Genomic DNA, 275,200 nt, shown 5'->3' on the forward strand with positions numbered 1-275,200 from the left:
CACTCTTTCATAGAATCATAGAATATCAGGGTTGGAAGGGACCTCAGGAGGTCATCTAGTCCTACCCCCTGCTCAAAGCAGGACCAATCCCCAACTAAATCATCCCAGCCAGGGCTTTGTCAAGCCTGACCTTAAAAACTTCTAAGGAAGGAGATTCCACCACCTCCCTAGGTAACCCATTCCAGTGCTTTACCACCTTCCTAGTGAAAAAGTTTTTCTTAATATCCAACCTAAACCTCCCCCACTGCAACTTGAGACCATTACTCCTCGTTCTGTCATCTGCTACCACTGAGAACAGTCTAGAGCGATCCTCTTTGGAATCAGGTAGTTGAAAGCAGCTATCAAATCCCCCCTCATTCTTCTCTTCTGCAGACTAAACAATCCCAGTTCCCTCTGCCTCTCCTCATAAATCATGTGTTCCAGTCCCCTAATCATTTTTGCTGCCCTCCACTGGACGCTTTCCAATTTTTTCACATCCTTGTCACATGACTTGCCCTTGGTGAATCCATACTGACTGTTCCTGATCATTTTCCTCTCCTCTAAGTGCTTCAGAATTGATTCCTTGAGGACCTGCTCACTTTGGGCTTCATTCTATAAACAGTTCATTACTCCATGTGTCTTTACACTCATGTCTAGTCCTATTACGTTAGTGGAACAAAGTGTGGGAGTAAAGATACATCCTATCATAACTGTTTGCAGGAACATAGGGCTCACACCATCCTTTGTGATCTTGAATAATGGTCAAGAACAATTCTGAATTAAAAACTTTTCTAAACATAACGTTATGTTAAAGGGTTTGCATAAACTCACTGTGACAAGGTGAAAGAACTACCTTGTTCTTAGTTAATTGGTTTTCATTACAGTTGATCTTTCCCTTCCCCTTGCATAGGCGCTCAAAGGAAGGGCTATCACCGTGGCTATTTAGAAGAAAGAGATGGGTAAATGCCTACGGCAAGATCAGAATCCATACCTATTTCAGCCAAATATTAATCATACAATTAAATTCTGATTACTACTCATTTCCTATTGTGAGGTTCAAACAATAGAAATTTTAGGATCCACTTCTCAAATTTTATAAATAACTTGTACATTGACTTGTTACAGGAACACCTGAATGAACAGCAAAGATGGAGGGATAGAAACATACCTGCATTCATTATGAAAGCCCTATAGGTTGTATGACACAACAAACCTATATAGGAAGGGCCCCTGATTTATGTGGCAAACTGGGAATTCTAAAGCAGTGTAAAAAACATTAAAATGCAGAGATTTCAATTGACTATTAAAATGGATAGGAACAGAGGCATTAACATATAATTCAATACAAATACTGTACTTCAGTATTTTCGTGTATATTTCACAGTGTTGCACAATTCCCAGTTTACCAAGGAAAACAGCACTATTGCATCGAATAAATCAGGACCCTTGCCAGAAATTGTAGGTCTGATATGCACAGGCTATATGGCTTTATGTCTTCCACCTCTTCCTGACACTAAGAAAGGTGTTAGAGAGCTCTGGCCCACTCCCTATGGCTGCAGGAAGAAGGTTCTCCACCAGCCCCTTGTGAAGTCTGGCAGGAGAAACAGCCCAATGGCTCCCATTATAGTCAAATCTTGTAGCAGGTAACAGTTCTCTTTCCTCTGTCTGAGAATCCAGGCAAAGTAAGCATAACACTGAACTGTGGGATCTGGGCAGAGTAGGAAAAGTTTACCACAGGAACCTTTGCAACAGGCAAATTCCAGAGCCACAGAAATGGAGATGGCATATGGTCCTATTTATAAACCTTATTTCCAGTGCATCTTTTTATTTATCTTAGTGAGAGATGGGGGAGGGTGTTGGTTCTTTGAATCCTTTTATTAACTCTCAGGCATGGAAACTGATCTGAAAGAGATATACCACAAAGTTAATAACATCTTATTTTGACAGCATGCTTGATTGCAGTCTTTTCCAAGATAAACAATCTTTTCCAACTCCTGATTTTTTTGTATTTCATATGACCTGAAATGAATTATAGGTTTGATATGCCCCAACTTCACCAGGTTTGTGGGGTTCTTTTTTATAAGAAAAAAGTGATTATTACACCTGAAATTTCCAAAGATAAATAGTAAATACTGAACACTGGTTTCTCCACCCACTGCAACCCTGCTGTGTTAGTGTGCTGGTACAACAGTGGGATAGCATTAACTAGCTTTTAAAAATACTTGCATTTGCAAGGTTTGACTCAGTATTGTAAAAATAAACACAATTTAGTAGGACAGATGATACTTTTTTGGTGGATAATTTATAACATATATTCACAAATATGATCAAACAAATTCAATTTCTTAAAAATCTGTATAAATACTTGTAACGCTACTTCCCTTATAATGCACAAATTTCAAGTAATTACACATAAAGCTATTAGATTGCCTCTGACATACAAACAATGCAAAATACAGACATATATGCAGTAGCACATAAGGAATGATGTAGTGCTTCTGACTTTTAATTGTAGGTATGATCCTAAAAATAATAACAATTCAAAAAAAGCTAGTTTTAAGTTTAATTGTTGGGACAGAATGTATTGTGGGTGGTGGTTGCCTGGCAGCTGCTTTTGCTTTGCTGGCCTGACTTGCACGGACTGCAGTTTCTAGACGTATTTTCAATTCAGGAGCAGCTCCCATTACTGTCTTGAAAGCATGAGGGTAGAGGGGACCAATGTGCATTAAATTCTGGAGTGCAAATTCATGAAGATCTTTCGATACTGTAGATGCAGAAGCAAAAGCATTTTCATTCAGTAAATAAGAGATCAGAGTTGGAACTAGAAGAGCAAGCAACTGGACTCCTAAAAGTGAGAAAAGAAAAAAGCATAATAGATTAGAAATGAAAACTATATGGAAAATTAATTGTGGCAATAATACTGTTCCTTTAAAAGAGCCATTACAATCAAAGTTGAAAACAAACACAGCAATAATATAATAAAATCAAAGGAGTCTGAAATGCAGAAGACCTTTTTTCAGGACTTCCAGTCTTTTTCCTGGCCAGTATAGGATTTGGCTGTATTCCACATTTTCTTGTGTTTAATACACTTCAGTTCTGTTCCAGCCACTTCACTGGGGAGATTAGGGCAAAGCCTGATAGCACTCACTGCTAAATGTGTTAAACTGCTAGAGCATCTTGTACCTCAAAGGATCCTACAGGACTTTACAGATTGAGAAATCACTTTCATCTTACTTTTGTAAAGCAGTCATCATTGAGAGTATGACATACCAGTTTAGGACACAAACTGAAGAGTACCTCCATATCAGTTTGAAAATGCAGCAGGGAAATATAAGTATTAGTAGGATAATATAGCTACCATGTTTGGAATTTGACTAGGACACTGGCATACCTCTTACTCTGAATGTATAGTTTAGTGGTGAGAGTAAGGATTTTATGAATCAGAATTCCTGCATTCTAGACACGGTCTTTGTCACTGACTTATTCCGTGATTTTCAGCAAATCACTTATTCTTGTTATGCATCTGTTTCCCCATCTGTAAAATGGGCATACTATTAATCTCTCACACAGGGGGATCGAAGTGTATTTGTATAGTACTTTGAGAGCCCGAAATAAAAGATGCTATGTAAACACAAAGTATTAGTATTTATTATCGTTACTTTTGTGAAGAGCTTCCTGGTATCTTTAGTGACTACGGTTGGTTAGGATCTTAGTTCTTGTTTGAAAGATTATACCTCCAATAGAACAGTGCCCCTTGTGTTGGTGCACCGGCTCAAAGACTCAGAAGAGAGTCATCTACTAAATTGCCAAGACTCTGAAAGTTTCCCATCCAAGTTCTGACAAGCCCAAGTGTGCTTAGCTTGTGAGATCGGATGAGATAGCAACCCAAGGAAGAGACTGTTCTTGGAAAAGAAGAAAAAGTAAACTAAAGCAGTCATAGCTGCTGATTTTTTGAATAATCTAATTACAGCTTTATTTTGCTTAAAATAAATAATTATGTTAGACTATAAATTTTAAGTTCATAATAAACATTTTTGGTTAAAGGATTGATCAGAATATTACTCATTATGTTCTTACATTTTGGGATAAATGTGAACTGAGCTCTCATGTAAGTGGGGGACTGATATGCTTGGCTCTAACTAACGTTAACAAAAATCAGATGTTGGACAGACTTTCCCCCACACATTTCTACTAGTCTATCATTTCACACCTGCTCAGCTCACCTATTCCAAAACCAGAGTGGCTCCTGAGTAAGTTCTGCCAATTGTATGTGGGGGGTTTGTTTTTAATGTGGATGAATATCACTGGGGAATACGTTGAAAACAGTAATCTTATTTACATTTGTCTCTGGGGTGTCAATCGGTCTCCAAATGCAGACTCATTTTTAACTTAACTGAATTTTAAGATATTATATGAATTTCTTTTCTGCAGAAAGAAATTGATGTTACTCTCTTCAGACTTGCCCACAATTTCAAACAGCCCTTCCAAACCCAGCATAGCTGTTTCTCAGGATAATCAAATAACTTTGGTGATGGGTGTAGTATTGGTAGAAATACCTAGACCAATAGGCAATCCATGTGCTAAAATGGTCAGTCGTGAAAGAGGTAACAAGTGGAGCAGTTTGCAGCTCTCTATTACTTTTTTCCATATGCAGGCACAAGACAACAATACTACACCACATTTGGAAGGTTTCTTTACAACCACAAGAGGAAGGAGTGCTAGTGCAATCCTGGCATACAACAGCCCTTCTCATGTAAAGCTATAATACAATCACAGGTTTTTGCATCATAGAATCAAAGAATATCAGGGTTGGAAGGGACCTCAGGAGGTCATCTAGTCCAACCCCCTGCTCAAAGCAGGATCGATCCCCAATATTTGCCCCAGATCCCTAAATGGCCCCCTCAAGATTGAACTCACAACCCTGGGTTTAGCAGGCCAATGCTCATTTCAAACACCATTGTAAATGTATCACCCCCACCACCATATCCCTAACTACAACATTCCTGATGTAAAAGGTTGTATTTCAGAGTTATTAGTGTTCTACAGAAAAAAAGATACTTACTATTCTGCTCCTCACCAAGGGCAACCAATGTTTCAAGGACTTTAATTCCTTCCTGGACTGCTAAAAGCTCTGTGTTGCTGTTTGGACGATTACTTTCTACAGCTTTCAGTTTCTCAACCATTATTGGTGCCAGTGAATGGATGTATGGAGTTGACAGGGCACGGTTGGTGTGTTGGAATACAGAAAGTAGAAGCTGATAACACTTGGCTTGAACCTAATCAAGATAAGTACATTTTATTGATTTGTATATTGGCTTGGCGGCTGGCAATACAATCCATCATATATTTGTGTGAACATAAAAATGCTTGGAGGAAATAAAGGAAAAAGACCACTGAAATTGGCGGAAAACAGCAAAAGACTAACAGCTGGCTCAGCTGCTAAAAATACTGTTACTCAGTTTTCAATACAAGAAAAAGGAGTGCAACTAGGAAACAAATGCAGGAAACAAGAGAGCAATGATTAAGTGAAACTAGGTAAGATAGGAAAGTTAAAGAATAGTTAACAACATACTAATCAGGCATATGGGATGCATTCTAGAGTCCACAGGGAGCTGACTCCATAAATAACAACTACTAGCAATAACACTGGACGTATCTGAGGAATCATTTGAAGTTCCCTTCCAATTCCACAAAGGCAAAGGGGTCCCCACAGCCTAAAGAAAAGTATTAGAGTAGATTAAGGTAATTACAAAACATAGGTCATGGAAAACTAAGTTGATGTCCTTTATATTCTAAAATGGTGTCAATAAGGAGAACTCAGTGAATGTATTTGATTTGGCATTTAAAAGGGATTTTTCCAAAATACTACATAGGAATCTCAGACAAATTGGAGAGATATGGCCTTGAATACCATATGATAATCCAAAACGCAGGCTATGAAGTTGGACATATTTATAACACCTCATGGGTCAGTTATCAAGCAGGGTCTCAAAGGGACTTTTAGCTGTATTATTCAATGTATTAATGACCTGTGAGAAGATCAATCTGACACTGATCACATTTTGGGGTGCAGAAAACTTGGAAGTATAGATAAGATTACAAATTAAAATTATAGATTGTAGATTCATAGAAAGTAAGGATGAAAGAGACCTATTAGGTTACCTGGTTTGTCTTGCTATCTATGCAGGATTAATTCCTTGCAACGGATTTGATAGTTCTCTGTATAATTCAGATTTGGAGGCCCCCAATGTGTTGGAGCTTCCTCAACTTCCATTTGGATGCTGTCTAAAATTTCCATCTCAGAACATTTTTCCGGATATTCAGCCTAAATTCTGGGACCAGTTTCAACTGGTTACTTCAATTTGTACTCCCGTACCACTATAAATAGTATTCTTCCATCCTTGTTGTTTCGACTCTTCAAATTCTTGAAGTGACTTACCACACACCCTTTCATTAGCTTTTGTTTAAACTGCACATATTTAAGAACAAAATCTTCACATTTGCAGGTAGAAGCTTTCATAGACTTCAGCAGGACCCCTATGACAGCTTTTGATAGCAGAATTTGGTTCACAGTTCTTTTAATCTGTTCTCAAATGTAGAATTTTTGCTGATCGTACACTCACTGAAGTCAATGACAAAGCTTCCATTAACTCTAATGGTGCAGGATCAGGGCCTGAATCCACTTTGGAGTCTGTAGAGCTCTTTCTGAGATCAAAGGTTCCCAGAATGGAATGAAGGGACAAAGGCTTCTTAGCTGAGAGCTCTTGATTCTGCAATTCACTTCTGTTTGTCCAACAAAGCCTGAGTTTCCTAACGGAAGGGTATAATATAAAGCATAGCTATCCGTTCAGGCTTTTGCCTGAGGCTGTTGTTTCAGTGGTGGAGCACTAGTCTATGATGGTACAAGTATTTTTAAAGAATTCTCTATTTTATGTCATTTCAGCGTATTTTTAAATGTATGTCCGTTTATCATTAATGTGTGCCCACCTAGGAGCTGCTGTAGTTGTCATTTTATATATTGAAAAAATAAAATAAATAATACAATCCAGAGTATATTTCCCTTGTGTACGTACAAAACAAAGTATGGACACAGTATGGCTGATATTACGCTGCTCTCTGTTACCAAAACTGGGCTAGGAGAGTGTTCATTACTGGCTAGATGAGAAAGGCAGAGAACTTCCTTAAAAACGGAGGAGAGAAATGAACTTCTCCTGTTGTCAGTCTCTGTACAGAGCTAAATAGGGATAGATGTAAAGGCTCCTTCTCAGCACACTAGACACTCCCCTCTCCATTGTCTCTATCAGGAGCTCCTGTAGGTGTGACTATTGAACTAGAAGAAGAGACATGGTCTCAAACTGTTTCCCACCTTAAGAACTCCAGCAAGTCAAGCTTTTGTAAACTGCTGAACAGTGACAGAGCATAAGACCCCAGTTCAATCTGGAAACAGATGACTCCACTGCAGAGAACGACTCTCAGGTGGACTAGAGTTCTAAATGCCTAAATATGGCATGCTTTTTTTTATATTTTTCTCCTCAGGAAATCTTTGAGTGCCTGTGTGGGGGAAACATTATATAGAAAACCTACAGGAAAACCCCAAGAACAGTAGAGAAAATAGAGGAAGAAGTTTAGACCTAAATCAAAAAATAAAGTTTGGAGATAACAATTCATCTATATAACTGGATTGGGGGGGAAGGAGAGGGAGCAAAGAACTGGCCTATATAAGGCAGTTCTTTCTTAGACATGGACAGAATTTTCTCCTCCCGCGCCCACTCCCCTAAAGAAGGAGCACAGGGAAAGCAGTTCTCTTTTAGATATCTTGTCATTACTCAGAGAGCTTGGAGAAGGGACACTATAACATGGTAAGTTACCACTGCCAACCTTTATAACCAATACTAGTCAGCTCAGTGCAGCCCTGGCTTAGGTAAGAGAAGAATTGATGATGATTTTCTTTATATCATCTCCCTTTACTTCCTCTAGTCTCTCTCTCTTCATTGTTCCTTTCAAGCAAATAGTATTCAGTTTAAGTGCAACTGTAAATTGGATGTGACAGATAATATTGTGTGAATTGTTGACTGTCTCTCTCTGGTGATGAGAAAAGCTCTACCTGTGGGGGAGGAAGAGCAAACAGGTGGAGTCCATCAAACAAGAAGTACAAAGTCACAAAAAGGGGCCCGGGGGAGGCTTCAGTCCCTAACCCAACAATTTCTCCAACTGGTGAACAGGTATCGGTCCTGGCATAAAGTGAGTTCTCTGACTTTGGGACTACAAGACCTTCTGTTACACATGAGTTTGGGAAACATTCTTTCACCTAAAATTACACTTTGTAAGCTCCTATCTGCACATCTGTATAATTGCTCCAACAAACTGATTTCTACATGGCAATTATGTTTCACTTCATGCTAACTGAGCATGTCTGAGCCAAGTCAGGCTACAATTTATCGCTTTTGCAATGGACTAGTTGAAAAGATAATTTAAAGAGAAGACAAAACAAAAAGCATAAATGAGTTTGCGACAAATAAGTAACCATTTTCAGAGTACTTCTGAAATGATATGCACATGCAAATCAGATAACTGCATCCCTGAACTGCACACTCAAAATGGGTTTTCATAGAATCATAGGGTTGGAAGGGACCTCAGGAGGTCATCTAGTCCAACCCCTGCTCAAAGCAGGACCAATCCCCAATTTTTGCTCCAGATCCCTAAATGGCCCCCTCAAGGATTGAAGTCACAACCCTGGGTTTAGCAGGCCAATGCTCAAACCACTGAGCTATCCCTCCCCCATGTAAGTAACATAAACACAAATTTTGTACCTATATAAGTAGGAGAATCACTGCAAATTTGGGCCTTAATCTTTATCTATGGAAACAGGAGTTTGAGTAGCATTATGAGGAAGTAGTATTAAATAAACAAGAGAAGGTCTAGATTTTTTTGGCCCAGTGGTCTTTTCCTTCCTAAAATTTCTTATATTAACAAAGATGTAACTTTTATAAATCCATATAACTCAAGAATTTGGCACAAGTAACTTGAAAATCCTACTTCAAAAGTGCCAAGTTTTGTAATAATTGCCATTGAGGCAATAGTTGTGATGGTTAATTTGTTAATTTGACAAGCAGGATCTGGTTACTTTTTGAAGTGAAGAAATAGATTTCAGAAAATGTAACATTATTCCTAGTTACTTTATGTCAACCATTTAAAATATTGTGCACGCTTCCACATGATGAGCTTACCCAAGGATCACAGGAATTCAATGCGTTTTTAAATCTGTTAATGCAGCCGTTCTGTAAGGACAGCACTCCAATTATTTCTGTACTTGCAGACCAAAGGAAGAGAGCAATGGCTGTAAGCATGCTTACTTCATCAAGAATAGACTTGGTGCCTTCTGAAAAACAAAAAGAAAAGGCTGAGCTCATTGTGAAAAGGTTTTAGAGTTTGTTTAGTAAATCCTAGTGTACTAGAATAATTCACAACAAAGAGATGTACTTGAAAAGACTTCAATTACACTCAAATATGTGCCTATTCATCACTACCAGAGTCACATTTTAACTATTAGTGGTAGTGACTGATATAGTTGAGGTTGTTTAAGATGATTAACTCTAGTCTAATACTCTCTTTTAAACTGCTCAAAACTTCCTGAAATTTCCACCTATGCAGCCAAAATTATTCATGCTTGGTCTCTAACCACAGATATATTTTTATTGTTTTTAAAGTTTTAGCAAATACAACTATGCCATTTTTGAGCAGAAAGATGGTGGAAAAAACATTATGCTGTCCCCATTACAACCAAGTCTCTTGCAAACCTTTTCAAAACAGCCTTTGCAGCTGAAATGGTTGGGATGTAAAAACCTAAAATCTAGTATGGGAGTAGCCTGCACTAAAGAGAAGGGTTCTTGAGTGTTCTGCTGAAAATCAGTTATGATTTGACGGTGTTAATAAGCCTGTGAAAATCATACCGTCCGTTTTGCTAAACTGGTGAAGTGTGCAACTTCATTCTGTCCTGAAAAGTGAACTGAAGGCATGCAAACCCTTGCACCTTGCAAGGAGTTAAATGAAATCCCCTAAAGTCCACAGAAGGTCTACAATAAGCGTCAGTGGTGCTTGTGGAAATGGGGGCTTGAAGGCCCTTGAGCCAAGGTGAAGTTGGGAGAGAGAAGTTTGATGAGACGTAATTAAAGAGGCCACTGAAAATTAATATGGGTTTGGCCTGGAAAACTTAATCCAATTATTGTTTCTGCTCAACGATCCTAAAGGATGGCATTGTGTAATTACTCTTTTGTCCCTTCAGATTTCACATGACCACTTCTGCCAACTCTTCCCACCCTGCTCTCCTGTTCAATCTATATTTCAGGCTATTTGGGGGTGTAGTGAGATCGTTTTGGCTGAGATACTCGCGGTAGGTAAATGACGTGCATCTCTGGATCTCTCTTTTGGGTCAGAAAACATGGATTGTACCGCCCTTTGTTCTTCTAGGGCAGAGAAGATGCTTGGATCAGAGGAAGCTGGTTGAAGTCAGTGCAGACAAGATGGAGATGCTGCTGGTAGGTCATGGGAAGCATCTAGGGGTTGTGGCAGGGGTATGGTTTTTCCCATTACTGAAAGGGTCACTCAATCCTTTGTCAAGGAGATTTAAAATCTGGAGATGCTTTTGGGTCCTCACTTCTCTTTGATTCCCTGGTGATATCAGTGGCTAGTCTTTTACCCCTCTGTATTATGCTAGACTATATTGTGATCAATTCTCTGGTGTGAATTTGCCACAGTCGTCCATGCCTTTACTACCTTCACACTGAATTACTACTGTAATGCTCACTATGAAGACGACTACATGAAGCCTATTATACGATTCTCCTAAAGCACCACTGGCTTCCAGTTTCCTTGAACCACAATTCCAGGTATTGAGTTTGATCTACTGTATACAGCTCGATACAATTATGGCTCTGCCTACCTGAGACAGTGGCTCTCTCCCTATGTGCCATTTTGGATCTGAGTCTCTCTGGGCAGTAGATATTTTGGGGTAAAAGGAAAAGAGGGGTATAATCAAAGATGATTCCTAGTTTATGGGCGTGGGTGACATGAGGGAGGATGGATTGTCAACAGTAACAGAAAGTGAGGAAGGGTTTGGAAAGGAAGACAAGTTGTTAACTTAGTTGTGAGGCATCCAGGAGTTTTCAGAGAGACAGGCTGAAATGCAGAATTGGCAGAAGAGACACAGGTCAGGAATGGAGAGGTAAACTTGTGAGTCAAAGGTACAGAAATGGTAGTTGAAGCTGTGTGAGTTGATGCGGTTACCTAAAGAAAATGTGCAGAAACAGAATGTAAGTGTGCCAAGCGCTGTGAGAGACCTATAGAAACAGGAGAGGGGTGGGAGGCCTGCTGAAAAAGACACTGGGGAAATGAGTGGAGAAGTAGAAGAGAACTGATTTGTAAAAGCCAAGTAAGGACAGGATTTCAAGAAAGAGAGTATGATCAATATTGCCAAAGGCAGCTGAGAGGTCAACAAGGATGAAGGTGGAGTATGCTGCCCTGAGATAAGGCTGTATTATTCTAAAATCAGTATTGTATTCAGCATTACATACATTGTATACATTATATATACAGTTCACTATAATGCAGAGTGTTTAGCCAGGCTTGTGTTAGCACTTAGATCTTTTCTCTATTTTACAACCTATGCTATGTTAATCACAGTTTTTTGTCCCCATAATCCTAAACTGATAGGTAGCCTATAATATATTATGGAGAAGTGAATGTTACGTGTTTGTATATAACAGAAGCTTTAGCTTTAATCTATTTAACTGGTTGAGAGTAAACTGCTTACCTGGTTGGGAGTATTCCAAGATAGATGCCAGAGTGCTGCGGATAAGACTGGTCCATTGCTTATGAGTTTCCTCAGTCTTGGCCATTGGAAGAGTTACAGTAGTTTTTATCGCCTGAAGAGCTGCGCTGACTGGTGGCGAGACCTGATTATCCACTGATTTTACTGCAGTTTCTTTCAATACTCTTGTAATCAGAAACAGGATTGTAGGTAATATTGTCATACATCCTGAAATAAAAAATAAAGTGCATTCTTGGAGTTAAATCTAACACCAGGTATAGTCCACAACTTCTTTATATTTCCTTAGTGGAACATCTCTTGCTAGCAATGGATATACCAAAATGTACTATAATTTATTTATGTGGTAGTAAATATAATTAAATAATATTTTAACAATTAAGAAACATCTTATTATATTCCAAATGTATTATATGACAAATTACATAATTTGGAGTCATTTGTGCTAATGTAGTTAAAAAGCGGTCAGCAATTCAGAGATTTATATCTCAGCCATTAAAAATTTGCTCTAGGCTGACAAGGAATGATTTTTAAAAATCCATTAAAGAGAGGAAGGATGGGCCAGTGGTTAGGGTACTAGTTTGGGACTGAAGAGATGCAGGTTCAATTTTTTCCTCTGCACCAGACTTCCTGTATAAGCTTGGGCAAGTCACCTAGCCTTTTTATGCCTCAGTTTCCCCATCTGTGAAATGGGGATAATAATACTTCCCTACTTCACAAGGGATAAATACAGTAAAGACTGTGAGATGCTCAGATATTATGGTAATGGGGGGACCACAAAGCACCAAAAACAGTTAAATAATTGATCATTTCCCCCGATTAGGGTTTATTTTGCATCCCAATTGGAGCCAAAAAGAGCTCAGACATGTAGAATTTGTACTCATCCTTCCCCCAGCTCATACTTAAAGCCATGAGTCTGGGCAGATAGCTTTCTGGCTAGGAAAACCTGGCCAAAATTCCTTGTGGCGGCTGTCAGTATCATTCTTTAACTGGTCTGAAAGGTCACTACTGAATGATAGAAGTGCTCTATTCGATGCAGGGAATGAGTAATGCTGCTTCTCAAACACTCCTTTACTCAGTCATCCCTGAAAGCCAGAAAAAATGGGACCAGGAATCAAATCATAGGCTCCTGCATGGCAGCAGTGCAAGACTCTGGGCTAGCTTGTAGAAAAATTTTATTTTTAACTAAACATTTGCCATCCATTAATCACTAATTTGGACTACAGGCCAAGTATTTTTCAGAAATTATTTCCTCTAGAATTGTTATTAACTTTGCACCTCATTAAGGGCTCAACCTCAAGAAGTGCTAAACATCTGCAATGTCAATGTAATTTCTTGCAGACATGAGAGAGACCTCTGCTGTATTCGAAAGAACAGGGCATACAGTGCAAGTTTTGATTTTGCGATTTTCCTGATGTCCTGTGACCTGAAAAGCAGTCACCCTTAAATTGCTCTAGAATCTAACCTCACCATCAATAAATTAGCTTCACTTAAAGTGGTCTGCAACGGAGGTAACATTTTTAGTTACTGCTGTGTCATTTGGTCATTTCAAATTACAGGATTTGTCTTATATTTCTCATAAAACACATTCATTTATGCATATGAAGTTATAGTAGAATACCTGCTGGAGAGCATAGAGAAGGCAGGTCAGATAGGATGGTAACTGTGGCAGCCACAAGGCGAGCACTTTCTTCAGAGAGCTGAGGTTTGGCAGAAACATGACTTGGAGAGTCTGACATTTTTGGGCTTAGATGTGGCATATGCCGTACTAGGATAAACATTAGTAGTTCCATGGCTGCAAAGACAAGAGACTTTCCAGGCTCAAGACCACCAGTCTCACCACCTTCTCCTAACGCAAGGCACATTTCTTTTTCCTTTATGTTATCTTCATCTGCAGTGAAAGACATTTGGTTAAATTGTAAAGAACCCAAAATAAATATTAGATAAAATACACTGGAAGGTAGATAATACTTTGAGAAGAGCTAGAGGTTCACATTAATGTATATAATGTCAGACAGATCACACAGGTTAAGAAAAATACTACTTTTAAAAGTTAAACTGTACTGAGGGAGTTTTAAATTGCCTTAAAGGTTTTGTGATTATAACAATTGACTTTAAAATTCCATAATGAGCCCAGAAATTGATAAAATTTAATAATTACAATGTCTGAAAACAGTTGCTGTGTTTCATACTTCTTAAAAAACTCTTGTAATAAAATTTTCATCAAAAGATGCCAACTTCTGCATGTTGCCAGGCACAATGTTGTGTAAAGTACTTTAATACAATCGTTTTTTTCTTTATCTCAGTTATGAATTAAGGTTTTTGTAGAAAAAATATTCAAGTGCAATTCCAACCTGAAATGCGACTCTAAAAATAGTACTGTGGAATTCTGTGTACTGTCTCCATGATGTTAGTATCAAATGTGCTCAGTTTACAAGATTTTCTTCTGAGTTGCAGACTTACAAGCTATGGCCTCTCCTTTGACATTGTCAGTAATAAATTCTAGTAATTATGCCCTCAATTCCCCTATGCAACTCTGAATTCAAATGATGTTTTAGTGAACACATGTGATGTCCCACTGCATGCGTGGGTTTAGAAAGATGTAACTTACTGGGCTTCAATAAACAATTCTATTGATGCAGAAAAAGGAAACAAATGCATTCCGCTCTCTCTAAGCTGTGCTGGTTCTTTCTACAGCACTAATGAGAGTAGAAAGCAGTAAAACCTTGCCCTGCCCCACAATTATGCTCTGAGGGTGTAACTCTGAATACATTGAACAGATCTGTGGGATAAGGAGGAGCCATTTTTACCTAATCAGTTTTCAGAGAAGAACCACACTTTAATAAATCTGAGTTCTTCTCCCAATTAGGAAATTTGTTGCTTTTTTCCTCTGCAAATGCAAACAACAGTTTTAAGTTTGTTTGTTTCTTTTTAAAGTCTTACTTAGAGTATTCCTTTTTTCTTGCAAGTAATCTTGAGCTGCTCTCACTATCTGCTGGACAACTCCTGTAACTAGCAGCTGGACTGAAGGAGGATCCCAGGTCAATAAGAGTCGATGCAGAACACTCAGAAGTTCAACACCAAGGAGCTAGAATAAATTAAAGTATTTTTTAAAATGTAAATTAAAAGTGAATGATTCACAGACCCCTAATTATCAGCAAAAATGGTTTCCAGTTAATCTACTGTTATTCTTAGCCATAGAATATTTTTTCTCAGTTTTAAAAAGCACAATTTCTTTGGTACACACTAATTGTGTTTCTCAGTTCACTTCTGAGAGAATCACTTTTGCATATGCCCCCACACTTTATCCTGTTATATCACTTATTTATTCTAAGTGAGTCTTTTTCACTCACCATAACCTGGGATTTTTTAAAAGAACAAAAATGGTTAAATTTAATCCCAAGAGCATGCAAACTGTGGTTTAGGAGGTTTATACTTGAGAAACACAAAGGATTGCTAGTCGGATTGTTCTTTTGTTTCTGTTTTAATGGTAAGATTTAAAAGGAGAAATTTTTTTAAAATGGGCAAGTGTGCCAATACCCAAGCCTAATGGTATTAAATGGATGTATTTGGTTGAGTTTTGCAATTTACTGTCTTTTTTTTAAAAAAAAATATTTTTTTTCACCTCAGCTGCTTGAAAACTAATGTAGTCTGCTGGGGAATGTGGAGATCTGATGCTGAAGGGAAAGCCTCCCATGGCCAAAGTAACCAACCACACACACAGGAGCACAAAGATGACAATGATATAACTTTGCCCGATTTATGAGTAAGTAGTGTATTTTCCCCACAAAATAATAAATAATTAAAGCCCCTGTAAACACCATAAAGCTGCTAAATGATGAAGACCCATGAAAACAAACTGTTTGAATACATCTGGGACATGGTTGTGATACTCAGAGAAGTGGCATTAGGCCCATTGAGCTCATGTGATCTGAAACATCTTCTGAATGGCTGACCATGGCGTTTATGCCACTTACTCAAGAGCAGGGGAGGGGACAACACATTATAGTTCACACTCAACTCTGTGGCTAGCAAAAATCAAAGTAATTGTAAATAAAGAGAGAGTATTTAGTCTACAGTGTTGCTACAGGACTTCCATACTACTTTCCCTATAAAGCCTTCTGTTCTACAAAAGTGTACAGTCTTTGTCAGAGATAATCATAAGGTACATCATCTGCTGTGATTTATCAGGCATTAAGAAAAAGAAAATGGGGTGATAAGTCCACTGCCATGATCTTTAGATTTACTGAATTGCTATTAAAAATTAAACACGAGTCACCAATTAAAATGGAAAAGCTTTTTACAGATCCCACTTATTCCTACACCAAATCATCACGGCAAATTAAATAGACCCTTTACCTCCAAGATATAGCAATATATTTCTGCTATGACAAATATTGAGTTTTGTTTATAAAGTTTTCCTTCTTGAATTTAGAATTCATGTCTCTCCCTAGGAGAATCTAGAAAGTTAGATATTGAACATAAAGATAGAAGAATATTTCCAGTAAAGCTGCTTTTTTGACTGCTATTATTTGTCATTGAAATTTGTTCTTTATTTAAAAATGGAACTTTTGAAAAAACATTTCTAAACTACCTACTTTTGAAAATTAATGAAAAAAATTCTAAATGAAAAAAATGTAGCACATTTTTTGTTTTGCAAAATGTTGGAGCTTTTTTGTTATTGTTGTTTTCCTGTTTTTAACTTTACTAGGTCAGTTTTTAAAAATCATTAATGAAAATTTAAGGTAATAACCATTTTTTTTTTAAATCTACAGAAAAAGAAAAAATTGGATCATTCTGAAAAACAACAAAAAAATTTTGAATTTGCCTACATTTCAGTAACGTTTTTTCCTCTAGTTTTGGACCAGCTCTAATTTTCAGGGACGAGGAAGTAAACAGAATACTGATTAATCACTGAACACTTACACACACGCATCTAAAAACAGAATAAGCCTTTCAGATTCACACATCAGTAACATATTATTAGGCCTATGTACTATACCTGATCCTCTGCAATATGAATTCTAGCACAAGGGGAATCCAGTAAAGTATGCAGTGCTCGTAAACAAGACGTGACATGTTCAACAGGCTCCTCAGGCCTGGGGGAACAGAGGAATTGTATACTAACACCTGAAAAGAAACACACACAAAAAATCTCATTTCTATACCAATATGATAAGGGTTGTTTTTATAACATATTTAAGTATTTAAACGATGCGGAAGTTGGGATTGTTTGAGGATTTTTTAAAACACAAGAGTTATACTCATGTTTTATTTTTGCTATTGAGAGATATTCTTTGTATTAATGCCAAACCAGTCACTTTTTCCCAGAAAAACCAATATTGAGATAGTAAATAGTAAATAATCACAGTCACTAACCTACAGATCTGTAAAGGAAACTAATTTTTGGTTATTTGCTTTTGCAAATCTGTAAATTAAAAATCTGCCACTTTTAACTGTGTTTTTAAGTTTCTTTATATTACAATATTTTAACTGGAAAAAATAAACTGCAATAGAAGAGATCTTATTTTCAGGTATAACCTAGGTACACAACACAATTCTTCAACAAACATTTGTATTATTACAAATGTTTAAAATTTAAATACTCCAATTACAGTACTTTCACATGCAATCTCTATAAAGAACTGCCACTGTTTAAAGAAAGAAAAAACAACATTTATCTTTTAACAACTAATATGTCTCTGGGTTTATTGTACAAAAGTCTCAGAGTTAATTATACGACTGTCAGTGCAACACTGTTTTACTAGTTATTTGTATAGCATGGATCAAAAACTACTGAAAGATATTCATAGATAAGCAGCGTACTGCTAAGGCATATATTCCAAATCCTACAAATCTATACACCTAGACATTTCCATAGCCCTCAATACTATCGTACCTGAATGCTCAACTACTAACGGATGCTTTTCTTACAACACCCCTGTGAAGTAGGAAGTACAGTACTATCCCCAATTCCACACATGACGAACTCAGGCACAGCATAGACCAAGTGACTAGCCAATGTCACACAGGTCTTTACTGAATTATAATCTGATCAGGAGGTATAATCAGGGGTGCTGGAACAATTTTTAGGGCAGGGGGGAGGCTGCTGAGAGCCACTGAATCAAACTGTAAACCCTGTATATAGTGGAAACCACTTCAAGCCAGAGGGCGCAGCAGCATCCCCAGCACCCTGGGTATAATTTAATCTAGCTCATGATTCTAAAATTATAGAAAGAACACATGTCCAGAGAACATAATTTGTGTCATCTGAAATGTAATAAATATACTTTTTGTAGACACTAATGACTTATTTTTAAACAATGTAAAAATCAGATATAAAACTAATCAGGAAGATTTCATTAAAAGGACATGGAGCAGTGTTTTTCATCGCTATAAAAATCATTTCGGAGAGATGGGTTGCCAGGTGTAAGCACTGGAATGGACATATGGTCCATTTTAAACTGGCTAGATTTCAGGATGATGGTGTCCTTTTAATGCAACCACACGGTGGTATTAAACTTTGAAATATGATATCATGAGGCTCTTACCTAAAATTAAGTGCATTCTATCTTTATTTATCTCTGGCAAAGATTTAGTGGTAGATGGTGTTCCAGGTGCCTGGTTTAACATAATGGACGAGGCACGTTTCTGTGAATTAGGCATTGCTGAAGCTGCTTCTTCTGGTGACTCAGAAGCATTAAATCCTGCACTGTTTAGCCAGAGTGCTACTGCATGTAGGATTGGAGCCCAGGAGTTCCGGTAGTGCAGTCTAGCTGTATCGATTGTCTCTGGAGTGTAAAATGCTCCACCTGTTAAATTAGCAAAGCAAATGCTAACTAGCAGAAAAAGTACACGTGTGTGTGAGAGAGAGGGCATATATTGTAAGCATACATATATAGGGTACATTTGCTGATGTAGATATTCAACTTTGATCCTTGTTACTGCTACCTGCAGCACAATTCTCCATGCCAACAGGACTAGCAGGCATCTGTATCATCTGTACCACTTCCTGTTCTTTGATCTAAAATATTTTTTGCTAGTAGATGATAAAGTGAGACTAAATTTCCTCCCTGTCCTAACTTTTTTCTGTGCTGCATATGACTGAGGGAAATCCACAAAGACCTCAGAAACTGACAAAAAGAAAGACAAAGGACCAGGAGGATACGATACAATCCAAGAAATATCTGCAAAACAAAAGAAATATTAGCCACCCTAGAAACCTTAGCCATAAAAAGCCAAGTACTGGCTCTATTATCTGAGTCTCTCTTTTCCTTATTTAAAGAAAAAAAAAGTTAAGATTTCTTAATTATGTCCCATTTACAGCTTTAAAAACAGCTTAAAAACAAACACCCAAAAGTCTGAAAAATCTGTTACATTTGTCACTGAATATAAACTCTCATTAATTTATAATTAATTTGCAAAGTTAGTAAAACCCAAATAAATCTTTTCAGTGGAAACTTAACCTGGTTCAGCTGTTTAAAATATTATCATACATTGTAATTCTATGGATATATTGCAGCCTTCCATGGATTAGAATGCAACAATTTATTGATTTCCTCACCAGTGGCCCCAAGCTTTCTCACATTTGAACCAGTGTTGCATGTACATATCAGTATTTTTCTGAGTTGGACTGTGACCTCTTCAAAGCAGGGACCTTGTTTCTTCATGTGTTTGGTAAAATACAATATATGCCACTCAGTCTAAAAGACCCTCAATCCTGCAATCCTGCCTATACTTAACTTTAAGCACAAGTTGTCCCATTGATTTCAATTAATTTATTCACATCTGTAAAGGTAAATGTATGCAAGTGTTTGCAGGACTAGGGTATGTCTATTATTATTAAAATAATCATAATGTGATCATTTATATTATCATTCATGCATGTATTATATTATTCAATTCTCAATCATTATTTACTAATGTATTCTCATCTATTTTAATTCTCAATCATTAATATTTTCAGTGTATTTTTATGTTTTTATTATTCTAAAGTATGAACTTAGGCTAAAATTTCAAAACATGGTTGACTAAATCCATGTCTAGTTATCTAAAATAAAGTTGCCTGGTTTTCAGAAATGCTGAGCACTCACAACTCCCACAAATCAATGGAAGCAACAAATACTCAGTATCTTTGAAAAATGAGACAACTTTATTTTAGATAACTAGACACGGACTTAGGTAATCCTGGAAATGACTAATCGTGTTAAAAAAATGTGTACTTTATATTTTATATAAACTATAATCATAGAAAAGAATAGTATATATTATAAGTTATGGGGAAACTTTAGGAATTAAATATATTTCAGACTTGTTTCATTCAATTTAAAGAGTGAGCAATTTTAGAATGAATTACACTTAGAGAATCTTTGTGTATTTTACTGTTGCTATAGTGCTTTGTCGAAATTAGAATTGCAATGAATGCTAACAAAACTAGATCTGTGTCACTGAAATGCCAGAGAAAGCTATGACTAAGTTTGAAATTCAAGTTAAATATATTGGCTTTGTTTCTGAACAGAATGTAGAAACTTCACTTGATTTTCTTTGGGCATGATCCTGCACTATTAAGGTCAACGCCAAAGTTCCCATTAGCATCAATGGTAAAGTTACAGGACTTCAGTGAAAATGCAATGTTATGGGTGAGATAAAGTTCTATGAGTTAGTTAATCACTAACTTTACATTATTTCGTCCCATTTATAGAACAGTTGTTATAGGTAGTAGAGTTTTTAACATTTGTTCTACTCCAGTCATTTCGAAGACTAAACACGGCAACTAACACATCCTGACTCTAGAGACAAAGTCACAGGAAATATAGCACCAAAAGATATTTTCGATTGTTGAACATTTTTCTAAAGTAACTTTTCTGAAAAAACAGAGGCATAAATGAAATAAAAGATATTTGGGATGACATACAAAACTCAGTTGTCGTTTCACCACACAGCAGTAATAGGTCATCTAAAATGCACACTGATGAAAGTTTATACCATTACACAAAACATTTACTTCAGCCTTAGGATTTCTGTCTATACATAACGAAAAAGGTATGCATCCAAGCGTTAGAGTTATGTTAGCGTTTCTGTAAATGCAAAACATATTTGGGAAGTGAGTAATTAATAGAAGAAATTCAAAATGCCTCCAACAATTCCTTACCAAGATCTTCATTCTGTCTTTCATAATCATAAAAAAAAATGAATTGCTGTGCTTACCATCTGGTGGAAGCTGACTAGCAAATTCAGCTGGTAAAGTCAAAAGAGCATAGTCTTTCAATGCAGCTAGCCAAAGGCGACTCAGGATAGGCAGCTCAGGTTGTACAAGTGTTATCAAACTGTCTGGTGGTAGCTCATCTACAGTACCAAAATCCTCCTCCTCATCATCCGTATTCTTTATTGCTCGCTTTGGTTTGGTCTCTGCTTCCTTTTTAATTTTCATAGCTACAACATACACCTATAAAAACAGATACAAAATTTTTTACTTTAAAATTCTAAAAAGAAAAAGAAAAAAGCCTTCTTTCAATTAAATGACAAATTGCACTTGTAAATGACCTTTGTTTTAGCTGTTATGGAATATCATGAATAGTTTTACATTTTTGTGACAGTATGAAAATACTTTAAAAATACCGCAAAATATCATACTAGAAAAATTTATGCTACACAACAGAGGGAAATAAAGATAGGAAAAATGAAAAAGCTATTATGTTTTATCAGGCTATATTTCCAAGTTAAATCTGAGTGTGTTGCTAACATTCACAGCAGAGTGTAAAGCCAATCTGGCTACTCAGACTTTTAACCTGAAGAGTGTCAGTTAAGGCTCTTTTCACAGAAAATGCACAAATTTAACTTAATTTAATCTATTTAGGAATCAGTTTAGTTACATCAGTGCAACTCACTTGTAGGTTTACTCTTAAATCAGTTTAGGAAGGAATAAAATCAATTTAGTTTCATTCAGGTCACTTTCTGTGTGTAGCTCAGGCCATGTGAATAAGTGTTTCTTCTTTTTTGATTGTGTACTGTTCTGTAGAGGGTCTGTAAATTGGTATCTGTGGTACCCAGCATGGAGGGCTGAGGGAAAATTTTAAAGCACTTACAGAAGGACACATATTATGCAAATAAGCAGAAAGATTGGGGGAAAAGATTTGCAATAGGAACAAAAAGCAGTGTTTTTAGAAAAGAAATATAGCAGACATAAATGTCCCCACACAACAGATGCTTTGCTTCAGATCAAAGCTGAAAATAGCTTAACACTACAGGGCTGAAGTGCTAATACTTTCCTTATTTTCTCAAAATAACTTCCAAGGAAATTAAATGCAAGAGAACTACAGTATGTTAATGCAATAGAGAAAACAAAGACCTGCTTGTGCTCAGCTTCTTCAAAACACTATTCACTAAAGTAACACTTTATAAAACAATGCACAATGGCATATATAGCCAAGTTCACACAAAGTAGTCTCTTTAATCAGTACTTTTATTCTTGCATTATAAAATGTATAGTGCAAATGGTTTCAGAAAAGCTTTAGTAAGACCTGGACCCATCTGTGTTCCATTTGGCACACCATATTCAGGGTCCTCTGTAATAGCTTTCACGTCACACATGCTCATTAAATACACCCACATTTAAAAGGTTATTCACAATACAGTAGTTCCAGCCAACAAAAAGAGCACCCTCACCATTAAAAATACAGATTAAAACGATAAATGAAACCAGAACATTTTTACAACATTTCATCATTTATAGTGTCTTGCAGCACAGTATTTACATTTTAAAAATATTTTCTGTCCAATAATTTCTTATGCTCACTATCTCATCTGACTCCTATATTAACTGCTGGCCTGATTTTCAGAGGTACTAGACTCCCACTGCTCCTATTAACTTCAGTCGTATTTCTGGGAGCTCAGCCCTTCTGAAAATGAGGCAATTTTTCTACTACTTCATCAAACTACTCACACTGCTAGAATGACAGTTCATGCTTGGCCAAACATTCAGATAGTTTCTCTTTCGAGTACCTTTTAATTTAACCCACATGGACATCCTAATTAATTACCATACACAATGTTATTTGTGAAATCCATCATTTTTAGATACTTGTATGTTCCTTGGTATCTTACATTCCCAAACAATGACTTCAGTAGCCCTGTAGTTTATTATTCCCTATTTGGGGAATTCCTGGCTAATTAGTAGGACCCTACCAAATTCATGGTCCATCTTGGTGAATTTCATGGTCACAGGATTTTAAAAATCATAAATTTCATGATTTCAGCGATTTAAATCTGAAATTTCCCGCTATTGTGATTGTAGGGGGCCTGACCCAAAAAGGAGTTGTGGGGTGGTCACAAGGTTACTTTAGAGGGGCTTTGCGGTACTGCTACCCTTACTTCTGTACTGCTGCTGGGGTCAGTGCTGCCTTCAAAGTCGGGCAGCTGGAGAGTGGCAGCTGCTGGCTGAGGATCCCAGCTCTGAAGGCAGCGCCACCGCCAGCAGCAGCACAGAAATGAGGATGACGTAGCATTGTATTGTCACCCTTACTTCTGCGCTGCTGCCTGCAGAGATGGGCCCTTAGTCAGCAGCTGCCACTCTCTGGCCGCCCAGCTCTGAAAGCAGCAGCACAGAAGTAAGGATGGCATGATATGGTATTGCCTTCCTTACTTCTGGACTGCTGCTGGCAAGGCACTGCCTTCAGAGCTGGGTACCCGGTCAACAGCTGCCGCTCTCTAGCCACTCAGCTCCAAAGGCAGAACAGAAGTAAGGATGGCCATACCATGACCTCCCCAAAATAACCTTGCGACCCCCCTGCAACTCCCTTTTGGGTCAGGACCCCCAATTTGAGAAATGCTAGTCTCTCCCATGAAATCTGTCCAGTATAGGATAAAAGCACACAAAAGGCCAGATGTTACCAGGGGGACGGAGGGGGGACCAGATTTCATGGTCCATGATGCTTTTTTTCATGGCCTTGAATTTGGTAGGGCCCTACTAATTAGCTATGCTTTGATTTAACCAGCTCATCCTTGAATTTTGTTTTTAAATGAACAGGCAAGGACATGGGAAGGAAATCAACATCTGACAGAGTCTGGAAATTCTCAGGGGGCGTGGGTATGCACAATGGGTGGGATGGAGGAAAGGTGGAGCTGTGGACAGAGTTAGACAGAGAGAAGATGAAGCACTGCAGAGACAGGCATGGTGAACGAAAAGCCTGGAGAGGGTGGGAGGAAGTCAGAGTAGCTGGAAAAGATAGAAGCTTTGGGGCTGGCTGGCCGGCCAGCTGGCTAAAAGGATGAGAAGTTGCAGCTGTGCTACAGTAACTAATCTGAGGTATAAGGTAAATATAAATGCTGACTGTTTACCTCAGCCCAGGCTTTCAGGACTGCCAGTTTTTCCATAGTCGTGGCACTCTCTCGGTAAAGCTGACTGGAAGACCCCTTTCCTGCTTGCACTTTGTCCAGGGAGGAGACAAGGAGATTGTGAACTCGGCGAAGATCATTCAGGTCACTTACAACCTCACTTCCTATCCATGTGCTACATACCTAAGCAAGAAAATTTAAAATCATTCTCAAAGATTTTTTTGGAAGGAATCATGCACAATGATACCTGCTCAAGCAAGCACAGATTTTTTATGCAAAGTTAAAATCTTTCTGTAACATCCTAATAGCCCCCTTTGACAAACAACAGTCTAGCTAAGTTCTTCCTTTTCATGATACTCTAGACGGGCTTAAATCAGTAGTTACAAGCATAAAGATGGTGTTTGCAGAGCTGATGGCATCTGCAATATATATTGTAGATACCTGTAAAATATGCCATGTAATATTAAGCAGAGATGTTTGTGTTTATTTATGAACCACAGTAACTAGCATAAACAATAATATTTTTACTCTGTTCTTGAGTATGTCAGCCTAATCATGCAAAATACAATTTTTTTCATCACATTTGTTTTGAATTGTGTACTGGATACTAGCCCTTTTAAAAGTAACCTATAAACAACTTTTTTTTTTAAATCTAGCAATTGTAAAATGATGTACTAAATGTCCCCCAAATCACCAGAATAAGATGGGCTTTAAAGCACACTAACAACTTCTTTCCTGTTTCAAGTTATTTTTTAAAACGGTCCAATTATCCATATCTTAGCATGTCTGTAAAAGTTTTTTTCCCAAAACCATGTCCTATAAAAATCAATAAAACATTTTTTGGGACTATGAGTGTTTGGGTTTTTTTTAAAAAACTTAAACAGATCCTTAAGATTTAGACATCATGCAGACCACCTGTTCAGCACTATGCCCCAGCAATCATCCTCTTAAATACAATCACACTTTCGAAGCTGTAACACCACAGAAAGAAGCCCATTTATAGGGGTTCCGTAAAGTTAAAGATTTCCAGTGGGGATAATGTCTGTTACAAGCCTTGTGACAATTACTAGCTTTGTATTGAGCTGAATAATGCACCTGCCCCCAACTCCTTTCATGGAGAGAAGAGCTGTGAACGGGGAGGGGGGGAGGTATTTTCCAGTATTACTGCATACTGATAAGATGACAATGGGAGACAGATTCTCTCTTTATGACACCCAATGCCACCTAGGAGATGGGAAAGCACCTTTATTACTGAGTCAAAAGGCACCTAAATTCCTCCTCTGTCCAACATCATCTTCACTTCAACAGGTTCCCCAGACAAGTTGAAGGGAACAGATGTCATTATCCTTCTTCCCAAGTAATGGAATCTTCCATTCCTCTGCAAGGGCCGTGTTAGAGGTATAAAAATTACACTGTATGTCATCTATAGGAGGTGACAGCAGAATATTCACACATATATGAACATGAGCGGTAGGCACAGTAGAATCTTAACCCACTCCATCGTAAGCAGCGGTAGCAGATTCCCCCCACACATGGAGGGAAGGCAGTGGAAGAATTTTGTGCATCTCCTTCCCTCAATATGGGCAGGTTACAACATTTCCCCCGGACAACGGCAATTCTTTGATCCCAGTGGAACTGTTGGGCAGGGAAGGTGGAAGAGGCAGATTCATGGGGCTCAAGTTTAAAAAAACGTGTCTCTCTCTCTTAGCTTTCTGGTGCAGCTGGTCAAAAAAAAAAAAAAAGAAGAAGAAAACATTCTCCACACAAAAAAATTGTCAGTTTATTTTCTGTGTTTCTTTTAAGTTTTCCAAACCAGCTATACTTGCTAGTCAAATTCTAGGGTGGCACTGGGGCACCATTGCCTCAAATTATTTGATCAGATTAAAGATACCTATTTCTCAACATATCTGTTAGCCTCACAACAACCAAAACAAAGAGCACTATATGCAAGTCCCATTTTCAATTATGGTTAGTAGCAGTGTATTGTCGAAGTGCCTACTAGCCCTAGTACTGGACCAGGACCCTTCATTTAAAAACAGATATCAATAAAGTTATAAACCAGTATTTATATGTAGCTATTTACTACTGGTTGCAGAAAAGCGATACAAAAAGATTTCTTAACGTAATGCCCCAAAGGATTTCTGCACTACTGAACAACAAAATATATTACCTGGAGCCTCTATCAGTGCTCCTAATAAATAAAGTTTCACAAAAAGAAAAGGAGTACTTGTGGCACCTTAGAGACTAACCAATTTATTTGAGCATAAGCTTTCGTGAGCTACAGCTCACTTCATCGGACACCATCATAGGGCCTAATCACATCAGCCACACTATCAGAGGCTCGTTCACCTGCACATCCACCAATGTGATATATGCCATCATGTGCCAGCAATGCCCCTCTGCCATGTACATTGGTCAAACTGGACAGTCTCTACGTAAAAGAATAAATGGACACAAATCAGATGTCAAGAATTATAACTTTCATAAACCAGTCAGAGAACACTTCAATCTCTCTGGTCACGCGATTACAGACATGAAAGTTGCAATTCTTCAACAAAAAAACTTCAAATCCAGACTCCAGCGAGAAACTGTTGAATTGGAATTCATTTGCAAATTGGATATAATTAACTTAGTCTTGAATAGAGACTGGGAGTGGCTAAGTCATTATGCAAGGTAACCTATTTCCCCTTGTTCTTTCCTGACCCCCTCTTCCCCCCCCCCCCCCAGACGTTCTTGTTAAACCCTGGATTTGTGCTGGAAATGGCCCACCTTGATTATCATACACATTGTAAGGAGAGTGATCACTTTAGATAAGCTATTGCCAGCAGGAGAGTGGGGTGGGAGGAGGTATTTTTTCATGCTTTGTGTGTATAAAAGATCTTCTACACTTTCCACAGTGTGCATCCGATGAAGTGAGCTCTAGCTCACGAAAGCTTATGCTCAAATAAATTGGTTAGTCTCTAAGGTGCCACAAGTACTCCTTTTCTTTTTGCGAATACAGACTAACACGGCTGTTACTCTGAAACCTGTCATGATAAGTTTCCAAATTTTCCAGTACTGGGGATATCTACTACTATTTTTCTTTTCTCACTCTTTTCCTAAAAACAAGAAAAGAAATCACTTACACATACACTTTTGAAATATGTCAAGTTTTTACTACAGAGTCTTAATATTTTTCTCTGTACCTGGCAGGCTTTTGCTGTTATGTCAGAAGGGGTATCTTGGGAAAAAGCTGGTCTTAGAGCAGCTCCAACCTACGTAAAAGGAAAAAAAATAGGATTAAATGAGGCTTACAAACACACACAAAATGTATAGAGCATAACAGAGCGCTGGATTTGGCATCAAAACTCCATCAACAGTTATCCTTATTTTATGCTGCCTATAGAAATTTGTAATACTATGCCTTTAAAAAAAATAACAACCTTTGTACTGCACCTTTCACCCATTCCTCCTTACAAGGAGCATCTCCTTTTTGAACCACATTTATCTTTGTCACATACAAACATAGTGTCCTCTCATATTACTGAGAACCATTCACATCAGAAATGTTGAATCATGAAATTGCTATTATAGGCCTTGTTGATTATCATGGAGATATTCCCATAACAGCTACAGCTATCTGCCCTATTACTATTTTCATTGTCTTTCTGTAGATGCACTTAAAAACGTCTACCATTTGAAAGGCTTTACCAGTGCTATTGGTATTCCTCATTTTAACTCTAATTATCTGTCAAACCAATAGGATCTTTCAAAATAGAAAATAACTTAAGTGCAACCACTGTAGATTCTTTATTCATAGTTTAAACAGGTCCCTGGTAGTGTGGAGCTTACAGCCTATACTTGGTCAACTACTGCTGCTTCTAAGGTTCTGGGGATACCAACACTACACATAAGGATTGGTGGAACCCGTTGAGAGGGGTTCGGTCACAGAGACCCCCTTGGGACTGTCACCCAACATGCTGAAATTACCTCTCAGCCCATTTTCCCTGCCAGCTTGTGACTCCAGAACCCTGCCTTGTTGAGCCAGACACGCTAGCCTGCTGCAACACAGACCCAGGGTCTGGTCCATGTCCCCAGAGCTGCAGACTTAACTGAAAACAGCTCAGCAGGTAACCTGTCTCCAGCACCAAGATACCCAGTTCCCAATGGGATCCAAACCCCAAATAAATCCGTTTTACTCTGTATAAAGCTTATACAGGGTAAATCCATAAATTGTTCACTCTCTATAACACTGATAGCTGTGCATATCTCTCTGTTTGCTCCCCCAGGTATTAATCACTTACTCTGGGTTTATTAACAAACAAAAGTGATTTTATTAAGTATAAAAAGTAGGATTTAAGTGGTTCCAAGTGAAACCAGACAGAACAAAGTAAGTCACCAAGCAAAATAAAGCAAAAACACGCCAGTCTAAGCCTAATACAATAAGAAACTGATTACAGGTAAAAATCTCACCCTCAGATATGTTTTAATAAGCTTCTTTCACAGACTAGACTCCTTCCTAGTCTGGGCCCAATCCTTTCCTCTGGTACAGTCTTTGTTAGATCCAGCAGACATTTCAGGTGGTAAGCAGGGGTTTTCTTATGACTGGCCCCTTTTGTCCACCCGCTTTTACAGCTGTGGCACAAGGCAGGAATATTTTGTCTCTAGGTCCCCATCCCTCCTTCTAAATTGAAAAGTACCAGATTTGTGGATAAGATGGATTCCAGTATGATGTGACATGTTCACATGTCCTGTGAGACCCCAGCCTCCACTCTTCCTGGGCTTGCCCACACATACACAGGAAGGTTTGCAAGTAAACAGAAAGAAAAGGAGTACTTGTGGCACCTTAGAGACTAACCAATTTATTTGAGCATGAGCTTTCGTGAGCTACAGCTCACTTCATCAAGTAAACAGAGCCATTTACAGTTCATTGATTCTGAAGCTCCCTTAATGGCCTCCACTTAATATGTTTATATCAGTAATACAAGTTTATATCTTATTCTCCTAACTCCAGACATAGAAATAATACATGCAAACAAATAGGATGAACACACTCAGTAGATTATAAGCTTTGTAATGATACCTTACAAGAGACCTTTTGCATAAAGCACATTTTAGTTACATCATATTCACATTCATAAGCATATTTTCATAAAGTATATGGAGTGCAACATCACACCCGTAGCCTCAGACAGCTGAGCCCAGCAGTTAAGGGCAGAGTTAGCCTGAAGCTGGGAGACACTCTGAATAAAGTCAGTGTTCCAAAAGAAGTGATGCCTTGGTTGGGCAAGTTTGATACTAAAAAGTTTCAAAGGGCTTCACTGAAATAACCTAACATGCCGTCTGAAACAGTGCCGAGGCTGTGGTAGTATCTCCCCACAATTTGGATACACTGCTGCAGAGCCCTGCATTGCCCCAGAGACACGGACAATCTCTATGCCCTGCATGAAGTCTCAACTCATGTTTCCTCAAGACAGTCTAAACCCTTTGAGATTTTCATGGCTGGATTTGCACTGAACTGACAGTAATTGTGGGGAGGACCAGCAGATTTTCAGGCATTTTTTCTGGGACTGGATCCGTGAGCAAATCTCACAGGCTGAGACAATCAGGGATCTTTCTCAGGCACAGCATGAATTGTGCAGTCTATTAGGGACATTATTCAACTGAATTCTGAACATTTATAGTCACTGAGACACTTCTCTGTTTTGAGAAGGAAAGGCAGAGAAAACAGAACACACGCACAAAAAATACAGCACAAGCCATCTCAGAGTTTGATGTGCCAGAGAACTACTTTGACTAGTAATGTAGACTCGGAGGTTGAGAGTGAAAACAATGGTCTCAGTGGAATGGGAGAAGATGGATATAAAATACAGGATACATCAATATGGAGGCAGAACTTAAGCCAGAGCATAGTAGGTGTTCTGAATGGTGGAGAAGGATAAGTGGACTCAAAGCTCTGGATGCACTGACAACTCAGCACTATCCTCAGGAAGAAAGGTTCCATGGAGCACAAAAACATCCCAATCAGGAATGGAAGAAGGAGATGCAAAGACTTAAAAGAATTAATTACACTCCATTCTGGCAGGAGCTGGTGTACCACAACTGAATTTTGTTTTCTTTTTAAAGGAGCAGAGCAATGAATACCAACAATGGAGCACTTGCAAAAAGTTATGGGGAAAAGGCTAAGTAATAAAGCATCATGAGATTCTGGATGCTCCACAGCTGAAGAGCTGGTTGAAATCCCAATGAAAGAGACCACTAGAGCAGGGAGGATAACTAATCAGCTCAGGAGGTGTGGTATGAAATTGACCAGCTGGAATCAACATACCTTAGAACTCTGAGACAAGTATTGTCAGAGAGCAATTCCTTGTATTTGGGCATGAGCAGGTCTCTGGTGATCTTTGTGATAGCAGTTTCACTGGAGTGAAGAAAGCAGAATGCAGGTGGAAATGGATTAAGCAAGGGGTGGGGAGAGAGACAAAGAAGTCAAAACAAACAGCCCTATTGGGGAGATTCTAGGTACATGAAATGAGAGGGTAGGTGAAAAGGTAGCCAGAGCAAATGGAAGGGTTCTTCAGGATAGGGCAAGCAATGTGGGAAATCAGCCAGAGATCAGAGAGGTGTTGAAGATAGGTTGGTGTTGAGAGAGAGACAGCACGCAAAAAAGAACCTGAGGCAAGAGGGACTGGGTCTAAGGGACAGGAGTAGGGGTTATAGGCAGACAGAAAGACGGAGAGCTCTAAGTCAAAGACTGGAGTGAAGAAGAACAGAGTTGAAGAGGAGAGTTGATAAATCCCTGACAGATAGCGTCAACCCTGTCTTTCAAAGTATTTGACAAGAGCCCAAGCAGAACAGAATAGAGAAAGGGTTCTCAAACTGGGGATCACAAGGTGGTTAAATGGGGGTCATGGGCTGATAGCCCCAAGTCTGGCTATGCATGGGGGGACTGTCAGCTTTGAGCCCCCATTCAATTTAAATTAAATTTAAAAACCCTGATTTTAATTTATAAGGACCGGGGTCACACTCAGAGGCTTGCTGTGTGAAAGGGGTCACCAACACAAAAAGTCTGAGAACCACTGGAATAGAGGAAGAATGAAGGAGTGAACAGGACAGAGGAGAAAGTCAAAAGTGCAGAAGAGCTGCTGAGTGAAGCACACATGGAACCTATTCAGGGAGCACAAAGCAAAGCCAAATGTACAGTGGTTGAAACCAGCATAGTCATGAGACTTCCACTACAGTTGCTCCAGTTCCTGTTGGAGCTGTGCTGTCAGGTGGGAAGAAGACAGCAGAGACCCCTGCCTCAACAGTTAGCCTTCTCCTACAACAGATATCCCAGGAATTACAGAATTAGGAATATGCACTGCCTCTCTACTTCTCTCATCAGATAATCCCTCCCATTCGAAGAGACAATTCTATATAAATTAGAATCGAGTGTCCTGTCACTTCTAATTCCCTTCCCATAGGTTCTTCCACCAAAGGGGATTAAATGGACCAGTGAATTATCTTGGACCATAACTAAAACTTCTTATGTAGTTTATATGCTACATTTAAGTTTAATTATAAATTGGAGATTTTATATTCCAGATTTTGTACATATCAGCAAAATAGGCACACAGCCAACATTGGTAGACTAAGTAGGGCTCAGTTTTATACCTTATGCCATAAGATTGTGAAATCAAAAACACAATAACTTCAAAAGTTAAGGTCTCCAAAACAACATGAAATCAGTCATGCAGCAAATGGTATTCTTTTAACAAAATAAAACCATAAAGGCAGGAATCAGAATAACTGCATACTTTGCACATACATAGCTCCCTATATCTAAAGATCGCAAACTGCTTTATAAAAACATTAAATAATCAAAAGGGGCAAAATGAGTTTGAATCAATTTTTGTCATTTTATAGTCACTCGTCACTGTTCTAAAGAATATTTCTCTCCTCTGTTGCTGTGTGAAAGACCCCCACAAAAACTGTGGAAGCTCACCGACTGAAATCCGGATCCGGCAAACATTTACATATGTGCTTAAATTTTGCACTAAAGTCAATGAGACAATGTGTGTGTAAATATTTGCAGGATCAGGACCAACAGCAAAATTGACTATACATGCAAAGTGTCATCAAATGCACAAAGTAAACAAACAGAAAAAACTGAGGAAAAAAATAATCTCTTCCAGTTATAGTAATTTTAGGGGTAACCCACTATTCTCACAACTAAGTAATTCTGACCAAAAACGATTTTTAAATTGGCTCTCCCCTTTAACTCTCACAACACTCCTTTGAAGTAGGGGTTCAATATCATTCCCATTTTAAGAATGAAGAAATTGAGGCACAGGGTTTGAGGGACTTAACCAACCTCACACAACAAGTCAGTGGTATCCAGGAATAATAAACTCAGATCCCAGCTTCCATTCCTGTGCTTTCACAGATTTCTGGCCTAATTTACAGAACAGGGGCGCATTCATTAATCCCTGAGAAAAATAGATTTATTAGGTTCAATCTGGAATGGAATCAAAGTGCTCTTTTCAAATTTCTAATTCTGCCAGAGAAATGGCCATTATGGTTGCCAAAATACAAATGTTCACCCTAATATTTAGATTTCAAGGATCAGTGGCAATTGATTTTTTGGAACTTTTGCCAGTTACTAAATTATAATAAATAGGTAGAGGAGATACAGAAATAATTTTGAAGGGGTAAATAAATTGGTGTCTGCAGTACATTCTCACACACACAAAGTTCCTTCACAAGTCATTTAAAACTACAAACTGTTCTCAAAACTGACACTGGCATATTGACAGAAAAATATACAGTTTCCTAAACATATAAAGAAGGACTCACATTAGCCTGATACTGCTCCAGTATCACATGACCTGGAAACTCTGGCTCAGGAACTGATGCAAATTTCTTGATAATGTCTTCAAGTGCCTGGAGACCAGCCATCCGCAGCTGGTTGCTGTGATCAGTTGCAGCCATGAATGCCATACGGATGAGGTCGGAGAGATGGAGCACTAAAAGATCATCTGAAAATAAAAATAATAAAGTCATCAACTAAGTTAAAGATATCCAACTGATGTCCATATCAACACACCTTAGAACTCTGAGACACTTGTAACTATTCACAAATTTCTAACAGGGAGAGTATGTTATAATATGCAAATTTCGCCCAATCTTGAAAAAAAAATTAGTTGCGTATGTTGAAAAAAATTTAATTGAATATACTTTTTTTATTATTAATATAAATGATCACTTCAGATTTCTGAAATGCCTGTTGTGAAAAACTAAGTGTTATGAATTTGAATCAAAGTAAAAGGAAAGGTCATGAGAAAAAATTGCTCTGAATGTTAAAATACTTTATGTCCGCTTTGAGAACATTTTGCAAAAACAGATTTAATGACTTGTTCCTCATGTTGACAGAAAACCTTGAATGCAATTGCTGTTACAGTCCTATGCCTACAGTGACCCCTGCTGATAAAGGAAGATCTGATCAATTCTAAAACTCAGGTACTGTAGCCAGCCACTGAGTATTGCAGGTAATATTAATATTTATTTGGGTGCAAATGGGGTTATGTCCTCACTTCTTTGGGACGAACAGCTGGATCCAGACCCTGGGTGAAAGAAAAATGTGTGACGACAGCAAGGGGTAGAGGAAAATAATCCAGAAATCAGTAACATTTCTGTGGAAACTTTCTTCATTTGTTTCTCTTAACATCCTAATCTTAGGTTTTAATGCCAGATATTGTAAGTAATAATTTTTTAAAAATGAATTTCCTTAATTTATTAAAATGTGATAATGAAAAGGACTAATAAAAATCAACAGAAAAGTAGTAAACCCTACAGATGTTATTTTCAAGTCTCTAGATTTTAAAAGAGTTTGTAACTGGTTATGCGAGAACATCTATGAAGAATATAATGTGGGGAAACAGCACACGACTACTGAAATATGGCTGACTCTCTCATGTTTACCATATAATTATGAAATAAATCAACTGGAATATAAATACTGTACTTACATTTATAGAGCATAGTACACAGAGCAGTATAAACAACTCATTGGCTGTATGCAATTTTAGTTTGTACTGACTTTGCTAGTGTATTTTATGTAGCCTGTTGTAAAACTAGGCAAATATCTAGATGAGTTGATGTACCCCCTGGAGACTTCTGCGTTCATGTGCCCGTGGTTGAAAACACTGTGTTAGAGTGTAATGAGAATTATTTATTGAGGTGTGGGGGTCTGTCAGGGAAACTGGTCAATGTGATATGTGGTGATGAAGACATGCTAAAGGAGTATACCTTAACTGGACATTTCTCTGCTTTTAATAGTTTGCATGGATAGCTGCTCCCCTTACTCAGGCTTACCTGTTCTTTAACAAAGTTTTCTTTTTGTGGGTATCTTATACCCTTAATATATCTCTTTACAGCTAAGTTTAAACAAAAACACATGCAAATGCTTTAATTACTTTTAGGGTTTCTGAGTTTGGCTGAACGGGCCATGGCCAGATCAAAGTGAGCCTTATTCGCATTCTCACACAGCATGATAATTCGACACAGGCAATCGGCAGCAAATACACGAGTGGCCCAGCGAGGAGCCACAGAAGGCTTCGATTTATCCTCTTCACCCAGAGTAGTAAACATTGTGTCATCATCCATCTCATCTTTCTTCTCCGATTCTTCATCCTTTCCTCCTCCCAAAGGAGCTGCAGTGCTCATGTCTACATCAGAGACACAAAGTCATAAAATTTAGCAATTCCACTGTTAGTAGTAATTTTCAGAAACAATTTACAATGTGAAGTTGTCAACTCTTACAATCCATTCAAAATTAAAATGGAGACTAACTTTTCTATACGAATTATGGCATTTGAAAATGGAGAAGGGCACAGTAAAGGAATATTAGTAAGTAAAGATGTTTTTTCCCTTCAGCATACTAAAAGTATCCTTCATCTTTTTGAAAGATAAGAAAATGACATTCCTAAAACTCTAGCTCTCTGAAGGTATCTATTACAAAAAATCCCCACTTCCGGGTCCTGTAGCTTAGAAATTTAAACTGTTAAACTGTCAATGCAGAGGATACGGCTGTTACCCATGCTTGAACTCTCATTCCCTTGTAGTAAAAGATAAAATGCATATTAAATGAAAACAAAATGAAAGGCCAATATTGTGGGAAAGGCAAGTGGGCAATTTATTCTAGCACCACACACAAACATGTTTGAGAACAAGCATTACAGGTACTGAAAATAATTTTATTTTCTCCAAATTTGACTACTGTAATAGATTCCCAGTTCAGGATATGAACAAAATGTCAGGGATCTCAACAAAAAGACTATTAGCTAGAAACTGATATGGAAAACCTCAGTATCATTTTGATGCTCTGAGAACTGGACAAGGGATTGATTACACGAAAGCTACCACAGCAACAAGAAGAAACTTATCAGAGGGATAAGCTATCTCAACTGAAAAAAGAAAAGGAGTACTTGTGGCACCTTAGAGACTAACAAATTTATTTGAGCATAAGCTTTCGTGAGCTACAGCTCACTTCATCGAAAGCTTATGCTCAAATAAATTTATTAGTCTCTAAGGTGCCACAAGTACTCCTTTTCTTTTTGTGAATACAGACTAACACGGCTGCTACTCTGAAACCTATCTCAACTGAGTCACCCCATTCCTAAAAAATAATACACTTAGGCTGCAGAAGAGTTGTGGCATTTTAGGGTGAGAAAGGTTGTGCAACCTTTGCAAAAGCATGCCAGAAAACACATGTGGCTGACCTGAAAATTGGCTTTGCACGTGCCAATACATCTCAGATCAAAGACATCCCAAAATAAATTTGAAGTTACTGGCTTACTGAAGAGCAGCAGTGAGAAATGCATTTAAACATGGTTCTCCAGGAAACTATTTGGCCTACTGTACAAGTGTCAATTAAAAGAAAAAGCTGAATGCATATTTTACGGATTTTAGAATCTACTCAAAATAAAATGAAAGAGGACCTTTTAACATCAAATATTAAATAAAGTGCCACTACATTAGGGATGTGGGAGTGGGGAAAATGTTAGAAGGATAACTAATTTGTAAGTAGAAAGCCGATAACACCTTTGGAAGGGCTCTCGTTTGAATCCATAGCTCCACATTGTATTTATATAAAATAGTGCATGGGAGAAGAGTAGAGAGACTGATTCACACCTGCTTTGCAAGGTGAAGTCAGGAATAAAATCGTCCAGAAAGGAATTTTGAGTGAACGAGTAGAACAAAAGGAGGTTTAATCAATGGTGTAAACACCACGGTAATAACTCTCAGCACCTCATAATGGGAAGTTTTAGATGCACGTAACACTTCCTTCTGCATAAACCGGAAGGCTAATGGCTGAACAGAAACTTGTGTGCATTCAGCATGTTAGTGGAAAGTTAAAACAGTAGTCATATGGACTTTGTACGATAAAGTCTATAGTCCAGACTGAGGGCATGTCTATGCCAGACACATAAATCGACCTATGTTAGGTGTACTTAAAACCAGGTGGTTCATGCCCACACTACCTTCCTTCTGTCGGAGGTGCACATCCTCACCAGGAGCACTTCCACCAACTTAAGAGGAACAGAGTTGGGGGCTGAGAGCCTGAGCTCTCAGCTCCACATGCATCTCCCTGCTGGGAGCTTGGAGGCTGCCCCGTTTCTCCTGGATCCCCACCAGGAGCCCAGGAGCTACCAGGACTCCAGGTGTGGAGCTCCCAGTTGGGAGCCCAGCTGTGGTAGGGAGCGGAGAGCCCAGAGGGGCAGCCAGGCTCCTGGTGGTGGGGAGCGGAGAGTTGGGGGGGGCAGCTAGGCTTCCAGCAGCGGGGAGTGGGGAGCAGAGGGCGGGGGGGCAGGAGCCGGGCTCCTGGCGGCTGGGAGCTAGGAGCCTCCAAGCAGTACCAGGGCTCCCCGCAAGAATCAGGGATCTGGGAATCTCTGGGTAGCAGCCCAGCAGGCAGTGGAGAGCCCAGGCAGCAGCTGGGCTGGGAGCCAAGAGGCAACCAGGGTCTGAGAGGGGCAGGCACAGCCTGACTGGGAGCAGGGAACCTGGGGGACAGCCAGACTTTAGCTGGAGCCCCCTACCTGCTCCGGTGACAACCTGGCTTTCTTGTCAATTTCACAGCTCCAGCATGCCAATGGCATTTTGGGATGTATAAGTAGGGGCACTGCCAGCAGATCGAGGGACGTGATCATTCCCCTCTATTCAACATTGGTGAGGCCTTCATCTGGAGTACTGTGTCCAGTTTTGGGCCCCACACTACAAGAAGGATGCGGAAAAATTGGAAAACGTCCAACGGAGGGCAACAAAAATGATTAGGAGACTGGAACACATGACTTATGAGGAGAGGCTGAGGGAACTGGAATTGTTTAGTCTGCGGAAGAGAAGAATGAGGGGGGATTTGACAGCTGCTTTCAACTACCTGAAAGGGGGTTCCAAAGAGGATGGATCTAGACTGTTCTCAGTGGTAGCAGATGACAGAACAAGGAGTAATGGTCTCAAGTTGCAGTGGGGGAGGTTTAGGTTGGATATTAGGAAAAACTTTTTCACTAGGAGGGTGGTGAAACACTGGAATGGGTTACCTAGGGAGGTGGTAGAATCTCCTTCCTTAGAAGTTTTTAAGGTCAGGCTTAAAGCCCGGGCTGGGATGATTTAGTTGAGGATTGGTCCTGCTTTGAGCAGGGGGTTGGACTAGATGGCCTCCTGAGGTCCCTTCCAACCCTGATATTCTATGATTCCTTAGTATTGACATTTTCTGTAACAATATCTAGGCACAGATTTTATAGCCAGCCAGATCTCATTTGGTTTGTCCCAATATATCTCAGGAAACAGTCATATCTATCTGAAAATGGCACTTTATGACTGCACTTGGAACACCCCTTAAAGCCTCTAGATTGCTTCTATGATAACCTGAACAATAAGGAAGAAAAAGAATAAAAATTTAATACAGTGAAACAGATCCTTCAGCTGATGTAAATCAGCAAAGCCCATGTATCCCAGCTGAGAATCCAACCCAGTATTATAAAATCAAAAATCAAACTAGGACTCCATGAGGTGCCAAGCTCATTCAGTCTCACAAAGTAATTCTTAAACATAAATAAAATAAATAAGATTACTAATCACTAAAAGCACACAAATTAAATTAAAAAACAAAACAAAACATGTTTCCTAACACAAATTGTGAAGTGATGTAGGTGAATGTAGTATGGGGCAGAAAGAGCAAAGCTGGAGAACTCTTTTGCTATCAGCAGTAAAGGAAGAAACTGAGGTTATATGGCCAAAGTAGCCATTACACTCTTTAGGAGAAGCATTTTAATAGTTCAGCATTATAAGATGCAGGAATCCTTACCAGTCAACTGCTAAATGCAAAGGCCAAGAAAGTGTGTTAACTACTGTAATGCTCACCCTTTAAGAACTACCTATATATACACAAAAAGAAAAGGAGTACTTGTGGCACCTTAGAGACTAACCAATTTATTTGAGCATAAGCTTTCATGAGCTACAGCTCACTTCATCGGATGCATACTGTGGAAAGTGTGGAAGATCTTATTATATACACACAAAGCATGAAAAAATACCTCCTCCCACCCCACTCTCCTGCTGGTAATAGCTTATCTAAAGTGATCACTCTCCTTACAATGTGTATGATAATCAAGTTGGGCCATTTCCAGCACAAATCCAGGTTTTCTCACCCCCCCCCCCCCCACACACACAAAAACTCACTCTTCTGCTGGTAATAGCTTATCTAAAGTGACCACTCTCCTTACAATGTGTATGGTAATCAAGGTGGGCCATTAGGAGAGTGGGGTGGGAGGAGGTATTTTTTCATGCTTTGTGTGTATATAAGATCTTCTAATCTTTCCACAGTATACATCCGATGAAGTGAGCTGTAGCTAACGAAAGCTTATGCTCAAATAAATTGGTTAGTCTCTAAGGTGCCACAAGTACTCCTTTTCTTTTTGCGAATACAGACTAACACGGCTGTTACTCTGAAACCTATATATACACAGTACCAGATTTACTTTAAAATGTGTATGTCTGTACATAGACTATTCAAAACTGATCATGCTATTTGCCATTTTCTCTTTCTGAACAAGCTAAAATATTACAATCCAAGAAACAGGTGACAAAACTGAGCATGGATTCCTATCCCACGACAACATAAAGAGCTCCAAATGAATGTTATCAAAAATAAATTAATTCTAAAGATATGTCGTCTTATTATATGAATGTTGTCAAACACTTACCACTGGAGGCTGCTAGGACATCCTTACATAGCATTAGCCAGTGTGAAAGTTTTTCCACTGCCAGGGATGAAAGCATATGTCCCAAGGTATCATGAATATCAGAACACAGCTTTCGATCAGTCTCCCGATCTAACATTCCAAAAAGAACCCCCTCGAGGCCAGTCTCTGTTATATTAACTCCTTGATGCCGACAATGAATATCCCGCCGAGAACCAACTCCTGGTGCAAAAGGGTTAATATCTGTAAAATGAGAGACTAGTTTTTCAATAAGAAACTGAATCTTATTTGTGCCTTGAAATGAGGGCAATAGCAGCATTAGAAAAGGACATTCTGCATTCACTCTTAGTTGCTCAGATCACAAACACAAAGACATTACTACAATTTGTTGTCAATAAACTCTAACATAGTTTAATATATTAAACTTTTTAGAAGTTAAATTCTATGAGATACTGAGCATTTTCCATGAAATGATAAACACTGTCAATTGCCATGAAAGTAAATGGGAGTTGAGAGCACTCAACACCTTGCAGGACATGCTCAGCATCTACCCGCATTGGATCCTGAAGAATCTCTTCTGAGTTAAGTCTTAATTGTGTCCCACAATACTAGAATGCACATGAGTCTGTGGTACAGTGGAAAAATTGTTTGTCTGATAATCCGTTGAAAGAAGGCAGATAATGTTTTTCAATGTTTTTAAAAATTTAAAAGTATATAACAACCAGCAGACAATTATATACTTACTATAGAAGACTTCTGGATATTGTACTTTTTCCTAACCATTCAAACAGGCGAGTAGGAATCATAACTCATTTGAGCAGCAGCAGCAACAGGATAAAATTATATATGTAAAAATTGGGGCAACTGGGAAACCCGACTGGCTACTAAGGATGTTGCTAACAGAACAAAACTGAATATCCTACTCACAGTATACAGAATCATTATGCCCTGTGACAGGGTCTATCAGGTTTTTTCTGCTCCCTGCTACAAGCATTGGTGCCCTAATAGCCCCTATTTACCGAAAACCCACACAGACCAGGCTACCAACAAGACTTCATCCTCCAGAGGCCTAAAAGAGCAAGGAGGAGACACTAACCAATCAGGTGCTAGCACGTCAGTTAAAAAGGCTTGCCTGTGCTTCTCAGGGGTAGCGGCAGGATGAGAGAGGGCCAGAGAAGTGCTAACCCAGAACCCGAAGGCCAGGTCAGGGTCTTGTCCTCAAGCACTACAATTAAGAGCTTGCCTTTGGAGTTGTGTTTGTTTGTTTAAAGGCGCAGATGGACAAATTCTGAGGTTATTTTTATTCAGCTGTTTTAGACTGACCTTAAGTTTATAGCACAGGCCACTTGGCTCTGAGCAGGTGGCAGTAATCTGTGGACTAAGGCAGGGAGCACCTGCAATGCCATTCTTGGCCCCGTGAGAAGCCCCTCCCCCGCCCCCTCCGTGCCATGCCCATTTTCAAAACCAGCAAAATTAAGGGAGAAGAACAATCAGTAAGAGAGAGGATCTATTTATTGGGGGGAAATTCCATTTCTAATTTGTTCTTCATATTTAAGAGGCCAGGGCTACTGTCTTTACTTTTAGCTGGAAATATGGAAATGGCAAGAAACTTCAAAGGAGGTTGGGTTTTGTTTTTGTCTTAAAAAACTCACACACTATATTAGAAAAGGTAACACTTACTGATGCCACTATTCTCTTTGTCACCAGCATTTTTCGCTAAGCTCATGGCGTATTCACACACTTCTGCTGCTTCCCTCTGTGCAAGTTGCCGCAAACATGCCACTGCAGCCCGACGGAGCAATAAGTGAGAACTGCACAAGTGAACCTGCAATCAGAGCCATTGTAAACTGGTAAATTGCTGTGTCTTTATTTAACTGAATCAAAACTGTTAGTGATTAATAACAGCCTCTCACTCAGCTAAATCAAGTATAGGTCATGTAAACAGTTACAAAGTAGTGTTGCACTTGCACAGAAAGTCAGAATGCAAGAAGCCATTCGGCTGAAAACATTAATTAAAATGGATAAGTCTCTTAACTTACTGAAGGGCGTGCAGCTAACTAAACCTAAACACGATCACATCCTTTGGAAACGAACCTCTGCCTATCAGACACACGTAAGAGAACTACCTGTATCCGCTCACTGCATTTGCACACAGATCTTGACCATCTTTCTCCTGGAGAACCAGCTTGTTTAATTTCTTTCTGAGCTTAATATAATGAAAGTAATTCTGTTCTATTCTTCTATGTTTCCATAAAGCAGCTATTCCCCCCTGCAGATTTAAAGATTCGAAAGAGTTTAATTAGAGGAAGTTTGAGTGTAGTGGTTCCAGGTGGGGTGTATTAGCACCCCAGCATGTTGCCCCATCTCCCAAATGGAAGCACAAGTGGGAAATTTAAAAAGCAAAATTGAGAAATCTTATTAATAAAGTTTATTATGCAAGATTTTAAAATGTGAAACACAAATTAAGCCTCAGACTGTAAAAGTGAAGCCAATCAGGAACTCTGGAAAATCTCTTAGCTTCTCTCCCATTTCAGCTCTAAGACAAAGAGACCACACTTTCAAAAATGCTCAGCACTAGGCAACTGCAATTGTTCTCAGATGTTTATCTGGAAGACTGGGCACTTCATTTGGGTGCTGAAATAGGAGGGGACTGTGATAGAGCGTTGGGCAACAACAGCAGAGCCAGCCCTCTGGTCCTCGCAATTCTAATTAATTACTCTAGAGCAAACCTTAATTAAGAAGAGCTGTGCCTAACGGATGGGCTGAGGAGGACTAAGAGGCTATTTAGACCATTAGGCAGATGATACAAAAGGCATAGAAATGGAGGAAGCAGAAAGAGAGAGGAAGAGAATGCTCTCCCCCCTGCTTGCCTCAGGAGCTGAGGCTCCCTAGACTGTAGGGGTGAGGGTATACAATGTATATGGGTGGAGAAAACTAAAATGGTAAATAAACTGCACTGGGTGTTTTATCAGCAAAAAGGTCTCTGAGCTGTTTGTGGACCTGAGCAGAGGCAGGAGAAAGGCGGCCTGCCACAGGGAGCTCTTTGGCAAAATCTGGTCACTTACTTGGGATGGCCAAATGTGAGCTGTTGGGTGCTGAGCTCTTTGAAAAATCTGGCTAAAAGTGCACAAACAAGCACTTCTCACAACATATACACTTGAAAATAAAGTTTATATTTTCATAGCTGGTATAGCCATCTGGCTAAAGAGGGATAACATTGTGACTGGACCCACAGGGAATAAAATTTGACTCTAGACCAGTGTTTCTCAATCGTGGGTTGGGACCCGAAACTGGCTTGTCAGAATGTTTCAAAGGGCCATGTGGCAGCTCCTGGGGCTCCTGTCCCGCTGGGCTAACTTTCCCACTCCAGGCACGGCAACTTCTGGGGTCCCAGAGCCACTTAGGTTTGACCCAGCTGTTATGATGACGGGAGTCCGGGTAGGCCAAATTTGAGTGAGTGGCATTGCAACCCATGAGCCAACAACTCCACTCACACAAATTTGGTCCAGTCAGGGGTGCGGGAACAAAGCTGAGCGGTGCTGCAAGCCTGGAAGTTGCAATGCCTGGGGCGAAGGGGCAAGCCCAGCCAGCCCCACAGCACAGGAGCTGCAGGAGCCACCACTGTGGGGTTAGTGCCAGACAGGACCCAACCAAAACCACCCAAGGGCCTCCACCCCCAGACTATTTACTGGTCGTGACAAGCCATAAACATTTACAAATGGGTGCTGAGCCCAAAAAGGTTGAGAACCACTGCTCTAGTCCAGTTTACATCATGCTTTAGCATTGGTTACTAGGATCCTGTATTCTGCCAGTGACAGAAATTACAATTTTCAATAAAATGGCCACCAGCAATCGTTGAATCACTCAAGACAACTGTCATTAAAACCTTCTATGTTCAAATCTAAACCATAGTTTATACCACATGTCAGTAAGTACTTCTCAACATGAGAGCTTTCAGATTTCTGTGCTAAGTAACATTTGCTTCTAATGTGCTTTGAATCACCTCGAGTACAAGTAAATATTTTTCTTCCAAAAGAATTTTGCAAGCTCCCAACTTTTCTTGAGAGGAAGTAGCTGTACAGGGAACTGTATGTTTTTCAAGGGAGGAGATAAAAAGTGCTCTTTTAGAAACTCTAATCTTGAGTTACCTCGGGGGACATATTTTTTAATAAGTTGAATACACATTTGCTTTCCCTGTATTAGCTTGCTATGAGGGCGGAAATTGCTTTCCCAAATGAAAGGTCATAGAGTGTACAAAATATTTAACACTAGACCTTTATTTCGTTCATGAATGTCTGAAGGTTTCAATCTTGAAAAACAGACTTTAAGGGATCCTCTAAGTATCATCCTGAAGTTGTTTCAATAGAACTACAACAGAGAACTTTAGGATTTAAATTACTGGAAAGATTATTCCCTGCTTTTAGTTAAAAAAAAATGATGATGAAGTACAGAGGCAGAAAGGAATCTGAAAAGCATATGGAAGAGATTGGTTTAAGTTTGATACATGGTGTTGGTTCCAAACAGAAGACAAAAGCTTGTCACTGATTTCTCTTTCATTTAATGGGGTAGGATTTTCAACCAGTCCTCTATTCAGCCACCATGTCCACATTTTACTTGTCCAAACAGCTGTGGGAGCATGTGCAAAGCCATTTGCAGGTAGGCTTATCATGGAGGGAACAAGATTTTGGAAGCAAAAGGGAGGAAAGGAAAATTAGGTAGCTGAGGGTTTATGATGGAGCAGGGAAAGGACAGCAGAATGGGATGGAAAAAGACTTCAATCAGCAACAATTAAGCCTTGGGTTAACTTCTTTGTCTATAATATTCCTACTGGGAGATCTAGTCATAAAGGAACTGACAGAGATAATTATTTGTCACAGGATGTGGTACATATCAGCCTGTTATTCACACTTAACAGAAGGGCCCACCTCCATCTGTGCTGAGCAATACCTTTTCACTTGGAATTCTCTGCACTCTGACATATTACAGAGTATGGGTCATGCTGAATAAGAGTGCACCAGTTGTGCAAGACAAGGGGATATGTGCTATGGGGGGGAAACTCTAAGGAAAGATTGGACAGCAGATTACACAAACAGGGACAAAGTCCCAATTTCAGTATAAATAAGCCTGAGTCCTTTGGTCATTATCTGTGAAGAGTCTGGGACACAGGTGACCAGGGATGTCTTAAAGGGAGGGTCTCTCCCTTAAACTCAATTTTCTGAATGTCTGAGCATAAGTATACTTAACTCCAATGTATTTTTTAAATTTTCATCTAATAAAAGTTGTGTTTAAGATCAAATTTTGGATTTTACAGCCCTTGCATCACTTCCTGCCTTCAGGCAGGAAAGCTGGTGCTGTGTTTATTAAGACATGTGACAATACTCACCTGAGCAGCAATGGAGGAACATGGGGATGACAGCAAGACACAGACTCTGCCTAGGACTCTGATAGTAGGAGATACGCCACTTTCCCCACATACACTTCCTTTTTAAGTAGCCATAGGAGATAGGCATGTAAGATAAGGAATGAAAAAGAGGAGACCTTTGGGGGACCCTGAGACTTGTTATTGTGTATTCCTCTCCTTTCCAAGCTAAATAGTCCTAGGGCCTGATTCTCACTTAAACTAAGGCCACTTTACACCACTCTGGCAGAGTAAAGGGATTTAAAGTAAGCGAAACTATAATCTAAGCCCACTTTAAGGCTCCTCTTCACACCCAGAGCAGTGTAAAGTGGCTTTAATGTAAATTAGAAACAGGTCCCTAGTCTTGGGTAAAATTTTCAAAAGTGCCTAAATGACTTAGGTGCCAAAGTCCCTTCATTGATTTTCAATGGGACTTCTGACTTGGGAGCCACTGAGTGCTTTTGAAAACTTTGCCCCTTAACACATATGTATACTCCCCCATAGGCTGCTAGCCATTTCTGTTTCCTTTCTGCAGGCCGTAATGCTGAAGTTTCCAGCATTAGAGATGTAGGACAGGACAGACACATTTTACACTCACACAAAGGCTGGGAACCAGACTGGAGAGGTTGACATGGCGGGGTGCAAACATGTGAAGCTGTTGAAGGCAGGATATGGCAGCTGCCTGAACAAGAGAGTCCGAGTGATCTTGTGTGATTGCACATCCCACCAAGCACGAAGAGCGGATTGTTGAAATAGTAGCTCCATTACCTAACAGAATAAAGAATTCTTAACAAAGCGACTTTTTTGTATAGCTGTTATACATTTTAACCTTTTAATCACAAAACTTCAGAGATGTGAAATTTTTGTAAATTATATACAGCATCACTCTTCTAAATACTTATATTTGAAGTTAACAGCTGCATTACTTCAAAAGGACTCTATATACAGGGTTAGAACTCACTTTCCATTTTAGCCCAATTTTGACACTTACCCCTTGAACGTTTCAAAGCAATCTGCTAGCCCAAAAAGTCCTTTAAACCTCAAATTTTGCACAACTGATCATTAGCCAGAAAAATTTTGCGGACATTGTTCAGTTAGTCAGTATTTCTGAGATATGGCACTTGTTAAAATGAACAAAGTTTCAGGTTTTGGAAATCTATTTAATTTAGTAGTCTTGGATAAGATTGCATGCATAGACCCATTTCTTAGAATATTAGATATACAATTTTAGAGTTATTTGCTATGGATTTAGTTTTAAACTCTGAATACTTATCACATTTTGACAGGTTTCAGAGAAGCAGCTGTGTTAGTCTGTATTCGCAAAAAGAAAAGGAGGACTTGTGGCACCTAAATTGGTTAGTCTCTAAGGTGCCACTAGTACTCCTTTTCTTATCACATTTTGGAAGACTTTATATTTTTTTGCAGTTTTGGAGCAGTTTAATATATTAATATGCTAGAGGAGTTTCTTAGCTCCCTCAGTTGCATCACTTGGATTCAACAGGTTACAGACAACACAGAATATTTGATTTAAAGACTATGTTGTCTTGCATTTCAACAAGTACCATTCATCATCTTTACAGCAAACTATAATTACAGCAAAATGTCGTCTCTATAAGAAAAAATTCTGAACAACCTATGTTTGTATATATCAATACTTTTAAAATATCTGGTAAAAATCAATAAGGAAATTCCTAGGCAAAAAAAGTTCAGATACAACTACAAGACCGTAGTTAATAAACGTATTCGAAAGGCAAGGAATTTATAACTGAGGTTTCACTAACAGCCTCACCTATGGCACTTTATCAAAGACCCATGTATATCCACCAAAATCTCCTATGCACCTTAAAGAAAAAACACCATACTTCATCTTTATTTCCAGTTTGGACCGCATACCCTCAGATAACACACTGAAAAATTTGTCAAGGTATAAAGATCTGAGAATACTGAGACTACCTCATTATTGGAGTTAGATAGTTTTGGCACCAATTCATATGGCCACCTGCAACATATATGGTAATTTCCTGCAATATCTTTGGGAGTTCTTACTATATTAAGTTTATGTATCATTGTGAGCCAGGGATTGTATGCAATTCCACGGAGAGGGTGGCCACAGTTCCTCCAGGAACTAAGGACAGTGGGGAGTGATTAGGCAAATTCACTCAGGTCTAACATCTCCAGAGAAGTACCACCACCTGGAGAGGCTCACATATACTAACTAGTTCAAACTGGATTCCCCAAAGACCAAAAGACAAAGAAAAGAGTTTTGGAAAAACAGCCTGAGTTTAAACTGTCTCAGGGCCTTCTATCTGATTTAGCTAAGAGACAGGACCTTCTGACCAAGGTGAGTCTGGGAGAAATCCTTGTAGAAGAGCTGGAAGGGCTGAAGTTGGGATGACCTTTGGTAAGCTTTTTAGCATGCATATAAGGGGGGGGGGTTATAGCTTTCATATGTTTTTTTCTGTAATCTTTCGCCTTAAGCATAAATGTGCTTGCTTATAAAGACCTGCATGGTAACTTGTAACTGCTGGCGATTACAATTGTTCACAGCCTCCGGAGAGAACGCAAAGTGCAGATGCTGGACTGTTTAGGCAGTCTGGCTTGCTGGAGATATCACAGAGTGGGCAAGGAATTGTGTAGCCTTGAAAATCCCTTGTCAAGAGGGAGAGAGATGAAGGTCTTTACCCAGGAGAGCTGACAGTTGAGGAGCTAGGAGCCTACAGTGGGTGCCCTTGAGGGATCATGGAGGAGGAAATACAGGTGCAGTCGCCCTGAATTGTGTCACCATCAATACACACGGTGCAGTTGCAGATAGACAAACCCTACACACCAATCACAAATGCTTCATTATCTGCCACCATGCAATACTTTAACAGCCAGCTGACATTAAGAAACAGCATCTATCCTATTTATAACCTTAACTTTATCTTAATTAAATTGCAGATTAAACTTACCTTGCAGCTCAGGGCCAACCGTAGTTATTATAGCCCCAAGACATCGGCCCAAACACTGATGTACTTCTGTATGCGATGGTGGAACTGTCAAGAGCAGGGTAAGAACTAGAGACAGAGTAGGCTCCACATATCCCCGGTACATTGGACCACTAGAGTCCACTATCAAGGCAAGTGAATGGAGAGACCAAGTCTATAATAAATCAAAGAGATTTTTGGTTTTGAGTCATATAAGTTTGTTTAGTTTAGAGTTTTGACGATTTATTTATAGTCGCTATGGCTCTCACCACCCTTGTCTAAACATTTCTATTTTAACCCTCTGTTTTTAAAAACATCTTCGTCACCCCACAATCTGGAACATTCACTTCTGGGCTGAAATTTCCCAGGTTTGGTCTCTGCCTGCAGGTGAATTTTTGTTTGTTTGAATAAAAATGGCTACGCTGTTTGAGAATGAGAAGAAAAGGATGCATGTATTTTTTCCACTATATAAAAAAGTTTGACACAATTTTGAAAGCCAAAACTGGGGCAGAAAGTTGAAATTAGACTCAGAAATGGTCCTCGAGAAGACGTGCCTGAACCAATGGAAACAGGTTTTCATTTGATAATGTTATGGCCAATTGAAATTCTCAGCTTGCATATACAGTGCATTTTGCACTGAGTTTTCTTTCTAAACTCTTAAAAGTGAAGCTAAGGAAGGCCATGCTGCTCACATGTAGTTCACTTAGCTGCACTGGAGAAAGGTAGTGAAGGGCAAAGTCCTGGTCTCATTCACTGAACACCCTGTTAGATACACTATGAATGAAGCCAGGTGCCCTTGTTTCATTTTCTTCAAAGCTTGTAGGGAACAAGTTTCAGGGCTGCTAATGTTCACAGGAAATGCACTCCTTCTCCTGTGGGCCGCAAAGTGTGCAGGACAGAGTGTTCCAGTGGCATTTACCAAAATAATTTTACATTATGATTTTCCCACCTCACTCCAAAAAACGTGGGAAGTTCCATAAAAAGAAAAAGGACTATTGTAAGAGGAGGTTACAGTTGCACAATTAAACATTTGAGTTAGCTAGCCACACTGCCTTTATTCTGCTCCTACAGTCTAGTTACATGATCACATAATCTTTCTCAACTACATAACACTATTTATTTTACAATGTTAGACACTAATGTTGCATCATGTAACATTTTTTTCATTCTTTCTACTGTTTCATTCTATTTATTGTTGTCCAGTATCTACAATTCTATTTATTGTACCTACAATTCTATTTATTGTTTATTTATTTATTTATTGTTGTCCAGTATCTTTTTACTGATTTAGACGGAGGATTTTAAAGGTTCAAATGGAAGTGTTATGTGCCTAACTCCCATTTAAAGTTAATGGGGATTAGGCACCTAACTGCCACTTGTACCTTTGAAAATCGCCTCCTTTGATTTCTTATCTTTTTATACTGTAGTAAAAATTGATTAAATTTTATTTGTGAAATAATATGCAAGCCTTTGTTTAAAGACTACCATGATGCATTTACAGAACAGCAGAAATAATATTGCACATGCAACCTGAACTTTGTCAATATCTAACTTTTGAGAGCTTAACTATGGAAATTTGAGGGGTTTTCTTTTATTATATATATATAGATATATGTATCACTCAACAAAGCAAATCAAAACTTCTATCAATCCTGTCTCCTCAGACAGAGGATTACCTCTACTCCATGTTCTCTAAAGTTAAAAATTTAAGACGACACGGGTGTCTGTGGTTCCAGGCGACAAAGATAGCAGAGGATGGGGGCTCCAAGCTCAAAGTTCTGAGCCATTAAACTGCCTCTTTCTGTGGGTGAGACACACCTTCCTGCTGATTAGGCGTAATAGCCATAGCCACTTCAACTAATAATTTCTTTTGGAGTAATGGGGGAAAAGAATGAAAAAGTCTCCTGATATGTGGTGAGTTACACTATAACCTTTTGAGAATAATATTTATAGGCAAGTAATTTTTTTCATTCAACGTTTTTATTTATATCTTTCTCCAGAGGGTCTTTTACTATTTTATTTAACTGGCTTTGCAGAATTCACTGCCAAGGGATATCATGAATGCACCTACTTTCCTTTAAGATTCTACTTTAACTTACATTTGTTTTCCAAATTGTCTTATTATTTATTTTAATTCATTGTTCTACAGAATGGAATAACTTATTTACATCTTGAGATGACTCAACATAATTAGGCACTTCATAGAATCATAGAATATCAGGGTTGGAAGGGACCTCAGGAGGTCATCTAGTCCAACCCCCTGCTCAAAAGCAGGACCCATCCCCAATTAAATCATCCCAGCCAGGGCTTTGTCAAGCCTGACCTTAAAAACTTCTAAGGAAGGAGATTCTACCACCTCCCTAGGTAACGCATTCCAGTGTTTCACCACCCTCCTAGTGAAAAAGTTTTTCCTAATATCCAACCTAAACCTCCCCCACTGCAACTTGAGACCATTACTCCTTGTCCTGTCCTCTTCTACCACTGAGAATAGTCTAGAGCCATCCTCTCTGGAACCACCTCTCAGGTAGTTGAAAGCAGCTATCAAATCCCCCCTCATTCTTCTCTTCCGCAGACTAAACAATCCCAGTTCCCTCAGCCTCTCCTCATAAGTCAGGTGCCTAAAGTAACTGTTCAAAGTCAGGTTAGTTTGTTGTTAGGTCCACTGCACCATAAAGAAACTGTATTTAGGACAAAAAGATATCGCTCTCCCATTTAGACTTATACTCCTTGGGGCATGGACTGACAATTTTTTCTTTTGTACAGCATTTTCTTTGCTGTTGACAGTAATACATTAATCTTAAACCCTACTGAATGGTTTTAAAATGTCTTTTTGTTTTATACCTGGACTTCAGGTGAGGTCCCATCTTGTGCCAACGCCAACAGAATACTGACACTGGTTTTCAGATGCTGTCCAGAACCTATTCCACCCACATAACGATGGAGACAGCCAAGAGCCAACGAATGACCAGTTCTTGACACAACATCTCGAGCAGATTTTAACCTATCAAGATTAAAGCATAAATCAAAGTATTTGCTAGATTTGTGGTTGAGACAAGGATTGTTCAAGTGTCAGAAAAATAAACAAACCTCAGCTTCCACCTGGACTATTTGTTAACTCAAAAAAACAAACAAACAAACAAAAAAAACCAGCAGAGACTTTCTGGGAAGATATAAATGAAAAAGACAAAGGAAAATATTTAAAACTTTCTGATTATTAATTCCTCATATTCAGTTGCTTGTAAAGTTATTCTGACTTTACTATAATTCCTTTCTTCTCTTCTGGGAAGCATTTATTTCTGACATTTTAGATAAGGAATATTTTTGTAACTGACAGGACACATGATTCTCTTAAACTGTCTACTCTTTGCTTGATGTTGCAGACCACAGTACTCTGTTACCCAGAAAATGCTGTGCTAAGCTTCAACAATCAAGAATGAAAATGTGACGAGACATGGTGGAGGACTGAAGGGAATGCAGCTGAATCCTCTGATATATTGCCAGCTCACTTGTTATATCTTTTTAGAACCTACTGCTTCTCACTGCTATGAGTTTTATTATGAAGGTTTTTTTAAATAATCTTTTATTCAAAAGAAACAAGGAGGAAAGTAGCAAGACTTTGAATCACCAGATTACATAAGTACATGATAACTTTTCTTATTGATGCTTGGCAAGATTTGAGCCCCCCACATCTACTACAGCTATGACAACTGTAAATAATTAGGCTGCTAGCTACAATTGTTCTCCAGTAGTCACGGAAAATGGATACCTGTAAAGAAGAAAGTGAAGGGTAATTTCTCGTCTTTCTGCGTGTAAGATCTTAGCACTCCAGGTAGTATGCAAACATATAAATAATAAAAGGCCTCCAGTAAATAATACAAGAATTACTTAACAATATGGACAAATTGAAAAATCCATTTGATAAAATGGATCTTGGAGGAGAAATTATGGACAAAACCATAGCAGTGCTTGGAAAATCATGGATTCTCAAGGGAAGAAACAAAGTCTTACAAGCAAATTGTATTATAAAAACAAAGTTCAAATTCTGAATATTGAAAATCTTGAAAAATGCTTAACATACGAAAATAAGTATCCTTGAGATACTTAAACTATCTAGAAGATCTCTTGAGAATTGCTGAGGATAATAAATTTTACTCCTTTAAAAAAACTCTTACCTATAAACACTGAATGAGAGCATGTGTGAATCTAGGTGACAGCAGGAAGAATCTGAACTCTCCCTTACAGTTTCTGATACTGCTTAGTTTGCCGAGATCAAGGGGTATAACTCTAGGTAAATTTTGCCTTATTTATAATAGAAACAGAGTCTTGCCTTGAAATGACACCACTGAAGAAACAAATTATTTCACAAAAAGAATGTCCCCAGATGGTTTTTGGCCTATTTGAGTTAAGCTGATTCTTCCTTTATAAGAAAGAAAGATTTTATACTTAGAAGTTGCAATCTCTTTTGCATTGCTGCAAACAACCACAACAACAACAACAACGACTTTTTATCTTTTTAGACATGGACAAGTTAATCCCATTCATAAAAGGGAAGATGAATTTAACATAACTGGATCATCAGAAGACCAATTTCCAGTTTAAAGGAAATACACTAGAGTATAGTTCACGTACTCATCTGAGGAAAAATTGGACACACTTATCTTCCTGAATCTTTAGTACAGACAGATCTTTGAAGGCCTAATTAGTTATGGGGAGTCAGATGGAGTACGGAAGCAAGTCACTGTGGGCCAACAAAGAAGCCAAAACCTAGATGCTGAGAGGAGGTGTTGATGACATGCGGCTACCGATATGCATTGTTCTGGGTAACCCCACACTTTACACATACTTAGAGTCAGCCATGTTTATTTTATCTGAAGCAGTTTCTTCATCCTTAAATAGATCATCAAGAACTGTTCAACAATATTGTTCCGAAGACCAAATATTTCAGTCAGTCATTGTTCACTCTTGGTAACAGCATATGAAACAACTCAGAATCTGTAAACCTGATTAGGCCTACCAACCCGAAGTGGTCAGGCATGAAGGAAATATACTTAAAACTATAACTGTATTTAGCAGAGACATTTTCTGAACATGTTTCAATTCTATGTTTTATTTCCTTTCTTGAGGCAAAGTGACAACAACTTACTTGTCAAAGCTGAACTGAGCCATTCTGGCGATGAAAGTTGCTTCTCCAACTACCTGAGCCATTCTGCCAAGTGCCTCTCCTGCTGCACATCTCAAAATGGGATTAGGATTGTCAAGAGCACCCATAACCAATGTCAGAGCAGATTTGCGGACTTCTTCTGGTCCTAATGTGCTTTTATTCTCAGCTAAACCCTATATGAACAAATGGGAAAAAATATTTGACCAAAAGGAATAAAAGTATGTTTTGACATCTGTTGCTGAAATCAAGTTTAAAACAGTTTAAACTGATATTTTCACAAGAAGATAATTCACTCATAAGACAGGCTACCTAATTTTTTAAGTGATGTCTTACAACAACTGAACATATCTTACATCTCACACCTTGAGAAAGGTGTTTAATTTCTACTTCTCTCCCTGTTTCTCAAGGGTTTTTTCTCTTTTTTTTTTAAATAAGATTAAAATAATGTTACATGTTAATACAAATAAAGAAACAAAATGAAGACTACATGAACACCCAACTACCACCAAAACAATATTCTGCTTCTGCCCCAAAAAGCAAAGCAACTGGTTTCCTCCAAAACCAACAGCAATGGCATTGCATGGTTCTTTGCTAATTGTTTTCCATAAGCCAGTTCCAACAATACAACTTGATGGGTTGGCTCCTCCCATAGATCAGACAGGCAAGGCAACAACCAAAGAGACACTGCAGTTTTCACGCACTTAACTCCACCTCCTTCTATCACTCTCACTCCCCTGAGCCTCTCACCAGCACACCAAGTAGAGAACTTCAGAACTGTAAGCTGAATCATTGTAAAAAAACAACAGAACTTCAGCATATGATAAATCAGCTCTTTATGATAGTGACGGGTGGACATCTGGACTGTTGTCCATATATATATCATCTGGCATGCTGCTTTCTGAAAGAGTATCTGGTGGTCTAGGTTTTAGGGACTTGTAGATATAATGACTAAGGGAAGAAGAGAAAGGGAAAAGAACTCCAGAAGTAAGCCCTGTATCACAAAGTCATGCATTTGTGACCAGACTGGAAGAAACCAGAAATTTTCCCTGCAACATTCAGGTAGTCAGACAGAGGAGAGTAACATTTTAATGGAGACTTTGCCCAACTGCTACTGCTGGCTGGAGATCACGTTAGCTTGTCCTAGTCTACCGAACGAGTGATTTAGGTTCAACAGCTAGCCATTGACTGCATAACTACAGTCTTGCAAATAGAAAAATCTGAACACTGCCTGGAAAAACTGTTAGAGCAAAATCCCTTGAAATGAGAAAAAAAAGAAAATTAAGTCTCCTGAGATAATTTTCTTCTGGTCTAAACTGACTTGCAACTGGTGAGGCCTGTTAGTCTCCAACAGCTGGCATTAAAGGGGACTAATAATCAATTTTGTCTTATCTGAAAGACACCACATTTCCAGTCAATGAACTTCTGGGGTCACTGTTAATGACCTGATGACACTGGCTTTCATCTTCGTGGAGTTCTGAGCAAATGCATCCAATGAAGTGAGCTGTAGCTCAGGAAAGCTTATGCTCAAATAAATGTGTTAGTCTCTAAGGTGCCACAAGTACTCCTTTTCTTTTTAGTATCAGGAGAGAGACAGAGAGTGTGCACAGTCAGAGGAACAACAATGGTATGATTTCCCATCCCTCTGGCAAATAGGTTCCTGGATGCTGAAGAGAATGAACTGATCTGATAGGCTGTGGCATCAAAATCAGTACACCACAATATAAAGTGTGTGTGGTAGGAGAGGAAATCTCAGCAGGAAAGGGCCAAAGTCAGCAAAGCAATTCTGTAGCTCACGAAAGCTTATGCTCAAATAAATTTGTTAGTCTCTAAGGTGCCACAAATACTCCTTTTCTTTCTGCAGATACAGACCAACACAGCTGCTACTCTGAAACAAAGCAATTCTGTTTCCCGTAGGGAAAAAGTTTCAGGTTTACTGGGAGTGGACTGTCTGTGAGAAGTAGAAAAATCTTTACTTTGAAGACTGTTTATCATCCAGTCTCTGCACCTGTGAAACATGCCCCCAGGGAATCCCTCTTTGGAGTACCCTGTACTCCCACTGCTGCAGTCAATTACTTTGAAGAACTGTGAAAACAAGTGCTCTGTGAGAGCCTGGGGCAGAATGTCAAGGCTTGCAGAGTGGCCATAAGAAACTGGATGCAACATGACCACTGCATTAAGTGTATTCATGACTCTTCTCATCCTAATACTCCATGTGAAGGAAGGAAATGATCTTCTCAGCAGAAAGGCAAAAATTAGTGAGTTACAATTAAAAGTATTAATCTAAGGCTCTGTCTATATTTTGAGCTGGGGTGTGATTCTCCTGCTCATGTGCACATACTTGCACTAACTCGATGAGAATCACACCCCAGCTTGAAGTGTAAACATAGCCTAAAAGGAAGATGAGGCTGAAGAAAAACCAAAGAGGGCCCACCAAAACAACCTGGCTGCCACAGTTGCTACTGACCTCCGTAAAGGAAGGATATAAACTGGGCAAGAGACACAAAAGGGCTGGAGCTAGCTGAATGGAAAGACTGAAAATGGAAGTCTCATTTGCTCGAATCCTACCTAATTCACAAGAAAGGGGAGTCAACCCATCAACCTGCATTGTTAATATTATATCAGTGTTACTGAATTAGAGTTAGCTTTACCTTTACCTATGACACGCAGGCAGGGGAGGCTTTTATTCTCTCCCCTCACCCCTGGATCAAACTCCGTCAGACTGGAAAGATGAAATTTTTAGGTGGTATGTCAGTGGGTTGCACTGCAACAGTCACTAAATTAAAGGATATTTTAGCTATATGAAGAAAATTTTGAAACTATTTTTCTTTTTCAAATCAAGGTAGCAGCAAAATCACATCTGAATACACTGGATGGGAGTGAAAATGCTGGATGACTGCAGCAGCCTGTTTGGTCCACAAGTATGATAAGGATAAGGAATGTATTATTACCACTCAGAAAAAGAATCAGGTTACTTTAGGAAAAACACCCTTCTCCCCAAATTAAAGGTGGGGAAACAAGATGTGATCATGTAGTTAAAGATTGTAGCATAACACACATGCACAAAGGAGCCCAATTAAGAATGTACAGGCAACTTTAATTCTGGCTTTTCCTAACTTTTGAGTGCTTGACTTTGCAACCTTAATAATGATCTTTTAATGTAGTTTTTGTGTTTAACATTATAAATAAAAGTCTATAAATCTGAGAATTTTAGTATCTGTCAGTTACAAATTTTAAAGCAGTTTTACCTTCAATGCACTGAGAACAGCAGTGAAGATATTAAGCTGCACAGCTTGTTGACGGACACCTTTAGCCTGTTTGACACATTCAGCAAAGTGATCCAACATTTGTAGCCTACAAAAGAACAATTAACATCATCACTAAGAGAGAGACACTTCCGAAAAATAAATTGAAAAGACAATACATTTTGCCTAAAGGGAAAAAAACCAATGCAAAAGAGAAAAAACAAACAAACAAAGTAGAAGGGTTTAAACAAGGCCCTGTGAATTTTGCTATTTGGCTGCAGAACGTATTGGGCCTTATGAAAATCTTTTCATCTCACCTGGTGGCCTGAGAACATGCTACCAGGCAGAGGGGGGGTAAAGACCTCTGATTGACACTCTGCTGGCTCTGCCTTGAACTCAGCCACAAGCAAGAGATTGTCATTTCAGAAGAAATGATTGCTTAGAAGAAACAGCGACTGCAGAGAGACTTTGCAGTATGACCAGGAATTGTGGGGAGAGGAGAGAAGAAAAATTCACTTGCCTCACTATCCTCCGCCTTAGACACAATGCTGGGAATAAGCAGAGTGCAAACTATAATTCACATTCTCTCCTTCCACCTACATTCTGCTGAGAAATTAGAGGAGGGGAGGATAATATGAACTGGCTTTGTGCCTCACCTTTCCCCTAGAGATGCCAGGAATAGGAGGGAATAGCGCCACCAGGATCCTTATCCAGGTAGCAGTGGTTTGGCATGTAGGCTACAGAGTTTTTTCATTCAGATGCAGGTAGACTTTGTCATAGTTATCCACACCACTGTCACTGCAAAGCTGAATTACTGCAAAGTGTTCTGCATGCTAATACACTTTAAATCAATTATAAAAATGACCTCACCACACATTACGTTGAATTTTCAGGACTGTAAACTAGGAAAAAGATCTTTTACTTCTAACATGAGTACATGTGATATGGAACCCACTGAGAGACAATGAACATGGAACACCAGAAGTAGATTTACTTTTTGAGAGAACTATAATCCCATTAAATTAAAAAAGGAAAGTCAACCATACACTGCATTGCACATTAACTTAGACTGACCTGTGTTTGTAAGAAACATGAGGAAAAACCACACCAAAGAGCGCCACAGAGGCATCAATGACGGATACTCCCAGGGGAAGGGGGCCAGGCACAGCTTCACCAGCTGGGATGCGCAAATAAATGGAAGACGGGTCATGCTCCAAAGCACCACTTCCAGATGCACTGTTTGGCTGAAGCTACAAATAACCACAAGTTATTAATACCTTCTAAATACATATTTGCACATATTTATACTGAACATACTGAATTAACCAAACTACATATGCAGCAACTTAAAACTAGATTACTCACCAGCAGTTAGAATTCTCTAACTACACTCTTACATACAAAGCCAGGCAAATCCCAGAACGTTCAAAGCAGTTAACAGCTTGGTGTGAGCAGTCTCAGTCACCCTTGGTACAGATGAGGTGGGTGAATTAAAAAGACAGAGTGACAAAATTTGGTTCTGATAGCAGCTTTGGGAAGCAGTGAACACAAAGAAGCATTTCAGGGAAAAAGGTTAAACCATCGTTTCCTCAGCATGGGCTTGAGGCGGAAAGGCAGCATACATCCTGTATCAACTCAAGGAGTAATGATTCCCCAAACGGACCAATCTGTGTTCTAGAAATTGACTTCTGTGACATAATACAAACATCTCTTTAAACTCACCCTCTCATCCAGGTATGCCATCAAACAACAGCAACCATAAATAAAAAGGTGGTGAACTTTCTCATACCAAGTATTTATTGTTATTTAAGTGATAAATAATGTATGAAATATAGTTTGAGGCTAGTGCTTCTGTGGTCTCCTAGGCAGGCAGATCAAACAGAAACTGAGGAGTCACTGAGACCTCTTCATGCCTCTTTATATACCTGCTTAGATTGTAGTTTCATGCAGGCATTAGGATGCATGCAGTCCAAACATTAAAAGCTTTAAACAGTGCTAGGTTTCATTTATCAGGATATGCAATTTGAAGACAAGGATCTATGGATGCAAGTATAGGAACGCAAATTTATAGAGAAGAATGGTACAAAATAGTGGTACAATAAAACAGACTGCTCACCCCAGTAGCCTCAAAGGTGAGGAGGGTTAGCCTGGGCCAGCAAGGGAAAGAAGGTCTTTTTCCCTTCCCACTCCTCATGGGAGTTCAGCTTCCTTGAGGGCTTGAGAAGGGGGAGGAGGCATCCTAACTGACTTGGGCTTCCATTGTACCTTTCAATCCAGCCATTGCTCCATGTGCACCCAAGGGAAGGGTTTACAACCCCTTACCTCCACCCAGTGTACCATTCTGCTTCAGGGAGCAACAGCTCCCCTGCCTCCTGAGTATTAGGCTAGGGCTGGGTTTTGGGGCCATCTGTGGGCATCATACTAGTCACCTTTTAGGGGCTGAGAAGGAGTTTTTCCCACACTGCCAGATGAGCCTGGACAGAGAGGTATTTTCACCTTCCCCTCGGCAGTCCAGGGACTACGTGGGCAGGTTAGGTTATAGCATTCATGTTGTCACAACCTGACAGCATACGTGTTGGAACTAGGGTTTCTGGGGGGTCCTGCTTCACCCCTAGGTTAGAAATGGTTTCCATTCATATACAGGGCTTACTGTTTGGTTCAATGGCTCTCAACACCCCCACTATACAAATTGTTCCAGCGCCCCTGCCTGACAGATACCTAAAACAGAGGAATTGGGACCAGAATTAGGGGAAACTTATCTCCTAAAGGTGGGAAATGGAGCTGGGCCTCCTAACTTCTGGTACAGAAGGATCAAGCCCCTTTTCGCCTCCCCTTTAAACTTTGTACAAGAGGAAGCCATTGGAGTCCCAGCATTAATGTTGAGACCAGGATTAAGGCTTTGAGTGAAGAGAGGGGAGGGCACAGAAGACTTATTGCACTCAACACTAGTTGAGTTATTGCCAGATAATTTCCCAGATGCATTTAATTACAAAAGTTGTGGCCTAGTTAAACAACGTTCCCAGTGTCTTGTCTTTCTTCCAGTGATGTCTGGCACAAAGCACAACTGAAACAATGTTAACAGTTGACTATCTGCAAAAATTCATTAAAAGGGTCTTCAAAAGAAAAATTTCCCAAGATCTTTTATTTTTCACATGCCTATAAATGTTTTCAATAGCTAAACAGATTTCCTTCAAAAATGTAAGAAGTTCCTTCTACTCCCAATAAGACTTTGTACATGTCACCATCCAGATCGAAGGATATGATTTCACACTGTTGCTTTAAGAAAAAAAAAAAAAAAAAAAGTCCCTTTTTGGTATAACACTAGTTGCAATGTTCATACTGTGACAAAATTTCCATTATAAACTCTGCTTCTTTTGGATTTTATAATACCTCAGCTGGGGGGAAAATTTATGAGACTTACTGCTAAATCTAGAAACGTTTAATTCACTCTTTAAAAGCAAGGATAGTTGACTAACCACAACTTTATAAACTGTGCAATGATATTCTCTACTGATTTTTTTTTTTTTTTTTAGTAGCTAGTTTTACCAGAAATTTACACTGCACATGGCAGGCTTTAAAACCTTTAAAATCCTTTGAGACAAGGTTGGAAATCAGTAGAATTACACTGGTCTTCCAGATCCATAGTAAGAGTGCAGTTTCAGTTTTTAGGATTTTATTCAATAGAGCCAAGGATAAGAGGAGTTTTATTACTGATTTTTTTTTGTTACCTGATCTTCAATTGATTTATGATCTGTTTCCTGCAGCCAAGAGCCAAGAAGAACGCTGTCGTCATAGTGGCAAAGAGATCTAAGCAGCGATGTAGTTGTATTAGCAGAATTGTCTGTCAAAGTGAATTCTGCCACTAGTTCCCGAAGGAGTGCATTAAATGATCCTAGAAAACAGAACTGTACATTAAACCTAGTAATAATTCTTGGCTCTTCCATAGACTTCAAGGCATTTTACAGATGCAGGCAAGTAGCATTATTCTCATTTTACAGATGGAAAACTGAGGCAAAGAGCAGTACATTTGATTAGCACAGGGTCAGTGGCAGACCTGCACACAGAACCCAGGAAGGACCCTTGACTCCAAAGCCCAGTGCCTCACCCCATGCATCATGCTGGCTCCTACAAGACCATGATCCCACTCTTGCAAACACTTATGCTTGTGAGTGGTCCCACTGAGTTCACATAAAGTTACTCACATGCGTAAGTATTTGCATGATCAGAGCCTATTTTTGTAAACAACATACTGCCACAGAAAAATGTACCATTGCTCTTTGTCCCCTCTACTAGTATTGATCTAATAGACTTGTTTCATAATGTAATAATATATTAGCATATCTAAGCTTATTAAACTCTGAATTACTGACATGCAGAATGAAAAAAAAAAAAAGAATACAAACAATTTCTTTTGGACCAGAAAATATGGAACATTTGAAAAATACAAAACCATTTTAAGGTTTGAGTGTATTTATTTCCCCAAGGACTGTGTGCACTTTCTAACATTTAGGGATTCTAAACTGAATAAATGATCCTTCATTAGAATTCTCCGAGAAAATTCACACACGTAAATAAGAAAATGAGCATTTTGTCCTAACTGCAGTTACATTTACAAGTTAGATGTCAACTTAATGATGCTAACCTTTTGAACACTTGAAATCAATATATTTTATACATCAACAGTTTGGACTGATTTAAATCAAAGCTGATTTTAATCAGCAAACAGGAAACACTAATTTAAACAACAGATTTTAATCTTGTTTTTCTTTTCAAATTTTTAGTTATTTCCACAGAGAAAGACTGATTCTCATTTGTGGGTGACCGTTAAAGCATTCTGGTTTGCAACTAAATAAAAAACTTTGACACCAGATTTCTTTTTGCTAAGCAAGAGGATTTATATCTATACACATTCATTTGAACAGTTATATATCTTAACTTACATTTTTCAGATTCCTAAATTTTACATTTTTTATTATAGTGAATGATGCATTTATTTACTAGATGATTACTAATTTTTTCTTGTGATTTGTGTCAAGGTCTATTTGGATGGAAATTCAAATTCAACTAAATATGCATAATAACAGCATTTTAAGTTGTATATATGTATTTATTAGTAGTAGTTAAATAAAACTACCTTAAATGTGCAGGATACATAAGAAAAAAAAAGTTTATCAAAACATGTTTTACCTTTAATGCTAACTGATTTATTAAAAAAAGAATCTGTAATCACAGAACTGTAGTGATTGTTGCTGGTCAATATGTCCTTCAAGATTTCAGAACTAGTAGACCTTATCCTTTCACACCTAGTTTCTATTCACAGAATGAAAGAGGAAAACAAGCTTTCTTGCTTTCCCAATTGGTTTCTTAACTTTGAATGAAGTAGTTATTGAACTAACCTAGCTGAATAAACTGAAATGAAGAAAATATTCTCTCTGCACTGCAAAAGGCTATTGCTGTCAAAAGTTGGTTTAAATCTTCAAAGTAAACTCTGGTTCCACATACTTATCCAGAGACTTCCCCAGTTAAGTGGTTTGACTTTCTTTAAAACTTAAAGAAGCAAAAATGTACTGCTTAATATTATTTTTTTATTTAATTTAAATGATTGTAATAAATTACATAAATGTAGGCCTTAACTTAATTTTTCAGAGTTTCAAATTTAATTTTAAATGTTTATTTTAAAAAAAAATCTGTATTTAATGTAACTTAAAGGATCCAATTTAAAGAAAAATATCCAATTTTAATTTTTAAGGTTTTTTAATTATGGATTTTTATCCACTATGTATATTAATCTAGTACTGCATTAATGTTAAAGACTAAGAAACCATAAACTTAAAACCAGGAAATGAATCTTATCTCTATCCTTTGTGTATCTGCCTTAAAATATCATTCTGTATTTGTTATATCAGTTTATTGTATTTGTTAAATAAAACATAAAATACTACAAACTTAAAATTCTCTTAAAACTCTACAAATTGGAACTTCATCTTCTGTACATATATATTACATACACTGTATGCATTGTGCTGTACTATGCAGTGTACAAATTATGCATCTAAATTGATAATATTTAAAATTCTAATACTATATTCTTCATCCTCTAGAGTGTTTCCATTTTTATCTTACTAATGTTATCTTTTACTTTGAATAAATTACATGGGATCTTCTTAGTCCTGTATTTTCACTGAAATCACAGAAATCCAATACATATGGAAGATTTGTCACACCTTTGAACTCTATCATTTCTTTTAACTGTGAATTTAGATCTTAAATATTTAAACTGCACTGTAAAGATTTTGAACCAATTATTTCTTTTTCAACTGGTATGGATCTAAGCCTTACCCACCACAGAATCCATCAAAAGGCATAACTACACTTTCTTATTTGGTAACTCCCTTTAAAAATATATATTTATTTACCTTCATAAGTTTTTGGAGGTAACAAAGCCAAAATGTCATAAAGTCTTAAACGGACCATAGCTGCACTAGCTTTAAGATGAGCTCCATGGGCTTTAATTACCGATGGAATGCTACAGTGTGAAAAAGAAGAGAGTTAGGTACAATCAAGCATTAATTATGTTATGATATAGGGAATTTAGGAATTTTTTTAAACATAAGTGGTAGTTGAGATAACAGTACACTGTTCAAAAAACTATTCTGAACAAAGTTACTCAGATTATTAATTTGTTTTCAGAAGTAACAGTACTGAGAGGATCTTTAACACCGTACAAATCAAAGAGCAGATCAAAATACATTAGTAAACTACTACTACTGTAAATTTCTCTCTTTGTTTTGTTTTCTGTAATGTATATTTAAAACCTTTTCATCTGTTACATTGTTTAATAGGCCACTTTAATTAACAAACTTCATTTTTACTTCTAATTTCTTGATGTTCTTATTCTTTGTGAAGGGACTAATTAACTAAGGAATCAAGAATTTATTGACCTGGAAATCCAAAATCAAAAAGGGAGTTTAAAGTGACAAAGTCAAGTCAATTGTTGTATGCAGTGTTGTTGTAGCCATGTCAGTCTCAAAATATTAGGAAGACAAAAGGTGGGTGAGATAATATCTTTTACTGGACCAACTTCTGTTGGTGAAAGAGAAAATCTTTCAACCTTACATAGAGCTCTTTTTCTTCTTCTTCTTCCCCAGACCTACCCTGTCTCTCTAAAGAGAAGTCAAAACAGGCCCAAAATATAAGTTTTCTGATAAACTTTTACAAAACGTAAGACCAAAATAAGTGTTCTCATGAAATTTAAAAAAAAAACAAAAATCTATCTTACTTCAAGAAAAAGAAATGAGCACTGCTCTGTGGGCAATTCAAGGACTGCAACATAAGGTCACAGCATGAGAAACTACAAGTAAAACTAACTAGAAATACAAGTGAAACTTACTGAACCAATTTCAATACCCAGGCTCAGTGAAAAGTAAAACTCAGACCTGAAACAGTGACAGCTTAGGTTTTTTATTCCATATTGAAAATATAAGCCATTGTTTGTAACAGCAGTAAAGCTTGTTTGAATAATGGCATTTTTAGCCTCAACCTGTCCCTTTAAAAATTATGCAGACAAGAAGAGAATTTTAAAAGCTGTCTACTTACTGTGACATCATTGTCATGGCACATTCTATGGGTGTCATTAATTTTCTGATCACATCTTCAGTAAGGAGCTCAGGACAGTGAGCAACAAAACTCCTCATAGCTATCAATGTAAAACATTTCAGTCAAAGTTAAATTGCAACAGAAATGGAAATAAATTTCAGCAAGTAACCAAGCTACAGATGCCAACAGGATATATTTAAAAAAAAAACTTTTAATCACATTTTTATTAACTCATAGCTCATAAAACAATTAGTAAGATTACACACTGGAAAAAATTAATTATGTAACAAGTTTTGTGCATGCTTTTTCTATTACTTTTTGATAGAAAGAGGTGAATTACAAATTCTCTGTATGAGTATGGTATTTGTGATGTTGAAATTAGCATACATCTAATGAAACAGGACATGAACTTTCACCACTTCTTTGTGATTCTTACCGCACAGAGCTCCAGCACGACCTTCCAATGTTACTTGCCAGGTAAAAGAGTCTCCTCGGGCTTTCTCTGCTTCCAGCTCCTTTAGAGAACGAGGAAATACATTTCGCCATAGCAGCAGCATCTTAGGTAGATGGTACCGAACAACTGAAGGACCTAATCAAGGAAATGTTTATCTGAAATTGCAGCATCTATTTATAATGTGCAATATATTAAAAAATAAGGGTATTTCAATTAATAACCTAAGACTAAAATAAATTGCTATGCAATAGAGATTTCTGAATACAATTACTTTTCACTGTATATACTGATTCCTTACTTTTTGCATTTCCTCCTGCTAGAACAATGAAAAATAAAGGAAGTCATTCTCATTTTTAGGTTAAAAGTGCTGTAAACAAACTGCAAGGGTATTTTTATTTGTTGACTAACAACTGTTTTTATTAGAGAGACAAAGTAGATGACGTGTAGCTCAAAAGCTTGTCTCTTTCACCAACAGAAGTTGGTCTAATAAAAGATTTTACCTCATCCACATTGTCTCTCCAATATCCTGGGACCAACATAGCTACATCAACACTGCAAACAACTGTTTTTATTGATTATTTTAATTCATGGAAACATATCTATTAGTCTTTGGTTCTGCGGAGTCTTGTTTATACAAATGCTAAATTTGGGTGCAAATTTAAGTTGACAATGTCCCTTTAAAAACCTGGATGTTTTTATAATAATACATTAGTGATTTCTACCACCAGTCTCCATTTTTGTTTTTCATCATATTCTCAGCTGGAGCAAGACATGTTCTTTTAACTAAGCTAACCTACTCACATTACAAACAAACAAAAAAACTAACTGGAAGTATCTAGCTTTAATGGTAAGTTTTTCAAAAAGTTTTAGAAAAAGTTCTGGAGGGCATAAAATCCACTGTTGCAAGCTCCTTTTTTTTAAAAAAGGAGAAAAGAACAGAAAAAGTCCCTAGAAGGGCAACAAAGATAGTTTGATGTATTTCAAGACTCGCATATGACAACACATTTGCAAAACCCAGGATTACTTGGAGCAAAAAGAATAGACTAGAGAGGGAACCTGATTGAGAGCAGTGAACAGAGATCTGCCCCGTTTTCACCTTGTGTCATAATATAAACTAGAAAATTGTTACTGAACCACTAAAATTTCAAGAGAGGCTATTTAAAACCTCTCAGTGTATGATCAATCTGCAGAATGCACTGCCACAGAAGGTCAGAGCCAAATATTGGGTTGGATTTTAAAAAGACAACTCGATAATTAAGACCATTCAGATCTGTCGTTGTTCAGTTATAATTATTTATACTGTTCCACAGAGATGAGATACTGACATGGGTAATCACATCTCATATTTATCAAAGCATTACATAATTAAGTAAGGCACATTAATTATAGAATGGGGAAAGGGGTTTGCCCTCCGGCAAGGCATCAGCTACTTGCTATTGCTAAATGCAGAACTAAACAGAAAAATGTTGTGACCTGCTATGGTAATTTAGCTTATATAAAAGCATCAGTATACCACTCCAGTTTAACTTAAAAAGGGATAAATGAACATTTAACTATTGAATTATGAACATGATGCTATACAAACAGAGTAATTTTCCTCCTAGAATAAATAATCTTGTGCTACATTTTTGATTGCTCCAGTACAAAGTGTATTTACCAAAACAGATACATCAGAAATGCTGGACAAGAATTAAAACAATATAACTAAAATAAAAAGCAACTACTTGTACAAACCTAAAGTCATAAGTGCACCAAGTAAAAGCCACCCAGCTTGAGTGCGCTGTAAGGACAGTCTGCTATTTTGAGCAGCAGTTCGTAACAGATCCTCAGCAATACTGACTACCATCTGCAACAACAGGATAAAGAGTAATGGATTTCAAATAGAAGTTAAATCAGCTAAGGAAGGTGCCACAAAGTAACCTATTACACATGCTCTACTGTATGTTAAAATGTTCTCAAATAAACAAACAAATAATCTTACATTTTGTAAAGACCAGATTACTTTTTAGGCAGGTTATATCTACTCTTATGTATGTGCAATGCTTATATAGTCAACTTGTCTGTGTTTTCATTAAATTCTGTTTCAAGAATTAATTGATATCACAACGAGAAAACAAAGCTGTGAAACAATAACTAAAAGCACACCAAAAATGACTTTTGTTCTTTATCAGTCATTAGTTAGGTTTCAGCTATGTTTTAAGGGTCAGTGTCCTGCAGTCAGTTGGAACATTTATTTCTCAGTACAAATATCTTTCACTACAGTACAATTCCAGAGATTAAACGTTCTTCATCATCAACTCACTTTTCCCTTTGCATGAGGAATACCTAAGGGACACTGATGCACTCCACCTAGTAAAGCAGCCATTGCAAAACTGTAGCCACTAACTGCTTCTGGTGAGGTCTTCAGATTGTTGAGCCTTTCAGCGCACCTATCCAGAAATGGAGTCAACTGAAAAGGCAATGCCACAGCTACACAGCGCAAGCACCATGCAGCAGCTAGTCGAGCAGCCATGCTTGGATGAAGAAGAACTGAGGTTACCGTCTCCAGTAGCCCTATGAAAAAAACAATACATGATCATGTAATTAAAGACTATCACAATGTATCTATACAAGGGGCCCAACTGAATGTTGCAGAGGCAGCCTTAATTCTGGTGTTTCCTAACTTTTGAGTGCTTGATTTTACAACCTTAATTTTCTTTTAACATCATTTTGTGTGTGTTATTTCCTACATGTTTAAAAAATAAACTGAAATAAATTCTATCACATGGCATCATACTGATCCCCAAACAGTTTATCAGGAGGACTGGAACCTTTAGATCCACAATACAGGCCTCTGACACTCGAACTCAAGGTGACAGAGCATCAGTGGGCTGCCATCCTAAACAGCCACTAGAGGGGGATGAGACACATTTTGCCAGTAGGTTTCACAAATATTTAATGACAACAGAGATACAGCAAGATTCAGAAATCTTGGGATCCATTCCAGGTTCTGGATAGGAATGTGCTCTAGGGGTCATATAGACTTCTACCCCTGTCCCAGTCCTGTCTTCTCCCCTCCCCTAACCACTGGACTCTTTATCCTAGTCTCAAGAGCACCCTCCTCATGTACCCAGGGCCTGTCTCTTCCCCTGGGCTCCTCATCCCAGTCTCCATTCCCAGCCAGCCCTAGTCTCTCTTCCCCCACCATTTCCCAGTTTTTCTGTCACCTGCCAGTCCAAGTCTCCTCCAATAGGCTCTGTGTCCCAATCTACTCCCTCCATCACCCCCATGTCCAGCTCTTATCCCCACTGTATTTGAGTCACGCGTCTTCCTTCTTCTCAGTGCTTGGGTGCCAACAAGGGGAGCACTGAGAGCACAGGAGTGAGTATCCTTGCCCTTAGTTCCTATGCTCAACGCCACAGTACCCCCTCAGTAGCTACAAGAAGCAACTGCAGGGGAAATCATGCAAAGCCCCTGCACTGCAGCATGCTCAGTACAGACATTTTTCAGATAATCTACCTGTTGTTAAATGCTAACAACTCTCCACTGAACATGTGCAAGCTGAGATTTTTCAAAGGCTTATAATTTGGCCAAACTTGGGCAGTTTTTCCTGGGAACAGCAAAAGGCACATCCCTGGCACAAAGACAACTCCCTCCCCTTGCTACAAAGCATGGAGACACCAGAGCTTTTCAACAAAACCACTTTAAGATTTTTTTTTTTAACATGAGCAAAACAACGTATTTTCCCTTTTCTCAGCAACAGCTAGGCCATTTTCAATTAACTTTCCTAAAAAATTTCACCCTGAGGAAGATACTCAGAGACACCTTGTTTCTAAAATGGTTATTTATCCGTTATATTTTGCCAGATTTTAACTGTGTTTCATATAACTACTCAAAATGTCTTATGAACTGCTATATAGAGCTGCTGAGCTTCATCCACATACCTATAGAGGGTTCTTGTATGAGTGGAGATGCAGTGGCGTTCAGGCTCTGAACCAGGCTACCCAGCTCTTGAAGGGCACACACCATCACATGTTGGCTTGCAGCTACGTCAGCAGCTCCTGATTTATTTTCGCCATTAGTATCATTCACAACTGCTTCTGCAAAAGAAGAAAAGCAAGTATCTTACTAAACTTTGTCACTTGAATCACACTTGAATACAGATAAGAATCACTACAGAAGCTGGATAGAGACTATTTAGTTTTGGCAACAGCCTTAAAAATACAAATGCAACCACAAGTTTTCTACCTACAATGACATGGCAAAAAAATCCCCCCAAAATGTAACACCTTTAGGGTTATTAGCAAAAGCCAAAGTAAATAGTCCAACCAAGCCTCATTTACAATGGGTGACATAAATTATTCTGGATACTAGAATAATAACAAAAGTTGTTTAGCTCAGAAATGGAGCAGTTCTAAAATAGCAAAGATGACTACAGAGAAAATATGGACATGTTATATACACACACACACCCCTATGTGTGTGTGTGTGTGTGTATACACACACACACACATATATATATATATATAAATTTATTAAAATGTAATCTTAATATATTTATGCAGAGTTTTAGATTTTGTTTCTTTCAAGAATTTGCATGTACGTGTATGTGAGGGGTTGCAAAAATCAGGCTTATAACAAAAAAGAAATCACACCAGTAACTATGGGATAAAAGAAAAAGTCAGTAATGTAATTTGGGGCATTCTGCTCTGTGTGTTTCAGTGGGACATTTCAACTCTTCCTCCTGCATCTTATCTCAGCAGCAGCCCTAGGCTATTCAGGCTAGGCAAAGAAGATATACATTGTGATAAACATAAGAATGGCCATATTAGGTCTGACAATGATCCATCTAGTTCAGTATCCTGTCTTCCAACAGCGGCTGGTGCCAGACACTTCCGAGGGAGTGAACAGAACACTTATTGAGTGATCCATCGCCTCATAGACTCTAAGGCCAGAAGGGACCATCATGATCATCTAGTCTGAACTCCTGCACATTGCAGGCCACAGAACCTCCCCCACCCTGTAATAGACCCATAACCTCTGGCTGAGTTCCTGAAGTCCTCAAATCATGATCTAAAGACTTCAAATTACAGAGAATCCTGCATTGACACTCGTTTAAATCTGCAAGTGACCCATGGCCCATGCTGCAGAGGAAGGAAAAAACCTCCAGGGTCTCTGCCAATCAGACTCGGGGGGAAATTCCTTCCTGATCCCAGTCATCTAATCCCAGTTTCTAGCTGTCAGAGGTTTAGGGACATCAGAGGGGACATTGACATCTACTCAAATATTGACAGACAACGAATGAGCATGCTCAGAAGTGATTTTTCAGTCACATAACTTCATTTCCATCACATCACAAACCTAACAAAGGGATGATTACAAAATAAGGAAATGCAAAATCTGGAGTTTCTTTGTTCAGCCATTTTTGGGTTATTGGTGAACAAAAATCAAATGTCTCAAAAATTATGAAAAAATTATTTATTGCTCTTCCAATAATTTAAAATTTCTAAGGGGATTTTCTGCTAACTATGGTGGGGAAGTAATTTCTGAGATGAGACCAATGACAGAAGTATCATCCCCCAAAGAAGAATTTTTCAGACAGCTATGACCGTGAAAAACAGGAATTCTGATGAAATTCCTGATATAATCTTAACTGTAGTTTTCACTAGGACATTGTACCCTGGAAAAATTATTCTGTGAAAATGTTACTGTGCAGTTCCAGTTTACTGTCTCAATCTCCAGCTCAAATTTTCTCATTTTATAAGTAAAATGAGTTATTTTAATTGCCAGCTCTGTAAAACCTTCCATGGGATCTTTGAATCTTTTCTTCTCAGACACAATCACAAATAATTAAAGATTCTGCAAGCCAAGTTATGGCCACATTTATCTTTTGTAACTCCACTGTCTTCAAAATATGCTCTGTAAAATCAACATAGATTTCAGGAAGAATGCATGGGTTTATTTCAGCGCCTAATATGACCTGTGTGATTAGTAGAGGTAATAATGCATAAGAAGGAAAGAACCCAGCTTCATTTTTAGAGACCACAAGACAATTTTCTGGGATAGCACTCTGAAAAAAAAAAATCTTTTTACTTGTAAACTAGATGACAAATGCCACTCTCCACAATGCCACTTGCGCAGAATCACTCGTCAGAGTAGAACCAAATTTTTAGTATGGATAACTTTAACATTGCAAACTGACTGAGGAAAAAAAACAGCTGAGTAGTTTAACAGCATAACTGCAGTAATCATTCACTAGTAGAGAAAAAACATTATTAAAGTTTTGCTCCACTTGTTTCCTAAATAAAGAAAAAAGTTTCTTACCCACTGCCTTCATTTGTTTACCAATGGCTTGACAAATATCTTTGGCAGCTGCAATCTGTGCTTTCTCCCCTAATAAACTACCTACGGTTGCTCTCAGGATAAAGGACACACATCTTCGAGAGTATACTGCCTCTACATGAGTCTGAGTTGCACGAGGATGGGACACCAGATCCAGGACATGGGACAAAAACGTAGCAAAATTGCGCTCCAACCACTGTCCACCTAGTGTTGTAACAAAGACAACATATGCCTGCAAATACAAGATATATATATTCAATGCAAACGGGAACAAATGGGTATATTTATTCACGCTAGAAGGCTTTAGGAAGACAAGAGGAAAGTCTAGTCAAAGCAAAAAAACAAAAAGGCACTTTTAGGGTTGTGTGTGTTGCTGGCTTCTTCTTTTTTTTAAAACTCTCAACAATGGAAAGCATGGTGAATGTGTTATAAATCATCTAATCCAGTTAAAAAAAAAAAACAACACTGAGGACTGATCATTTGGTCAAATGTCTAAAGTTGCTGTGAACTGACCAAACAAAAGAAAAAGCATTCAGTAAAGCCTAATGTTATGCAAGAGAATAGCTGTAATCCAATCACTGCAAATGCCATGTACTTTCACATCACTATGTCCCTTTGGAAGAAACGTTTTAATCATGTAAAATAAGTTGACAATATATTTATATAGGCTTGCCATATGAATGGTACAAAATATATTCAAAGAGTGCTTTTCTCCTTTGTTTTTAACCCAGATTGCCAATGTGTTATATATTTATATAATCAAAAATAAGTATACATGTTTTAAAGCACTGTGTTGTACAGTCATAAAAAAGGTTATGGCTGTTATTCTTCCATCTACCATGAAACCCCACCACTCCCTAAAAAAGCCTAGGAAAAATGAAGTTTACTTACTTGTAGCTGGAGTTCTTCAAGATAAATTCTGTATATGCACACCCTGGGATGCTCCCACAGGTGCAGCCTGAACAGCAGAATGCTAGCTAGCAGTAGACGTTGGGAGTGCTCACACATCCTCTCCCCTCCTTCAGTGAATGCTCAGTGTTCCCGGGTGAGAGTACAAAAGGGGCATGGAGCTCCAGTCATTTAAGTTCCTTCCCCTGTGACCCCAGGTCCTTCAGTAAGTAGGACTCCGAGGCAGTGGGAAAAGGTGGACAGGGGGTGTGAATACGCAGAGTCTGCCACAAAGAACTTCAGTTACATGTAAGGAACCTAAATTTCTTCTTCAAGTGTCCTCTGCACATTTGCATTCTTGGGATAGATTAACAAGCAGTAATTCCAGTCCAAGATGTTGGGACGACAAAGTCCTAATTGAACAAGGGCTGTAAAACTGTCTTGCCAAATTTTTTATCAGACCTAGATTCCAAATCTGAAGAGCAGTGTTTAATGAAAGTGTATATAATCTAGTATCTCCATCTTGAGTGTGAGGTTGGAGGAGGGGAGGAGGAGGTGGGGCAGAATACACTGGTTTATACAAAAATCTGAACCATCTTTGGTAGAAACCTTGGGTGTGTACAAAGAATTACTTTATCTTTATGAAAAACAACACATAATGGATCAGACATTAGGGTATGCAATTCATTTATTATTATTACCAGCCTCTACATCATTCCTCTCAAAAACAGCAGCCATCTTATGTCTGGCAGAAGTAATAGCTAACAAAAATACTGTCTGAATAGACAGATGGAACAACATACAACTTCCCACAGGTTCAGAGGGAGGTTTAATCAATTGTGAAAGCATTATGTTTAAATCCCAAAATGGGGTAGGATGCCTGATTGGAGGATAGAGATTATTAAGACCTTTTAAGAACCTTGTAATCACATCATGAGTAAAGACCAATTTACTGTCCACAGGATCCTGCTATGCTAACATGGCTGAAAGGTGAACCTTCACTGAAGATAATGAAAGACCTGTTCTCTTAAGATACAATAGATATTCCAATATGTAACTAATAGGTGCTGTAAAGGATCTATATCATACATGGAAACCCACAACAAAAGCCTTTTTCATTTATAGCCATCACTTTCTCATCAGGACTCTTTCCTTGAATTTATCTGAACATTTCACACCTCTTATGTTTGCTAATAATCTCAAAGTCTAACTCCCCGTGCTGTTAAATGAAGAGACTGAAGATCCGGGTGACAGACCTTCCCTCATTGTTGTGTCAACAAGTCCGGTGCCAACAGCAGAGGTTTGATTAACGTGAATCAAGTCCAGTTCCCACTGTTGTCTGGCCCAGGCTAGTGCTATTAAAATTACCCTGGCTCTCTTGTTTTACACTCTTTGAATAAAGGAACTGGGGGAAATGCATATGAGGCCTTGACTCCAACTTATTAGAAACTCACCTGATACTGAGTCCATGGCCATTTGCTCTTGAGAAAAATCTTGCATGCTTGTTGTTGTTTTTGGATACAATAAGGTGTATTACAGGCTTCCCCTACAACCTGAAGAGGTGCATTACTACTTTCTTTTAAAGATCATTCGTGCACTGGACAGGTCGACCTGCTCAGGTGGTCTAAAAGGGAGTTTTGTTCCCTGATACATGAATCGCTATTGGGTGAACACTTTGTTCTATATATTAATCCCAAAGATGCAATTTGCCCAATAGTAGAGAATTAGCTCCACCTTGTTTGTTTAGCTAATATAATGGTGTCACAATGTATGTTACCTCCGGAACTACTTTGTGTCTGACCTGAGGTAGGGATCATCTGAGAGCCAGCCTGATTGTGCTCAGATAACACGGTGATATGAAGTGTCTTTTCTCCTGGTGACCAGTGTCCCCTGACCACAATACTGTTGTTTAAGTGGGCCCCCCATCCAGAATAGATGCATTGGAGGTAATTACTACTGATGGCATATAGTGAAACTGAATGGTATACCTTTCATCGCATTTAGACTGCATGTCCACCACGTCAGTGCTGCTAACTCCTACTGTGGAATTACCAATTTGCAATGTGTATTGTCTACGCCTGGTTTGTAATTTCTCCCTAGCTAGTGCTGCAGACCTCTCATCCAAGGATTAGCATGCGGGGTCTCTGATGTAGCTGATGATAAGAGACCCATTAAACAGAGAAAAAATAACACTGGCTGTTGAGGAAAGTGCAGTAGGAGATGTAAAGATGATTTTAATTTTATAAACCTTTCTTCTGGAAGAAAGGCTTTTGCTATAACTGAGTCCAATATGATCCCTATTGGAAGGGATCCTTTCAGTTGGATTTAGGAGTGATATTTCCCCAATTTATACGTAATTCCAGACTGGAAAAAGTTAAACATATTTGTTTTACATGAAACAGGGTCTCTTCCTTCAACAAAATTTTATTAACCAGTCGTTAAGGTAAGGGATATACATAAATCCCTTGCTTTCTCAGATATGCTGCTACTACAGTGACATTTTAAAACACTCTCGGGGCTGTAGAAAAACCGAAAGGGAGGACCTTATATGAAAATACTCCTCTCCTGCAATGAAACGCAGATATTTCCAGTGAAATGGCCGTACTGAAATGTGGAAATGCACATCTTAAATCCAGAGCTGCAAACCATTTCTGAAGGCACAGAGAACAGATTATAGAAGTTAGAGATAACATGCAGAAACTAGACTCTTTAACAGGAACAACCTCCTCTCTGAGCAAACCCAAACGAACCAGGTCCTTCATTAAGGACAGAACAGGAGAGAGGTGTTAGGATATAGATATTCAGGCCTGTCTGTAAAGGCCTATACGCTAATTTAGGTGTATTCTTATCACTTAGCTAGTTATAGAGATATAAAAGAAAGAATCAAAATCGCTGTCTGCCGGTGTAAGCGCCTTCTCTTATTGTGACAGTCTGAAGCCCTGTTCTTAGGCTAAGGCCTTTGGCTAAACAGCAGAGGCAGCCATAAGCTGGGAAGCGAATGCTCACATCCTCACATTCCAAACTAGTCACACTGAAATAAGGTGCTACTGGGCTGTTAGGAATACAATCCTGTCCTGATAATGCCTATCACCTCCGGAGAAATGGAAATGCCTAGAAGATGTAAAAGGAAACTTAGTTTGATAGCATCCTGTCTGACAAGAACTCACTGAAGAATAGATGTAGTTGTGAAATCCTCACTTCTGTATTGTTTTGTCACTATAGTTCCCACTTTGCTATTGTTTATTTGCATGGTCTCTGTCTGGTTCTGTGATTGTTTCTGTCTGCTGTATAATTAATTTTGCTGGGTGTAAACTAATTAAGGTGGTGGGATATACTTGGTTAAATAATGTTACAATATGTTAGGATTGGTTAGTTAAATTTCAGTAAAATGATAGGTTATGGTATAACTAAGCAGAACTCAAGTTTTACTATATAGTCTGCAGTCAATCAGGAAGTAAGGGGGGGAAAATGGGAACAGGGAATGGGAGTGGGGAATTGGAATCATGTTTTGCTAAGGGAGGAAATGGGAACAGGGACACAGGTAAGGCTCTGTGGTGTCAGAGCTGGGAAGGAGGACACTAAGGAAGGAAACTGGAATCATGCTTGCTGGAAGTTCACCCCAATAAACATCGAATTGTTTGCACCTTTGGACTTCGGGTATTGTTGCTCTCTGTTCATGCGAGAAGGACTAGGGAAGTAAGCGGGTGAAGGAATAAGCCCCCTAATAAGAGGGGTTGGTGGAAGAAAGGGATTTGAATTGTACCAAATAACCACATTCAATAATCTCTAGAATCCAGCTGCCCAATGTTATTAATTCCCACTGCTGGTAAAAACGGGACAGGTGGTTCCCCAAACAGAGGATAACAGAATGTATCAAGGCTGACATAACTTTTTGTGAACTCTGTGATCTTGGAGGAACAGCAGAAGACAATGATGTTGAAGATTGCCTTTCTTATTGTGATACTTAAATGACCTCTTTTTGTTTTGCTGTTGTTGAGAGGAATGACGTTGAGGTTGATAATAATAATTCTTCCTCTGATAGGAGTAAGGAACCAACAACGAAGAAAGTGGATATTGTCTCTGGTATAGGAAAAATGGAACTGCAGATGATTTTGTTGTATTAAACTCCAAAGGTCTAACTGTAGATCTGTTGTTCTTCATTTTCCCTAGCAAGTCATCTGACTGTGCACTAAGCAAGCCATCTTCAAAGGGAAGATCCTCAAATCTCATCTTTGTCTTCTGAGAAAGACACACTAATCTAACCCTAGTATGTTTTCTTAATGCAACAGCTGAAGCCATTGCTCTAGCTGACGCATCTAAAGAGTCAAATGCTGCTCTAAATGAATATTTAGCCACATGTTGCCCTTCTAATAAAAAAGCGTTTGTTAATCTTTTATGCTCCTCTGGTAGTGCATTCAGGAATGTCAAAGTTTCCCCATAAATGATATTGATATCTAGCCATGACAGCTTCATAATTTACTATTCACAAACGTAAAGGAGCTGAAGAAGATATTGTCCTCCCAAACACATCCAGTCTTTTCCCTTCTCTATCAGCAGAGTGAACTTGTGTACCCTTCAACATGAGTACTGCAGCCTCTACTAACAAATTAGAAGAGGAATGAGAATGGAACAAAGCAAGACCTTCCTGAGGGAATTGGTATAATTTGTCAGCCTTTTAGCAAAAAAGGAGCCTCAGGTGCCAGGAGCAATGGAAAAATCTGACTTCTTCAACTCTCCATCTCGTCCCTGCAGAAACATCCAATTGAATTGGTGCCAAGAAAATGTCCAGGTCCTGCTCAATTGCAACACAAGGATTAATCGCTGACGGAGTCAGAGGTGGACCCAATCAATGTACCTGCACCATTACTATTTGTTGTGGTGCTGTGTTAAGATCCTTAATCTTTCCCTCAAACCACTGCTTCCTTAGCTTTAATTTTTGGAACTGGCTCATTTGGAGCCAACAGAATTGGATCTGAAGAAGAACATCTCCTGATTCTACCACAAGAATCTGTACACGCAGTAGGTTCCCTGAAGACCCTCTTGCAGACTGGCTCTTTTCAAACAGGCTGGCACCAACGAGGATAGAGCGTTCATGCTCCCCGTAATGTCTGAGTCCTTTTCTTGTGGACTGGCTCTGAAAACAGAGGCTGACACCACAGTAGAAGAGGCTTCCCTCTTCAGATCCTTCCTGTTTCTGGCTCCTTCAGTGCTGAGTACTGAGGAGGCAGCTTTATCTTTCTTCCTTGCAGATTCGCTCAAGGCCTAAACTGGTCTCTGCGATGAACCTTGCATTTGCTTAGTTTCGGATGGTTTTGCTGACAAAGCTTCTCATAGTAAAATTCCTCAAAGGCTGTTCTGACTCTCTCTTTTTTGCTCACATTGCAAAATGTTGAGCAAATCGAGCATTCCAATGGGATTCCCTCATTCCAACATGCCAGACATCTGGCATGTGCGTCAGACGCTGGAAACACAGTCAGACTTGATATGCACCTTTGAATCTCTGGGGGTTTTAGTCTTTGGTTCCACCCCCTTTGCACCAAAAAACTTATAACTAACTTACTCTATGATACTAATACCAAAACTATTAATTACTAGACTAACTAGATCAAACTAGCTACAGATTTAGGAACACCTTGGAGCAGTTCCTAATCCATGCAGCTGGTGATGGCTGGATGGAACTGAACCAGCTGGAGAGCCACCCCCCTTTTATGCCCTCACCCTGGAACGTTCACTGAGCAGGGAGGCATATGAACACTCCAACAGCTACTGCTTGCTAGAATTCCATAACTCAGGCTGCACTGGTCGGAGCATTCAAAGAGTTGGAATATGCAGAGGACCCTTGGAGAAAAACAAATGTCTTGTGTTGCACACTGAGCCTCAACAGATCAGGGTTCTAGTAAGCGGACTACAGGAGGAAGTGTATGTCAGAGTTGGGGACCCATATTGATGCCCAGCTCTATTTGCTTTAAACCAGGTGTCTGGGACCTTGAGTTCCTCAGCAGATCTCAGCTGCTACAGTAACATGAGGGAATAGAGATGGTCTAGCAGGGTTGCCAGGATCCAAACGATTTAGGGCTGCAAACTTTATCCAGAAAATCAATTGGTAGCCAATGCAGATCACAGCGAACAGTAGTAATGTTCTCTCTAGGGGAAATTCAAGTTAAGTTGCATTCTCAATCATCCATTTTTCAAATGGTTTTAAGGAGTACCCTTAGCACACTATGATTGGATGATATTTTTCATATATCCAGTATACATGGCAAACTCTAATCTGTAGTTGTCATATTCTCTAATTTAAAAAATAAATAAATAAAAAAGCAAGCTTTCAAAAGTCAGCCAGTATTACTAGCTAAAAAATAATAGTAATGTTTATGTAGTGCATGGAACTAATGTAATTCTCTCTGGTGAACAACAGGCAAGTCAACTTGAATCCATATATAAGTTTATACAAATTGCCAAATTAAGAAAGTGCATTACACATTTATGCAATCCTACTGTTTTGGGACAAATACAAGAACAATAACTTAATAAGTCTATATAGTCACATTTTTCCCCAAACAGGGTATATATTGTTACTACATTTTCAGAAAACATGAGAGGAAAAAAACTTCTAACAGTTATCACAAACCTGTGTGACACCAACTCGCACTTCCCGATTGACAGACCCTCCTACTTTCAACATCTCACCACCACTTTTTAGGAATCCTGACCCTCCTCGAAGAAACCCTGTGGCCATAAGTTCCAAGACTTCCTCCAGTGTAGCCCGCTTCACATTCTGACGCATCACTTTTGGAAAGATAACAGTAATCATTTAATTACATATTTTTTAAAACAAGACAATTTAGCCATCTTAAGACCCACCATTAAATATTCACATCACTCCTGCCACCCTGAATCCAGTTTAAAATCCTTATTTTTTACATATTTATTATTTTGAATTCTCAGTGGAAGACTCCCACCTGTGGTCTTCACTAAGATGCTCACACAGCTGCCGTAGCAAAAGTAAAATAAAATTATGAAGATCAAATCATTCCAATCTGTCTCAAACTACTGCTGCCAGCATCAATATACAAAAGTATAGGTCTATGCCCAGATGTGCAAATTCTCAAAGGGAGAGGGAAACACAGTTGAAATGAAGGGAGATGGCCAAGTCTAGCCTCTTGTTTCCCCACGGTAACATGGTTTGGGGGAAAAGAAGCACTCTGCATTTCTCCCTAGCAATTCCTGTGGTCACTTTGAAGGAACAAACCTGATATCTGCAGAGGGTGCCACATTCAGTACTTCTCAGCCATATAATGTAAGTTCATAAATAGAGCCTTATTTTTAAAATAATAGAATCCTCCCCCATTTGAAAGTGTTTATGTTTCAGGTTTATGTGTGTGGTGATGGTGGGGGTTGAGGAATAAGTAAGAGAAAATAAAATAAGATATACGGACCTAATTCTAACCTTCACTATCGAGAGATATGCATCACTATACATTCACACATTTTAAATTACTCATGACTGCCTTTTCACATGCATGCACAATAGAAGCTTTTCCTTACATAAGGCAACATACTAGTGCACACATGAAAGATCAAAATCTGGTTCTCAAGTCTTGTCTACACTAGGAATTTTTTGGACCCACCTGTGGTAGTGCCAGCGGAGGCTTTAGCATAGACAAGGCTCAGGTGTTTTGACTGCCATGGTCAGATCACCCAACTGCAAAAATGCCTAAGCCAGTCTGACCCTTGCCTACATTACATCTTCCCTCAGCGCTACAGCTGTGGAGCCATGCCCCTTTGAGAATGATGAAGCCAATAAATCTGACCATAGACGGAGCTTGAATGTGTGATTTCAAGCTTTTTTTTTTTTTTTTTAAAAAGGTAACAAAAAGAGTATTTTACGTCTCATTATTCTGAGATTGTTAAACTAGGTAAAAAGAAAAGGAGGACTTGTGGCACCTCAGAGACTAAAATTTATTTGAGCATAAGCTTTCATGAGCTACAGCTCACTTCATTGGATGTAGCTCACGAAAGCTATGCTCAAATAAATTGGTTAGTCTCTAAGGTGCCACAAGTACTCCTTTTCTTTTTGCGAATACAGACTAACATGGCTGCTACTCTGAAACCTTAAACTAGGTATTTACTATATAATTTCTATATATATTTCTATTATATTACTATATAATATAATTTCTACATATTTATCACAATATCTGTCTACAAGGGGCAGAGGATGACATAGGGGGGTATTCCAGCAACTACACATTTTACAAGGTGGATCAGGCTACAGTTGTGATGGGTAAGGCTATGATTTAGTCACAGGTATTTTTAGTAAAAGTCATGGACAGGTCACAGGCAATAAACAAAAATGCATGGCCCATGACCTGTCCATGACTTTTACGAAAAATACCTGTGATTAAATCTTGGGGGAGAGGGTGGGGCGGCGCTGGAAGGCCGCAGCTGACGGGGGGAGTCCAGGACACGGCTAGGGGGCCATCCAGGGCCAGCGGCACCAGATGCCAGGGGCCGCAGACCACTGCTGCCCGGAGACTGCTGCCTGGGGCCGCAGACTGCAGCTGCTCCAGCCACCCCGGGACCACTGCCGGTGGCCACCTGAGCAGCTGACCCCAGAGCCAGCTGCTTGGGCAGCTGTGGGGTCAGCCACACTGGCCCCTGTAGAAGTCATAGAGGTTGCGGAAGGTCACGGAATCCATGACTTCTGAGACCTCCGTGACAGATATGGAGCTCTAGTGATGGGTGGGAATAAGTTGGAGATCTGCATGTATAACGCTAGTCTTGAGGAATCACAGTTGAGATCTTAGCTACTGTGCTTTTGTTCAGAGTTTTGTTTTCATGTTTTATGCCAGGTGAATTACCTTTTTGTAAGTTAAAACTAAACTACTGCCTTTATCTCCTTATGGGAATTTAATAGGAAATCCACAGACTTCACTCATTTTAGTTTATTCATTTTAAAATTTAAGTCTACCAAAAAACAACAAACCATCCATGAACTGAAACAACACCACACCATGCCATGCGCTCATATAATGCAATACCTGTTGCTTGTTTTGGTATCAACGCTGTAGCCATGACCGTCCCCAAAAGATTCGACACTGCAACTCGTACACCATAGTTTGAGTTTTCCAGAGCTTTAAAGCAGAGTGTTGCTACATTTTCTAGCTCTGCAGTCCACATAAATACAGCTTCATTCTGTAGTTCCAGTAGGCACTGTAGGAAAATAAGAATAAAAGAGTACTACTACAACCTACTTTTCCCTTCTGTCATTAAGCCTAAGCATTAGGTTTATTTGGCAGACATGTTAATACTAACCACTTCTGATTGGCTTTTTGTTTTTGTCTCTCCCATTAAACCCCAGATAACTCGGCTGGAGTAACCACTGAAGAAAAACCATGGGATTATGCAAAAACTTCAAAAGCATGGCACCTCTTTTGTTTTAATATACTCAACTAGCCATAGGCGCTGACTCCGTGCGTGCTCCGGGGCTGGAGCACCCAAAGGGAAAAATTGGTGGGTGCACTGCACCCAGCGGCAGTCAAGCTCCCCTCCCCACCCCGCCCCCCTGCCCCAGCTCACCTCCGCCTCCTCCCCGGAGCTCGCCTTCCCTTCTTCTCCTCCCAGCACTTGCCACTGCAAACCAGTTGTTTCGTGGTGTAACAAGCTGTGGGAGGGAGGGGGGAAGAGCAGGAACGTGGCACACTTAGGAGAGGAGGCAGGGAAGAGGCAGGGCCAGGGCAGGGATTTGGGGAAGGAGTTGGAATGGGGGGCGAGGCAGGGGCAGAGTCGGGGCGGCACAAGCACCCACCAGCTCCAAGAGAAGTTGGTGCCTATGCAACTAGCCTTGAAATATCTGAAGTAAACCACACTTTCAGCCTCCTTTGTGTACAAGACTGTAAGGGACACCTAAGAGATGAAGACAGATCCAAGAGTCGAAGGACCTCTGATACTGTAAACTGAGCAGAATGTGCTAGTCATAGCTGACAGAGGCCTTCCGGAAAGAAATATTATCCTATTCTACATGTCAAAATCCATAATGTGTACAGTCTCCCCAGTCTAGTGAGATTTAACATCTCAGACTGACTTCTTGCTGAGAATTTGTGTAACTCTCCACCTCATCCATATTCTCCACCAGTCTGTGGGCAAAGCTTGGACTAGTTCTTTTTGTGTGTTTTCATTGTTGATTCGGAGTAATTTTGTCAAACAAAGTAGTCTAGTGAAAAATTAATATACTGCATGCTAAATATCTGGCTTTAACAAGTATTGTACAATTGTAGGAATGGTCCTTGTCTGAGGATTGCCATAAAATCTAGAACTCCAAACATACATATGTGATGAAGTTTGGATGTTGAAATGTGCGAAAGTTAAACTGAAGTTTAATTTCTTATCTCCAACTTGGATTTAGAGAGCAGAACAAAAACCTAGTAGATCATCTGCTTCATCTACCTGCCTGTGCAGCATTATTCCCTATAATACATCTTTAGTGCCTTGTTTAAATGACTAAAACTGGAAAGACTAGCTTTTGAGGGAAGATTAAAAGAATTATTCATAAATAGGGTATCTTGACCAAGCAACAATGAAAAAGGGACCTGAAAACAGTCAAGAAATATTTGTAGGATGTAAACATCAGAGGACAGGAATTTAAGATGGAACAAAAGTATAAAGAAAGATAAAATTTTAAAAAAAATGTAGCAGAATATCAGGAACTATAAGGAAAAAAACTTCTTAACATGTTGATCTATTAAAAAGTGGAATTGTCTCTTAAGGGAAAAGGTAGAAGGCCAATTACTTGGAACATTTAAAGCTAGACTGGATAAGGCACTAAGAAGCGTACTGTAGAGATCAATTCTGCATGTGTAATTCCTATAACTCCGGGATTAAAAAAAAAAAAAAAAAAAAGCTTTCCCCCCCCCAGCACCACTAATTATTTACCTCTAAACAAATAAATAAAGTGGATTGTTACTCATCACATTAATTACAATCTAACTGAAACACACAAACATCAGAGTTTATGGAAGTACAGAAAAGGCACCATGGCACAGTGAACAAATATTCCTCACGACACCAACCTCCTTATTCAGGGGTGAAAGTAATATAAAAGACATACTGGTACATGGGCCTGGCTCCGGGCCCCTGCTCGGGGTGGGGCCTCAGACGGAAGGGGTGGGGCTGCAGGTCAGCCTCCCCAAGCCAGCCTTTCCACACTGCCCGGCACACGCCACCTGGGGCTCTGGCAGCAATTTAAAGGGCCTGGGGCTCCGACCACTGTGGTTGGGAGCCCCAGCCCCTTTTAAATCGCCGGGCCCCGTGACAGCTGCCCCTCCAAAAGGGCAGCAATGTTAAAGCGCTGCCGCAGCAGCACTTTAACGTCGTCTGTGTACGGGCCAGTACCGATGGCCACTTCTTACCAGTACACCGTAACAGCCCACTTTCACCTCTGTCCTTATTCCTGCAGACTGAAAATCATCAGTATAAATTCAAAAGCAAAATTTGCCATTTTCCCTATAACTCACTTTGTTGCTATCAATTTTGTACTCAAATAGCACCTAGTGCTATGATTTCAGAAATGTACCACACTATACAATAAAAAGAACAGGCAGCAAGCCCAACTATAAGGAACTTAGCATCCAGAACACAAAGAATACTGGATTTTTAAACCTTATAAAAAAATTTACCTACCTTCGCTACTGCACATCGTACAGCCATAGATCTATCCGTCAGCAGAGATCGTGCATTCTTATAAGTATCACGGTGGCATGAAGCTGCTGCACCACCCAATCCATTTAGAACTTTCTGTAAACTCATTAATATTTCACTTCGGCCCTGAGACTGCATACGTGAAAAGAAAGCAAAGGGTATAAAAAAAAAAAAAATTCACAATCAACAGCTCTTCATAGTTATTTGTACCCCAAATATCAGCTCTATAGTTGTATCACCTTCTCTTTTTGTAACTGACGGGTTTCAGAGTAACAGCTGTGTTAGTCTGTGTTTGCAAAAAGAAAAGGAGTACTTGTGGCACCTTAGAGACTAACCAATTTATTTGAGCATAAGCTTTCGTGAGCTACAGCTCACTTCATCGGATGCATACTGTGGAAAGTGTAGAAGATCTTTTTATATACACACAAAGCATGAAAAAAATACCTCCTCCCACCCCACTCTCCTGCTGGTAATAGCTTATCTAAAGTGATCACTCTCCTTACAATGTGTATGATAATCAAGTTGGGCCATTTCCAGCATAAATCCAGGGTTTAACAAGAACTTCTGGGGGGGGTAGGAAAAAACAAGGGGAAATGGGTTACCTTGCATAATGACTTAGCCACTCCCAGTCTCTATTCAAGCCTAAGTTAATTGTATCCAATTTGCAAATGAATTCTAATTCAACAGTTTCTCGCTGGAGTCTGGATTTGAAGTTTTTTTGTTGTAATATAGCAACTTTCATGTCTGTAATCGCATGACCAGAGAGATTGAAGTGTTCTCCGACTGGTTTATGAATGTTATAATTCTTGACATCTGATTTGTGTCCATTTATTCTTTTACGTAGAGACTGTCCAGTTTCACCAATGTACATGGCAGAGGGGCATTGCTGGCACATGATGGCATATATCACATTGGTGGATGTGCAGGTGAACGAGCCTCTGATAGTGTGGCTGATGTTATTAGGCCCTGTGATGGTGTCCCCTGAATAGATATGTGGGCACAGTTGGCAACGGGCTTTGTTGCAAGGATAGGTTCCTGGGTTAGTGGTTCTGTTGTGTGGTATGTGGTTGCTGGTGAGTATTTGCTTCAGGTTGGGGGGCTGTCTGTAGGCATGGTCTGGCCTGTCTCCCAAGATTTGTGAGAGTGTTGGGTCATCCTTCAGGATAGGTTGTAGATCCTTAATAATGCGTTGGAGGGGTTTTAGTTGGGGGCTGAAGGTGACGGCTAGTGGCGTTCTGTTATTTTCTTTGTTAGGCCTGTCCTATAGTAGGTGACTTCTGGGAACTCTTCTGGCTTTATCAATCTGTTTCTTCACTTCCGCACGTGGGTACTGTAGTTGTAAGAATGCATTGGCACCCTGACAGCAGGATTGTCTGGCTATGTAGACTCCCTCCTCAGGCCCTACGCTACCAGCACTCCCAGCTACCTTCGAGACACCACTGACTTCCTGAGGAAACTACAATCCATCGGTGATCTTCCTGATAACACCATCCTGGCCACTATGGATGTAGAAGCCCTCTACACCAACATTCCACACAAAGATGGACTACAAGCCGTCAAGAACACTATCCCCGATAATGTCACGGCTAACCTGGTGGCTGAACTTTGTGACTTTGTCCTTACCCATAACTACTTCACATTTGGGGACAATGTATACCTTCAGATCAGCGGCACTGCTATAGGTACCCGCATGGCCCCACAGTATGCCAACATTTTTATGGCTGACTTAGAACAACGCTTCCTCAGCTCTCGTTCCCTAACGCCCCTACTCTACTTGTGCTATATTGATGACATCTTCATCATCTGGACCCATGGAAAAGAAGCCCCTGAGGAATTCCACCATGATTTCAACAATTTCCGTCCCACCATCAACCTTAGCCTGGTCCAGTCCACAAAAGAGATCCCTCTAAGGTGCCACAAGTACTCCTTTTCTCTTTTTGTAACTGTATATATTGGTGTTCATAGATGATACAAACTCATCAATTCAATAAAACCACTTAAGATAGCTAGAGGCTGAACAAATAACATGAAATTACTGTGTAGTGTTCATGTAGTAGCAAATGCTATATTTAAATATGTAAAATGGTCTCAGTTGTTATAGGCCATATGGCACATGTATATGCTCAAAGTATAGGGAGAGCCCCCTGTCCTTCCTGGCTGGTGTAGCGAGAGCTCCCTCTGCTGTTTCAATCTACTTCAAGTACTAGGTACACCTCTACCCCGATATAACGCGGTCCTCGGGAGCCAAAAAATCTTACCATCTTATACGTAAGACCACGTTATATCGGGGTAGGGAGAGGAACCGCTCCCCACCCCAGCTCACCTCTGCTCTAACTCCGCCTCCTTCCCTGAGCGCGCCGCCGCCGCTCCGCTTTTCTCCGCCCCCCCAGTCCCTCCGTCCCTTCCTTCCAGGCTTTCCGCGTCAATCAGATGTTTGGTGCGGGAAGCCTGGAAGGAAGGAAGGAAGGAAGTGGGGGGGAGAAAAAGCGGAGCAGTGGTGGCGCGCTCAGGGGAGGAGGTGGAGGTGAGCTGGGGTGGGGAGTGGTTCCTCTGCGCCTCCCCTGCCACTTGCTGCGGCCCCCCCAGTCCCAGCTCGCCTCCGCCTCCTCCCACGAGTGCGCCGCAGCTCGTGTGAGCCTGGGAGGGAGGAGAAGCGGAGCTGCGGTGCGCTCGTGGGAGGAGGCGGAGGCCAGCTGGGGCCAGGAGGCCGCAGCAAGTAAGGGGCGAGGCGCAGAGGAACTGCTTGCGGTAACATGAATTCGGATATAACAAGGTAAAGCAGCCCCACTCCCCGGAGCGCCGCTTTACCGCATTATATCTGAATTCGCGTTATATCGGACCACATATCAGGGTAGAGGTGTATATGTATAGTAATAAACATATGCATTAAAGTGCACTTTCAATCGGGGGTGCTGGAACAATTTGTAAAATGGGGGTGCTGAGAACCATTGAACCAAATTGTAAGCACTGTGTATGATGGAAACCACTTCAAGCCAAATGGTTCTGCAGCACCCCCCACAGCCCTAGTTCCCGCATCTATGCTTTCAATATGAAACAGGAATAGAAAATAGTACATATGTAGACGCTGCTATTCTAATTATGAAATCTTAATGTTGCATTCAATCTTCTAGTTAATTTTTTGCATTTTATTTCTCAGCTATATTAACAAGGAAAAAAATGGGGGGGAAAAATCTAGAACTATTTGGTTTACATAGTTCATAAGCTCAATCTGCAAAGCTTTCAACCAGCCAATTGGGGCAGCTCTACCAATTTTGCCGCCCCAAGCAGTCGCCACCGAATTGCCGCCACCACAACAGTGGCGGAGCTGCTGCCGAAATGCCAGGGCGGGACACAGACTGCTGCCCCACTCTGAATGCCGCCCCAAGCACCTGCAGCCGATACACATTTAACTAGCTGCACACACATGCATCTTTTCTTAAGTGTGTAATTTTGTACTTGGCACATTCAGTATCCAAACTTCAGTCTATGACAACTGTGACATCAAAATTATTTTATTTTTTTTATTTATTTATTTATTTTTGGAGTCTAGCAAAATTACTATTCCTCAATGAGAGCATGGAATGTTTCACTTAGACTGTAAGCTCTTTGGGGCAGAGACCTAAGTTCCCTGTAAGCTGCATGATCATGCAGCAGCCTATTTACCGCTGCGCAGGCACCCAGGGAACCTGCCTGGGAACCTGCTGGGGAGGGGCGCACCTCCACTGGCCTCTACCTAGCCCAGGCCCCAACCTGTGATGTGTCACACATCACCTTCATATTGGTGCACATAACAAAATTCATACCGCACATGGGTGGGAAAAATTAAAGGGAACACTGACAGAGACTATTTTGTTCTGTGTTTTTCATAAAAAATAAATAGCTGTAAGACTAGGAAACAGTGTTTGTTAAACATTTAAAAACTCAAAGAGTTCAACAAAATGAGCTCAAATTTCTCTCCCCTCCTCCCCCAAAAAACATTAAGATGACAGCAAACACAATAGCCTCAGTTGAAAAGTTTTTTTTCTGTTAGTCCAACTCAATACAAGACTGTTTGCCAGGGGGCAGATTCAACAGCCAGCACAGTCCAAATAAACCCTATGTACTCAGGCTTAGGTCCATATCCCTTTCTTCAGGGTCAGGTTTACTAATCAACAGAAGACACAAAGGTTCAAATACATACAAAACACTTGAGAATAGACACTTTTCCACTTTCTGCCAGCTGGAAAGGGGAAAGGACACATCCTTTTCCAGCAAGATAGCCCTTCCTGCCTGCTATGGAGAGCCTTTCCCAGGTCCTTTCCTGACCCTGGGTTCTCAGTAGTAGGATAGACCTCCTGTTTACAGCAGCAGCTGCTTGCAACTGAGGCCTGTCTACACTACAGAGTTAGGTTGACGCAAGGCAGCCTACACCAACCTATGTAAGCATCTACACTAAAATTTCAGTCCCGCCAACATAACTGCCCCGCTACACCAACTTAATAACTCCATCTCCATGAAAGGTGTAGCGTCATTGTTGATGTAGTTAGGTTGACACTGTGTCAGTGTAGACACTGTTGCTTATATCGACTCTTACTGGCTTTAAAAAGCCGTCCCACAATTTACTGGCTTTAAGAAGCCATCCCATATTGACAGTACAATCAGTACAAGTGCTCCTGGTGAGGACATGCACTGCCAACACAAGGAGCAAAGCGTAGACACACACAAGCGATGTAATTACTGCAGCGACTATATGCCAACATAAGTTAGGTTGACTTAATTTTGTAGTGTAGACATGGTCTTAGAATCATAGGACTCTTGTCATGTGCTCCCTGAACTCAGTCCCCTCAGTCTTAAAGGACTGAGCATTGAACCAGGGTGCAAGGACCAGCACCCTGTTACAAGGGCTATAACAGTATTTGAAACCATTGTGCAGCTTTAACGGTTGCAATCGCAACTAAGTGACTGCTATAATAGTCACATGCCAAAATTTTAAGCCACTTACATAGTACAACTATATGTATATCTTTATACTGATATGAACCATATAGACAGTAACTGTTGGCCCAGTTCAGTGAAAAGCCATGAAGACACTAATTAAAAAAAACATACTTTGGGCTTTAAAAAAAATCCCTAAATGTGTAGACCTAAAATGCCCCTGTAACTTACCTCTGCATTTTTCAGAGACTTTAAGAGATTATTAACTGTTTCTGGAAAAGAACTGCCCAGCATCCTGCCCATTTTCTCATAAAAAGCTCCAACACATGCCACTGCAGCCCTACAAAGACAAGATGTCCCTCAGTAACCTCTTTGTCAACGTTTAACATACAACTTAAATGGAGAGCATCAAACTAGGAGTTAAGGAAATTTATTTTTAAATGTACATTATGTTGTTAATCTTCTTCTATTACTAAAAATCTATTATTCAGTGGTTATGTTGGTTGTTTCTCTATATTTCACTCAACCTAGATAGCGAAAATAGAGTGATCAGAAACGTGGGGTTTGCATGGGAACAGGGATGCTTCTCGGTTGATCCATTGGCAGGATTTTTCCTTAGGCCCTAATCCTGTGTAAAATTAAGCATATAATTAAATCTTTGCAGGATTAAGGCTTTAAATGGTTGCAGAAAACGGTCTTCAGCCAGACAGCAGAAAACTGTTAAAGGTCAGCAGTACGTTCCTTACATTTTGATATATGTGTCCTGACAATTGAAAAAAGAAAGAAGTTTTTTTTTGGTTTTGTTTTGTTTTTACATAAAAACTCAAAATGTGTACAATGTTGTACAATGCAGTTAAATTTAGATACGCTAAAATCATTGGGTCAGTCAATTTTTTGCACTCGCATTTTTCCTTTTCCTGATGTTCAGGTACTAGAATAACTTGGTTGGTTGGAGTGGGGATTTTTGTTTTGTTTCATTTTTTTGGAGGGGGAAAGAAGAGAGTTGAGGCAGAAAGGATTTTAAGTAATTCTGTGTTTCAATTAGACATACAAATAGTTCCAGCTGCAGCTTGACAGAAGCAGCTCCTGTGCATCCCAGGCCCCCGAGAAAGCGTAAACTGATATCACAAAGGGACAAGGCTTTCTTAGCTTAAAGTTTTTAAACAGATACAATCGAGAATGCTCAACAATAATTTTTCAAATCACGTATAGCCTTATTATCCAACCAGCTCTTCATTTCAAACTTATCAAACCACGTAACTCCTCATGAAGGCCACCTTACATAAAAAGTCTGCCATTTCAAAGTGCAGCTGGTTTTGAATAACCTGAATGGGAAAAAAAGGCTCTTGGGATATTCTTTAAGCGGGTAAAGTAATATGTTTGGGAATTCATAATAAAAACTATTCTGCTCAACATTTCCCATTGAAAAAAAGGCGTAAATTAAGCAAGGAGAGTTTCAGCCCAAAGGGTCAATATTTCAGACAGCTGAGTATGTAAAAACAAAGGGTTATTATAGAAATGGTTTTACAACCTTAGCTAGTATTTCCTACCAGTGAGACTGCTAGGACAGTGTTTCTCAACGACCAGTCCTTGGACCTGGGGGAGAGGGGGGTCCCTGAGATCGCGCTGACACAGTTTAGGAAGGCAGCAAGCCAGTCGCTATTATCAAAAAGGTTGACACTGTGCTAGGATACCTGAAATGTGAGCTGAAGCTAAACACACACAGATCACAGAGATTACTTATTCAAGAGACACACACTGTATGCTACAGTAGATGAATACAAACGAACAGTGAACACTCTTTCTGAAGAGTGCCAAACATTAACAATTATCTCTTGAAATATAAAGTCCATGTTAGGGTTCAGCCTGCAAGGTTCCATGCACCTTTTAATTTGGGGATCAGAATGTGCCTGTAAATATCTGAGAAAATCCAAGTAAAGGAATTTGTCCATTTGTTATTCTGTCAGGCATTAGCTTTCCTCTGGATAACATAAACATGTAAAAATTAGCCCACAGTAGGAGTCATTTCCTTACCTGGAGGAAAGACTCTTCAACTCCAGACAACCACATGAATCTTTGCTAGCTCTAAATCCTTCCCTCCACACTCCCAATCCTGCTCTTGTTAGGTCTCATTTATTTTTATTATATTCTATACATACGTATATAATACACAAATACATACACACACAGATTAATGTAGAGATATGAAATACTTTATTTATAACAAACATTCCCCCTTCTTAAGGCAACATTTTACTTACAGTTTGGTCGGTAAATAGGCAGCAGTATCATCTTTATTCTTGATAATGTCATTACATTTATCAAGCGTCTGAAAGACAGGAAATGTATCGCCAATGCTATAGAGAGCCGCAAGATTTTTCGCTAGTAATTTACGTGTGGGTGGCCCAGGGGAACTGCTGATGAGTCCAGTTAGCTGTTCCACAAGCTTCTTTTGTTTTTCCTTGACATCTGTCTGTTAAAGGAACAAAATGTATGTTGTTATATTCTTTCCATTCATATGTAATTCAATATTTCTACCAGTTTCCATAAACCTTGAGGGAGATGTTTTATGTTTCAATCTCAAATACTCTATTATACTCAACACCTGCACATACAAATGCTAAATGGAAATATACAAGTGGTTGCTATTGTTGAGTTCTTACTATTTCTATCATATATCATCATTTATTAATACATTATTACTTCACAGAGGGTCCTTTAAGCTCCAAGGACTATCCTCCTTTGCCATTTTCCACCTCTTTTTCCTCATCATTAAAAGGTCCCGCACTGGAAGAGAAGAGCTAAACTTACCAAGGTATATATATTACTGAAGAACTGTAGATCCTACTGAGTATTGTAGTTTGTAAATCTATCATTTCAGACTGAGCACATGTAACAACAAGCAAAATAATAAGCACAGGTATTTACAAAACTATAAGATATGTAAACTTCCAAATGTATGCACTTATAGTTAGTTAGGGTGCAGTGTAAATCAATTTATTTTATTTTAGAAAATTCAGGACACTGTAAATGGCAAATTACTGAATTTTATGACGTTTGCATGGAATTCGTTTTACAAGTATCATTAGTCAATTTTAAGAACAAAATGAATTTCACAAGTAATGTCAGTCAATACCAAGGTGTCATTTCATCTTTGAAATTGACTAACACTATTTGGAAAATTCATCCTGTCCTTGAAATTGACTAGCTAATGTTTGTTTTTGGTTTTTTTTTTTAGTATTAAAGACTTTCTTGTAGGACATTTTTCCTTTTACCTTTAAAAAAAATATATCATGGTTGCAGGCATTTTCATGATTTCTGTACATTACATGAAATCGTGATTTACACAGGGGCCTACTTCCTACTTATAGTCACGCTGAAGGTTGGCTCCCAGATCCTACTGCCACTGTTACGGATGTCCATCTGGTACCTTTACAGGAGTATGAAATTAACATGACATTTTTAGATTGAGAAATAAAGTTACCTTGTTGGCCGCTACAAGCACTTTATCCAGAAATCGCAACCACTCAAAAATAAAGACCGGCCTCTTTGCTTCTGTGATTTGAGCCAAAGCTTCTTCATTTAGCAACAAACTATGAGCCAGCTCCATCCTTATTTAAACTCTGACTTCACTGTAGACTCCTGTATTGTCTCTAAAATACAGTTAATGTACAATGTAAAGCAGTAAAAAGCTGTTACAATTTTTTTATTCAATGCAAATTAGTTTTCAGCGCAGAACTGCATTTTAAATACATACTACAGTATCAAACCCCAATTCTGCATACACTTATGCTTGTGCTTAATTAAGTAGTTTCATAGAAGTCAATGGGTACATCTATACAGCCTGCAGCAGTGAGCTTCTCAACCTAGGTTAACAGAATTGGGCTTGCAGGGTTCATGCTAGAGCTCTAAAAATAGGTATGTAGCCAGCTCTTTGAACTTGCAACTTGGGCTGGTGCTCAAGCTCTGAAGCCTAGGAAGGGGGATGAGCTCCACAGCCTGAGTTCCAGACCGAACCACAACTTCAAAGAGCTGTCTAGCGCATGCCCAAGTCTGTCAACCCATGCTGCAAGGCTCACTAGCTCGGGCTGTGTAGACATACCTAATGGGACTAGTCACATGTTTAAGATTAAGCACAGGCATGTTTTGTTCAACGTCTTTATCAATGATCTGGATGATGGGATTAATTGCACCCTAAGTAAGTTCGCAGATGACACTAAGATGGGGGGAGAGGTAGATATGCTGGAGGGTAAGGATAGGGTCCAGAGTGACCTAGACAAATTGGAGGATTGGGCCAAAATAAATCTGATGAGGTTCAGCAAGGACAAGTGTAGAGTCCTGCACTTAGGAAGGAAGAATCCCATGCATCACTGCAGGCTGGGGATCGACTGGCTAAGCAGCAGTTCTGCAGAAAAGGACCTGAGGAGTACAGTGGACGAGAAGCTGGATGAGAGTCAGCAGTGTGTCCTCGTTGCTAAGAAGGCCAAGGACATATTGGGCTGTATTAGTAGGAGCATTGCCAGCAGATCGAGGGAAGTGATTATTCCCCTCTATTCGGCACTGGTCAGGCCACACCCGGAGCATTGCGTCCAGTTTTGGCTCCCCAGTACAGAAGGGATGTGGACAAATTGGAGAGAGTTCAGCGGAGGGCAATGAAAATAATTAGGGGGCTGGGGCACATGACTTATGAGGAGAGGCTGAGGGAACTGCGCTTATATAGTCTGCAGAAGAGAAGAGTAATGGGTGATTTGATAGCAGCCTTCAAGTACCTGAAGGGGGGTTCCGAAGAGAATGGAGCTAGGCTGTTCTCAGTGGTGGCAGGTGGCAGATGACAGAACAAGAAGCAAGGGTCTCAAGTTGCAGTGCGGGAGGTCTAGGTTGATATGAGGAAACACTGTTTCACTAGTAGGGTGGTGAAGCACTGAAATGGGTTACCTAGGGAGGTGGTGGAATCTCCATCCTTAGAGGTATTTAAGGCCCGGCTTGACAAAGTCTTGGCTGGGATGATTTAGTTGGTGTTGGTCCTGCTTTGAGCAGGGGATTGGACTAGATGACCTCCTGAGGTCTCTTCCAACCCTAATATTCTATGATTCTGTGTGTATTTGATGTATAGGGTCCTTAAATGTCAAAAACAAAGTACAGGCAGCTTCAGGATTTCAGAGGTTTTTCTGCCTGGTAAAGAGTAATGTTGAGGTCCTTGTAAAAAAGTCGTAAAGAGAAAAAAAGAATGTTACCAGTCAGGAGACTCTACTTCCCTTCCCTTCCCATCCATGATCTTGATTATCCCTTTAACCTCTCCAAGATACTGGATACCATGGAGAAGAATACTCCATGGGGCCTTGTGAAGAAGTCTGGGAATCTTCTCTTTGATTTGTGAGGAGATCCAGGAAGCTTTTACCCTTTCCAATTGAAGGGGTCTCCTGCACGAAGTACATAGTCCATAAATTGTGTTTCATAGAACTAGAGCAGTATAGTTGTATGAAACATGCATTTCACCAAGTGTAACTTCATCCACATACCAGACAATTTATAAACCCAGAGAGAAGTACTCTGCAGATCCTACACTTCTTTCTTTTTCCTACTTTTCTATTTCTCCTATTTCCTTCTCCTTTTTTTTTTTTTCTCCTTAAAGATAAAAAGCAGGGAAATTAAATGAAAGAAATGTGCATGGCAGAGGGGCATTGCTGGCACATACAGTGCAAATAATTGATGGTCACATAAACACCACCCTATACCAGAAACCTACTGACCACTATACTTACCTACATGCCTCCAGCTTCCATCCAGCACACATCACACAATCCATTGTCTACAGCCAAGCCCTAAGATACAACCAAATTTGCTCCAACCCCTCAGACAGAGACAAACACGTACAAGATCTTTAACAAGCATTCTTAAAACTACAATACCCACCTGGGGAAGTGAGGAAACAGATTGACAGAGCGAAATGGGTACCCAGAAATCACCTACTACAGAACAGGCCCAACCAGGAAAATAACAGAATACCACTGGCCATCACGTACAGCCCCCAGCTAAAACTTCTCCAGCACATTATCAGCAATCTACAACCTATCCTGGAAAACGATGCCTCACTCGCCCAGACCTTGGGAAGCCAGTCCTCGCTTACAGACAGCCGCCCAACCTGAAGCAAATACACACACCATAGAAACACCATAGAAACATAGAAACACCAGGAACCAATCCCTGTAGCAAACCTCGTTGCCTACTCTGTCCCCATATCTACTCTAGCGACACCATCAAAGGACCCAACCACATCAGCCACACCATCAGAGGCTCATTCATCTGCACGTCTACTAATGTTATAAATGCCATCATGTGCCCGCAATGCCCCTCTGCCATGTACATTGGCCAAACCGGACATTCCCTACGTAAAAGAATAAATGGACACAAATCCGATATCAGGAATGGTAACATACAAAAGCCAATAGGAGAACACTTCAATCTTCCTGGACATTCTGTAACAGATTTGAAAGTAGCTATACTTGAACAAAAAAACTTCAGAAACAGACTTCAAAGAGAAACAGCAGAACTAACATTCATTTGCAAATTTAACACCATTAATTTGGGCTTGAATAGGGACTGGGAGTGGCTGGCTCATTACAAAAGCAGCTTTGCCTCTCCTGGAATTGACACCTCCTCATCTATTCTTGGGAGTGGACTACATCCACCCTAATCGAATTGGCCCTGTCAACACTAATTCTCCACTTGTGAGGTAACTCCCTTCTCTTCACACGTCAGCATATTTATGTCTGCATCTGTAATTTTCACTCATGCATCTGAAGAAGTGGGGTTTTTACCCACGAAAGCTTATGCTCAAATAAATCTGTTAGTCTTTAAGGTGCCATCGGACTCCTTGTCCTCATTTTAGAGGTATATGACTTTTCATTTAGCTGTATTAAAATGTCTTCTGTTTGACTGGGCCCAGTTTATCAAACAATTCGGATCACACTATATGACTGACCTGTCCTCCTCATTATTTACTCTTCTGCCAATCTTTGTATCATCTGCTAATGTTATCCTAACCGACTTTATACTTACTTCTCAATCATTGATAAAAATAATGAATAGCATCAGACCTATGATTCCCGTTTGACAATTACTTTTTGTCAAGCTTTTTTGTAGGCATCATAACAGAGAAGACTCTTGAGGAAGGATATGCAGGTAGATAATGAAGTGGCTTTGTGAATGTTCATAGGGTGCTCCTCCCAAACATGAGAGGCAGCAAAGGAGGAACAATGGAGGTGTTAAGTTTTCAAACAATTAAGCAGGCAATGGAGGCCGGCACCGTGGTTGATCAGAAACAAGCATCGGCAGCTCAACAGCAAATGAGAGATGATAGGTAGGGTGGGGATTGACTGCAACTAGCCTTGAAAAGGAAGACAAGCAGTTTATGTTGGATGTGACAAAGAAGGGGGAACTAGCGGGAGAATGCAGAGAGAGGGGTGACATGGTCAAAGCAACAGGCTAAGAAAATGATCTTTGCAGCAGCATTCTGAATGGATGTGCATTATTTGAGAGCAGTATATAGTTGAAAGAGGGATCGTTGTCTGGTAGTTTTAGAACAGCAGAGAGGGGAAAAGGACATCCAAATTCTATTCCCAGCTCTGCCACTAACTTGTTGAGTGACCCTTGAACAAGTCACTCACAGTACTTATGCTTTGGGTTCCCCATCTGTAAAATAAGCATTATACTTCTTTACAGGGGTGATATGAGGATAAATTCATTAACATTTGTACCCTCAGATACTACAGAGATAGGGGCCATGGAAACACCCAGGAATAAATCTTATTTATTATTATTTAGTCCCAACTTGGTGCTCCATATCCTTCAATATATAAAAATATATCCCCTGCCCTAATTAATACAGGTGGTCAGTTCACTCAACACACCAATTGTTGCTTATGGAGTGGTATGATGCAGCAGCCTTCATCCTGAATATGGAGGTACAAGCCCTGGAAACCACAGATCCTAGGATACAACACACACAGGCCACAAAACACTGCTGCGGAGCCATGCTACCCTCCAGGTCCATCACCCCAGCCCCATGGCACCATATGCCACCTCGGCAGGGCCACTCCACCCCTTGGGAACCGCCAGCTCCGGTGTTGCCAGGTCTGGTGAGTTTCATCGCCAGCCGCTGCTGGAGCCCTGCCACCAGGCCGGGCTCTCGGCGAGCCCCGCACGCAGGGCCAGGCTCGCAAACGCGCCCCGCCTCTGTCACTGGCACCGGCCAGGCCCGCCTCAGGCTCTCCGGGGCTCGGGGCAGGATTTCTGGCCGCCGGGGGTGGGCGGCTCCGCCGGCGACCCCCTTCCCGGCAGCGTCTTCCTGCCCCCGGGCCGCTTCCCCTCCGAGCAGCTCCCCGGGTGCCGCCGAGCCCCCCGGGCCCGCACTCACCCGCCAGCGGCGGCCCCAGCAGAGCCCGACGGGCCCCTCTCAGCAGCGCACCGAGACTCCCCCCGGCGGCAGGAAGAGCCGGGTCGGGCGCAGGCGCAGCCCGGCTCCCAGGAAGCGCCGGAGCAGAGAGTGCGCAGGACCGAGCCCCAGAGAGAGAGCGGGGGGTGAGAGGCCGCCCGGGGGGATGCTGGGAGGTTTTGGGGTGGGGGTGCTGAGGGGGGGTGAGTGGGAATGCTAGGAGGTTTTGGGGTGGGGTGGCTGGGGGTGCTGAGGGGTGGCGGGGGGATGCTGGGAGGTTTTGGGGTGGGGTGGCTGGGGGTGCTGAGGGGTGGCGGGGGGATGCTGGGAGGTTTTGGGCTCGGGTGCTGAGGGGTGGCTGGGGATGCTGGGAGGTTTTGGGGTGGGGTGGCTGGGGGTGCTGAGGGGGGGTGAGTGGGAATGCTAGGAGGTTTTGGGGTGGAGTGGCTGGCGGTGCTATGGGGGGGTGAGTGGGAATGCTAGGAGGTTTTGGGGTGGGGTGGCTGGGGGTGCTGAGGGGGGGTGAGTGGGAATGCTAGGAGGTTTTGGGGTGGGGTGGCTGGGGGTGCTGAGGGGGGGTGAGTGGGAATGCTAGGAGGTTTTGGGGTGGGGTGGCTGGGGGTGTTGAGGGGGGGTGAGTGGGAATGCTAGGAGGTTTTGGGGTGGAGTGGCTGGAGATACTGGGAGGTTTTGGGGGTGGAGGCTGGTTGTGCAGGTAGTAATTGGGGCTTGTAAACTCTTAAGATATGAAGCAAAGCAGCAGTCACTGAACATCAGACTGGCTTTATTTTTTGCCTGATTTTCGGACTCTGCGGGTTATAACTTCCAGATCTTCATAGCTGGAATTCTGCAAAAATGTCTTGTGTTTGTGGTAAAAATGGAAAATGTTGACCTCATGCTTTAGCCCTCCTCCTCCCCCCTCCTTCAAAAAATGTGTCTGTAATTTTACTTAGACGAGATAGGCAAGCTAGTATCTTTTATTGCACCAACTTCTAATTTAATTAAATTGTATTTAATTTTACTTAAGTGACACTTTTTGTAAATTTTGATTTCAGTGGGACTCCTCAGGGTAGTAAGTTAAGCACCTGCCTAAGTATTTGCAGGATCAAGACCCTGTAAGAATACAAAAATATATTTAATTTATTAGGGAAATTTTCTAGGGAATTCAAGATTAAGATGGATGGATATTCCTTTTTATTTTATATCATATGCTTCAATAAAAAAACATCCATTTGCCTTGTGAGCTTGAATGGTTTAAAGAAATGTTGAGATTAAAAAATGTGGGCGTAACTGCCAGGTTAGATGATCTACCAAATGGGTCATCTCCATGGTGATGGTGCAGAAAGTTCAAGATAGTTTTGCCTAAATTCACAAAATCCGAACAAAGTGAGAACATTAACGGGAGCCTAAACTTGATTAAATAGTGAATTGTCTGATGCCTAGTTTTTCAGTGCCCTGGATGCCAATCCTGGCAGAAAAAATGTGGACAAAGAAATTGTAATGCTCTGATGATGTTTAAAACCTCATAAAAGATACAGATTCACCCATTTGTCCTGTGGTATTTATTTAGCTCAAGAAGTATTTAAAATTAAAGAGGAGAAAAGCTTTTTGAATTGTAGACAATTTGGGCAACCACAGAAGAAAATTATGCCAAAAATACCAAGTGTGGATATCGAGGAAAAAGAGGGTCAAGTTAAATCTAGACAAGTGCATTATCAGAGCAACTGACATAGTAGTCTTTTTTTTTCCTAGCTGAGGTGTAACCCTGCTAAAGTAACAATAGTCCCCAAGGTGAGGCTGCCATAGAACTATACTGAGCAAGAGACGAGATCAAGGATGATAACTGAAACATTCATTTCTACCCCTGGTAATTCCCAAAATATCAAATGATAAAACTGCTGTCAGTCCCTCAGTCTAGTAGTGTTTTTTGGCACTTGTCCAGTACTGAATATAGCAAACCTGAACCCGTGAGTTTATCTCAGCCCAAAAACAGTCTTCTTATTTCAATTCCATTCATTTTAAAAAGGTAAAATGTGCAATAAAATATCTTCATTCATTATAGGTAAGAGGATCTGAACAGGGTACACATATTAAACATGGAAGAAGAAGACGACGACTATATGTCTGATTCTTTTATTAATGTGCAGTAAGTAGCTTGCCTAAGTAGATCATACACATCTACATCCAGTAACAATACTGATCATTTTGGGGATTTACTCACTGAGTTTTTCCCTAGTGTTTATGAAGAGCCTGTCATCTCTGAATCAACCATTCTGTCAATTTCCAGGTATCTCATTAAGGGCCAAATCCTCTTTTCATTCTCACCCAAGTCACTGAGAGATTTCAATGGGATGATTCAAATGAGTAGAGCAAGCAGTATTTTGGCCAAATTGAAAATTTAGGCCTAATTTTTCAAAAGTGGCTATTGATATTGGATGCTGCCATTTAAATATTGGATGCCATCTTAAAGGGCCTGGTTTTCAGAGACTGTACCTTTGCTCAGTACCTTCTGAAAATCAGGAGGACCCTTTAAGGTGTCTCAGGTTGGGCACCAAAAATTCAAGGCACCTCAGATCACTAATTACTTCAAAAAAATTGGGCCTCTCCCCCTCTGTACTTTTTTTTTTTTTTTTGCATTTACTATGCCTGTCCTCCAAAATATAAATTATTTGTATGTGGCTAAGGTGGAAAGTTGAGGAGCACTGTATTCCTTACAAGTCTTCACCAGTTCTGTTGTAGAGACATATGTCCAGGTGGAAATGGAAATGAGGCAAGATTAGCTGCCAATGAAACTCTTCTGGTAACTGCCATTTCTCAGCATCAACAGAGTATCCTGAGATCCTAAACAAGAAAGAATTCATCTGAGCTGTATAGTAGTCTAGCAGGCAGGATAAATAACTCTTTCAAAGGATTCTTTCCTTAAGAGCTAATCTTTTAAACTGGTTAGTTATTGTACAGGCAAGAGCATTTCTGTAAGATGCAACCAAACACTTGCATTGAGCTGTATGGGATCCCCTTTGATATGTCAGTTGCATTGCAGAGAAGAGAATGGGAAAAGATAAGTTCTGTAGGGATGGGAGAGCATCCAGATGGAAACACCATTTTGACTGTGTGTTAAAAGTTTACACATAGTCTCTATTTGCAATTATATTACAGAATAGGTAATACAATTATTGTCATTCTTAAAAGTCATTTAAAGGTTTACTCGAGTGAAGCATGTGTGTTTGCAAGATGTGGTAAAGCTACAAGAATTAGTAGGAGGGATTAAGCAACAAGTAGTGTAGCTGAAACTACTTTTAACCTTTTTTTTAGTTTAATTGAGTAGGTTTCAGGTTCTCCATTAAATGTCTGACCTTCAGCTGTAGGGACATTGTTATAGAGGAAATAATTTAATTTCTTTTTTAAGGGAGTTTAATGCACGTTATATTTGACATTTTAGTCATACATCAGAAAAATCAAAGTTATGTTTTCCATGGATTATGAGCAGCCACCATTTTAGAACAAAGTTATTTCTGAGTTTTCAGAGTGAAAAAAATTACGGTAATATTGACCTGTTTTCTTAAGGGTTTCACACATTTATAGTTCAAACAGCACAATGAATTGTATTCAAATTTCTACCACAAACAGAGAGTATGAATTAGAAGTTTTGGCCCAAAAGATAATTTTTGAGTCCATTACAAGCAATTGAAAAATTTGGTATTAGAATGGAAGTGCAGTGATTCAAAGATATGGAGAAATCAGAGCTTAAGATTTTCAATTTAGGCCTCCCCAGTCTTAAAGTCACTCCCCATTCTCAAGTGGTAGCTATATATTTTCTCTGGAGTTTGGACCTTGACAAAAATAAATTTGATGATGAAATTTGGACCTTGACAAAAAATAATTGATTACCCCTGCACTAGAGGTTGCTTATCCAAAGCTGCTCTATGTCCTCGCCATTTCATTGTAATGGATTATGCTGCCATTAAACATTTATTGCCTCTTAATAAAAAAAAAAGACAGTATTAATACTTATTTTTTCCCTTAGACAGGATGTCAGGCCAGGATTGCCAATGGTGAGGCATGTGAAAGAAGCTATTCAAAAAGAAGAAAAGCAGAGAGAAGCTAACCAGAAAAACAGACAAAAGAGCCTAAAAGAAGAGGAAAGAGAGAGACGTGACACTGTGTTGAAAAGTGCTTTAGGAAATGAAAACAAAGGCTTTGCTTTGCTCCAAAAGATGGGGTACAAAAGTGGGCAGGCCCTTGGCAAGAGTGGTAAGTTTGTTAACTTCTAAGAATTTAGATGTATGCCCATTTTTCAAAATGTGGGTTTAAAAGGGTACCTGTTACTAATACCATTCCACCTATCTCTCGATGAATTAAATGAATACCTCTGTAAGAACTCCTGTCTGTTAGCGTAGTTCTTAACTGCCACCTTGGCACAGCAGAAGAAAGCACAGAAGGTGAGAGCAAGCCCTTAAAATCTCTGAAATAAAAAGGGTGAGGGATATGGGGGAATTGGAGGAGAAAGAAACAGTACTGCTACTAACTAAATGGTATTTCAGATGTGGATGATAGTTTACAAGAATCTTACTAGCTGGAGCAGGGCATAGCCTTTTGATTTTGGTGTTCCTTCCAAGCAAGTAATTTTTAATATTAAAGAACCTATTTCCAATCTGCACAAATTTACAGCTTGATTCTGGAAAGGGATCTGTGCACATAGACACTAAGTCCTTCTACACAGAGCCCTAGTGAAGCAAAAATATCATCTGGGATCTATCCAGAGTAAATCACTAGGGGATGAATAAATGTTGCATTCTATGAGTGAATAGTGAGGGCACACTGATGCTTAGTTAGTGAATGTTTGTAAAGTGTGTGAAGATTCTCATATGAAAGATGCTACAGAAGGGTGCAGTGTATTATTAATGATTATTATTAATTACTAATATGTTATGCCTATCAAATTAAGCCATCCTTCTTTGGTGCGTAGGGCAGCAGCCTGAATGAAGCACATAGCAACACTACAATTCAACGGAGAAAATAAGGAATGCCTGATCCGCCAGTCCATTGTCAGTGCACCGTGATGCTTGATTTATCCATCTGTTAAAAAAAAAAAAAAAAAACATAAAAACCAATTGTTCAGTGGCAAAATCTTATGTATACTTGGATCGACTGTGTTTATGATTTGGGGAGAGACCTAACTTCATAAGCTGTCTGCTCTTTTTTCCTACAGGAGAAGGCATTGTTGAGCCTATTCCTCTGAACATTAAAACAGGTGTGTAATATTTACCTCTTATAATTAGTTGGAGTTCACAGTCTCTCAGCTGCTCACAACAGTGTTTTGAACTTAAACAGGCAGAGGTGGGCTTGGTCATGAAGAATTACAAAAGCGGAAAGCAGAAGAAAGGCTAGAAAACTACAGAAAAAAGATTCATATGAAAAAACAAGCAGATGAAGAGGCTGCAGATCAGTTTAGGTAAAATGATTTATTTTCATGTTATTGTAAACATTTTCAGGTAATGTAATAAAGGATCCCGGTTTCACACTTATCTTAAAGTGGTACTAGCTGCCTCAGGTTTGACTATCATCAAAATGTCTTATCAATTCTGAATAACGTTTGTGTGATGAGTGGGCCCTGAGGAGAGTAATTGCCAATTATTTTAAAAGAAAAAATGGTTTGACACAAGAAAACAAAAATACATAAATTCCCTCTGCTGTGCCCCTTAATTACTATGAACATTAGCAATGCTCGGGGACAGACAAAATAATGTATATATTGCCATTTATTAGAGGGTGCAATTTAAACCAGAAATCTGTTTTAAAAACTATTTAAATGTAGCCTCCTCAAGGAAGACACATACATACATATAACTTTACAATTATAAATTTACAATTCTTAAGCTTCAGCATGGTCCTGTTTAGGATGGCCTTCTCTGATCCTATCAGAGAACTGTATGCCTGTACAAAGGAGCAGAGTTACAAATGTTGTGGGGAACTATGGTGTGTCCAAAATCTCAACTCTTTATGTTACAATAAGTTCTTGCCTATAATATGTGAATTTGTTATCTGCCTGTTGATTGTAGCTAGCAACTTTTTTATTGACAGAATGAGATTCAAAAGCAAACAAGAAGAACGTAAGATAGAAGGGGACCTTAGAAAAAGCCAGCGGGCCTGTCAGCAATTAGACACACAAAAGGTAAGGCTAATACGCTGCTTTGGTGTGGAAGGATGGTTTATAGTTTAGAGCTGGCTACAAATTCGTCAGTCTTCATGTACAACAATATTATTTCACTTCTTAACAGTTTTGTATAATATGGGGTGTTACTGGACTGAAGTGGCAATGCCCTGAGATGCCCTGTGTTACCCGGGGACCTCCTGGTGCCAACTGGCAGAGGGCACAGGGTACATAAGGGTTACAGGGATCCCATGGGTCTAGTATCTACATCCTAGTTCACCAAAGGATGTAATGCAAGATCTCTACTGAAAGCTTGTGTCACACTGGTCATCATGATCATTATGAAATTTATTGATGGATAATATGTAAGGAGTTACGTGTGTGTGTGTGTATATACACACACACAGAAAATGATGTTCTTACGGTGTGTATGTGTGTGTATATATATACACACACACTGAAAATGATGTTCTTACAGTTTCTGACTTGGAGCTGGTCACCAAAAGGTGTTAAACAAGTTTCTTTCAAACAAGAAACTTTTCTGGCTGACTGGCTATATGCAGATTGAGTGATGTGTACTTCACAATGAATGCCTATCTACAGTCTGAAAAAAATACTAATCAAGTGATTGCAAAGTCTCCAGGGGGAGATTCTAGACAGGAAAAAAACAAGGTATGGGGGATTACCCTTTTTACAAGTAAAGACAGTGGATTGGTGGAACTATATCTGGGGGTGCAGAGGTAACCCAATTATCCTTCATCTAGGAAGTAAGTTGACCATGTGTTTGCCTTATGAAAAAAGGATGACAGCCAGGCTTTGCTGAAAAACACTGGGAAGACTTTGGGGTGAGCTAAACTTAATTAAAGAAGGGCGTGTCTTGTTAATTAAGTTTAGGCTCTGGTACCTGTGTTATGATTTTATTTTGTATGTAACCCTTTGTTTCCAATATTTCTGCATGCTATGATTTGAATCTTTGTTAAATAAACTTATATTTTCTCTGTAAACAAATCTAAGTGTTGTATCTTAAGCAGTGCTGTGATCTAAAGTATAACTGGCAAGCAGGGGTGGACTGTTCCTTTGGGAGCAGAGGATCTGGGAATTATGTGAATGTCCAGTGGAACAGATGCTGGACACACCAAGCGTATCCTCAGAGGGCTTAGGAGTTGGTGTGTGCCTATTGCCAGCTTGCTAGTAGCCAGCCTGGGGGAATGCTGCACTGCGAGAGCCTGTGTCCCATGGTCTAATAGAGCTTATATGCGACAGAAGTTACATCCTTGGGCTTAGAGACAAGAAATATGTTCCATGTGAATTCATTTTGGTGTGTAAGCTTTTTAAGGATACTTCAGATATCAGCTAGAAGGCCTCTTCCACCTTACTAACCATTTACTATTTTTATGTCTCGTGGTAGCTTGTGTCAGGCTTCTCAGTCTGGCTCAGAGGAGGCTGCTCACCTGCCATCCTAGGTGAGGGAGGAGCTTCACAATGATGGGCATGTGCAGACTCAGGATTTTGAACTGTAAAGTCATAAAAAGAGCCTTCTGAAAGTGGACATGGGCAATAAAGAGAACCAGTGACAAAAGAAACAAGAATAGTTTGCTGTGCAGTCTTGAACTTTACTAGCATATCTGGCACAAAAGTTTATTTTAATAAAAACTTTAAATTTGTTTTTAAAAAGCAACAAACCCACAGATAACCCTTGCTGTGGTCCAATGTGATCTAAATTCGATCAGTTCTGTTCTTGAAGCTTCAGTGTCTCAAGATCATACTTTATAACAAAGTTTATAAAGTGATACTTGTCCCATTATAAACTGCATTCATCAGGCATCTGCTGGAGAAACCTATAGCGACAGAGAGAACTTTGCTTGTAATTTTTTTTTTATTTTTAAGGATATTAACGTTCCCAAGGAGATTTGGTACTGGACAGAACCTGAGCAAGAAGAAAAAGATCAAGAGGAGGAAGAAAAGGATGAATACAAAGGTTCAGACTTAAGTGTGAGTGCTGAAACAGAAGTTAGTATGAAGCGGTCTTTATTTGTAAAACATGTATGTGTGTATTAAAGTTCTAAGTGTCTCTCTTTCTGCCTTGCAAAGTGATTTTGCAATAATATTAGGTGGAGTATAAAGCATGATTGTACTGATTTGGAGTAAAAGAGCAAAATTAAATAGCACTACCTCACCTTTGGGCCAAAATTTTCAAAAGAGTAGTGATTTTGAGTGTCTTATTTTTAGGTGCCCAATTTTACACTTTATGGGTCTAGTTTTCAGAAGATGCTGAGTAATTGCCTCTAAAAATCAGGGCCCTCAAAACAGTCAGTTTTGAAAATTATGTCCTTTATGCCCAAGAACCCACCAGTGGTGTTATTCTAATGAGTTCAGTCTGTGGCGGAGGTGGGTGATAAAAAGAATCCTATCAGGAACATCATTCAATTGAAGTAGGATATTTTTAGTTGTTTAGTAGGTGAAAATAAAGAACAAGCCAACGTCCTTTCACCAGCTAGTTCTCCATAGATCATCGGTGCACCACAAGCCACAATTTGGAGACTTGGGCTGTAGTATCAGTTACAGTGTACTAAGGTTTCCATGTTTTTGATTGCAGTATCGTGTGATCTTTTCTTAGCGAGCCCTTTTGAGCCACAGAACTATTGATTAGCAGGGAAGACAGTGTACCCCAGGGGCTCATCCAGGACTGTGATTGTAATTCCTTCTCAAAGCTATAAAATATATTTCTCTGTATGTATATATACAGGTAATAGAGAAGTTACAAATCCTGACTGCCTATTTAAGAGAAGAGCATCTTTATTGTATCTGGTGTGGAACAGCCTATGAGGGTAAGAGTTAAATCCATCTTGGATATAATTTTCCTTTGGTTATGTATTTGGAGCCGTATCCTGCAATTCTTATTTATTCATTCTTTACCCCAGCAAAACTCCCATGGAGGCCAGTGCCACTAATGATATCCTTGGAAGTAACTTTTGTATATATTGGTTGAATTCAGTCATTTCTCTTCTCTTGGGTTCCAGGACTAGTGAACGGTCAATAATGGGCTCTGAATCAATATTTTGTGGCCAAATTGGTAACATTCTCCTCTGAGACATCCCTCATCAATCCCACCTGAGCATCACTTTTCTATTTTATAAGTTTATAAGAACTTCAACCTACAACCCCATTTGGAATTAACTTAATCTGTTTGTGTTGTTTCTCCAGTGTTAGATTAGCACATCACTTTTCTTCTGACTCCCCACCCCTCTCTTATTTTAAATAAGATTTGGAAGATTATAGATCTTTTCTTCACATACCTGAAATATTAATCTTATTTTCCTTTATACTGTAGAGGCTGCAGATTTATCTTCAAACTGCCCTGGAGATAGTTCAGCAGATCATGACTAAAATCTTTATAATAAAAGGAACGCTGGAAAAATATTGTTGATTCACAGCAGTATTTTAAAATATCTCCATGGGACATCAAGAATTCACACAAGTACACAGGTGGAAAGACATATTGAAAGATTCAGAGCACACACTTTTGAAAGCACAGAAGCATTTGTAGATTTTGGATTTTTTTTAAAGTGAAGCTAGTCATTGAACTCACTATTTAATAGGAATTACAAATTTACATATGTACTTAATGCAAAATAATTTAGGTTGAGGCAGGAGTTTTGCAGGTTTCTACCAAACTAAAAACTAGTTGGTACTATCTCTGCAATTCCAGTCTTGCCCCTCAGAGGACAGGCAGCTAACTGCACCAAATTGTTATGGTTTATTATTTCTGTACGCCTCCAGTTGGAGGTACCTAGGTTCAGACTGCTAAATTTGTGTGTGAGAGAGATTGTGAACGGATGGAGATTGGAAATGGACAGTACTTGACTTTGTAACCAACATTTTAAAGGCTTCGTTGGGGAAATAAACACTGCCCTTCGTTTCCCACATAACATAAAGCATGGAATAGAAGATAATCAGTTGACAGTGAATATTGGTTAAGTCTTTATAGTATACAGTGTTAGACAAGTCATTTAACATGCGTCCTCCATGAGGATGTCTGATTTGAATCTTAAGTTTATTTTTGTCAACATAATCAGCCAGACGTGAATGCTGATGGTTGAAAATGGTCTGACCTTGTATCAATCACTGTTGCTTAATGTAAATGTGGATGTTTGCATAGAAACTCTAAATTTCATCAATTTAGCGGGTATTTTTAAAGTGTTTTGTTCATAATTAAACAGCTTTTTGTAACTATCTTTTTGTCCAACTTGGTTCCATTCAATCAATACCTACTGAACAGTGGCAGCATTGTCTATGAGCAGCAACTGCTAGTAGAAGTAAATCCATAATGCTGACAGAAAAAGGAGCTGAACTAGAAGAATTAGCTTTTACTGTAAGGCAGGCAGCAGCTTGTTAGACACATCATAGAGTTGGACTGAGACAACCACCTACCCATCAGTTGTGGTGAACAGAGACTTTACTGTTGTAAATCTTGAAGTTTAATGGGCAAGTGGCAGAGGACCTCTTAGTTATTCCATGCCAGTAAGATGTTGTAACAGGGCACATTCACGTCTCACAAGCACCCCCTTGGCTGAGTGCATGTGCTCTCTCTGTTTGTGGTAGGTCTGCGGTGACTCAGCCCTCCGGCCAAGTCTCACGTGTCTGAATGTGTAGGCAAACAAACCCCCTCCAGAAAAAACAGTCCAAGAGGGGTCTATCCCAGTATCCCTTGGTTGGAATATCTCTTTAGCCCTCCCTGGGCTCGGCTCACAATCAATCCAGTAGTCCCCCAACCCTGGTATGAGGGCTTTCTCTCTGAAGACTCTTCACCCTCATAGGGCCTTTCTGACCACAGCTCTCCAGCTAGGCTACTGCAGTTCAGTTCCCGCTCTGGGGTGCTTCAACATCCAGGCCACTTTGCCCAGTGGCTAATGGGGGGGGGAGGGACCCAGGCCAACCCACTACTCTGGGTCCCAGCCCAGGGACCCTATTGAGAGCAGCCATCCACTGTGTCCCTCATCTAAGTCGGGCCACTGCTCTAATTCCCTGGTCCGCTTCCCCTTGGCCCCATTGCCATCTTCACCCTTCTCACTCTCCCCGGCTTGTGGCAGCACTGCCCTGTCCCAGATCCTGCAGCTCCCTCAGCCAGTTACACACCATCCACACTCCTCCAGCTCCAGCAAGGGAATGAACCTACTCTTGCCCTGCAGGTTCATCTTATCGGACCTGCTGGGTCCTGATTGGCTGTGTCGCACACAGCCACTCTAGGCAGCTCGGAGGATCCTTTCCACTGCCCTTTTCTGGGACGGGGTGTGGCAGGGCCACAAGACCTTCAGCAGATGGCCTCAGAAGGTCTGGTATACCCTGTCACAGATGAATATTACAGAACTTTCCCTGAGAGGAAAGGAAATCCAATTAGGTGGCTTTTCTCTGGGCTAGGATATACTCTCACTGGCATCTTGAGTCATTAGGAAAGAGGAATTTGTCCAAAAAGGAAGATTTCAAACATTTGTTTTAATGGGGAAGCAGCAAACACTTACAGTCACCTCACAACGAATGAGCAAAGCTTACATGTATTCTCATTTGTTACAGAAGAATGCACCACAAGTTTAGAATTTATATAAAATTGAACACTGGATAGCAGGCCAGCACCAAAATTTCCCTACTTCAGAGAGCACAGACTTAAGAACACATCTGCTATCCTGCAGTGGCTGGGTTTTTTTTTCAGGCATACTATTCATTCTAATACTTGATCAGTATAAGAACAAAAATTGTGAATTTATCCACTGTTTCTAAGAATCAAAATAGTACTTTATCTACAAACCTAACATTGTAAATTTGGGCCCTGTTTTTGCAATGAGGTCTGTAAGTGGACCAATGGATTCCTACAAAGGCACAAGGATATCAGCAGGCAGATCTCTTCTCACTGCAAGACTGGGGCCTTAATTTCTACAAACAGCTTTTAAGGAATGATTATGTTACCCTTTGGCACTGACATGTTGCTATGATGAAAGCGTTAAAAATGCCTGTAACAACCTGATTCCTACCTCCAACTGCTCTTTATAAGCACAGCCAGGGCTTTACTATTAAAACATGCCCGCCAAAAATCTAAAGTGCTTGAACTATGCAACCCAATGTTAAAGACTCAACTGAACTCCTTGATCTTATAGGACAGGGTTGGTATCCTGGGGGAAGAGAGAAAAAGATTGGGAGTGCAGGGAGGGGATGGTATTTACTGGGGTCACTCTCCCTCTCCACAACTTATTGGAGATTGTTTCCTTAATCTGAAGGTCCCTTGGCCTCTTACTGATAGCACTCTCCCTTCCCTCCACAACTACTTTGTCTGTGGCACCTGCCTCACCACAACTCATCTCCATGCATAGGTGCTGGAACTTGGGAGTGCTGCAGCACGCCCTGGCTTGAAGTGGTTTCCATCATATACAGAGTTTACAGTTTGGTTCAATAGCTCTCAAGAACCCCATTATACAAACTGTTCCAGCGTCCCTGTCTCCATGTGGTATATATAGTTGGAGAGTGAGGTGGTGTCACAGACTCTTCTCCTGGGAAGTAGACAGAGATTGGAGACCACATAATTACTATGAGGCTGCTACTGAGGGAACATTGTGGAGCCCAAGCAATTGACACAGCTGACTTGGGCAGGATGTGGATTTACATTTCAGAGACAAATCCCAATCTTCAAAAGACAAAAACTAGATCTTACGTGTTAATTCAGTTTTCAAACTGTGGAGGTGTAGAGGAATATTTGGGAGAGGGGGAGAAGGCAAGTGGCGGGGCTTGAGGAGGAAGTACCACCTCTACCCCGACTCGCCTCCTTTTGTCTGGGTTTGGGGGGCATAACCAAAAATTGTAACTCAAAGGGAGGCTCAGCTCAAAAAGTTTGAAAACTGCTGTGTTGACTCATTGTGACACCTGGTTTCTATAAAGTGAATCGTTAAACTGAGCTTTAATTCTCAAAGGGACCCATTCTTTAAGAGCCTAAATATTTTTAAATTCTTCATTGTTTGAAACACCCTCATCGTATTAGCATTATTTATACAGCACCAGCAATTTGTTAATAATTTAACATTCAGGTATAAAGACAAAAAGCCCAAAAAGCTTGCAATCTTCAAATATGTATAACATTTCTAATGCTTTTTTACCAAATTTAATCATTTTCCATTTGGCAAACATTAACTTGTCTGGTGTCTTTAAGTGAAGTGAAATTCATTATACTAATGTAATAAAAATAAACTTCAAAAGTGCTTTAACAGATATTTTGGTCTATGTGCCAGCAACAAGCATATTAGCTATTGCTAATTATATGTAGATACCAATCGGCCACTGAAGAGCACACAACACAGACCTTGTCTAGAGAAAACTTCAGCTATTTTCCCATACTGTCAGACAGTAATAAAGACAGATGAACCTTCTCTACACAAGAGGCTATATAGTCACAAAGGGGACTTGTAGGTGCCCTGCCTTTTAGTGGAATTCACAGTCCTGAGTTAGGCACAATGTACAATGCATGGGGAGAGTTAGAATGGGATTCACAAAAGCCAGTCCACTGAGCCTACCTAGCTTAGGTGGAAATGCTGTGGAGAGGGATATGGCCTATGCCAGGGATTCTCAACCTTTTTCTTTCTGATGCCCCCACAACATGCTATAAAAACTCCACGGCCCACTTGTACCACAATAACTTGTTTTCCGCATATAAAAGCCAGAGCCGGCATTAGGGGATAGCAAGCAGGGCAATTGCCTGGAGCCCCATACCACAAAGGTCCCTGCAGAGCTACATTGCTCAGGCTTCAGCTTCAGCCCCATGTTATCGGCTCTGGGTCCCAGGCTTCGGCCCCAGGCTTCAGCCCCATATGGTGGGGCTTCAGCTTTCTGCCCCATATGGTGGGGCTTCAGCTTTCTGCCCTGGGGCCCCAGCGAGTCTAACACTGGCCCTGCTTGGTGGACCCCCTGAAAGCTGTTTGTGGCCTCCCAGGGGCTTAAGGGAGTTGAATGCTTAAGTCCCAACTAGAGGGAGACACCTATCTCCACTTGGGATTCACACCTTTCTCCTGGACTTAGGCACCTACGCCAGGTCAATTATTTTTCATGAAAAACCACAAAGGAAGATCACCCCATAGCACAGCACTTAGAGCCCTCACACAGGATGTAGGAGATCTGGGGTCAAATCTCTACACTGCCTGATGTGGAGAAGGGACTTGAACTTGAGTTTCCTACCTCCCAGGTGACTGATCTAACCACTAGAGTCACTCAAATTCTTTCTCTGGCCCTATGAATATTTCATTAGCTAATACAAAGTAGAGCGGCTTCAACAAGAGATTGAAACCAGTGGTTTGGATACTCTCCTGGGAGGTGGAAGGACCCAGCAGAGTAGAGATTTGACCCCAGGTTTCCCACATCCTGAGTGACCATGTCCAGCCACGAAAAGTTGGGAGCCTCTGGGACTTCACCAGTAGAAACTTAGTCACCTTGGGACTTTAGGGGCCTACAAGGTTAGATGGCAGCTGAGCAGTGATTTTGTGAGTACAAGAGATGCCTAAATGTTGGACTTAGGTGCCTAACTGCTACACTAGGCACCCAAGTCCCTCTTGTGAACCTAGCCCTAGCACTCCCACCCATACAGCCAGAAGTGGCAATTTTTCCTAAAATTTCCTACTGCAAAAAAGCCACAATATTTCTAGGTGACATAAAAATAAATGGTTACTGCTGGGAGAGAGCAAAAGATTTAAAACAGCAGGCAGCAGCAAACTTAAGTATAAAAGGTCAAATCCTGCCTCCTTCATACTTATAGAAATAAGCACTGGACCTGCTGACGTTCTGTTGTACAGCAGGGGCAGACTGTAGACGGACCTCTCCACCCCATGAAGTACCATGGGGTAATACTGCACAGTGGTTCCCTCGTCAGCCAAGGATGAACATAACTATGGGTCCATGACTGCTGATCCACCTGTAAAACACGATACCCACCACCTGCCCAGAGGTGAGAAAGGGCAGGGGCACAAGGCTCCAGACTATGGGGTATAAAGCAGAAATTTATACTGATGCTCTGGATCACAAGAGGCTTTCATTCCCCCAATCCCTGCAGAGATCCCCATGTAAAGCCAAGTTTTGTGCAGGACAATAGGATTGAACCTAAGATTCCAAATATGTTTGTCACATTTCAGCAATTTTAAGGGGGGCGGGGGGGAGTCAAATTCTAGACCAAAACAGAGCTTATGCTGTTCCTTTAAACAGGGTGCCTAACACGTATGTATGTTCTTTGTATCTGGATTCTTTTTAGCAACAAACTTCAAAAGCTCCAGTACACCAGATGCCGAAGGTCTCTTTGCAACGTCTTTTGAGAGCAATTGCTCAATTATGTGTTTCTGTAAAAAACAAACAAACAAGGTACAGTATATATTAGAGGAAATAAAATTCTGAACATGAATAATGAGGAAATAGATGAAATAATGTGTTATACTGTACCTCTGCCGGAAATTTCTTGCTGAACTCCTCTGGAAGTACACATTCTCTTATTTTGTGCCACTCCTAAAAACGACACCAAATAATTTTTTTAGTATGATATTTTCATTGACTACATTTTGAAGCTCTGCAATTGAACCACACAAAGTATGAAAACAAAATAATCACAAAATGTAGTGATAGGGAGAGAGCGAGTCTTCAGAAGACAGCATTTGTCAAAGGAAGTATCTGAAAGCTTTCAATTTGGCTGTAAGGTGTTTTTAAAAGTGTTCTGTAAAGCTTTGAGTTTGACGACTTTTTCACCTTATGAGCCTCAAGGTCCATGAAGACCTGCTTCTGCCTCATTTTTGTCAAATCCCTGGTTCTCACTGTCAATTAAAAAAAACCAGTAGTTCTGCATCCCAAACCCCGTGGAAAAATCTACAGGAGAGGACTTTAACTCTGCCCCTGCGGGCATCATTGCTACTTGTGAGACAAGGGGATGCAAATAGCATTCCCCCCACCACACACACAATCTTTACTTTTAACATTGCTACAGTGTTTCAGAGAATGCAAGACAGGGAAGGGAGGTAGGCAGGAAAGAAAAAAAATCTCAGACTCAGATTACAGTCTGTGATTAATATGTCCATGGGCTTTATGGTTACTATCTCACAGAAAATATAAAATATAACGTGGAGGACTTATGTTACACACACACCATGAATGCCATTAGAAAAATTCAAAAACACCTTTTTAAGTCACTTTTAAATAATCAGTGCTAAGTCACAATGACCAACATTTTTAAACCCAGGTGCCTAAAATTATGCTCCTAAATACGTATTTAGGTACATAAACAGAAGTGGCCTAATTTTCAAAGATGCTGAGCAACCCTCACTCTAAATTAAGTCAGTAACAGTGGCAGGTGCTTTGTACCTTTGAAAAATCAGATCACATCTAGTTAGGTGTTCATATATGGATTTAAGAGCTTAATTTCAGGCACAGTTTTCAGGTTTGAAAATTTTAGCTATGCTCCCTGCCCCAAAAAGCCTGTCACTGAAGACAAGACATAACAGAGGAAGGTGACCAGCATTAGGAAGGCAGGGGAAAGAGAATCACAGAATATCAGGGTTGGAAGGGACCTCAGGAGGTCATCTAGTCCAATCCCCTGCTCAAAGCAGGACCAATCCCCAACTAAATCAAGAGGACAAGCATTACAGCAAAAAGGATAAAGGTAGCATCAGAGGTCTAATTTTAAAAAATAATGCTGAAGGCAAAGACAGAAACCTCTGTTTTGGTCATCAGACACATGCCTGTTGACCAATTCCTATGGTCCTTACTTGAGCAAAACTCTCACTGACTTCAAAAGGAAGTTTTGCCAGAATGAGGGCTGCAAAATAAGGTACCCCAGAGATTTAGTATAGCACGTATCAGACTAGCCATTTCCCTTTTCCCCTCCCCTCAATGTAATTTGACCTGTCAGCAAATCCAGTCAAAAAGCATCCCAGACATCAAGAGTACAAAGCAGGGTGTGTAGGTTACTAGCTGCAGAGTGCTTCAGTCCCATGCGGGTAAATGCAATATATATTTTACAGGACAGGAGGATAGTTTTATAGTTAGGCACTGGACTGGGATGTAGCTCCAGGTTCAATTTCTGTCTCTGCCACAGACTTACTGTGTGACTTTGCGCAAGGCCCCAATCCTGAAAAGACTGAAACACATGTGTAAGTTTATGCACCTGAGTAATACCATACACTTCAATAAGACTACTCATGTGCATAAAGTAGAGCCGGTAAAAAAGGTTTACTGATGAAAAATGTCTTTTTAATTAAAATTAAAAAAAAGGGCAAAAAATGTTGGCAGCAATATTGATTTCAAAAATCATTTTTTTAAACAAAAAGTGAAACAATTTGTTTCAAATAAAAACTTGTTTAATTTTTGAACAAGTGTTTTTTTGCGGGGGGTTCTCTCTTATCTTCTCTTTTTTCTCCCCTCCCTTATTCTTACCCTTTTGGAGGATAAAGGGAGAGAAGAGATAGTGAAAATCAAGCAAAACACCTAAATTCTAACATTTTCTTGCTTTTTGAACGTTGAAAAAAAATTCAGTTTGACAAAAGCAACTTGTTTTTTTCCCATGGAAAAAAATTTTAAGATTTTTTTTTTAATTTCTCATTTAAAAAAAAATATATATATACCCTTTACAACCCAGCCCTAGCATAAAGTTACACACATGGTTAAAAGAACAGGAGTACTTGTGGCACCTTAGAAACTAACAAATTTATTTGAGCATAAGCTTTCGTGGGCTAAAACTGACTTCATCGGATGCATGCAGTGGAAAATACAGTGGGAAGATTATAATATATATATATACACACACACACACACACACACACACAGAGAGAACATGAAACAATGGATGTTATCATCACTCTCATTAATGTGAGCTATTACCAGCAGGAGAGAAAAATAACCTTTTGTAGTGATAATCAAGATGGGCCATTTCCAGCAGTTGACAAGAACGTGTGAGGAACAGTAGGGGGGAAAAATAAACATGGGGAAATACTTTTACTTTGTGTAATGACACGTCTACTCCCAGTCTTTACTTAAGCCTAATGTAATGGTGTCCAGTTTTCAAATTAATTCCAATTCAGCAGTCTCTCGTTGGAGTCTGTTTTTGAAGTTTTTTTGTTGTAATATTGTGACTTTTAGGTCTGTAATCGGGTGACCAGCAGTCTCTCTTTGGAGAGACTGCTGAATTGGAATTAATTTGCAACTGGACAACATTAAATTAGGCTTGAATAAAGACTGGGAGTGGACGTGTCATTACACAAAGTAAAACTATTTCCCCATGTTTATCTTTCTCCCTACTGTTCCTCACACATTCTTGTCAACTGCTGGAAATGGCCCATCTTGATTATCACTACAAAAGGTTATTTTTCTCTCCTGCTGGTAATAGCTCACCTTAACTGATCACTCTCGTTATAGTGTGTATGATAACACCCATTGTTTCACATTCTCTGTGTGTGTGTGTGTGTGTGTGTGTGTATCTTCCTACTGTATTTTCCACTGCATGCATCCGATGAAGTGGGTTTTAGCCCATGAAAGCTTATGCTCAAATAAATTTGTTAGTCTCTAAGGTGCCACAAGTACTCCTGTTCTTTTTGCAGATACAGACTAACACGGCTGCTACTCTGAAACACGTTGTTAAGTATTTGGAGGATCAGGGTCTTAATCTCGCTGTACTTCAGTTGCACACCTGTAAAATAACACAATATTTCTTTACCTCACAGGGTTTTTGTGAGGATAAATAATGATACACTCAGATACCATAGTGCTGAGGGCCACATAAGTATCTCAATTCATATCGCTTGCTCTCTCTTCCCGTCTCTGATGGAGATTAAGTTTGCTGTACTAGACAGCAGAGCTGTCTGACAGACTAGATAGCAAATAGACAAGGAGTACTTGTGGCACCTTAGAGACTAACAAATTTATTTGAGCATAAGCTTTTGTGAGCTACAGCTCACTTCATTGGATGCAACAGATAGCAGATGTAGCCAATGATTTTAGTTTATTGTTCATTTATTGTGTGATGTTATGATTAATCAATGTCATATATATTCATTGTATGTTAATTAGAGTTAATTTGTAGGATTATAGAAGTATAAGATTGATCAGTATTTAGAGGAATTGTACCGGGTAAAAGTAAGTAGGGTGGAAACGCAAGGCCTACAGGCTGAGGCCTGTAAGATTTTAGCTTACCCATACTAGGCCATCAAATTAAGAAATGCTGATATAACTAAGTGACCGAAGAATAACCCGATGCCCTAAGATTACGGGAAAAGATGTACCAGTGGGTGATATTGCAAAAAATTAACAGTAAAAGTAATTTTTTGCTTACAAGATACCCAGTAATCACGTTTTGCTAACACATGCCCTAACCGCAGGGTGCTTGATGTGCAGAAATGCTAATGAGGTATAGTCAGAATTACATTATAAAAAAGGGTGCCTAGATTAGGAAAATTGAGCTTCCTATGGGAAACTCCAGCAGGAACCATCCCTCTACTAATAATCAATTCATGAGAGACCTATCAGACCCTAACACTTGTTAAGGATGTGAATCGAACTATATTTGTAACTTGTGCGTAGGTTTGGAAAGAATTTCTGTATGCTTGGGTATTCAAAACTTTAACTGAAACTTTAATAAAACTTGTAAAACAGACTAGATCTTGTACTCGTGAATGTCTGTGTGGTCACTACCCTTGGTCTTTATGTGTTCCTAGAGACTCTAAATCTGAAGCAAGTAGCAAAGGTGACTTTCACTCTGTTAAGATTGAAACTGTAGGTGCCAGAGCTGATCCCAGGGTGGTGTAGTACCACATTACAAAATTCACTTTAAATAAAATGAAAGACTACACAGAGGTGACAAACAGAGAGCACCAAAACACATTGACAAGTGAATGGTGCTAGGGTAATTTTTGTTTTAAATTTTGAAGACAGCTTTTATTCACAAAAGTAATATGAATATGTGGGCCTCACTGAAATGAATTTTCAGGAAGGACAAGAATGAAGAGAGGATGAACACCTGATGTACTGGTATAAGGAAGGTATTCCAGACATATGGGGCAATAAGGAACACTACATAATATACAAGTAATACGTCAAGTCATATTTTGCCTTATATAGTTTTCTTCTGACCTACTTTTCATTAATAATTTAAGATTACTTACCTGAAATTTTTCAGCATCAGTGGAAAATATCCAAAGAATTTCAAAGAGAATTAATCCTAGTGCAAATATATCCACTTCCTGTCCATATTTGTCTCCAGCCTGTGATGATTACAATAAAAATAGCATATACCAGACATGCCTTTTAGGTCTAAAAATGTATCATAATTGAAGTGTTTTCATACAATTCAATTCTGCAGTATTTATACAAGCTAAAATCCCTATGAAGTCAATGGGAGTTTTGCCTTAGGACGGCATGATTGGGACCACCAGGCCCTCATACAAGTCCTTAAATCTCTGTGCCAAAGATGCCCCATCTGTGAAACAGAGATAATATTTACTGTTAAGTAAAATGAAATATACAGACTTTAAAGCATCCATAGTCCCACATACGTAGGATAAGTAATTGATTCCCCCTTCCAGATAGGGAATCAGACACAGAGATTCTAAGGCCAAGATTTTCAATAATGGATGCCTAAAGTTACCCAAATTCACATTTCGGTACCTAAATTAGTGGCCTGATTTTCAAAATTGCTGATCACCCACAGCTCCCACTGACTTCAAACTTTGTAACGTAAGACAGTATCAATGAGAGAGGATCACCTCATTTCACAACTGACTTGTGCAATTTGCTTCAGATTTTCCAGTTTAAAAAAAAAAAAAAATCTATCCTGGTTTAGGATCACACCTGGAAAACTTTAGGCAACTGGTTTAGTACTGGAGAAATTAGGACAGGGATGGCTAAATCTGGACTTAAATGCAAGGATAACTATGGAGACACTCATATCTTCTGATGTCTTACTATTAAACCTGCAGTAACAGTTACCTGTTCTGGGCTCATATATGATCTTGTTCCCTTTTCTGTTGTCCGTAGGTCATCTGTCATTGAAGTTACAAGTCCAAAGTCACCTATTTTTATTTTATTTTCACGAGATATGAATATGTTGAGGGGCTAAAAAGGACAATTGAAAAAAATGTCTCAGTTTCACGTTACAAACTTTTAGCACCAGGAAAAAAATCAGTCATAGGGTACTTCAGTGGAAGAGTTGCTAAACAGTCAAGGAAATGATTAGGAGTTATGTATCAAAATAAAAACTGTTGGTTTAACAATGAGATTTTAAACACACTAGTCAAAATTTGAAATCATGACTGCCATAATAACTAATTGTTCTCATTTGCACATACAGTTAAGTACTAGCAGTGGTTTTCAAACTTTTTTTCTGGTGACCCAGTTGAAGAAAATTCTTGATGCCCACGACCCAGTGGAGCTGGGGATGAGGGGTTTGGAGTGTGGGAGGGGCTCAGAGCTGGACCAAAGGGTTGGGGTACGAGGGTGGGGCCAGGAATGAGGGGTTCAGAGGGTTGGGAGGGGGCTCTGAGCTGGGGCAGGGGTGTGGAAGGGGGTCAGGGCTCTGGGCTGAGGCCGGGGATGAGGGGTTTGGGGTGCAGGAAGGGGCTCGGGGTTTGGGGGGGTCTAAGGGCTGAGGCAGGGGGTTGGAGTGCAGGAGGGGGTCAGGGCTCTGGTTTGGTGGTGCAGGCTCTGGGGTGGGGCAGGGGATGAGGGGTTTGGGGTACAGGAAGGGGCCCCAGGTTTGCAGGGGCCGGGAACCGGCCAATGGGAGTGCGGAGCCAGTGCTTGGGGTGGGGCAGCATGCAGAGCCCTGTGGTCCCCCTGCCTAGAAGCCGGACCCACTGCTGGCCACTTCCGGGGCGCAGCGCAGTGTCGGAACAGGTAGGCACTAGTCTGCCTTAGCTGGGCAGCACCGCCAATGGGACTTTAACATCCTGGTCAGCGGTGCTAACCAGAGCCACTAGGTTCCCTGGGTGCTGAACAAGGCAATCCAGTGCCTTACATGCCAGTACTCTGTCGCAACCCGAACTTTGAAAAACACTGCTCCCTAGGGCATTAACTTCAGTACACTAAAATATATGATGTGTTGTATGTGATTTATTAAAATTGATTTTGAACTCAAACTTGAAACTTAATATATACCTAGTATACAGCATTTCACATTCAAAAGCACTTTGTGATTTTATTCCCAATCTTACACACACTGACAGACCCTTATGCTCACATGGAGTCCCACTGAAAATAAAACAACAGTTCAACATTTTCTGATCCTCCAAACATTTATTCATTACATCTGTCCACCCACACAACAATCATCTGTTCTGCTTACCTTGAGGTCTCTGTGAATAAACCCTTTAGAATGAATATATTCCACTCCTGTCACTATTTGTCTAAATTTGATGAGAGACTCTTCTTGGTAATTTTTCTTCCCTCTCTTTTCATCAATCCAGCCATCCAGTGTTCCTTTCTCACAGAATTCCATTTGGATAAAAAGACAATCACATAGAAAATCTGGCCTCGGTCTGTAAGAGTAAAATTAAATCACACTATTAAAAACAGCACTACATAATTGTTCCTAAGCAGTTGGCTCAATGGTTTGCTGGTTTCCAACCTTTCATTTGGCTGCAGGCCCCCACAATCGTGGCCAAAAGTCCCTAATTTTTTAGGACCACTCCAGGTAGGCTTGGGGCTGCCAGTGATCGCACTGGAGTCAATCCTAGCTCCCAAACAGCCAGCTGCCTGCCACTGAAGCCTGTTCTACACTAAGTAGGCTGACTTAAGGCAATTTACCTCATCCTAATTATGTCAGTGTACACACAACAGCTTTGTCCTGCCAATGTAAGTGTCCTACTACACGGACAATAACAACTCCATCTCCACAAGAGACATAGCACTTATGTCGGTGTAGTTAGGGCGACACAGTGTCTGTGTAGATGCTGCGGTTACTTACACCAGCTGTTGGCTGTCTTGTCAATTTCACAGCTCCATGCTGGAGCCCCCAGCTCCCTGCTCCCAGCCAGGCTGTGCCCAGAGGCTCCCCGCTCCGGGAGCTGAAAAGCCTGGGGTGGCTGCCCCCCAGCTCCCAGCAGGAAGCCAAGAGCCTGGGGAAGTGGGGACAGATGGGCTCCCAGTGGGGAGCTACGCGGAGCTTAGATACTTGGCCCTCAGCCTCGCACAATGCCCCTCTTCAGGAGGTGAAAGCGCCGCTAGTGAGGACATGCACCACTGACAGAAGGAGGGTAGTGTGGACAGTAATTACTGCAGTGGCTGTAAGTCGACCTAACATAGGCTGACTTAGGGCTGTTGTGTACACTTACTCTGAGTCAGCTCTTCTGCTGAGCAGCCAGTAGGCCCCACAAGGTGGGGCAGAACAATACCATGGGACAGGGCATGATCTAGTGAGTGAAACGCTGGTTTGAGAAAAAATAACTCCTGCATTTTAATCCTAATGCAAATACCATCTCTCTTAGTTGCTGAAGATCCTGCTACTGATTTGGCTTCAATATAAGACACCATTCCAAATTAGGCCTAAATGTCAGTGTACATATCTGCGACACATACTGTTCACCAAAAAAGTGGCAATTCATCAACAAAAAGGAGATATACATGTACATATACATCGTTCATTAAGCATACTGCCTGATGTTAAATATTTTTCATGTTCTTTCTTCTTTTATTAGATGGAAAAAATATACGTGTAGGGATCTGTAATTCACTCATTTTTTGCCACACAAATCTGCAATAGGGAAAAAATAATCTGATTATTCCAGATAAAGAGCCATTGATTACACTACAGAATTCATTTTTATTCACCTTGAAAGGCTTGAACTGTTCTCAGAATTGAGAAAGTCTTTCCCAGTCCAAGAGGCGTAATACCGTATGATGTTTTCATGCGCAAGCTCTGCTAATGCTTGTACCTCACGCTGTACTTTACTAAATAAACAAAGAAAAATTCTCATTACCCAACACCGACGAACTGACACTTCTTAATAAAATGAACAATAAGATTAATTGAAGACAGGATATCAAGCAACAGTAGTAACCTTCAGGATTAAATATCTATTTTAAATTATTTTAAAAGTCAATATCACTGTTTAATTTTTAAAGAGAAGCTGAAAATTGTATCTACTAGCTGCGTTTCATTTGCCAGGCTGTTCTTGTGTTTTGCCTGTTGTCTGCTCTATTATCCTGAGCACTCAAGTGTTTGAACCCTGTTGAAAATGTTTGAAAGGAGAACCGCACCCCAACTCAGGTTCTTGTACTTAATACCTTATCTGGTCATAAGAACACAACAGATAAGCAAAGCATAGAGTTAATGCTCTCACGGAAAAATTAAGCATCCAAAGACCCTGATCCTGCAAACACTAGAGCATATAACTTTTAATTTGCAAGTAGTCCCTCTACATACACTGAGCTCAGCAAGACTATTCATATGCAAGATTATTTGCAGAGTTGGGGCCTACTTTGATTATTGTAGGGTTGTCCAATGAATTAATTTCAACCTCCGATGGGGCCCAAATGTGACCCTTTATTTGAGGAACATATAGGGCTTACATTTAAAATGTTAAATTTACTTCTCAGGAGTGCAATGTGAATGAAAATAGGAAATATCCTGGAAGAACATTTAGTAATACAATATACTCATTAAAATAAGACACCAAAGCAATTTAGGCTAAAGGTTGCTCTGAAACTGTTGTAAATAACATGGAGGAGGAGATCCTTAAAATGATTTGTTAAAGAGACACTTACAACTTGTTTTTTAATTGATTATTTAAAATAAATATTACTCGGCATTTTATCAGAAATTAGAATGTCCAGAAAAGTTTTTTTATGCTCCCCTGATGACGTTTATAATGGTATTTTTAGCAAGTGACACGAGGACAAAGAAACAATTATACTGGTTTTATAAAGAGTGTTGCCAAATGCACAAAGGAAAAAACAGGGAGGGAGGATTTCCCCCACCCAGTGTATAGTCATCTGAACTGCTACTGGTCAGTTCAAACATTTTCAGACACAAATGTGGTTTTCAAAGTGACTCTGTCTCTTTAAATGTTCTATAAATCTGTTAGTCTGCAGCTGACAAGTTTTATAAAAGCAGTAATCACCATTCATAGATAATCTACCAAGTGTTCTGCAAATTTATAGATTCCCAGGCCTGCAGAGAACACTGTGATAATCTAGTTTGACCTCCTATATAACACTGGCCACAGAACTTCCCCAAAATAATTCCTGTTTGAACAAAATCATAGCTTTTGGAAAAAACATCAAATTTTGATTTAAAGATTACCAGTGGCTTAGAGAAAAGGAGTACTTGTGGCACCTCAGAGACTAACCAATTTATTTGAGCATAAGCTTTCGTGAGCTACAGCTCACTTCATCGGATGCATACTGTGGAAACTGCAGAAGACATTATATACACAGAGACCATGAAACAATACCTCCTCCCACCCCACTCTCCTGCTGGTAATAGCTTATCTAAAGTGATCACTCTCCTTGCAATGTGTATGATAATCAAGTTGGGCCATTTCCAGCACAAATCCAGGTTTTCTCACCCCCCCCCCCCCCCCCAAACTCACTCTCCTGCTGGTAATAGCCCATTCAAAGTGACCACTCTCTTTACAATGTGTATGATAATCAAGGTGGGCCATTTCCAGCTTAGAATCCACCACAGCCCTTGGTAAATTGTTCCAATGATAAATTGCTCCTCACTGTTAAAAATTTACACTTTATTTCCAGTCTGAATTTGTCTAGTTTCAACTTTTGACCATTGGATCTTGTTATATCTTTGTCTGCTAGACTGAAGAGCCCTTTATTGGGAACAGAAATTTGTCATGTAGCTCTTTGGAGTCTATCACTATAAGGCATATTATCCAATCATTTAATCATTTTCATGGTACTTTGGGACTGGTGAACCTCACATATGGTGAATCAGGTTTTCAATAACCTCTCACTATATTAGACGAGGCTGTCTAGCTAGGGGTCAAGGGCTGGAATGCTTAAAGGGGACTGTATTTGGCTACTTGGAGAGCAGCATGGTATTACAGAAGCTGTTTTGTTACTGATTTGGTTAATCTAACTGAAGAATAAACCACCAGTTGTGGGGATTGTCTGCCCTATTCCTTGCAGTCTACCCTGAGTATAGCATTCTCACTGTGGTCCATGCACTCAGTCACACCTCTCTTCTCCCACATCTCTACTGAAACAAGGCTGCTTGAAAGACTTTGAATTGGGGAAATTGGTCCCAGGCTGGGAAGGGAATCCAGACTGTGTATTAAGAACTGTGAACTGCCCGCAACATCCGGAGGGGTGAGAAAAGCTGTTTGCTTCAAATTTTACTTAACATGAAAAAGTTTAGGAATTAGCTTGCAATTTTATCTTTTATTTCTTTTAAAAGCCAATTCTGACTTCTATGCTTATACCACTTATAATCACTTAAAATCTACATTTCTATAGTTAATAAACTTGTTTAATGTTTTATGTAAACCAGTGTGGTTCATTGAAGGGTTTGAGGAATCTACTCAGGTTAACAAAGGCTGGTGCATATCCATTACCCATTGATGGAATGGCAGACTAATTAATGAGCTTGCATTGATCAAGAAGGTCTTGAACCGTGTAAAACACGCATTGCTGGGGTGCAAGGCTGGGACTGAGAGATATGCAGGAGTTGCCCTATATCTGTTTATGAGAGGCTGGAAGAGCATTCATGTGACTTTGCAGGGTGTGACTCTCACACGCTAATGGCTATGTGAGAGCAAAACCTGGAGGGGCTGCTTTTCACTAGCAGAGCAGTGTGAGAGGTATCCTAGAGAGTTAAGGGGGCACAACAGTTCCACTGTCCAGATTGTACCCTGGGGGTTATCACACAAATACAGAGGTAAAATAACTTCTCTATCCCTACTTGAGATTCCCGTTTATGCATCCAAGGAATGCCCTTTTGTCCGCTTCATCATCTTGCCCAGGATCAACGTCAGGCTGACATCCCTATGATTACCTGGTCATCCCATTTTCTCTTTTTAAATATTGGCACAACAATAACAAAGAGAGCGCGCACAAGTTAACAAATCCTGTTTCCTATGCTGTGCTGGACTACAATTCTAGTGCACAGAGAAGCAAACATCAGAAGACAGCACACTCATTTCAGCTCCACTGAGAACAGAGAAATAAACATGTTTGTCAGACAGAATGTACAATGCTGTAAAGGAAAGTTACTTAAACTTTTAAGGGATTATTACAAACAAACAGTTTCATCTACAGAAACTGTTTGAGAGTGTCCTTTCAAATAAAAGTAAGCAGATGTACAGTACTTACTCGCTACACGTGACTCGTTTGACAGCATAGTACTTCTTATCAATAATTTGTTTTGCTTTGAAAACATTCCCAAATCCACCACTGCCAATTCGCTCTAGCTCTTCAAAATCCTTGATAAATCTTTAAAATAATAAAATAAATAAATAATAAATAATAATAATAATTTTAGCAAAATCAGCCCTAACATTAATTTTGGAAAGTATGGGTCTGATTCTGGAACTTGCAGAGCATCTCCTGAGAGACGCTGAGCATCATCTTACAAGAGATACTCAAACCTCAGGTAAACAAAGCATCTTGCGGCCCACCAGGGGCTTATCCTGAACAAGCCGTGAACCAAGTTTGGGAACCCCTGGATTAGAGGCATTCCTATACTATTTTACATACTCATAACATTTACATTTGGAATTTTCATAAGAACAGAAGCTGTCAACTTATTTTCTTTGAATAACCTCTTCTATTACAACATTTGTAGCACCAGCCATTTCTCGGGGTAGAGGAAAAAATGAAGAAACATTCTACAGAGCTGCACAAATGCCAAATACAAACATTCTTATTATAGGAAATACCCTATACCTCACCCACAAGTGGCAGTTTGCATATGCTTGTAAATAGAATTCCTTCTCCCCCTTTCTTTGTTTTGCAATAAACATGCAAAACTGTTAGTCAGGGAAATCTAACCCATCATTGCAATAACTATACATCTCTTACTTAAAATCTCCTTCTCACCTTTCATCCTTAGTGTACTTGTTTTCCTTTTTCTCTTCCTTGACCTGCTGTCCTGAGAACGAAGGTGCCAATTTAGTTGCGATCTCTCTTCTTAGAGAAAAAAGAAAATTTACAATAAAACCTTGTAACATATGAATACAGAAAAGAAATTTACCTGGAAATATTTTTGGTGTCATGTTTTAGTCAAGTATCAAAGCCATTAAAACAGGATTTGCAATATTAATTTCAGAACATATATATTTAAAAACAAAGTAATTACGTACCTCTTAGATTTCATGGCAGCATTTTTGGGAGTTGCCTATATCAAAAAAGAAAAACAAACATATTCACTGTTTGATGAATGATGATTATTTTTCTAATATGGATTGGATGTGGCTACCAGCTGTCCAAATCCATACTTAGACTGGTTGGCTCATCTGTTTGATGACAACCTTCAGTTTAAATTCCTCATGAAACTTGGATATTACTAGCGCTGTGTGAGTAATGGATTTTTCAGAGTTCGCTGGCAATCCCGGGGGAAAAAAAAAACCTGTTTGTGTCAACCCCAAAGCTATTTTCTTCAAACTTTTTGATGAATCAGAAGTTGGGAAAAATTCATTTTGATCAAACAAAACATTTAGTTCAAGCTAAAACTAAATATTTCTATTTTGAGCATTTTTTAAGATTTTAAAAATTAAAGGAAATTTCAAACTGAAAAGTCATTTTGAACTGAAAAAATAACATTTAATTTAAAAAGTGCTAAAATAAGGTTTCAAGTTTTCAGTATATATATATATATATACACGGTACACCAAACAATTTAGCAAAACTGACACAAATTCCAGAAGCGTTTCAGCATAGCCAAATCTACACTTTTTGCCGAAAGACGTTTTGGCTCAAAAATGTCCCCCAGCTCTAAGTATGACATCATGATTCTTCTCAAAATGCATCAATTACATTCAATGTACAAGCACAGATCCATCAACTTCCATGGAAGTATGCCTGTTTAAGCCAGCAGCAAATCTGACCTATTGTATGTTTAGTGAGAATGATGGTAAAAAGATAATGAACATTTTAAATAACATTCAGATATATTTTGTAACGATAACCATTGTGGGTAGAGGAGAAAATTGATAATGCACTATGCTCTGAAACTCCCCTAACTCAGGCTCTAACAGGCTGCTAGGGGAAGCAGTTCTTAACTCTTGCAGTGAAATAGAGAGAGTGAAGCAATCTCAGAAGATTAGGCTCCAATTTATTGGTAGTTTTAGGCCCCAGTCCAGCATTGTCACCCTCACAGGCCAACGGCTCAACCTGCATTTAGCCCCCATGACGTCAGTGACACAACAGGCCACCTACACGGATCACAAAGCGGAGTGAAACCACGTATGTTTCTTTCTGGGAGTGGTTCAAGGTTAACAGGCAGCTAGTGAGGAGCAGAGACCTCATGTTGTGTACTCTAAAGAGTTTATCCCACTCAAGAGATGAACTATTACACTCTGCACTAGGGCCACATTCCACTTCCAGCAAAGTATCTGAGGACATACTAACTTCAACAACTAGATACAGACATTAGCAGCCTCAAGTATCCAATTTTACCTATGTGCAACTTAAATATTTTGGAGATAGTAGCTCTGTTATCCACATCTTCATTAAAAGTGAAAATTATGAACAGGAGTAAAATAATGACAGTCTAAAATTTAACTATAAGGAATAAAGGCTTTCATACTGTACCCGAGGAGATGAACAATCTTCATCTACTTTCAGGTCATTCATTTTATTTACTAAGCTCCCATCTGAGTTGATAAAGGAATAAAGGCTTTCATACTGTACCTGAGGAGATGAACAATCTTCATCTACTTTCAGGTCATTCATTTTATTTACTAAGCTCCCATCTGAGTTGATATTTTTAGATGCAGAATCAGAACCACTATAAGGGGAAAAATGGATTTCAATATATCTCCTTCAAACAATTCTTAAATCAAAACTACAATTCTTGATACCACAGAAAAAGGATTATGTGAATTAATTTAAAATACAAAACTTCACTTGTAACACAATTCTTGTGATTCAATAACATTTTATTATAAAATACTTATTTCTATAATGGATTTCATCCTATTATGTCACTGTGATTTATAAATGTTAGTTATGTATTCTCACTATGGTAAGGTAGGTTAGGTACAGAGATCATTTCAATGCAGTGAGGCCACCGCTGGTACAAAATATAGCTGCTCTTTAACACTACACAGGGCATCAGAGAGAGTAAAGTGGTGATACCAGAGCCAAATTAACCATCAAGCACAATAGGCTGGTGCCAAGGGGTCCCAGCACAGACTGGAAAATTTCTCACCATCATTTTCTTTCTGCTAGCAACTTCTCTGTTCATTCTCCATGAATATGTTGTGCCTCTTTTGATTAATGGAGAATGAAGAGAGAAGTGGTATAGCAGAAATTATAATGTTGTGCACAGAAATTACTGAAAAGAACTGACATCCGTTAAACAAAGCAGTGTCATAATACAAAAATGGCTACTGAAAACTTCAATGGAGTGACACTCTTCTTTTCACATCAAGCAGAAATGCTTCTAAAATAATTACTGGTGCTCAACAAGAAAGCATTCAGGATAGCCAAAAAATCTGTGTATCATAAAGTATATTACAAGAAATATAAAAAAATTAAATGCAAATGCACAATTAAACTGTATTCTTGATCTGTAGATAAAGAAACAGGTTTAAAATACAACTGATTAATTCACAAGTGAAAAGACAGCAAAAGATTTTGCTTAACCGCTCTCAACTAGTTCTTGAATTATAAGCAAATGCCTTATGTTAAACATCACAATATTAATGGTTCCAACTTACTTTGCAGATGACCAGCTTGACATTCCACTGGAACTGCTAAGTAGACTATTTGCAGAACTGGCAACAGCGGTGTGTCTCCCTGCCTGTGTGTGTATATATATATATATATATAAAAAAACCCAAATACCCGATACCTACCAGTCAAAGCTTTGCTACTACAAATGACAACATTCTAAAATGACAAAAACAATGGAGTTTCAGAAAAAGTTATTGGAAGTACATTAAACACTAAAGCCCCAGCTGGGGAAGACGTTTATTACTCCTGGGGGAATTCTGTGTGACTACGCGCCCGCAGAAAACATCCGCCCCCCGCAGAATTCCTGTGCTTCCCTGCAGAAAACGACTGGGAAGCAAAAAGCAGCCACGTGGGGGAGGGGGTACAACCATGGTCGCAGTTTTTTGGGGGAGATTCGCCCCTCCCAACAGGGGTGAGGCATGGGGGGCAAACAGGGTTACGTGCCACTGTCCCTCCCCGTTGTTTCTGCAAGCGCAGAGCTTCCCACTGCAGGAGGCTGCTTCTTGGCTCCGCTGACTCTGCAGCTGAACGCCATCTCCTGAGTCCTAGTGCCAATCGGGCTCCCCTTCTGTGTGCTGGGAACCTTCCTCTTTTCTGTGCAACCCTGAGTGCCTGTGGTGGGCCTGGGTAAGGGGGGTGAGGGGAATGTGGGGGTGAGGGGGAGGGATGAGATTGGGAAGAAGAGTGCACAGGGGAATCGCAGGGGGAAGTGGGCGCCCGGCATGCGGCATCCCCTCGGCAGCAGCTGGTGCTCCCCCATTAAGCAGGCCCATCAAACCTTCACCCTGACAAGCCCTACCTCCCTACACCTGGACACCCACCTCCCATGAACCCCCATACCCAGATTCCTATCCCACTGAGCCCCAACCAGCTGCACCTGGATCTCCATCCCATCAAGCCCCACTCCCCCAGCACCCAGACACCACCCCATACCAAGCCCCATCTCCCCACATCCAGACCCTGCCTGCTGAGCTCCAACCACCTTCACCTGGATCCCCTGCAAAGCCCCATTGCCCCTGCACCCGGCACCCCCAACGAGCCTCTGTGCATCCAAATCTTCCACTGAGCCGCCTTCACCCAGATTCCCCCACACAGAAACCTCTCACCCCAGACCTGGATTCCCCCCCCGCACACACACACACACTAAGCCCCTCCACATTTGGATCCTGCTGGGCTGAGTCTGCCCAACCACTCTCGGCCCTTGGACTGTGTCAGCATTGGGTGCAGCCTCACTGTCGAGTCCCCCTACCAGCGGAGGTGAAAGCTTCAGAGTGATCTCCCACCTCAATGCAGCCAGTGGCCTGTGCTCCCCACTGCCATGCTGGAGCCCCATTTTTAATGACAAATAAAATTTGCAGAATTTTAAAGTATTATGTACAGAATTTTTAATATTCTGGTGCAAAATTCCCTCAGGAGTAGTTTATGCACATGCTTAACTGTAAAGCACTGGCGTGAAATTGAAGGCATTTGCCCCACTGAAGTGGGAATTTTTCCATTAACTTTAGTGTGGCCAGGATTTTGCCCCAGGTATTTAAAATTTTACATCCTTTTTCACACCTGCAATTAAATATCAGCAAAAGTAGAGTTTTGTAAATATCTTATGACCAGATCTTGACCACGAATCCAGGAGACATTTATAGTACATGCCCTCATTTGCAAGAGTAACAAGGGATGCAAGGATGAGGCCCCATTAAGAATTAGGACCAAAAAACAGTATTCATTAGTTGAGGGCAAACTTTTCAGAGCTGGTAATTGTACATGCAATTTTGCATGTGGAAAAATAGAAGTGTATGCATAAACAGGCTTCTGCATCTAATTGCCATCTATATAGTAACTGGGCATGCAAGGTGATAAGCATGCAAAGTTTGCATTACAAATTTAGAGCTGGCTGAAAATTTAGTCGTAAGTAATAACTGAGTTTTAGCCTTTTTCCATCCCTTTGTTTTCACTTAGTAAGAGACACTGAAGTTTCAGATTAAAAGCAAAAAGTGTGATATCACAGTTAGGCATGTGTAAGAGGTGCTCAGCAACCTTGACTTCCCTTGAATTCCACTGACATTGCAGGCTCAGGTCCCATATGATTAAAAAAAATAATTCTGATTTGCAAATTAAACACATCCAACACAAATGCAAGGAACTATATAATTAAGAAAACTTAGTAATTGTACAGCAGCACTGTACTATGCTCGAGAGAATTCCATTTCAGTATATTAGTTAAGTTTTAAAGAAAACTGTAGTGAAATATTTTTTCATAAATTCTTTTGTCATATGCATTTGTCTTTAACTGAATGATAACTCACAGGACTATATACTGAAATATGCAATTAGAGATACAGATTTTTTTTTTTGGGGTACAATAAGCTATTGACTATACAGACACTGTGAATTTTAGCTACCGTACAGTGGAGCACCACCAACATAAATCTATGAGGCAAAGATTATTTCTCCCTCAAATGGAAACAAACCAGACTAGTTTTTAACCAAATGATGATGGACCTTGCTTCAAAAGATGAATGAGCCAGTCGTCTCTTTACATACAGACTACATGCAATACATACCCTTGACGTTTCTTGAGATCTTAACTGTTCATATGCACGTTTTGCAGCAGCCTGTTTTGCAGCTTTTTTATCATTTCCAGTGCCTTCACCATAAATCTGGTCACCAATTTTACAGCTAAAAGAAAATCTGTAAGAATAATAGAGAATAAAACAGTATCCATAAATCCTGTACGGCAAATTCTAATGTTAACGATTTTGAATACTAATGTCATGTAGAAATGATTCTAGGAAGAACAGAGTTCTTCAATATTCTTCTGCATATGTACGTTTTCTAATATAACTTTAGTCATCTAACTTGAGATGCCTTAAAAGGGTCGGATTTTTAGAAGATAGGGCTTAGCATTTTCTGAGGAGCCAGTCCCATAAAGCATCTTAAATAAGGTACCCAAAACTACTAGTCATTTGAAAACCCTGAATGTAGATTTTAAGATTAGTTCCTTGTAAAGGTATTTTTTAAACTGCAAAATTGTAACAACAACTTAGCCTAGAATAGTATATTATTTAAAAGAGAGAGAGAGAGAGAGAGAGTGCGAGAGCGCAGGCTGATTAAAGCACATTCTACAGAATAAAACATTTGTGGTGAAGAATTTTGAAGTCTGTGTTTGATTTACCAGGACAGATTCTGTGAAAAATCTTAACAGAATTAAACAAGAGTAAGATTATTTTTTAAATCATAATTGAATTAAGCAAGTTTTTCTTTAAAGGAGCACTGAAATCAGTTTGAAAGCTACCAATTTAAAAAGCATTTCTTAAACATAAAGCACTTCTCACCCTGAATAAACTACTAAATGTATTTTACTTAAAAATACTGCTATGGCAAGTCATTTTGCTAAAAAAGAGCATGGATTTGTGACAGGGTAATAAGAATTATAAAGACAGTTTGGAAATAGATTCCAGACTAAGACACTGATCCTGAAAATTCTCAAATACATGCTTAACATTAAACCCAATTAGTCCCATTAACTTTAAACACACATATTTGCAAGATCAGGGCGTATCTTTCCATGTTCATGCAAGTGTTTTATAATTCTATTTTTAATTATTTCCGCCAAAATGTATCTGCTATGAATTAGGGCTCTTTCGTTAGACATTCCTGTTACCCTACCACATTATTCATAGAATCATAGACTTTAAGGTCAGAAGGGACCATTATGATTGTCTAGTCTGACCTCCTGCACAACGCAGGCCACAGAATCTCACCCACCCACTCCTGTAACAAACCCCTAACTTATGTCTGAGCTACTGAAGTCTGCAAATCGTGGTTTAAAGACTTCAAGGTGCAGAGAATCGTCCAGCAAGTGACCCGTGCCCCACGCTGCAGAGAAAGGTGAAAAAGATAAGCACAACATTCATACCCTCCACTACAATAGCTAATTTAAATGAATTACATTTTTTTGTTAGCAGCTCTGACACTTCATTCTTTAATTCATTCAGAACTATTGGATGTGTCGCTGATGAATTGATGTTTTTTAAATTTATCAATTTGTTTCAATACCTCTTTTGATACCTTGTTCCCTAATAGGGTTGCAAACTTTCTAATCGCAGAAAACTGAATACCTTTCCCCTCCCCGTACCCCGCCCCTTCCCCAAGGCTCCACCCCCCACTCACTCCTTCCCCCCTCCTTCTGTCGCTCACTCTCCCCAACCCTCAGTCACTTACTCATTTTCACCAGGCTGGGGCAGAGGATTGAGGTGTGGGAGGGGGTGAGAGTTCCGGCAAGGGGTGTGGGCTCCAGGATGGGGCCAGAAATGAGGGGTTCAGGTTGAAGGAGAGGGTGAGGGCTGAGGGTGAGGGCTCCGGGGTGGGGCCAAAGATGAAGTATTCAAGGTGCAGGAGTGGGCTCCAGGCTGGGGTGCGGGGCAGGGGTGAGGGATTTGGGGTGCAGCAGGGGGCTCCGGGCTGGGGCCGAGGGGTTCAGAGTGCAGGAGGGGGTTCCGAGCTGGGACAGGAGGTTGGGGTGCAGGCTCAGAGAGGAGCTCCAGGCTGGGGCAGGGGCTTGGGGTGTGGGAGGAGGTGCGGGGTGAAGGCTCCAGGTGGCGCTTACCTCAGGCGGCTCCCTGGAAGCAGCGACATGTCCTTGGGCTCCAAGGTGGCGGCGCAGCCAGGCGTCTCTGCACAGTGTGCGCTGCCTTCGCCTGCAAGCACCGCCCCCACAGCTCCCACTGGTCATGGTTCCTGGCCAATGGGAGCTGTGAAGCCAGTGCTCGGGATGGAAACAGTGTGCAGAGACCCACTACAGGGACATGTCGCTGCTTCCAGGAACCCCCCGGAGCCAGGTAGGAAGCCTGCCTTAGCCCCACTGCGCCGCCGACCGGACTTTTAATGGCCCGGTCAGCGGTGTTAACCGGAGCTAAGAGGGTCCCTTTTCGACCATGTATTCTTGTCAAAAACTGGACACCTGGCAAACCTAGTCTCTAACAGTAGGTCTTTATTATCTGAAAATAACAGATATCTCCCCATTATCCTCTGCAGAGAAAACCAAGGCTATGTATTCACTGCAATAAAAGGTGTCTTTTTATATTGAGTTAACTATTTCAGCGTATACTATTAGTGGAAACAATGCACTATAGCTTTTACCTCAATATAACTAGTCCCCCCCCACATGGGGTTTACCTCCACTAGCTATTGAGATAAAAACTACAATGACTTTTTCCATTCGAATTTTACAATAAGATGGCTACTATGATGTGAATATATAAAAAGAGACAATCTCTAACCCAAAGAGCTTACATGAAAGCCCCAATCCAGTATATGTGTACGTGCTTACTTTCACTCACGTGAATAGTCCCACTGAAGTCAATGGAGCTACTCATGCAACTATTTGACTTTACACAAGCATTTGCTAATTAGAGACAAGATGTGACATGTAGGTAAACACTGCAGAGCCTGAGGAAGGGGAACAAAGTTGAATATATTATGTAAACAGCCAATTTGGAGACTTCAGAGGTTTGTTTCTTTTAATTTTTTTTGAAACAATATAAGTGAGTAAGAGAGGTTGTCACTGTTTTTGGACTTTGTCATCTCTAATGTCCATCAGTGTTGTGCACTCTGTTTTCTTTCCCTTATCAGAAGACTGGTAAGAAGTCTTACAACTTGGAATTTGTATCACTAGAGATTCTACTATATGGTCCTCTCTGCACGTAAATTTATTTTATTTCATTGGATTCTATCAACTCTTTTGTGTATAGTGCTACTCACCCACCTCTACAATCTAGCTTGGCCTTCCCTGTAGTTAATAACCAGGTATTATATACTGGACATGCACAGTTTGAAAACAATTTGACAATTTTGTAAGTTAAGCTTATAGCTAATCTATATAACCATGTATTCTTATAACTGTTACCTGTTTCTTTCCTAATTCCTCTTTCATGATCTATACCCACTTATTATGACTAATCTCAATTAGACTTTGAACTCTTTGGGACAGGGGCTGTTGTTTTCTACTGAATGCACAATGCCTAGTACGATGGGACAACAGTCATAACAGTGACATCTGGATGCTTCTGTAATAAAAGTAACAAGTTATGCAACCACTGTTTTATCATTCTATCAAGTTTCAGTATTGTCTCTGTGATGGGGAATCTGCACTCCATTCCTGGATGAAGCGCAAAGGGTTAAACCCCTTCAATGGGCTGAGAAAAGAAACCTACCCCTTAAGGATTACCAGAGTCACCAGGACTTGGAAGCAGGATCTGAAAGCTAAGGTCTGATAGGCAAGGAAGGAGCCTTAATTAGAGAAGCCGCAAAAAGAATCAGAAGGAAAACAAGACTTTTGTTGTCTTCTAGCCTAGGAAGCAGGTGAATCAAGCCCCAGTCCGGAAGTAAGGTGAAACTGAGGAATCAACTGCCGGATTTTTTTCAGAAGTAGTAGCATACTTCTGCACAGATACCAGCCACCTACAGCAAAGGCTGTTTGCTGAGGCTTCCTTTGGACAAGACTGAAAGCAAGGCTTCCTTTATGAATTGTTTTGCTTCTCATAATGTACAAATAGACATGTTTTCTCCTTTGAAGATTGTGTTTTAGCAGCTGGGAACTGATCCAGCTCTCTATGAAAGCAATAACAACTCTCAGTGACTTCAGTGGTAACAGGTTTAATTCCTTGGTTTATAGGACTGTTAAGCCAATCTCAAAAGCTGATTTGATCAGAAATTTGTAAGGGAGTAATTAGGGGGTCATGCACTGGCAATGTCACAAACTGTCAATATTTTTAAGATAAGATATACCTTGCTAAATATCACTCTTTTGGGAGCAGTTCTTAGCAAACAGTTGTTGGAATAGTTCCACCGCTATCTGGATTCCTTCAATTCACTTTTAATTCCTCCCATTATGGTTTCAATTGGGGTAGATCTCATTCCAGTAACAGATACAAAAAAATGCCCTTTCCTCAAGCAGGTCACTGTGACAGATCCCTTTGACTTTGGCAGCGAGTACATGATTGCAGTTCTGGAGACTCATCTAAAAGCATCCATGTAAAGAAATAAAAGAGCAGGCAAATAGAGAGAAGAAGCAGAAGGAATTAACAACATTAACCACATCTTACGTTTTTTTATGGGGGGGTCCATATTCATCTTCTAATTTATACTCAATCACTATGTTATGTTTTAGTCCATATTTGGTAAGAATGGAGATATAGTCAAGTGGTTCTATCTCTTTCAGTATGTCTGATGAAAACTCTGCTGGCGGTGGTGGCGGCGGCGGCGATGGCTGCGGCTGCGGAGTTTGTGGGAGTGAAGCCTGTTTAGTCTACAAAATAAATATACAAAATATGCATAGCTTGAAAGGCTTGAAGTTACTAAAGAACACAAAATGAACATCATGAGAGTGCTGGTATAACTGCAGGGGTTGTGAATCCTTAACCAACTGCTACAGACATTTCACAACGTTTTAAAAATAAACCACTTCCCAATCGCCACTAATAGGATGTACTGGCTCTGTAAAGCAGAGAACCATCCTGGATAATTACTATACCATTGTAGATTTTGCAAAGAAGTTTATAATCAACGAATCTTTAATAGAAGATTTCAGGATTGTCACCTGCTGGCGAATCATGCTGAAACTTAGAATCTCTGTTCAATCAGCACAAAGCGATGGAAACAGCTACAAGCATGGTTGAGAGCTCTTTTTATTGGGAATATGACCAGGTTCAACCACCACTGGGATTCACCATCGGTTACCATTCAGTTATTATGTTCTCAGCCATTTTACACACATGCATTAGACCCATGTGACAGCACAGGCTTTCACCTGCTAGCAAGCACTGAATGACATTAAGATGCTTAGGTGTCAGGCTGAATTCCCTTATTTCTGTGCTCAATGCCATTGTGCATATAAGGACAAGGAGTTATTTAAGTTTGAATCCTGATCAAATTAATATTTGATGACTGTTTGGTGGCCACTGAAATGAGTAACTGCTCTCAATAGGTATCCATACATGACAATCACCATCTTCAGCAGTTGCAGATGCTCTCTGCAAAGAGGTTAAAGACTGAAAGTGCCTAAAGTACTCTTCTCCAACCCCTTAATGAGGTCCCTGCAGCTCAAGGATGAAGCAGTGTAGGGGGAATACCTGTAATGCTAGTACTGCACCTACTGTCGCTAAACCTCTTGTTCCAGCATTTTCCCCCACAAGCAATAGTCATTCACATAAAATAAAGCTCAGACTGGAACCCAACTCAGTGCAGGTTTGGCGTAGTGAACATTCTTGTTTTGAGTATGGTTCTTATTCAGTTAGACTATTTGTTTCCATGAAAGGCCCTAGTTCCCCACCCCAGGTGTGGACACCAATGAATACAGAACGCTTCTCTGTCTGCAAAGCACCTCCTTCCAGTTATCCCATTCATGAGATGCACCATGTAGAAATACACATTCTATAAAGGACTGTGAAGTACCTATGGGCCTTGCAGAAATATTGCTGACTCTCTGGAATGCTAAAAAGAGAAGGTCAGGGGAAAACTGAAATAATTCAATTCTGAAATGCAGCCTCTGTCTCTTGTGGGAGTTGTCATTCAGGTACCTCATGCTCCCATCCTCCTCTATGGGCCAGGCTCTACAGCTGGACTTCATCTCTCATGATGCACCGCAGGCATTGAGCTGCCAAGATGAACTGCCTCCCCCTGACCAAAAAGGAATTCTATGGTTCATCATGAGAGATGCAGTCCTGATCAGGGATCCCAGCCTACACAAAACAAGAGGAGCATGAGACATCCAAACCACAGTGGCATTTCAGAATTTAAATATTTCAGTTTGGGATTTTTGGCCAAAATCCACAAGATTTTCCTCTGGGGTGAGGAGAACAAAACAAAACAAGAAAGCTTTCCAGCCAGCTCTACTTGGCAGCTCCATAAAACAGTCTTCACCATTCAACTCCTTAACCCCAGTTATGGCCATTGTGAACAATAAATGTAATATATTTCAGAAATAGAAATAATGAGAATTACAATAAACACAAATGCCATATATTTTAACAGGACTACCACATGAAAATGATTACCAGTAATTATCCTGCTCTGTTCAGTTCAGGGCACTACATCTCAAAAGGGAGAATTCAGTGAGGTCTAACAAAATGCCTCTCACACTCTACTGACATTAAGAGAAATCCAGTGTAACTTGCCAGATAGATTAAATATGCCTTGCATGAAGTGTTTAATATTTGGTATTCTGGATTCACTTGTGTCCCCCAAGTGTAATTTGTTGCTTAGAAAATACTTGGATACCTTTTGGATCTGACTTTGGCTCAGATCTCTCATCTAAAAATCAATTGTTAAGAAATACTGTGGTCCCTTCGCCAGATCTGTGTCTTGATAAACCTATGTGAGACGATCAATGAAAAAGTTTAATTGGAGACATTTAGCTTGAAAATGTATGCCTAGAAAATGAGACTATAATGAACTTTCAGATCACAACTCCTTCTTACAGCCTATTTTCCTGGAAGCACTTTCTTTCTGCAATATATAGTCATATGAAGATGGATTTAGCTCTTGGGTCATGTTTATTCAACATCTTTGAAAAGAAGAGTCTTGTTAGAAGATGACTATATGACAGACTTGAGATTTTTTTTTTTAAACATACTTTTATTTTCCTTTCCAGTGATACCTCAATTTAACAGGTTGCATTTAGCATCAATTTATACCTTTCACTTTTTTCCCCCCATTATGGTTCTGAAACTAAACATTTGTTTCTAAACTACAATGTGGACACGGATTTTTTTAGATGTTCATGACTGATATGAATATCTTTTCCAAAACCAACTCTAAAGAATATAAAAAAGAATTAAAAGTCTGGAAAAAACTCTAATGGAATATTACAAAAGGACATTCTTTTCCAACAGAGAAATTTCTAATGGATCCACTTGGTCTGGACAAAGATATCTTTTTACAAATAGGAAAGAGGATGTTCTAAAAAGAGCAGATGATATCCAGTCACATTGTCGGGCTTTTTGGTCCCACAAACCAGGACGAGAGGTTTTTATTTTTGGCTTTGACATGTAGTAGAATTGCCATGCTTAAGGATTTTCTAGACAGACACCTGTCATTCAGACAGTTTAGAGACCATTTGAATTGCCTCTACCATGCTTCAGGGGATACATCTGAAGATGACCCATTCAAAGCCCTCTAACCCAAACAAAACAAGGACAGTTTACCATTTACTTTTAAACAAAAGATGTTGTTTACTTACTTGATTTTCTTGTGTTATGCTATCCCATGCTGCCTTTGCGGCCTCTTCTTTTGCCTCTTTCTTAGTTTTACCTGTAGCTACAGGATACTCTCTGTTACCTATTACAACCATGACAGTGAACCTGCAATAAAGAAAACTGTTCACTGAACACAGCTGAATTGTGGCATATGCCTAAGGACCTTATCAAGATTCCATTGTTCATTTATCTTTAGAGCACTATGAAATGTTATGCAAGTACTTAAGTATTCAAATGCTTATCATCTCCCAAACCCCATTTTCATAATTCTTTGGAAGCTTCAAGTGCTCTTATAAATATCATCTTCCCTCCTCCTCAATCACATGTTCATACTATAACATTTATAAACACTAAGCTGCTTTACAAAAGCATTGAAGAGTGCATTAAGATAGCGATGGATAGCTTGAATCTGTTGATACATGTCCAGGACTTGGAGGGGCCAAAGACCAGGATGCTCTTCACTGCTCCAGATTGTGGGAAGAGAGAAGGCTGGCCTGCCTTGGTTACATAAACGAAATTACATTCACCCTTGGTCTGTCACGGCATCATTATTTTTCTAAGGGCACATCTATACTACAAACTGAAGTCGACTTAAATCAACATCCAGCTGCTGCAGTAATTAAGTTGGCTGTGCATGTCCACACCACCCTCTGTGTCAGTGGAGCTCATCCTCACTAGCAGCGCTTGCATCAGTGCAGAAAGCAGTGTACTGTGGATATCTATCCCATGGTGCAACCAGGACAATTGACTGTGGATGGCTCTGTTTGCAGGCAGGCCTTCCTGTGAGTCAGGCTGGGAGGAACGAAGGCTTGGGGACTTATAGTGACATGTGATCATGTCACCTGAACTGGAAGCCATCTTTAACCTGGTGTTTTTCCATTGAGAAGGAGGGGTGGGAACCCAGAGGGACAAAGGATTCCCACCTTATGCAAAAGATATATAAGTCGGTGGAACAGAACAAGGGGGAGCCATCATGAGAAATCCCCTAGCCACCACCTGAGCTGGAACAAGGGCTGTACCAGGGGAAAGGATTGTGCCCAGATTACAAAGGTGGCAAGTCAGTGAAAGAAACTTATTGAAACATCTCTAAGGGTGAGATTAAATCTGTATTCAGTTTTTATTACTGTACTAGACTTAGACTTGCGTGTTTTATTTTATTTTGCTTGGTAATTGGAGCCACTTAAATCCTACTTTCTGTATTTAATAAAGTCACTTTTTACTTATTAATTAATCCAGAGTATGTATTAATACCTGGGGGGGGCAAACAGCTATGCATATCTCTCTATCAGTGTTATAGAGGGCGAACAATTTATGAGTTTATTCTGTATAAGATTTATAAGGGTAAAACAGATTTATTTGGGGTTTGGACCCCACCGGTAGTTGGGCATCTGAGTGTTAAAGACAGGCACACTTCTGTAAGCTGCTTTCAGTTAAGCATACAGCTGTTAGGGGACATGGTTCAGACCTGGGTCTGGGTTTGCAGCAGGCTAGCGGGTCTGGCTCAAACCAGGCAGGGCACTGAAGTCCTAAGCCGACTGGACAGGAAAGCAGGGGCCGAAGTAGTCTTGGCACATCAGGTGGCAGCTCCTAAGGGGGTTTCTGTGATCTAACCTGTCACACCAGGAACTGTGTGCAGAGCTCGTCTCAGCCTTGCAGCACAGCAACACTAAAATGAGACCTGCTCTGACAGCGGAGAAGCAACTGACAATCACTGTGTGAAAGCTTGCAATGCCAAACTGCTACGGGTCAGTGGGGAATCAATTTGGAGTTGATAAATCCACTGTGGGTGTTGTTGTGATCCAAGTATGCAGGGCCATTAATCGCTTTCTGTTAAGGAGGGTAGTGATTCCATGCAATGTGCAGGGCATACTTGATGGCTTTGCCACAATGGGGTTCCCAAACTGCAGTGGGGCAATAGATGGTGTGCATATACCCATCTTGGCACCAGACCACCTTGCCAAAAAGTACATAAAGAGAAAGGGATACTTTTCTATGGTGTTGCAAGCGTTGGTGAAGCACCTAGGGTATTTTACTGACATCAACACCCGGTAGTCTAGGAAGTTATATGACATATGCATCTTTAAGAACACAGGTCTGTTCAGAAAGCTGCAAGCAGGGACTTTCTTTCCAGACCATAAAAATCACCGTTGGTGGTGGTGAAGTGCCCATACTGATCCTGGGAGACACCCTATCCCTTACTCCCAAGGCCCATGAAGCCATACACAAAGCACCTGGACAGTAGCGAAGTGTGGTTCAACAACAGACTCAGCAAGTGCAGAATGGTGGTTGAATGTGCCTTTGGCCATTTGAAGGATTGCTGGAGCAGTTTGCTCACTAGGTTAGACCTCACTGAAAAAAAAATGTCCCCACGGCTATAGCTGCCTGCTGTGTGCTTCATAATACACGTGAAGCAAAGGGAGATTGGTTTTCGCAGGGGTGGGGCACGGAGGTGGACAGGCTATCTGCTAATTTTAAGCAGCCAGATACCAGAACTACAAGAAGAGCTCAGAGTGGAGCAATGCATCTCCGGGAGGCTTTGAAAATCTGTTTTAGTAATGATCCACAGTAACGTACACTGCTTTTCTGTATTGTGCCTACCCATAGTCTAAACCTTGCTGTGATTCTCTCTTGTGTACATCCATCCCAGTGCCTCAGTTTGCCTATCTCTCCCCTATCCCCCACCCCCAGGCTTTGAATTAATAAAGATGATTTCATTTTCAAGACATGGACTTTTATTACACACAGATATAAACACTGAAAGATCCGACAGAAGAAATGAACCTTGGAAAGAGAGTAGAATAAAATTTTGAGGGGGGAAAAAAAACACATTCATCTTGTCTTTAAAAGCACAGCTGACTTGCCTATGTGAGGCTGTTATTCTTTGCACCCTCCCCCGGGATTGAGTGGAAGGGATATTGCACTGTCCGCCCTTGCTAGTGGAACATGTGTGAGGGGGAGTACAGAGATGTTGGAATGCCATTCTGCAGGGGCTACAGAGGGAGTCAAGCCTCAAGATGTTTCTCCTGAAGGTCAACCAGATGCCCCAACACATCTGTTCTGTCAGAAAGCCCAGCATCTCCTGCTGTGTGCCACGCTCATTCTCCTGGGCTTCTCTCCTGTCCATCATGTCCATGTCCATTTTTTCAGAGAGAACAATCACCACACCCTCTGCTCAGCATCCACTATCCCAGAGGCATTCACTATCTCATTAAACATGTCATCACAACTTCATCTTATCTGGGAGATCCTCTCCACTGGTGTGGAGGAACAGCTGAAGGCTACACTTTGCACTGTAAACAATGCAAAGCACAAAGGAACCACTGTCAGTGCAGACCTAGGGTCTAGCACAGAGACGCTATATAAAAATCACTCCCCTGAATCCACGCAAGTGTAAAGCAGAACATTTTAATTTCTGCAAGGTATTCATTGAACCAGTTTGCTGTCCCAGTCATGGTGAGTTATGACCCAGTGGCATGAGCACCGGACTGTCAGCAGCATTGGGTGGGCAACCCATGACGGTACTGGAGCTGGCCAGGGGGCCATGCCACCTCCTCTTTGTAACATCGACGCTGTCTACAGGTCAAGGACCAGCATTCCCCCTCCCAAACTGCAAACCTTTGCAGAAGCGATGCTGAGGGAGGGCTTGCAGTGGCGTGGGGCCACCACAACATTTTCCTTCCCTCTCCATTGCCGCTGCTGCTCTCTGGCGCCAGAGGCTTGCAGTTTCTGGGGTCAACAGAGACCCCTGTCACCCAAACTATGGCCATGTTTTGTAAAGCATGGGGAAAGGGGTGGAAAATCACTTGGGGGGTGCCCGCAGGCAATATTGTTTGAGGTTTGAGCAACTGAAAATGACCACTGTCTCCCATAGGTGACCCTAGCTGATATCACGCTCCTGAGGGTAACAGCTGCTCCAAGCATCCAGGTATAGACAGTGTCCTTATGCTGCTATGCTGTGTACTGCGATTATGCCAGTTGAATTCATACTGGAGTGGCGTGGGAAAGTATCCTACTATGGTGAAAGAAATAAGGCAGCCCTCCATAGAAACCTTCTACAATGGATTACAGAGTACCTCCATGAAAGTTTCCTGGAGACCTCTATGGAGCATTCCTGGGCCATCCCTGTGTACAAAGTCTTTTTCTCAGGGCACCCTCTGCCAAGCTGGTGTGGCCACTGGGAAGCAAATAGGCACTATATCTCAACTGATTTTTTTAAATTAAAAAAAAACAAACAGCATATAGGAACATGTGACCCCAAAATATTAATTGGAATTGCATTCTCAGCAGAGGTTTCTGCCCTGGCATCACACTCTGCCATGTTGCTGTGCTGGGACTGGCTGGACTGCTCAGGGTTACAAACAGCTCCTGGGTCTCTGGGACAATGAACTGCCCTCTTGCCTGTCTCCCATTCTCCTCATCCAAGACTCCTCCTCAGTGTTGCCTACAGTGGCCTGGGACTCTGACTTCTCAGATGTATCCACACTGATCTTGGGGGGGGGGGGGGTGTCATTGTGCGGTTGCCACTGAGAATAGCATGCAGCTCCTTGTAAAAGCAGCATGTCTGTGATGCTGAACCAGAGCGACCATTCACCTCCCTTGCCTTCTGGTACGCCGGCCACAGTTCCTTGATTTTCACGTGGCACTGCTGCATGGCCCTGGTGAAGCCCTTCTCCCCCACGCAGCAAGCAATCTTCTTGTATACGTCTGCGTTTCTTCGGCTAGATTGGAGCTATGCCTGTACTGCCTCTTCTCCCCACAGACCCAGAAGATCCATCGCCTCCCGTGTATTTCAGGTAGGAACATTTTTAGAGTGCGGCGCCATAATGATCAGCTGGGCAGGCAAGCACTCCACACCAAACAAACAGGAAATGGAAATTCAAAAGTTCCTAGTCCTTTAAAAGAGGAGGGGCTGTTTCCTGCAGACCTGGCGGCTGGGCAGCAGAGTTGAGAACGGTGGCCAGAGCAGTCACAGCAGAGCATCATGGGACACCTCCTGGAGCCCAGTTAGGTTGACATAAGCAGCACAGTGTCTATATTGCCACTACGACCTAACTATGTCGAATGAAGCATTGTGCCTCTCATGGAGGTGGAGTCATTGAGTCAATGTAGCAGGTGAGTTACGTTGGCAGAAGGGAAGTAGTGTAGAGACAGATATTATTAGGTCGACATAAGGCAGCTTACGTCAACCTAACTGCGTAGTGTAGACAAGGCCTTAGAGAAATGATTTTAGAGTTTTATTTTTGCTATTCCAATTTCACTTTCTAGTACTCTGATGAAATGTTAGGATTAAAAAAAAGAATATGATGTGGGTTAGTGCTGGTGATCATTACAGAAGTCAATGTTTAAGAGGGATCTCACTGAGAAGAGTAGAGAGACATGGGATGTTTAGTTTTGCTAGTTATTCCACACACATGGGACAACACGGGGGGGGGAAACCACAAAGATGGAAATGAGAGAAGGAAACAGATTTTGCCTAGGGGTGACAGGAGCTTGTTAGCCAACTCCTTATAAGCTCCTAATGTTAGTAATGCATGTTCTGAGACTTTACATCCACAATACACCATTTTACACAAACTGCTCACAAAGAGAGCTTCTCGACTTGGTTAGTCTTTTTAAATCTGCACGTGCAGCAGAAATGCAAAGACAATATTGTATGACGGCTCTAATACATAAGCTCCTACATAGATTTTAAGGTCTTTGGAGCAGGGACTGACTTTTTGAGGCATGCAGGTACACTGCTTAGCTCAGTGGTACCCTGATCCTTGATTACAGCCTATAAGCACTACCACAGTAATAATAAATACCCTTTCCTGCTCCCTGACACCACCTCCTCCCACACACACACACACACACTTGAGAACAAAAAGTTATATTCCTACTCACCGATTTCTAGGGCTGTTGCAAGGACTAGTTACAAGCCATGACCACTTAAGCACTGCTGCAGTGCTTACACAGCAGTAAGCACTTTACATATTCTCACATTAAAACAAGTCGTAGTATTTATCAGCATGCACTCTGAACTTACACACGATCATGAGGCGGGCCTTCCACTTTGACATCCTTATACTCAAGTTGCAGTTTATTCTTTTGACAATATTCATGAAGTTTTCCCTTGTACAACTGTGGCTTAACATAATATTCTGCCATTTTGGCACAACCTGTGAGGAGAAAGAAATTTCGACAAAGAATCTTGCATTCTCAGTGTTTGTCTTAGGGAATAAAAACACAAGCAAAGATGGCAGCCCACATTGTTCAAGGGTATTGGAGCAAAGTAAGGAAATGTTTACAAATGCAGAGAACCACTAGGTGTGCTTTGCCAGAAAATATTGGTTGCATGAGAGAATCATTCATCTTGGTAATAGAACCTAAATGCTTGCAGGTTATAATTTAAAAACACTACTCAGGGCAAGGGCCACATCGTCATATATTTTTGGAGTATCTAGTACAAAATAACCCTACTCAGGCATTAGTGCAATATAAATGTAGTTATTAATTAAATCTACTCCTGCAGCTACAGAATATGAAACTGAAATGTCAATACATTAAAGTAGATTGTTCCTTTACAGTAAAACAGAAGAGTGGTGGACTTGTAAATGTTTCTTGAAGACATTAGTTTGCATGGGAATAACTGATTTAGAGATCTGAACTGAGATAACACATATATATCCCCAAATCAGTAGAATTATCGAGAAGTTATTTTTTTTAAACAAAAGTAAAGTAGCAAGTGGCTCTTTGAAGCTGAAAAGCCAGCAAAACAATGCATAAAAAGTGTAGTGTGTGTGTTTATTATTTGTTTGTTAAAAGGAGATTGAGGTGAAGCCTAGCTTCCACAATAGAAGTTATGCTTTAGTATTTCTTTCGAGGACTTTTGACAGTGCAACTAAAAAACAGATACAAAGTCTACAGAATTCTCACTTTTGTTAGCCAAGGCTAGATTTAATCATTGCCCAGCTTTATTAACAAGGCAGCAGAATTCTCCCCCCACACACACGCGTGTTTAAAAGAATCAGGAGGGGTCCCAGCGCCATTTCAGAAAGCAGAACTAAAGCAGACTCTAAAGCCAGGGCAGGGCGAGTCAATAACAGAAGGGTTTGAACAAATCCTGGCAAAAGCTGATGGTTTTCAGGCCATAGTGACTCTTCTAGGAAGGAAGCCTGAGACAGTGACTCCTCAGAATAATAATTAATACAGGAGAATGAATGGGACTGAGCACTTAGGCCCAGATCCTCAAAGGTCTTTAAGATGCCTAATTCCTAGTGATTTCAATGGAAATTAGGTGAGTAAATATTAGGGCTATCAAACTATTAAAAATGTATCATAAGATTAAAAAAATAATTGCAATTAATCAGTTTTAATTGTACCATTAAAACATAATAGAATACCATTTATTTTAATATTTTTGGATGTTTTCTACATTTTCGAGTATACTGATTTCAGTTACAACCCAGAATAAAGTGTACAGTGCTCACTTCATATTATTTTTGATTAAATATTTGCACTGTAAAAAGAAAAGATATTGTATTTTTCAGTTCACCTCATACAAGTACTGTAGTGCAATCTCTTCATTGTGAAAGTGCACCTTACAAATGTAGAATTTTTTTTTTTTTTCAGAATAACAGCCGTGTTAGTGTGTATTCGCAAAAAGAAAAGGAGTACTTGTGGCACCTTAGAGACTAACCAATTTATTTGAGCATAAGCTTTCGTGAGCTACAGCTCACTTCATCGGATGCATACTGTGGAAACAGCAGAAGACATTATATACACAGAGACCATGAAACAATACCTCCTCCCACCCCACTCTCCTGCTGGTAATAGCTTATCTAAAGTGATCACTCTCCTTACAATGCGTACGATAATCAAGTTGGGCCATTTCCAGCACAAATCCAGGTTTTCTCACCCCCCACCCCTATACACACACAAACTCACTCTCCTGCTGGTAATAGCTCATCCAAACTGACCACTCTCCTTACAATGTGTATGATAATCAAGGTGGGCCATTTCCAGCATAAATCCAAGTTTAACCAGAACATCGGGGGGGGGGGGGGTAGGAAAAAACAAGGGGAAATAGACTACCTTGCATCATGACTTAGCCACTCCCAGTCTCTATTTAAGCCTAAATTAATAGTATCCAATTTGCAAATGAATTCCAATTCAGCAGTTTCTCGCTGGAGTCTGGATTTGAAGTTTTTTTGTTTTAAGATAGCAACCTTCATGTCTGTAATTGTGTGACCAGAGAGACTGAAGTGTTCTCCGACTGGTTTATGAATGTTATAATTCTTGACATCTGATTTGTGTCCATTTATTCTTTTACGTAGAGACTGTCCAGTTTGACCAATGTACATGGCAGAGGGGCATTGCTGGCACATGATGGCATATATCACATTGGTAGATGTGCAGGTGAATGAGCCTCTGATAGTGTGGCTGATGTTATTAGGCCCTGTGATGGTGTCCCCTGAATCGATATGTGGGCACAGCTGGCAAAGGGCTTTGTTGCAAGGATAGGTTCCTGGGTTAGTGGTTCTGTTGTGTGGTGTGTGGTTGTTGGTGAGTATTTGCTTCAGGTTGGGGGGCTGTCTGTAGGCAAGGACTGGCCTGTCTCCCAAGATTTGTGGGAGTGAGTGAGTTTGTGTGTGTGGTTTTTGGGGGGTGAGAAAACCTGGATTTGTGCTGGAAATGGCCCACCTGATGATCACTTTAGATAAGCTATTACCAGCAGGAGAGTGGGGTGGGAGGAGGTATTGGTTCATGGCCTCTGTGTGTATATAATGTCTTCTGCAGTTTCCACGGTATGCATCCGATGAAGTGAGCTGTAGCTCACGAAAGCTTATGCTCAAATAAATTGGTTAGTCTCTAAGGTGCCACAAGTACTCCTTTTCTTTTTATTTATTTTTTTTTGTTACATAACTGCTCTCAAAAACAAAACAATGTAAAACTTTTGGACTTGTAGGCTCTCTCTGTCCTACTTCTTGTTTAGCTAATCGCTAAGACAAGCAAATTCATTTATATAAACTGGAGATAAAGTTGCCTGTTTCTTGTTTGCAATGTCATCTGAAAGTGAGAACAGACGTTCGCATAGCACTTTTGTAGCCAGCGTTGCAAAGTATTTTTTATGTGCCAGATATGCTAAACATTCATATGCCCCGTCATGCTTTGATCACTATTCCAGAGGACATGCTTCCATGCTGGTAACTCTTGTTAAAAAAAATGCATTAATTAAATTTCTGACTGAACTCCTTGGAAGAGAATTGTATGTCTCCTGCTCCATGGTTTTACCCGCTTTCTGCCATATATTTCATGTTATGGCAGTCTCGGATGACAATCCAGCATATGTTGTTCGACTTAAGAACACTTTCATTGCACATTTGACAAAACACAAAGAAGGTACCAATATAAGGTTTTTTTAAAGATGGCTATAGCACTTGACCCAAGGTTTAAGAATCTGAAGTGCCTTCCAAAATCTGAGAGGGACGAGGTGTGGAACATGCTGTCAGAAGTCTTAAAAGAGCAATACTCCAATATGGAATCTACAGAACTTGAACCATCAACAAAGAAAATCAACCTTCTGCTGATAGCATTTGACTCAGATGACGAACATGAACGTGCGTCGGTCTGCGCTGCTTTGGATCGTTGTCGAGCAGAACCCATTGTCAGCATGGAAGCATGTCCTCTGGAATGACGGTACAAGCATGAAGGGACATACAAATGTTTAGCATATCTGGCACGTAAATACCTTGCAATGCCGTCACAACAGTGCCATGGGAATGCCTGTTCTCATTTACAATGTCACCTGAAAGTAAGAAGTGGTCAGCATTATCTCCTGTAAATGTAAACAAAAACTTGTTTGTCTTCGTAATTGATTGAACAAGAAGCAGGACTGAGTGGACTTGTAGGCTCTAAAGCAGAGGTGGGGAAACTTTTTGGCCCAAGGGCCACATCTGGGTGGGGAAATTGCATGCAGGGCCATGAATGTAGGGCTGGGGAAGGAGCTTGGGGTGCAAGAGGGAGTGAGGGATGTGGAAGGGGGTGCAGTGTGCAGGAAGGGGCTCAAGGCAAGGGGTTGGGGCGCTGGAGGGGTGCAGGGTGCATGAGGGGGCTCAGGGCAGGGGATTAGGAGGCTCAGGGCAGGGGATTGGGGGTGCAGGCTCCGGCCCAGCGCCGCTTACCTGGAGCGGCTCCAGGGTGGCAGGGGTGCGCACTGGGGCCAGGGCAGAAGCGGCCGGCACCACATCCCTGCGGCCCCTGGGGGAGGGGGGTCAGAGGGCTCCACGCACAGCCCTCGCCAGCGGGTACCACCCCCGAAGCTCCCATTGGCCACGGTTCCCTGTTCCTGGCCAATGGGAGCTGCAGAGGGCGGTGCCTGTAGGCAAGGGCAGCGCACAGCGCCCTCTGAACCCCAGGGGCCACAGGGACGTGGTGCTGGCCGCTTCTGGGAGCAGCACGGGGCCCGCGGCGCCATAGGTATGGCAATCCCGTGAGCCGGATCCAAAGCCCTGACGGGCCGGTTCCGGCCCACAGGCCATAGTTTGCCCACCCCTGCTCTAAAGTTTTACATTGTTTTGGTTTTGAGTGCAGTTATGTAACAACAACAACAAAAATCTACATTTGTAAATTGCACTTTCACAATGAAGAGATTGCACTACACTACTTGTAGGAGGTGAACTGAAAAATACTATTTCTTTGGTTTTTTTACAGTGCAAATATGTTATAAAAGATAATATCAAGTGAGCACTGTACACTTTGTATTCTGTTTTAATGAAAATCAGTATATCCAAACATATTTAGAATACCAATTTAAATTATTTTGTTTTACAGTGCTATTAAAAATTAATTGCAATTAATCACAGTTTTAATTGTGTTTTGAGTTAATTGTGAGAGTTAACTGCAATTAATTGACAGCCCTACTAAATCTCTTCTAGAATCTGGACCCTAATGTACAAACAGAGAAAGAGATAAAGAACTGTACTAAAAATAGAAAAGGAAGTCACCATCCTTAAAACTAAAACCTCCCTTTAAAGCCATATGATTTTAGAAAGGAAAATTGAAACTTTGGAAGACCAACAATCTGAGAGTACTAGGAACAGCAGCAGGGAAAATCCCAACTCTTTTGATTACTTATAGTATTTTTGGCCTTGTATTAGTATTTTATTTGTTTATTAGAACTTGTATTAGTATTTTATTTGTTTCCTTTCTAACACAGAGGTAAGGAAGCAGTTTGCTTCACTACTACTGGGAATGCAATTAACATCTTTCTCTCTCTGAATTTTAACATGCCAGAAATGCTTTAGTGGAGCATGGCATTAATATAGCAGTATAAGAATATATCCAGGTGATTTTCTCCCTCCCCACACTCCCTTGTAGCATTTGTTTTGTAATATAAAAAGTTTGGAACAGTGGGACTTCAAATCCATTGTTGTGATTGGGTCCATAGTGGTCTGTATTTCAGAGATATGGATCATAAGCATAACCTCCCCAGCCCACATACAAGTATCACACTTCCAAAAGGAATAGCTGCATTACCTTCTACTTAGAGCAGGGGTCTCAAACTCCTGGCCCACAGGCCATCTGCGGCCCGAGAACCTCCCCAATGTGGCCCGTGGGGCAGTTTTGGGGCCAGGTCTCTCTCTTGGCCCAGCCCGGGGCCCTGCCTGCTCGCTCCAGGTGTCTGCCAGCCCTGTCCTGTGCCTCCGCGCGCTGCCCCCATCCCAAGCGCCCCTGCGACCAATGGGAAGTTGCAGGGGTGGTGCCTGGGGGCAGCAGTGCACGGAGGCCGCCCCGGCCCACCCCGCCTTGGAGCCCCAGGTACGCACGGCACCCCCCATTCTCCCCCCCAGAGCCTGCACCCCCACCCCACCTACACCCCCCTGCCCCCAAACTCCCTCCCAGAGCCTGCATGCCTCCCCCCTCCTAGAGCCTGCAACCCCACCCCTGCCCAGAGCCTGCATCCAGCACCCAAACTCCATCCCAGAGCCTGCACCCCAGACCCCGTCCCCAACCCAAATTCCCTCCTAGAGCCCAACCTCTCACCCATTTTGCATCATAGAATACCAGGATTGGAAGGGACCTCAGGAGGTCATCTAGTCCAACCCCCTGCTCAAAGCAGAACCAATCTCCAATTTTTCCCCCAGATCCCTCAAGGATTGAACTCACAACCCTGGGTTTAGCAGGCCAGTGCTCAAACCACTGAGCTATCCCTCCCTCCCTGAGCCTGCACCTCAATCCCCTACCGCAGACCTCCTCCCCAACCCAAACTTCCTCCCAGAGCCTTGGGGAGAGGGGCAGAGTTTTGTTGTTGTTGTTGTTTTTTTTGGGGGGGGGGGGGGTTCTGGGCTGCATGAGTGACATTATTGGCCCGCTGGGAGGATCTGAGGACTGGTACTGGCCCTAAGAAAAACGAAGTTTGAGACCCCTGACTTAGAGACTGCTGAGCCCTTATACTTAGACGTTTACTTTGCACCTGTAAGGGGAACAGAAGTCACTGGAGGCTTTCCAAGTATACCCGCAGTCCCCAGCACTGCTCCTAGTTCAGTTTCCAAAGCTAGAAACACTCGCTCGTTTTAACACCTTGGCATAGGACCAGAAGCCCAGTTCTTTATTAGCCCAACCCGGGCTGTGTGGGGCAAGCTCAAGCCTGCTCCAGTTCACACTCTGCAGCCTAGCGAGGGGTCTCGAGGAAGCAGCAAATACCCAGAGCCAAGGCACCCCAGCTCATCTCCTCCATCCAACCCTTTACCCCCCAGCCAACCTCTACAGTCTGTACTAATGACTCGCCCCCAAAGCCCAGCCTTCCCTCTGCGCTTCCCCCACAGCTCCAGCCTCTCCCCGAGCCTGCACCGGACCCCAGCCCGGCCCCTCGCCCGCCCACGCAGCGGCCCGTCCTGCCCCCGAGTCCCCCACTCACCGCGTGGCTGGGGGCGGCTCAGCTCGGCGCGGCGCGGCGCTCGGAGTGCGGCGGAACAGCAACAGCGGCTCCGCACTTCAGCCGGCGCGGCCCCAGTTTCGTTTCCTTGCAGCGACTTCCCCGGGCCCCCGGCAGCCGCCGCGCTCCGCCCCCGGATCGGCTCCGGAATCGAAACCGAAAGGAGCTGGCGGGTGCCGGGCGCAGAGCCGAGCGGCCGGGGTCAGCAGGGAGGCTGGCCCGGGCTGGGGCTGCCCCACCCAAGCAGCCGCCGCCCGGGAGGAGGCGCAGCAGGAAGGGGGAGCCCAAACCCAGCATTTCCCCGCCAGGTCCCCCCCGCGGGTGCGGGATCAGCGGGGAGCCTCTGCCGGAGCCCGGGGCTCCTCTTGTTCCCCCTCCCCAGGCCTGAGCCTCTGTCCCCCCTTCGGGGGCTGCAGTTCAGCCACTGCTCCGGCTCCGCTCCGCTGCTCTGCGGGCCCAGCTCCTGCCTCTGCTCTTTTAGGCCTTTTTCTTCTGAGGCCCGGGTGGTTGCCGTCTTAACCCCTGCCCCCATTTGCCCTGCCTGCTCAGGCAGAGATGCAGTTTAGGTGGAGCTGGCCCCATTGTCCTTGAAAGGGGCCAGGCACCCTGTGATATGGGCCCTTCTAGCTAAGTTGCCCTCCTACGTGCAGATGCACAAGCAAGTCCATTCCCCCTTTCCACTGTTTCCCTTTCTTCTGGGGCGGGGGAATGCTGACAGTATAAAGCATATGAGTTTCAACTGCACAGCACCAAAGAGAGTCAATACACAGCCATCTACAAGATTAGAGATATTACTGGCTTTCTTGAACCTGCAATGGATTGAGAATCTGACAATATTATAAAGAAAAGAAAAAAACAGGGCCCAGCTGCGCAAAAGGGAGCTAGGTTCTTACAAAATCACAGGAACAACACTAGGATCCACAAAACCTGAGTTAGGTGCCTAGCTCCTCTCTAATGAATGGGGAGAGATGGGCACTTAGAATGGGATCCCCAAAGCCAGCACACTAGGTGGGGAGCCACCTAACTCTAGCAGATGACTATCTCTCTAATGAATTCCATCAGCATTAGCCTAATATTTTCCCTGGGTAGTTTTTGGCCAGCTAGTGAGTTGGTTGATTCTATAAAATGTGTTAATACAATTATTTGACAAATATTAGTGAAATTAATCAAACACTACAGTTGCCATGATTTGACCATACTTAAGGAGTGAGGGAGGAGAAAGTTGGCTAAAGCCAGTAAAACTGGTGACAAGGAGATGTGTTCAGAATAGAGGAGCACAACAGCCAGGAACAACAGATTCTCGAAATACTGTGAAATATGCCTCCCATCTACAATGTGTGTTTAGAAGATGGCTCTCTTAAGATTAAACCTGCCTATTCTAAATAAAACCCAACATTTGTACCACATGATTAGGAAGGGTCTATGCATATAATCACATTATTGGAGTTTGGTTATGGAAATGTAGGCCCCCCCCCCGCCCCCTCCTCCTGTCCACTGGCTCAGTGTGAGGTTGTTCAAGATAGGGTAAGTCTACCTTGCGTTTTTTTACACAACTTTGTAAAACTTTGGGCTTGGGGTTCCTCTGTATGCTCTGTGTTGTGTGTCAACGTATATTCACCTCAGACCAGACCCACTCAGACAAACCACTGGGAACAAAGGTTTAGTAAATAAACAGAGAACAGGATTACAGTCCAGCAGCCTCCTCTCTGCTTGCCTGCCTCCTGCTCCCAGCTTCAGTCAGTGCTGAAATTTCCTGCTGCAATGACAGAGGATACATCCTGGGGGAACCAGGAGGTTCTCCCAGCATTCCACAGTTTGTAGTTTCCACGTCTGCTGTTAAAGCATACTGGACCTTGGGCTACAGGAATAAGGATTTTTACATTTCCATCAGAGATATGTACAGCCCTTTGCAAACAGGCAAACGTAACCTCAGTTTCTATACGTTTACTTGGTTGAGTTAAAGCAACAAAAAAAAAATGCAAATACAGTGTAAATTAAGGTATAGACCTAGAAACTCCTATTGATTTAGTAATCTGAGGCAGGGAAATAATGAAATCAGACTTACAGGTACTGTAACTTAATGCCCTAAACATGTTACAAGATATCATTGGAGTGGTCTAATGAGCTAATGCATGGATTTTAGGGCCCCAAAACACGATTATATCAATTATAGATGAGTATAGCAGCTTCTGCCCTCCATCCACCAGGAAAAGAAGAAAAAAGAATGCTGTTAAGTTTGGCCTATTGTTGCACATTTTAGAGTTCTCTGATACACACTCAGTTTCAGAACTTTGATAAACTAGCAGTAGTGCCATACACAGTAGTTCTGTTTCTGTCCAGCAGAGGGCAGTGGTACACAGGCAAACATCACTGCCACCACCACACAGAGATGACAAACTGTTGCTAATATACTCGTATAACTCAGGAAATAGTAACTGTCAGCGTGCAGCCCACCAGGGTAATCCGCTGGCGGGCCGTGAGACATTTTGTTTTCGTTGACCGTTCACAGGCACGGCCCCCCTCAGCTCCCAGTGGCTGCGATTCGCCGTTCCAGGCCAATGGGAGCTGCAGGAAGCAGCGGGCCACAGGGACGTGCTGGCTGCCACTTCCTGCAGCTCCCATTGGCCGGGAACTGTGGCCATTGGGAGCTGTGAATGACCGTGCCTGCGGACGGCCAACGTAAATAAAATGCCTCACAGCCCGCAATCAGATTACCCTGATGGACTGCGTGCTGAAGGTTGCCGACCCCTGACGTAACTCCTCAGGGACCCTTCGATAAGAGAGCAGTGGCTCTGGAACAATTTGTATAGTGGAAGTGCTGAAAGCCATTGAACAAAACTGTAAACCCAAAAGCCATTGAACAAAACTGTTTGTATATGATGGAAACTACTTCAAGCCAGCGGGTGCCACCACACCCCCAACACCCGTGTAAGAGAGTGCCTCAAGAATGGCTGGAAATGCTTTTTTCCCCTTTCTTCACTGCTCGATGTGCTTCCTACATGGGACTTCCACTCAGTATTTTTATCTAATGAATGTTTATCTCAGCAGTATTTTCATACCCAGCCCTCTCTCATTCACATCGCTTAACAGCTAAAGTATTGTGCACAGTGCCCTCTTCAGAACAAGGTGACTCCATAACTGTCCCTATAGCTGCAGAAGCATCCGTCAGGTACGATCAGGGCCTTCTGTTGACAGACATAGAATTGCCTTTTAAAAACGACTGCATGATTATGTTCCAGCATATAAGATGGATAGGGGTAAGTAGAGGTTTTTCTCCCTAGCAGGTGGGAGAAAAACATCTGCTTACCCATTCACCAAGCTTGTTGAGATCTCTTGAAGTTCCTCACAGTCCTCTCTTGTCTTGACTAACATCAACACCTTATTTCAATTGGCAACTTTTGCTACCTCATTATTCACCCCCAAATCCTTTCTTTATCATTAATAATTGTATTAAACAGCACTAGACCTAGTACAGAACCTGGCGGAGCTCTTCTTTAACCTTTTGCCAGGATGAAAATTAGCCAGCAGCACAAATCAATGAACTCTAAAGCAATTTCATACAAGGCCGCAGAAAACATAGCAGTATAGAGGACTAAATCAACTACTGAAGCTGATAGATGAGCTTAAAGAAAAAGCCCAGGGAGTTTAACACCCTGAGCTTTCAGAAAGTTTGGATCTGGAGCAGAGCTCAATTTGAATTAATGGCAGATCAAGAAAAAATATAATCTCAAATAGGCACAGAAACTTTGTATACTATTCATATGTTTTACGTGTTCAGCCAAATTCTTCTGTTACATCTGTATAGTCCCAATAGCAGAATTTGGCCCATTATTTACTAGGTTCTCATGATTTCTTTATTTTGCAAATCCATGTGTGAAAGTCTAAATTATTTTAATCTATGCATTCTCAAATGTGAAAGGAAATGAAATAGGTGATGATGTAGCATTAGAATGAAGTTAAGATTTAGTATTTGCAGTATTTATCATATTTTAGCTTTGCTCCCAGTTTAGTTCCAGCTAAACACACCTTAAATTTGGCATCCATTTCCTGGCTCTGAGCTTCAGTGAAGAGATTCTTCCAATCTCCAACATCACCTGCGAAAGAACAGTGAAATAAACTATAACATCACAGGTCAGGTACGTAACATTGAAATGCTGACACAAACAGCCGGAATGACTGAACTTATTGCCAAATTTCAAACCCACAAAAGGCTTGAAGCTTGTATGAATGTGGACGGGGTAATTCCAGTTAAAGGTTAAAGAAAAAGCCTTGCAGTAAGTTTTATAGGTATATATGTAAACACCCTTGAAAACAGAGAGCTAATACTTTGACAGAACAGCAAGTGCCTGGTTGATCAGCTGCTTATGGATGTCCATTTTCTAAAGGTGAAAATTCATCATCAGTTATGAATTAAATACGTTAAGCACAGAGGCCACAAGAGGTATATGCTTTTAAATGTTAATTAGCTCTCATGACCAATTTGGTTAGCTGTTCTAAGCCTTAAAATGACTATTATCACTCTGTATAAATGTACCTTTTCTGAAAGCATGGGAGCAAATTTGACATGTGTTTCTTGGGATTTGCTGCTCATTGATTGGAAGGTGGAATTCTCTGCAATAGACTGAATCTTCTCATCAGGCAGAAAGAACCCCAAAAATTCAGCTGTTTGTTTCACTCCTCCATGTAAGTTCTGAAAAACAAGAATTTGCTGGAGTTATGTATGAGTCAAAGAAAATACCCCTGACAATTTCCTCTTCTCTTTTGCCAAATGAATGTAGTAGATTTTATCCTCATCCATACTCAGGGCAGAACATTAGAGGAGTATATTAAGTTCAGCAGCAAGAGGTTGCCAGAACAGGTGGTTACTTCAGATAAGATTTTGGTATCTGCCTCCCTTCCCCAAATGGAAATGTGTTAAGAGAATACTCTCTGTCTTTTGCATTTCTCTCCTAGTATTTATTTCTACTGATTACATTTATCTAGCAGCATCAATTAGTATTGTTCTGTACAAACATGGGTATTATCTGCCCCTCAAAATTTAAGGCCCTCATCCTGCAAACGTGCACATGCTTAATTTTCAGCATGTGAATAGACTCATTGAAGCAAATGGAACTACTCACACGCACATGTCTAAGGAGGATTAGGGCTTTCTTGCTTGCGAATGAAGGTGGGCTGCAAATAGAAGAACTAGTAGCCAGTGGGAGAAAAGGGCTGCTATATCATACGCCTGCCTTCTCCTAGCCTTTGAAATGCACAATAAGGTTTTGCCTGGCACAAAGTGAAAACTGGACTGGACAGGATACTTGTGAATGTACTGAAGGGAACAATTCTGTACACGAACAGGTTTTTCCCATATCTAATTTCTACAAAAATTCACCTCTTTCATTTCTTCATATGTGATGATCATGATATTCTCTTCATCCATGTGTTTGTTCCAGGAAAGAGCATGGTCAAAATATGAACTCCAGGTGACTGAAATGAAATACAGGAGATAGATTTTAAAAGAACATAATTTAAAGTATATTTAACTTACCCCTGAGATGAAATGTACAGGCTAACTTCATATAGAGTCCTGGAGATCTTAGATTTTTTAATCCTTCAACTGCCTCTTCATACTTCATTTATGAAATGGATTGTTAGAAGTCATTCACTCCAGACTTGACTTTTCACTTTCTCCTTGCAAATATTTTTCAGAATAAATCCATACATCAAGATTCTAGATGGCAAGTATACAACAAATTACATTACTAAAACAAGAGTGTATGTATATTCAGAGAGTACCTGTATTGTCTAACCGCAGCCAATGGGAGCTGCGGAGGCGGTGCCTGCAGGCGGAGGCAGCGCACAAAGCTGCCTGGCCACGGCTCTGCCTAGGAGCTGAACAAGGGGAATGTCGCCACTTCCAGGGAGCCCTGCAGGTAAGCGCCGCTCAGAGCCTGCCTCACCCCATCACATGCCCCAACTCCCTGTCCCTTCCCACACCCAAACGCTGCTGCTGCTGTGGGGAGCCAGTAGCCCGAGACTGCCCCACTAGCAGCCAGTGTGACAGGCTCAAGGGCTGCCTGAGCTGCCCCTGAGCCATGCGCACCAGCCACTGCAAAAGTCATGGAAAGTCACGGAATCTGTGACCTCCATGACAAACTCACAGCCTTAATTATTGTTAGTGATGATGCTACAGAAGGAAAGAGCCCAGGCTGATTCACAAATCCCAGATGGAATTTGAGGGGCTGGCAGTTACATAAAACATTGTTTATTTGTAAACCTAGCACCTTTGATCTGGAAGCAATTGAGTCACACACACGGAATCTACAATGCCATTTTTTCATTCTCTTCCCTCCTCCTCCCCCAGGAGAGCATCACTTGAAATGCAGGATTGCTCTCACTGTTGTTTTCATTGGGTCTGTTTGAGCCTGATTGCTATGAAGCTCCCTGACCTAACAGGAAATTTGCTGCTTATGACTGTCCATACAGGATGAACTCTCTTTGAAATTGAGAGATGATAGAATAAAAAATGGAGTTCTTCAGTTTAGAAAAGGGGTTTTAGCTATTTTGATTGTAGTTCCAACCTCTGCATAACTATAAATAGATAAAGGGTCTAAGTTCTGGGGTGCACCTAAGAGAGTTAGAAGACTAAGTCCCATTTTCAAAAGTAACAACGTTTAGGATCAGATATTTAAGTGTATTTAGGCATCTAAATATGTCAAGTGCAATTTTCAAAATTGTTTAAATTCAGTAGGAGTTAGGCACTTCGGCACTTCTTGAAAACCACACTAGGCATCTATCTGCATCTTTAGGTGCTTAAAAACTTTTTAAAATCTGGCCCTTAGAAGCGTAAGTCTAATTGAAAGTCAATGGGAGTTAGGAACCTAAGTCACTTAGGTACTTTTGAAAATTTACTGCAAACCTTTATTTTGAGTGTCTCTAGGCTTATGTTTACACTGTCTTAGTCCCCTGCTAATGTACACTTGTGCTACCTCTCATCATGCTAGTATAAGCCTAACTAGCAGGGTAGTATGTACTCTTCACAGCTTAGCCGTGCCCCTGCTGCTGTTACCCGTGCTACCGCAACAGTACTGCTATTTACACTCACACTAGTTTCATGAGGGCTAGCATGAATATGTATGTGTACATGAGAAGGGGAATCACACCCCTACCTCACAGTGTAGACATAGTCTACACCTGCTCAGAGGTGCAGATGAAAGAATGAGAAAAAGGGAGCTGAGAACAAGGGGAGAGATCCACGAATCTAGTTGTTAAGATATGAAATCACAAGGAGGAGGTGCCTTCTGGAGGGAGACTAAAGCTGCGGACGAAGTAGAATCCCTGTATAATGTATCAGCGGGATTATTCGAATGGCTCCACACCAATGTTCCCAGTGCTGCGGACTCTGCCAGGGTTGGCCAAGGGAGAAGCACCTTCAGTTCCTTAGCACCAGGTCCTCCACCCAAATCAGTAGTTTGAATCCATTTGGGATTAATTTTAACATGATGATCACAGATTCCCTTTTTGGACTGCAGACCAAAGAAGAGTTGAGAACATTGTACTAGAGTGTTTATAAACACCACTGAGAAACATAGCAAAGATCTAATAACTGTACCTTCTCCACTCATGAATTTCTGAAAGAACTCATCCCAGGAGCTGACATTTGGAAGCCCAGGTTGTTTGTTGTAGAAGTGGTAATAGGATACAGCTGCATCTTTTGGATTTCAAAATACCACAGGTACCTTTTAAAATAGCAGAGGCACATGAGTCCTGGATATTTAAGGTAACCCTTGATCTCAAGGGTCCTGCATTTAAAAAAATAAATAAATCAGGTCTTACAGGAACTGAAATTTGGAAAATGAAGCCTCAATCCTGCAATGTAGGGAACAGAACAACTTACTGACTTCATGGGGGTTCCATGGAGCAATAAGGGCTATCCCATACAGATCAACTTGCAGGACTGGAATCTAAGATTTGACCCCTTTGTGTGAATTACAGTAATCAGTAAAAATTAAATTCTATTGTATCTATTTTAATTGTAGCTCCAACCTCTGGAGGTTGGAATTTTTGGCCAGGCTGGAATTTTTGGTTAATATATATATGAGAGAGAAAAAAAATAAAATAAATCAATCAGTAGCCTAGTGGTTAAACACTTATCTGAGATGTGGGAGACCCATGTTCAAGTCTCTACTTTAATTCAGGTTCAGATGCCTGCTCTCTTTTCCCTCTTAGGTTTTTCACAAAAAATAAGGTCTTGGCTGTGGAACAAAACCAAATTCCAAAACCTTGGAATTTTTTTGAAAAAACAGAATTCTTGTTTTCCAGGCAGCCCTAAATCTAATAACTTCCCGGAGAAAACTAGGAGTTGCTCGGAAAGTAGATAGTGTCCTCCATTATTAAAATGCTCACTTACCGTCACCTTATTCTCAAAGACAGCCTTGGGAATATCATCATAATGGAGATGCGTGGAAAAGATACATGGAAAAGGTACGTTTTTTATTTTCTAAAGCAAAACAAAAAATGACAACAGTGAACCGTAATATTCCTACCTTAAAGATGCTGACAATTTATAGTATCTGTACATTTACCCTAAAAAACTATATATGTAGTCATTGTTAAATTGTAGTTTCTCTTCTTGCTTCTTCTTATCATTCATAATGTCACTGAAGTGACATTTATTGTTAAAGCCTACCTTTTGCAAAATTGTAATTTGAACATAAACATTTTAGCAGAGATTTCAAAATTATCCCAAAGTAGCTTGCATAGAAAAGCCAGACAGTTAAAGAGAGAAAGCTGTTTGTGGTTTTCCTTCTATTAATTCATTGGTTATATAGGCCCAGCTTTTGTGCCTTTTTATGTTGAAGCATTTAGGCCTAAAGTGGCAGAGACAGAGCACACAGCTGCGACTGCTGCTGCAGAAAACACACACACACACTGGGACTCTACTTCTGCCTGTGCACTGTAGAGGAGAGCTCCAGAGCAGATAGATCATGGAAGGGATAAGCAGTGGGTTCGCTGCACTAGAAATCCAATAGAGGGAGCAGAAGAACAACAGATCATAGAATCATAGAATATCAGGGTTGGAAGGGACCTCAGGAGGTCATCTAGTCCAACCCTCTGCTCAAAGTAGGACTGATCCCCAATTAAATCATCCCAGCCAGGGCTTTGTCAAGCCTGACCTTAAAAACCTCTAAGGAAGGAGATTCCACCACCTCCCTAGGTAACGCATTCCAGTGTTTCACCACCCTCCTAGTGAAAAAGTTTTTCCTAATATCCAACCTAAATCTCCCCCACTGCAACTTGAGACCATTACTCCTTGTTCTGTCATCTGCTACCACTGAGAGCAGTCTAGAGCAATCCTCTTTGGAACCCTCTTTCAGGTAGTTGAAAGCAGCTATCAAATCCCTCCTCATTCTTCTCTTCCGCAGACTAAACATCCCCAGTTCCCTCAGCTTCTCCTCATAACTCATGTGTTCCAGTCCCTTAATCATTTTTGTTACCCTCCGCTGTACTCTTTCCAATTTTTCCACATCCTTCTTGTAGTGTGGGGCCCAAAACTGGACACAGTACTCCAGATGAGGCCTCACCAGTGTCGAATAGAGGGGAACGATCACGTCCCTCGATCTGCTGGCAATGCCCCTACTTATACAGCCCAAAATGCCATTGGCCTTCTTGGCAACAAGGACACACTGTTGACTCATATCCAGCTTCTCGTCCACTGTAACCCCTAGGTCCTTTTTTGCAGAACTGCTGCCGAGCTATTCGGTCCCTAGTCTGTAGCGGTGCATTGGATTCTTCCGTCCTAAGTGCAGGACTCTGCACTTGTCCTTGTTGAACCTCATCAGATTTCTTTTGGCCCAATCCTCTAATTTGTCTAGGTCCCTCTGTATCCTATCCCTACCCTCCAGCGTATTTACCTCTCCTCCCAGTTTAGTGTCATCTGCAAACTTGCTGAGGGTGCAATCCACACCATCCTCCAGATCATTTATGAAGATATTGAACAAAACCGGCCCCAGGACCGACTCTTGAGGCACTCCACTTGATACCAGCTGCCACCTAGGTATGGAGCCATTGATCACTACCCGTTGAGCCCGACAATCTAGCCAGCTTCCTATCCACCTTATAGTCCATTCATCCAGCCCATACTTCTTTAACTTGCTGGCAAGAATACTGTGGGAGACTGTGTCAAAAGCTTTGCTAAAGTCAAGGAACAACACGTCCACTGCTTTCCCTTCATCCACAGAGCCAGTTATCTCGTCATAGAAGGCAATTAGATTAGTCAGGCATGACTTGCCCTTGGTGAATCCATGCTGACTGTTCCTGATCACTCTCCTCTAAGTGCTTCAGAATTGATTCCTTGAGGACCTGCTCCATGATTTTTCCAGGGACTGAGGTGAGGCTGACTGGCCTGTAGTTCCCAGGATCCTCCTTCTTCCCTTTTTTAAAGATGGGCACTACATTAGCCTTTTTCCAGTCGTCCGGGACCTCCCCCGATCACCATGAGTTTTCAAAGATAATGGCCAATGGCTCTGCAATCACATCCGCCAGCTCCTTTAGCACTCTCGGATGCAACGCATCCGGCCCCATGGACTTGTGCACGTCCAGCTTTTCTAAATAGTCCCGAACCACTTCTTTCTCCACAGAGGGCTGGTCACCTCCTCCCCATGCTGTGCTGCCCAGTGCAGTAGTCTGGGAGCTGACCTTGTTCGTGAAGACAGAGGCAAAAAAAGCATTGAGTACATTAGCTTTTTCCACATCCTCTGTCACTAGGTTGCCGCCCTCATTCAGTAAGGGACCCACACTTTCCTTGACTTTCTTCTTGTTGCTAACATACCTGAAGAAACACTTCTTGTTACTCTTAACATCTCTTGCTAGCTGCAACTCCAGGTGTGATTTGGCCTTCCTGATTTCACTCCTGCATGCCCGAGCAATATTTTTATACTCATCCCTGGTCATTTGTCCAATCTTTCACTTCTTGTAAACTTCTTTTTTGTATTTAAGATCAGCAAGGATTTCACTGTTAAGCCAAGCCGGTCGACCATGTTGGCTACTCCTCCATTTCTTGTGGTAGGAATTGTTTTCCAGCTGTGCACCAGCAGCTGCTGGCTGGGGGATGAACATTCTCTCTCAGTCCTACATTGATGGCTTAGATTTTACTCCATGTTATGAGGTCATATAGTGCCTTCTATCTGAGGTTCTCAAATATTTGCAAGCACTAATGAATTAAGTCTCACAGTAACTCTGTGAGATAAACAAGTATTAATTCTATTTTACAAATGAAGAAACTGTGCCCACAATTCAAGAAGGAAGTAGATAAATTGGACAGGGTTCAGAGAAAAGCCAAAAGAATGATTCAGAGATTAGAAAACATGCCTTGTAATGATAGACTCAAGGAGTTTAATCTATTTAGTTTAACAAAGAGAATGTTAAATATTGACTTGATCGCAGTCTATAACAGGGGTCGGCAACCTATGGCACGCGTGCCAGAGACAGCATGCCAGTTGATTTTTAATAAAAATGCTGCTGCCTGCCGGGTCCCAGCCGCCAGCCCTGCTCAGCCTGCTGCTGAACCCAGGCCGGGACCCTGGCAGGCAGCAGTGTGCCATTAAAAATCCTGCCCGCCCCAACCCGCTCTTCTCCACGCAGGGGCAGGGTGAAGAAGCTTGGTCCTGCTAACTGCTGCTGCAGGGCAGGCAAGCTCCCCCTCTCCCCGCCTCTTCCCCCAGAGTGCTGGGTTCCTGCCTCACCTCCTTTCCCTCCCTGCCACCAATCAGCTGATGGCTCTTGCAAGGGAGGGGGAGAAGCGGAGCCGGAGTGCTCTCGCTGCTCCGGGGAGGAGGCGGAGAAGAGGTGGGGATGGGACCCTGGGGAAGGGGGGTGGAATCAGGGCATATCCTCTCCAGCCCCTTGCAGTGAGCCGCTCTGGGCAGGGGGCTGGGAGCACCCCCACAACCTTAGCCCACACCCCCAGCCCTCTGCCCTGACCCCTGCACCCCCCTCACACACCCAGCCCTCTGCCCTGATCCCTGCACCCCCCTCACACACCCCAGGCTCCTGCCCTGACCCCTGCACCCCCCCACGACCCCAGCCCTGACTCCAGCACCACCCACACATACGCAGCCCCCTGCCCTGACTCCTGCACCCCCACACATGCCCAGCCCCCCCACACCCCATGCCCTGACTCTTGCACCCCCCACATTCTCATCCCCACTGTGAGCACCAAATGGGAGCTCCTGCACCCCCACCCCCACATTCCTACCTGCACCCCTCGCACCAAATGGGAGCTGCCCAGGTAAGCGCTCCACACCCAAACCTCCTGCCCCAATCCTGAGCCCCCTCCCTCATTCTAGCTCCTGGCCAGACCCTACACCCCAACCCCCAGCCTGCTCCTTCACCCCCAGCCCTGTGCTCAGTACACTCCCACCCTCAGCTCAGTGCAGAGAGAGAGGAAGACAATGGGCTAGAACCAGAGAGAAGGTAGGTACCCACTCTATGTGGGCAGGGCCGGGATCCCAGACCGGCAGCAGGCTGAGTGGGGCCGGCAGCCGGACCCTGGCTGGCAGGAGCCGGCGAACGGAACCCCAGACAGGCAGCAAGCTGAGTGGCAGCGGGCTGAGCCACTCAGCCCACTGCTGGTCTTGGGTCCCAGATGCCGGCCCCACTCAGCCCGCTGCCAACCTAGGTGAACAGAACCCCAGGCTGGCAGTGGGCTGAGCGGGCCGGCGGCGTAAGATCAGCATTTTAATTTTAAATGAAGCTTCTTAACTATTTTGAAAACCTTGTTTACTTTGCATATAACAATAGTTTAGTTATATAATATATAGACTTACAGCGAGAGACCTTCTAAAAAACATTAAAATGTATTACTGGCACACGAAACCTTAAATTAAAGTGAATAAATGAAGACTCGGCACACCACTTCTGAAAGGTTGCCGACCCCTGCTATAGACATTACTAGTGGGGAAGAAGGGAGATAAATTATGCTGATTCAACCCCTTAGTCTCCGCACAGAATGATAATACTCTTTCACCTGACCCCCTTGCTGCTAGTTTTCCACCTTTTGTAAACTTATCTACGTGGGGCAGCCTGGGATTTGCTGCTGTAGAACAAGGGTGGGCAAACTTTTTGGCCGGAGGGCCACATCGGGGTGCAAAACTGTATGGAGGCCAAGTGCCTCCCCAAACAGCCCGGCCCCTGCCCCCATTCACCCCCTCCCACTTCCCACCCCCTCACTGCCCCCTTCAGAACCCCCCACCCATCCAACCCCCCCACCCCTGCTCCTTGTCCCCTGACTGCCCCCCCGGGACCCCACCCCTATCTAACCCCCCCCCGCTACCTGCCCCCCTCAACCTCTGCCCCATCTAACCGCCCCCTGTTCCCTGTCCCCTGACTGTCCCCTGACCATCCCACCCTGAACCTCCACCCCATCCAACCGGCCCCTGCTCCCTGTCCCTTGACTGCCCCCCAGGACTCCCTGCCCCTTATCCAACCCCCCAGTCCCCTTATCATGCCGCTCAGAGCAGCATGTCTGGCCGCTGCCTGGCCGGAGCCAGCCATGCTGCCGCGCTGCCCTGAATGAGCGCACAGCCCCGCTGCCCAGAGTGCTGGTGGCAGGCAGCATGGCTGCGGGGGAGGGAGGACAGCAGGGGAGGGACCGGGGGCTAGCCTCCCCAGCCAGGAGCTCAGGGACAGGGCAGGACAGTCCCGCGGGCCATAGTTTGCCCACCTCTGCTGTAGAATCCATGCAGTTTGTTGCGTGAAAACTGGGAGTAGCAAAACTGGATGAGTCACAACAATGACAGGAGAGAGAGAGGGGTGGGGTAACTGCTTCTCATGCTAATAGGATTACCATGGTCTTACCAGGGAGAGATTGGGGGCTCTTCAGAGTAAAGATTATGCCTAACTTGCTCCTATAAGCCTAATGTTAATACACAGCTAAACCCTAACTTGGCCAACACCAACAAGACAACCTTCATTGTTCGGGCTAGCTACCACAATATCTAATATTAACCTTCCACATAAGAACCTGCCACTCAACATAACCCAGTTAGACCCATTCTTCAGAGACTCCATAACTCAGATATAGGCCAGAAATCAAGCTAATTATGTCCAGTCTCAGCATGACCCCAAGGTCATGTAAAAAGTCTTGGAAGACAGGTTTGGGATCCCCTTGTGCAGGGTATGTGCAGAAGGGTGGATATCAAGGCCCAACAAAACACAAGTTTTATACTTCATTTACACAGTAAGGAAGACTTTCATATTTTTGCAAAGTTATGTAACAGTTTCCCCCATTAGTAAGGGGATAACATTAGTAAGGGGATAAGTAAGGATAACAAAGGTAAAATTAAATTTGGGGTTGGTATCTTGACTCAGAATTCCCACACTTTCTGGAGTTCAGGGTTGTTATGAGCTACAACATACTCTAGATTCCTGGCTTCCAAACTACAGTATTATTTTTAAATAGCTAAAGCATTGTCAATCAGTGGCTTAGTTACAGTCTTAACATTGACAAAGTTTTGCATTTGGCTTTCCTCCTCTCCCCAGCTCTCTGCAACACCAATCATTTTTTGTTTGTTTTTTCAGAAACACTGATACATTCTCTACATGGCTGTTCGAACAAAGGTCTGAGACTGGGTGAGGTTTACTCACTGGGTTGTTTTCCAAAGTGCTGTTATCAGTGTCCAAAGGTCATACCTATTAAAACAGAACAAACACTTTTAAAGGAAAATCTTCCCAGTGTCACTTTGCTAACCCATTCCAGAGACAATCTCCATATCCCATTGTGGGATCTTGTCCCCCACCTCACCTTCATTTCTAAAAATGGAGAAAATGCAGGGATATACGTGTATTAACACTTCTGTCTTTAAGACTTTGTACAATTGCTTATAGACATTATTAGAATTGTACTAACTGTATAATAAGCATGTCATTTTCCGCAAAATGGCTGACAGAACCAAAACAACCATGAGTCCAAAACAAACACTTAGTGGCCCCAGAGAAAGTGGGAAGGGTAAGAGAGACTTCCAAAACCATACGGTCAACTCATTGGACAAAAAGGGGAGAGACAAAAGGTGGGGGCATGGAAATCTGTTAAAAATACACGGTGATGAAATAGCATAACGTTATTACTACTAGGGAGCCATTCCGTATCAGATACAAATTCAGCACCTAAGAGTTTTTTTTAATTTCTACAAAAATTCACCTTTCATTTCTTCATTTGTGATGATCATGATATTCCCTTTGTCCAGATGTTTGTTCCAAACCAGAACATGGTCAAAACAGGAGGTCTCACAGACTGAAATTAAATACAAGAGATATTTTAATTTATTTTGTTTTTGACCTATATTTAAATTAGCCCTTAGAGTAAATATACAAGCTAATTTTAATGTGTTCTGGAGAGGTTAGATCTAATCCTTCAATAGTTGTTCTCTTTCATGAATGGAGTTATTTTAGAAATTCATTGCAGACTTGAATTTTTACTTTCTTCCAAATATTTTTCACACCGCAAGATTCTGCATGGCAGTTAAAGAAATGAACACAAATTAATTCTTTAATTCATTTTAAAGTGATCAGGAGCAAAGCAGTGTGTCTATATTTATAGAGTATGTGTACAGTCTATCACATAACCTGTCTGATATTGCACTTGTGAAATGGTGAATTATTTTTAAAAGTTAAAAAAAATACTTGTTTAAGGCTCTGCAAACACTCACCATGTGAATAATTTACCCCAGTGAGACTACTTGTATGTGTAAAGTTACTCTCAAACATACATATTTGCAGGTCTAGGCCCTTACACTGTATTAACAATCAACCACTATACTTTATTTTTCCAAGAATCATTTATTAGAATATGCACAGATTCTTCGTTGTACTGAGATAATGCGGGAGGGAAGTATTATTTCTTTTCATCTGGTGGATAAGGACTGGTCAACAGTAGAAAATTAGGTAGACTCAGCTCTTTTGACAACCTAAGCCCCAGTGTAGACAAAGCTAGCTACCACCTCTCAAAGAATTGGATTTACTACGCTGACAGAAAAACCCGTTCCATTGCTGTAGTGTCTTTTCTACTGTGCTACTGTAACACTGCATCTGTGCTGCTGTAATGTTTCTAGTGTAGAAATAGCCTAAGTGATTCAAATCCATCTTCACAGGCACAATGTTGTCAAGTTTTGGGGTGCAATCCAGACCAGTGAGAGGTTGTGTCACTGCCTTCCCTGCAACCCTGGGTGCTTTCAAATGCTCTGCTGCTGCAGCTCATTTTCTGGATGCTCTCAGCCAGCATACAGGCATGCACTGAGTGTGTGTGATAAGCAACCCTGGTTCAGTAACTCTGACTCCAGCAGCCTGCTTGTTATACCATAGCCACACTCTGGTCTCCACCAGCTTTCTTCACTACTAGCCAAGTGACCCAAACACACATTCCAGTCCCAAATTTCTTCCAAACCATCTACCCTGGAGTATCCAGACATCTCCTGGACTACTCAGAGAAATACCATTCATTTGGTCCTATAAAGAGGCAGTACCCAGCAGCTTGCCACATTAACTGGAGTTAACAATTACTTCAATCCAAGCATAGCACTGGGTTGGTTCAAATTAAAATTAAACAAGTTTATTAGCAATAGGACTTAGGTTAAGGGTTGCCAAGTAAAAGAATTAAAGCTAGAGATAGTTACAAGCAAATCAAAGTGAAAACACGCAGCTAAAAATCTGAAACTTAATCTAGCAAGGCACAGTCTTTGTGTAAGATGGTTTTGCTCACCAATTGCCCTTGGTTCAGCATGGCTGACTGTCTCTCCATCAGGACCTTCCATAGAAGTACGAGGTGTTGGTTTGTCGTCTTAGCTGAAAGATAACCTAGGGGTCCACTGTCCCTCTCTTTATAGTTCAGTAAACCTTTGAAAAGCATCTCTCTTAAAGCTCATTGACCTTGCTTCAAGAAGCAGAAAGGCTTCCTGGGGGTGCAGTTTCCATCCCTTGTTGACAGCTGAGTCATTACCTGCCCCCCCCCCCCTTGTTAGCTTGATGGCTTTGTTTCCCTTTTGTGTAAGTGAACCTTCATTGTCTCTGCTGGTTATACAAGCAAACACACAATTATTTTTGATCCAGACATGCTGACTCCCTAAACACCTCGTGAGCTTTGATGGTTCTGTTTACCGCAAGTGTAAACTGCAATTCCATTGTCACTGATCACCCTGATTTATTTGTTTCTGCTTTGTTCAAATACAGATTTTAAAACAATATCGGAGGACAGCTGTAATTCCACATGCAGCATTGTCACATATATTCTCCAATTATACTATTGACCAGTATGATGTTAGTTTTCAGATGATACCTCCCAGGGCATAGTTTGTGTAAATATCATTGTAGTAGTGTGTAGGCTGTGAATACAGGGGTTCTTAGGGTCACACACACCCCTTTACAAAACTGTAGAAGGATTAGCCACTGGCTGAACTGTATGCAGTGGGTCAGTACCCTGCTTCGTAAATAGGGCATCAGCCACAATATTTTCTTTCCCCTTAACATGCACAATTTGTATTGTCATATTCCTGGAGTGTGATGCTTCAGAGTAGTAGCTTAGAATGTATGCCTCCAAACTAGTGGAGAATGGTCACCTGAATTTCCCGTTAAAAGATTGGGCCATACCTGCTTGACAGAGTAATTCTGTTGAGTAGATGTCAGTTTCTTGCTTCAGAAAGCGAAGTCATGTTGGGGGTTTTTTTTAACTTTCCACTGACTGCATCAAAAGAGCACCTACCCCGGTGTCTGATGCATCTGCACAGACTTCAAATATTTGGTCAAAATCTGGACAGGCCAGAAAAGTCTTTTCAGACAAGATTTTCTGTACCTGATCAAATCCCTCTTTGACAGGCAGTTGTCCACACAACCTTGTTTGGCTTTGTCTTTTTACACAAATCTGTGATTGCAGATACAATGTCACTGAAATCATAACCAAATCAGCGGTAGTAATGAAATAGGCAGGCCTTTGAAAGACTGAACCTGCTTTTTGGTTTGGAGCACAGTCCTGTTTAAAATGGCTTCTACCTTTAAGGGATCAGGAGAGCTTTGACCATTCCCTACCCAAAGATCTAAAGAAGGAAATGTTCTTTCTCCTATTTTATACTTAGAGGCTTTTATAGTCAGGCCTGCCTCTTTGAGCTTTGATAATACAATCCCCAAGTGTTTCTTGTGATCAGACCAAGAGTTGCTGAACACTGCTATATCATTGACATAGGCCCTTGTGAAGTCCTGCAATCCATTTAACTTTTGGTTGATCAGCTGCTGAAAAGTGCATCCTGCATTAATTAACCCAAATGGTAACATTTTGAAGTCATACAGTCCCATACCAGTAATAAAAGCAGATTTTTTTTTCTGTGAATCAGGGTCCAAAGGACTCTGCGAATACCCTTTTACAAAGTCAAAAATGCTAAGATATCTTGCTTCGCTTAAAATATCAAGCATCTCATCAATTCTGGTTATTGGAGAAACATCTGAAACACTGAGAGCATTCAGTTTTCTATAGCCCACACAAAACCTTAAGGTTTATCTTTCTTGGGGACAAGCACAATGGGTGATGCCCAAGAGCTCTCAGATTCTTTAGTCACCCTCAAATTTAGCAGGCTCTGTATTTCTGTACGGATTTGCTCTAGCAATGTGCCAGTGCTGTGATAAGCCCAGCTGAGTGCAGGCTGAGGACCTATAGTGTCAATCTCATGGGTGACCACTAGTCTTCCCTAGCTTGCTGGAGAAAACCTGTTTGTGGCTCTTCAATATAGCCAGAATCTCTGCCCTTTCAGTCTGTGTTAATTCATTGCATATCTCATTGCTTTCAAGTGATAAATTGTCTTGACATTCAGCCAGCAAATCAATGAAGTGGGATTTTTTGACTGTCTTAGGTTATCTTGAACCACATCCATCATACCCTTTAACGCTTACCTGAACCTTTGTACATATTCCCTCACAGGCGCCCCTTCTGCCTCAATGTTCCCTTCCCAAGAGTCTCTGGTGAGCTCTAAAGCTTCACTCACTTTCCTGCAGTATGGAAAATCAAATGGGGGCAAATCTTGTAGATTCTTGGGACACTTCCCTATACGCAAGTGACCTAAGGTAACTTTTCATCCCAATCCTAACCCGCTTGTTGGCATATATCCCCAGCATAGATTTCAGGATCCCACTGAATCTCTCCACCAACCCATTTGTCTCTGGGTGGAAAGGGGCATCTTTCATCCCCCACACAAATTCCATAACTCACTGAATGACTGGGACATGAAATTTGACCCATGATCTGATCACATCTCTTTTGGGAAACCCAGTTTGCTAAAAATAGTGAAAAGGACTTTGGCTATAGAATCAGCTTCTATGTTACTCAGAGCAACCTGGTCTGGCTACTTAGTGGCACAATCCACTATAACCAAGATATAGTTTTTCTCCTTTTAGTAGGATGTGGCACAGGGCGCCCAATATTCATTGCTGCCTTATAAAATGCCTCGTGTATTACAGGCAAGGAGTGTGGAGGGACTTTTTGCGGTCCTACAGGTCTTTTTTTCCACTTCTGCGTAAGTCACAAGATCTGCAATAGTCTCTCATTATTATCCCTGGCCAGTAAAAATTCTTCTTTAACCTCTCGTCGGTTCTCTGTGTCTTCAAGTGACCAGCAAAAGGGCAATCATGGGTAGCAACACTGACTCCCCACAGTGCTGGAGTGGCTGCTTATAAGGTTCCCAGGGCTTTTGTCCTTCCCCATGGGTCCTTCTCTGTAAAACTTTTCTTCCTCTTCAAAAACCTTTTCCCCATATCTCCTTACTGGGGGTCCCCTTGAGGAGGTACCCAGGGATGCTTTCTAGCATAGGGTCTGCTCTCTATTTGCAAAACCTTGGTTACAGGCAACCTGAACTACCTTTCTAGTTTCGGGAGACAGCAACTCCCCTTTTAGCTCTGGCTATCCTCCTCTGCCTTGGTCCCTTCCACACCTGAAAGCACTTACTTTCTCCTGATAAGCTGAGGCTAGGATCATCCCCTCCCCCACAGCTGCTGCTTTGTCCACACAATTCTGAGATTACAGAATGTTATTTTTTGCTGCAAGTTACTATATTAACTGTTAGCTATAGACAAAATACTATTTTCCACAAGAATTGCTGTTAAAATACTGTTCAGCACACCAATTTTCAAAGTTCATTCCAGCTTGTTACACTCCATATGTACTTTAGCCAGAAGTACAGTGACTTTCTCTCATCCCAGGGCTAGTTCTGCATTCTCTCCAGGGAGCATGTCTGACTGTTGAACTGTGCTTCCCCTGACCAGAGAAATATGTGCACTACTACTGTCTCTCCACCCAAGGCATTCTTTGCCATTTGCCTTGGCAGTTTTAACAAATTCCATCTCTACCCCCCAATAGATCAGATCTCACAAAATCAATCATATGACCTACAGATATCTCTTGGGATTCTGTGTTAAGAACAGGTGCGTTAAACTTGGGCTGGACAGGGTGTGAACTTAACTTCTTTCTTTCCTCAGACATTCAGTAGAATCACAGGTGAAACACATTCTTGAACTATTCTCCTGTACTCCAAGGGATGATCTGTTCTGGGGAGGAGAAAGTCTGCACTCCCAACCACCCTCTCTCTTCCCAGGGACAAAACAGGGCCCACCTTAACACTGGGTTTCTGTCCTTCCCTCTGTGGTTGCGGTCACTGGATGCTTTAGCTCAGTGGTTCTCAGACTTTTGTACTGGTGACCCCTTTCACACAGCAAGCCTCTGCATGTGACCCTCGCCCTTGTACATTAAAAACACTTTTTATATATTTAACACCATTATAAATGCTGGAGGCAAAGCGGGGTTTGGGGTGGAGGCTGACAGCTCACGACCCCCCCGTGTAATAACCTCATGACCCGGAGGGGTCCTGACCCCCAGTTTGAGAACCCCTGCTTTAGCTTATATATATATATATATATGTGTCAGCAAGAGCCACAGCTTTTTTAACCAAATTCAGGCGTTTTTCCACAAAGAGCTTGCCTGATTTCTTCAGAAAATATGCTCAGGAATTGTTCTCGTACAAAAAGATCGAACAACTGATCATAATTCTCTGCCCCCTTCCCGTTCACCCATTTTTTCATCAAATCACATTTATACAAGTATATTGTCATGCATTTTGAAACATCTACATTTCATTCTATACACTTCAGGGGTAATGTGAAACCTTTGCAATACACCCTTTTTAAATTCAGCATATTTCAAAGCCTGTTCGCTTGGCATTTCATTAAATACATTGAATGCTTTACCAGACAGTGTGGGCACATCAACTACTTCCAGTGGCAGCAGGTTCTACAATCTAAGTATGCACGGTGTGAAAGACTATTTCCTTTGATCAGTTTTGAATTTTTTACCTTTTAATTTCATTGAATTTCCCACTGTCTTTTTTTAATGAGACAAGGAAATAGAAGTGTGATGCTAGCAAACCAGGTGTCAGCTCATGCCAAGGTCGCCATGCCTCACTTGGATACTGACCAGAACATAGCCGGAATCGCTCTGGTTTGCCTGTGTGTTAGTATTGTTAAAATACATATTAGAGTTATAAAAATATGCTTAGTGTTTAGACTTTATTGAATAGTGATAAATCGCCGCATTCATTAATCTCATTTATAGCATCTGTGATCCATAGTGTAAGGTAATAGTTACACATTTGTGTTTATAATACAATAATTCTACAATGGGATAGGGTCCCAGAACTCTGGCTCTACCCCAAGCACGATCGTCTACACAGCAATTTTAATCCTGCATCCCAAGTCCCAGTCAGCTGACCAAAGCCTGCTGTGATCATGGCATGGGTCTTTTATTCTAATGTAGATGTACCCACAGTGCTTGCTTATTCTAGACGCTTCTGTTACTTATTGGAATTTAAGATTGTAACTTGTGTGTGTATATATCAGTTTACCTGCTTTAACCTTGTAAATAACTCTTGTTTCCTTTTACTATATAATAAATCTTCAGATAGTTTATTATAGCATTGACTACAAGCTTTGTCTTTGGTGTAAGATCTAAGGTGCAACTGATCTGGGGTAAGTGACTGGTCCTTTGGGACTGGGAGTAACCAGAATATTGCTGTGAGCTTTGGTGTAAGGGACCATCTATCACAAATGTAAGCTTACCTGGATTGCAGCATAGATCAGCATACTGTCTGTGACTTCATGTTAAGGCTGATATAGTGCCTGAGGAGTGTATACTTGGTAACTGGTTGGTGAAATCTAAGTATAAAACTCACAACCAATTTGGGGTTTGTGCCCTGGTTCTTAACAATCTGCCCAGAGGGTGGTATTCACACTCTTGAGCCATGGCAGGATAGCTTGAAAAGAAGGTCCAGGTCTTCCAGCTTTAGGCCATTTATTATTTTATATACTCCTTGCTGAGGTAAACAATCCCAACCTTTCCAATCTCTTCAGATAAGATTTTCCATGTCCTTAATCATCATTTTCTCCCTTCTCTGAATCCCTTAATCATGAAATTTTTTTTGAGACAGGGGTACTGGTATTGCACACAGTATTCCAGATGAGGCTGCACAACTGATTTATATAAGGGCATTATAACATTTTCCATATTATTCTCCATTCCACTGTATACACATCCTCATATTTGCTTTTTTTGTTTTAAATAAAAACACCTGTACCTTCAGCAGCGGTCTTCACTGAGCTGTCTAGAATGACACCCAGGTCCCTGTCCTGCATTAATACAATTAATTAAGAACTTTGTAATGTGCGTGACTAGTTTAATTTTTTCCCTCCAATGTGCATTACTTTGTATTTATCAATATTAAACTTCATTTTCCCCTTCACCTAGCATGTTTAAATGTCTCTGAAATTCCTCACAGTCCTCTCTGGTCTTCATTAACATCAATAACTTAGTTCAGTCTGCAAATTTTGCTACCTCATTACTCACTCACCTTTCCTGATCATTAATAATTATATTAAGCACCACTAGATTTAGTACAGAACCCTTGATGCATTCTCCTGTTAACTTTTTGCCAGGATGATTTACCATCAAATCAATGGACTCTACAAGAACTTCATACAAGGCTGCAGAGAATATAGGATACATAGATGAACAAATTAACTACTGAAGATGAGAAATGTGTCCAAAGCAAGACCCCAGGATGCTCAAGAACCTTGGACTTTCAGAAAATTTGGATCTGGAGCAGGAATCAACCTGAATCACTGGCAGATTATGAAAAAATTAAACTGAAATAGCCAAAGGCACTCTAGTATATCATTCATGTGTTCTACATATTCAGCCAAATACCTCTTACACCCATATAGATGTGTGGAAATAATGTTGCCCCAAAGGAAAGACAAAACTGACATGGGGATCAAATGATGGCTTCACCCAGAAATAGCTAGACTGGGGTAGTCAATAGGGGGGCTGCAGGCCAAATCTGGACCACCGGATGCTTTTGAACGGACCCCAAAATCTTATTTACTTGTTATTTTTATTATTTTCTCTAGAGTCTGGATTTTGATTCTACCTTGACCAAAAATAATTGACTTCTCCTGAGCTAGACTATGTTGCCATTAATTGGAGCTGGAGAAGATCACACCCTGGCTTCCAACAGGATAAGAGTATTGATGTGGGAAGTGACCGCCATTTTGTTATTCGGATGATCCAAATAAAACCAGAGAAGGCAGCACCAGGCAAGGCAGAGCATATGTGTGATACTAGAAAGCTAGCAGATCCAGCAGTGAAGGTGCAGTTCAAGCTGCAGATGAACAACAGATTTGAAGAGTTACATACACTGATCAATGACAGAAGAACCATGGCAGCTTTTCAAAGACGTGCATGTGGATGCAGCCAGGGTTATAGTGGGAATGAGAAGGTTTAAGAAGCAAAATGGCTCCAAACAAATACATGGACTTGTTGGAGAGAGGAAAGAATTGAAGAAGAGAATTCAACAGGAACAAGACAGTAGCAAAAGAGTTATTCTACAACAAAAATAGGTGGTCAAAGACAAAAATGCTAAAATATCAGTTGGAAAAGAAAGGAGAGAATGGCTGGAAAACAAAGCAAGAAAAGCTAAGGAGGTGTACAAGAGAGGGGATTCGACAAAACTTTTTCTAGTATCTAAATGACTGACATCACAATTCTCAAACCACTGTGGCGTTGTGAAGACAAGAGATGGTAGAATTTTAAATCACATAGGAATGACAAGGAGCCTGGTGGATGGGAACATTTCTAATTTGTGCTCAGCCAGCCAGAACCACAAATGTACACTGACAGATGTGAAGAAATAGTGGATTTACCTATATCACTAGAAGTAATCATCTTTGAAGAAATAACTGAGGCCATAATCCAACTGAAGAGTGGTAAAGCACCAGGCTATAATAAAATAGATGCTGAAATGTTAGAAGCTGAAAAGAAAGTGATTTGAATTACATATGAAGGTTGTACAGAATGGTTTGGGAAAAGGAGATCTGTCCTAAAGATTGGCGATGAGGCATTATCTGTATAATCCCTGAAAAGTGGAACCAGTTTATTTGTGATAACTGGAGAAGAGTGACACTCCTATCTGTACCTGAAAAAGTGTTTTGCATTATCATTTTGAATAGGATGAAATGGTTGTTGAGAAAGTATTCAGGGAAGAACAGGCTAGATTTCAATAAGAAGTTATGTTCAGATCAGATTTTTCACCTTGAGAAGACTCATTGAGAAAGGTTTAGAAGACCAGCAGAAGACAGTTTTAAATTGCATTGATTTTATGAAAGGATTTGATAGTGTCCACAGAGAAGCCCTTTGGAAGATCCTGAGACGTTCCAGAATAGATTACTGTCTGTCCTGGTGCCATCTGCAGATTTAGCCTACAAAGTTTTTATCAAATTAGCAAAGAAATGAAATGGTTTAAGATTATTATTGATGTAATGCAAGGCTGCATACTATCCCCACTTTTCTTCTGCACTTCCTTTTCGTGAAGAGAAGAGTGATGGTTGTTGCTGAGGATACTGATGTTCTTTGGGCAAGAGATAAGCTGGAGAATTTACCTAGATTTAGCAGATGACAGTCAGACCGGATACCAACATGGATGGAATGAAAAGAATTGTTATGAGCATAAAAGCAGACACGGCCTCAAGTGGGACTTGGTATCTGTATGCAGAAGTCCAAGATTATGTAGAAAGGAGAGAATACAGTCAACAATGACAGATGTACAACTGATGGAGAAAAATACAAAAGAGTTGATGACTGTTTATCTTGTAAGTCCAATATCTTATAATGGCTAGCTTACTAAAGAAGTGAAGAAAAGATTTTGGCAAAGCAAGTAGATAATTTTCTCATTTGTCAAACCTGGAAAAGTAAGAAGATACATCTACACGCTGAAATGAGATTGTACAATGCTATTATCCTTCGACACTACTGTATGTGCCAGAAATGTGGCAGATGTTGGAAGTACACAAACAGAAAGAGGAATGCATTTCACCAGCTTTGTTTGAGAAGAATTTTGGAAACTCATTGGTTACACGATCTCTCCAATGTAAGTGTTGCATGGCACGAGTCAACAGACTATGGACTCAGACAGAGATGACTACGGTGCTTTGGCCATGTCATCAGGTTACCTCAAGGCAGAAGCACGAGGTATATCTTAGCTGTGTCTACACTGGGACTTCGTTGGCAAAACTTTTTTTTAACACCCCTGAACGACAAAAACCGCCACCCCGAACGACAAAAGTTTTACCAATGAAAAGTGCCGGTGTGAACCTACCGACAAAACTGCTGCTTCTTGTTGTGGATGGAATTTTTTTGTCGGCAGGAGAGCTCTCTCCTGACGACAAACAGCAGCTACATTGCGCGGCTTTTAGCAGCATGGCTATAGCGGCACAGCCGTGTTGCTAAAAGCTGCATAGTGTAGTCGTAGCATTCTATTGGATTCCACCCGGAGGGAAGAGAAGGCATGAAGGATAAAAAATGGCCTATTGCAAGACAATTGCAAAAGTTGTTGCCATCATGGAGACAATTTACAATTGAGTCAAACATCTTGTTCTGGACAGGCAGCAGTAGGAAAAGTGGGTTGCCTCATGTGCCACTATGCACAGGAGATTCTAAGCCTAAATAAGTCACAGATGGGCAGTATTTGGACCACTAGCCTTATTTACTGTGTCTTGGGTTTGGTTGTTTTTTGTGTGAAAATTCTTGCGTGAAAGGCTAATTATTTTAATCTCTACGTTCTCAAACAAAAGGTAGTAAAATAGATGATGTTTCTGAGTAAATGCTAATGTCATTCTGATATTCAAGGATTTAATATTTGCAGTATTTATCATATTTTAGCCTGGCTCCCAGTTTCGTTCCTGCTAAACATTCTTCAAATTTGGCATCCATTTCTTGGCTTTGAGCTTCAGTGAACAGATTCTTCCAATCTCCAACAGTACCTGCAAAAGAACAATGAAATAAACTCATAAATATTCCTGGAAGTATAAGATCACCTGTCAGGTAGCGGTAGATAACAATGAAATGCTGACACAAACAGTTGGAATGACTGAACTTATTGCCACATTTCAAATCAATATGAGGCTTCAATGTGGATGGTGTTCTTAAAATTTTAGGTTAAAGAAAACCCTTTGCACTAAATTTTACAGGTATATATGCATGCACCTTTTACAACCAAGGTATTTTCCACAGAGCTCATATTTTGAAAGAACAGCATTCAGTGCCTGAGTGATCATCTAGCTAGGGATGTCCTTTTTCAGGAGAAGAAAATTCATTATCAGCTATGAATTAAATGCATTAGTTCTGCATTTGGGACCTCCTGAAATGGTCACAACAGTCATGCATCTTATCAAGCCTTTTAAATGTTAATTAGCTCCCATGACCAATTTGGATACCTGTTCTAAACTCTAGGCCTATCATCGCTCTGTATAAATGTACCTTTTCTGAAAAGGATGGGACCAAATTTTCCATGTGTTTCTTGGGATTTATTGCTCATTGATTCAAAGGCGGCATTCTCTGCAATAGACTGAATCTTCTCCTCAGGCAGAGAGAACCCCAAAAATTCAGCTATTTGTTTCACTCCTTGAGGTAAGTTCTGAAAAACAAAAATGCGATAGAGTTATGTATAAGTTAAAGCAAACATGCCAGACATTTTCCCTCTATCTTGTCAAATGAATGTAGTTGATAATATTCTCATCCATACAAAGGGCAGAACATTAGAGAAATATATTCAGTTCAGCAGCAGGAAGTTGCAGGAATGATGGTTACTTTTGATAAGATTTTGGAATGTGCCTCCCTTCCCAAATGGCAATGTGTTAAGTGAATGCTCTCAATCTTCTGCATGGATCTCTTTATTTTAGTATTAATTACTACTGATAACATTTATCTAGCCACATCAATTAGTATTGTTCTATATAAGCATTGGCATTACCTAACCCAGAGAATTTACAGTTTAAGATCCTCAAACTGCTAACATGGACATGCTTAACTTTAAGCACGTGAACAGTCTCACTGAAGTCAATGGGACCACTCTCATGCACGTGCTTAATGTTGCAGGATCAAGGCTGTCGTGCTTGAGGAGGGAGCTGGGCTAAAGATAGAAGGGCTAGTAGCCAGTGGGAAAACAGGCTGCAACATCATATACCTGTTCTCTGCACAATAAGGTTTTGCCTGGGACAAAATGAAAACTGGATGGGACAAGATGCTTGAGAATATACTGAAGGGAGCAATTCTGTATCAGAACTGAGTACAAGACCTAATAAGTCTTTTCCATTTTTAACTTTCTACACATATTTACCTCTTTCATTTCTTCATAGGTGATGATCATGATATTCTCTTTATCCATGTGTTTGTTCCAGGCAAGAGCATAGTCAAAATATGAGCTCCAGCAGACTAAAATGAAGTTAAGGCAGACAGGTCAAAAACAGAAGATAATTTAAAGTAATATTTAAATTGCCCCAAGATGAAATGTATAGGTTAACTTCAACATAGAGTCCTGGAGAGCTTAGATCGTCTAATCCTTCAGTACTCTGTTCTTAGTTCTTTTTTTTTCCTTTTTCTTTTTCTTTGGGGGGAGGAGGGGACAGATGTTATTTTGGAAGTCATTCACTCCAGACTTGACTTTTCACTTTCTTCTTCCAACTATTTTTACATAATCAAGCTATACCGTTTCTACATGACAAGTTTAAAAAAAAATCTGTTTACAACAAATTAATTCTTGAATACATTTTGTAGTAATCAGTAACACAGCCATGTGTGTATATTCAATCTATCACATAACCAGGCTAACATTGCACTTATGAAATGGCAAAGTTAAAAAAAAATAACCCCAACAACACAGATTTAAGGTCCTGCAAACACTCACCATACGAATAATTTCCTTTACTTTAGTGGGATTATTAATGTGAGTAAATTTTACTCACATGCATAAGTGCTTGCAGGGATAGGCCCTTACAAAATATAAACAATTAGTTTCTACCAGTATACATTATTTTCCAATAATTGTTTACTAGAATATGGCACAGACTCTTTGCTATATTAAATTTCCTCCATTTGCTTCAGGGGCTGTAAGGCAGTTTATGGTTACGGTTCCCTGATTCTCTGCCCAGCTCAGACCTGGCTCCACGGTAACTTCAAGCAGCCTAGAGGCTACTCTAACCTATGGTATGTGGCAAAGTCCCCAAGGAACTATTCACCAATTAAGATTAGTCTCTTGACACCACCCCTGTGCCAGTTATAGCGGCAGAATAGTACAAGAATCAAGAATGCCAGCTTTGCATCCATGGAAAGCTCTCCTACATCAGGGGATTTCTCAGCCGGACAGATCCAGCTGAATTCTGGTCTCTTTCCTGACAGAACTGCACAAAAAAAGGGGTGAAATAAAGAGACTTTGCTTATATCGTACATAGACACTGAATTATACTGTCAGCAACTTCTCAAAATCCCTGAAATGCACCTCAGTGTCAGAGTAGCTAGTATGACAGAGGGTTTGGCTTGATATTTTGTTAAAGTGCTGTTCTCTGCAAAATGAGTATGTAAAACAAGGCACCTTCTTACTAAACAGGTCTGTTTTCCTAAGTATATACAGTGCCCTCTCTGCTTACTTTAGGAAATAAAATGCATCTTAAAAGGAGTGAAAAGCATTAAACTCTGCCAAATCAGCACAGTTAGGAGAGTACAAGCTGGAATCTATTCCATTTTGTGCAACATCATCTTCAAAATAGCTTGCTAAATTGGCATGACAGGCCAGTGGGGTTGTACAGATGTTACTAAGAGTGCAGTTTGGCCTGCAGAGTCCTTATCACTGGCAGCGGTGTTGAAGAAGGAAAGAGCCCAACTTGATTCACAAATCCCAGATGGAATTTGAGGAGCTGGCAGTTACATAAAACATTGTTTGTTTGTAAGCCTAGCACTTCTGATCTGGAAGTAATAAAGAGATGTGTACAAAATCCACTATGCCATTTTTACAGTCTCTTTTTCCCCTTTACAAGAGAACTTCACTTGAAATGCTGGGTGGCTCTCACTGTCGTTTTCCTTGAGTCTGTTTGAGCCCGATTGCTATGAAGCTTCTTGACATGACAGGAAATCTGTAACTCATGTCTGCTCCCATTGCTTTGACAGCATGAACGCTCTTTGGAATACTCTTCTTTCCAGCATAATAGTGCTCTTTGTCAACAGATGATAGTGAGACTAATACTGAGTTCTTCAGTTTACAGAAAGGGGTTTATCTATTTCAGTTGTAGGTCAAACCTCTGCTCAATTATAAATAAAGAGCCAAATTTTCAAAAGTGCCCAAGAGATTTAGAAAACCTGAATCCCATTTTCAAAAGTGATTTCGATATAATGGGCAGATAGGTGCCAGGTGGAATTTTCAAAAGTGCTTGAAGTCTATGGGAATTAGGTACCTAGGTGCTTTTTGAAATCTCGCTAGGCATCTATCTGCATGTTTAGGCACTTATATGCCTTTAAAAATATGGCCTTTAGGTGATTAAGTCTCACTGAAAGTCAATGAGGGTTAGGCTCCTAAGTCACTATGGCATTTTTAAAAATTTTATCCCAAACCTTTATTTTGAATTGCTCTAAAATGTGTACCCCTGCTCTGAGATGCAAATGAAAGCAAGAGAAAAAAGTAGCTGAGAACAAAGGGGGAGAAACTCACTCATAAATCTAGTTGTTAAGATGTGAAATCAGAAGAAGGATAATGCCTGCCAGAAAGAAAAGGAAAGCTGGAGTTTACCCTTTGTGTGCTGGGGATGAAGTGGAATCCCTGTATACTGCACCATCCTGACCATTTGAATATCTCCACAGCAATGCTCCGAGTGCTGAGCACTGCTCAGGGTTGAAGAAGAGTGAAGCACCTTTGACTCCTTAGCACCAGCTCCCCTGCCCTCCCCAACCCAGATCATTAGTTTGAATCCATTTGGGATTAGTTTTTACATGATGATCACAGACTCCCTTTTTGGACTGCAGACCAAAGAAGAGTTGAGAACACTGTACTAGAGTGTTTATAAACGCCACTAAGAAACATAGCAAAGATCTAATAACTGTACCTTCTCCACTCATGAACTTCTGAAAGAACTCATCCCAGGAGCTGACATTTGGAAGCCCAGGATTTTTGTTGTAGAAGTGGTAATAGGATACAGCTGCATCTTTTGGATTTCGAAGTAACACCAGTACCTTTTAAAACAGCAAAGGCACATGAGTCTTTGGTATTTTAAGGTAACCTTTGATCTCAAGGGTCCTGCATTAAAAACGTATCAGCTCTTACAGGAACTGAAATTTGGAAAGTGAGGCCCCAATCCTGCAAATTGATTTGTGTGGAGAGACCTTACACCTGTTTGGAGCCCCTATGACTTCATGGGGGTTCCATGGAGCAATAAGGGCTATCCTATACAGCTCACCTTGCAGGGCTGGGATCTAAGATTTGACCTTTGTGTGAATTACAAACAACCACCAGTAAAAACTGAATTCCACTTTTATAGTGAAAGATGTCAGATTATGGGATCTGAAAAAGCGAAGTAGAGAACTAGAGTTGGTCAGGACTTTTTCAGTGAAATGTTTTTTCACCAGAAAATGCTGACTGGCCAAAAGTTTTCCCAGAAATTTATTCATTTCTGGTTAAAATGGGAGGGAGAGAGAAGCATACACACACACATCCCAGAATAGCCAAAGTCCCAACAGTTACGGCATTAACTTGGAACATCAGAGACCCAGGTTCAAGTCCTTGCTCTCCTCAATTTGTTTTTTCACAAAAAAAATTCCACCGTTCTTGGTTACATCCCAATGCCGAACAAAACCAAATGCTGTAACCTTGAATTTTTTTGTGAAACTGAATTCCTGTTTTCCAGGCAATCCTGTAGAGAACTTTTGCCAGAGGAAAACTGGGAGTTGCTTGGAAAGTGAATAATATCAAATATTAAAATGCTCACTTACCTTTGCGTTACTCCCCAAAACAGCCTTGGGAATATTATCACAATGGAGATATGTGATAAAAAGACGTGGCGAAGGTAAACTTTTTATTTTCTAAATCAAAACAAAAAGTATATGTGAAAAAAAAGGAATCACAACATATCTACCTCGAATATGTTGACAATTTATAATATGTGTATGTGACATTGCACCCCATAATGTTTTATGGAAATATGCTTATGAAAGTAAATATGACATAACTAGAACATGTTTTATGCTAAATAGGCCATATAACATATCTCTGCAAAGATTATGATCTACTGAATATATTCATCCTATTTGTATGCATGTATCGTTTTTGTTCTCGAAGTTATGAATGTTGGCTGTGTACTTGTTTGATTGTAAGTCGCCTTAGTAAGACATTTGGTCAGCTTCTTTAGAAAGGAATTTGCAAGTTAAGTGCCCAGTCAAGAAACACTTAACAGACAATGGTTCTTGGAAGACTTCAATCCACATAAGAAGTCTACCTGAGGACGTTGAAGGTAGCATGTGAACAATGGCTGCCACCTGTAAGCTCTGAGTCATGCATGGACATGTGACTTGCCCATGTGACTCCAAAACTCCATTTTGTAGCTGGTTTCTATATCGGGGAGGGGGTGTCCACCCACAAGAGAAAGTCTATTTCAACCCCTCCATTTTGTCTTCAGCTGGCTCAAGAGATAGCCCTCCACCCCCAAAGGATACCTGAAAGAAACTGGAGCAAAGGAAGGTAACAATAGCAGGGGTGAGTGATTGCTGGATCCAGACTAGAAAGAGACTAGTCTGTAAAAGAAGCTTACTGGAACATCTCTGAGAGTGAGATTTCATCTGTAATCACTTTCTTACTGTATTAGGCACAGGCTTGCGTGTTTTACTTTACTTTACAAGGTGGTTTTACTGCACTCAACACTCGTCCCTCTGCAGTTTAGCCCTACTGAAGTACAGTACCCGCTGCACTGTACTCCAAAGGAGAAGGTTGGATATGATACCTGGACATACCCAAATCTTTAACAATCCTGGGACCCTCCCTTCCCCCAGCCCCCACAGTGCTGATGTGTTTTTTTGTCTCTCTCCTCCGGTTGTTTTTTAATAAGATAATTGTTTTGGTGTGAAAGCAATCTTTATTCCATTAATTGAAAGCAAAGAGAGCCCCACAAAGGAACAGGCAGTTTCCTTACACTTTCATAGTGCATCGTCTGCACCAATCACAATCACCTCCTGGCATTACAAGAACTGCACTCCTGAGCATAGCAACAAATCTTAGTGGCTTTCAGCTTCAAATTGCTCCCTCAAGGCATCCCTGATCCTATGGACCCATGCTGCGCCCCTCTAATAGCCCTGGTCTCTGACTGTTCAAATTCAGCCTCCAGGCACTGAGCCTTAGTGGTCCAGCCCTGTGTCAAGCTTTCACCCTTCCCTTCACAAATACTATAGCGTGTACAGCACGCAGCTATAAGCATAGGAATATTGTCATCGGCCAGGTACAGCCTCCCATAGAGGCAGCGCCAGCGGGCCTTTAAATGGCCAAAAGCATACTTAACAGTCATTCTGCACTTGCTCAGCCTGTTGTTGAACCGCTCCTTGCTGCTGTCCAGGTGTCCCATGTATGGCTTCATAGGCCACAGCATTAAGGGGTAGGCGGGGTCTCCCAGGATCACAGTGGGCATTTTGACTTCCCCTACGGTGATCTTCTGGTCTGGGGATAAAGTCCCTGCTTGCAGCTTCCTGAATAGGCCAGTGTTCCGAAAGGTGTATATGTCATGCGTTAACGTCCGTGAAACACCCACAGTGATCCACAAGCACCTGAAGAACCATAGAGAAATACCCCTTCCGATAAATGTACTCAGTGGCTAGTTGGTCTTGTGCCAGAATTGGAATATGCGTGCCATCTGTCGCCCCTCCGCAGTTAGGGAAGTCCATTTGTGCAAAGCCATCCACAATGTTATGCATGTTGCCCAGAGTCACAGTCTTGTGGAGCAGGATGTGGTTAATGGCCCTGCACACTTCTGTCAACCTGAGTCCAACTGTTGACTTTCCAACTCTGAACTGGTTAGTGACCAATTGGTAGCAGTCTGGAATAGCCGACTTACACAGTGCACTCGCCACGCGCTTCTCCAACAGCAGGGCAGCGCTCATTCTTGTATCCTTGCACCACAGGGCTGGTGTGAGTTCATCACACAGTCCCAAGAATGTGGCTTTCCTCAACCGAAAGTTCTGCAGCCACTGCTCATCATCTGAAACGTGCAGGATGATCCCACCCCTCAGTGCTTGTTTCCCGAGCCCAAAAGCAGCATTCCACTGTGGTCAGCACCTCCGTGAATGCCACAAGCAATCTCGTGTCATGGTTACTACGCGTGGTGAGATCAATGTCAGACTCCTCTTGCCTTTGTAGTTTAAGGAATAACTCCACTGCCGCTCATGACGTGTTGGTCAGAGCGAGCAGCATATTGGTCAACAGTGCGGGATCCATTCCTGCAGACCGAAGAGGCAGGGCACGCAGTACACAAACCTTTGAAAGATGGCGCCAAATGCAGACAGAAGCACAGGGATTGCTGGGATGCGAAGCAATGCATCACAGGGCATTGGGAGAGGACCCAGGATGCCCCGCGACCCCCTCCGCCTTCCCACAACTCTTAGTAGAAGAAGAGATGCTCTGTGGGATAGCTGCCCAGAGTGCACCACTCCGAATACCACTGCAAGTACCACAAGTGTGAACACACTGTTACGCAAGCAGCTGACGGTGTGAACACACAACAGCAGTTTCTCGTCAATGCTCTCTAAGCGGCGCTGAAACTGCCGGCACAGTAACTCTGCCAGCATAGACGTACCCTTAGTCCTGCAACACTGTCTCAGATTTTACCCAGGTTTTGCTCCATTGCTGTCAGTCCATATGATCTCTTAACTGAGGTTCCTAAATAGTTTCAAACGGTAATTAATTAAGTCTCACAGCACCTCTGTGACAAAAATAAATAATATCTCTGTTTTACAAATGAGGCAACTGAAGAGGAGAGATGAAATGTCTCGCCTGAAGCCAGACACAGGTCTCCTAACTCTGACTCCCAATCTTGTGCATTACTTATAAAACCACATAAAGAAAAGTAACAGTCCATCAGGTGTTACTACTCATCGTTTGCAATTATAACATATAGACACACACACAGCCATATACACTGTTAGAGTCACACATTCCCCTGACCTTGCAAAGACGTAGGGCTTGGCTACACTTGCAAGTTAGAGTGCATTATATTGGCCCCAGGCATCCTAACTTCTGAGGTGTCCACAGGGCCATCCCTAGCCATTTTGGTGCCCTACGCAGGTCCCCCTCACCCCCATGGGGGGGCTGTGTAGGGCCCCAGGCCTCTGCAGGGAGAAACTACCCACCAGCCCTCACCGGCGGAGCAGAGCAGGCTGGGGTCGGATCACTCCACTTCCTGCCACCCGGTGAGTACAGGGCAGTCAGGCCCGACCCCACACTTATGGGGTGGCGGGAAGTGGAGTGACCCTGCCCCAGCCCACTCTGCTCTGCTCCCTGGGCTCCCAGCCTTGGGGCCCGGGGGGGGAACAGCCCCGCAGCACTCACCGGCAGTGTGGCTGGGAGGCAGCGGAGCGGAGCAGGCTGTGGCCAGGTCGCTCTACTTATTGCCGCTGGTAAGTGCGGGCCCAACTCCTTGCAGTCCTCAGGGGAGTGGGGACGGGGCTGGGGTGGAGCAGGGGCAGGGGCTTTGGGGAAGGGGTGGAGTGGGGGCGGGGCTGGGGCAGAGCAGGAGTGGGAAGAAGCCAGGCGGAGCAGAGGAGGAGGTCATGGAGAAGAGGCGGAGCAGGGCCTGGAGCAGCACGCAGATGCTTAGGTCACCAGGAAATTTAGTGCCCCAAATCTGCTGGTGCCCTAAGCAGCTGCGTACGTTGCTTATGGGTAGGGACGGCCCTGGGTGTCCACACTGGGAAGGCACTTAGAGCGCCTGGACTCTGCAGCTGGAGCGCTCCTGGCAATCCACCTCCACGAGAAGCATAAAGCTTGCTGAGAGACGTGTTGCATTACTGCACGGGGATTGGCCTCCGGAAACATCTCATAATCCCCTGAAGTCAAGTGGCCACTCTTCTCATTGTTTTGAACTCTGGAAGGTTGGTTTTTTATGAGAGTATCCAGTTTTGAGAGCTCATTCTTAATCTTTCCCTGTTTGCTGTAGAGGATGTTGATCAGGTGGTTCCGCAGTTTCTTTGAGAGGGTGTGGCACAAGCTGTCAGCATAGTCTGTGTGGTATGTAGCTTGTAATGGCTGCAGGCAAGCGGATATCCCCTTTCAAAGCTCCATTTCTGACAGCCGGCATGTTTATCTTCTCCGGGACACAAAGCAAACCATTACTGTGGAATGCCACTGCTGCCCAGGCACGTGTGTGTGAGTGGGGGGTGGGGGGGTCTGCTGCCATCTGAACTTACAGGACAGCATGCTGACACACACTGCCCCCGAAAACACACTGTCTCTCCCCCGACATACACACAACACAACTGTCACACTCCACTCCACCCCCTCCTCCATTTGAAAAGCACGCTGCAGCCACTTACACATTGGGATAGCTACCACAATGCACTGCTCTCGGTGGCGTTGCAAGAGCTACTAATGTGGCCACACCACTGGGCTTGCAGCTGATTGTGTAAACACACGGCAGCGTTTTACCTGCTGCGGTCTCCAAAGGCCGGTTTAACTCCCAGCACTCTGCATCTGCAAGTGTAGCCAAGCCCTTAGGCATAGGCTCGACTTCACTTTGGAAAAGTCACACCTTAAACTAGGATGGATAGAAATCAGAAATAATCAGCTAATGACTTCATTAACCTTTTCTTCTCAAAAGATTTTTAAAATATTGCACTCAAAATTGACACCAAGGATTGGAAATTCTAATACAGCAGTAGGAGGTCCAGATTAGAGTTAAAATTAATTTCTGTTCTTTTAGCATTTCAGTGGTATGCTCTAACCAGGGTTCAAACTCCTCCTCCCCAGCAAATAATCTTAACTTACGACAAGAGTCTGACTCAGCATGGGGCAGCACAACCTTTTCCAATATTTGCCCCAGAGCTTTTGTCCAATCATCAGCTGAGGCTGCAGCCTCTGAGCTAGAAGCTGCTGAGCCAGGGCCCAACAAACCTGACATATTAGCCATTATACGAACAGTAATTTCCTCAAAATATAAGCACAAACAAAAAAAATATATAAATTGTTTCCCAATGTAGTGGATCACTCAACAGGTGCTTGCGAGGGGTACTGACCCAAGCATCCCGGACGAGCCCCCAAAAATGTAACCCTTCTGCCCGTCAGAGTTGGCAGCAACAAGGGCCGGGTTCAATATCTAGGGGTTCCATTCCAATAACACAATGCAAACCGGCTCGAGCCCCCACCCAGTGACCTGGGACAAATATATACCACCCCCGCTGGGCGCCTCCAAGAGGCAATACTTCCCCTCTCGCAAGCACATAGTCTGAGTGTAGCAAAAGTCTTTTAATAACAGAGAGAAACAATGTGGCATTATGTTGGGGAAACACCACCAACAGGATTCATAACACAACCCCACCCCAGGCAAATTGGGGCATGCCCTTTTCCCTTTGGTTCTTGAGTCCAGCAACCCCAAATCACCCAAAGTCCCAAAAGTCCAATGCCCCAAAAGTCTCTGTCCCTGGTCAGGGCAGCCCCAGAGTTCGAAAGTTTATCTGCGGAGCTTTACCTCCCAACCTGGGTGGAAATGGGACGGGGGTAAGAGGCACCTTACGTGATCTGAAGCTGACCGCCCCATAGCTCCATAGCAGCGCTCCACTCCGCCAGCTGCCCCACAAACTCCTTCGCTCAGCTGCGCTCCGCTCCACCAGCCGCCCCACGAACTCCTTCGCTCAGCTGCACTCCGCTCCGCCAGCCGCCCCACGAACTCCTTCACTCAGCTGCGCTCCGCTCCGCCAGCCGCCCCACGAACTCCTTCACTCAGCTCCACGGCCCACAAGCAGCTCCTGCCATCCAAACACTGCTCCGCGTCGAACTGCTTCACCAGCCGTCCCGCAAACTGCTCCACAATATATCTTCAGGCTCCCCCACTACTTAACACAACACTCAGTGATTTCAGCTCTTAGGTGAATTCAGCTTATAGTAGGGGAGCCCCAGTGCTGGTGCACTGTCAGCCCAAAGTGAGCTCAGCAGCCTATAACTAGACTTCTAATGAAATCAAAATTAGCTCTGATATTCCACAGTGGAGAGAGGAGGACGTGCAATCAGCATATAAGGCCCTCACCAAGGGGCCCATACCACCAAGTATTAATACTTGTCCCCAGCCTCTCTCCATTCACACAGTTTTGGAACCCATGACCCTTGCCTAGCGAGTGCTACTTAGTTGATGGTGAATCCCTCCATCATAACAAAAGGCCACGTACAGTTCCAAGCACAGTTCCCATAATCAGGGTAATAACAATTTATTCTTCCTGCCCCAATAACAGAGACACTGGGGATCCCACAGCAGCCAAAGTGACCATTTGGGCAGCTATGGTCTCATTCTAGGTGTGGTGGGTGTGCCTATGCAAATGAGATCGGCCCCTGAAGTTCTTTTCCACAACTTGCCACACCTCACCACCAGATGTCAGGGTGGAGCTCATCCAGACACTGCTTACATCCTCCCACCAGCCGAGACTTTGTCGTCCCGACAAATCACACTCCCTTTATACCAACTCATTGGTTTCCTCCAAAGGGCCTCAGGAAGTCCACTTTAGCTTCCACAAGCCTGTGTGCTAAATGTATTGGCTCCTCACTAGTCACCCCAGGTGCATCATAAGTTAACCGTTTCACTGGTCTTATCACCCTGTCTCGTCTATTGAGAATCTCTGTTGCCGAAGTAGGGGGAACATCCTCCTGAGTGACGGATGGAGAGGCTTCCCTGGAGGGTCCCTCGGCTACTGGTGTAGGCCCCTGCACTCCTAGTTCTAACGCTGGAGGGTCCAAGGTGCCCAGGACATCCTCTACCTGTCTGTCCCCATTGTCCAATAACCTGTGTGTGTCATCACAGGGGGGTCTCATCAGCAGCACCGGGGTATCAGAAAGGGGCCTAAATAGTTCCGCCATTGGGTTTAGGGCGGAAGAGGGAAAACTCTCGTTTGGTTCAGCTGATCGAGACTGAAATCTTGTCTCCATCCCAGGATACACCAGGGTGGTGTCTTCCTCCTCAGACTCACTCTCAGATGTGCAGAATAGGGGTAAGTTAGCTGCAGGGGGCCCACTGTCTGTGTTGGATGGCGGCTTTGGTCTAGCACCTCTGTTCTGCCCGGCGGCCCTGCCATGGCCCATCTCACAAGGGGTGCTTACCAATTCCCCCACAGGGAGCAAAAGGTTTCTATGCACCGTCTTTATTTGCCCTGGACCGTCTTCAGGTTTGATCTTGTAGACCGGCAGATCTCCCAGCTTTTCCATCACCAGGTAAGGTATTGCCTTCCATCTGTCAGCTATCTTGTGTTTGCCAGCAATACCCAAATTTCGCAGCAGGACTCTGTCCCCCGGCTGGAGCTCCTGCGAACGCACTCTAGCATCATATCGATGTTTGTTGCGGTCTGCGTTCTTCCGAGCCGCAGCGGTAGCTAAGCGATAAGCATCCCGCAGCTTTTCTCTTAGTCGGGATACATATTGCTGATGAGTTTCATAGCTATCTCCATCCTCTGATACACCAAAGCACAAGTCTATGGGTAATCTTGGTTCTCACCCAAACATCAAGAGATATGGAGTGACTCCCGTAGCATCGTTCTTTGTGGCATTGTAGGCATGCACCAGAAATGCGACATGCTGGCTCCAGGTTGCCTTCTGCTCTGGTCGCAAAGTTCCCAACATATCTAATAGGGTTCGATTGAACCTCTCTGGCTGAGGATCACCTTGGGGGTGATAAGGCGTTGTCCTAGACTTTTTAATTCCTGCTATCTTCAGCACCTCCTTCAGAAGGTGACTCTCAAAATCCCGCCCCTGATCAGAGTGTATCCGAGCCGGGAATCCATAGACTGAGAAATATTTGTCCCACAATACTCGAGCAACGGTGGTGGCCCTCTGATCACGTGTGGGATATGCTTGTGCATACCGTGTAAAATGGTCAGTCACTACTAGAATGTTTCCAACATTCCTCTTGTCTACCTCTACAGACAAGAAATCAATGCATACCAACTCCAAAGGTTTGTTGCTGGTGATGTTCTTGAGATATGCAGCCCTCGTGGGCAGAGTTTTCCTTTGAACACATCGAGCGCAAGTCTCACATTTCCTGCGAACATCTTCAGCCATTCGGGGCCAATAGAACCTACTACGAATAAGTTCCAGGGTCCTCTCCATCCCTAAATGCCCAAAGTCATCATGCAGGGCCCTCATGGCCAGGGCTCTGTACTTTTTTGGCAGTACTAGTTGTGCTCGTTGTTTTTGTAAAGGGTCAGTGGTCATTCGGTGTAGCACTCCCTGAATCAGTTTTAGTTTGGTCCATTCTCTCAATAGTAGTTTACCCTCCGGGTTAGGTGGGACAACCGCAGCTGGGCTTCGCCCCTCCCTTTTGGCAAGTAGTGTATCACGAATGTCAATATCTTGCCGCTGGGCTTCTTGCCAGTCAGCCGCATTGAGCATGGGCAAAGGAGATTGGTCTAATGCAATATAGTTCACCGAAGCAGAAGGCATGCATTCAGGGGGCAGGCCCAAAGCTTCTGCAACACATCCCTGAAAGCCTTCACGGGCCTCTGGCCCTCGGCGACTCACACTGCAAATAGCTCTCACTCCATCTGTGGGTATCACAGCAACTTCTGGAGCCTGCGGACGCCTGGACAATGCATCTGCATCTACATTGCTTCTCCCTGATCGGTACTGAATGCTGAACTCATAGCTAGCCAAGGCGGCCACCCATCTCTGCCCTGTAGCATCCAGCTTAGCACTTGTTAACACATAAGTCAGTGGATTGTTGTCTGTCCACACCTGGAACTGAGCACCATACAAGTAGTCTCGAAATTTCTCAGTGATGGCCCATTTCAAGGCTAAAAACTCCAGCTTGTGGGTGGGATAGCGAGTTTCACAATCAGACAATCCTCGGCTGGCAAAGGCTACAGGTTTACATTTGCCTTCCACTTCCTGGTACAGGACTGCTCCCAGACCCTCCAAACTGGCATCAGTATGCAGGATAAATGGTTTGCTTGGGTCAGCAAAAACTAGGACTGGAGCATGAGTTAGGCAAGTAATGATTTCTCGAAAAGCCCTTTCACATCTCTCATCCCACCGTGGCCCAAATGGTGCAAAGGGGCCATTGTGTCTCTGCACAGAAGGCTTTGGGGACCTCCCCTTATTCTTGGACTTAGATTTGTTCTTGCTGGACTGATGTCCCCTGGTAAGATCATTCAGAGGCTTTACAATCGTAGCATAGTTTTTCACAAATCTGCGGTAGTAGCCACTAAATCCAAGGAAGGTCTTGAGTTCTCTGTAGTTACTTGGACGTGGCCATGTAGTGAGTGCTTCTATTTTATCAGGATCAGTACTCACACCTTCTTGGGACACAATGTGACCCACATACTTCACTGAGGTTCTGCAGAACTGGCATTTGTCAATTGAAAGCTTCAGACCATAATCCTCCAACCTATCAAGCACTTTAAGAAGTCTTTCTTCATGCTCCTCTAAGGTTCTTCCAAACACAATCAGGTCATCCAAATAAACTAACACTTGCAGTAAATTCATGTCTCCCACAACTTTCTCCATGAGACGTTGAAAAGTGGCAGGTGCTCCAGAAATCCCTTGGGGCATGCGTTCGAACTGATAAAACCCTAATGGGCAGATGAAGGCTGTCTTCTCCTTATCTTCTTCTCCCAGAGGGATCTGGTAGTATCCACTTCGAAGATCCAACACAGAGAACCACTGGCTTCCCAGCAAACAGTCTAAGGCGTCTTGCACTCGAGGCATAGTGTACTGGTCGACCACAGTACGGCTGTTTAGGGTGCGGTAGTCAATACACATCCGGATTTTCCCATTGTTTTTGCGGACTACCACAATGGGTGAGGCGTATGGGCTGCGGGACTCTGTAATGATGCCATTCGCAGCCAGCTCCTGAAGATGATGTCGCACATCTTCCATCTCAGAGAGAGCAATCTTCCTAGATCTCTCCCTGAAAGGTCGAGAGTCATGTAGTCTGATATTGTGCTCTACTCCTTTTGCACATCCCACATCCCACTCATGCAGTGAGAACACCTTGGATCTTTCACAAAGTTTCTTCCTCAGGCGATCTTTCCAGTCCTCGGACACTGGTGAATCTCCAAAGTCAAACTTTGCTGGGTCTATTGTCGGAACTTGAGTTTCACACTGGGGTTTTACAATCGACTCAGGCTCAAAGAGGTCTGCTATCTTTTGTCCTTGCTTCACAAAAATATCATGACTCGTTTCATTAGCAATCAGTATAGTCACCCTTTCCTGGGCTTCAGCAGGTAGGGTTATGACTCCACTGGGGACCAGCACTCCTTCAGGGAGCTCTCCTCCCATCGGCTGCTCTATCATTGCTAACGTCCCTTTACTGCCTTTCAGACAGGTACTCATGACAAGCACTTCTTGCTCCGTCCTTGCAGGCACTACTAAGGGGGTTGTGCCCGCGTACTTCAGTGCCCCAAGCGGTAGCTCAGATGTGTCCCTTTTAGCGCTCTCAATTTTCCTATAGGCTTCAGCACAAAGCGTATGGATCATCAGGGTATTCAGGTATTGGTCCCCAGCCCGCCTTCTGCAGTAATCCGCGAGTACCTTGAAGAGACTGGAGTTGGTCCCTATCAGCACAGACACATCAGAGGTCCCTTTAGGGTCAGGGCATATTAAGGCAGCTGTGTCTACCTCTTCTCTCACCCCAGCAACCTCCTCTGGGAATTCCAGGTGCACTATGACATACCCTTGGTAGGGGTATTCATCCATGCTGAGGCCACACAGGCCAAGGCCAGTCAGTGGCTGTATAGGCAGGTGCCTAAGCATCTGTTGGTAGAATGACTGAAATATAATAGTCACTTGAGATCCAGTGTCAAGCACTGCTTTACACTCCACCCCTTCGATCCTCACCATGACCTCTGCTCGAGGCCCTATCAGTCCTGCAGGGATCCCAGCTGGACAGTCTTTTCTGGGGGAATCTTCAAATCCTGCAGACCTGGGGGGTCCCCGTCCCCAGACCCTCTGGCAGCTACCGGATCTCTCCCAACTGATCCTCAGCTTTCCATACACTAAGGAGGGGTTTTCTTCATTACGGCACTTGGCAGCACTGTGTCCATCCTGACCACATCGGTAGCAGAAGAATTGACCTTTCCCCCTTCGCCTGGGGGGGATGGTGGCTCTAAGTGCGGGCTTCTCAATCGCCACAGTTTGAGGCTTCTTATTCCTGGAAGTCTTAACTCGGTCAACGGTACTTTGCAGCTCAGCTATCCATTCCGTCAGGACCTGCATTTGTTGGGCAAGTTCCTCTCTGGTGCTCACCATCAGTACACTGGCCGTTTGCAGTGGTGTTGTGCTGGCTGGCTCCGATGTTTGGGCTTCCCAAAACTCACTGGCAGCCTGCCTTTCTTCCTCCTCTCGGACCTCTTTTATCAGCTGGGAGTAACTTGGGGGATGTTCCCGTCGTTCTCTTAGCCGGAGATGAAGTAGAATCGGGTTCTGATACTGAGTTCCTCTTACAATTTGAGCCAGTCTGGTCTGATCCATCTGCTCAGCAGTCACTGCTCCCCTCATGACAGCTCTCTGAAGCAGTCTCTCCAGTCTCTGTATGTAGGCTGAAGCCTTCTCGCCCTTTTGTTGTCGGGAATTAAGGAACTTACAGTAGCTGTCTTCAGGGCCCTCTACGCTCCCAAAGTTGTGTTCAAGGGCCTCTAGGCAGTCCTTCACACTGACCCCAGGGTCAATGAGCTTCAGGGTGCGAATCACATCTAATGCTGGGCCGCCAAGGCTCTCTATAAGGCATCTTCGCTTTTCTGCATCTGGTACGGCCCACTCTTGCAGCATTTCAGTGGTATGCTCTAACCAGGGTTCAAACTCCTCCTCCCCAGCAAATAATCTTAACTTACGACAAGAGTCTGACTCAGCATGGGGCAGCACAACCTTTTCCAATATTTGCCCCAGAGCTTTTGTCCAATCATCAGCCGAGGCTGCAGCCTCTGAGCTAGAAGCTGCTGAGCCAGGGCCCAACAAACCTGACATATTAGCCATTATACGAACAGTAATTTCCTCAAAATATAAGCACAAACAAAAAAAATATATAAATTGTTTCCCAATGTAGTGGATCACTCAACAGGTGCTTGCGAGGGGTACTGACCCAAGCATCCCGGACGAGCCCCCAAAAATGTAACCCTTCTGCCCGTCAGAGTTGGCAGCAACAAGGGCCGGGTTCAATATCTAGGGGATCCATTCCAATAACACAATGCAAACCGGCTCGAGCCCCCACCCAGTGACCTGGGACAAATATATACCACCCCCGCTGGGCGCCTCCAAGAGGCAATACTTCCCCTCTCGCAAGCACATAGTCTGAGTGTAGCAAAAGTCTTTTAATAACAGAGAGAAACAATGTGGCATTATGTTGGGGAAACACCACCAACAGGATTCATAACACAACCCCACCCCAGGCAAATTGGGGCATGCCCTTTTCCCTTTGGTTCTTGAGTCCAGCAACCCCAAATCACCCAAAGTCCCAAAAGTCCAATGCCCTAAAAGTCTCTGTCCCTGGTCAGGGCAGCCCCAGAGTTCGAAAGTTTATCTGCGGAGCTTTACCTCCCAACCTGGGTGGAAATGGGACGGGGGTAAGAGGCACCTTACGTGATCTGAAGCTGACCGCCCCATAGCTCCATAGCAGCGCTCCACTCCGCCAGCTGCCCCACAAACTCCTTCGCTCAGCTGCGCTCCGCTCCACCAGCCGCCCCACGAACTCCTTCACTCAGCTGCGCTCTGCTCCGCCAGCCGCCCCACGAACTCCTTCACTCAGCTGCGCTCCGCTCCGCCAGCCGCCCCACGAACTCCTTCACTCAGCTCCACGGCCCACAAGCAGCTCCTGCCATCCAAACACTGCTCCGCGTCGAACTGCTTCACCAGCCGTCCCGCAAACTGCTCCACAATATATCTTCAGGCTCCCCCACTACTTAACACAACACTCAGTGCAAACTGCTCCACAATATATCTTCAGGCTCCCCCACTACTTAACACAACACTCAGTGATTTCAGCTCTTAGGTGAATTCAGCTTATAATAGGGGAGCCCCAGTGCTGGTGCACTGTCAGCCCACAGTGAGCTCAGCAGCCTATAACTAGACTTCTAATGAAATCAAAATTAGCTCTGATATTCCACAGTGGAGAGAGAAGGAAATGCAATCAGCATGTAAAGCCCTCACCAAGGGGCCCATGCCACCAAGTATTAATACTTGTCCCCAGCCTCTCTCCATTCACACAGTTTTGGAACCCATGACCCTTGCCTAGCGAGTGCTACTTAGTTGATGGTGAATCCCTCCATCATAACAAAAGGCCACGTACAGTTCCAAGCACAGTTCCCATAATCAGGGTAATAACAATTTATTCTTCCTGCCCCAATAACAGAGACACTGGGGATCCCACAGCAGCCAAAGTGACCATTTGGGCAGCTATGGTCTCATTCTAGGTGTGGTGGGTGTGCCTATGCAAATGAGATTGGCCCCTGAAGTTCTTTTCCACAACTTGCCACACCTCACCACCAGATGTCAGGGTGGAGCCCATCCTGACACTGCTTACAAGTACACAAAAGTCAATTTCATTTCAAATCACACTTGTTTGCCCGTGTTTTAATCTTTTATAACATGTTTTATAACAAGGGGTGGAGTGGGGGCGGGGCTGGGGCAGAGCAGGAGTGGGAAGAAGCCAGGCGGAGCAGAGGAGGAGGCCATGGGGAAGAGGCGGAGCAGGGCCTGGAGCAGCACGCAGCTGCTTAGGTCACCAGGAAATTTAGTGCCCCAAATCTGCTGGTGCCCTAAGCAGCTGCGTACGTTGCTTATGGGTAGGGACGGCCCTGGGTGTCCACACTGGCAAGGCACTTAGAGCGCCTGGACTCTGCAGCTGGAGCGCTCCTGGCAATCCACCTCCACGAGAAGCATAAAGCTTGCTGAGAGACGTGTTGCATTACTGCACGGGGATTCGCCTCCGGAAACATCTCATAATCCCCTGAAGTCAAGTGGCCACTCTTCTCATTGTTTTGAACTCTGGAAGGTTGGTTTTTTATGAGAGTATCCAGTTTTGAGAGCTCATTCTTAATCTTTCCCTGTTTGCTGTCGAGGATGTTGATCAGGTGGTTCCGCAGTTTCTTTGAGAGGGTGTGGCACAAGCTGTCAGCATAGTCTGTGTGGTATGTAGCTTGTAATGGCTGCAGGCAAGCGGATATCCCCTTTCAAAGCTCCATTTCTGACAGCCGGCATGTTTATCTTCTCCGGGACACAAAGCAAACCATTACTGTGGAATGCCACTGCTGCCCAGGCACGTGTGTGTGAGAAAGAGGTGGGGGGTGGGGGGGTCTGCTGCCATCTGAACTTACAGGACAGCATGCTGACACACACTGCCCCCCAAAACACACTGTCTCTCCCCTGACATACACACAACACAACTGTCACACTCCACTCCACCCCCTCCTCCATTTGAAAAGCACGCTGCAGCCACTGACACATTGGGATAGCTACCACAATGCACTGCTCTCGGTGGCGTTGCAAGAGCTACTAATGTGGCCACACCACTGGGCTTGCAGCTGATTGTGTAAACACACGGCAGCGTTTTCCTTGCTGCGGTCTCCAAAGGCCGGTTTAACTCCCAGCACTCTGCATCTGCAAGTGTAGCCAAGCCCTTAGGCATAGGCTCGACTTCACTTTGGAAAAGTCACACCTTAAACTAGGATGGATAGAAATCAGAAATAATCAGCTAATGACTTCATTAACCTTTTCTTCTCAAAAGATTTTTAAAATATTGCACTCAAAATTGACACTAAGGATTGGAAATTCTAATACAGCAGTAGGAGGTCCAGATTAGAGTTAAAATTAATTTCTGTTCTTTTAGTACACAAAAGTCAATTTCATTTCAAATCACACTTGTTTGCCCGTGTTTTAATCTTTTATAACATGTTCCCACATACAAAAAGTAATTGAGAGAATTAACTTCAAATTACTTGATATGGAAGTGTATACCCACTCTGTAAAGTGTTTTGTACTTATATGAGATACTGTAAAATATAGACATTTAAAAAAAACTAGATGCTAAAAATAAACTTCCTGAATTAGTCCATGCTGACCTGAAATTTTTCTGGAACTCCAAATTCAAGAATTTGTAAATGCTTTATTCGTGGTACCTCCTTCCTTACAACTGCGGATGTCAAGTCATTTAAAATGTGTTCAATCCAATTAGTTCCTGAAACATAAAATAACTGTTAGAAGGAGCCAAGCAGGAATTTCAGAACTGTAGCCTGTTAAATATCTAGCATAACTTTCTAAAGAGTCAGTATACTAGTCCTCCATATAACTTGTAGGTGTTCCATTATATAGCTTGTAACAGTTGTAGGTACACAATTTTCAGACAGAAGTGTGATTTTTACATTGAGTGTGTCTCTTTAATGCAACATTGGGGGCGAGAATGAAATCCTGTGCTTTGGCAATTACAAGTTAAGTTATATATCCCCCGCACAACTGTACTTTATTTACATTGCCTATGTGTATATAATGGCAACCCTTGTAAGCACTTTAAGGCTGCTGCTTCTGCTATGTACAGCTTGTGAACACAGTGTAAGGATATGCCTACACTGCAATAAAAAACCCATGGCACCAATAGCCTGGGTCAACTGAATCTCACAGCCTGGGTCAACTGAGTCAGGCTCGTGGTACTAAAAATAGCAGTGTAGACATCTGGGTTCAGGGGAGCCTGGGCTTTGAAATCCCACAGTGGGGGAAGAAGGTGTCAGAGCCCAGGCTCCAGCCCAAGCACAAATGTCTACACTGCTATTTTTAGCTCCGTGTCCCAAGTCCTGTAAGCCTGAATCAATTGACCTGGGCTCTGAGACTTGGTGCAGTGGGTCTTTTATTGCCGTGCAGTGACTCAGATCTTGTTGCTACACAGAATCTCCTTCATGTAGGAGGAGGAGATCTTTGCTGCAAGACTGAAGAACAGAGAAGTGAAGATAAGGTTTCCCTGCAACATCCTCAAACTGCCACCTGCTCTTTCTCTATTCCCCAGTCAGCTCAGTTACTACACATATGCTTCCTTTTGGGTTGGCAGGGAAGAGTAGAGCACGGGCTGTGCTCAGGAGTAACTATCTGTGGCAAAAAAAGAGTATTACTGGGAGAGGAATGCCTTTGTCCAACAATCACACGATCCCTGCAAGGGTACTATCATGAGTCTGGGAGAGCCGAGTTCAAGTTCCTTCTTCTCATCAGGAAGAGGAGGAATTCATCTGGGAATCTTCCACATCCCAGGTGAGTATCCTAAACACTAGGCTAAAGGTTCATAGATTCCAAGGCCAGAAGGGATCATTGTGATCATCTAGTCTGATCTCCTGTATAACACAGGCCATAAACATCCCCCAAAGAATTCCTAGAACATATCTTTTAGAAAAACATAATCCGTCCCCTTCCCCCCCAAGTCATTTTGTGCAATTAGGCTGCCTCTGAGGACACCTAATGGATCAGGCCCTACAGATGAGATAGCTGGGACAGTGCCTATCTGCCTCTGGCTTGAGGATCATGATGGGCTTAGGTGTGAGGTAGGCATCTGGGTGCCTCCCAGAGGCATCAGTGTATTTGCCCAGAGGAAGAAACATAGGTGTCTGGGAGACTTTTACAGCAAAAATGGAGGTGGTGAGTAAATTTAGTTTGTCTATAGCATAGGCAGCAGCTGAACTGGGGATTTGTAAATTGGAATGGTGCCTAAAGCTAGGACTTTGGTACCTAAGTCTGGAGTTTGTGCATCTACATTCCTTTGTGGATCTGGGCCAAACAGACACCAGCCTAAATATTACCAAGTGTTCTGAAAAAATCATCAGTCTTGGGCTAAGAACAGCTTCGATAAGGGTATTGAATGGCATGTTGTCATAACCATACAGCTACGGGTAGCCTAGAATTCCTCCTTACCTGGAAGGGATTAAGAAGCTCAGATAGCCTGGTTGGCACCTGACCAAGAGGACCAATGCGGAAAGGAGATACTTTCAAATCTTGGGAGGGGGGAAGGTTTTCTTTGTGCTCTTTGTTTTGTGTGGTTGTTCTCTCTTGGGACTGAGAGGGGCTAGACAGAAATCCATCTTCTCCAACCCATCCCAATCCAAGCCTCCAATATTGCAACCGGTAGAGGTAAACCAAGCAAGGCGGATTAGTTTATCTTTTGTTTTTCTTGTGAATTTTCCCTGTGCTAAGAGGGAGGTTTATTCCTGTTTTCTGTAACTTTAAGGTTTTGCCCAGATCATCTGTGTTTTGAATCTGAATACCCTGTAAAGTATTTTCCAAACTGATTTTACAGAGATGATTTTTACCTTTCTTTTTCTTTTTTTTAATAAAATCCTTCTTTTAAGAACCTGACAGATTTTTCCATTGTTCCAAGACCCAGGGGCTTGGGTCTTTGATCATTTTGTAACCAATTGGTTAGGATATTATTCTCAAGCCTCCCCAGGAAAAGGGGTGTAAGCGCTTGGGGGGATTGCTGGGGGAAGAGGAACTCCAAGTGGTCCTTTTCCCTGGTTCTTTGTTAAATCACTTGGTGGTGGCAACGTTACTTAAATCCAAGGTACAAGGGAGAATTTGTGCCTGGGGAGTTTTTAACCTAAGCTAGTAGAAATAAGCTTAGGGGATCTTTCATGCGAGTCCCCATGTCTGTACCCTAGAGTTCAGAGTGGGGAGGAAACCCTGACACATGTATCCCCCAAAAGTGGTGCTATTGCACCCTTAACCTACTGGTGTGTGAGGGGGAGATTCTGCCAAGCAGGACAGCAAGTTGGAACATGAGGTTAAATCCCATCATGGGTTTTGTTATCCCAGCTGGGAGTGTCTCCCACAGCAAGGGCAATCAGGAACCTAGTTAAGCTCAGACTCATAAAAAAGGAAAGGGCTGATTTATTTTCACAAGAAGCGGAGACAGGGTGTTACTAATGAAAACCAGGACAGTGAGCTCTGGAGGTATGAGGGATGCCTTTCCTGTTTCTTTACAGTTGACTGTTAAGCTACATTAAGAGAATGTAGCCATGGATTTTCCTGATTTGTGTTATTCTGGCTGAATAAGAACCCTACATACAGAGGTGCAAGTAAGCCGATACGCCCCGGTACGGCGTACCGGCAAGAGCCCGTGCGCTGTACCAGGGTGGACCAGCTTCCCCAGGCGGCAATTTCAAGGGCCTGGGGCTCCCAGCAGCGGCTGGAGCCCTGGGCCCTTTACATTTCCACCAGAGCCTGGCTGCTGGAGCCCTGGGGTCGCGGCGGTGGGGCTCCAGTGGCTATTTAAAGGGCCCACGCTCGGAAGGGGCCCTGACTGCTCTTCTCTGCTCCCCGCTCTCTCCTATGGGGGCAGAAGCTTGGTGCTGCCTTCTCCCGGGGTTCTGTCCTGCTGCTGCAGGGCAGGCTTCGCTGGCAGCCCAGCTCCCCCCTCCCCCGCCTCTTCCCCCAGTGTGCTGCGTTCCCCCTCCCCCACTCACTCTCTCTCCCTGCTGCTGATAAGCTGTTTGCTGGCATGAGGAAGCAGAGAAGAGGTGGGGGCGGGGCCTTGGGGAAGGGCATGGAAGGGGGCATACCCCCTCCAGCCCCCTGCCGTGAGCCGCTCAGGGCAGGGAGCTGGGAGCAACCCCAGCCCACACCCCCAGCCCTCTTCCCTGTCTCCTGCACCTCCCTCACACCCTCATGACCCCAGCCCTCTGCCCTGACTCCTGCACCCTCCCACACCCCATGCCCTGACTCCTGCACCCCCCCACATCCCCACCCTGAGCTCCAAACGGGAGCTCCTGCACCCTCCCCCACCTGTGTCTGAACTGTCTTGTCTGTGTCTGTTCTAAACTAGTGATGGGGTCCGTGCCTCCTTATACCGGTGTACAGCTCTAAGCCTGCCATTAGTGTGTTATTAACAAAGTTTCGGGGCAGTTCAGATTCTGTTCTGGCTCTGAATTCTGTGGACTGACCCCCATCTCTTCACCATATATATGAAGGTATAATGCTACATAGGCACAAAAAGGCAGAATTACAGCAACTATAGGAATCAAAAGCTTAAAATTTCCTGACACTTGTATATTTAAGCTCACCATAATCTTGCATGATTCTTTGTATTTAAGTTACTACAGCCAGCAGCATGTCTATCGCTGCTAGATTAAACACACATCTGAAATTACGGAGGAGGAAAACACATGGCTCACAAGCACACTGTTTCCCTGTGACAAATGAGGATTTACTACTGCATGTAGCATTTGAATTTCAGTGCTTTTCTGCATTCTTAGAAAATGATCACATATATTTGACATCTAAGCACTTTTCTTTCAATTTTGCACCAAAAAAATCCAGACTTACCGCATTTAGGATAAGCAGCTAGGAACACATCATCTTTTCTAACTTCCATGGTGTCCAATGCTTGGAAGGTCTCAGCGCAACACAACGTACTAGGGTATAGCACCCCCTTGTACGTGATCAGCAGCTCCTCGGTTTTTTTCCCTTCAGCTGCATCAAGAACTGCATCTATTTCCCTAGCAAAGCTGCTCATAGCCATGGTTGGAGTTTGCTTTGCCTTTTGCCAGACTCTGCCCTTAAACCGTGTCTCTAGTTTTCTTTGGGAGGAGAGGGAGGAGGAGGCTGATAAGGAACTCTTCCATATGAACTCACTGGCTTCTCTGCTGCCTCACCCTGTTTCTCTTGTCCAATAAGGGAAAGCCAAACTAAAAGAAGTGTTGACTTACAGGCTCCTGGTGTGAACTCTTCGTCATGAACTGTAATGGATTTCAGCCAGTGTTGAGCATTACATTTAACTTGCGCTTTCCTTTGGTATGAATTGTAATGGGAGAAACTTCTAGTGGGATAAGGGTGAGAAACAAATTGTGCTTGTTCAGCCCCTCAGCCTCCATGTGGAATGGAATACTCTTCCACCTAACCCACTGGCTGTTAAGTTTCCACCAAAGGTAAAGACAGATTTCAGAGTAGCAGCCGTGTTAGTCTGTATTCACAAAAAGAACAGGAGGACTTGTGGCACCTTAGAGACTAACAAATTTCTTTGAGCATAAGCTTTTATTTTGAGCATAAGCTGTAGTTCAAGTACTCCTGTTCTTTTTACCGAAGGTAAAGGTATCTGTTAAGCACCCTGGGGAGTTGCTGATGTAGAATCATGCTGCTGTTTGTGTGCGAACTAGAAGTTGTAAAACTGGATGAGTCGCCACAATGACAGGAAAGAGAGAGGACTAAAGGGAGATGGGTTAACTGCTTCTCAGGCTTACAGTGGTTTTAAAACAGAGAGACTGGGATCTCTTCAGAGTAAAGATTGTCTCTAACTTTTTCGTCTAAGCCTAATACTGATAGCCAAGTTAGGGTTTTAGGTAAAACCAAAAAGACAGCCTTCACTGTAAAGGCTGGATACCCCAGTATCTAATACACCTCTACCCCGATATAACTCTGTGCTTGGGAGCCAAAAAATCTTACCGCGTTACGGGTGAAACCGTGTTATATCGAACTTGCTTTGATCCACCGGAGCACGCAGCCCCACCCCCCCAAGGCACTGCTTTACCGCGTTATATCCGAATTCGTGTTATATCGGGTCGCATTATATCAGGGTAGAGGTGTATTAACCTTCCACAAAAGAATCTGTCACTGTCCACAGCGGACTCAACAGAATCCAATCAAGCCCCTTCACCAGTATTCTTCAGAGACACCACACTGCAGATACAGGTCAGAAATCAATTTTACTATGTCCAGTTGTGATATACCATGGCACAATCCAGACTAGTGGGGGTTGTGTCATCCCTGCCCTGCCATTTTGGGTGCCATATGATGCCTTGCTGTAGCAGCTCCTACCTGGGCCACTCACAGAATCCTGTGAGAAGAGTCAACAGTAAAACAAGTTTATTAACTACAAAGAGATGTATTTTAAGTGAGTTCAAGTAATGAGGCATAAAAGTCAGAAATGGTTAGAAGAAAAATAAAAATTTAAAACACGTACTAATATCTACTTGTAACCCTTCTGCCCGTCAGAGTTGGCAGCAACAAGGGCCGGGTTCAATATCTAGGGGTTCCATTCCAATAACACAATGCAAACCGGCTCGAGCCCCCACCCAGTGACCTGGGACAAATATATACCACCCCCGCTGGGCGCCTCCAAGAGGCAATACTTCCCCTCTCGCAAGCACATAGTCTGAGTGTAGCAAAAGTCTTTTAATAACAGAGAGAAACAATGTGGCATTATGTTGGGGAAACACCACCAACAGGATTCATAACACAACCCATGAGCAAAAACAACCCCACCCCAGGCAAATTGGGGCATGCCCTTTTCCCTTTGGTTCTTGAGTCCAGCAACCCCAAAAGTCCAATGCCCCAAAAGTCTCTGTCCCTGGTCAGGGCAGCCCCAGAGTTCGAAAGTTTATCGGCGGAGCTTTACCTCCCAACCTGGGTGGAAATGGGACGGGGGTAAGAGGCACCTTACGTGATCTGAAGCTGACCGCCCCATAGCTCCATAGCGGCGCTCCGCTCCGCCAGCCGCCCCACAAAACTCCTTCGCGCAGCTGCACTCCGCTCCACTAGCCGCCCCACGAACTCCTTCGCTCAGCTGCGCTCCGCTCCGCCAGCCGCCCCACGAACTCCTTCGCTCAGCTGCGCTCCGCTCCGCCAGCCGCCCCACGAACTCCTTCGCTCAGCTGCGCTCCGCTCCGCCAGCCGCCCCACGAACTCCTTCGCTCAGCTCCACGGCCCACAAGCAGCTCCTGCCATCCACACACTGCTCCGTGTCGAACTCCTTCGCCAGCCGTCCCGCAAACTGCTCCACAATATATCTTCAGGCTCCCCCACTACTTAACACAACACTCAGTGATTTCAGCGCTTAGGTGAATTCAGCTTATAATAGGGGAGCCCCAGTGCTGGTGCACTGTCAGCCCAAAGTGAGCTCAGCAGCCTATAACTAGACTTCTAATGAAATCAAAATTAGCTCTGATATTCCACAGTGGAGAGAGGAGGAAGTGCAATTAGCATGTAAGGCCCTCACCAAGGGGCCCATACCACCAAGTATTAATACTTGTCCCCAGCCTCTCTCTATTCACACAGTTTTGGAACCCATGACCCTTGCCTAGCGAGTGCTACTTAGATGATGGTGAATCCCTCCATCGTAACAAAAGGCCACGTACAGTTCCAAGCACAGTTCCCATAATCAGGGTAATAACAATTTATTCTTCCTGCCCCAATAACAGAGACACTGGGGATCCCACAGCAGCCAAAGTGACCATTTGGGCAGCTATGGTCTCATTCTAGGCGTGGTGGGTGTGCCTATGCAAATGAGATCGGCCCCTGAAGTTCTTTTCCACAACTTGCCACACCTCACCACCAGATGTCAGGGTGGAGCTCATCCTGACACTGCTTACATCTTTGGGCAGCTATGGTCTCATTCTAGGCGTGGTGGGTGTGCCTATGCAAATGAGATCGGCCCCTGAAGTTCTTTTCCACAACTTGCCACACCTCACCACCAGATGTCAGGGTGGAGCTCATCCTGACACTGCTTACATCCTTAAGACACTATTTTAGTTGCAAAGCAAACTTTCTCACCACATGCTTTAGCAGATTTCTGACCAGACTATCAGGTCAAGACTCCTTCCCCTGAGTCCAACAGCTGTTTCCTTTTGTCGTCTCAGAGAATGAGATTCACAGGGGAAGCAAGAGAAGTGCCTGGGATTGTTTGTCTGTCGTTTTTATAGCAAGTAGTGGGGGTTTGCCCATTAGTAAGTGGAGAATAAATAAGGATGATAACAAAGGCAAAGATGAATTTAGAGTTGGTAACTTGACTGAGATTTTCCAGACTTTCTGCAGATCAGGGTTTTCTAAGCTGCAATATACTCGAGATCAGTGGTTCTCAACTGGGGTCCACAGACCCCCTGGGGGGTCCGTGAGCCATTTCAGGGGGGCTGTGGAGCCCCGTGGCTGAAACCTGGAGCCCCAAGCCCCAGCACTTCCGCAAATAGAAGTAAATCTATGCCTATGCCCCAGGGTCCCCCCGCCGGCCCGGAACCCTGAGTCCCCCTCCTGCCCCCACTGGGCCCTGGTGTTTTTACACCATGCTGAGGGGGGCCTCAGCAAGAAAAAGGTTGAGAACCCCTGCTCTAAATACTGACTTTCAAACTTTATTTTTAGGTAACTAGAGTCTTGTAAATTAGTGGTCTATTTACAATTTTAACATAAACAAGGTTTGCATTTCTTCCCAGCTCTCTGCAACAGCAATCAGCTTTTCAGAATGACTGAAAAATTCCCTGCATGGCCTTCAGAACAAAGATCTGAAACTGGCTATCAATGCCCAGAGATCACAGCTATTAAAATAGAACAAGCACTTTTAAAATAAAACCTTACCAGTGTCACTCTCTGCTCCCCCATCCCACAGACAATCCCCACCTCTATACATATTATTGTAGGCTCTTGCCCACCACCTACCCTCCCCTTTCACTCTCTTCTACCTGAAGACCGCTTCTTTCTCCTTGCTCTGCAGATGGTCTGCCTCCCCCACCCAGCCCCCATCACTTCCTCTTTGGTGGGTTGCTCGCAGCTCATCCTTCCTCCCCCACTACTTCACCTACCGCTTCCCAACCAATCACCGGGGCTCTCACTCCACGAGCCTCTCTTTCCTCTTCCCAAGGGGTCTCCAGCTTCCTTCCTCCTCTGGATCTGTAGACAGTGTGAAAAAGCCAGAGCTAGGCAGAGAGATCTCCGGATTTACATGGATGTCTACATTCTAGTAGTTGTGCATTTTGTCCCAACAAAATTATGTGCTGCAACACAAATATGTGATACAACACAGAAGGTTATGCAGCATATTTTAATCCAGTGAGGATACTAGAATTACATTGTGCACAGTGATACAAGAAGGTTTAATGTAGTTAAATACAGCATGCACACAGCACAAAACATACTCAAATATTTGATATCTTCACAGCCCCAGCACATACAGAAACCAAGCCATAAGGAAAAAGCTACAATCAATGAAGTAAAGATCTCAAATCAAATTAAATATTCCACCAGCAGAGGGCAGATCAGCAATCATGATTGTGGATCTAGGGTTCTAGGCCCATCATTAGAAAAACTAAGCTGCATGGTGATGACACGAATATTGCTACCGGCCTACACTCCTGCTGGACTGACTCTGGGATTGGAGGACCAACCTTTATTTCAATTAACCCCATCGCTTTTGGCTTGTGATGCTTGAGGGGGGAAGAATGTGGATTTCATTATATCCTCTCTTTTTGTCTCGGATGTGTTATTCAACATTAGTAAGGACGGCAGACCTGTTTTATTTGTATTATTTTTTTTTTTTGGTACCTGGAATAACATTTCTTTTCTATTTCCCCCCAGGACCAAGAAATGATAGTGGTTTGGGTTCAGTAAGCCAATGTCCCTCCAGGTTTGTCAAGACACTCATTCAAAAGACTAAGTATAGTCAAGTAGAATAGTCTCCACAATGCAAGCCTGGAACTCATGTCCTTACCTGTTTAAATCTACAGCATGTTCATTATCACCACCCTCAACAATAGCCATGAAATTATTATCATCCTCCAGCATGAGCTCCTCATTCAATTAGGGTATGTCTACACGGCAAAGAAAAACCCACAGCTGGCTGACTTGGACTTACAGGGCTCAGAACACAGACCCCGACTTTTCAAAGTGCTGAAGGGTGTTCGACCCCCCAGCTCCGCTCCAGGCCCTGCCCACACTCCACCCCTTCCCCCAAGACCCCACCCAGACCCCGCCTCTTCCTGTCCCCACTCCACCCCTGCCCCACCTCTTCCCACCCAGCCCTGCCTCCTCCCCCAAGCATACTGCATCCTTGCTCCTCCCCCTCCCTTCCAATCTCTTGCACGCCACAAAAGAGCTGATTGCGGTGAGCCGGAGGTGCAGGGTGGGAGTGGGAAGCGCTGATCCGCAGGGCTCGCCGGGAGGCGCTGGGGGTTTGGGGAGGAGCTGATAGAGGGGCTGCCGGTGGGTGCTTAGCACCCACTATTTTTTCTCAGTGAGTGCTCCAGCCCCGGAGCACCCACAGAGTTGGCGCCGATGGCTCAGGCTGCGGGGAGGCTGTTTCTACTCTGTTGTGTAGACTTCCGGGGTTCGTTCTGGAGCCCAAGCTCTGGGACCTCGCTGGTCCAATAGCCCTGGTTCCAGCCTGAGCCCAGATATCTACACAGAGAAGTGAAACAGCCCTAGCCCGGCAAGCCCGAGTCACCTGGCACGGGCCAGCTGCAGGTGTGAAGTTGCTGTGTAGACATACTCTTAGATATTCCAAAGGCAGGCCACACTGAGGAACATGCAAGCAGCAAGAACTCTTAAGCACACCTTCTCAGTCTTCAGCTTGCCACCAGTGTAGTGCAAATTATGGGAAATGCATCATTAAGGCGCAGAATTTTCCTCTCATAAGAACGGCCACACTGGATCAGACCAAAGGTCCATCAACCCCAGTATCCTGTCCTCTGACAGTGGCCAATGGCAGGTGCCCCAAAGGGAATGAACAGACAGGTTATCATCAAGTGATCTATGCCTTGTCACCCAATCCCAGCTTCTGGCAAACAGAGGTTAGGGACACCATTCCTGCCCATCCTGGCTAATAGCCACTGATGGACCTATCTTCCATCAATCTATCTAGCTCCCTTTTGAACCCCATTATAGTACTGGCCTTCACAACACTGTTGCCAGCACCCAGTGCTGAGAGGCTAAACAACAGCTGAGGTTGGTTCGCGACCCGGTGTGCTACACCCAATAATCACAACGGGGTGGAGAAGCAGAAAAGTTTATTTGCAGCTGCAAAAAGGTACGGGGAGAATAAAATCTCAAATCCTGCACACAGAGCAGGAAGTTACACAGGCTTTTATACATCCTTTTTCCCAGCATACTTATCCAATAGCAAGCTGCCCTAAGTATCCATAGAGCCAGCCAATTCAGTTCCCAGCTAGTTCCCTTGTTCTCTGTATCATTTGTTAAACCATACATAAAACTGCTTTATTCAGCATTGTTCTTTCATATCTGCGCTGTTCGGCCTTGCTCAGTTTCAGGCAGTCTGACTCTGCAACATATTGTTGCAGATCCTCAGCATAACTGCTGCGAGTGCCTCCAGGCAAGTGGGGGGGGGGCAAGGACACTTGGGCCTAGTGCGAAGGGGCTTCATCGACACTCGTGATCTTCCATTCCCTCGAGTTACCTAGTGGCCATGCCCCAGTGTCCCCAACAACTCCCTCCTTTGAGAACACTCAACAACCTTGGCTCTGAGTTTTCTCACTTGGGCTACTTATGTCTTTACAATAGGACTTTGCATAAGCACTTTGTGATAGCCCTGAAGAGAATGACTTATTAACTTTTGCAAAAGGGCCCTGACACATGATACTGCACAGCATAATACCAGTAATACAAGCAATACAGGAAAGAGAAGTTTCAATAACAGGCTAAATAAACCACCAAGCTAAAACGACAAACCCCAGCCTGAAAACAAGGTTTGCAACCAATCGCTCTCTGGGGCAGTATAGGCAACTTGTGCTTCGGCTCGGGCATGGGCCTCAGCCTGTACCACCTTTTCATAGATTTCATAACTGCTCTCATTTACATATACACAACATCGGGGCCCGACGAGGGCACAAACCCCTCCTTGGGATGCCAAGAGATAGTCCAAAGCCAGCCTGTTTTGGAGGGAAAACGTCCTGAGCTGCTGTACCTCTTTATTTAATGTTTTTCTGCTGACCCTAAATCACTAACCGAGTCCTCTAACTCTAAGGCCACTTTCTCAAGTACCATTTGCAGCCTTACAGTATAGCGGCCTATGCATGCCATGGCTGGCCCGGTAAACAGTGGCGCTATTCCCAGTACAGAGCACCCTACAAGCTTCTCGGTTGTAAGGGAATTCTTCATATTGCCCTCCAATGCCGTAGTCAGTCACCGCAGGGTCTTTTCTCGTGACTCAACAGAGGTGTCTCGGGCATTTCTAATCTTTCCTTTGGGCAGTGTGGCAGTTATGGAAAGATGAGGAACTCCATGAGCTACATAACAGCTACCTGTCCAGTTGGCTGGTAGCACCTTGTAAGCCTTTCGGCCACATACAAAATAGTGACCCTGTAGGGCCCAGTAAGGACTGTTTCCTAAGAGGATTCCTGGGATATTTAAAGCTGCTTTTCCAAACAGTTCATATGCCCCTAAGGGGGCATCCCATCCTCCTGATTGGGTACAAGTGGGGGCATTTCTAATTGCGCCGTTCAAATTACACTCGCCATAGGGACCACTACAAACCCACCATTGGCTTGCTACATTGGCAATATTAACTGGACGGCAAGTTATATTTCCTTTTATATTTATATTTCTTTTCCTTTGTGGTAAGATTATTTGTAAGAGTTTCCCTAAAAGGGGAGGAACCATTACACCCACACTGTTGGCCTCCCGTTTTGGTCTTTATCCAATACCCATCAGCCCACTGTGTAATAACACAGGAGCTTTTCCCCACAGGACGCCCATAGTGATCAGATTGGTTTCGGGTAAAACATAACACTCCCTCAGTGAGTACTGCAACTGAATACTCCTGGTCCTGATAGGTGGCTTGCTGTAAAGAGGTCTTATTTCAGAACGGCGAGTTCGTTCTTTCCTGCTCTTTGGTGGCGGCTAATTCTGCTAGGATCAAGGGCAGCATGTCAATGGGCATTCCCGTTTTGGGGGACAGTGGAGTTGGAGCACATACCCAGCAACCAGTCTGGTTTGTTAAAGTAGCAACGTGGTGCGCAAGCGAAACAAAGGAGTTATGCTCCCGATATGCATGGTTTGGAAATAACAATACAGAGAATAACAATGGGTTATTCACAATAATATTAACAATAACAAATAATAATAATAATTGGGTAACAATACAGAGAATAACAATATTACCCAATTAATTATCACCAGAGTCTTTTTAACCCAGGGTCTCCAGTACCTGGGTGGGCCTATTTTAGCGTTAAGGTGCCCACTATTTGTGTCTTTTAAACAGTAGCTTTAGCCCGAGATCGTCACTAGATGAGGAGTCAGCAAGTTGGACGGTCCACTGTTCTGCTGACGAGGGCGCGGGTACTGCCTTCAGACAAGAGTGATGGATCCAGTTCTTGTGTCCCTCGATCTTTGCTGCTGTATGGGAGATCAGCAGGGTCCTTTCCACTTTTCCTGGAGAGGCTCGTCTTTCCAGGTACGAACAAGCACGGAGTCACCGGGCTGTAAGGAGTGGACGGGAGAGTCCAAGGGGAGAGGCTGGGAATCCTTGGTATACCTGTGAAGAGACAAGAGAACAGCAGACAGGGAACACATATACTGTGACAAACCGTTACCCAGCTCCCATTCCCCTGACAGAACCGGGGTGCCATTCATAGGCCATGCCCTTCCAAACATAATTTCAAAGGGACTAAGCCCTAATCTACCCTTAGGGAGAAGGCGGATACAGAGTAGGATGAGGGGCAAAGCATCAGGCCATCGCAGTGAGGCTTCTTGGGACACTTTTGAGAGATGCCGTTTAAGGGTCTGATTGGTCCGCTCCACTACACCACTGGCTTGCGGTCTCCAGGGCGTATGGAGTTTCCAGGGGATCTGTAAGGCATATGAGTCGCTTTGAATGATTTTTGACGTGAAATGTGTCCCGTTGTCAGATTCCATCCACAGGGGGAGTCCAAAGCGAGGAATGATCTCCTTAACAAACTTGAGGGCCTCTGTTTTGGCAGTGCAATTACGGCATGGGAAGGCTTCTGGCCATCCACTATGACAAGGAGACAACCCTTGGGTCCGGGGAAACTCGGGAAACTCAGTAAAGTCTATTTGCCACACTTGTCCGGGGCCCGGAGTGGGTTCTAGGGCAGCTGGTGGCACAGGATGTCCCGGTCGGGGGTTATTCTTTTGGCAGACTAAGCAGTCCGCTTGTACCTGGGCAGCCAGGGGTAGGAGTCCGGAAGTGATAAAGTATTTTCCCATTAGCTGGATAAGTGCTTCCCTGCCAGCATGAGTGGTTTGACGCAGTTTCTGCAGCACTGGCCGGATCAGGCCCTTTGGTAAGAGGACCTTCCCTTCCGGGGAATGGAGCCATCCCTCCTTTTCCCGGAGACTGAGTTTGTCAGTTAGCTGTCTCTCCTCCCCAGAGTACTGAGGGGTTGGAAGCTCCCCTACTGATGGGATAAGGACATGCATATGGGCGTCCTCAGTCTGAGGGGATGGCAGGGTGGCAGCATGCTTAGCCTCTCTATCTGCCCGGGCGTTACCTCTGGCCACATCTTGATCTTCCCTTTGATGGGCTTTACAGTGTACCACCGCCACTTCCGCGGGAAGTTGTATGGCTTCTGGGAGCTGGAGGGTTTGGGGCCCATACTTGACTGGGGAGCCTTGGGCTGTCAGCATTCCCCTTTGCTTCCATAGGCCAGCATGAGCATGCAGCACACCAAAAGCATACTTTGAATCAGTAAAAATGTTGACCCGCTTTCCTTTTGACAGTTCAAGTGCACGGGTCAGGGCTATTAGTTCGGCAAGCTGGGCAGAGGTCCCAGCAGGCAAACCTTCAGCTTCCACAGTGTCATGGAGGGTCACAACAGCATAACCCGCCCTCCTTTGCCCATCTATTACAGTACTGTTACCATCAGTGTACCACTCATAATCTGCATTTGGGAGGGGTATATCCTTTAAATCCGGACAGCTGGAGTACTGGACATCTATGATCTCTAAACAGTCATGTTTTTGTTCCTCTGTTTCTGGCAAGAGAGTGGCTGGGTTAAGGGAGGGGCAAGGCTGTAAGGTGACTTCAGAGTTCTCTAACAGCTTAGCCTGGTACCGAGCAATCCGAGCCTGGGTGAGCCAAAGCCCTCCCTTTGCATCCATAAGGCTCGGACCATATGGGGAGTATAGATTTGCATAACCCCTCCCAATGTTAGCTTCTCGGCTTCCTCAAGCACTAGGGCAGTAGCTGCGAGTGCCCATAAACATGCCGGCCAACCCTTCGCAACCTGATCCAGTTGCTTAGAAAAATAAGCCACGGGACGTCTCCATGCTCCTAACAGCTGTGTAAGCACTCCTAGGGCCACCCCCTTTCGTTCATGTACATACAACTGAAATGGCTGAGAGAGATCCGGCAGGCCCAGAGCCAGGGCTTCCATCAATTTTCTTTTCAGGATTTTAAATGCCCTGTCAGCCTCTGGGGTCCAATAGAAGGGGTCATGATCTGCTCCTTTTACACAGTCGTACAGGGGTTTAGCCCACAGTCCAAACTCTGGGATCCATATCCTGCAAAAGCCTGCCATACCCAGAAATGCCCTGAGCTGCTTACGATTACTTGGGGTAGGAACTTGACAGATAGCTTCCTTTCTTTCGCTTGAAAGCTGACACTCCCCTTGCCGTATGTGAAACCCGAGGTACCGTACCTCTGGGAGGGCGATTTGAGCCTTACTCCATGTTCCAGATATCCCTGGAGTCCAATAAAATTCAGGAGGCTCATGGTGGCTTTAAGGCAGGGGGTTTGGCCCACAGTGGCAATTAACAAATCATCTACATACTGCAGAAGGAGGGCCTCCTCATTATCCTACTCCTCTAGGTCCCTGGCCAGACCTTGGCCAAAGAGGGTGGGGGAGTTTTTAAATCCCTGGGCCAACACTGTCCAGGAAAGTTGCTTTTTAACCCTTTTTCGGTCCTCCCACTCAAAGGAGAAGATCTCCTGTGATGGGGTGGCAACTGGGATGGTAAAGAAAGCATCTTTCAGATTGAGGACTGAAAAATGGGTATACTGTTCCCCTATAGTCCACTAAAAAAATCTATTTCTGAGCTTCCCACCCGCATCTTTACTCGGGGTTCCAGGGGTAGGGTGGTCCGTCTCCACTGACACCCCTATTCCTGCTCCGCCATCGCCATCATAGAGGCACCCCCCTTTTCTTTCCTCTTTGGGCACTCATTTTTCCAGTGTTCCTCTTGTCGACACAAGGCACACTGGTTGCAACCCAGTCGTCTCTCCTGCGAGCCCAGACATTCGTGTCCACAGCTCCTTCCTCCCCAGCCACTTCCCTTAGTGCCGGCCTGTACCGCTGTTACCATCAGTCTCACTTGCTTTCTCTCCTTCTCTGTCTCTCTCAAACTATAAGCTCGGTTTGCAGTCTCTAAGATTTGTGCCATGGCCATGCCCATTAAATCGCCCCTTTTTTGTAACTTTCTCTTAATATCAGGGGCTGCTCTGCTCATAAAAATTCCCTTAATAATTGACTCAGTAGCCTCATTATCGGGGTCTGCATTAGTGTTCTGTCGAATTGTGTCCCAAATACGCTGTAGAAAGGCCCCTCGGCTTTCTTTTAAATCCTGTATTAGTTCAGATGGCTTTGCCCAATTATTATGTCGGACAGCCGAGTGACGGAGTCCATGCAAGAGCAACTCCTTATAGGTGGTAAGGCGGGTCATATCCCCATGATCATTTGGATCCCACCTGGGGTCTGCTCGGGGGACTTGTGCATCCGGGTCAGGGACATTAATACGATCCCGGTCGTACCGTTTCTGCGCCTCCTCCCTTGCTTTGGACACAACCTGTTGTCTTCCAACCTCAGACAATAGGGTTCGCAGGAGGACGTTACAATCATCCCAGTCCAGCTTGTGGCTGCAGAGGCACCCCTCAAAGACTGATATAAACCTGCTTGGGTTGGTGGAAAACTCTCCCGCCTGTGCTTTGAAAGCAGCCAAATCCACAGGATTAAAGGGCACATGAGTATAAACCTGCATAGTCGTGGCCGGACACCTGTCCGATCCAGACCGGGCGACTTTAGTTTCGGTGATTAAGGGGTATAGGCCAACCATTGGGGACTTACAAGGTGTGGGTGTAGGGGCCGAAGGGGACGCCGGCTCTGCCATTACAGTGGGGGTGGGGGTCTGGGGACTAACATTAGCTGCTACCGAACCAGTCGGAGTCAGATTACAGCGCTGTAAAATATCTGGTCGAGTACATAAAGTCAGAAACAAATGCGCATACATATGTTCATTCCATTTCCTTGTTCTCTGACAGAACAGGAGTAACTGAAGGATCGTGTTGTAATTAATTGACCCTCCTGGTGGCCACCACTCCTGGTCCTCTAGTTGATATTGAGGCCAGTCAACTGTACAGAATCGTTTTAATTGGCTCTTAGTCATTGGATCCGCACCAAATACCTTCCAGTTTGGTAGAATGCATTCTAGGGGCGTACACCGTGCCCTAACCCCCGAGCTCTGTCCCTGTCCCATACATACAGGGGAACTCAGGGCGTCCCCAGGTTCCAACAGAGCAAACAAGCCGGATTTCAAAAGGTTCCTACGTTATCCAAGGGACCGGTTCCTCACCGTCGTCCACAGTTGCTTCTCCACTATATGAGTGCGTTTCACCGTTGTGCCCTCAGGGGTCGATCAAATTGCGTCTCCTCCGAGGCCCCCAATGAACTCACCGGTGCGTGCTGGGCGTCGGTTCTCGCCGCAATCCTCGACCTCCAGGAGGGATCCGGGCAAGGCTAAATAACAGCCTCGTCGCCCACCCAGGGACGCCAAAAGCTGTTGCCGGCACCCAGTGCCGAGAGGCTAAACAACAGCTGAGGTTGGTTCGCGACCCGGTGTGCTACACCCAATAATCACAACGGGGTGGAGAAGCAGAAAAGTTTATTTGCAGCTGCAAAAAGGTACAGGGAGAATAGTATCTCAAATCCTGCACACAGAGCAGGAAGTTACACAGGCTTTTAGACATCCTTTTTCCCAGCATACTTATCCAATAGCAAGCTGCCCTAAGTATCCATATAGCCAGCCAATCCAGTTCCCAGCTAGTTCCCTTGTTCTCATTTGTTAAACCATACATAAAGCTGCTTTATTCAGCATTGTTCTTTCATATCTGCCCTGTTCGGCCTTGCTTAGTTTCAGGCAGTCTGACTCTGCAACATATTGTTGCAGATCCTCAGCATAACTGCTGTGAGTGCCTCCAGGCGGGGGGCCAAGGACACTTGGGCCTAGTGCGAGGGGGCTTCATCGACACTCGTGGTCTTCCATCCCCTCGAGTTACCTAGTGGCCATGCCCCAGTGTCCCCAACAATGTCATCAGGCTACCACAAGGCAGAAGCACAAAGGTATATCTTAGCTGTGTCTACACTGGGACTTCGTTGGCAAAACATTTTTTTAACACCCCCTGAATGACAAAAACCGCCACCCCGAACGACAAAAGTTTTACCAACGAAAAGTGCCTGTGTGAACCTACCGACAAAGCTACTGCTGCTCGTTGTGGGTGGAATTTTTTTGTCGGCAGGAGAGCTCTCTCCTGACGACAAACAGCAGCTACATTGCGCGGCTTTTAGCAGCACGGCTATAGCGGCACAGCCGTGTTGCTAAAAGCTGCATAGTGTAGTCGTAGCATTCTATTGGATTCCACCCGGAGGGAAGAGAAGGCATGAAAGATAAAAAATGGCCTATTGCAAAACAATTGCAAAAGTTGTTGCCATCATGGAGACAATTTACAATTGAGTCAAACATCTTGTTCTGGACAGGCAGCAGTAGGAAAAGTGGGTTGCCTCATGTGCCACTATGCACAGGAGATTCTAAGCCTAAATAAGTCACAGATGGGCAGTATTTGGACCACTAGCCTTATTTACTGTGTCTTGGGTTTGGTTGTTTTTTGTATGAAAATTCTTGCGTGAAAGGCTAATTATTTTAATCTCTACGTTCTCAAACAAAAGGTAGTAAAATAGATGATGTTTCTGAGTAAATGCTAATGTCATTCTGATATTCAAGGATTTAATATTTGCAGTATTTATCATATTTTAGCCTGGCTCCCAGTTTCGTTCCTGCTAAACATTCTTCAAATTTGGCATCCATTTCTTGGCTTTGAGCTTCAGTGAACAGATTCTTCCAATCTCCAACAGTACCTGCAAAAGAACAATGAAATAAACTCATAAATATTCCTGGAAGTATAAGATCACCTGTCAGGTAGCGGTAGATAACAATGAAATGCTGACACAAACAGTTGGAATGACTGAACTTATTGCCACATTTCAAATCAATATGAGGCTTCAATGTGGATGGTGTTCTTAAAATTTTAGGTTAAAGAAAACCCTTTGCACTAAATTTTACAGGTATATATGCATGCACCTTTTACAACCAAGGTATTTTCCACAGAGCTCATATTTTGAAAGAACAGCATTCAGTGCCTGAGTGATCATCTAGCTAGGGATGTCCATTTTCAGGAGAAGAAAATTCTTTATCAGCTATGAATTAAATGCATTAGTTCTGCATTTGGGACCTCCTGAAATGGTCACAACAGTCATGCATCTTATCAAGCCTTTTAAATGTTAATTAGCTCCCATGACCAATTTGGATACCTGTTCTAAACTCTAGGCCTATCATCGCTCTGTATAAATGTACCTTTTCTGAAAAGGATGGGACCAAATTTTCCATGTGTTTCTTGGGATTTATTGCTCATTGATTCAAAGGCGGCATTCTCTGCAATAGACTGAATCTTCTCCTCAGGCAGAGAGAACCCCAAAAATTCAGCTATTTGTTTTACTCCTTGAGGTAAGTTCTGAAAAACAAAAATGCGATAGAGTTATGTATAAGTTAAAGCAAACATGCCAGACATTTTCCCTCTATCTTGTCAAATGAATGTAGTTGATAATATTCTCATCCATACAAAGGGCAGAACATTAGAGAAATATATTCAGTTCAGCAGCAGGAGGTTGCAGGAATGGTGGTTACTTTTGATAAGATTTTGGAATGTGCCTCCCTTCCCAAATGGCAATGTGTTAAGTGAATGCTCTCAATCTTCTGCATGGATCTCTTTATTTTAGTATTAATTACTACTGATAACATTTATCTAGCCACATCAATTAGTATTGTTCTATATAAGCATTGGCATTACCTAACCCAGAGAATTTACAGTTTAAGATCCTCAAACTGCTAACATGGACATGCTTAACTTTAAGCACGTGAACAGTCTCACTGAAGTCAATGGGACCACTCTCATGCACGTGCTTAATGTTGCAGGATCAAGGCTGTCGTGCTTGAGGAGGGAGCTGGGCTAAAGATAGAAGGGCTAGTAGCCAGTGGGAAAACAGGCTGCAACATCATATACTTGTTCTCTGCACAATAAGGTTTTGCCTGGGACAAAATGAAAACTGGATGGGACAAGATGCTTGAGAATATACTGAAGGGAGCAATTCTGTATCAGAACTGAGTACAAGACCTAATAAGTCTTTTCCATTTTTAACTTTCTACACATATTTACCTCTTTCATTTCTTCATAGGTGATGATCATGATATTCTCTTTATCCATGTGTTTGTTCCAGGCAAGAGCATAGTCAAAATATGAGCTCCAGCAGACTAAAATGAAGTTAAGGCAGACAGGTCAAAAACAGAAGATAATTTAAAGTATATTTAAATTGCCCCAGGATGAAATGTATATATATATTTGTATATATGTATGAAATGTATATATATATGTATGAAATGTATATATATAGGTTAACTTCAACATAGAGTCCTGGAGAGGTTAGATCGTCTAATCCTTCAGTACTCTGTTCTTAGTTCTTTTTTTTTCCTTTTTCTTTTTCTTTGGGGGGAGGAGGGGACAGATGTTATTTTGGAAGTCATTCACTCCAGACTTGACTTTTCACTTTCTTCTTCCAACTATTTTTACATAATCAAGCTATACTGTTTCTACATGACAAGTTTAAAAAAAAATCTGTTTACAACAAATTAATTCTTGAATACATTTTGTAGTAATCAGTAAGTAGCTGAGAACAAAGGGGGAGAAACTCACTCATAAATCTAGTTGTTAAGATGTGAAATCGCAAGAAGGATAATACCTGCCAGAAAGAAAAGGAAAGCTGGAGTTTACCCTTTATGTGCTGGGGATGAAGTGGAATCCCTGTATACTGCACCATCCTGACCATTTGAATATCTCCACAGCAATGCTCCGAGTGCTGAGCATTGCTCAGGGTTGAAGAAGAGTGAAGCACCTTTGACTCCTTAGCACCAGCTCCCCTGCCCTCCCCAACCCAGATCATTAGTTTGAATCCATTTGGGATTAGTTTTTACATGATGATCACAGACTCCCTTTTTGGACTGCAGACCAAAGAAGAGTTGAGAACACTGTACTAGAGTGTTTATAAACGCCACTAAGAAACATAGCAAAGATCTAATAACTGTACCTTCTCCACTCATGAACTTCTGAAAGAACTCATCCCAGGAGCTGACATTTGGAAGCCCAGGATTTTTGTTGTAGAAGTGGTAATAGGATACAGCTGCATCTTTTGGATTTCGAAGTAACACCAGTACCTTTTAAAACAGCAAAGGCACATGAGTCTTTGGTATTTTAAGGTAACCTTTGATCTCAAGGGTCCTGCATTAAAAACGTATCAGCTCTTACAGGAACTGAAATTTGGAAAGTGAGGCCCCAATCCTGCAAATTGATTTGTGTGGAGAGACCTTACACCTGTTTGGAGCCCCTATGACTTCATGGGGGTTCCATGGAGCAATAAGGGCTATCCTATACAGCTCACCTTGCGGGGCTGGGATCTAAGATTTGACCTTTGTGTGAATTACAAACAACAACCAGTAAAAACTGAATTCCACTTTTCTAGTGAAAGATGTCAGATTGTGGGATCTGAAAAAGCCAAGTAGAGAACTAGAGTTGGTCAGGAATTTTCCAGTGAAATGGTTTTCACCAGAAAATGCTGACTGGCCAAAAGTTTTCCCAGAAATTTATTCATTTCTGGTTAAAATGGGAGGGAGAGAGAGGCATACACACACACATCTATCTCAGAATAGCCAAAATCCCAACAGTTACGGCATTAACCTGGAACATCAGAGACCCAGGTTCAAGTCCTTGCTCTCCTCAATCTGTTTTTTCACAAAAAAAATTCCACCGTTCTTGGTTACATCCCAATGCCGAACAAAACCAAATGCTGTAACCTTGAATTTTTTTGTGAAACTGAATTCCTGTTTTCCAGGCAATCCTGTAGAGAACTTTTGCCAGAGGAAAACTGGGAGTTGCTTGGAAAGTGAATAATATCAAATATTAAAATGCTCACTTACCTTTGCGTTACTCCCCAAAACAGCCTTGGGAATATTATCATAATGGAGATGTGTGGTAAAAAGACGTGGCGAAGGTAAACTTTTTATTTTCTAAATCAAAACAAAAAGTATATGTGAAAAAAAAGGAATCACAACATATCTACCTCGAATATGTTGACAATTTATAATATGTGTATGTGACATTGCACCCCATAATGTTTTATGGAAATATGCTTATGAAAGTAAATATGACATAACTAGAATATGTTTTATGCTAAATAGGCCATGTAACATATCTCTGCAAAGATTATGATCTACTGAATATATTCATCCTATTTGTATGCATGTATCGTTTTTGTTCTTGAAGTTATGAATGTTGGCTGTGTACTTGTTTGATTGTAAGTCGCCTTAGTAAGACAGTTGGTCAGCTTCTTTTGAAAGGAATTTGCAAGTTAAGTGCCCAGTCAAGAAACACTTAACAGACAATGGTTCTTGGAAGACTTCAATCCACATAAGAAGTCTACCTGAGGACGTTGAAGGTAGCATGTGAACAATGGCTGCCACCTGTAAGTTCTGAGTCATGCATGGACATGTGACTTGCCCATGTGACTCCAAAACTCCATTTTGTAGCTGGTTTCCATATCGGGGAGGGTGTGTCCACCCACAAGAGAAAGTCTATTTCAACCCCTCCATTTTGTCTTCAGCTGGCTCAAGAGATAGCCCTCCACCCCCAAAGGATACCTGAAAGAAACTGGAGCAAAGGAAGGTAACAATAGCAGGGATGAGTGAATGCTGGATCCAGACTAGAAAGAGACTAGTCTGTAAAAGAAGCTTACTGGAACATCTCTGAGAGTAAGATTTCATCTGTAATCACTTTCTTCCTGTATTAGGCACAGGCTTGCGTGTTTTATTTTATTTTGTTTGGTCATTTACTTTGTTCTGTCTGTTATTACTTGGAACCACTTAAATCCTACTTTTTGTATTTAATAAAATCACTTTTTACTTATTAATTCCCCCAGAGTATGTATTAATACCTGTGGGGGCACACAGCTGTGCATATCTCTCTATCAGTGTTATAGAGGGCAAACAATTTATGAGTTTACCCTGTATAAGCTTTATATGGGGTAAAACGGATTTATTTGGTGTTTGGACCCCATTGGGATCTGGGCATCTGAGTGTTAGAGACAGGAACACTTCTTAAGCTGTTTTCAGTTACGCCTGCAGCGTTTAGGGGACGTGGTTCAGACCTGGGTCTGGGTTTGCAGCAGGCTAGCATGTCTGGCTCAAACCAGGCAGGACACGCAAGTCCTAAGCTGCCATGGGAACCAGGCTCTTGGGTAGTGTCAGCACATCAGTTGGCAGTCCCAAAGGGATTTCTGTGATCCAGTCTGTCACAGTGTAAATTTGATCTAAACATCTATTTTGCATGGAAAGAATTTTTATTGGTAATTGTTAAATTGTAGTCTCTCTTCTTGGTTCTTCTCATCCTTCATAATGTCATCTAGATGGCATTGTTATTAAAGCCTAGTTTCTGCAGAATTCTATCATTTTTAGCAGATTTCAAAATTGTCACAAGGCAGGTGGCATACGTAGGCCAGATAGTTAAAAAAAGAAAGCTGTTTGCATTGTTCTTGCTCTTAATTCATTATAATTATAAAGGCGAGCTTTTGTGCCATTTTATGTGGCAATATTTAGGCCCAAAGCAACAGAAAAAGAACATGCACCGGTGGCTGCCGCTGCAGAAAACACACACGTAAACACAGAGGGACTCCACACCCTCCTGTGCACTGTAGAGCAGAGTTCCAGGGTAGATCATGGAAGAGATAAGCATGAGCAGTGAATTTTCTCATGTACTAAACTGGAGAACAACAGGCTATATTGGCTACTCCCTTGTATCTTGTAATAGCCACTGCTTTTCCTGCTGTACACCAGTTCCTCCTGTTTAGGGATTTTCCCTTAGGCCTTGTCTACACTGGCAAGTTTCTGCGGAGTAAAGCAGCTTTCTGCGCTGTAACTCCCGAGGTGCACGCACGGCCACGCCACTGGGTGTGCAGAAACTGTGCAGTTGCAGCGCTGCAAAAAAACCACCCTGACAAGAGGTGTAGAGCTTTCTGCACCCGGGCTACAGCGCCACGGCGCCAGTGTAGACCTCCTGGTCGATTACGTGCTGCGACTGGCCTCCGGGAGGTGTCCCACGATGCCTGTCCTCACCTCTCTGGTCTTCGGTTTGAACTTGACTGCCCTGCCCTCAGGTGACCAAGCGTCATCCCCACCTCGTAAATTCCTTGGGAATTCTGAAAGTCCCCTTCCTGTTTGCTCGGTGACGCCTGCAGTGGTCTCAGCGCATCTCTCCAGGTGACCATGCAGCTCCACGCACCAGGTGATCTCTTGCTTGGAGCAATGTCGAGCTGCTGGACCTCATCGGCATTTGGGGAGAGGAGGCTGTCCAGTCCCAGCTGCGCTCCAGCTGTAGGAATTATGATACCTACGGACAGATTTCACGATGCATGACAGAAAGGGGCCATGACCAGGACACACTACAATGCAGGGTCAAAGTGCAGGAACTGTGGAACGCAGGGTCAAAGTGCAGGAGCTGTGGAGGGGGAGGGAGACCCAGAGGCAGAGGACAACTCGGAGGTCAGAGATGCATGCAGCCTGGAGCTCTTCTCTACCCCACGGGAGGTTAGCCAGTCACAGCTGTCGGATCTTGGCAAAGTGCAAACAGGAGAGGAGGCCCCTGGTAAGTGGATTTGATTTTGGGAATCGCTGAAGTGAGTTGTTGGGGGCAGAAGGGTTGCAGAAAGCAGGTTTGCATCTGTATGATGTGCATACCACCAAATGCCTAGTCTGAGCGGCGGAACAGGGTGTTGATTGACTCCCTCACTTCACCGGAATCTGCCTCAGAGATCTCATGGAGATACTGGGCAATCCGCTGCCACAGGTTCTTTGGCAGAGCTGCTTGATTTCTTGCCCCATTAAGGGTAACTTTCCCGCGCCACTCTGCCATCACTAGGATGGGGGGACGGATCATTGCCACACACAGGCGAGCCACATAAGGGCCAGGGCGGAAGCCGCAGTCTTGGAGAAGACCCTCCCTTGATTCCCTTCTAACCCTCAGCAGCGAGATATCTTCCATAACGAACACAGCCTGTGGAAAATGTGGGGATAGTAATGATTATAAGGCCCCCCCATACAGTGCTGGTTCTCCCCAAGAGCCACATGTCCAGTGTACAGTACAGTTCTGGAACACTGATTTCCCCTGCCCCTACAGTTACTCACCATTTTGGGGGTTGTGGCTCATGTGTGCTTGCCTGGGGTCAGCCAGTTAGTGACAGGTATGTGAACTGTGGCTGGGTTTTAAATCAGTGGTCTGTGTGTTGCTTCTATAAAATGTTGCATTTTGGCTTCACAGATATGACCTTGGGAGCCCAGCCTCCCTGTTTGTTATCACCGGCTAAAAGGCTGCACAGAATTAGAAAGCAGCCCTGAAGAACTACAGAGGACTTTCTGCATGAGGTCATGATGCATTCTGCAGCCGAAACACAAGAATTGAAGGAGTGGAGGGACAGTGAGAAGAGGGACTGAAAGGAGAACGTGGAGCTCCAGAACGAAGCTACGGAGTGGCTATTAAACGTTATGGAGCGCCAAGCGGACACACTCTAGGCATTACTAGCACTGCAAACTGAGCAGCTCCTCGCTCACCCTCCCCTGCAGCCACTGTCACAAAACTCTTTCCCATGCACCCCCCCCCCCAGACACCGCCAACACACTCTTATCAACCTCCTGGCTCTAGTCTGTACCCGCTGCATTCCACTCCTGCCCCGCCACAGTCCAGCCCTCCGGACTCCCAGTACCCACTGCACTCAACACTCGTCCCTCTTGAGTTTAGCCCTACTGAAGTACAGTACCCGCTGCACTGTACTCCAAAGGAGAAGGTTGGATATGATACCTGGACATACCCAAATCTTTAACAATCCTGGGACCCTCCCTTCCCCCAGCCCTCACAGTGCTGATGTGTTTTTTTGTTTGTCTCTCTCCTCCGGTTGTTTTTTAATAAGATAATTGTTTTGGTGTGAAAGCAATCTTTATTCCATTAATTGAAAGCAAAGAGAGCCCCACAAAGGAACAGGCAGTTTCCTTACACTTTCATAGTGCATCATCTGCACCAATCACAATCACCTCCTGGCATTACAAGAACTGCACTCCTGAGCATAGCAACAAATCTTAGTGGCTTTCAGCTTCAAATTGCTCCCTCAAGGCATCCCTGATCCTATGGACCCATGCTGCGCCCCTCTAATAGCCCTGGTCTCTGACTGTTCAAATTCAGCCTCCAGGCACTGAGCCTTAGTGGTCCAGCCCTGTGTCAAGCTTTCACCCTTCCCTTCACAAATACTATAGCGCGTACAGCACGCAGCTATAAGCATAGGAATATTGTCATCGGCCAGGTACAGCCTCCCATAGAGGCAGCGCCAGCGGGCCTTTAAATGGCCAAAAGCATACTTAACAGTCATTCTGCACTTGCTCAGCCTGTTGTTGAACCGCTCCTTGCTGCTGTCCAGGTGTCCCATGTATGGCTTCATAGGCCACAGCATTAAGGGGTAGGCGGGGTCTCCCAGGATCACAGTGGGCATTTTGACTTCCCCTACGGTGATCTTCTGGTCTGGGGATAAAGTCCCTGCTTGCAGCTTCCTGAATAGGCCAGTGTTCCGAAAGGTGTATATGTCATGCGTTAACGTCCGTGAAACACCCACGGTGATCCACAAGCACCTGAAGAACAATAGAGAAATACCCCTTCCGATAAATGTACTCAGTGGCTAGTTGGTCTTGTGCCAGAATTGGAATATGCGTGCCATCTGTCGCCCCTCTGCAGTTAGGGAAGTCCATTTGTGCAAAGCCATCCACAATGTTATGCATGTTGCCCAGAGTCACAGTCTTGTGGAGCAGGATGTGGTTAATGGCCCTGCACACTTCTGTCAACCTGAGTCCAACTGTTGACTTTCCCACTCCGAACTGGTTAGTGACCAATTGGTAGCAGTCTGGAATAGCCAACTTACACAGTGCACTCGCCACGCGCTTCTCCAACAGCAGGGCAGCGCTCATTCTTGTATCCTTGCACCACAGGGCTGGTGTGAGTTCATCACACAGTCCCAAGAATGTGGCTTTCCTCAACCGAAAGTTCTGCAGCCACTGCTCATCATCTGAAACGTGCAGGATGATCCCACCACTCAGTGCTTGTTTCCCGAGCCCAAAAGCAGCATTCCACTGTGGTCAGCACCTCCGTGAATGCCACAAGCAATCTCGTGTCATAGTTACTACGCGTGGTGAGATCAATGTCAGACTCCTCTTGCCTTTGTAGTTTAAGGAATAACTCCACTGCCGCTCATGACGTGTTGGTCAGAGCGAGCAGCATATTGGTCAACAGTGCGGGATCCATTCCTGCAGACCGAAGAGGCAGGGCACGCAGTACACAAACCTTTGAAAGATGGCGCCAAATGCAGACGGAAGCACAGGGATTGCTGGGATGCGAAGCAATGCATCACAGGGCATTGGGAGAGGACCCAGGATGCCCCGCGACCCCCTCCGCCTTCCCACAACTCTTAGTAGCAGAAGAGATGCTCTGTGGGATAGCTGCCCAGAGTGCACCGCTCCGAATACCACTGCAAGTGCCACAAGTGTGAACACACTGTTACGCAAGCAGCTGACGGTGTGAACACACAACAGCAGTTTCTCGTCAATGCTCTCTAAGCGGCGCTGAAACTGCCGGCACAGTAACTCTGCCAGCATAGACGTACCCTTAGTCCTGCAACACTGTCTCAGATTTTACCCAGGTTTTGCTCCATTGCTGTCAGCCCATATGATCTCTTAACTGAGGTTCTTAAATAGTTTCAAACGGTAATTAATTAAGTCTCACAGCACCTCTGTGACAAAAATAAATAATATCTCTGTTTTACAAATGAGGCAACTGATAGAGGAGAGATGAAATGTCTCGCCTGAAGCCAGACACAGGTCTCCTAACTCTGTCTCCCAATCTTGTGCATTACTTATAAAACCACATAAAGAAAAGTAACAGTCCATCAGGTGTTACTACTCATGGTTTGCAATTATAACATATAGACACACACACAGCCATATACACTGTTAGAGTCACACATTCCCCTGACCTTGCAAAGACGTAGGGCTTGGCTACACTTGCAAGTTAGAGTGCATTATATCGGCCCCAGGCATCCTAACTTCTGAGGTGTCCACAGGGCCATCCCTAGCCATTTTGGTGCCCTACGCAGGCCCCCCTCACCCCTCACTCCACTTCCTGCCACCCGGTGAGTACAGGGCAGTCAGGCCCGACCCCACACTTATGGGGTGGCGGGAAGTGGAGTGACCCGGCCCCAGCCCACTCTGCTCTGCTCCCTGGGCTCCCAGCCTTGGGGCCCGGGGGGGAACAGCCCCGCAGCACGCACCGGCAGTGTGGCTGGGAGCCAGCGGAGCGGAGCAGGCTGTGGCCGGGTCGCTCTACTTATTGCCGCTGGTAAGTGCGGGCCCAACTCCTTGCAGTCCTCAGGGGAGTGGGGAGGGGGCTGGGGTGGAGCAGGGGCAGGGGCTTTGGGGAAGGGGTGGAGTGGGGGCGGGGCTGGGGCAGAGCAGGAGTGGGAAGAAGCCAGGCGGAGCAGAGGAGGAGGCCATGGGGAAGAGGCGGAGCAGGGCCTGGAGCAGCACGCAGCTGCTTAGGTCACCAGGAAATTTAGTGCCCCAAATCTGCTGGTGCCCTAAGCAGCTGCGTACGTTGCTTATGGGTAGGGACGGCCCTGGGTGTCCACACTGGCAAGGCACTTAGAGCGCCTGGACTCTGCAGCTGGAGCGCTCCTGGCAATCCACCTCCACGAGAAGCATAAAGCTTGCTGAGAGACGTGTTGCATTACTGCACGGGGATTCGCCTCCGGAAACATCTCATAATCCCCTGAAGTCAAGTGGCCACTCTTCTCATTGTTTTGAACTCTGGAAGGTTGGTTTTTTATGAGAGTATCCAGTTTTGAGAGCTCATTCTTAATCTTTCCCTGTTTGCTGTCGAGGATGTTGATCAGGTGGTTCCGCAGTTTCTTTGAGAGGGTGTGGCACAAGCTGTCAGCATAGTCTGTGTGGTATGTAGCTTGTAATGGCTGCAGGCAAGCGGATATCCCCTTTCAAAGCTCCATTTCTGACAGCCGGCATGTTTATCTTCTCCGGGACACAAAGCAAACCATTACTGTGGAATGCCACTGCTGCCCAGGCACGTGTGTGTGAGAAAGAGGTGGGGGGTGGGGGGGTCTGCTGCCATCTGAACTTACAGGACAGCATGCTGACACACACTGCCCCCCAAAACACACTGTCTCTCCCCTGACATACACACAACACAACTGTCACACTCCACTCCACCCCCTCCTCCATTTGAAAAGCACGCTGCAGCCACTGACACATTGGGATAGCTACCACAATGCACTGCTCTCGGTGGCGTTGCAAGAGCTACTAATGTGGCCACACCACTGGGCTTGCAGCTGATTGTGTAAACACACGGCAGCGTTTTCCTTGCTGCGGTCTCCAAAGGCCGGTTTAACTCCCAGCACTCTGCATCTGCAAGTGTAGCCAAGCCCTTAGGCATAGGCTCGACTTCACTTTGGAAAAGTCACACCTTAAACTAGGATGGATAGAAATCAGAAATAATCAGCTAATGACTTCATTAACCTTTTCTTCTCAAAAGATTTTTAAAATATTGCACTCAAAATTGACACTAAGGATTGGAAATTCTAATACAGCAGTAGGAGGTCCAGATTAGAGTTAAAATTAATTTCTGTTCTTTTAGTACACAAAAGTCAATTTCATTTCAAATCACACTTGTTTGCCCGTGTTTTAATCTTTTATAACATGTTCCCACATACAAAAAGTAATTGAGAGAATTAACTTCAAATTACTTGATATGGAAGTGTATACCCACTCTGTAAAGTGTTTTGTACTTATATGAGATACTGTAAAATATAGACATTTAAAAAAATACTAGATGCTAAAAATGAACTTCCTGAATTAGTCCATGCTGACCTGAAATTTTTCTGGAACTCCAAATTCAAGAATTTGTAAATGCTTTATTCGTGGTACCTCCTTCCTTAGAACTGCGGATGTCAAGTCATTTAAAATGTGTTCAATCCAATTAGTTCCTGAAACATAAAATAACTGTTAGAAGGAGCCAAGCAGGAATTTCAGAACTGTAGCCTGTTAAATATCTAGCATAACTTTCTAAAGAGTCAGTATACTAGTCCTCCATATAACTTGTAGGTGTTCCATTATATAGCTTGTAACAGTTGTAGGTACACAATTTTCAGACAGAAGTGTGATTTTTACATTGAGTGTGTCTCTTTAATGCAACATTGGGGGCGAGAATGAAATCCTGTGCTTTGGCAATTACAAGTTAAGTTATATATCCCCCGCACAACTGTACTTTATTTACATTGCCTATGTGTATATAATGGCAACCCTTGTAAGCACTTTAAGGCTGCTGCTTCTGCTATGTACAGCTTGTGAACACAGTGTAAGGATATGCCTACACTGCAATAAAAAACCCATGGCACCAATAGCCTGGGTCAACTGAATCTCACAGCCTGGGTCAACAGAGTCAGGCTCGTGGTACTAAAAATAGCAGTGTAGACATCTGGGTTCAGGGGAGCCTGGGCTTTGAAATCCCACAGTGGGGGAAGAAGGTGTCAGAGCCCAGGCTCCAGCCCAAGCACAAATGTCTACACTGCTATTTTTAGCTCCGTGTCCCAAGTCCTGTAAGCCTGAATCAATTGACCTGGGCTCTGAGACTTGGTGCAGTGGGTCTTTTATTGCCGTGCAGTGACTCAGATCTTGTTGCTACACAGAATCTCCTTCATGTAGGAGGAGGAGATCTTTGCTGCAAGACTGAAGAACAGAGAAGTGAAGATAAGGTTTCCCTGCAACATCCTCAAACTGCCACCTGCTCTTTCTCTATTCCCCAGTCAGCTCAGTTACTACACATATGCTTCCTTTTGGGTTGGCAGGGAAGAGTAGAGCACGGGCTGTGCTCAGGAGTAACTATCTGTGGCAAAAAAAGAGTATTACTGGGAGAGGAATGCCTTTGTCCAACAATCACACGATCCCTGCAAGGGTACTATCATGAGTCTGGGAGAGCCGAGTTCAAGTTCCTTCTTCTCATCAGGAAGAGGAGGAATTCATCTGGGAATCTTCCACATCCCAGGTGAGTATCCTAAACACTAGGCTAAAGGTTCATAGATTCCAAGGCCAGAAGGGATCATTGTGATCATCTAGTCTGATCTCCTGTATAACACAGGCCATAAACATCCCCCAAAGAATTCCTAGAACATATCTTTTAGAAAAACATAATCCGTCCCCTTCCCCCCCAAGTCATTTTGTGCAATTAGGCTGCCTCTGAGGACACCTAATGGATCAGGCCCTACAGATGAGATAGCTGGGACAGTGCCTATCTGCCTCTGGCTTGAGGATCATGATGGGCTTAGGTGTGAGGTAGGCATCTGGGTGCCTCCCAGAGGCATCAGTGTATTTGCCCAGAGGAAGAAACATAGGTGTCTGGGAGACTTTTACAGCAAAAATGGAGGTGGTGAGTAAATTTAGTTTGTCTATAGCATAGGCAGCAGCTGAACTGGGGATTTGTAAATTGGAATGGTGCCTAAAGCTAGGACTTTGGTACCTAAGTCTGGAGTTTGTGCATCTACATTCCTTTGTGGATCTGGGCCAAACAGACACCAGCCTAAATATTACCAAGTGTTCTGAAAAAATCATCAGTCTTGGGCTAAGAACAGCTTCGATAAGGGTATTGAATGGCATGTTGTCATAACCATACAGCTACGGGTAGCCTAGAATTCCTCCTTACCTGGAAGGGATTAAGAAGCTCAGATAGCCTGGTTGGCACCTGACCAAGAGGACCAATGCGGAAAGGAGATACTTTCAAATCTTGGGAGGGGGGAAGGTTTTCTTTGTGCTCTTTGTTTTGTGTGGTTGTTCTCTCTTGGGACTGAGAGGGGCTAGACAGAAATCCATCTTCTCCAACCCATCCCAATCCAAGCCTCCAATATTGCAACCGGTAGAGGTAAACCAAGCAAGGCGGATTAGTTTATCTTTTGTTTTTCTTGTGAATTTTCCCTGTGCTAAGAGGGAGGTTTATTCCTGTTTTCTGTAACTTTAAGGTTTTGCCCAGATCATCTGTGTTTTGAATCTGAATACCCTGTAAAGTATTTTCCAAACTGATTTTACAGAGATGATTTTTACCTTTCTTTTTCTTTTTTTTAATAAAATCCTTCTTTTAAGAACCTGACAGATTTTTCCATTGTTCCAAGACCCAGGGGCTTGGGTCTTTGATCATTTTGTAACCAATTGGTTAGGATATTATTCTCAAGCCTCCCCAGGAAAAGGGGTGTAAGCGCTTGGGGGGATTGCTGGGGGAAGAGGAACTCCAAGTGGTCCTTTTCCCTGGTTCTTTGTTAAATCACTTGGTGGTGGCAACGTTACTTAAATCCAAGGTACAAGGGAGAATTTGTGCCTGGGGAGTTTTTAACCTAAGCTAGTAGAAATAAGCTTAGGGGATCTTTCATGCGAGTCCCCATGTCTGTACCCTAGAGTTCAGAGTGGGGAGGAAACCCTGACACATGTATCCCCCAAAAGTGGTGCTATTGCACCCTTAACCTACTGGTGTGTGAGGGGGAGATTCTGCCAAGCAGGACAGCAAGTTGGAACATGAGGTTAAATCCCATCATGGGTTTTGTTATCCCAGCTGGGAGTGTCTCCCACAGCAAGGGCAATCAGGAACCTAGTTAAGCTCAGACTCATAAAAAAGGAAAGGGCTGATTTATTTTCACAAGAAGCGGAGACAGGGTGTTACTAATGAAAACCAGGACAGTGAGCTCTGGAGGTATGAGGGATGCCTTTCCTGTTTCTTTACAGTTGACTGTTAAGCTACATTAAGAGAATGTAGCCATGGATTTTCCTGATTTGTGTTATTCTGGCTGAATAAGAACCCTACATACAGAGGTGCAAGTAAGCCGATACGCCCCGGTACGGCGTACCGGCAAGAGCCCGTGCGCTGTACCAGGGTGGACCAGCTTCCCCAGGCGGCAATTTCAAGGGCCTGGGGCTCCCAGCAGCGGCTGGAGCCCTGGGCCCTTTACATTTCCACCAGAGCCTGGCTGCTGGAGCCCTGGGGTCGCGGCGGTGGGGCTCCAGTGGCTATTTAAAGGGCCCACGCTCGGAAGGGGCCCTGACTGCTCTTCTCTGCTCCCCGCTCTCTCCTATGGGGGCAGAAGCTTGGTGCTGCCTTCTCCCGGGGTTCTGTCCTGCTGCTGCAGGGCAGGCTTCGCTGGCAGCCCAGCTCCCCCCTCCCCCGCCTCTTCCCCCAGTGTGCTGCGTTCCCCCTCCCCCACTCACTCTCTCTCCCTGCTGCTGATAAGCTGTTTGCTGGCATGAGGAAGCAGAGAAGAGGTGGGGGCGGGGCCTTGGGGAAGGGCATGGAAGGGGGCATACCCCCTCCAGCCCCCTGCCGTGAGCCGCTCAGGGCAGGGAGCTGGGAGCAACCCCAGCCCACACCCCCAGCCCTCTTCCCTGTCTCCTGCACCTCCCTCACACCCTCATGACCCCAGCCCTCTGCCCTGACTCCTGCACCCTCCCACACCCCATGCCCTGACTCCTGCACCCCCCCACATCCCCACCCTGAGCTCCAAACGGGAGCTCCTGCACCCTCCCCCACCTGTGTCTGAACTGTCTTGTCTGTGTCTGTTCTAAACTAGTGATGGGGTCCGTGCCTCCTTATACCGGTGTACAGCTCTAAGCCTGCCATTAGTGTGTTATTAACAAAGTTTCGGGGCAGTTCAGATTCTGTTCTGGCTCTGAATTCTGTGGACTGACCCCCATCTCTTCACCATATATATGAAGGTATAATGCTACATAGGCACAAAAAGGCAGAATTACAGCAACTATAGGAATCAAAAGCTTAAAATTTCCTGACACTTGTATATTTAAGCTCACCATAATCTTGCATGATTCTTTGTATTTAAGTTACTACAGCCAGCAGCATGTCTATCGCTGCTAGATTAAACACACATCTGAAATTACGGAGGAGGAAAACACATGGCTCACAAGCACACTGTTTCCCTGTGACAAATGAGGATTTACTACTGCATGTAGCATTTGAATTTCAGTGCTTTTCTGCATTCTTAGAAAATGATCACATATATTTGACATCTAAGCACTTTTCTTTCAATTTTGCACCAAAAAAATCCAGACTTACCGCATTTAGGATAAGCAGCTAGGAACACATCATCTTTTCTAACTTCCATGGTGTCCAATGCTTGGAAGGTCTCAGCGCAACACAACGTACTAGGGTATAGCACCCCCTTGTACGTGATCAGCAGCTCCTCGGTTTTTTTCCCTTCAGCTGCATCAAGAACTGCATCTATTTCCCTAGCAAAGCTGCTCATAGCCATGGTTGGAGTTTGCTTTGCCTTTTGCCAGACTCTGCCCTTAAACCGTGTCTCTAGTTTTCTTTGGGAGGAGAGGGAGGAGGAGGCTGATAAGGAACTCTTCCATATGAACTCACTGGCTTCTCTGCTGCCTCACCCTGTTTCTCTTGTCCAATAAGGGAAAGCCAAACTAAAAGAAGTGTTGACTTACAGGCTCCTGGTGTGAACTCTTCGTCATGAACTGTAATGGATTTCAGCCAGTGTTGAGCATTACATTTAACTTGCGCTTTCCTTTGGTATGAATTGTAATGGGAGAAACTTCTAGTGGGATAAGGGTGAGAAACAAATTGTGCTTGTTCAGCCCCTCAGCCTCCATGTGGAATGGAATACTCTTCCACCTAACCCACTGGCTGTTAAGTTTCCACCAAAGGTAAAGACAGATTTCAGAGTAGCAGCCGTGTTAGTCTGTATTCACAAAAAGAACAGGAGGACTTGTGGCACCTTAGAGACTAACAAATTTCTTTGAGCATAAGCTTTTATTTTGAGCATAAGCTGTAGTTCAAGTACTCCTGTTCTTTTTACCGAAGGTAAAGGTATCTGTTAAGCACCCTGGGGAGTTGCTGATGTAGAATCATGCTGCTGTTTGTGTGCGAACTAGAAGTTGTAAAACTGGATGAGTCGCCACAATGACAGGAAAGAGAGAGGACTAAAGGGAGATGGGTTAACTGCTTCTCAGGCTTACAGTGGTTTTAAAACAGAGAGACTGGGATCTCTTCAGAGTAAAGATTGTCTCTAACTTTTTCGTCTAAGCCTAATACTGATAGCCAAGTTAGGGTTTTAGGTAAAACCAAAAAGACAGCCTTCACTGTAAAGGCTGGATACCCCAGTATCTAATACACCTCTACCCCGATATAACTCTGTGCTTGGGAGCCAAAAAATCTTACCGCGTTACGGGTGAAACCGTGTTATATCGAACTTGCTTTGATCCACCGGAGCACGCAGCCCCACCCCCCCAAGGCACTGCTTTACCGCGTTATATCCGAATTCGTGTTATATCGGGTCGCATTATATCAAGGTAGAGGTGTATTAACCTTCCACAAAAGAATCTGTCACTGTCCACAGCGGACTCAACAGAATCCAATCAAGCCCCTTCACCAGTATTCTTCAGAGACACCACACTGCAGATACAGGTCAGAAATCAATTTTACTATGTCCAGTTGTGATATACCATGGCACAATCCAGACTAGTGGGGGTTGTGTCATCCCTGCCCTGCCATTTTGGGTGCCATATGACGCCTTGCTGTAGCAGCTCCTACCTGGGCCACTCACAGAATCCTGTGAGAAGAGTCAACAGTAAAACAAGTTTATTAACTACAAAGAGATGTATTTTAAGTGAGTTCAAGTAATGAGGCATAAAAGTCAGAAATGGTTAGAAGAAAAATAAAAATTTAAAAGAAGAAGAAGAGAAGAGAAGAGTCAACAGTAAAACAACAGTAAAACAAGTTTTACAGTAAAACAAAACAAAAACAGTAAAACAAGTTTATTAACTACAAAGAGATGTATTTTAAGTGAGTTCAAGTAATGAGGCATAAAAGTCAGAAATGGTTAGAAGAAAAATAAAAATTTAAAACACGTACTAATATCTACTTAAGACACTATTTTAGTTGCAAAGCAAACTTTCTCACCACATGCTTTAGCAGATTACTGACCAGACTATCCGGTCAAGACTCCTTCCCCTGAGTCCAACAGCTGTTTCCTTTTGTCGTCTCAGGTGCAGAGAATGAGATTCACAGGGGAAGCAAGAGAAGTGCCTGGGATTGTTTGTCTGTCGTTTTTATAGCAAGTAGTGGGGGTTTGCCCATTAGTAAGTGGAGAATAAATAAGGATGATAACAAAGGCAAAGATGAATTTAGAGTTGGTAACTTGACTGAGATTTTCCAGACTTTCTGCAGAACCGGGTTTTCTAAGCTGCAATATACTCGAGATCAGTGGTTCTCAACTGGGGTCCACAGACCCCCTGGGGGGTCCGTGAGCCATTTCAGGGGGGCTGTGGAGCCCCGTGGCTGAAACCTGGAGCCCCAAGCCCCAGCACTTCTGCAAATAGAAGTAAATCTATGCCTATGCCCCAGGGTCCCCCCGCCGGCCCGGAACCCTGAGTCCCCCTCCTGCCCCCACTGGGCCCTGGTGTTTTTACACCATGCTGAGGGGGGCCTCAGCAAGAAAAAGGTTGAGAACCCCTGCTCTAAATACTGACTTTCAAACTTTATTTTTAGGTAACTAGAGTCTTGTAAATTAGTGGTCTATTTACAATTTTAACATAAACAAGGTTTGCATTTCTTCCCAGCTCTCTGCAACAGCAATCAGCTTTTCAGAATGACTGAAAAATTCCCTGCATGGCCTTCAGAACAAAGATCTGAAACTGGCTATCAATGCCCAGAGATCACAGCTATTAAAATAGAACAAGCACTTTTAAAATAAAACCTTACCAGTGTCACTCTCTGCTCCCCCATCCCACAGACAATCCCCACCTCTATACATATTATTGTAGGCTCTTGCCCACCACCTACCCTCCCCTTTCACTCTCTTCTACCTGAAGACCGCTTCTTTCTCCTTGCTCTGCAGATGGTCTGCCTCCCCCACCCAGCCCCCATCACTTCCTCTTTGGTGGGTTGCTCGCAGCTCATCCTTCCTCCCCCACTACTTCACCTACCGCTTCCCAACCAATCACCGGGGCTCTCACTCCACGAGCCTCTCTTTCCTCTTCCCAAGGGGTCTCCAGCTTCCTTCCTCCTCTGGATCTGTAGACAGTGTGAAAAAGCCAGAGCTAGGCAGAGAGATCTCCGGATTTACATGGATGTCTACATTCTAGTAGTTGTGCATTTTGTCCCAACAAAATTATGTGCTGCAACACAAATATGTGATACAACACAGAAGGTTATGCAGCATATTTTAATCCAGTGAGGATACTAGAATTACATTGTGCACAGTGATACAAGAAGGTTTAATGTAGTTAAATACAGCATGCACACAGCACAAAACATACTCAAATATTTGATATCTTCACAGCCCCAGCACATACAGAAACCAAGCCATAAGGAAAAAGCTACAATCAATGAAGTAAAGATCTCAAATCAAATTAAATATTCCACCAGCAGAGGGCAGATCAGCAATCATGATTGTGGATCTAGGGTTCTAGGCCCATCATTAGAAAAACTAAGCTGCATGGTGATGACACGAATATTGCTACCGGCCTACACTCCTGCTGGACTGACTCTGGGATTGGAGGACCAACCTTTATTTCAATTAACCCCATCGCTTTTGGCTTGTGATGCTTGAGGGGGGAAGAATGTGGATTTCATTATATCCTCTCTTTTTGTCTCGGATGTGTTATTCAACATTAGTAAGGACGGCAGACCTGTTTTATTTGTATTATTTTTTTTTTTTGGTACCTGGAATAACATTTCTTTTCTATTTCCCCCCAGGACCAAGAAATGATAGTGGTTTGGGTTCAGTAAGCCAATGTCCCTCCAGGTTTGTCAAGACACTCATTCAAAAGACTAAGTATAGTCAAGTAGAATAGTCTCCACAATGCAAGCCTGGAACTCATGTCCTTACCTGTTTAAATCTACAGCATGTTCATTATCACCACCCTCAACAATAGCCATGAAATTATTATCATCCTCCAGCATGAGCTCCTCATTCAATTAGGGTATGTCTACACGGCAAAGAAAAACCCACAGCTGGCTGACTTGGACTTACAGGGCTCAGAACACAGACCCCGACTTTTCAAAGTGCTGAAGGGTGTTCGACCCCCCAGCTCCGCTCCAGGCCCTGCCCACACTCCACCCCTTCCCCCAAGACCCCACCCAGACCCCGCCTCTTCCTGTCCCCACTCCACCCCTGCCCCACCTCTTCCCACCCAGCCCTGCCTCCTCCCCCAAGCATACTGCATCCTTGCTCCTCCCCCTCCCTTCCAATCTCTTGCACGCCACAAAAGAGCTGATTGCGGTGGGCCAGAGGTGCAGGGTGGGAGTGGGAAGCACTGATCCGCAGGGCTCGCCGGGAGGCGCTGGGGGTTTGGGGAGGAGCTGATAGAGGGGCTGCCGGTGGGTGCTTAGCACCCACTATTTTTTCTCAGTGAGTGCTCCAGCCCCGGAGCACCCACAGAGTTGGCGCCGATGGCTCAGGCTGCGGGGAGGCTGTTTCTACTCTGTTGTGTAGACTTCCGGGGTTCGTTCTGGAGCCCAAGCTCTGGGACCTCGCTGGTCCAATAGCCCTGGTTCCAGCCTGAGCCCAGATATCTACACAGAGAAGTGAAACAGCCCTAGCCCGGCAAGCCCGAGTCACCTGGCACGGGCCAGCTGCAGGTGTGAAGTTGCTGTGTGTTGCGGTTCAGTGATGAGACAGAACACAGCTTTATGCAAGCAAACAGGCTGGTCAGCGGAGATGGGCTGTTCTGCCCCCCCTGCCTTCCACCTTCTCCTTTTATTATATTTCTCCCCCTAAGCATTACACACTGCTACACAAAGGAATGTATGACGTTGATTCATATGCTTAGTTACCATCCTCTATCTACTACAATCCTGGTTCTCAGGCCTTGAGCCCAGGCTAAAGAAACCTCCCACAGTTGCTGTCCAAACAATCAAGTTCTCAGGGTTCATATCTAGCCCTTGTCCTTGGATAGAGCAATGTGTGCATTGCTCCTAGGAAACAGTCAGGGTGTGCCCTGCCTGCTTCCAGGTGGAATAGCTAGACATTAACCCTTCATCTCCCCTTTTTTGTTTATTGAAGTTGGCCATCTCATGGTAGCCGCCAATTTGTTTTGTCATGCTATTTAACTCCCAGACAGACAAGGACATAACCTGGGGAGCTTTCCAGGGCAAAATTTTACAAAGTCTTAACAAGGAAGGGATACATTGTACACAGCAACAACAAAAAATAAGCCCAATGATTACAAACACAAAATAACCAAAAACTTAACATCTGCAATATAATCATCTAAAAGGGGTACACTTCTTTTACTACAATTGTAACCAGCAAAAGGCAATATAAGTATCATTCTACTAAGACAGCAAAGGGTGCCATCACTTAAATTTGCAGGAATATAATTAAAGGTGCATGAACCACAAGTAAAAACCCATCCTGATGGTAGGATGATATGGCCATAATTATATGAAACATTAACAGCATGGGAACAATTTAAAAGGGATTGAGAAATTTTTTGACAGCCCAATGGCACCTTTGTACTAGTGCAGTTAACTACACGCGCACAGGTGACATTGTGAGCCCCGGCCGGGTACGGTGTGTGAAGGGATATAGCCGTGCGAGGCAGAGTATAGTTGGCCGGGCCCCAATTAGCCATGCTAGAGTACTGGGAGGAAAGATTAGCATAAGCAGAGAACAGTGTCTTATTCTCCTTCGGGCTTGTAACGGGGGAGGCGCTTCCGAGCCAACCCCTACAGAAAATAGCAGGCACAAAAGGCACACAATCATCACAGAATTAGCAGTGATTTGGGCGAGAATCGCCACAAACAAAGTCTTAGGAGTTTCTGGCTGCTGATCTGCTGCCAGTTTTCGTTGAGCCGTGGCGACCAACGTTTTTACTGCTCCCCATGTCACGGGCTGGCTTGGGACGCTACGCCTCCTCCGTTTCCGTCCCGCCGTTGTCGACTCGGGGGGCAACGCGGTCTCCTCCAAGGTCAGCTGAAACTCTGGTATGGGATTCGACAGCCCCTGGTGCCATGCCATGTTGTTTAAGTGCTGGTCGCACGCACCGGGCTGGAACCCACAACGGTCCTGCAGGGAGAGACACAGCAGCATATCCCCGACCCCAAGTGATTAGAGGTGCTGGGCCCAGCCACTGTGGATCGGGCAGCTGACGGTAAAAGACACGCGGTCTTTCCAGTACCTCAGATTTGTGAAAATGCCGATCCGCAGGGGTCTGCTGATCTGCATTCAGTGTTAAATTATTTAAAGTAAACAAGAGGATATACATTTGTTGTTGAATGTCTCCTAAGGTTCGGAGATGCAGCTCCCCTTGTTTTAATTGTTTATCTAGCAAGGTTTTGAGTGTGCGATTGGCACGTTCAACAATGGCTTGGCCCGTGGAATTATAAGGGATTCCGTGTTTAAGATGGACGTCCCAGCGGGCACAAAAGGTGGAGAGGGCTGCAGAGCAGTAGGCTGGGGCATTATCTGTTTTAATTTGGCAAGGGCGACCCATAACAGAAAAGCAGGCCAGCAAATGGTGAATAACTTTGTTAGTGGCTTCCCCACGTTGTGGGGTTGCCCAAAGGAAGCCTGAATAAGTATCAACGGAAACATGTAAAAATGAATAGGGGCGGAATTGTGGTACATGAGTAACATCCATTTGCCACAGCTGATTTGCTGCGGTACCTCGGGGGTTAACGGCATAAGAAAAAGTAGGAGCAGCAGCAGCACAGTGGGGGCAGGAACGAACAATGGAACGTGCATAATCAGCAGGAATGTGAAACTGCCGGGCCAAAACAGAGGCAGACTGATGAAAAAAGGCATGGCTTTCAATGGGGTCAGAAAAAAGGGAATTTACCTGACCACGCAACGCGCAATCGGCGCGTGCATTGCCCTCAGTGAGTGGCCCAGGCAGAGGGGTATGACTGCGAATATGAGCAACAAAGTAAGGGAAATGACGAGTGGCAAGAAGACGCGCTGTGAGACGGCGAGTGAGACAACGTCGATCCAAAGCCTCCTCCACCCCGAGTTCGATCCTCGGCAGCTGGCACCTGATAGGGGACTAAAATCAATTGTGCAATTGACCGTCCATGCGGGAGCGACTGTGGAAGATGAGTCCACACCTGAACCTTAATAATGCCAGTGTAATCAGCATCAATGACCCCTGGGATGACAAAAAAGCCCTGTTTCCCAGCATGTGAGCGAGGGAGAACAAGACCTACAAAGCCGGCAGGGAGAGGTCCCATCACCTGTGTAGGTATGGCACAGACCTCCCCTGGCAGCTGAAAGTCAGTGTCCTCCTGCATGATCAAATCAAGCCCTGCACTTCCAGCAGTCGCTGCCCTCATAGAGTCTACGGATTCCAAGGCAGAGGAGCGATTGCCTGAGTAGGAAACACCCCCGTTTGGCCCTGGGTTCGGGGGGGACCCGTCGCGCGGTTTCCCGACCCGCTACGACACTGATTAGCCCAGTGATAACCTTTCCCACACTTGGGGCACTTCTTTGAGGGTCGGGCTGGTGCCTTAGATGAGCGGCACTCCCGCTGAAAATGACCCTCCTTTCCACAGCGGTAACAGCGCTTCCCCTCCTTCCCAGTTTTTCTGAGGGCGGCAGCCAGAACTCCAGCCTTGTGGGCTTGTGTGCCAATGTTCTGGCACGCCCGCAGCATGTCTGAGAGCTCTAAAATACCAGAGACTTGTGCTGCCTGGAGAGCACGGCGGCAATCCTCATTTGCATTTTCAACTGCCAATTTTAACAGGAGCTCGTGAGCTGCCTCAGTGTTATCCACCTGTCGGAGGATAGCCTCTTGCAATCTGTTGGTAAAATCCAAAAAGGACTCTAAGGCACCCTGACGGATACTGACAAAGCTTTTGGTAGGCTTGCCTGAATCCGGGACCTTCTTGAAAGCATGCTGGGCACAGGTGGAAATAATGGGGAAGACGGCCTGAGGGAGTTGAGACTGCATCTCAATAGTAGCAAACTGGCCCTCCCCTGCCAAATGCTCATAAATGATACCTTGCTCTCTATATACCTGGGCTTGGCGTTCTGCCATCTGCCGATACTCACTAAGCCAAATAACATACTGACTGGGTGACAACATCATGCGCAGCAGCGTTTTCCAATCCTCAGGGATTAGGGAGTACCCAGCACCCATCCCTTCAATGAGACCACGCACAAAGGTGCTAGTCAGGCCAAATTCACGAATTGCTTTCTTTACCTCTCTAACCACCGAGTATGGCAGAGTGGTCCAGGTGCCCACGGGGTTGCCCTGGTCATCATTCTGCCAGGTCACCGGGCAAACGGAGACCAGATCAGCCAGCTCCTCTGCTGTAAGATCTGATCGAGCTTTCGCCGCGTGAACCATTTGTTGCACCAGCGAAAGCTTCTGAGCAGATGCAGATGACTCTCTGGGGGGCCCCACGGGGGGAGGGTGATCACACACCGGCTCCGGTGGGGAAGGCCAGGGAGGCGGTGGTAATAGAGGCACTGGGGGTGAAGCAGGGGGAGGGATGGCTGCAGGAGCGGACGGGGGTGGCAGGATCGGCAGCTCCTCTGTTGGGGCTGGAGAGGGCCTTTCCGAGGCGACACGCTGTGTCGCATCGCCAGGAGGGGGGATGGCTGCAGGGGCGGACGGGGGCGGCGAGAGCACCAGCCTCGCGAGGGAGGGTCTGTCCGAGGCGACACGCTGTACCACGTCGCGGCAGAGGTGCCAGGCATGTAAAGCCTGCACGGGTGCCCGAGGCTCTTTGTGCAATGTCTGGCCCAATCGCTCCCAGTCCGCTAGCTTAAGGCTTCCAGCTTCAGGATACCACGGGCACTTGGCACGCACCTCCTGTAGCAGGAGAGTGAGTTCTCGAGCCGGGCAGTCATGCTGAGCCTTACGCAGCAAATACTGCAGCTCATTGCGGTGTTGCACTTGCAAAGCAGAGAGGGAGCTTCCCATACTTACCACAATGAAAAATACTCACCGGGATCCACGAAGTGGATGAGTGACGCGTCTGAAACCCTTGCCGGGCGAGGTGAGTGCTGAGGGCCCCACGTTGGGCGCCAGTTGTTGCGGTTCAGTGATGAGACAGAACACAGCTTTATGCAAGCAAACAGGCTGGTCAGCGGAGATGGGCTGTTCTGCCCCCCCTGCCTTCCACCTTCTCCTTTTATTATATTTCTCCCCCTAAGCATTACACACTGCTACACAAAGGAATGTATGACGTTGATTCATATGCTTAGTTACCATCCTCTATCTACTACAATCCTGGTTCTCAGGCCTTGAGCCCAGGCTAAAGAAACCTCCCACAGTTGCTGTCCAAACAATCAAGTTCTCAGGGTTCATATCTAGCCCTTGTCCTTGGATAGAGCAATGTGTGCATTGCTCCTAGGAAACAGTCAGGGTGTGCCCCGCCTGCTTCCAGGTGGAATAGCTAGACATTAACCCTTCAGCTGTGTAGACATACTCTTAGATATTCCAAAGGCAGGCCACACTGAGGAACATGCAAGCAGCAAGAACTCTTAAGCACACCTTCTCAGTCTTCAGCTTGCCACCAGTGTAGTGCAAATTATGGGAAATGCATCATTAAGGCGCAGAATTTTCCTCTCATAAGAACGGCCACACTGGATCAGACCAAAGGTCCATCAACCCCAGTATCCTGTCCTCTGACAGTGGCCAATGGCAGGTGCCCCAAAGGGAATGAACAGACAGGTTATCATCAAGTGATCTATGCCTTGTCACCCAATCCCAGCTTCTGGCAAACAGAGGTTAGGGACACCATTCCTGCCCATCCTGGCTAATAGCCACTGATGGACCTATCTTCCATCAATCTATCTAGCTCCCTTTTGAACCCCATTATAGTACTGGCCTTCACAACACTGTTGCCAGCACCCAGTGCTGAGAGGCTAAACAACAGCTGAGGTTGGTTCGCGACCCGGTGTGCTACACCCAATAATCACAACGGGGTGGAGAAGCAGAAAAGTTTATTTGCAGCTGCAAAAAGGTATGGGGAGAATAAAATCTCAAATCCTGCACACAGAGCAGGAAGTTACACAGGCTTTTATACATCCTTTTTCCCAGCATACTTATCCAATAGCAAGCTGCCCTAAGTATCCATAGAGCCAGCCAATTCAGTTCCCAGCTAGTTCCCTTGTTCTCTGTATCATTTGTTAAACCATACATAAAACTGCTTTATTCAGCATTGTTCTTTCATATCTGCGCTGTTCGGCCTTGCTCAGTTTCAGGCAGTCTGACTCTGCAACATATTGTTGCAGATCCTCAGCATAACTGCTGCGAGTGCCTCCAGGCAAGTGGGGGGGGGGGCAAGGACACTTGGGCCTAGTGCGAAGGGGCTTCATCGACACTCGTGATCTTCCATTCCCTCGAGTTACCTAGTGGCCATGCCCCAGTGTCCCCAACAACTCCCTCCTTTGAGAACACTCAACAACCTTGGCTCTGAGTTTTCTCACTTGGGCTACTTATGTCTTTACAATAGGACTTTGCATAAGCACTTTGTGATAGCCCTGAAGAGAATGACTTATTAACTTTTGCAAAAGGGCCCTGACACATGATACTGCACAGCATAATACCAGTAATACAAGCAATACAGGAAAGAGAAGTTTCAATAACAGGCTAAATAAACCACCAAGCCAAAACGACAAACCCCAGCCTGAAAACAAGGTTTGCAACCAATCGCTCTCTGGGGCAGTATAGGCAACTTGTGCTTCGGCTCGGGCATGGGCCTCAGCCTGTACCACCTTTTCATAGATTTCATAACTGCTCTCATTTACATATACACAACATCGGGGCCCGACGAGGGCACAAATCCCTCCTTGGGATGCCAAGAGATAGTCCAAAGCCAGCCTGTTTTGGAGGGAAAACATCCTGAGCTGCTGTACCTCTTTATTTAATGTTTTTCTGCTGACCCTAAATCACTAACCGAGTCCTCTAACTCTAAGGCCACTTTCTCAAGTACCATTTGCAGCCTTACAGTATAGCGGCCTATGCATGCCATGGCTGGCCCGGTAAACAGTGGCGCTATTCCCAGTACAGAGCACCCTACAAGCTTCTCGGTTGTAAGGGAATTCTTCATATTGCCCTCCAATGCCGTAGTCAGTCACCGCAGGGTCTTTTCTCGTGACTCAACAGAGGTGTCTCGGGCATTTCTAATCTTTCCTTTGGGCAGTGTGGCAGTTATGGAAAGATGAGGAACTCCATGAGCTACATAACAGCTACCTGTCCAGTTGGCTGGTAGCACCTTGTAAGCCTTTCGGCCACATACAAAATAGTGACCCTGTAGGGCCCAGTAAGGACTGTTTCCTAAGAGGATTCCTGGGATATTTAAAGCTGCTTTTCCAAACAGTTCATATGCCCCTAAGGGGGCATCCCATCCTCCTGATTGGGTACAAGTGGGGGCATTTCTAATTGCGCCGTTCAAATTACACTCGCCATAGGGACCACTACAAACCCACCATTGGCTTGCTACATTGGCAATATTAACTGGACGGCAAGTTATATTTCCTTTTATATTTATATTTCTTTTCCTTTGTGGTAAGATTATTTGTAAGAGTTTCCCTAAAAGGGGAGGAACCATTACACCCACACTGTTGGCCTCCCGTTTTGGTCTTTATCCAATACCCATCAGCCCACTGTGTAATAACACAGGAGCTTTTCCCCACAGGACGCCCATAGTGATCAGATTGGTTTCGGGTAAAACATAACACTCCCTCAGTGAGTACTGCAACTGAATACTCCTGGTCCTGATAGGTGGCTTGCTGTAAAGAGGTCTTATTTCAGAACGGCGAGTTCGTTCTTTCCTGCTCTTTGGTGGCGGCTAATTCTGCTAGGATCAAGGGCAGCATGTCAATGGGCATTCCCGTTTTGGGGGACAGTGGAGTTGGAGCACATACCCAGCAACCAGTCTGGTTTGTTAAAGTAGCAACGTGGTGCGCAAGCGAAACAAAGGAGTTATGCTCCCGATATGCATGGTTTGGAAATAACAATACAGAGAATAACAATGGGTTATTCACAATAATATTAACAATAACAAATAATAATAATAATTGGGTAACAATACAGAGAATAACAATATTACCCAATTAATTATCACCAGAGTCTTTTTAACCCAGGGTCTCCAGTACCTGGGTGGGCCTATTTTAGCGTTAAGGTGCCCACTATTTGTGTCTTTTAAACAGTAGCTTTAGCCCGAGATCGTCACTAGATGAGGAGTTAGCAAGTTGGACGGTCCACTGTTCTGCTGACGAGGGCGCGGGTACTGCCTTCAGACAAGAGTGATGGATCCAGTTCTTGTGTCCCTCGATCTTTGCTGCTGTATGGGAGATCAGCAGGGTCCTTTCCACTTTTCCTGGAGAGGCTCGTCTTTCCAGGTACGAACAAGCACGGAGTCACCGGGCTGTAAGGAGTGGACGGGAGAGTCCAAGGGGAGAGGCTGGGAATCCTTGGTATACCTGTGAAGAGACAAGAGAACAGCAGACAGGGAACACATATACTGTGACAAACCGTTACCCAGCTCCCATTCCCCTGACAGAACCGGGGTGCCATTCATAGGCCATGCCCTTCCAAACATAATTTCAAAGGGACTAAGCCCTAATCTACCCTTAGGGAGAAGGTGGATACAGAGTAGGATGAGGGGCAAAGCATCAGGCCATCACAGTGAGGCTTCTTGGCACACTTTTGAGAGATGCCGTTTAAGGGTCTGATTGGTCCGCTCCACTACACCACTGGCTTGCGGTCTCCAGGGCGTATGGAGTTTCCAGGGGATCTGTAAGGCATATGAGACGCTTTGAATGATTTTTGACGTGAAATGTGTCCCGTTGTCAGATTCCATCCACAGGGGGAGTCCAAAGAGAGGAATGATCTCCTTAACAAACTTGAGGGCCTCTGTTTTGGCAGTGCAATTACGGCATGGGAAGGCTTCTGGCCATCCACTATGACAAGGAGACAACCCTTGGGTCCGGGGAAACTCGGGAAACTCAGTAAAGTCTATTTGCCACACTTGTCCGGGGCCCGGAGTGGGTTCTAGGGCAGCTGGTGGCACAGGATGTCCCGGTCGGGGGTTATTCTTTTGGCAGACTAAGCAGTCCGCTTGTACCTGGGCAGCCAGGGGTAGGAGTCCGGAAGTGATAAAGTATTTTCCCATTAGCTGGATAAGTGCTTCCCTGCCAGCATGAGTGGTTTGACGCAGTTTCTGCAGCACTGGCCGGATCAGGCCCTTTGGTAAGAGGACCTTCCCTTCCGGGGAATGGAGCCATCCCTCCTTTTCCCGGAGACTGAGTTTGTCAGTTAGCTGTCTCTCCTCCCCAGAGTACTGAGGGGTTGGAAGCTCCCCTACTGATGGGATAAGGACATGCATATGGGCGTCCTCAATCTGAGGGGATGGCAGGGTGGCAGCATGCTTAGCCTCTCTATCTGCCCGGGCGTTACCTCTGGCCACATCTTGATCTTCCCTTTGATGGGCTTTACAGTGTACCACCGCCACTTCCGCGGGAAGTTGTATGGCTTCTGGGAGCTGGAGGGTTTGGGGCCCATACTTGACTGGGGAGCCTTGGGCTGTCAGCATTCCCCTTTGCTTCCATAGGCCAGCATGAGCATGCAGCACACCAAAAGCATACTTTGAATCAGTAAAAATGTTGACCCGCTTTCCTTTTGACAGTTCAAGTGCACGGGTCAGGGCTATTAGTTCGGCAAGCTGGGCAGAGGTCCCAGCAGGCAAACCTTCAGCTTCCACAGTGTCATGGAGGGTCACAACAGCATAACCCGCCCTCCTTTGCCCATCTATTACAGTACTGTTACCATCAGTGTACCACTCATAATCTGCATTTGGGAGGGGTATATCCTTTAAATCTGGACAGCTGGAGTACTGAACATCTATGATCTCTAAACAGTCATGTTTCTGTTCCTCTGTTTCTGGCAAGAGAGTGGCTGGGTTAAGGGAGGGGCAAGGCTGTAAGGTGACTTCAGAGTTCTCTAACAGCTTAGCCTGGTACCGAGCAATCCGAGCCTGGGTGAGCCAAAGCCCTCCCTTTGCATCCATAAGGCTCGGACCATATGGGGAGTATAGATTTGCATAACCCCTCCCAATGTTAGCTTCTCGGCTTCCTCAAGCACTAGGGCAGTAGCTGCGAGTGCCCATAAACATGCCGGCCAACCCTTCGCAACCTGATCCAGTTGCTTAGAAAAATAAGCCACGGGACGTCTCCATGCTCCTAACAGCTGTGTAAGCACTCCTAGGGCCACCCCCTTTCGTTCATGTACATACAACTGAAATGGCTGAGAGAGATCCGGCAGGCCCAGAGCCAGGGCTTCCATCAGTTTTCTTTTCAGGATTTTAAATGCCCTGTCAGCCTCTGGGGTCCAATAGAAGGGGTCATGATCTGCTCCTTTTACACAGTCGTACAGGGGTTTAGCCCACAGTCCAAACTCTGGGATCCATATCCTGCAAAAGCCTGCCATACCCAGAAATGCCCTGAGCTGCTTACGATTACTTGGGGTAGGAACTTGACAGATAGCTTCCTTTCTTTCGCTTGAAAGCTGACACTCCCCTTGCCGTATGTGAAACCCGAGGTACCGTACCTCTGGGAGGGCGATTTGAGCCTTACTCCATGTTCCAGATATCCCTGGAGTCCAATAAAATTCAGGAGGCTCATGGTGGCTTTAAGGCAGGGGGTTTGGCCCACAGTGGCAATTAACAAATCATCTACATACTGCAGAAGGAGGGCCTCCTCATTATCCTACTCCTCTAGGTCCCTGGCCAGACCTTGGCCAAAGAGGGTGGGGGAGTTTTTAAATCCCTGGGCCAACACTGTCCAGGAAAGTTGCTTTTTAACCCTTTTTCGGTCCTCCCACTCAAAGGAGAAGATCTCCTGTGATGGGGTGGCAACTGGGATGGTAAAGAAAGCATCTTTCAGATTGAGGACTGAAAAATGGGTATACTGTTCCCCTATAGTCCACTAAAAAACCGTGCCCTAACCCCCCGAGCTCTGTCCCTGTCCCATACATACAGGGGAACTCAGGGCGTCCCCAGGTTCCAACAGAGCAAACAAGCCGGATTTCAAAAGGTTCCTACGTTATCCAAGGGACCGGTTCCTCACCGTCGTCCACAGTTGCTTCTCCACTATATGAGTGCGTTTCACCGTTGTGCCCTCAGGGGTCGATCAAATTGCGTCTCCTCCGAGGCCCCCAATGAACTCACCGGTGCGTGCTGGGCGTCGGTTCTCGCCGCAATCCTCGACCTCCAGGAGGGATCCGGGCAAGGCTAAATAGCAGCCTCGTCGCCCACCCAGGGACGCCAAAAGCTGTTGCCGGCACCCAGTGCCGAGAGGCTAAACAACAGCTGAGGTTGGTTCGCGACCCGGTGTGCTACACCCAATAATCACAACGGGGTGGAGAAGCAGAAAAGTTTATTTGCAGCTGCAAAAAGGTACAGGGAGAATAGAATCTCAAATCCTGCACACAGAGCAGGAAGTTACACAGGCTTTTAGACATCCTTTTTCCCAGCATACTTATCCAATAGCAAGCTGCCCTAAGTATCCATATAGCCAGCCAATCCAGTTCCCAGCTAGTTCCCTTGTTCTCATTTGTTAAACCATACATAAAGCTGCTTTATTCAGCATTGTTCTTTCATATCTGCCCTGTTCGGCCTTGCTTAGTTTCAGGCAGTCTGACTCTGCAACATATTGTTGCAGATCCTCAGCATAACTGCTGTGAGTGCCTCCAGGCGGGGGGCCAAGGACACTTGGGCCTAGTGCGAGGGGGCTTCATCGACACTCGTGGTCTTCCATCCCCTCGAGTTACCTAGTGGCCATGCCCCAGTGTCCCCAACAATGTCATCAGGCTACCACAAGGCAGAAGCACAAAGGTATATCTTAGCTGTGTCTACACTGGGACTTCGTTGGCAAAACATTTTTTTAACACCCCCTGAATGACAAAAACCGCCACCCCGAACGACAAAAGTTTTACCAACGAAAAGTGCCTGTGTGAACCTACCGACAAAGCTACTGCTGCTCGTTGTGGGTGGAATTTTTTTGTCGGCAGGAGAGCTCTCTCCTGACGACAAACAGCAGCTACATTGCGCGGCTTTTAGCAGCACGGCTATAGCGGCACAGCCGTGTTGCTAAAAGCTGCATAGTGTAGTCGTAGCATTCCATTGGATTCCACCCGGAGGGAAGAGAAGGCATGAAGGAGAAAAAATGGCCTATTGCAAAACAATTGCAAAAGTTGTTGCCATCATGGAGACAATTTACAATTGAGTCAAACATCTTGTTCTGGGCAGGCAGCAGTAGGAAAAGTGGGTTGCCTCATGTGCCACTATGCACAGGAGATTCTAAGCCTAAATAAGTCACAGATGGGCAGTATTTGGACCACTAGCCTTATTTACTGTGTCTTGGGTTTGGTTGTTTTTTGTGTGAAAATTCTTGCGTGAAAGGCTAATTATTTTAATCTCTATGTTCTCAAACAAAAGGTAGTAAAATAGATGATGTTTCTGAGTAAATGCTAATGTCATTCTGATATTCAAGGATTTAATATTTGCAGTATTTATCATATTTTAGCCTGGCTCCCAGTTTCGTTCCTGCTAAACATTCTTCAAATTTGGCATCCATTTCTTGGCTTTGAGCTTCAGTGAACAGATTCTTCCAATCTCCAACAGTACCTGCAAAAGAACAATGAAATAAACTCATAAATATTCCTGGAAGTATAAGATCACCTGTCAGGTAGCAGTAGATAACAATGAAATGCTGACACAAACAGTTGGAATGACTGAACTTATTGCCACATTTCAAATCAATATGAGGCTTCAATGTGGATGGTGTTCTTAAAATTTTAGGTTAAAGAAAACCCTTTGCACTAAATTTTACAGGTATATATGCATGCACCTTTTACAACCAAGGTATTTTCCACAGAGCTCATATTTTGAAAGAACAGCATTCAGTGCCTGAGTGATCATCTAGCTAGGGATGTCCATTTTCAGGAGAAGAAAATTCATTATCAGCTATGAATTAAATGCATTAGTTCTGCATTTGGGACCTCCTGAAATGGTCACAACAGTCATGTATCTTATCAAGCCTTTTAAATGTTAATTAGCTCCCATGACCAATTTGGATACCTGTTCTAAACTCTAGGCCTATCATCGCTCTGTATAAATGTACCTTTTCTGAAAAGGATGGGACCAAATTTTCCATGTGTTTCTTGGGATTTATTGCTCATTGATTCAAAGGTGGCATTCTCTGCAATAGACTGAATCTTCTCCTCAGGCAGAGAGAACCCCAAAAATTCAGCTATTTGTTTCACTCCTTGAGGTAAGTTCTGAAAAACAAAAATGCGATAGAGTTATGTATAAATTAAAGCAAACATGCCAGACATTTTCCCTCTATCTTGTCAAATGAATGTAGTTGATAATATTCTCATCCATACAAAGGGCAGAACATTAGAGAAATATATTCAGTTCAGCAGCAGGAGGTTGCAGGAATGGTGGTTACTTTTGATAAGATTTTGGAATGTGCCTCCCTTCCCAAATGGCAATGTGTTAAGTGAATGCTCTCAATCTTCTGCATGGATCTCTTTATTTTAGTATTAATTACTACTGATAACATTTATCTAGCCACATCAATTAGTATTGTTCTATATAAGCATTGGCATTACCTAACCCAGAGAATTTACAGTTTAAGATCCTCAAACTGCTAACATGGACATGCTTAACTTTAAGCACGTGAACAGTCTCACTGAAGTCAATGGGACCACTCTCATGCACGTGCTTAATGTTGCAGGATCAAGGCTTTCGTGCTTGAGGAGGGAGCTGGGCTGCAGAAAGAAGGGCTAGTAGCCAGTGGGAAAACAGGCTGCAACATCATATACCTGTTCTCTGCACAATAAGGTTTTGCCTGGGACAAAATGAAAACTGGATGGGACAAGATGCTTGAGAATATACTGAAGGGAGCAATTCTGTATCAGAACTGAGTACAAGACCTAATAAGTCTTTTCCATTTTTAACTTTCTACACATATTTACCTCTTTCATTTCTTCATAGGTGATGATCATGATATTCTCTTTATCCATGTGTTTGTTCCAGGCAAGAGCATAGTCAAAATATGAGCTCCAGCAGACTAAAATGAAGTTAAGGCAGACAGGTCAAAAACAGAAGATAATTTAAAGTATATTTAAATTGCCCCAAGATGAAATGTACAGGCTAACTTCAACATAGAGTCCTGGAGAGCTTAGATCGTCTAATCCTTCAGTACTCTGTTCTTAGTTCTTTTTTTTTCCTTTTTCTTTTTCTTTGGGGGGAGGAGGGGACAGATGTTATTTTGGAAGTCATTCACTCCAGACTTGACTTTTCACTTTCTTCTTCCAACTATTTTTACATAATCAAGCTATACCGTTTCTACATGACAAGTTTCAAAAAAAATCTGTTTACAACAAATTAATTCTTGAATACATTTTGTAGTAATCAGTAAGTAGCTGAGAACAAAGGGGGAGAAACTCACTCATAAATCTAGTTGTTAAGATGTGAAATCGCAAGAAGGATAATGCCTGCCAGAAAGAAAAGGAAAGCTGGAGTTTACCCTTTATGTGCTGGGGATGAAGTGGAATCCCTGTATACTGCACCATCCTGACCATTTGAATATCTCCACAGCAATGCTCCGAGTGCTGAGCATTGCTCAGGGTTGAAGAAGAGTGAAGCACCTTTGACTCCTTAGCACCAGCTCCCCTGCCCTCCCCAACCCAGATCATTAGTTCGAATCCATTTGGGATTAGTTTTTACATGATGATCACAGACTCCCTTTTTGGACTGCAGACCAAAGAAGAGTTGAGAACACTGTACTAGAGTGTTTATAAACGCCACTAAGAAACATAGCAAAGATATAATAACTGTACCTTCTCCATTCATGAACTTCTGAAAGAACTCATCCCAGGAGCTGACATTTGGAAGCCCAGGATTTTTGTTGTAGAAGTGGTAATAGGATACAGCTGCATCTTTTGGATTTCGAAGTAACACCAGTACCTTTTAAAACAGCAAAGGCACATGAGTCTTTGGTATTTTAAGGTAACCTTTGATCTCAAGGGTCCTGCATTAAAAACGTATCAGCTCTTACAGGAACTGAAATTTGGAAAGTGAGGCCCCAATCCTGCAAATTGATTTGTGTGGAGAGACCTTACACCTGCTTGGAGCCCCTATGACTTCATGGGGGTTCCATGGAGCAATAAGGGCTATCCTATACAGCTCACCTTGCAGGGCTGGGATCTAAGATTTGACCTTTGTGTGAATTACAAACAACAACCAGTAAAAACTGAATTCCACTTTTCTAGTGAAAGATGTCAGATTGTGGGATCTGAAAAAGCCAAGTAGAGAACTAGAGTTGGTCAGGAATTTTCCAGTGAAATGGTTTTCACCAGAAAATGCTGACTGGCCAAAAGTTTTCCCAGAAATTTATTCATTTCTGGTTAAAATGGGAGGGAGAGAGAGGCATACACACACACATCTCAGAATAGCCAAAATCCCAACAGTTACAGCATTAACCTGGAACATCAGAGACCCAGGTTCAAGTCCTTGCTCTCCTCAATCTGTTTTTTCACAAAAAAAATTCCACCGTTCTTGGTTACATCCCAATGCCGAACAAAACCAAATGCTGTAACCTTGAATTTTTTTGTGAAACTGAATTCCTGTTTTCCAGGCAATCCTGTAGAGAACTTTTGCCAGAGGAAAACTGGGAGTTGCTTGGAAAGTGAATAATATCAAATATTAAAATGCTCACTTACCTTTGCGTTACTCCCCAAAACAGCCTTGGGAATATTATCATAATGGAGATGTGTGGTAAAAAGACGTGGCGAAGGTAAACTTTTTATTTTCTAAATCAAAACAAAAAGTATATGTGAAAAAAAAGGAATCACAACATATCTACCTCGAATATGTTGACAATTTATAATATGTGTATGTGACATTGCACCCCATAATGTTTTATGGAAATATGCTTATGAAAGTAAATATGACATAACTAGAATATGTTTTATGCTAAATAGGCCATGTAACATATCTCTGCAAAGATTATGATCTACTGAATATATTCATCCTATTTGTATGCATGTATCGTTTTTGTTCTCGAAGTTATGAATGTTGGCTGTGTACTTGTTTGATTGTAAGTCGCCTTAGTAAGACATTTGGTCAGCTTCTTTAGAAAGGAATTTGCAAGTTAAGTGCCCAGTCAAGAAACACTTAACAGACAATGGTTCTTGGAAGACTTCAATCCACATAAGAAGTCTACCTGAGGACGTTGAAGGTAGCATGTGAACAATGGCTGCCACCTGTAAGTTCTGAGTCATGCATGGACATGTGACTTGCCCATGTGACTCCAAAACTCCATTTTGTAGCTGGTTTCCATATCGGGGAGGGTGTGTCCACCCACAAGAGAAAGTCTATTTCAACCCCTCCATTTTGTCTTCAGCTGGCTCAGGAGATAGCCCTCCACCCCCAAAGGATACCTGAAAGAAACTGGAGCAAAGGAAGGTAACAATAGCAGGGATGAGTGAATGCTGGATCCAGACTAGAAAGAGACTAGTCTGTAAAAGAAGCTTACTGGAACATCTCTGAGAGTAAGATTTCATCTGTAATCACTTTCTTCCTGTATTAGGCACAGGCTTGCGTGTTTTATTTTATTTTGTTTGGTCATTTACTTTGTTCTGTCTGTTATTACTTGGAACCACTTAAATCCTACTTTTTGTATTTAATAAAATCACTTTTTACTTATTAATTCCCCCAGAGTATGTATTAATACCTGTGGGGGCACACAGCTGTGCATATCTCTCTATCAGTGTTATAGAGGGCAAACAATTTATGAGTTTACCCTGTATAAGCTTTATATGGGGTAAAACGGATTTATTTGGTGTTTGGACCCCATTGGGATCTGGGCATCTGAGTGTTAGAGACAGGAACACTTCTTAAGCTGTTTTCAGTTACGCCTGCAGCGTTTAGGGGACGTGGTTCAGACCTGGGTCTGGGTTTGCAGCAGGCTAGCATGTCTGGCTCAAACCAGGCAGGACACGCAAGTCCTAAGCTGCCATGGGAACCAGGCTCTTGGGTAGTGTCAGCACATCAGTTGGCAGTCCCAAAGGGATTTCTGTGATCCAGTCTGTCACAGTGTAAATTTGATCTAAACATCTATTTTGCATGGAAAGAATTTTTATTGGTAATTGTTAAATTGTAGTCTCTCTTCTTGGTTCTTCTCATCCTTCATAATGTCATCTAGATGGCATTGTTATTAAAGCCTAGTTTCTGCAGAATTCTATCATTTTTAGCAGATTTCAAAATTGTCACAAGGCAGGTGGCATACGTAGGCCAGATAGTTAAAAAAAGAAAGCTGTTTGCATTGTTCTTGCTCTTAATTCATTATAATTATAAAGGCGAGCTTTTGTGCCATTTTATGTGGCAATATTTAGGCCCAAAGCAACAGAAAAAGAACATGCACCGGTGGCTGCCGCTGCAGAAAACACACACGTAAACACAGAGGGACTCCACACCCTCCTGTGCACTGTAGAGCAGAGTTCCAGGGTAGATCATGGAAGAGATAAGCATGAGCAGTGAATTTTCTCATGTACTAAACTGGAGAACAACAGGCTATATTGGCTACTCCCTTGTATCTTGTAATAGCCACTGCTTTTCCTGCTGTACACCAGTTCCTCCTGTTTAGGGATTTTCCCTTAGGCCTTGTCTACACTGGCAAGTTTCTGCGGAGTAAAGCAGCTTTCTGCGCTGTAACTCCCGAGGTGCACGCACGGCCACGCCACTGGGTGTGCAGAAACTGTGCAGTTGCAGCGCTGCAAAAAAACCACCCTGACAAGAGGTGTAGAGCTTTCTGCACCCGGGCTACAGCGCCACGGCGCCAGTGTAGACCTCCTGGTCGATTACGTGCTGTGACTGGCCTCCGGGAGGTGTCCCACGATGCCTGTCCTCACCTCTCTGGTCTTCGGTTTGAACTTGACTGCCCTGCCCTCAGGTGACCAAGCGTCATCCCCACCTCGTAAATTCCTTGGGAATTCTGAAAGTCCCCTTCCTGTTTGCTCGGTGACGCCTGCAGTGGTCTCAGCGCATCTCTCCAGGTGACCATGCAGCTCCACGCACCAGGTGATCTCTTGCTTGGAGCAATGTCGAGCTGCTGGACCTCATCGGCATTTGGGGAGAGGAGGCTGTCCAGTCCCAGCTGCGCTCCAGCTGTAGGAATTATGATACCTACGGACAGATTTCACGATGCATGACAGAAAGGGGCCATGACCAGGACACACTACAATGCAGGGTCAAAGTGCAGGAACTGTGGAACGCAGGGTCAAAGTGCAGGAGCTGTGGAGGGGGAGGGAGACCCAGAGGCAGAGGACAACTCGGAGGTCAGAGATGCATGCAGCCTGGAGCTCTTCTCTACCCCACGGGAGGTTAGCCAGTCACAGCTGTCGGATCTTGGCAAAGTGCAAACAGGAGAGGAGGCCCCTGGTAAGTGGATTTGATTTTGGGAATCGCTGAAGTGAGTTGTTGGGGGCAGAAGGGTTGCAGAAAGCAGGTTTGCATCTGTATGATGTGCATACCACCAAATGCCTAGTCTGAGCGGCGGAACAGGGTGTTGATTGACTCCCTCACTTCACCGGAATCTGCCTCAGAGATCTCATGGAGATACTGGGCAATCCACTGCCACAGGTTCTTTGGCAGAGCTGCTTGATTTCTTGCCCCATTAAGGGTAACTTTCCCGCGCCACTCTGCCATCACTAGGATGGGGGGGACGGATCATTGCCACACACAGGCGAGCCACATAAGGGCCAGGGCGGAAGCCGCAGTCTTGGAGAAGACCCTCCCTTGATTCCCTTCTAACCCTCAGCAGCGAGATATCTTCCATAACAAACACAGCCTGTGGAAAATGTGGGGATAGTAATGATTATAAGGCCCCCCCATACAGTGCTGGTTCTCCCCAAGAGCCACATGTCCAGTGTACAGTACAGTTCTGGAACACTGATTTCCCCTGCCCCTACAGTTACTCACCATTTTGGGGGTTGTGGCTCATGTGTGCTTGCCTGGGGTCAGCCAGTTAGTGACAGGTATGTGAACTGTGGCTGGGTTTTAAATCAGTGGTCTGTGTGTTGCTTCTGTAAAATGTTACATTTTGGCTTCACAGATATGACCTTGGGAGCCCAGCCTCCCTGTTTGTTATCACCGGCTAAAAGGCTGCACAGAATTAGAAAGCAGCCCTGAAGAACTACAGAGGACTTTCTGCATGAGGTCATGATGCATTCTGCAGCCGAAACACAAGAATTGAAGGAGTGGAGGGACAGTGAGAAGAGGGACTGAAAGGAGAACGTGGAGCTCCAGAACGAAGCTACGGAGTGGCTATTAAACGTTATGGAGCGCCAAGCGGACACACTCTAGGCATTACTAGCACTGCAAACTGAGCAGCTCCTCGCTCACCCTCCCCTGCAGCCACTGTCACAAAACCCTTTCCCATGCACCCCCCCAACCCAGACACCGCCAACACACTCTTATCAACCTCCTGGCTCAAGTCTGTACCCGCTGCATTCCACTCCTGCCCCGCCACAGTCCAGCCCTCCGGACTCCCAGTACCCACTGCACTCAACACTCGTCCCTCTTGAGTTTAGCCCTACTGAAGTACAGTACCCGCTGCACTGTACTCCAAAGGAGAAGGTTGGATATGATACCTGGACATACCCAAATCTTTAACAATCCTGGGACCCTCCCTTCCCCCAGCCCCCACAGTGCTGATGTGTTTTTTTGTTTGTCTCTCTCCTCCGGTTGTTTTTTAATAAGATAATTGTTTTGGTGTGAAAGCAATCTTTATTCCATTAATTGAAAGCAAAGAGAGCCCCACAAAAGAACAGGCAGTTTCCTTACACTTTCATTGTGCATCGTCTGCACCAATCACAATCACCTCCTGGCATTACAAGAACTGCACTCCTGAGCATAGCAACAAATCTTAGTGGCTTTCAGCTTCAAATTGCTCCCTCAAGGCATCCCTGATCCTATGGACCCATGCTGCGCCCCTCTAATAGCCCTGGTCTCTGACTGTTCAAATTCAGCCTCCAGGCACTGAGCCTTAGTGGTCCAGCCCTGTGTCAAGCTTTCACCCTTCTCTTCACAAATACTATAGCGCGTACAGCACGCAGCTATAAGCATAGGAATATTGTCATCGGCCAGGTACAGCCTCCCATAGAGGCAGCGCCAGCGGGCCTTTAAATGGCCAAAAGCATACTTAACAGTCATTCTGCACTTGCTCAGCCTGTTGTTGAACCGCTCCTTGCTGCTGTCCAGGTGTCCCATGTATGGCTTCATAGGCCACAGCATTAAGGGGTAGGCGGGGTCTCCCAGGATCACAGTGGGCATTTTGACTTCCCCTACGGTGATCTTCTGGTCTGGGGATAAAGTCCCTGCTTGCAGCTTCCTGAATAGGCCAGTGTTCCGAAAGGTGTATATGTCATGCGTTAAGATCCGTGAAACACCCACGGTGATCCACAAGCACCTGAAGAACCATAGAGAAATACCCCTTCCGATAAATGTACTCAGTGGCTAGTTGGTCTTGTGCCAGAATTGGAATATGCGTGCCATCTGTCGCCCCTCTGCAGTTCGGGAAGTCCATTTGTGCAAAGCCATCCACAATGTTATGCATGTTGCCCAGAGTCACAGTCTTGTGGAGCAGGATGTGGTTAATGGCCCTGCACACTTCTGTCAACCTGAGTCCAACTGTTGACTTTCCCACTCCGAACTGGTTAGTGACCAATTGGTAGCAGTCTGGAATAGCCGACTTACACAGTGCACTCGCCACGCGCTTCTCCAACAGCAGGGCAGCGCTCATTCTTGTATCCTTGCACCACAGGGCTGGTGTGAGTTCATCACACAGTCCCAAGAATGTGGCTTTCCTCAACCGAAAGTTCTGCAGCCACTGCTCATCATCTGAAACGTGCAGGATGATCCCACCACTCAGTGCTTGTTTCCCGAGCCCAAAAGCAGCATTCCACTGTGGTCAGCACCTCCGTGAATGCCACAAGCAATCTCGTGTCATAGTTACTACGCGTGGTGAGATCAATGTCAGATTCCTCTTGCCTTTGTAGTTTAAGGAATAACTCCACTGCCGCTCATGACGTGTTGGTCAGAGCGAGCAGCATATTGGTCAACAGTGCGGGATCCATTCCTGCAGACCGAAGAGGCAGGGCACGCAGTACACAAACCTTTGAAAGATGGCGCCAAATGCAGACGGAAGCACAGGGATTGCTGGGATGCGAAGCAATGCATCACAGGGCATTGGGAGAGGACCCAGGATGCCCCGCGACCCCCTCCGCCTTCCCACAACTCTTAGTAGCAGAAGAGATGCTCTGTGGGATAGCTGCCCAGAGTGCACCGCTCCGAATACCACTGCAAGTGCCACAAGTGTGAACACACTGTTACGCAAGCAGCTGACAGTGTGAACACACAACAGCAGTTTCTCGTCAATGCTCTCTAAGCGGCGCTGAAACTGCCGGCACAGTAACTCTGCCAGCATAGACGTACCCTTAGTCCTGCAACACTGTCTCAGATTTTACCCAGGTTTTGCTCCATTGCTGTCAGCCCATATGATCTCTTAACTGAGGTTCTTAAATAGTTTCAAACGGTAATTAATTAAGTCTCACAGCACCTCTGTGACAAAAATAAATAATATCTCTGTTTTACAAATGAGGCAACTGATAGAGGAGAGATGAAATGTCTCGCCTGAAGCCAGACACAGGTCTCCTAACTCTGTCTCCCAATCTTGTGCATTACTTATAAAACCACATAAAGAAAAGTAACAGTCCATCAGGTGTTACTACTCATGGTTTGCAATTATAACATATAGACACACACACAGCCATATACACTGTTAGAGTCACACATTCCCCTGACCTTGCAAAGATGTAGGGCTTGGCTACACTTGCAAGTTAGAGTGCATTATATCGGCCCCAGGCATCCTAATTTCTGAGGTGTCCACAGGGCCATCCCTAGCCATTTTGGTGCCCTACGCAGGCCCCCCTCACCCCTCACTCCACTTCCTGCCACCCGGTGAGTACAGGGCAGTCAGGCCCGACCCCACACTTATGGGGTGGCGGGAAGTGGAGTGACCCGGCCCCAGCCCACTCTGCTCTGCTCCCTGGGCTCCCAGCCTTGCGGCCCGGGGGGGAACAGCCCCGCAGCACGCACCGGCAGTGTGGCTGGGAGCCAGCGGAGCGGAGCAGGCTGTGGCCGGGTCGCTCTACTTATTGCCGCTGGTAAGTGCGGGCCCGACTCCTTGCAGTCCTCAGGGGAGTGGGGAGGGGGCTGGGGTGGAGCAGGGGCAGGGGCTTTGGGGAAGGGGTGGAGTGGGGGCGGGGCTGGGGCAGAGCAGGAGTGGGAAGAAGCCAGGCGGAGCAGAGGAGGAGGCCATGGGGAAGAGGCGGAGCAGGGCCTGGAGCAGCACGCAGCTGCTTAGGTCACCAGGAAATTTAGTGCCCCAAATCTGCTGGTGCCCTAAGCAGCTGCGTACGTTGCTTATGGGTAGGGACGGCCCTGGGTGTCCACACTGGCAAGGCACTTAGAGCGCCTGGACTCTGCAGCTGGAGCGCTCCTGGCAATCCACCTCCACGAGAAGCATAAAGCTTGCTGAGAGACGTGTTGCATTACTGCACGGGGATTGGCCTCCGGAAACATCTCATAATCCCCTGAAGTCAAGTGGCCACTCTTCTCATTGTTTTGAACTCTGGAAGGTTGGTTTTTTATGAGAGTATCCAGTTTTGAGAGCTCATTCTTAATCTTTCCCTGTTTGCTGTAGAGGATGTTGATCAGGTGGTTCCGCAGTTTCTTTGAGAGGGTGTGGCACAAGCTGTCAGCATAGTCTGTGTGGTATGTAGCTTGTAATGGCTGCAGGCAAGCGGATATCCCCTTTCAAAGCTCCATTTCTGACAGCCGGCATGTTTATCTTCTCCGGGACACAAAGCAAACCATTACTGTGGAATGCCACTGCTGCCCAGGCACGTGTGTGTGAGAAAGAGGTGGGGGGTGGGGGGGTCTGCTGCCATCTGAACTTACAGGACAGCATGCTGACACACACTGCCCCCCAAAACACACTGTCTCTCCCCCGACATACACACAACACAAGTGTCACACTCCACTCCACCCCCTCCTCCATTTGAAAAGCACGCTGCAGCCACTTACACATTGGGATAGCTACCACAATGCACTGCTCTCGGTGGCGTTGCAAGAGCTACTAATGTGGCCACACCACTGGGCTTGCAGCTGATTGTGTAAACACACGGCAGCGTTTTCCCTGCTGCGGTCTCCAAAGGCCGGTTTAACTCCCAGCACTCTGCATCTGCAAGTGTAGCCAAGCCCTTAGGCATAGGCTCGACTTCACTTTGGAAAAGTCACACCTTAAACTAGGATGGATAGAAATCAGAAATAATCAGCTAATGACTTCATTAACCTTTTCTTCTCAAAAGATTTTTAAAATATTGCACTCAAAATTGACACTAAGGATTGGAAATTCTAATACAGCAGTAGGAGGTCCAGATTAGAGTTAAAATTAATTTCTGTTCTTTTAGTACACAAAAGTCAATTTCATTTCAAATCACACTTGTTTGCCCGTGTTTTAATCTTTTATAACATGTTCCCACATACAAAAAGTAATTGAGAGAATTAACTTCAAATTACTTGATATGGAAGTGTATACCCACTCTGTAAAGTGTTTTGTACTTATATGAGATACTGTAAAATATAGACATTTAAAAAAATACTAGATGCTAAAAATAAACTTCCTGAATTAGTCCATGCTGACCTGAAATTTTTCTGGAACTCCAAATTCAAGAATTTGTAAATGCTTTATTCGTGGTACCTCCTTCCTTAGAACTGCAGATGTCAAGTCATTTAAAATGTGTTCAATCCAATTAGTTCCTGAAACATAAAATAACTGTTAGAAGGAGCCAAGCAGGAATTTCAGAACTGTAGCCTGTTAAATATCTAGCATAACTTTCTAAAGAGTCAGTATACTAGTCCTCCATATACCTTGTAGGTGTTCCATTATATAGCTTGTAACAGTTGTAGGTACACAATTTTCAGACAGAAGTGTGATTTTTACATTGAGTGTGTCTCTTTAATGCAACATTGGGGGCGAGACTGAAATCCTGTGCTTTGGCAATTACAAGTTAAGTTGTATATCCCCCGCACAACTGTACTTTATTTACATTGCCTATGTGTATATAATGGCAACCCTTGTAAGCACTTTAAGGCTGCTGCTTCTGCTATGTACAGCTTGTGAACACAGTGTAAGGATATGCCTACACTGCAATAAAAAACCCATGGCACCAATAGCCTGGGTCAACTGAATCTCACAGCCTGGGTCAACTGAGTCAGGCTCGTGGTACTAAAAATAGCAGTGTAGACATCTGGGTTCAGGGGAGCCTGGGCTTTGAAATCCCACAGTGGGGGAAGAAGGTGTCAGAGCCCAGGCTCCAGCCCAAGCACAAATGTCTACACTGCTATTTTTAGCTCCGTGTCCCAAGTCCTGTAAGCCTGAATCAATTGACCTGGGCTCTGAGACTTGGTGCAGTGGTTCTTTTATTGCCGTGCAGTAACTCAGATCTTGTTGCTACACAGAATCTCCTTCATGTAGGAGGAGATCTTTGCTGCAAGACTGAAGAACAGAGAAGTGAAGATAAGGTTTCCCTGCAACATCCTCAAACTGCCACCTGCTCTTTCTCTATTCCCCAGTCAGCTCAGTTACTACACATATGCTTCCTTTTGGGTTGGCAGGGAAGAGTAGAGCACAGGCTGTGCTCAGGAGTAACTATCTGTGGCAAAAAAAGAGTATTACTGGGAGAGGAATGCCTTTGTCCAACAATCACACGATCCCTGCAAGGGTACTATCATGAGTCTGGGAGAGCCGAGTTCGAGTTCCTTCTTCTCATCAGGAAGAGGAGGAATTCATCTGGGAATCTTCCATATCCCAGGTGAGTATCCTAAACACTAGGCTAAAGGTTCATAGATTCCAAGGCCAGAAGGGATCATTGTGATCATCTAGTCTGATCTCCTGTATAACACAGGCCATAAACATCCCCCAAAGAATTCCTAGAACATATCTTTTAGAAAAACATAATCCGTCCCCTTCCCCCCCAAGTCATTTTGTGCAATTAGGCTGCCTCTGAGGACACCTAATGGATCAGGCCCTACAGATGAGATAGCTGGGACAGTGCCTATCTGCCTCTGGCTTGAGGATCATGATGGGCTTAGGTGTGAGGTAGGCATCTGGGTGCCTCCCAGAGGCATCAGTGTATTTGCCCAGAGGAAGAAACATAGGTGTCTGGGAGACTTTTACAGCAAAAATGGAGGTGGTGAGTAAATTTAGTTTGTCTATAGCATAGGCAGCAGCTGAACTGGGGATTTGTAAATTGGAATGGTGCCTAAAGCTAGGACTTTGGTACCTAAGTCTGGAGTTTGTGCATCTACATTCCTTTGTGGATCTGGGCCAAACAGACACCAGCCTAAATATTACCAAGTGTTCTGAAAAAATCATCAGTCTTGGGCTAAGAACAGCTTCGATAAGGGTATTGAATGGCATGTTGTCATAACCATACAGCTACGGGTAGCCTAGAATTCCTCCTTACCTGGAAGGGATTAAGAAGCTCAGATAGCCTGGTTGGCACCTGACCAAGAGGACCAATGCGGAAAGGAGATACTTTCAAATCTTGGGAGGGGGGAAGGTTTTCTTTGTGCTCTTTGTTTTGTGTGGTTGTTCTCTCTTGGGACTGAGAGGGGCTAGACAGAAATCCATCTTCTCCAACCCATCCCAATCCAAGCCTCCAATATTGCAACCGGTAGAGGTAAACCAAGCAAGGCGGATTAGTTTATCTTTTGTTTTTCTTGTGAATTTTCCCTGTGCTAAGAGGGAGGTTTATTCCTGTTTTCTGTAACTTTAAGGTTTTGCCCAGAGGGGGATCCTCTGTGTTTTGAATCTGAATACCCTGTAAAGTATTTTCCAAACTGATTTTACAGAGATGATTTTTACCTTTCTTTTTCTTTTTTTTAATAAAATCCTTCTTTTAAGAACCTGACAGATTTTTCCATTGTTCCAAGACCCAGGGGCTTGGGTCTTTGATCATTTTGTAACCAATTGGTTAGGATATTATTCTCAAGCCTCCCAAGGAAAGGGGGTGTAAGCGCTTGGGGGATTGCTGGGAGAAGAGGAACTCCAAGTGGTCCTTTTCCCTGGTTCTTTGTTAAATCACTTGGTGGTCGCAGCGTTACTGAAACCCAAGGTACAGTGGAGAATTTGTGCCTGGGGAGTTTTTAACCTAAGCTAGTAGAAATAAGCTTAGGGGGTCTTTCATGCGAGTCATACATTTCCACCAGAGCCTGGCTGCTGGAGCCCTGGGGTAGCGGCGGTGGGGCTCCAGTGGCTATTTAAAGGGCCCACGCTCGGAAGGGGCCCTGGCTGCTCTTCTCTGCTCCCCGCTCTCTCCTATGGGGGCAGAAGCTTGGTGCTGCCTTCTCCCGGGGTTCTGTCCTGCTGCTGCAGGGCAGGCTTCGCTGGCAGCCCAGCTCCCCCCTCCCCCGCCTCTTCCCCCAGTGTGCTGCGTTCCCCCTCCCCCACTCACTCTCTCTCCCTGCTGCTGATAAGCTGTTTGCTGGCATGAAGAAGCAGAGAAGAGGTGGGGGCGGGGCCTTGGGGAAGGGCATGGAAGGGGGCATACCCCCTCCAGCCCCCTGCCGTGAGCCGCTCAGGGCAGGGAGCTGGGAGCAACCCCAGCCCACACCCCCAGCCCTCTTCCCTGTCTCCTGCACCTCCCTCACACCCTCATGACCCCAGCCCTCTGCCCTGACTCCTGCACCCTCCCACACCCCATGCCCTGACTCCTGCACCCCCCCACATCCCCACCCTGAGCTCCAAACGGGAGCTCCTGCACCCTCCCCCACCTGTGTCTGAACTGTCTTGTCTGTGTCTGTTCTAAACTAGTGATGGGGTCCGTGCCTCTTTATACCGGTGTACAGCTCTAAGCCTGCCATTAGTGTGTTATTAACAAAGTTTCGGGGCAGTTCAGATTCTGTTCTGGCTCTGAATTCTGTGGACTGACCCCCATCTCTTCACCATATATATGAAGGTATAATGCTACATAGGCACAAAAAGGCAGAATTACAGCAACTATAGGAATCAAAAGCTTAAAATTTCCTGACACTTGTATATTTAAGCTCACCATAATCTTGCATGATTCTTTGTATTTAAGTTATTACAGCCAGCAGCATGTCTATCGCTGCTAGATTAAACACACATCTGAAATTACGGAGGAGGAAAACACATGGCTCACAAGCACACTGTTTCCCTGTGACAACAGAGGATTTACTACTGCATGTAGCATTTGAATTTCAGTGCTTTTCTGCATTCTTAGAAAATGATCACATATATTTGACATCTAAGCACTTTTCTTTCAATTTTGCACCAAAAAAATCCAGACTTACCGCATTTAGGATAAGCAGCTAGGAACACATCATCTTTTCTAACTTCCATGGTGTCCAATGCTTGGAAGGTCTCAGCGCAACACAACGTACTAGGGTATAGAACCCCCTTGTACGTGATCAGCAGCTCCTCAGTTTTTTTCCCTTCAGCTGCATCAAGAACTGCATCTATTTCCCTAGCAAAGCTGCTCATAGCCATGGTTGGAGTTTGCTTTGCCTTTTGCCAGACTCTGCCCTTAAACCATGTCTCTAGTTTTCTTTGGGAGGAGAGGGAGGAGGAGGCTGATAAGGAACTCTTCCATATGAACTCACTGGCTTCTCTGCTGCCTCACCCTGTTTCTCTTGTCCAATAAGGGAAAGCCAAACTAAAAGAAGTGTTGACTTACAGGCTCCTGGTGTGAACTCTTCGTCATGAACTGTAATGGATTTCAGCCAGTGTTGAGCATTACATTTAACTTGCGCTTTCCTTTGGTATGAATTGTCATGGGAGAAACTTCTAGTGGGATAAGGGTGAGAAACAAATTGTGCTTGTTCAGCCCCTCAGCCTCCATGTGGAATGGAATACTCTTCCACCTAACCCACTGGCTGTTAAGTTTCCACCAAAGGTAAAGACAGATTTCAGAGTAGCAGCCGTGTTAGTCTGTATTCACAAAAAGAACAGGAGGACTTGTGGCACCTTAGAGACTAACAAATTTCTTTGAGCATAAGCTTTTATTTTGAGCATAAGCTGTAGTTCAAGTACTCCTGTTCTTTTTACCTAAGGTAAAGGTATCTGTTAAGCACCCTGGGGAGTTGCTGATGTAGAATCATGCTGCTGTTTGTGTGCGAACTAGAAGTTGTAAAACTGGATGAGTCGCCACAATGACAGGAAAGAGAGAGGACTAAAGGGAGATGGGTTAACTGCTTCTCAGGCTTACAGTGGTTTTAAAACAGAGAGACTGGGATCTCTTCAGAGTAAAGATTGTCTCTAACTTTTTCGTCTAAGCCTAATACTGATAGCCAAGTTAGGGTTTTAGGTAAAACCAAAAAGACAGCCTTCACTGTAAAGGCTGGATACCCCAGTATCTAATACACCTCTACCCCGATATAACTCTGTGCTTGGGAGCCAAAAAATCTTACCGCGTTATGGGTGAAACCGTGTTATATCGAACTTGCTTTGATCCACCGGAGCACGCAGCCCCACCCCCCCAAGGCACTGCTTTACCGCGTTATATCCGAATTCGTGTTATATCGGGTCGCATTATATCAAGGTAGAGGTGTATTAACCTTCCACAAAAGAATCTGTCACTGTCCACAGTGGACTCAACAGAATCCAATCAAGCCCCTTCACCAGTATTCTTCAGAGACACCACACTGCAGATACAGGTCAGAAATCAATTTTACTATGTCCAGTTGTGATATACCATGGCACAATCCAGACTAGTGGGGGTTGTGTCATCCCTGCCCTGCAATTTTGGGTGCCGTATGACGCCTTGCTGTAGCAGCTCCTACGTGGGCCACTCACAGTCTCCCAGCATGCAAGCCACACCTTGAGTGTCTGCATGTAACCGCAGCCTGCTAGCTACACTGGGCTCTCACCAGTATCGGTTAGTGCTTAATTTGTGCCGGGGCTGAGCTCCGGCGCCTCTGGACTTGGCAGTTCATAGCCCCATCGCCTCTGGACTTACCGCATCAGTTCTTTTGTGCGCACAAGAGATGCAAGCAGCAGCGCAACCCTCCGCCTCCACGTCACTCAGCTGCCAGAGGAATGTCCGTGGAGCATTGCACGGCTGCTTGCATGATGCGTGAGCCCCAGCACCTCTACCATTACAAGTTAAGCAGTGGTTTTGGTTATATTGCAGGGAGATCCCAACACACCACCAGCCCCGTATCTTCCCCCAGAAATGTATGTCCCATACTGCCCAGCCCTTTCCTGGACCGTACAAATATATTAAATCCATTACACCTTTAATAGAATAACATGCCAACTCCTTACCTTAAATAGCTACCCAGACACTTCAACTTAAAGACACTGCGTAAGGGTCAACAGTAAAACAAGTTTATTAACTACAAAGAGATGTATTTTAAGTGAGTTCAAGTAATAAGGCATAAAAGTCAGAAATGGTTAGAAGAAAAATAAAAATTTAAAACACGTACTAATATCTACTTAAGACACTATTTTAGTTGCAAAGCAAACTTTCTCACCACATGCTTTAGCAGATTACTGACCAGACTATCAGGTCAAGACTCCTTCCCCTGAGTCCAACAGCTGTTTCCTTTTGTCGTCTCAGGTGCAGAGAATGAGATTCACAGGGGAAGCAAGAGAAGTGCCTGGGATTGTTTGTCTGTCGTTTTTATAGCAAGTAGTGGGGGTTTGCCCATTAGTAAGTGGAGAATAAATAAGGATGATAACAAAGGCAAAGATGAATTTAGAGTTGGTAACTTGACTGAGATTTTCCAGACTTTCTGCAGATCAGGGTTTTCTAAGCTGCAATATACTCGAGATCAGTGGTTCTCAACTGGGGTCCACAGACCCCCTGGGGGGTCCGTGAGCCCTTTCAGGGGGGCTGTGGAGCCCCGTGGCTGAAACCTGGAGCCCCAACCCCCAGCACTTCCGCAAATAGAAGTAAATCTATGCCTATGCCCAAGGGTCCCCCCGCCGGCCCGGAACCCTGAGTCCCCCTCCTGCCCCCACTGGGCCCTGGTGTTTTTACACTATGCTGAGGGGGGCCTCAGCAAGAAAAAGGTTGAGAACCCCTGCTCTAAATACTGACTTTCAAACTTTATTTTTAGGTAACTAGAGTCTTGTAAATTAGTGGTCTATTTACAATTTTAACATAAACAAGGTTTGCATTTCTTCCCAGCTCTCTGCAACAGCAATCAGCTTTTCAGAATGACTGAAAAATTCCCTGCATGGCCTTCAGAACAAAGATCTGAAACTGGCTATCAATGCCCAGAGATCACAGCTATTAAAATAGAACAAGCACTTTTAAAATAAAACCTTACCAGTGTCACTCTCTGCTCCCCCATCCCACAGACAATCCCCACCTCTATACATATTATTGTAGGCTCTTGCCCACCACCTACCCTCCCCTTTCACTCTCTTCTACCTGAAGACCGCTTCTTTCTCCTTGCTCTGCAGATGGTCTCCCTCCCCCACCCAGCCCCCATCACTTCCTCTTTGGTGGGTTGCTCGCAGCTCATCCTTCCTCCCCCACTACTTCACCTACCGCTTCCCAACCAATCACCGGGGCTCTCACTCCACGAGCCTCTCTTTCCTCTTCCCAAGGGGTCTCCAGCTTCCTTCCTCCTCTGGATCTGTAGACAGTGTGAAAAAGCCAGAGCTAGGCAGAGAGATCTCCGGATTTACATGGATGTCTACATTCTAGTAGTTGTGCATTTTGTCCCAACAAAATTATGTGCTGCAACACAAATATGTGATACAACACAGAAGGTTATGCAGCATATTTTAATCCAGTGAGGATACTAGAATTACATTGTGCACAGTGATACAAGAAGGTTTAATGTAGTTAAATACAGCATGCACACAGCACAAAACATACTCAAATATTTGATATCTTCACAGCCCCAGCACATACAGAAACCAAGCCATAAGGAAAAAGCTACAATCAATGAAGTAAAGATCTCAAATCAAATTAAATATTCCACCAGCAGAGGGCAGATCAGCAATCATGATTGTGGATCTAGGGTTCTAGGCCCATCATTAGAAAAACTAAGCTGCATGGTGATGACACGAATATTGCTACCGGCCTACACTCCTGCTGGACTGACTCTGGGATTGGAGGACCAACCTTTATTTCAATTAACCCCATCGCTTTTGGCTTGTGATGCTTGAGGGGGGAAGAATGTGGATTTCATTATATCCTCTCTTTTTGTCTCGGATGTGTTATTCAACATTAGTAAGGATGGCAGACCTGTTTTATTTGCATTATTTTTTTTTTTTTGGTACCTGGAATAACATTGCTTTTCTATTTCCCCCCAGGACCAAGAAATGATAGTGGTTTGGGTTCAGTAAGCCAATGTCCCTCCAGGTTTGTCAAGACACTCATTCAAAAGACTAAGTATAGTCAAGTAGAATAGTCTCCACAATGCAAGCCTGGAACTCATGTCCTTACCTGTTTAAATCTACAGCATGTTCATTATCACCACCCTCAACAATAGCCATGAAATTATTATCATCCTCCAGCATGAGCTCCTCATTCAATTAGGGTATGTCTACACGGCAAAGAAAAACCCACAGCTGGCTGACTTGGACTTACAGGGCTCAGAACACAGACCCCGACTTTTCAAAGTGCTGAGGGGTGTTCGACCCCCCAGCTCCGCTCCAGGCCCTGCCCACACTCCACCCCTTCCCCCAAGACCCCACCCAGACCCCGCCTCTTCCTGTCCCCACTCCACCCCTGCCCCACCTCTTCCCACCCAGCCCTGCCTCCTCCCCCAAGCATACTGCATCCTTGCTCCTCCCCCTCCCTTCCAATCTCTTGCACGCCACAAAAGAGCTGATTGCGGTGGGCCGGAGGTGCAGGGTGGGAGTGGGAAGCGCTGATCCGCAGGGCTCGCCGGGAGGCGCTGGGGGTTTGGGGAGGAGCTGATAGAGGGGCTGCCGGTGGGTGCTTAGCACCCACTATTTTTTCTCAGTGAGTGCTCCAGCCCCGGAGCACCCACAGAGTTGGCGCCGATGACTCAGGCTGCGGTGAGGCTGTTTCTACTCTGTTGTGCAGACTTCCGGGGTTCGTTCTGGAGCCCAAGCTCTGGGACCTTGCTGGTCCAATAGTCCTGGTTCCAGCCTGAGCCCAGATATCTACACACAGAAGTGAAACAGCCCCAGCCCGGCAAGCCCGAGTCACCTGGCACGGGCCAGCTGCAGGTGTGAAGTTGCTGTGTAGACATACTCTTAGATATTCCAAAGGCAGGCCACACTGAGGAACATGCAAGCAGCAAGAACTCTTAAGCACACCTTCTCAGTCTTCAGCTTGCCACCAGTGTAGTGCAAATTATGGGAAATGCATCATTAAGGCGCAGAATTTTCCTCTCATAAGAACGGCCACACTGGGTCAGACCAAAGGTCCATCAACCCCAGTATCCTGTCCTCTGACAGTGGCCAATGGCAGGTGCCCCAAAGGGAATGAACAGACAGGTTATCATCAAGTGATCTATGCCTTGTCACCCAATCCCAGCTTCTGGCAAACAGAGGTTAGGGACACCATTCCTGCCCATCCTGGCTAATAGCCACTGATGGACCTATCTTCCATCAATGTATCTAGCTCCCTTTTGAACCCCATTATAGTACTGGCCTTCACAACACTGTTGCCGGCACCCAGTGCCGAGAGGCTAAACAACAGCTGAGGTTGGTTCGCGACCCGGTATGCTACACCCTATAATCACAACGGGGTGGAGAAGCAGAAAAGTTTATTTGCAGCTGCAAAAAGGTACGGGGAGAATAAAATCTCAAATCCTGCACACAGAGCAGGAAGTTACACAGGCTTTTAGACATCCTTTTTCCCAGCATACTTATCCAATAGCAAGCTGCCCTAAGTATCCATAGAGCCAGCCAATTCAGTTCCCAGCTAGTTCCCTTGTTCTCTGTATCATTTGTTAAACCATACATAAAACTGCTTTATTCAGCATTGTTCTTTCATATCTGCCCTGTTCGGCCTTGCTCAGTTTCAGGCAGTCTAACTCTGCAACATATTGTTGCAGATCCTCAGCATAACTGCTGCGAGTGCCTCCAGGCAAGGGGGGGGGGGGCAAGGACACTTGGGCCTAGTGCGAAGGGGCTTCATCGACACTCGTGATCTTCCATTCCCTCGAGTTACCTAGTGGCCATGCCCCAGTGTCCCCAACAACTCCCTCCTTTGAGAACACTCAACAACCTTGGCTCTGAGTTTTCTCACTTGGGCTACTTATGTCTTTACAATAGGACTTTGCATAAGCACTTTGTGATAGCCCTGAAGAGAATGACTTATTAACTTTTGCAAAAGGGCCCTGACACATGATACTGCACAGCATAATACCAGTAATACAAGCAATACAGGAAAGAGAAGTTTCAATAACAGGCTAAATAAACCACCAAGCCAAAACGACAAACCCCAGCCTGAAAACAAGGTTTGCAACCAATCGCTCTCTGGGGCAGTATAGGCAACCTGTGCTTCGGCTCGGGCATGGGCCTCAGCCTGTACCACCTTTTCATAGATTTCATAACTGCTCTCATTTACATATACACAACATCAGGGCCCGACGAGGGCACAAACCCCTCCTTGGGATGCCAAGAGATAGTCCAAAGCCAGCCTGTTTTGGAGGGAAAACGTCCTGAGCTGCTGTACCTCTTTATTTAATGTTTTTCTGCTGACCCTAAATCACTAACCGAGTCCTCTAACTCTAAGGCCACTTTCTCAAGTACCATTTGCAGCCTTACAGTATAGCGGCCTATGCATGCCATGGCTGGCCCGGTAAACAGTGGCGCTATTCCCAGTACAGAGCACCCTACAAGCTTCTCGGTTGTAAGGGAATTCTTCCTATTGCCCTCCAATGCCGTAGTCAGTCACCGCAGGGTCTTTTCTCGTGACTCAACGGAGGTGTCTCGGGCATTTCTAATCTTTCCTTTGGGCAGTGTGGCAGTTATGGAAAGATGAGGAACTCCATGAGCTACATAACAGCTACCTGTCCAGTTGGCTGGTAGCACCTTGTAAGCCTTTCGGCCACATACAAAATAGTGACCCTGTAGGGCCCAGTAAGGACTGTTTCCTAAGAGGATTCCTGGGATATTTAAAGCTGCTTTTCCAAACAGTTCATATGCCCCTAAGGGGGCATCCCATCCTCCTGATTGGGTACAAGTGGGGGCATTTCTAATTGCGCCGTTCAAATTACACTCGCCATAGGGACCACTACAAACCCACCATTGGCTTGCTACATTGGCAATATTAACTGGACGGCAAGTTATATTTCCTTTTATATTTATATTTCTTTTCCTTTGTGGTAAGATTATTTGTAAGAGTTTCCCTAAAAGGGGAGGAACCATTACACCCACACTGTTGGCCTCCCGTTTTGGTCTTTATCCAATACCCATCAGCCCACTGTGTAATAACACAGGAGCTTTTCCCCACAGGACGCCCATAGTGATCAGATTGGTTTCGGGTAAAACATAACACTCCCTCAGTGAGTACTGCAACTGAATACTCCTGGTCCTGATAGGTGGCTTGCTGTAAAGAGGTCTTATTTCAGAACGGCGAGTTCGTTCTTTCCTGCTCTTTGGTGGCGGCTAATTCTGCTAGGATCAAGGGCAGCATGTCAATGGGCATTCCCGTTTTGGGGGACAGTGGAGTTGGAGCACATACCCAGCAATCAGTCTGGTTTGTTAAAGTAGCAACGTGGTGTGCAAGCGAAACAAAGGAGTTATGCTCCCGATATGCATGGTTTGGAAATAACAATACAGAGAATAACAATGGGTTATTCACAATAATATTAACAATAACAAATAATAATAATAATTGGGTAACAATACAGAGAATAACAATATTACCCAATTAATTATCACCAGAGTCTTTTTAACCCAGGGTCTCCAGTACCTGGGTGGGCCTATTTTAGCATTAAGGTGCCCACTATTTGTGTCTTTTAAACAGTAGCTTTAGCCCGAGATCGTCACTAGATGAGGAGTCAGCAAGTTGGACCGTCCACTGTTCTGCTGACGAGGGCGCGGGTACTGCCTTCAGACAAGAGTGATGGATCCAGTTCTTGTGTCCCTCGATCTTTGCTGCTGTATGGGAGATCAGCAGGGTCCTTTCCACTTTTCCTGGAGAGGCTCGTCTTTCCAGGTACGAACAAGCACGGAGTCACCGGGCTGTAAGGAGTGGACGGGAGAGTCCAAGGGGAGAGGCTGGGAATCCTTGGTATACCTGTGAAGAGACAAGAGAACAGCAGACAGGGAACACATATACTGTGACAAACCGTTACCCAGCTCCCATTCCCCTGACAGAACCGGGGTGCCATTCATAGGCCATGCCCTTCCAAACATAATTTCAAAGGGACTAAGCCCTAATCTACCCTTAGGGAGAAGGCGGATACAGAGTAGGATGAGGGGCAAAGCATCAGGCCATCGCAGTGAGGCTTCTTGGGACACTTTTGAGAGATGCCGTTTAAGGGTCTGATTGGTCCGCTCCACTACACCACTGGCTTGCGGTCTCCAGGGCGTATGGAGTTTCCAGGGGATCTGTAAGGCATATGAGACGCTTTGAATGATTTTTGACGTGAAATGTGTCCCGTTGTCAGATTCCATCCACAGGGGGAGTCCAAAGCGAGGAATGATCTCCTTAACAAACTTGAGGGCCACTGTTTTGGCAGTGCAATTACGGCATGGGAAGGCTTCTGGCCATCCACTATGACAAGGAGACAACCCTTGGGTCCGGGGAAACTCGGGAAACTCAGTAAAGTCTATTTGCCACACTTGTCCGGGGCCCGGAGTGGGTTCTAGGGCAGCTGGTGGCACAGGATGTCCCGGTCGGGGGTTATTCTTTTGGCAGACTAAGCAGTCCGCTTGTACCTGGGCAGCCAGGGGTAGGAGTCCAGAAGTGATAAAGTATTTTCCCATTAGCTGGATAAGTGCTTCCCTGCCAGCATGAGTGGTTTGACGCAGTTTCTGCAGCACTGGCCGGATCAGGCCCTTTGGTAAGAGGACCTTCCCTTCCGGGGAATGGAGCCATCCCTCCTTTTCCCGGAGACTGAGTTTGTCAGTTAGCTGTCTCTCCTCCCCAGAGTACTGAGGGGTTGGAAGCTCCCCTACTGATAGGATAAGGACATGCATATGGGCGTCCTCAGTCTGAGGGGATGGCAGGGTGGCAGCGTGCTTAGCCTCTCTATCTGCCCGGGCGTTACCTCTGGCCACATCTTGATCTTCCCTTTGATGGGCTTTACAGTGTACCACCGCCACTTCCGCGGGAAGTTGTATGGCTTCTGGGAGCTGGAGGGTTTGGGGCCCATACTTGACTGGGGAGCCTTGGGCTGTCAGCATTCCCCTTTGCTTCCATAGGCCAGCATGAGCATGCAGCACTCCAAAAGCATACTTTGAATCAGTAAAAATGTTGACCCGCTTTCCTTTTGACAGTTCAAGTGCACGGGTCAGGGCTATTAGTTCGGCAAGCTGGGCAGAGGTCCCAGCAGGCAAACCTTCAGCTTCCACGGTGTCATGGAGGGTCACAACAGCATAACCCGCCCTCCTTTGCCCATCTATTACAGTACTGTTACCATCAGTGTACCACTCATAATCTGCATTTGGGAGGGGTATATCCTTTAAATCTGGACGGCTGGAGTACTGGACATCTATGATCTCTAAACAGTCATGTTTTTGTTCCTCTGTTTCTGGCAAGAGAGTGGCTGGGTTAAGGGAGGGGCAAGGCTGTAAGGTGACTTCAGAGTTCTCTAACAGCTTAGCCTGGTACCGAGCAATCCGAGCCTGGGTGAGCCAAAGCCCTCCCTTTGCATCCATAAGGCTCGGACCATATGGGGAGTATAGATTTGCATAACCCCTCCCAATGTTAGCTTCTCGGCTTCCTCAAGCACTAGGGCAGTAGCTGCGAGTGCCCATAAACATGCCGGCCAACCCTTCGCAACCTGATCCAGTTGCTTAGAAAAATAAGCCACGGGACGTCTCCATGCTCCTAACAGCTGTGTAAGCACTCCTAGGGCCACCCCCTTTCGTTCATGTACATACAACTGAAATGGCTGAGAGAGATCCGGCAGGCCCAGAGCCAGGGCTTCCATCAATTTTCTTTTCAGGATTTTAAATGCCCTGTCAGCCTCTGGGGTCCAATAGAAGGGGTCATGATCTGCTCCTTTTACACAGTCGTACAGGGGTTTAGCCCACAGTCCAAACTCTGGGATCCATATCCTGCAAAAGCCTGCCATACCCAGAAATGCCCTGAGCTGCTTACGATTACTTGGGGTCGGAACTTGACAGATAGCTTCCTTTCTTTCGCTTGAAAGCTGACGCTCCCCTTGCCGTATGTGAAACCCGAGGTACCGTACCTCTGGGAGGGCGATTTGAGCCTTACTCCATGCTCCAGATATCCCTGGAGTCCAATAAAATTCAGGAGGCTCATGGTGGCTTTAGGGCAGGGGGTTTGGCCCACAGTGGCAATTAACAAATCATCTACATACTGCAGAAGGAGGGCCTCCTCAATATCCTACTCCTCTAAGTCCCTGGCCAGACCTTGGCCAAAGAGGGTGGGGGAGTTTTTAAATCCCTGGGCCAACACTGTCCAGCGAAGTTGCTTTTTAACCCTTTTTCGGTCCTCCCACTCAAAGGAGAAGATCTCCTGTGACGGGGTGGCAACTGGGATGGTAAAGAAAGCATCTTTCAGATTGAGGACTGAAAAATGGGTATACTGTTCCCCTATAGAAGCCAATAAGGTATACGGGTTAGGGACAAGAGGGTGCAAAGTCTTAACCTGTTCATTGACTGCCCTTAGGTCCTGTACCAGCCAATACGTGCCATCAGGCTTCTGTACGGGTAGAATGGGAGTGTTCCAGGCTGACTGACATTCCCGGAGAATACCATACATTAGGAATCGCTCTATAGTTTCCTGTAAACCTTCTCTGGCTTCCCTCTTGATTGGATACTGTTTTACTTGCACTGGGCCTTTCCCTGGTATGAGCTGAATAGTAATGGGGGTCTGATGGGTGGCCTTTCCTGGAATCCCTGATGCCCACACAAGGGGGTACATCTGGTCTTCCCATGGGCTCCATTCTGGGGCTTGCATGGCTGAGGGCTCAACTGCAAGGGTCATGATCCATGCATTCTCAGGGGATAAGGTAAGGGTTATTTCATCCTCAGTAAAATGCAGGGTGGCACCGAGGCGACAAAGCAGATCCCGTCCCAGCAGAGGTGTTGGACACTCAGGGAGGTATACCAGCTTGTGGGATATAGTTCTGTTTCCCAAAGCGCATTCCGCTGGGGCATACACTGGGCACTTGGTGTCTTTGCCTGTGGCTCCCACCACAGTAAGGGAATCTGCTACTGGCAACTGAAGGGGTCGATGTACGGCAGTTCGGGCCGCTCCAGAGTCCACTAAAAAAATCTATTTCTGAGCTTCCCACCCGCATCTTTACTCGGGGTTTCAGGGGTAGGGTGGTCCGTCTCCACTGACACCCCTATTCCTGCTCCGCCATCGCCATCATAGAGGCACCCCCCTTTTCTTTCCTCTTTGGGCACTCATTTTTCCAGTGTCCCTCTTCTCGACACAAGGCACACTGGTTGCGACCCAGTCGTCTCTCCTGCGAGCCCAGACATTCGTGTCCACAGCTCCTTCCTCCCCAGCCACTTCCCTTAGTGCCGGCCTGTACCGCTGTTACCATCAGTCTCACTTGCTTTCTCTCCTTCTCTGTCTCTCTCAAACTATAAGCTCGGTTTGCAGTCTCTAAGATTTGTGCCATGGCCATGCCCATTAAATCGCCCCTTTTTTGTAACTTTCTCTTAATATCAGGGGCTGCTCTGCTCATAAAAATTCCCTTAATAATTGACTCAGTAGCCTCATCATCGGGGTCTGCATTAGTGTTCTGTCGAATTGTGTCCCAAATACGCTGTAGAAAGGCCCCTCGGCTTTCTTTTAAATCCTGTATTAGTTCAGATGGCTTTGCCCAATTATTATGTCGGACAGCCGAGTGACGGAGTCCATGCAAGAGCAACTTCTTATAGGTGGTAAGGCGGGTCATATCCCCATGATCATTTGGATCCCACCTGGGGTCTGCTCGGGGGACTTGTGCATCCGGGTCAGGGACATTAATACGATCCCGTTGTATCGTTTCTGCGCCTCCTCCCTTGCTTTGGACACAACCTGTTGTCTTTCAACCTCAGACAATAGGGTTCGCAGGAGGACGTTACAATCATCCCAGTCCGGCTTGTGGCTGCAGAGGCACCCCTCAAAGACTGATATAAACCTGCTTGGGTTGGTGGAAAACTCTCCCGCCTGTGCTTTGAAAGCAGCCAAATCCACAGGATTAAAGGGCACATGAGTATAAACCTGCATAGTCGTGGCCGGACACCTGTCCGATCCAGACCGGGCGACTTTAGTTTCGGTGATTAAGGGGTATAGGCCAACCATTGGGGACTTACAAGGTGTGGGTGTAGGGGCCGAAGGGGACGCCGGCTCTGCCATTACAGTGGGGGTGGGGGTCTGGGGACTAACATTAGCTGCTACCGAACCAGTCGGAGTCAGATTACAGCGCTGTAAAATATCTGGTCGAGTACATAAAGTCAGAAACAAATGCGCATACATATGTTCATTCCATTTCCTTGTTCTCTGACAGAACAGGAGTAACTGAAGGATCGTGTTGTAATTAATTG

At 43.2% G+C, this 275,200-nt stretch overlaps 6 protein-coding genes across 16 annotated transcripts; 1 reads left to right on the forward strand and 5 right to left on the reverse strand.

Moving 5' to 3' along the window:
- Window positions 1-478: 478 nt before the first annotated feature.
- Window positions 479-96,512, reverse strand: HEATR5B (HEAT repeat containing 5B). 8 transcript variants are annotated; one of them, XM_073338385.1, is made up of 36 exons: window positions 96,408-96,512; window positions 91,476-91,644; window positions 90,253-90,464; window positions 88,223-88,331; window positions 83,060-83,209; window positions 80,422-80,593; window positions 78,009-78,166; window positions 70,475-70,724; window positions 68,095-68,250; window positions 66,474-66,724; window positions 65,906-66,017; window positions 64,154-64,306; window positions 63,718-63,817; window positions 62,538-62,647; window positions 59,850-60,013; window positions 57,196-57,371; window positions 56,125-56,230; window positions 52,862-53,052; window positions 50,560-50,719; window positions 47,704-47,893; window positions 45,351-45,520; window positions 41,035-41,179; window positions 39,358-39,597; window positions 34,570-34,821; window positions 32,951-33,132; window positions 27,322-27,390; window positions 24,140-24,319; window positions 21,011-21,248; window positions 18,355-18,615; window positions 16,806-16,933; window positions 14,747-14,891; window positions 13,425-13,694; window positions 11,789-12,013; window positions 9,207-9,358; window positions 5,042-5,255; window positions 479-2,824 (listed from the first exon to the last, which is right to left on the reverse strand). In XM_073338385.1, the coding sequence occupies exons 2-36, from the start codon at window positions 91,599-91,601 to the stop codon at window positions 2,520-2,522; spliced, it is 6,222 nt and encodes a 2,073-aa protein (XP_073194486.1). In that variant the 5' UTR covers window positions 91,602-91,644; window positions 96,408-96,512; the 3' UTR covers window positions 479-2,519. The 8 variants fall into 8 exon arrangements, with proteins under 8 accessions (XP_073194486.1, XP_073194484.1, XP_073194485.1 ...); XM_073338383.1 differs by having other exon boundaries at window positions 9,207-9,379; XM_073338384.1 differs by having other exon boundaries at window positions 39,358-39,612.
- Window positions 96,183-106,809, forward strand: GPATCH11 (G-patch domain containing 11). 2 transcript variants are annotated; one of them, XM_073338391.1, is made up of 9 exons: window positions 96,373-96,571; window positions 98,488-98,571; window positions 100,450-100,676; window positions 101,635-101,676; window positions 101,757-101,877; window positions 102,507-102,597; window positions 104,464-104,568; window positions 105,323-105,404; window positions 105,908-106,809. In XM_073338391.1, the coding sequence occupies exons 2-9, from the start codon at window positions 98,522-98,524 to the stop codon at window positions 105,961-105,963; spliced, it is 774 nt and encodes a 257-aa protein (XP_073194492.1). In that variant the 5' UTR covers window positions 96,373-96,571; window positions 98,488-98,521; the 3' UTR covers window positions 105,964-106,809. The 2 variants fall into 2 exon arrangements, with proteins under 2 accessions (XP_073194493.1, XP_073194492.1); XM_073338392.1 differs by lacking the exon at window positions 98,488-98,571 and having other exon boundaries at window positions 96,183-96,571.
- Window positions 106,810-108,049: 1,240 nt separating this feature from the next.
- Window positions 108,050-150,828, reverse strand: EIF2AK2 (eukaryotic translation initiation factor 2 alpha kinase 2). 3 transcript variants are annotated; one of them, XM_073338388.1, is made up of 16 exons: window positions 150,625-150,828; window positions 143,752-143,884; window positions 137,711-137,831; window positions 134,577-134,779; window positions 130,035-130,161; window positions 127,461-127,543; window positions 126,430-126,526; window positions 124,881-124,915; window positions 124,618-124,707; window positions 123,892-124,011; window positions 120,397-120,516; window positions 118,913-119,105; window positions 117,559-117,684; window positions 116,736-116,834; window positions 112,036-112,098; window positions 108,050-111,935 (listed from the first exon to the last, which is right to left on the reverse strand). In XM_073338388.1, exons 2-16 carry the CDS (start codon window positions 143,871-143,873, stop codon window positions 111,810-111,812), a joined length of 1,725 nt encoding a protein of 574 aa, XP_073194489.1. In that variant the 5' UTR covers window positions 143,874-143,884; window positions 150,625-150,828; the 3' UTR covers window positions 108,050-111,809. The 3 variants fall into 3 exon arrangements, with proteins under 3 accessions (XP_073194489.1, XP_073194490.1, XP_073194491.1); XM_073338389.1 differs by lacking the exons at window positions 143,752-143,884; window positions 150,625-150,828 and adding an exon at window positions 143,610-143,741; XM_073338390.1 differs by lacking the exons at window positions 143,752-143,884; window positions 150,625-150,828 and adding an exon at window positions 136,750-136,842 and having other exon boundaries at window positions 137,711-137,798.
- A 25,702-nt stretch (window positions 150,829-176,530) lies between these two features.
- LOC140909334 (sulfotransferase 6B1-like) lies at window positions 176,531-201,856 on the reverse strand. The gene is made up of 7 exons (XM_073338393.1): window positions 201,534-201,856; window positions 197,300-197,415; window positions 182,012-182,101; window positions 181,129-181,255; window positions 178,377-178,471; window positions 177,518-177,674; window positions 176,531-177,021 (listed from the first exon to the last, which is right to left on the reverse strand). Exons 1-7 carry the CDS (start codon window positions 201,727-201,729, stop codon window positions 176,891-176,893), a joined length of 912 nt encoding a protein of 303 aa, XP_073194494.1. The 5' UTR covers window positions 201,730-201,856; the 3' UTR covers window positions 176,531-176,890.
- Window positions 201,857-214,800: 12,944 nt separating this feature from the next.
- LOC140908305 (sulfotransferase 6B1-like) lies at window positions 214,801-231,755 on the reverse strand. Its single transcript, XM_073335274.1, has 7 exons — window positions 231,511-231,755; window positions 227,277-227,392; window positions 219,234-219,323; window positions 218,348-218,474; window positions 217,423-217,517; window positions 216,564-216,720; window positions 214,801-216,067 (listed from the first exon to the last, which is right to left on the reverse strand). The coding sequence occupies exons 1-7, from the start codon at window positions 231,704-231,706 to the stop codon at window positions 215,937-215,939; spliced, it is 912 nt and encodes a 303-aa protein (XP_073191375.1). The 5' UTR covers window positions 231,707-231,755; the 3' UTR covers window positions 214,801-215,936.
- Window positions 231,756-246,784: 15,029 nt separating this feature from the next.
- Window positions 246,785-263,065, reverse strand: LOC140909337 (sulfotransferase 6B1-like). Its single transcript, XM_073338396.1, has 7 exons — window positions 262,870-263,065; window positions 259,196-259,311; window positions 251,151-251,240; window positions 250,269-250,395; window positions 249,402-249,496; window positions 248,543-248,699; window positions 246,785-248,046 (listed from the first exon to the last, which is right to left on the reverse strand). The coding sequence occupies exons 1-7, from the start codon at window positions 263,063-263,065 to the stop codon at window positions 247,916-247,918; spliced, it is 912 nt and encodes a 303-aa protein (XP_073194497.1). The 3' UTR covers window positions 246,785-247,915.
- Between the last annotated feature and the right edge of the window lie 12,135 nt (window positions 263,066-275,200).

This window comes from Lepidochelys kempii, chromosome 3 (genome assembly GCF_965140265.1).
Source record: "Lepidochelys kempii isolate rLepKem1 chromosome 3, rLepKem1.hap2, whole genome shotgun sequence".
Taxonomy (NCBI): Eukaryota; Metazoa; Chordata; order Testudines; family Cheloniidae; genus Lepidochelys; species Lepidochelys kempii.

Coding starts and splice junctions, on each gene's coding strand:
- HEATR5B (XM_073338379.1), bottom strand. CDS start 91,601: ATGGAGCTGGCTCATAGTTTGTTGCTAAATGAAGAAGCTTTGGCTCAA. Junction 88,332..90,252: donor GCCTATTTACCGACCAAACT/GTAAGTAAAATG, acceptor TTGTCTTTGTAG/GGCTGCAGTGGCATGTGTTG. Junction 2,825..5,041: donor CCTTGGTGAGGAGCAGAATA/GTAAGTATCTTT, acceptor TCTCACTTTTAG/GAGTCCAGTTGCTTGCTCTT.
- EIF2AK2 (XM_073338388.1), bottom strand. CDS start 143,873: ATGGCAGAATATTATGTTAAGCCACAGTTGTACAAGGGAAAACTTCAT. Junction 119,106..120,396: donor AACAGTTCAAGCCTTTCAAG/GTGAATAAAAAT, acceptor TTACTCTTACAG/ACCGAGGCCAGATTTTCTAT. Junction 117,685..118,912: donor TTATTCACAGAGACCTCAAG/GTAAGCAGAACA, acceptor TGTCCTTTTTAG/CCCCTCAACATATTCATATC.
- LOC140909337 (XM_073338396.1), bottom strand. CDS start 263,065: ATGGCTATGAGCAGCTTTGCTAGGGAAATAGATGCAGTTCTTGATGCA. Junction 259,312..262,869: donor AGCTGCTTATCCTAAATGCG/GTAAGTCTGGAT, acceptor TTTATGTTTCAG/GAACTAATTGGATTGAACAC. Junction 249,497..250,268: donor GAAGTTCATGAATGGAGAAG/GTACAGTTATTA, acceptor ACTTCATTTTAG/TCTGCTGGAGCTCATATTTT.
- GPATCH11 (XM_073338391.1), top strand. CDS start 98,522: ATGGAAGAAGAAGACGACGACTATATGTCTGATTCTTTTATTAATGTG. Junction 104,569..105,322: donor ACAAAGGTTCAGACTTAAGT/GTGAGTGCTGAA, acceptor GTATATATACAG/GTAATAGAGAAGTTACAAAT. Junction 105,405..105,907: donor GTGTGGAACAGCCTATGAGG/GTAAGAGTTAAA, acceptor TTTATACTGTAG/AGGCTGCAGATTTATCTTCA.
- LOC140908305 (XM_073335274.1), bottom strand. CDS start 231,706: ATGGCTATGAGCAGCTTTGCTAGGGAAATAGATGCAGTTCTTGATGCA. Junction 227,393..231,510: donor AGCTGCTTATCCTAAATGCG/GTAAGTCTGGAT, acceptor TTTATGTTTCAG/GAACTAATTGGATTGAACAC. Junction 216,721..217,422: donor CCTATGAAGAAATGAAAGAG/GTAAATATGTGT, acceptor TTTGTTTTTCAG/AACTTACCTCAAGGAGTAAA.
- LOC140909334 (XM_073338393.1), bottom strand. CDS start 201,729: ATGGCTATGAGCAGCTTTGCTAGGGAAATAGATGCAGTTCTTGATGCA. Junction 197,416..201,533: donor AGCTGCTTATCCTAAATGCG/GTAAGTCTGGAT, acceptor TTTATGTTTCAG/GAACTAATTGGATTGAACAC. Junction 181,256..182,011: donor TTTTGGGGAGTAACGCAAAG/GTAAGTGAGCAT, acceptor CTGTTTTAAAAG/GTACTGGTGTTACTTCGAAA.